At 37.3% G+C, this 205,906-nt stretch overlaps 9 protein-coding genes and 3 long non-coding RNA genes across 16 annotated transcripts; 8 read left to right on the top strand and 4 right to left on the bottom strand.

Moving 5' to 3' along the window:
* Positions 1-5,782: 5,782 nt before the first annotated feature.
* LOC148906802 (uncharacterized) lies at positions 5,783-22,454 on the bottom strand. 3 transcript variants are annotated; one of them, XR_016121290.1, is made up of 5 exons: positions 22,354-22,454; positions 22,102-22,247; positions 13,683-13,786; positions 12,791-13,588; positions 5,783-5,831 (listed from the first exon to the last, which is right to left on the bottom strand). It is a non-coding gene; the product is annotated as an uncharacterized LOC148906802 (long non-coding RNA). The 3 variants fall into 3 exon arrangements; XR_016121291.1 differs by lacking the exon at positions 5,783-5,831 and having other exon boundaries at positions 12,266-12,927; positions 13,450-13,588; XR_016121289.1 differs by lacking the exon at positions 5,783-5,831 and having other exon boundaries at positions 12,266-13,588.
* Positions 19,086-21,566, top strand: LOC148906803 (uncharacterized). Its single transcript, XR_016121287.1, has 3 exons — positions 19,086-19,509; positions 19,966-20,055; positions 20,172-21,566. It is a non-coding gene; the product is annotated as an uncharacterized LOC148906803 (long non-coding RNA).
* Positions 22,455-28,742: 6,288 nt separating the features above from the next.
* Positions 28,743-37,991, bottom strand: LOC148906801 (uncharacterized). Its single transcript, XM_089037695.1, has 3 exons — positions 37,856-37,991; positions 34,677-34,775; positions 28,743-29,006 (listed from the first exon to the last, which is right to left on the bottom strand). The coding sequence occupies exons 1-3, from the start codon at positions 37,880-37,882 to the stop codon at positions 28,758-28,760; spliced, it is 375 nt and encodes a 124-aa protein (XP_088893821.1). The 5' UTR covers positions 37,883-37,991; the 3' UTR covers positions 28,743-28,757.
* Positions 37,992-50,465: 12,474 nt separating this feature from the next.
* On the top strand, positions 50,466-52,385 carry LOC148906800 (uncharacterized). The gene is made up of 3 exons (XR_016121288.1): positions 50,466-50,885; positions 51,342-51,431; positions 51,548-52,385. It is a non-coding gene; the product is annotated as an uncharacterized LOC148906800 (long non-coding RNA).
* A 14,371-nt stretch (positions 52,386-66,756) lies between these two features.
* LOC148906799 (uncharacterized) lies at positions 66,757-70,223 on the bottom strand. 2 transcript variants are annotated; one of them, XR_016121286.1, is made up of 5 exons: positions 68,389-70,223; positions 67,976-68,049; positions 67,798-67,872; positions 67,359-67,468; positions 66,757-67,272 (listed from the first exon to the last, which is right to left on the bottom strand). XR_016121286.1 is itself a non-coding variant. In XM_089037693.1 (4 exons), the coding sequence occupies exons 1-3, from the start codon at positions 68,767-68,769 to the stop codon at positions 67,842-67,844; spliced, it is 486 nt and encodes a 161-aa protein (XP_088893819.1). In that variant the 5' UTR covers positions 68,770-70,223; the 3' UTR covers positions 66,757-67,468; positions 67,798-67,841. The 2 variants fall into 2 exon arrangements, 1 of the variants encoding a protein (XP_088893819.1); XM_089037693.1 differs by having other exon boundaries at positions 66,757-67,468.
* On the top strand, positions 69,242-77,899 carry LOC148906798 (uncharacterized). Its single transcript, XM_089038137.1, has 3 exons — positions 69,242-69,677; positions 73,017-73,434; positions 77,812-77,899. Exons 1-3 carry the CDS (start codon positions 69,242-69,244, stop codon positions 77,897-77,899), a joined length of 942 nt encoding a protein of 313 aa, XP_088894263.1.
* A 2,617-nt stretch (positions 77,900-80,516) lies between these two features.
* LOC116305820 (ribosomal protein S6 kinase alpha-2) lies at positions 80,517-101,648 on the top strand. Of its 2 annotated transcripts, XM_089037681.1 has the most exons (26): positions 81,317-81,516; positions 81,644-81,682; positions 81,784-81,906; positions 82,160-82,241; positions 82,631-82,711; positions 86,456-86,535; positions 87,295-87,401; positions 88,039-88,076; positions 88,734-88,813; positions 89,271-89,330; positions 90,244-90,314; positions 90,993-91,081; positions 91,699-91,763; positions 92,511-92,613; positions 93,194-93,273; positions 93,864-93,917; positions 94,073-94,135; positions 94,530-94,604; positions 95,153-95,194; positions 95,736-95,783; positions 96,500-96,658; positions 97,767-98,005; positions 99,146-99,263; positions 99,754-99,810; positions 100,288-100,371; positions 100,461-101,648. In XM_089037681.1, the coding sequence occupies exons 1-26, from the start codon at positions 81,460-81,462 to the stop codon at positions 100,578-100,580; spliced, it is 2,214 nt and encodes a 737-aa protein (XP_088893807.1). In that variant the 5' UTR covers positions 81,317-81,459; the 3' UTR covers positions 100,581-101,648. The 2 variants fall into 2 exon arrangements, with proteins under 2 accessions (XP_088893808.1, XP_088893807.1); XM_089037682.1 differs by lacking the exons at positions 81,317-81,516; positions 81,644-81,682 and adding an exon at positions 80,517-80,689.
* A 12-nt stretch (positions 101,649-101,660) lies between these two features.
* On the bottom strand, positions 101,661-105,551 carry LOC116305821 (cell growth regulator with EF hand domain protein 1). The gene is made up of 4 exons (XM_031715792.2): positions 105,099-105,551; positions 104,248-104,301; positions 103,382-103,467; positions 101,661-102,890 (listed from the first exon to the last, which is right to left on the bottom strand). Exons 1-4 carry the CDS (start codon positions 105,236-105,238, stop codon positions 102,586-102,588), a joined length of 585 nt encoding a protein of 194 aa, XP_031571652.2. The 5' UTR covers positions 105,239-105,551; the 3' UTR covers positions 101,661-102,585.
* A 165-nt stretch (positions 105,552-105,716) lies between these two features.
* On the top strand, positions 105,717-142,583 carry LOC116305824 (serine-protein kinase ATM). The gene is made up of 27 exons (XM_089038136.1): positions 105,717-105,973; positions 106,332-106,559; positions 107,203-107,248; positions 107,890-108,060; positions 109,164-109,332; positions 110,250-110,409; positions 110,838-110,942; positions 112,150-112,223; positions 113,296-113,359; positions 122,561-122,621; positions 123,471-123,564; positions 124,821-124,928; positions 126,393-126,591; positions 127,280-127,341; positions 127,959-128,168; positions 128,609-128,701; positions 129,556-129,640; positions 130,160-130,489; positions 131,146-131,274; positions 131,945-132,031; positions 132,367-132,559; positions 133,521-133,636; positions 134,513-134,548; positions 135,150-135,232; positions 135,615-135,752; positions 136,369-136,438; positions 142,533-142,583. The coding sequence occupies exons 1-27, from the start codon at positions 105,902-105,904 to the stop codon at positions 142,581-142,583; spliced, it is 3,234 nt and encodes a 1,077-aa protein (XP_088894262.1). The 5' UTR covers positions 105,717-105,901.
* Positions 142,584-143,195: 612 nt separating this feature from the next.
* LOC116305822 (serine-protein kinase ATM) lies at positions 143,196-174,172 on the top strand. Its single transcript, XM_089038135.1, has 19 exons — positions 143,196-143,401; positions 143,976-144,146; positions 144,934-145,094; positions 145,840-146,140; positions 146,427-146,533; positions 147,296-147,416; positions 147,827-148,008; positions 148,636-148,777; positions 149,424-149,501; positions 150,079-150,234; positions 150,679-150,802; positions 151,624-151,809; positions 169,909-170,008; positions 170,749-170,896; positions 171,494-171,694; positions 171,964-172,147; positions 172,542-172,755; positions 173,043-173,284; positions 174,060-174,172. The coding sequence occupies exons 1-19, from the start codon at positions 143,264-143,266 to the stop codon at positions 174,170-174,172; spliced, it is 3,069 nt and encodes a 1,022-aa protein (XP_088894261.1). The 5' UTR covers positions 143,196-143,263.
* Positions 174,173-174,236: 64 nt separating this feature from the next.
* On the top strand, positions 174,237-192,875 carry LOC116306797 (serine-protein kinase ATM). The gene is made up of 23 exons (XM_089037679.1): positions 174,237-174,318; positions 175,219-175,283; positions 175,926-176,033; positions 176,515-176,634; positions 176,961-177,192; positions 177,718-177,906; positions 178,307-178,429; positions 178,919-178,972; positions 179,447-179,554; positions 179,917-180,087; positions 181,249-181,332; positions 181,557-181,670; positions 182,339-182,506; positions 183,642-183,780; positions 184,519-184,601; positions 185,107-185,247; positions 185,547-185,663; positions 186,672-186,830; positions 187,739-187,780; positions 188,135-188,255; positions 188,873-188,959; positions 189,662-189,840; positions 190,689-192,875. Exons 1-23 carry the CDS (start codon positions 174,265-174,267, stop codon positions 191,013-191,015), a joined length of 2,985 nt encoding a protein of 994 aa, XP_088893805.1. The 5' UTR covers positions 174,237-174,264; the 3' UTR covers positions 191,016-192,875.
* Positions 192,876-195,344: 2,469 nt separating this feature from the next.
* LOC116306799 (neuromedin-U receptor 2-like) lies at positions 195,345-196,337 on the top strand. Its single transcript, XM_031716895.2, has one exon. The coding sequence runs from the start codon at positions 195,345-195,347 to the stop codon at positions 196,335-196,337; it is 993 nt and encodes a 330-aa protein (XP_031572755.2).
* Positions 196,338-205,906: the final 9,569 nt, after the last annotated feature.

Here is a 205,906-nt window from a genome sequence, read left to right as displayed (position 1 = left end):
TTAGGTGAATAGTGAGTTTAATATGGTTGCAGAATTTTTGTATGTGAAATGTTCTTTTTGGAAAACAGTTGAAATATCAATATGCAAATGAGATGACGTAAATTCAAGACTGATTTATCATACAAAAATGCTGTTGTGGAAAGTACTGCGAGTTATTTTTCCATTTGCAAATCATCCTTATAACTGAAATATATGGCTTTGTACACCTTTGGGCTATTTCACTTCAGAACACTTGTAACACATTTTGGAACTTATTTTGATATATATTGCTATTTCAAATCTTTATATCTTTGAAAAGAGAAGACCCCATACCAAAATACTGCAAGCATACTATACACTGTTCACATATATGATTTTGAAAATATAATTTTATCCTTGATATACACCTTAAGGCCAATCTCAAGAAAGTGGCATAAGTGTTCATAATATCTTGACAACCTATATATACCAATGTATTTATGTGCTTGTAACTACTAGTAATTTCTATTCATCATAGCTTCAACAGGAAATGAATAAGGTAGGAAAACCAGAGGAAGACTAAAATTTCACCTTGATTTTCCCAAGAACCTTCCCAATTAACAGAGATTATGTGACTTTCCAGAATGCGGATTTGGTCACCATAAATCTGTGAAACAAAACCAAACTTGTCTTGTCTAATTGCAGATATTTTGCTGCTATTATATTAGTGGATATTAGTGGAGCAGAAAATTGGGAACAAAAGCTAATAATTTATCTCTACCTTCTTAGCTAGTTTAAAAATATTAATAGCTGATAACTAAAATAATAGTTTTAAACGTACATACATGACTAGTAATTATTTCACAGATATATGGTGTGCACTCTAGTCCAGATAATAATAAAAATGGGAGGTTCTCATAAATGTCTCAATGCGCTTTACCTTTATGACCAGTGGAGGACTTTATGAGCTGCATATTAAGGTGCAATTAGCAGCCGTGCAGCTTAAAATCATGAGTGAGTTGTTAGCAGATTAGTATTATGCCTCCAAATAAGCCTGAAGCGAGATGAGGTTTTACCCCCGTTTCTAGACCATAATCCTTTTCACACTGCTTTTGTTCTTTAATTATGACTATTGTAAGTGTGCTCTCTCTAAGGAATCAAAAATTTTAACATGAAAGAATTTTAAAAACTATTATGGTATAGGGTCGGGGGTAAAACGTCATCTTGCTTCAGGCTTATTGGGATAGGCTGTTGAACTGGGGAAAACCCCTATGTGCAATGGGAAAATGGACATTTTACTGCAGGTAAGGAAGGGTTGGGAGACTGGGCCTATGGTTTAAAGTCCCTATCCGAGAAGACTTGAAGGTCTAACCATTTGCAGATGTAAATACAAAGACAGCACCTTCTCCTGAGTTCTTTTGGTCCAGCTGAGGCTTAACTACGGACTGACACTCTTACGAACTGAGCTAACTGGATAATAATGAAGGTGCAATAAGACTGCCTTATTAAGTTTCCATACATGTCCTGTCCACTCTGCAGCAAGCTTAGCTGATGAAGAAACTAAATGAACTGGCACATGCAGTCCTTTGTTGAGTCCCTTGTTTTTCTAACAGGTACCCAAGTCTGACAGTAGAAAAAGACAATAACAACCAATCTATTAATGATAAAATTGAAGAAGTTAGCATTCATGTTCCTCAATATTTTGAATCTTCAGAGTGGAATATGCTCCGCAGCCTTCAATGAGCTCCTATTCTACCCCACATGTACCACACTTAAATCAAACAAGCCTTCAAGCTGGCTATGAAAATTCCAACATGCAAAGTACTCGGAAATCTCAAAACTCCCATGCTAAATAAAAATTTATACAAGTGTTGCACACAAAGTAAGTAAACTCATTCCCAATCTCAGGTACAAGTAACTGTTCAAAGAAATGGGTACATAAAATTCGGTTTATAATACCAATAAATATTTCAGTCCACACTAAATGACCGACAATGATCAAATGAGGATCAGCTCAATTTGATTCATTACAACCGCAGTACAAATATATATTTCATGTATGTTCTCATACACAACGATGAAGTGCTTGCTCATTTATAGCCCTTTTAAATTCCAAAGCATTCTATGCAAAGCAAAACTCATTTATTTCTGTTTTATTTGCATTCAATAACCTCACTTGATCCACTCTCAGAGAGTAGCTGCCATGATAGAACAAGGTGGGAGCAAATCATGTAGCTTCATGTAGAGTCATTTGATTTGACCTTGTGATGTGAGGATCCACAAGTTTTCCACAGTCTTCACTGTCATATTATCTCCAGAGGCCTAGTGAACATACATGTCAACAACCATGTTGCACGTGCAAGAGAAGTTATAGTTCTATACAGTCAGTATCATGATAAGTGTGGAGACTCTGCAACAGGTAAGACATTCGATTAGAGCCAAACTTTAAGGTAGTTCTGAGCCCGAATATCAATATGTGTTCCATTAACATTTGTCAAATTTCGTTAGTTCATTCATATATAATGTATAACTTGAATCGTAGTCCCCATTGATCCATATGAGTCAACAACGAAAATCTCGCATTCTAACCGAAAGAAAACTCGGGCTAAACCCAAACATTACAAATAAAAACAAGTGTTGTTAAGAGGTTACTTTTATTCCACACTATTGGTATTTACATTCGACTTACCTCTGTTTTATTAATTGTACTTAGTGCTACATATTAATTCCATATCAAGGTCCAGACTTAGAAGTTTTCAGTCCAAAACGGTAAACTATAGCTTTCCCAATCTACTTCGCAAGGCCTGCAACTTTTACTTTTCTCTGCGAGCTGCCCATTGTACTTCTCTTTAATAGCCCTTAGATGGTCTACATGCACATCATGTTGCACAATCCAGTTTTTGTTATGAATTCCGCCGTATTTCATCGAACATCCCGAAAGATAGAGGTCGTAGTAGGGGTCGTAAAATTACCAAAAATAAAATTCAAGTCGTTCTCTAAATCTATTAGATATAGATAGATAGATTGTAGATAGATTGTACTTCCTTCAACAGTAGTTTCAATAGAACTGGACTTCACTTTGTAAAACGATGATTTTTCAGGATTTTTGTGGAGGAAGAGATACATCAAAGTACTATCATGTATTGAGCCTTGTATCGTCCGCCGCCATTTTGTACTTTGTGATTTCCATTTTCATTCGGCCGTGGCGGTTGTGATTGGTTCGTTAAGATGACGTCATACCCTTTCTAAAAAACGTTTCTATTGGTCCATTCTCTCACGACTGAGGGCCGCCATATTGATAAATTGGAGTTGACCGAGAGGCATTGGGACGAGGTTAATTTTCAACCTTCCCCACTCCCTATAATAATTTGATTTTTTCATATATTGTCTCCTTTTGTAAACACGGTACCCAAGAGCAAGCAGCCTGTAAAACAGAGGGTGCCCAAAAAGCCAAAATTATTCTTCCTGTTGCCACAGAGAACCCAAAACCGAAAACATTAATCAGGTAATGCAGGAAGCCAAAAACCCAAAATATTTTCCAGCTAACACAGGAAGCCCAAAACTCAAAAATATTTTCTAATAACACAGGGAGCCCAAAATATTTTTCTAAATAACACAGGAAACCCAAAACTATTTTCTAAATAACACAGGGGAGCACAAAATATTTTCCAGCTAACACAGGAAGCCCAAAACCCAAAATATTTTCTAAATAACACAGGAAACCCAAAAATATATTCTAAATAACACAGGGAGCCCAAAACACAAAACATTTTCCAGCTAACACAGGAAGCCCAAAACCTAAATATATTTTCTAAATAACACAGGAAGCCCAAAACTCAAAATATTTTCCAGCTAACACAGGAAGACGAAAACCAAAAATATTTTAAAATAACACAGGAAGCACAAAGCCCAAAAATATTTTCTAAATAACACAGGAAACCCAAAATAATTTCTAAATAACACAGGGAACCCAAAAATATTTTCTAAATAACACAGTGAGCCCAAAACAAAATATTTTCCAGCTAACACAGGAAGCCCAAAACCCAAAAATATTTTCTAAATAACACAGGAAGCCCAAACCCAAAATATTTTCCAGCTAACACAGGAAGCCCAAAAATATTTCAAAATAACACAGGAAACCCAAAATCCAAAAATATTTTCTAAATAACACAGGAAGCCCAAAACCCAAAATATTTTCTAAATAACACAGGAAGCCCAAAAATATTTCAAAATAACACAGGAAACCCAAAATCCAAAAATATTTTCTAAATAACACAGGAAGCCCAAAACCCAAAATATTTTCCAGCTAACACAGGAAGCCCAAAACCCAAAAATATTTTCTAAACAACACAGGAAGCCCAGAACCCATTGGGTATTGGGTTTCCTGTGTTATTTAGAAAATATTTTGGGTTTTGGGCTTCCTGTGTTAGCTGGAAAATATTTTGTGCTCCCCTGTGTTATTTAGAAAATAGTTTTGGGTTTCCTGTGTTATTTAGAAAAATATTTTGGGCTCCCTGTGTTATTAGAAAATATTTTGGGTTTTTGGCTTCCTGCATTACCTGATTAATGTTTTCGGTTTTGGGTTCTCTGTGGCAACAGGAAGAATAATTTTGGCTTTTTGGGCACCCTCTGTTTTACAGGCTGCTTGCTCTTGGGTACCGTGTTTACAAAAGGAGACAATATATGAAAAAATCAAATTATTATAGGGAGTGGGGAAGGTTGAAAATTAACCTCGTCCCAATGCCTCTCGGTCAACTCCAATTTATCAATATGGCGGCCCTCAGTCGTGAGAGAATGGACCAATAGAAACGTTTTTTAGAAAGGGTATGACGTCATCTTAACGAACCAATCACAACCGCCACGGCCGAATGAAAATGGAAATCACAAAGTACAAAATGGCGGCGGACGATACAAGGCTCAATACATGATAGTACTTTGATGTATCTCTTCCTCCACAAAAATCCTGAAAAATCATCGTTTTACAAAGTGAAGTCCAGTTCTATTGAAACTACTGTTGAAGGAAGTACAATCTATCTACAATCTATCTATCTATATCTAATAGATTTAGAGAACGACTTGAATTTTATTTTTGGTAATTTTACGACCCCTACTACGACCTCTATCTTTCGGGATGTTCGATGAAATACGGCGGAATTCATAACAAAAACTGGATTGTGCAACATGATGTGCATGTAGACCATCTAAGGGCTATTAAAGAGAAGTACAATGGGCAGCTCGCAGAGAAAAGTAAAAGTTGCAGGCCTTGCGAAGTAGATTGGGAAAGCTATAGTTTACCGTTTTGGACTGAAAACTTCTAAGTCTGGACCTTGATATGGAATTAATATGTAGCACTAAGTACAATTAATAAAACAGAGGTAAGTCGAATGTAAATACCAATAGTGTGGAATAAAAGTAACCTCTTAACAACACTTGTTTTTATTTGTAATGTTTGGGTTTAGCCCGAGTTTTCTTTCGGTTAGAATGCGAGATTTTCGTTGTTGACTCATATGGATCAATGGGGACTACGATTCAAGTTATACATTATATATGAATGAACTAACGAAATTTGACAAATGTTAATGGAACACATATTGATATTCGGGCTCAGAACTACCTTAAAGTTTGGCTCTAATCGAATGTCTTACCTGTTGCAGAGTCTCCACACTTATCATGATACTGACTGTATAGAACTATAACTTCTCTTGCACGTGCAACATGGTTGTTGACATGTATGTTCACTAGGCCTCTGGAGATAATATGACAGTGAAGACTGTGGAAAACTTGTGGATCCTCACATCACAAGGTCAAATCAAATGACTCTACATGAAGCTACATGATTTGCTCCCACCTTGTTCTATCATGGCAGCTACTCTCTGAGAGTGGATCAAGTGAGGTTATTGAATGCAAATAAAACAGAAATAAATGAGTTTTGCTTTGCATAGAATGCTTTGGAATTTAAAAGGGCTATAAATGAGCAAGCACTTCATCGTTGTGTATGAGAACATACATGAAATATATATTTGTACTGCGGTTGTAATGAATCAAATTGAGCTGATCCTCATTTGATCATTGTCGGTCATTTAGTGTGGACTGAAATATTTATTGGTATTATAAACCGAATTTTATGTACCCATTTCTTTGAACAGTTACTTGTACCTGAGATTGGGAATGAGTTTACTTACTTTGTGTGCAACACTTGTATAAATTTTTATTTAGCATGGGAGTTTTGAGATTTCCGAGTACTTTGCATGTTGGAATTTTCATAGCCAGCTTGAAGGCTTGTTTGATTTAAGTGTGGTACATGTGGGGTAGAATAGGAGCTCATTGAAGGCTGCGGAGCATATTCCACTCTGAAGATTCAAAATATTGAGGAACATGAATGCTAACTTCTTCAATTTTATCATTAATAGATTGGTTGTTATTGTCTTTTTCTACTGTCAGACTTGGGTACCTGTTAGAAAAACAAGGGACTCAACAAAGGACTGCATGTGCCAGTTCATTTAGTTTCTTCATCAGCTAAGCTTGCTGCAGAGTGGACAGGACATGTATGGAAACTTAATAAGGCAGTCTTATTGCACCTTCATTATTATCCAGTTAGCTCAGTTCGTAAGAGTGTCAGTCCGTAGTTAAGCCTCAGCTGGACCAAAAGAACTCAGGAGAAGGTGCTGTCTTTGTATTTACATCTGCAAATGGTTAGACCTTCAAGTCTTCTCGGATAGGGACTTTAAACCATAGGCCCAGTCTCCCAACCCTTCCTTACCTGCAGTAAAATGTCCATTTTCCCATTGCACATAGGGGTTTTCCCCAGTTCAACAGCCTATCCCAATAAGCCTGAAGCAAGATGACGTTTTACCCCCGACCCTATACCATAATAGTTTTTAAAATTCTTTCATGTTAAAATTTTTGATTCCTTAGAGAGAGCACACTTACAATAGTCATAATTAAAGAACAAAAGCAGTGTGAAAAGGATTATGGTCTAGAAACGGGGGTAAAACCTCATCTCGCTTCAGGCTTATTTGGAGGCATAATACTAATCTGCTAACAACTCACTCATGATTTTAAGCTGCACGGCTGCTAATTGCACCTTAATATGCAGCTCATAAAGTCCTCCACTGGTCATAAAGGTAAAGCGCATTGAGACATTTATGAGAACCTCCCATTTTTATTATTATCTGGACTAGAGTGCACACCATATATCTGTGAAATAATTACTAGTCATGTATGTACGTTTAAAACTATTATTTTAGTTATCAGCTATTAATATTTTTAAACTAGCTAAGAAGGTAGAGATAAATTATTAGCTTTTGTTCCCAATTTTCTGCTCCACTAATATCCACTAATATAATAGCAGCAAAATATCTGCAATTAGACAAGACAAGTTTGGTTTTGTTTCACAGATTTATGGTGACCAAATCCGCATTCTGGAAAGTCACATAATCTCTGTTAATTGGGAAGGTTCTTGGGAAAATCAAGGTGAAATTTTAGTCTTCCTCTGGTTTTCCTACCTTATTCATTTCCTGTTGAAGCTATGATGAATAGAAATTACTAGTAGTTACAAGCACATAAATACATTGGTATATATAGGTTGTCAAGATATTATGAACACTTATGCCACTTTCTTGAGATTGGCCTTAAGGTGTATATCAAGGATAAAATTATATTTTCAAAATCATATATGTGAACAGTGTATAGTATGCTTGCAGTATTTTGGTATGGGGTCTTCTCTTTTCAAAGATATAAAGATTTGAAATAGCAATATATATCAAAATAAGTTCCAAAATGTGTTACAAGTGTTCTGAAGTGAAATAGCCCAAAGGTGTACAAAGCCATATATTTCAGTTATAAGGATGATTTGCAAATGGAAAAATAACTCGCAGTACTTTCCACAACAGCATTTTTGTATGATAAATCAGTCTTGAATTTACGTCATCTCATTTGCATATTGATATTTCAACTGTTTTCCAAAAAGAACATTTCACATACAAAAATTCTGCAACCATATTAACTACACTATTCACATAATTGATTTTGGAAAAAAAAAATCTTGATATACACTTTAATAATGGGGATACTGTCGTCACATAGCCATTATTTATGGGCAGGGGGGAGGGCTGTAAAATTGCTTTGACCTGACCTTGACATTTATGAATAACATATGGTTTTGATAAAAGGATGGTATCTAGAAGAGAATTATTAGTTATGTTTAGAATTGCCACTAGCTAATCAGGGGACTCAGAAAAAATCCAGAGTCAATTGAACAGGAATCAAACCTGTGACCTTCTGGATATACTGTCCAGGTGAGTCTGTAATCAAGACAAACCAGTGGGATGTCAGTCCATTTTAGAATGGCACGAAGGTGTGATGGCATGATGGAGGTCAATAATGAGCAGGGTTTTATTAATGATATTGTCAACAAAGATCACAAAGTCTTCATTACCAGAAAAGCAGAACAGGGAAAAGCTTTTTCAAAAAAATATACCAAGAGTACCAAAGTCTTTAAAGAAAATGTCAGATAATTTGCCCCACCTGAATGGCCCAAAAGAGCTACTCAAATTATCTGAAATGGACTGAAATCCTGCTGGTTTCTCTCCTTGCCTTCCCCCCAGAGGTTGGTTGTAGCAAATGACTGCGTAATTAACCCTGTGGCTTGCTTTTTGAATTTTTTAAATGTTAATTAATTTAAAAATTTTAATCATGTCTCATCGCAGTGCATACAGAAAAAGTTGAAAAGAAGCTTAAAGGAAAGGCAATTTATTCAAAAATCAGCCATCCATTTTAGATCAGTTTAGTAATTTGCATAATATTGAGCTCCAAGTGAGGGTCTATGTGAATTTTGGCGGCCGGAGTTGCACACCTTTCCATTTATTATATAGTCAAAAACACTATTTCTGACTCAAATCTTAGCACCAAAGTGTTCCTTGACTATCGGTGTTTATCAACAAAAAAGCAGTTAAGCAGTTCCATGAATATTGTGCATAATGTGCTTGAGAATTGTTTTACTAAAAAGCAAGATTAACTTACCTTGCAGTAAAACTCTGAATAAATGTGTTTTGAACAAAAAATGTACAAAATCTTTGTGAATATACGGTGTTTTCTCATTTTTATGTTTGTGTAATGACTTGTCTGCAACACTAATCTTCGCAACAAATTTTGCTAGGTTTTGCAAAGTTTTTCAAAAAAAAAATGATTTGACTAAAATCTTGGTCTTTGCAAGCAAAAAGAGCATCATGACTATCATGTATGAGAAACTATAAATAAAACAGGAATGGTGTTATCTTTATTTGACTTATCAAGGCCATGTGTTGTACTATTTTGAGGTCATGTAGCAGGAAAATGAGAATGCTCACACCCACTTTTTGTTGCATATTTGAAACGATCAAGGTACAATAAACGACTATGCAATCTTCGGGGAAAATGACATTTCTCCTTAATTCTATTTCAAGGGAATCACCTTAGATTTACGGTCATGAATGCAACCCCATGCATGCATGAGGCCCCCAGTGTGACATCGAGACTAAGGATGGCAGAACTCGATATTTAAGAACTTCTTAAATCTTTCGTTTGCCTTTAATATTAGGAAACTAGAAAAACCTGGCAAAGGTAATAGAAACTTGGATTAAAGGGATTTCTTCCCATAGTTTATTATTAATAATTTGAATAATTTATTATGCATAATTTGAAACAACCCATTTTGAATTTCAGCAGATTATTGAAATTCAAAATGTGTAGTAACTTATAGAATGGTGTTGCACAATCATATTTACTTGCAAAAAATTAAGCTCTTATACATTTAATATGCAGAGATTGACTTTAGTTAGATGAGATTTGTATAATCATATGTATTACCCCAATGAGAGCAAGCCATATGTAAGATATGGGTAAATGAGGGCATCATAAATAGATGTCTTTTAATGTTTTTAGGTTGACAAAATGCCTTAACTTCCTAATAATAATACCAATATTTTTTGCTATTTTGTTAGTAACATGTTTAATATGCCGAGTCCATTTGAGGTTCTCATCAACCTTAGGGCCTAAGTATTTTATAAACTCTTTCTGTTCAATATCTTTGATTTTAACTGATACATCAGGCCTTTTTTGTGGGGATTTAATAATCAAATGGTTGGTTTTCTTTAGATTAAACAGATATTTCATAATTTTACAGTAATTCATAACATGCTCCAATTCCTCATTAACAACCTTTTCAACTTCCCTTAAGCTTGTTGTTAAGTGTCAGAAAAGAAAATATTAGTGTTAACAGCAAACATACGAAAACTAAGCTTTTCAGAAACATTAGGTAGATCATTTATGTTTAATCAGAAACAAAAGAGGTCTATGGCTAGATTCAGAATTGCCAATTTTACAAACTGTCTAACAATTATACTTAAATAACTTTTAACCAATCAAGTGCCAGCCCTCTAATTCCATAAGCATACAATTTTTGTAGCAAAATGCCATGATTTACTGTGTCAAAGGCTTTCGTAAAGTGATCACAAGTGATTTTTTAGTCGCCAACAGCTTGCTTCATCATATCAAAGGCTTTCTAATATATAGCACGTTCCGTAAAGTAAATTGTTTTTGTCAAGATGACTGATGATTTGTAAAATATTTTCTTTCAAGTATTTTATCAAATGATGATAATAAATGTAGCTATTGGTCTGTAATTGCTTGGATTAGTAACATCACCAGATTTAAATATTATAGTAGTGACCTGGGAAATCATGAATCAAGCTTGAAAATAAGAAGATTTATTGCTGTCCAGGTAATACTATTATAAATCATGTTTCTACATCATTTAGCTGTGTTGAAGGTGATAAGACAGCACTTCCTAATGCTGTAGAATTGAAAAATAAAAATACCTACTAATATTTCTTTGAAAATATTCTGATGCACAACCAAATAATCGAGTAAGAAACGGCCAAATCAAAAGCTATTCTTTCAAACCCCAGTGGGGTACTCCCTTTTTTATGCAACATAACTCTGTACCTTTTGGGGTTATTTATTATCGGTTTGCGACAAACGCAGACGGCAGACTGCCCAGACCAGGAAAAAATATCAAAAATAACTGTAGAAAAAATACTCGTACAACCTATTAAAACAACGAAACAGTGATACAAAACATAAATGTAGTAAGAATTCCAACTATAATGATGAAAACACTTACACGTTCCAAGTTAAACGACTTACGTAACTCTCGTAAATCATTTACCGTCCAAACTGTTTTGTCTTATTTGTATACATAACCATAATCATAGTGTGTTCAATCGTTTAATCATTTGATACTTTTTATCGGGACCAAAAAAAAAAATTAAGAATTTTTTGGGGTGAATTACTGAACCGCGAATGGATGAAAGTCTTGAAGAGTACTTGGTTTGGTTCCATGTGGCCAAACTTAATTAACAGTGGCTCCCCAGCGGCTGCTTCTAGTTCTGCGCTGAAAAATACAGGGAAAAAGCCATGCCAGCAAAAGCGTGGTTGTACGAATACAAAGGAAGCTTTATCGAGAAATGATGGTACATACTCGTTTTAATCTCCATGAACATTTCTTAGAATTTAATTTTTGAATTCCTAATCATTTGATTTTATGGTTGATTCCTAAGCATCTGAATGATGTTCTTTAACTCCTAATGCATCTATATCTTGTGTTCTGGAACTAATTATCAATGACAAAATTCAAGAAGTACATCGCTTAACTACAGTACTGTTTGCTATAGCTTGTAGATATCCTTTTAACACTGTAATGATCGTGAAACAACTCCAAAAGTGATGGATTTACACGGGTTCATGGCCCTATAATAACCGTTAAACTTCTTATTAAATGAGTGTTTATAGATGGTTTATACTAGGGACGTCATGGTGGTACAGACTAGGGACCTCATTGTATACGCTGGGGGCCTCATGGATGGGGGTTTCATGACCGGTTATCTCACCTTAAAGGGGGACTAGCACGAAAATCTTCCGAAATTTAATTGGGCTGAAACTTCAATTGAATAATCGATATCTTTAAGGGTTTAATAATCACTGGTTAAAGTTTTTTCTTTATATTCCAATGGGACGTATTATATTTTTACAAATTTTTATAAGTGTCTGTGACGTCACACACTCATACACTAAACATCGCTTCATACATTTCTTTGTAAATAACTTCATGTTTTACTCTAACCCAAAGGTCCGCTGAGGGACTTAATGTACATAACTTGTGGTTAGGGTCCTTTTATGATATTTTTTTCTTCAAGACTGAGTATAAAACTAGTGGATAATTTGTAAGGAGTGATGTTTAGAGTATATGACATCACAGACTCCCGTACGAATTCGTTAAGACATAATACTTCCCATTCAAATATCGAAAAAAACTTTAACCAGTGATTATTAGACCTTTAACCATGGAGTGCTGGCGGGGAATCCTGAGAGCACATCAAGAGTCAAAAGTTTGTACATTATGTTTGAGAAGTTTTGGCACGATTATCCTGTGATCTCGTAAATAGATATTCCCTGAATATGTGGTTCATAGAGAGAATGCTGTGAGGCTAATATATTTTGTTAGTAGGACCAAGTGGCTCAACACTTTCTTTCCAAACTTCTGGAATTTTCCATAATGCATTGAGATGCAGACTAGCATCAATATCTTACTCATTGGCTTGCATAAAGGCTTATTATAACTATAGGTACAACGAATACACTCAAATGCCTCCTGTGACATCACAGTCATTAACATATTGAAAGTATAAACCTTTATACTTAACAGGGGACTAGCACGAAAATCATCCAAATTTTAATTCAGCTGAAACTTTAATTAACCCTTAAGATGGCTCAGAATTAGCAGTTTTCAAAATACCTCCAAATCGAGCCGCCGATGCTTCATAGAAGAAACATTTCGTTGCTGGAATATCACACCACTGGTGAACTCTGTACCTCATTTGCATAAAACACTGACATTGTCAATCCAAACTCCAAATATGTTTTTTCTAGGGCCTGCAGAACGTTTAGGTGCAGAAAAACACTAATTTATAAAACCTCATAAAATTCCCAAAGAGTCAAAGGGTTAAATAATGAAACCTTCTCTAATGTTACATCACAGTCATTAATGTATTGGAACATAATTAAACCTCATATCTTAATTCAGACACATCACTCAAATTAAGAAATATTTTAACAATTGGACTTTTCACTTCATGTAGAATGAGTACTAAAAGTCTTGTAAGTCTGAGGGGTGAAGGGCACTTTATAATTAAGAGAATGTCAAAGAAATATTAAAACAAATAATAATCAAAAATATTAATGATCATTAAAAATATTTATACTAAACGGTGACTATATTTTTTGCAAAAAAAAAAACATTTTATGACCATCACTCCCCGTATTAAGCCTAGGGGCTCTTCTGTGACCAGTACGTATATACGTGAATACAGAAATTCCTCAATTATATTATATTTTTCTTTCTTAAATTTGTCTGATGGGTCTTTTAACTATAAAAAAATGTGATAATCTTTTTACCTGAATTCTGGCAATATTTCTTTCATGACGTATAGCATATTATGTAGATGTCCATTTTTCAAACTCATTTCTTGATCATGATTGATCTACCTTTTTTTCTTTGAAATGCCTCCTCCAGTGATTGTTGCTGGACACTGTACTGTGGGTTGCAATTATAAGGGAGAGGTTTAGATTAAATTTTGTTTTTCTCTAAATGACAGAGCGGTTGCTTAAAAGTAATAATGTTTTGTTACCTTCCAGCTGCATGCTGCAACCAAGTACTGGTCCACTATGTACTGTTGAAGTTGACAACTTTCTCACTAGAACCATATGTAACAATCATATTCATAAGACGTTTCTGCAAAAGGAGATAATAAACCATTGAAACAGTACTAAGAGAATAATATTATGTTAGGAGCAATACTACTGTATTATTATACTGATCGATGCAGGGGCTAGTCAGAAGACAATCCAGGGTTATCCCATCATCATGCATAATTTCAATTTCAATTTCTAAAAGTAATCGTATTTTGGCAATTGAAAAAGTCAATGTACTTTAAGTAGAGTGTATGTCATACCTTTTAACGTTATCTGTTTTCTAAATTCTTCAATACATTTAGAGATACTGTAGTACTTTGGAGGGTATCCGGTCATTTCGAGACACACAGATACAAGTTCGATACAGGCATATATCCGTTTCGATACACCTCATACACCGTTCATTATATATCATACATATAGGATATTACAGGTTCAAAACGATCTTATAAAGCTAAATATTTATTGCTATGTTGAGATATGAGGATACCAGACCAAACGTTACCAAGTTTTCCGTGAATTATTGACTTGCAAAACTCGTCAATCGATAACAAGAATGTTCGACTCCTCAAACTACCAGATCTTAATCAGAAAACTATGATTTTTTCCAAAATCTTCATCAGAAACTCACATCTTCTAAACTTTATGAAGAATTTTTAGATAAATATGAAAGGGGATTCAAGTTTAGAGAGAAACACGCAAACGACTAGATAGATAGATAGATAGATAGATAAACTTTATTAAAAGTGTCAAGTTATTTAGCTAAAATATAAGCTAATTGGGGACACTATAAAAGAACCAAATAAATTAATACAAAAACTAAATAAATAAATAGAAATATACAAATATTTAAGAATATATGTATTCTAAGATATATAAATATGTAAATAGTGATTAACATTAAGTACTATCTAAAATTTTCCCTACCCTACTCATATCCCAAGATCCAAGCCCAACCCCAATTCTCATGTAATTAAAATATAACTTCAGTAGAGAACAGACGATCTCTCGATAGATTTCTGGATGGATAGGATGAAAACTGAACAACCAATTGAACAACATGCTCAACCATAAGTCTCTAGGTTGACTAGCTCAAAAACTTTAGACGCGCACGAGATATTTTGACTCGACAACAAGAATGTTCGACTAGTCAAAACTACCAGATCTTAGTCAGAACTCTATGATTTTTTCCAAAATCTTTATCAGAATCACACATTAAAGTTAGAGAATATACTATTATAACCTTTATTTTTATCAAGGTGAAAGTATATGAATTCGATCCACGTCAAAAAAACTCCAGAGTAGATTCATCGAGCTTTGAGCTCCAAGCGGATCAAAATCTACCTATCACAGCACTTTATTGGCTTTTTTAACTCCTAACCAGCAAATATGCACAACCGACCAAATGCTTCAAAAGTCAATAATTCATATGCTTTTACCTTGACAATAATAATAAAGATTTTCGATGCACTATACACCAACGAAACCACACCAACATACAAAAAATTATGGAGTAAGTTATAGAATGGTGTTGCACAATCATATTTACTTGCAAAAAATTAAGCTCTTATACAGTTTAATATGCAGAGATTGACTTTAGTTAGATGAGATTTGTATAATCATATGTATTACCCCAATGAGAGCAAGCCATATGTAAGATATGGGTAAATGAGAAACAGATGTCCTTTAATGTTTTTAGAATGACAAAATGCCTTAACTTCCTAATAATATTACCAATATTTTTTGCTATTTTGTTAGTAACATGTTTAATATGCCGAGTCCATTTGAGGTTCTCATCAACCTTAGGGCCTAAGTATTTTATAAACTCTTTCTGTTCAATATCTTTGATTTTAACTGATACATCAGGCCTTTTTTGTGGGGATTTAATAATCAAATGGTTGGTTTTCTTTAGATTAAACAGATATTTCATAATTTTACAGTAATTCATAACATGCTCCAATTCCTCATTAACAACCTTTTGACTTTAGTTAGATATTTCATAATTTTACAGTAATTCATAACATGCTCCAATTCCTCATTAACAACCTTTTGACTTTAGTTAGATGAGATTTGTATAATCATATGCATTACCCCAATGAGAGCAAGCCATATGTAAGATATGGGTAAATGAGGGCATCATAAATAGATGTCCTTAATGTTTTTAGGTTGACAAGATGCCTTAACTTCCTAATGTAATAATACCAATATTTTTTGCTATTTTGTTAGTAACATGTTTAATATGCCTAGTCCATTTGAGGTTCTCATCAACCTTAGGGCCTAAGTATTTTATAAACTCTTTCTCTTCAATATCTTTGATTTTAACTGATACATCAGGCCTTTTTTGTGGGGATTTAATAATCAAATGGTTGGTTTTCTTTAGATTAAACAGATATTTCATAATTTTACAGTAATTCATAACATGCTCCAATTCCTCATTAACAACCTTTTCAACTTCCCTTAAGCTTGTTGTTAAGTGTCAGAAAAGAAAATATTAGTGTTAACAGCAAACATACGAAAACTAAGCTTTTCAGAAACATTAGGTAGATCATTTATGTTTAATCAGAAACAAAAGAGGTCTATGGCTAGATTCAGAATTGCCAATTTTACAAACTGTCTAACAATTATACTTAAATAACTTTTAACCAATCAAGTGCCAGCCCTCTAATTCCATAAGCATACAATTTTTGTAGCAAAATGCCATGATTTACTGTGTCAAAGGCTTTCGTAAAGTGATCACAAGTGATTTTTTAGTCGCCAACAGCTTGCTTCATCATATCAAAGGCTTTCTAATATATAGCACGTTCCGTAAAGTAAATTGTTTTTGTCAAGATGACTGATGATTTGTTAAAATATTTTCTTTCAAGTATTTTATCAAATGATGATAATAAATGTAGCTATTGGTCTGTAATTGCTTGGATTAGTAACATCACCAGATTTAAATATTATAGTAGTGACCTGGGAAATCATGAATCAAGCTTGAAAATAAGAAGATTTATTGCTGTCCAGGTAATGCTATTATAAATCATGTTTCTACATCATTTAGCTGTGTTGAAGGTGATAAGACAGCACTTCCTAATGCTGTAGAATTGAAAAATAAAAATACCTACTAATATTTCTTTGAAAATATTCTGATGCACAACCAAATAATCGAGTATGAAACGGCCAAATCAAAAGCTATTCTTTCAAACCCCAGTGGGGTACTCCCTTTGTTCAGGTGGTAAAACTCATTTCTCTAAAATCACTTACCGTCCAAACTGTTTTGTCTTATTTGTATACATAACCATAATCATAGTGTGTTCAATCGTTTAATCATTTGATACTTTTTATCGGGACCAAAAAAAAAAATTAAGAATTTTTTGGGGTGAATTACTGAACCGCGAATGGATGAAAGTCTTGAAGAGTACTTGGTTTGGTTCCATGTGGCCAAACTTAATTAACAGTGGCTCCCCAGCGGCTGCTTCTAGTTCTGCGCTGAAAAATACAGGGAAAAAGCCATGCCAGCAAAAGCGTGGTTGTACGAATACAAAGGAAGCTTTATCGAGAAATGATGGTACATACTCGTTTTAATCTCCATGAACATTTCTTAGAATTTAATTTTTGAATTCCTAATCATTCGATTTTATGGTTGATTCCTAAGCATCTGAATGATGTTCTTTAACTCCTAATGCATCTATATCTTGTGTTCTGGAACTAATTATCAATGACAAAATTCAAGAAGTACATCGCTTAACCACAGTACTGTTTGCTATAGCTTGTAGATATCCTTTTAGCACTGTAATGATCGTGAAACAACTCCAAAAGTGATCGATTTACACGGGTTCATGGCCCTATAATAACCGTTAAACTTCTTATTAAATGAGTGTTTATAGATGGTTTATACTAGGGACGTCATGGTGGTACAGACTAGGGACCTCATTGTATACGCTGGGGGCCTCATGGATGGGGGTTTCATGACCGGTTATCTCACCTTAAAGGGGGACTAGCACGAAAATCTTCCGAAATTTAATTGGGCTGAAACTTCAATTGAATAATCGATATCTTTAAGGGTTTAATAATCACTAGTTAAAGTTTTTTCTTTATATTCCAATGGGACGTATTATATTTTTACAAATTTTTATAAGTGTCTGTGACGTCACACACTCATACACTAAACATCGCTTCATACATTTCTTTGTAAATAACTTCATGTTTTACTCTAACCCAAAGGTCCGCTGAGGGACTTAATGTACATAACTTGTGGTTAGGGTCCTTTTATGATATTTTTTTCTTCAAGACTGAGTATAAAACTAGTGGATAATTTGTAAGGAGTGATGTTTAGAGTATATGACGTCACAGACGCCCGTACGAATTCGTTAAGACATAATACTTCCCTTTTGATTATCAGAAAAAAACTTTAACCAGTGATTATTAGACCTTTAACCATGGAATGCCTATTGGTATTTGATGTGTATCTTAACATATTTGTTAAATCTCTCTGTATTTAATCTATGTTTAAAAACCTATTTAATAAGTATTTAACAAGCACTATGTTCAGGTACAGATAAGATAGGGTATCTTGTTTATACTTGTATATATCTTAATATATATTTGAATATCAAGTATGTGTCAAGTCAATAGACTTAACTCCTACTTGTGCGATGATCCGTAATAATATAGGTATTAAGTAGTATACTTAATATGTGCTTAACAACAGTAAACCTTCCCAATGACTAAATACATATTAAGTACCATTCTTAATATGTATTTGTATTGTATCTTAGTTGAAGTACGTGTGAAGTCAATAGACCTAACTCCTACTTGTGCGATGATCCATAATAATATACGTATTAAGTAGTATACTTAATATGTGCTTAACAACAGTAAAACTCTCCAATGACTAAATACATTTTAAGTACCATACTCTCCCTTTAGCTGGCCGCTGGCAGTTTTATTCATTTATTTACTGCCTTATGCATGAAGGAAATTTGTTTCATTTTATTTTTTTAAATTTGGATTAATTTTTTAGACAACCTCATTTTCGCTATACATTTTTCTAATGCATGATGGTCTTTCATCAATTTTGCAAGATGCACTTTATTGGCTTTCCTTATTAGCATATGACGGAGATTTGTTTTGGAAATTATCGGATCCTTTCCAGGCCCCCCTTTTGAAATTTCCTAGGTCAGCCCCTGAATAACACCTATTTGTTGCGTTTTTCACCAGCGTTTTAAACCTACATTAGGAACACCGACGCAGCTTTAACTAGTTTTTAGCTAGTTATTTCTTCAAAATAAAGTTTGGATGTTTTTACCGATAACGAAATTAAAATACTATTTTTATCAAGTGATTTACATATAGGTACCTACGGCAGATATATAAAAATTATTTTAAAATGCATGATATCGCAGTGAAACCTCGCTCTCAGATTTAATAATACGGTAATTTAAAGTTGTCTGGGCTTCCTGTGAGCAAAAGCAATAACGACCAAAGAAAACTCTGTATTTCAACACGTGACAAGATTTGGATAGGTTGGCGGTCATTTTCACTAAACCGTTGAAGTAGAAATACAAACGGCGAAGGTTTCCTTGGTTTATCCCTTTCTGTTGTGTTAGAATGGCTTTTTATGGTTGGTTAGTGATGCGTGGAAGATGTTGGATGCCTTAACCAAGATAATGTCGTTTTGGAATAAGTAAAGGCCGCGAAAGAGCCAAATACTCGCTTCGTATTGCAAGTTGTTGTTCATCGATCTACAGTCGAAGCTCATAAAGGCGCAAAGATCATTTGGTAAGTTGTATTTGCTGACTTATTCAGTACGATAAACCTAATAATATGTTGTTGAAATGCCGAGTTAGTTTTAATGTGGGGGATAAGTTTAATAATATGCCGAAGTTTATTCTTGCCTCGATGTTTTACATGAGTTTACACTAGCCCAACAGGCAAATGTTTATTGTAAACAATATGGTCAAATGTCTTTAAAAAACTACAAAATACGCTTTACCAAATAATGTACTTCAACAGTACTTCTAGAAAATGTAGGTATTTAATTTAATTCGACTGTTTTCTATCCAGTATAAGCTAGCTATTGACCTGGGATGAATTGGTTGTGCATTTGACAAAGAGGGCTATATAAGCTGCCTGCCAACACTTGAATACTCTAGAAGTTAATTTCTAATTTCTGCCAATAATTAATTTCTTTAATTAATCTATTTTATTACTGTTATGATATTGATATTTTTACAGAGCCATCCCATCTACATATGAAACAGCAAAGAAAATAAGAAAGAGAGAACAAGGCAACAAGAATACAAAGAGAATCAGAGAATGCTAAGGGTAGGTTAAGTGTTGAACTAAAAAGTTAATTATGAATAAACAGTGTTGTTATCCTCAAAATGTGCTTTGTTACCTTTTCAGATTTTTAATGATTTTCGATATCTTTTTTTCAACAGAATTCAAGGATAATAAAAAGGTCAAATCTGTCAAAAAAACATTAAGACAAGTAAGGAAATGAAGAAAGCCTTGTCACACAGCCACTCTTCAACAATAAAAACAGTTCTGTTTTTTTTAACAAAAGCCTTAAAGTAATTTATATCAGGGAACTTTGTAACTTCATAACTTGTCAATGACTAGTCAATGACTTCGTGATTAAGTATAGACTATATGCACAAATTAAGTTTGAACAATAAATATATATTAAGTAATTACATCAAGTATTTTTTCAGTCCTTGTCAAATATACATTAAATACAGTCTGTGGGTCAAAACAAAGTACATGTTAAATACATATTAAACATAAATTAAGTGTCATGTTGTGGTACTGATTAAGTATGATTTGACCAGGGGTTAAGTAGGGTTTAAATGCCAATTAAATGCTACTAAAGTAGCAGTTAAATATCTCCACAAATACAGGTTAAATAGATACTGTCAAGTACATATTAAGTATGGAATATGTACATATTAAGTTTGAACAATAAATATATATTAAGTATATATCAAGTATGTTTTCACTCCTTGTCAAATATACATTAAGTACAGTCTATGGGTCAAAACAAAGTACATGTTAAATACATATTAAACATAAATTAAGTGTCATGTTGTGGTACTGATTAAGTATGATTTGACCAGGGGTTAAGTAGGGTTTAAATGCCAATTAAATGCTACTAAAGTAGCAGTTAACCAGTTCAAAACAAATACAGGTTAAACAAAGGTTAAGTGCAGATCAAATACCATTATTAAATACATATTAAAGCTACAAAAAGTAGCATTAAAGTATACGAGTTAATTAGAGATTAAAAGCGATTAAGTATAAAAAAATTTCCCAAGGGTATGTTTGAGAAATTTTGGCACGATTATCCTGTGATCTCGTAAATAGATATTCCCCGAATATGTGGTTCATGGAGAGAATGCTGTGAGGCTAATATATTTTGTTAGTAGGACCAAGTGGCTCAACACTTTCTTTCCAAACTTCTGGAATTTTCCATAATGCATTGAGATGCAGACTAGCATCAATATCTTACTCATTGGCTTGCATAAAGGTTTATTATAACTAGGTACAACGAATATACTCAAATGCCTCCTGTGACATCACAGTCATTAACATATTGAAAGTATAAACCTTTATACTTAACAGGGGACTAGCACGAAAATCATCCAAATTTTAATTCAGCTGAAACTTTACTTAACCCTTAAGATGGCTCAGAATTAGCAGTTTTCAAAATACCTCCAAATCGAGCCGCCGATGCTTCATAGAAGAAACATTTCGTTGCTGGAATATCACACCACTGGTGAACTCTGTACCTCATTTGCATAAAACACTGACATTGTCAATCCAAACTCCAAATATGTTTTTTCTAGGACCTGCAGAACGTTTAGGTGCAGAAAAACACTAATTTATAAAACCTCATAAAATTCCCAAAGAGTCAAAGGGTTAAATAATGAAACCTTCTCTAATGTCACATCACAGTCATTAATGTATTGGAACATAATTAAACCTTCATATCTTAATTCAGACACATCACTCAAATTAAGAAATATTTTAACAATTGGACTTTTCACTTCATGTAGAATGAGTACTAAAAGTCTTGTAAGTCTGAGGGGTGAAGGGCACTTTATAATTAAGAGAATGTCAAAGAAATATTAAAACAAATAATAATCAAAAATATTAATGATCACTAAACATATTTATACTAAACGGTCACTATATTTTCTTGCAAAAACAAAACATTTTATGACCATCACTCCCCGTATTAAGCCTAGGGGCTCTTCTGTGACCAGTACGTATATACGTGAATACAGAAATTCCTCAATTATATTATATTTTTCTTTCTTAAATTTGTCTGATGGGTCTTTTAACTATAAAAAAATGTGATAATCTTTTTACCTGAATTCTGGCAATATTTCTTTCATGACGTATAGCATATTATGTAGATGTCCATTTTTCAAACTCATTTCTTGATCATGATTGATAGCTCCTCTACCTTTTTTTCTTTGAAATGCCTCCTCCAGTGATTGTCGCTGGACACTGTACTGTGGGTTGCAATTATAAGGGAGAGGTTTAGATTAAATTTTGTTTTTGTTTTTGTTTTTCTCTAAATAACAGAGCGGTTGCTTAAAAGTAATAATGTTTTGTTACCTTCCAGCTGCATGCTGCAACCAAGTACTGGTCCACTATGTACTGTTGAAGTTGACAACTTTCTCACTAGAACCATATGTAACAATCATATTCATAAGACTTTTCTGCAAAAGGAGATAATAAACCATTGAAACAGTACTAAGAGAATAATATTATGTTAGGAGCAATACTACTGTATTATTATACTGATCGATGCAGGGGCTAGTCAGAAGACAATCCAGGGTTATCCCATCATCATGCATAATTTCAATTTCAATTTCTAAAAGTAATTGTATTTTGGCAATTGAAAAAGTCAATGTACTTTAAGTAGAGTGTATGTCATACCTTTTAACGTTATCTGTTTTTTAAATTCTTCAATACATTTAGAGATACTGTAGTACTTTGGAGGGTATCTGGTCATTTCGAGACACAGATACAAGTTCGATACAGGCATATATCCGTTTCGATACACCTCATACACCGTTCATTATATATCATATATATAGGATATTACAGGTTCAAAACGATCTTATAAAGATAAGTATTTATTGCTATGTTGAGATACGAAGATACCAGACCAAACGTTACCAAGTTTTCCGTGAATTATTGACTTGCAAAACTCATCAATCGACAACAAGAATGTTTGACTCCTCAAACTACCAGATCTTAATCAGAAAACTATGATTTTTTCCAAAATCTTTATCAGAACTCACATCTTCTAAACTTTATGAAGAATTTTTAGATAAATATGAAAGGGGATTCAAGTTTAGAGAGAAACACGCAAACGACTCAAAAACTTTAGACGCGCACGAGATATTTTGACTCGACAACAAGAATGTTCGACTAGTCAAAACTACCAGATCTTAGTCAGAACTCTATGATTTTTTCCAAAATCTTTATCAGAATCACACATTAAAGTTAGAGAATATACTATTATAACCTTTATTTTTATCAAGGTGAAAGTATATGAATTCGATCCACGTCAAAAAAACTCCAGAGTAGATTCGTCGAGCTTTGAGCTCCAAGCGGATCAAAATCTACCTATCACAGCACTTTATTGGTTTTTTTAACTCCTAACCAGCAAATATGCATAACCGACCAAATGCTTCAAAAGTCAATAATTCATATGCTTTTACCTTAACAATAATAATAAAGATTTTCGATGCACTATACACCAACGAAACCACACCAACATACAAAAAATTATGGAGTTCTGACTAAGATCTGGTAGTTTTGACTAGTAGAACATTCTTGTTGTTGAGTCAAAATATCTCGTCCGCGTCTAAAGTTTTTGAGCTAGTCGTTTGCGTGTTTCTCTCTAAACTTGAATCCCCTTTCATATTTATCTAAAAATTCTTCATAAAGTTTAGAAGATGTGAGTTTCTGATGAAGATTTTGGAAAAAATCATAGTTTTCTGATTAAGATCTGGTAGTTTGAGGAGTCGAACATTCTTGTTGTCGATTGACAAGTTTTGCAAGTCAATAATTCACGGAAAACTGGGTAACGTTTGGTCTGGTATCCTCGTATCTCAACATAGCAATAAATACTTATCTTTATAAGATCGTTTTGAACCTGTAAAGTCCTATGTATATGATATATATTGAACGGTGTATGAGGTGTATCGAAACGGATATATGCCTGTCTCGAACTTGTATCTTAGTGTCTCGAAACGACCTGTCTCAAAACGACTGTGTCTCGAAATGACTGGCATTCCTTTGGAGTACTTTCAGGTTCAGTACATATCCTACAACTGGCTACTTTCATTTGCCAAATTAGTCAAACATGCCTTCATCAAACACTAAAGCAACATCACTAGAAAAAGATGCCCATAATCCGGTTGAAACCTAAGAAAACAATAATAAGCATGAAAAGGCACTTGGGATAGCCCTGCCTCCTTCCTCTGAGGGCTGATCTTAGTGTAAAGTGCACTGCCTAACACCTGATACAATATACTTTCAGTATTAATTCTACACAGTGAATACTTGAATGGTGAAATATTACTTCATTTCATTCAATTCAATTCAATTATTCACACACTTATCTAGACTTGAATAACAAAGCATAATTGTTTACATTATGTTTGTATACTAGATTTTATAGAAAGACATATAAATAAATATCAATAATATATTAAACAGTTACCACAGTGAGTGTGCAGGGATATGGTTTAAGTAGTATAAACTTTCGAGTAAACCATCACTACATACAGGAAATATAAACTATATCAGGGCACGATTTTGGTGCAAAACTAGCACAAGAATTTTTAATAGCTGCTATAAGTATGTACGTATGTATTTTGAAAATTTAGTTATATATTACTATTGCGTACTCAACAGATGTCAGTCATTTTAATGAATTTTGAAAACTTTGAATGAATGGATATTTTCAATAATTAAAGGCATTTCTTCCCATAGTTTATTATTATTAATTTGACAGTAATGATGAAAAGGTAAATTATACACCGTGAAAAGATGAAACAACTTACTGACGTTTCGGACGCTAGTCCTTCGTCGGAGTAAAAGAGAAAGAAGTGGTAGAAAGGAGTGTATATATGATAGAATAAGACAAAAGAAACCAATGAGAGCAAGGTAGGCAAGGAAACAAAAACAAACAATCAAAAGACAAAAGAAAAGGTTAGTTGAAAATAAAGCGTTCATTAATCCCGTTGGGACTAAGAGTGCCCAATAGGTGAATAAGCCGCATTTCTTTGGTCTTGCGACAATCATTGTTGCCGTTAAGCAAAGAAAGACCGAAAACAATGAAGTCAGAAAGAGAATGGTTAGCTAGATTAAAATGGCGGGAAACTGGTTTGGTGGGATCGTTATTGCGAATATCATAAAGATGATTGCAAATGCGATCACCAAGACGGCGGCCAGTCTCGCCCACATACAAAAGATTACAGCGGGTACATTTAATACAATATACAACATTAGAAGTGGTACAAACAAAATGGTCAGTGATTTTAACAGTTGATTTAGGACCGACAACAGAAGTGTGAGAGGCTATGTGAGGACAAGTATAACAACGTTTACGAGAACAGCGAAAAGTACCAGGTTCTTTGTTAGAGGGAAGAACTCCCTTGACCAAGAAAGAACGGAGATTACGATCACGTTTATAGGAAAAGAGAGGGCGGTTGTTGAAAATAGCAGAAGTGCCAGTATCAGAGTCAAGCAGAGAAAAGTTGCGGTTAACAATGGGTTTAATGGAAATGTTAATAGGATGATACGTAAGAGTGAAAGGAATGCGGTCATTAGAGGGACGAGTGTGAGGAGTGAGAGTGGTGGTACGATCAATAGTAGAAACTTTACGAATGGCGCGATCAATAACATGAGCAGGATAATTACGCTTAAGGAAGAAGGAACGCATCTCAGAACACTTAACAGAAAAATCGAGATCATCACTACACAAACGACGAAGACGAAGAAATTGCGAGAACGGAATAGCGTTAAGAGTGTGCTTAGGATGAGAAGACACGTAGAGTAAATAAGAATGAGAGTCAGTAGGTTTGTAATGGACACTAGTGCTAAGACGGTCGTCATTAACACTAAGCAAGATGTCAAGGAAAGTGACTGATGTTTCACTAACCTCCCACGTAAAGTCTAAGGCAGGGTGAAAAGAGTTAACAAAAGAGATGAAAGAATCTAAGTCATTACGCGAACAAGAAGTAGCACCAATACAATCATCAATATACCGTCCAAAAAACTCAGGTTTAGGTCCAGTATATTGTTGAAAAACAAGGTTTTCGATATAACCAACAAACAAATTGGCATAACTAGGGCCCATCTTAGTACCCATAGCAACACCGTTTATCTGCCGATAATACCGATCACCGAAAGAAAAACAATTAAGAGTAAGAACAAGTTCAGCTAAGCGTAACAAAGTGGGAGTGCTGGGCTCGAGGACAGGACGAAGATCGAAAAAATTCTGAAGAGCACGAAGGCCCTCATCATTAGGAATAACAGTATACAAAGATTTGACATCCATAGTAAACAAAAGCTTAGAAGAGTTATCAGGAAAGCGAAAATCATTAAAAATACTAAGAGCGTGATTAGTATCCTTAATATAAGTAGGTAAAGACTGAACAATAGGCAGCATGAGAGAATCTAGATAGCTAGAGATGAGTTCGGTAGGACAACTACAAGCAGAAACAATAGGACGGCCAGGGTTGTTAGCTTTATGAATCTTAGGAAGAAAATAGACGTGAGAAGTACGAGGAGTAATAACAAAAAGGTTTTTAGCAGTGGAAGGTAAAGAGCCATCAGAAATGAAAGAGTTAACAGTGTCTTTAACTAATTTTTGATTGTTAGGGGTAAGATCCTTATCCACTTCACAATAAAAATTAGTATCAGAGTTGACATAAAGCCTCCTGTTTATACAGGTCAGAACGCCAGACAACTACTGCACCGCCTTTGTCAGCGGGCTTAATAACAATGTCAGAACGATTGCGTAATTGACGTAAAGCCAACCACTCGTCCTTAGAAAGATTAGAATAACTGAGTTTACGGTTAAGATTGACATTAGAAATTTTGTTTACTATGGATGTCAAATCAGATACAAAAGATTACAGCGGCTACATGACCTCAAAATAGTACAACACATGGCCTTGATAACAGATATTACTGTAACTGGAAGTCAAATAAAGATAACACCATTCCTGTTTTATTTATAGTTTCTCATACATGATAGTCATGATGCTCTTTTTGCTTGCAAAGACCAAGATTTTAGTCAAATCATTTTTTTTTTTTTTTGAAAAACTTTGCAAAACCTAGCAAAATTTGTTGCGAAGATTAGTGTTGCAGACAAGTCATTACACAAACATAAAAATGAGAAAACACCCTATATCACAAAGATTTTGTACATTTTTTGTTCAAAACACATTTATTCAGAGTTTTACTGCAAGGTAAGTTCATCTTGCTTTTTAGTAAAACAATTCTCAAGCACATTATGCACAATATTCATGGAACTGCTTAACTGCTTTTTTTGTCGATAAACACCGATAGTCAAGGAACACTTTGGTGCTAAGATTTGAGTCAGAAATAGTGTTTTTGACTATATAATAAATGGAAAGGTGTGCAACTCCGGCCGCCAAAATTCACATAGACCCTCACTTGGAGCTCAATATTATGCAAATTACTAAACTGATCTAAAATGGATGGCTGATTTTTGAATAAATTGCCTTTCCTTTAAGCTTCTTTTCAACTTTTTCTGTATGCACTGCGATGAGACAGGATTAAAATTTTTAAATTAATTAACATTTAAAAAATTCAAAAAGCAAGCCACAGGGTTAATTACGCAGTCATTTGCTACAACCAACCTCTGGGGGGAAGGCAAGGAGAGAAACCAGCAGGATTTCAGTCCATTTCAGATAATTTGAAGTAGCTCTTTTGGGCCATTCAGGTGGGGCAAATTATCTGACATTTTCTTTAAAAACTTTGGTACTCTTGGTATATTTTTTTGAAAAAGCTTTTCCCTGTTCTACTTTTCTGGTAATGAAGACTTTGTGATCTTTGTTGACAATATCATTAATAAAACCCTGCTCATTATTGACCTCCATCATGCCATCACACCTTCGTGCCATTCTAAAATGGACTGACATCCCACTGGTTTGTCTTGATTACAGACTCACCTGGACAGTATATCCAGAAGGTCACAGGTTTGATTCCTGTTCAATTGACTCGGGATTTTTTCTGAGTCCCCTGATTAGCTAGTGGCAATTCTAAACATAACTAATAATTCTCTTCTAGATACCATCCTTTTATCAAAACCATATGTTATTCATAAATGTCAAGGTCAGGTCAAAGCAATTTTATAGCCCTCCCCCCTGCCCATAAATAATGGCTATGTGACGACAGTATCCCCATTATTAAAGTGTATATCAAGATTTTTTTTTTCCAAAATCAATGATGTGAATAGTGTAGTTAATATGGTTGCAGAATTTTTGTATGTGAAATGTTCTTTTTGGAAAACAGTTGAAATATCAATATGCAAATGAGATGACGTAAATTCAAGACTGATTTATCATACAAAAATGCTGTTGTGGGAAGTACTGCGAGTTATTTTTCCATTTGCAAATCATCCTTATAACTGAAATATATGGCTTTGTACACCTTTGGGCTATTTCACTTCAGAACACTTGTAACACATTTTGGAACTTATTTTGATATATATTGCTATTTCAAAGCTTTATGTCTTTGAAAAGAGAAGACCCCATACCAAAATACTGCAAGCATACTATACACTGTTCACATATATGATTTTGAAAATATAATTTGAATGAGGATCAGCTCAATTTGATACATTTTAACCGCAGTACAAATATATATTTCATGTATGTTCTCATACACAACGATGAAGTGCTTGCTCATTTATAGCCCTTTTAAATTCCAAAGCATTCTATGCAAAGCAAAACTCATTTATTCCTGTTTTATTTGCATTCAATAAGGCATATCGTAAAACATTGACTGGACTGGACTGGACTGGACTGGACTGGACTGGACTGGACTGGACCTTTAACACATGGACTCAAAATAATAAGCTCAAATAACCGGAAATGACTCCACGACTTCAGCTTATTATCTGTAAGCTTGAATATACATTGGAAAAAATTGCCCATACATTTGGAATATTTGCTCTTTTCGGTCTTTTTCCTCTCTTTCCAGAGCAATAGGTCGTCCTTAAAAGTAAAGTTATATAGCACAAGTAAACTGCGTGACACAACATCCTAAATGACCCGTAAATCTTCTGTTCTTTCGCTAACTACCGTAGTTAGCTTGTTTTCGAGGCTACGAAACCTAAGAAACCATAAGAGGCAAATGTATAGCCAACAGATAGTATGAGCTTATAAAATCAGCCAAAATACGGTTCCAAATTTTAACAAATTCCTATGAATTATATACCAAAATGTTCAGGAAAGCCCGGGGTTTTCAAATCCACTTCTGTTTTTTTGACAGGTTCTCATTTATTTCAAGGAGAGACGATTTTTTAACTTGACCCCGGTTATGTCATGCATTTTCTCTTGTGTGTAAAATACATCCAATAAATAGGGTACATTCAACTCAAAAAGTACGGTGGTTTTTTCAATAGAATTCTATCTAAACCGTATAATACAGTCCGTGAATAGTTGAATTAACTGAATCCACTTCTGTTTTTTGCCTAGATAGTCATTATTTTGAGAAATGATCCAGAAACCGTGTTTTTGAGACATCGATAAATGACAGCTGCGCTTGACATACCTTTGTTTATTCAGGGGCGCTTATCTTTATCTGAAGAACCAGTTACTAAGAAATTGCGATTTTAAACCCAAGGCCTTATAATAGATATGAATATAAAAAACCCAAAAATATTTTAAAATAACACAGAAAGCCCAAAACCCAAAAATATTTTCTAAATAACACAGGAAGCTAAAAACCCAAAAATATTACAAAATAACACAGGAAACCCAAAATCCAAAAATATTTTCTAAATAACACAGGAAACCCAAAGTCCAAAAATATTTTCTAAATAACACAGGCAGCCCAAAACACAAAATATTTTCCAGCTAACACAGGAAGCCCAAAACCTAAATATATTTTCTAAATAACACAGGAAGCCCAAAACTTAAAATATTTTCCAGCTAACACAGGAAGTCCAAAACCCAAAAATATTTTAAAATAACACAGGAAGCCCAAAACCCAAAAATATTTTCTAAATAACACAGGAAGCCCAAAACCCAAAATTTTCCCTAAATAACACAGGAAGCCCAAAACCCAAAATATTTTCCAGCTAACACAGGAAGCCCAAAACACAAAAATATTTTCTAAATAACACAGGAAGCCCAAAACCCAAAATATTTTTATAGTTAACACAGGAAGTTCAGAACCCAAAATATTTTCTAAATAACACAAGAAGCCCAAAACCAAAAATATCTTTCAGCTAACTTAGGATGGCCAAAATGTAAATTATTACCAATGTAACACAGGAGTCCCAAAATCTAAAATATTTTCCACTCAAATTTAAACTCTCGAACATTTTGTACGAAAATCTGTACACATATATTAACCGGTGCACACAATGTTTTTAGTTATTACAGACTTTACGTTTAACCGGTAAAGTATTAGTGGATTTCTGCCTTCCTAAGTATTACCCATACATTCAATCATGTAAAAGTCTTTTAATTCTTACTAAGAGTTTGTGTAGGTCACCTTCATAGAATTTTGGGTTTTTGAGATAACTGTGTTTTCGTACAGAATTCGGAGGTTAATTCATACTATTGTTGTTCATTCTGATCTTTTTTAATCATCGATTTTGTAACAATTTAGTATAATTTATTACGTAATAATTTATGATGGTAATTGAACTGAGTGGAGTGCAATTTGGACTGAAATTATACGAGTGATTACAAAATTAAACGACCTTATTAGCGGGAGTGTTATTTGTTGATCACAAGTATATATTTGTTGATCGCAGGTATATATTTTTTCATCACAAGTATATAAAATCCTGTTACAAAAAGGATATGATAAATTACCTAATAACTTTTTTATCTCAGAGTTCCTTGACTTTAATGTACATTTTGTGAAAAAATAAAATAGAATTTAAAACTTTTCTATAGTAGTCTTTAACTAAAAAAACAAATTTAGATTTTGTTTGTGGTAAAATCTTTTAAGAAAGATATAATATACTAGGTTATTCAATTGTTTAGCACAAAATACATTTTTGAAATTGATATTTAAAAGTTTTTTTACAACTGTCCATAGGTTTAAAATGTTATTTAATAATTATAATATGTGGATAATAAGAAATTCTATTTATACTTTTCTTTGTTCTCCCCGTTTTACCTTAATTTTTAAAACAGTGAAAAGATTTAAGTTCATTTGTAATTTTAAAATGTACGCTATATGGATTGTTATTTTTATAACATTTTTATCACATGCATTCAAATTAAAATTATTACGATTAATACTGTTTTTCTATCGATGTAGTGCAATTACTCCTAGGCACAATTTGCAAACTACACTTTGGAATATGCCTTATCAGCTGTTAGTTTTTACAGGTAATCAGATGAGATTTAAATCCTTTTATTTATTTGTATTTTTATTGTAAGTAAAGGTCCTTAATAAATTTCTTTTGATTTATATGGTTCTTTATTTTTTTTACGAATCTCCAGATTTAGTTGCACATACACGAAATATGTTTGAATATAGAATCTTAATTTCAAGTATTACACTTTTCAATTTCCCAACATTGAAAGAGTACTACGTAAGCTATCAAACAAAGCTGACTAAAATATGTCTTTTGTTGTTAATTTTTATGAATTACAATTTATATTTAGTACATTACTATTGAATCTAGAGTACGTGTCAACAAAATGACGTCACAAATTGGGATTAACTTTCGCAAATATCTCAAGAAATAAGCTTTTGAAACAAATTTTGTTACAATATATTTATTATTACTAACAAACTATACATTTTAAATGATGGAATGTTTTCGTGTCATATACACTTTAAATTATATTTATTTTTTAATTATAAAATAATTGGTATACTACGCGCGTTATGATTGGTCGAAAACTATGTTTGATAAGAGTATCAAAACACGCTATCGTCATTTTAATCTATCGCGCGCTCATTGGTCAGTTTGAATAAGACGGCACGTAGGGAGAATTTTCTTTGACTTTGCTGTTTTTGATTTGTTAAAGCATTAACGAAAGTAAGGTTATATTATTAGCATCTAAATGTGAAATATTTACTAAAGTTTTATTTTTTTTGCTTATTCTAATTTACTTTTTCTAATAAACCTACCACTAACGCCGAAAACGTTATTAACTTTTTACGGTAACGACACATTTTGTTTTTGTTCCAAAAGCATTACTTTTTTAACAGTTTTTTGTTTAAGCAATAAAAATGTTTTTATATTTCAAAAGCTGTTTTTTAAATAATGAAGTTTGGATTCCCATTCTTTCTATTGGGTCTTAAATTAAATGTTCTAACTTATCTTAAAGTTATTTAAAGTTGAGAGGATAACTTAATGTAATGCTTTTGTTGTTATTTGAAAATGTGCATTAAGAATATTTTTGAGACTTCAGCCAACTTCAGCAAATAAAACGTCAATAAAACGACTTTGGGAAGAAAAATAATTTAATGTTAATGTGTTCATTAGGCTTAAATTGATATTTATAATAAAATAAAACTTTAAACAAGTTTTAGAAGGTAAGTTATATTTTAAGCACAAAAACCCAAAGAATCCCGCAGAAATTGTCAAGAATTTATGGTTCTTCACATAATCAAGGTCATAGATTAATATTACTAATTTGTAAAACTTTTTAATTAATTATAATTTTTTTAATGCGGTTAATGAAGAAAACTGTAAAACGCAAGTGGCATTTAATAAAAATGACAATACAATTTTCCGCGTGTCACTTAGTATGAAATTTTCAATTTTTATTTAATTGTGACTCGGTTTATTTGTTAAGTGTATAATAATATTTGACGACAGTCTTGGCTACTTTATTGTGTCTACATATTTATCAGTTGATTTAAGGAAATTTTTCTATTTCTTCTACTTTAGACTTTAGACTTTTAAGTTTTTCAAATACAATATCATTTACTTTTTTAAATAAATTATTGTGGGATCTTCATACACCTAGTGATACAATACCCCAGACTACCATGAACACCATTGCAGTTTGAAATAATTTCGAATTTAACTCAATGATTTCGTTGCGATTTACAATCGTGAGAAACAACAGCACCGCAGTTAACTTTACTTAACAGCTATTTTCTAATAAAATTTAGTAGAAATACAGTATAAGTATTGATCAATGATAATAGTGACAAATTTTATAAGCATGCAGCGAACAGATAGCTCATTAATTTCTATCGCTTGTCTTCTAGTTTATGTAATATTCAAAGGGAAATCTAAGATTTCACTTACACAAGTGGGAAGTACCATTTTAACATCTCTCCTCTTAAATCCAGTGAAATGATAATTCCTTTGCCCTCATCTTTAATGGTTAGCATCTTAAAATTCTCTTGATCTTTTTAAATGTGATAAATATCTGAGCTATGATGTAAAAGATACCCAACCATGCCGATTGTGAGGTCATTTGTGACCGCCGTCAAAAATATTTAAGGGTATTGAGCTTTCTGTGTTACTTGAAAAATACTTTTGGTTTTGGGAATCCTGCATTATTTGATTGTTTTAGGTTTTGGGTTTTCTGATTATCAGGAATATATTTTGGATTCTGGGCTTCCGAATTGAAAATATTTTGGATTTCGGGCCTCCTGTGTTACATTAGAAATATTTTACGTTTTGGCCATCCTGTGTTAGCTGGAAAATATTTTTGGTTCTGGGCGTCCTGTGTTACTTAAAAATATTTTTGGTTTTCGTCTTCCTGTGTTTGTGGGAAAATATTTTGAATTCTGGGCTTCCTGTTTTATTTTTTAAACATTTTGGTTTTGGGCTTCCTGTGTTAGATTAGAAAATATTTTGGATTTTGGTCTTCCTGTGTTAACTAAGAATATTTTGGGTATTAGGCTTCCTGTGTTAGCTGGAAAATTATTTTTGGTTCTGGGCTTCCTGTGTTAGCTGGAAAATATTTTGGGTTTTGGGCCACCTGTGTTAGCTGGAAAATATTTTTGGTTCTGGGCTTCCTGTGTTAACTAAAAATATTTTGGGTTTTGGGCTTCCTGTGTTAACTAAAAATATTTTGGGTATTGGGCTTCCTGAATTAGCTGGAAAATATTTTGGGTTTTGGGCTTCCTGTGTTAGCTGGAAAATATTTTGGGTTTTGGGCTTCCTGTGTTAACTAAAAATATTTTGGGTTTTGTGCTTTTTGTGTTAACAAAAAATATTTTGGGTTCTGGGCTTCCTGTGTTAACAAAAAATATTTTGGGTTTTGGGCTTCCTGTGTTAACTAGAAATATTTTGGGTTTTGGGCTTCCTGTGTTAGCTGGAAAATATTTTGGGTTTTGGGCTTCCCGTTTTAGCTGGAAAATATTTTGGGCTTCCTGTGTTAACTAAAAATATTTTGGGTTTCCTGTGTTAACAAAAAGTATTTTGGGCTTCCTGTGTTAGCTTGAAAATATTTTGGGTTTTGGGCTTCCTGGGTTAACTACAAATATTTTGGGTATTGGGCTTCCTGTGTTAGCTGGAAAATATTTTGGGTTTTGGGCTTCACGTTTTAACTGGAAAATATTTTGGGTTTTGGGCTTCCTGTGTTAACTAAAAATATTTTGGGTTTCCTGGGTTAACAAAAATTATTTTGGGTTCTGGGCTTCCTGTGTTAGCTTGAAAATATTTCGGGTTCTGGGCTTCCTGTGTTAGCTGGAAAATATTTTGGGTTTTTGGCTTCCTGCATTACCTGATTAATGTTTTCGGTTTTGGGTTCTGTGGCAACAGGAAGAATAATTTTGGCTTTTTGGGCACCCTCGGTTTTACAGGCTGCTTGCTCTTGGGTACCCTGTGTTTACAAAAGGAGACAATATATGAAAAAATCAAAATATTATAGGGAGTAGGGAAGGTTGAAAATTAACCTCGTCCCAATGCCTCTCAGTCAACTCCAATTTATCAATATGGCGGCCCTCAGTCGTGAGAGAATGGACCAATAGAAACGTTTTTTAGAAAGGGTATGACGTCATCTTAACGAACCAATCACAACCGCCACGGCCGAATGAAAATGGAAATCACAAAGTACAAAATGGCGGCGGACGATACAAGGCTCAATACATGATATTATTATACGACTATTATGTAATTTTACCTTATAAGGTCAAGAGAACTCGCAAAATATGGCACCGTATTATGCTAGTCCTGTCCCGGTTTAACCGGTTTAACCGGGACAGGACTAGCATAATACGCTCGCAGCTTTTCGCAACTTTTTTCATCATGTTTCGAGGTGAAAGTGACCCAAAAAATCTTCACTATGACACGAACACTGACCTAGATTTCCTAGACATCAATTTTGAAATAGATGACGATGTTCTTTTAAAAGTTTTTGAAAACCCGCAGGATACGACAGTCGAAGTACAGAAGGACAACGAGCTCGAGACCACTAATTTCGCCGATGAAGATGAAGTATCAACATTCATAAGAGAAAACAGGAACAAAAACACTGCAAAAAAGACACATAACGATTTACAAGTCTTCTACAGGTGGGCAAAAACGATTAAAGAAACAAGAAAAATTGAAGAGATACCGCCTAATGAGCTGGACAAACTACTAGCCTGTTTTGTGGTAAAAGTACGCAAGCAAAATGGCGATGAATTTGAACCAGATACTCTTACCTCCTATTTACGTAGTATCGACCGCTTCCTTAGAGAACAAGGCAAACAATACTCCATTTTGCTGGATAGAGAATTCAACCGTTCTCGGGAAGCCTTGGCTTGCAAAAGAAAGGAGCTCCGTAGGCGTGGGAAAGGCCAGAAGCCAAACAAGGCACAGGGGCTGAGTACAGACCATATTCAGATATTATGGCAAAAACAACAGCTTGGCAACAATTATCCTCAAGTCCTTCTGCGTACAGTTTGGTTTCACAACACTGTTTACTTGGGTTGGAGAGCACAAGATGAGCACCATCGTGTAAGATACGGCGACTTTGAAGTCAAAACAGATGGAGAAAGAGAGTACGTGGAATGGATTAAGGAACGCGGAAGCAAAACTAGAACAGGCGAAAATGAGTTCGTCCCGGATCGTCCGTTCAATCCTAAGATGTTTGCAACTGGTGGACCTCGTTGTCCAGTGAAATTATTCAAGGAGTACATTTCTCATGTACCACCAGAAATGAAAAAATCAGAATCTCCTTTCTACTTGGCAGCCATTCAAAAACCATCATCAGAGATATGGTACAAGAGACAACCACTTGGAAAGCACTCGCTGGCACAGTTCATGAAAGAGATGTGCAAAGCCGCCGGTATTGAAGGCCGTTTTACCAACCACTCGGCACGAAGAACCATGATTTCAACGCTACGAAAAGAAAACGTAGAGCCTCTGAATATAATAGCCCTGGCTGGCCAGAGAAACCTAAAGTCTTTGGATAGTTATTCAGAAGCGTCAACAGAGCAACAGCACGTTATGTCTTCCAAATTAAGTGAGCACATCGAAGGAAGAAAACTAACGATAGATTCGGCCTTGAGTCCTAAAGTACCGCTTCAACTTTCCAGTACTCTGACATCCAATCCATTTGAGCCTGCAGAACAGCCAGAATCCAATCAAAGCATGTTTTATGGAGCTGTTTTCAATAACTGTTCTATCAACTTTGGTAGAGATCATCATGCTTTGGCGGTTGAACCATCCCCCAGTTTTAAGAAGAAATTCAAGAGAATTGATCCATTAAACAGCGACGATGAGCTATAAGAACTAGTGAACTCACTAAGCTTTTTGTTTTTTGCTGGAATTCGTCTTCATGATTCTAACTTTTCAAAACTTTTGATTGTTAGTAAACTCATTTTTAATCGATGCGAAGTGTTATTTTACGAAGATCATATCTAGTTTGACGAGTTTCATGTCAGTTGTCATGTAATTTGCCTATTGACCAATAAGATTAAAGGCACTTGATGGGTTTCCTTGTGTTTACGTTTTTTCTGAGATAGCGTGCGGACCTTGAAAACTCAAAAAATACTGATAAACTCGCTCAAAAAGGGACAAATACATATCAGTTTCCAATGTCGTATAATAAATAACTTATTTGGGTTTTTTCCCGTAATACGGGCTGATATTTTACGAGTTGCGAATGTATTTTTCCTCGTCCCTACGGGACTCGGAAAAATACATTCGCAACTCGTAAAATATCAGCCCGTATTACGGGAAAAAACCCAAATAAGATATAAGTACTTTGATGTATCCCTTCCTCCACAAAAATCTTGAAAAATCATCGTTTTACAAAGTGAAGTCCAGTTCAATCGAAACTACTGTTGAAGGAAGTACAATCTATCTACAATCTATCTATCTATATCTAATAGATTTAGAGAACGACTTGAATTTTATTTTTGGTAATTTTCCGACCCCTACTACGACCTCTATCTTTCGGGATGTTCGATAAAATATGGCGGAATTCATAACAAAAACTGGATTGTGCAACATGATGTGCATGTAGACCATCTAAGGGCTATTAAAGAGAAGTACAATGGGCAGCTCGCAGAGAAAAGTAAAAGTTGCAAGCCTTGCGAAGTAGATTGGGAAAGCTATAGTTTACCGTTTTGGACTGAAAACTTCTAAGTCTGGACCTTGATATGGAATTAATATGTAGCACTAAGTACAATTAATAAAACAGAGGTAAGTCGAATGTAAATACCAATAGTGTGGAATAAAAGTAACCTCTTAACAACACTTGTTTTTATTTGTAATGTTTGGGTTTAGCCCGAGTTTTCTTTCGGTTAGAATGCGAGATTTTCGTTGTTGACTCATATGGATCAATGGGGACTACGATTCAAGTTATACATTATATATGAATGAACTAACGAAATTTTACAAATGTTAATGGAACACATATTGATATTCGGGCTCAGAACTACCTTAAAGTTTGGCTCTAATCGAATGTCTTACCTGTTGCAGAGTCTCCACACTTATCATGATACTGACTGTATAGAACTATAACTTCTCTTGCACGTGCAACATGGTTGTTGACATGTATGTTCACTAGGCCTCTGGAGATAATATGACAGTGAAGACTGTGGAAAACTTGTGGATCCTCACATAACAAGGTCAAATCAAATGACTCTACATGAAGCTACATGATTTGCTCCCACCTTGTTCTATCATGGCAGCTACTCTCTGAGAGTGGATCAAGTGAGGTTATTGAATGCAAATAAAACAGAAATAAATGAGTTTTGCTTTGCATAGAATGCTTTGGAATTTAAAAGGGCTATAAATGAGCAAGCACTTCATCGTTGTGTATGAGAACATACATGAAATATATATTTGTACTGCGGTTGTAATGAATCAAATTGAGCTGATCCTCATTTGATCATTGTCGGTCATTTAGTGTGGACTGAAATATTTATTGGTATTATAAACCGAATTTTATGTACCCATTTCTTTGAACAGTTACTTGTACCTGAGATTGGGAATGAGTTTACTTACTTTGTGTGCAACACTTGTATAAATTTTTATTTAGCATGGGAGTTTTGAGATTTCCGAGTACTTTGCATGTTGGAATTTTCATAGCCAGCTTGAAGGCTTGTTTGATTTAAGTGTGGTACATGTGGGGTAGAATAGGAGCTCATTGAAGGCTGCGGAGCATATTCCACTCTGAAGATTCAAAATATTGAGGAACATGAATGCTAACTTCTTCAATTTTATCATTAATAGATTGGTTGTTATTGTCTTTTTCTACTGTTAGACTTGGGTACCTGTTAGAAAAACAAGGGACTCAACAAAGGACTGCATGTGCCAGTTCATTTAGTTTCTTCATCAGCTAAGCTTGCTGCAGAGTGGACAGGACATGTATGGAAACTTAATAAGGCAGTCTTATTGCACCTTCATTATTATCCAGTTAGCTCAGTTCGTAAGAGTGTCAGTCCGTAGTTAAGCCTCAGCTGGACCAAAAGAACTCAGGAGAAGGTTCTGTCTTTGTATTTACATCTGCAAATGGTTAGACCTTCAAGTCTTCTCGGATAGGGACTTTAAACCATAGGCCCAGTCTCCCAACCCTTCCTTACCTGCAGTAAAATGTCCATTTTTCCATTGCACATAGGGGTTTTCCCCAGTTCAACAGCCTATCCCAATAAGCCTGAAGCAAGATGACGTTTTACCCCCGACCCTATACCATAATAGTTTTTAAAATTCTTTCATGTTAAAATTTTTGATTCCTTAGAGAGAGCACACTTACAATAGTCATAATTAAAGAACAAAAGCAGTGTGAAAAGGATTATGGTCTAGAAACGGGGGTAAAACCTCATCTCGCTTCAGGCTTATTTGGAGGCATAATACTAATCTGCTAACAACTCACTCATGATTTTAAGCTGCACGGCTGCTAATTGCACCTTAATATGCAGCTCATAAAGTCCTCCACTGGTCATAAAGGTAAAGCGCATTGAGACATTTGAGAACCTCCCATTTTTATTATTATCTGGACTAGAGTGCACACCATATATCTGTGAAATAATTACTAGTCATGTATGTACGTTTAAAACTATTATTTTAGTTATCAGCTATTAATATTTTTAAACTAGCTAAGAAGGTAGAGATAAATTATTAGCTTTTGTTCCCAATTTTCTGCTCCACTAATATCCACTAATATAATAGCAGCAAAATATCTGCAATTAGACAAGACAAGTTTGGTTTTGTTTCACAGATTTATGGTGACCAAATCCGCATTCTGGAAAGTCACATAATCTCTGTTAATTGGGAAGGTTCTTGGGAAAATCAAGGTGAAATTTTAGTCTTCCTCTGGTTTTCCTACCTTATTCATTTCCTGTTGAAGCTATGATGAATAGAAATTACTAGTAGTTACAAGCACATAAATACATTGGTATATATAGGTTGTCAAGATATTATGAACACTTATGCCACTTTCTTGAGATTGGCCTTAAGGTGTATATCAAGGATAAAATTATATTTTCAAAATCATATATGTGAACAGTGTATAGTATGCTTGCAGTATTTTGGTATGGGGTCTTCTCTTTTCAAAGATATAAAGATTTGAAATAGCAATATATATCAAAATAAGTTCCAAAATGTGTTACAAGTGTTCTGAAGTGAAATAGCCCAAAGGTGTACAAAGCCATATATTTCAGTTATAAGGATGATTTGCAAATGGAAAAATAACTCGCAGTACTTTCCACAACAGCATTTTTGTATGATAAATCAGTCTTGAATTTACGTCATCTCATTTGCATATTGATATTTCAACTGTTTTCCAAAAAGAACATTTCACATACAAAAATTCTGCAACCATATTAACTACACTATTCACATCATTGATTTTGGAAAAAAAAAATCTTGATATACACTTTAATAATGGGGATACTGTCGTCACATAGCCATTATTTATGGGCAGGGGGGAGGGCTATAAAATTGCTTTGACCTGACCTTGACATTTATGAATAACATATGGTTTTGATAAAAGGATGGTATCTAGAAGAGAATTATTAGTTATGTTTAGAATTGCCACTAGCTAATCAGGGGACTCAGAAAAAATCCCGAGTCAATTGAACAGGAATCAAACCTGTGACCTTCTGGATATACTGTCCAGGTGAGTCTGTAATCAAGACAAACCAGTGGGATGTCAGTCCATTTTAGAATGGCACGAAGGTGTGATGGCATGATGGAGGTCAATAATGAGCAGGGTTTTATTAATGATATTGTCAACAAAGATCACAAAGTCTTCATTACCAGAAAAGCAGAACAGGGAAAAGCTTTTTCAAAAAAATATACCAAGAGTACCAAAGTTTTTAAAGAAAATGTCAGATAATTTGCCCCACCTGAATGGCCCAAAAGAGCTACTCAAATTATCTGAAATGGACTGAAATCCTGCTGGTTTCTCTCCTTGCCTCCCCCCCAGAGGTTGGTTGTAGCAAATGACTGCGTAATTAACCCTGTGGCTTGCTTTTTGAATTTTTTAAATGTTAATTAATTTAAAAATTTTAATCATGTCTCATCGCAGTGCATACAGAAAAAGTTGAAAAGAAGCTTAAAGGAAAGGCAATTTATTCAAAAATCAGCCATCCATTTTAGATCAGTTTAGTAATTTGCATAATATTGAGCTCCAAGTGAGGGTCTATGTGAATTTTGGCGGCCGGAGTTGCACACCTTTCCATTTATTATATAGTCAAAAACACTATTTCTGACTCAAATCTTAGCACCAAAGTGTTCCTTGACTATCGGTGTTTATCAACAAAAAAGCAGTTAAGCAGTTCCATGAATATTGTGCATAATGTGCTTGAGAATTGTTTTACTAAAAAGCAAGATCAACTTACCTTGCAGTAAAACTCTGAATAAATGTGTTTTGAACAAAAAATGTACAAAATCTTTGTGAATATACGGTGTTTTCTCATTTTTATGTTTGTGTAATGACTTGTCTGCAACACTAATCTTCGCAACAAATTTTGCTAGGTTTTGCAAAGTTTTTCAAAAAAAAAATGATTTGACTAAAATCTTGGTCTTTGCAAGCAAAAAGAGCATCATGACTATCATGTATGAGAAACTATAAATAAAACAGGAATGGTGTTATCTTTATTTGACTTATCAAGGCCATGTGTTGTACTATTTTGAGGTCATGTAGCAGGAAAATGAGAATGGTCACACCCACTTTTTGTTGCATATTTGAAACGATCAAGGTACAATAAACGACTATGCAATCTTCGGGGAAAATGACATTTCTCCTTAATTCTATTTCAAGGGAATCACCTTAGATTTACGGTCATGAATGCAACCCCATGCATGCATGAGGCCCCCAGTGTGACATCGAGACTAAGGATGGCAGAACTCGATATTTAAGAACTTCTTAAATCTTTCGTTTGCCTTTAATATTAGGAAACTAGAAAAACCTGGCAAAGGTAATAGAAACTTGGATTAAAGGGATTTCTTCCCATAGTTTATTATTAATAATTTGAATAATTTATTATGCATAATTTGAAACAACCCATTTTGAATTTCAGCAGATTATTGAAATTCAAAATGTGTAGTAAGTTATAGAATGGTGTTGCACAATCATATTTACTTGCAAAAAATTAAGCTCTTATACATTTAATATGCAGAGATTGACTTTAGTTAGATGAGATTTGTATAATCATATGTATTACCCCAATGAGAGCAAGCCATATGTAAGATATGGGTAAATGAGGGCATCATAAATAGATGTCTTTTAATGTTTTTAGGTTGACAAAATGCCTTAACTTCCTAATAATAATACCAATATTTTTTGCTATTTTGTTAGTAACATGTTTAATATGCCGAGTCCATTTTAGGTTCTCATCAACCTTAGGGCCTAAGTATTTTATAAACTCTTTCTCTTCAATATCTTTGATTTTAACTGATACATCAGGCCTTTTTTGTGGGGATTTAATAATCAAATGGTTGGTTTTCTTTAGATTAAACAGATATTTCATAATTTTACAGTAATTCATAACATGCTCCAATTCCTCATTAACAACCTTTTCAACTTCCCTTAAGCTTGTTGTTAAGTGTCAGAAAAGAAAATATTAGTGTTAACAGCAAACATACGAAAACTAAGCTTTTCAGAAACATTAGGTAGATCATTTATGTCAGAAACAATATAATCAGAAACAAAAGAGGTCTATGGCTAGATTCAGAATTGCCAATTTTACAAACTGTCTAACAATTATACTTAAATAACTTTTAACCAATCAAGTGCCAGCCCTCTAATTCCATAAGCATACAATTTTTGTAGCAAAATGCCATGATTTACTGTGTCAAAGGCTTTCGTAAAGTGATCACAAGTGATTTTTTAGTCGCCAACAGCTTGCTTCATCATATCAAAGGCTTTCTAATATATAGCACGTTCCGTAAAGTAAATTGTTTTTGTCAAGATGACTGATGATTTGTTAAAATATTTTCTTTCAAGTATTTTATCAAATGATGATAATAAATGTAGCTATTGGTCTGTAATTGCTTGGATTAGTAACATCACCAGATTTAAATATTATAGTAGTGACCTGGGAAATCATGAATCAAGCTTGAAAATAAGAAGATTTATTGCTGTCCAGGTAATACTATTATAAATCATGTTTCTACATCATTTAGCTGTGTTGAAGGTGATAAGACAGCACTTCCTAATGCTGTAGAATTGAAAAATAAAAATACCTACTAATATTTCTTTGAAAATATTCTGATGCACAACCAAATAATCGAGTAAGAAACGGCCAAATCAAAAGCTATTCTTTCAAACCCCAGTGGGGTACTCCCTTTTTTATGCAACATAACTTTGTACCTTTTGGGGTTATTTATTATCGGTTTGCGACAAACGCAGACGGCAGACTGCCCAGACCAGAAAAAAATATCAAAAATAACTGTAGAAAAAATACTCGTACAACCTATTAAAACAACGAAACAGTGATACAAAACATAAATGTAGTAAGAATTCCGACTATAATGATGAAAACACTTACACGTTCCAAGTTAAACGACTTACGTAACTCTCGTAAATCATTTACCGTCCAAACTGTTTTGTCTTATTTGTATACATAACCATAATCATAGTGTGTTCAATCGTTTAATCATTTGATACTTTTTATCGGGACCAAAAAAAAAATTAAGAATTTTTTGGGGTGAATTACTGAACCGCGAATGGATGAAAGTCTTGAAGAGTACTTGGTTTGGTTCCATGTGGCCAAACTTAATTAACAGTGGCTCCCCAGCGGCTGCTTCTAGTTCTGCGCTGAAAAATACAGGGAAAAAGCCATGCCAGCAAAAGCGTGGTTGTACGAATACAAAGGAAGCTTTATCGAGAAATGATGGTACATACTCGTTTTAATCTCCATGAACATTTCTTAGAATTTAATTTTTGAATTCCTAATCATTTGATTTTATGGTTGATTCCTAAGCATCTGAATGATGTTCTTTAACTCCTAATGCATCTATATCTTGTGTTCTGGAACTAATTATCAATGACAAAATTCAAGAAGTACATCGCTTAACTACAGTACTGTTTGCTATAGCTTGTAGATATCCTTTTAGCACTGTAATGATCGTGAAACAACTCCAAAAGTGATCGATTTACACGGGTTCATGGCCCTATAATAACCGTTAAACTTCTTATTAAATGAGTGTTTATAGATGGTTTATACTAGGGACGTCATGGTGGTACAGACTAGGGACCTCATTGTATACGCTGGGGGCCTCGTGGATGGGGGTTTCATGACCGGTTATCTCACCTTAAAGGGGGACTAGCACGAAAATCTTCCGAAATTTAATTGGGCTGAAACTTCAATTGAATAATCGATATCTTTAAGGGTTTAATAATCACTGGTTAAAGTTTTTTCTTTATATTCCAATGGGACGTATTATATTTTTACAAATTTTTATAAGTGTCTGTAACGTCACACACTCATACACTAAACATCGCTTCATACATTTCTTTGTAAATAACTTCATGTTTTACTCTAACCCAAAGGTCCGCTGAGGGACTTAATGTACATAACTTGTGGTTAGGGTCCTTTTATGATATTTTTTTCTTCAAGACTGAGTATAAAACTAGTGGATAATTTGTAAGGAGTGATGTTTAGAGTATATGACGTCACAGACTCCCGTACGAATTCGTTAAGACATAATACTTCCCATTCAAATATCGAAAAAAACTTTAACCAGTGATTATTAGACCTTTAACCATGGAGTGCTGGCGGGGAATCCTGAGAGCACATCAAGAGTCAAAAGTTTGTACATTATGTTTGAGAAGTTTTGGCACGATTATCCTGTGATCTCGTAAATAGATATTCCCTGAATATGTGGTTCGTAGAGAGAATGCTGTGAGGCTAATATATTTTGTTAGTAGGACCAAGTGGCTCAACACTTTCTTTCCAAACTTCTGGAATTTTCCATAATGCATTGAGCTGCAGACTAGCATCAATATCTTACTCATTGGCTTGCATAAAGGCTTATTATAACTATAGGTACAACGAATACACTCAAATGCCTCCTGTGACATCACAGTCATTAACATATTGAAAGTATAAACCTTTATACTTAACAGGGGACTAGCACGAAAATCATCCAAATTTTAATTCAGCTGAAACTTTAATTAACCCTTAAGATGGCTCAGAATTAGCAGTTTTCAAAATACCTCCAAATCGAGCCGCCGATGCTTCATAGAAGAAACATTTCGTTGCTGGAATATCACACCACTGGTGAACTCTGTACCTCATTTGCATAAAACACTGACATTGTCAATCCAAACTCCAAATATGTTTTTTCTAGGGCCTGCAGAACGTTTAGGTGCAGAAAAACACTAATTTATAAAACCTCATAAAATTCCCAAAGAGTCAAAGGGTTAAATAATGAAACCTTCTCTAATGTCACATCACAGTCATTAATGTATTGGAACATAATTAAACCTTCATATCTTAATTCAGACACATCACTCAAATTAAGAAATATTTTAACAATTGGACTTTTCACTTCATGTAGAATGAGTACTAAAAGTCTTGTAAGTCTGAGGGGTGAAGGGAACTTTATAATTAAGAGAATGTCAAAGAAATATTAAAACAAATAATAATCAAAAATATTAATGATTATTAAAAATATTTATACTAAACGGTCACTATATTTTTTGCAAAAAAAAAAACATTTTATGACCATCACTCCCCGTATTAAGCCTAGGGGCTCTTCTGTGACCAGTACGTACATACGTGAATACAGAAATTCCTCAATTATATTATATTTTTCTTTCTTAAATTTGTCTGATGGGTCTTTTAACTATAAAAAAATGTGATAATCTTTTTACCTGAATTCTGGCAATATTTCTTTCATGACGTATAGCATATTATGTAGATGTCCATTTTTCAAACTCATTTCTTGATTATGATTGATAGCTCCTCTACCTTTTTTTCTTTGAAATGCCTCCTCCAGTGATTGTTGCTGGACACTGTACTGTGGGTTGCAATTATAAGGGAGAGGTTTAGATTAAATTTTGTTTTTGTTTTTGTTTTTCTCTAAATGACAGAGCGGTTGCTTAAAAGTAATAATGTTTTGTTACCTTCCAGCTGCATGCTGCAACCAAGTACTGGTCCACTATGTACTGTTGAAGTTGACAACTTTCTCACTAGAACCATATGTAACAATCATATTCATAAGACTTTTCTGCAAAAGGAGATAATAAACCATTGAAACAGTACTAAGAGAATAATATTATGTTAGGAGCAATACTACTGTATTATTATACTGATCGATGCAGGGGCTAGTCAGAAGACAATCCAGGGTTATCCCATCATCATGCATAATTTCAATTTCAATTTCTAAAAGTAATTGTATTTTGGCAATTGAAAAAGTCAATGTATTTTAAGTAGAGTGTATGTCATACCTTTTAACGTTATCTGTTTTCTAAATTCTTCAATACATTTAGAGATACTGTAGTACTTTGGAGGGTATCTGGTCATTTCGAGACACAGATACAAGTTCGATACAGGCATATATCCGTTTCGATACACCTCATACACCGTTCATTATATATCATATATATAGGATATTACAGGTTCAAAACGATCTTATAAAGCTAAATATTTATTGCTATGTTGAGATATGAGGATACCAGACCAAACGTTACCAAGTTTTCCGTGAATTATTGACTTGCAAAACTCGTCAATCGATAACAAGAATGTTCGACTCCTCAAACTACCAGATCTTAATCAGAAAACTATGATTTTTTCCAAAATCTTCATCAGAAACTCACATCTTCTAAACTTTATGAAGAATTTTTAGATAAATATGAAAGGGGATTCAAGTTTAGAGAGAAACACGCAAACGACTCAAAAACTTTAGACGCGCACGAGATATTTTGACTCGACAACAAGAATGTTTGACTAGTCAAAACTACCAGATCTTAGTCAGAACTCTATGATTTTTTCCAAAATCTTTATCAGAATCACACATTAAAGTTAGAGAATATACTATTATAACCTTTATTTTTATCAAGGTGAAAGTATATGAATTCGATCCACGTCAAAAAAACTCCAGAGTAGATTCGTCGAGCTTTGAGCTCCAAGCGGATCAAAATCTACCTATCACAGCACTTTATTGGTTTTTTTAACTCCTAACCAGCAAATATGCATAACCGACCAAATGCTTCAAAAGTCAATAATTCATATGCTTTTACCTTGACAATAATAATAAAGATTTTCGATGCACTATACACCAACGAAACCACACCAACATACAAAAAATTATGGAGTAAGTTATAGAATGGTGTTTAATATGCAGAGATTGACTTTAGTTAGATGAGATTTGTATAATCATATGTATTACCCCAATGAGAGCAAGCCATATGTAAGATATGGGTAAATGAGAAACAGATGTCCTTTAATGTTTTTAGAATGACAAAATGCCTTAACTTCCTAATAATATTACCAATATTTTTTGCTATTTTGTTAGTAACATGTTTAATATGCCGAGTCCATTTGAGGTTCTCATCAACCTTAGGGCCTAAGTATTTTATAAACTCTTTCTGTTCAATATCTTTGATTTTAACTGATACATCAGGCCTTTTTTGTGGGGATTTAATAATCAAATGGTTGGTTTTCTTTAGATTAAACAGATATTTCATAATTTTACAGTAATTCATAACATGCTCCAATTCCTCATTAACAACCTTTTCAACTTCCCTTAAGCTTGTTGTTAAGTGTCAGAAAAGAAAATATTAGTGTTAACAGCAAACATACGAAAACTAAGCTTTTCAGAAACATTAGGTAGATCATTTATGTTTAATCAGAAACAAAAGAGGTCTATGGCTAGATTCAGAATTGCCAATTTTACAAACTGTCTAACAATTATACTTAAATAACTTTTAACCAATCAAGTGCCAGCCCTCTAATTCCATAAGCATACAATTTTTGTAGCAAAATGCCATGATTTACTGTGTCAAAGGCTTTCGTAAAGTGATCACAAGTGATTTTTTAGTCGCCAACAGCTTGCTTCATCATATCAAAGGCTTTCTAATATATAGCACGTTCCGTAAAGTAAATTGTTTTTGTCAAGATGACTGATGATTTGTTAAAATATTTTCTTTCAAGTATTTTATCAAATGATGATAATAAATGTAGCTATTGGTCTGTAACTGCTTGGATTAGTAACATCACCAGATTTAAATATTATAGTAGTGACCTGGGAAATCATGAATCAAGCTTGAAAATAAGAAGATTTATTGCTGTCCAGGTAATACTATTATAAATCATGTTTCTACATCATTTAGCTGTGTTGAAGGTGATAAGACAGCACTTCCTAATGCTGTAGAATTGAAAAATAAAAATACCTACTAATATTTCTTTGAAAATATTCTGATGCACAACCAAATAATCGAGTATGAAACGGCCAAATCAAAAGCTATTCTTTCAAACCCCAGTGGGGTACTCCCTTTGTTCAGGTGGTAAAACTCATTTCTCTAAAATCACTTACCGTCCAAACTGTTTTGTCTTATTTGTATACATAACCATAATCATAGTGTGTTCAATCGTTTAATCATTTGATACTTTTTATCGGGACCAAAAAAAAAAATTAAGAATTTTTTGGGGTGAATTACTGAACCGCGAATGGATGAAAGTCTTGAAGAGTACTTGGTTTGGTTCCATGTGGCCAAACTTAATTAACAGTGGCTCCCCAGCGGCTGCTTCTAGTTCTGCGCTGAAAAATACAGGGAAAAAGCCATGCCAGCAAAAGCATGGTTGTACGAATACAAAGGAAGCTTTATCGAGAAATGATGGTACATACTCGTTTTAATCTCCATGAACATTTCTTAGAATTTAATTTTTGAATTCCTAATCATTTGATTTTATGGTTGATTCCTAAGCATCTGAATGATGTTCTTTAACTCCTAATGCATCTATATCTTGTGTTCTGGAACTAATTATCAATGACAAAATTCAAGAAGTACATCGCTTAACTACAGTACTGTTTGCTATAGCTTGTAGATATCCTTTTAGCACTGTAATGATCGTGAAACAACTCCAAAAGTGATCGATTTACACGGGTTCATGGCCCTATAATAACCGTTAAACTTCTTATTAAATGAGTGTTTATAGATGGTTTATACTAGGGACGTCATGGTGGTACAGACTAGGGACCTCATTGTATACGCTGGGGGCCTCATGGATGGGGGTTTCATGACCGGTTATCTCACCTTAAAGGGGGACTAGCACGAAAATCTTCCGAAATTTAATTGGGCTGAAACTTCAATTGAATAATCGATATCTTTAAGGGTTTAATAATCACTGGTTAAAGTTTTTTCTTTATATTCCAATGGGACGTATTATATTTTTACAAATTTTTATAAGTGTCTGTGACGTCACACACTCATACACTAAACATCGCTTCATACATTTCTTTGTAAATAACTTCATGTTTTACTCTAACCCAAAGGTCCGCTGAGGGACTTAATGTACATAACTTGTGGTTAGGGTCCTTTTATGATATTTTTTTCTTCAAGACCGAGTATAAAACTAGTGGATAATTTGTAAGGAGTGATCTTTAGAGTATATGACGTCACAGACGCCCGTACGAATTCGTTAAGACATAATACTTCCCTTTTGATTATCAGAAAAAAACTTTAACCAGTGATTATTAGACCTTTAACCATGGAATGCCTATTGGTATTTGATGTGTATCTTAACATATTTGTTAAATCGCTCTGTATTTAATCTATGTTTAAAAACCTATTTAATAAGTATTTAACAAGCACTATGTTCAGGTACAGATAAGATAGGGTATCTTGTTTATACTTGTATATATCTTAATATATATTTGAATATCAAGTATGTGTCAAGTCAATAGACTTAACTCCTACTTGTGCGATGATCCGTAATAATATAGGTATTAAGTAGTATACTTAATATGTGCTTAACAACAGTAAACCTTCCCAATGACTAAATACATATTAAGTACCATTCTTAATATGTATTTGTATTGTATCTTAGTTGAAGTACGTGTGAAGTCAATAGACTTAACTCCTACTTGTGCGATGATCCATAATAATATACGTATTAAGTAGTATACTTAATATGTGCTTAACAACAGTAAAACTCTCCAATGACTAAATACATTTTAAGTACCATACTCTCCCTTTAGCTGGTCGCTGGCAGTTTTATTCATTTATTTACTGCCTTATGCATGAAGGAAATTTGTTTCATTTTATTTTTTTAAATTTGGATTAATTTTTTAGACAACCTCATTTTCGCTATACATTTTTCTAATGCATGATGGTCTTTCATCAATTTTGCAAGATGCACTTTATTGGCTTTCCTTATTAGCATATGACGGAGATTTGTTTTGGAAATTATCGGATCCTTTCCAGGCCCCCCTTTTGAAATTTCCTAGGTCAGCCCCTGAATAACACCTATTTGTTGCGTTTTTCACCAGCGTTTTAAACCTACATTAGGAACACCGACGCAGCTTTAACTAGTTTTTAGCTAGTTATTTCTTCAAAATAAAGTTTGGATGTTTTTACCGATAACGAAATTAAAATACTATTTTTATCAAGTGATTTACATATAGGTACCTACGGCAGATATATAAAAATTATTTTAAAATGCATGATATCGCAGTGAAACCTCGCTCTCAGATTTAATAATACGGTAATTTAAAGTTGTCTGGGCTTCCTGTGAGCAAAAGCAATAACGACCAAAGAAAACTCTGTATTTCAACACGTGACAAGATTTGGATAGGTTGGCGGTCATTTTCACTAAACCGTTGAAGTAGAAATACAAACGGCGAAGGTTTCCTTGGTTTATCCCTTTCTGTTGTGCTAGAATGGCTTTTTATGGTTGGTTATCGTGGAAGATGTTGGATGCCTTAACCAAGATAATGTCGTTTTGGAATAAGTAAAGGCCGCGAAAGAGCCAAATACTCGCTTCGTATTGCAAGTTGTTGTTCATCGATCTACAGTCGAAGCTCATAAAGGCGCAAAGATCATTTGGTAAGTTGTATTTGCTGACTTATTCAGTACGATAAACCTAATAATATGTTGTTGAAATGCCGAGTTAGTTTTAATGTGGGGGATAAGTTTAATAATATGCCGAAGTTTATTCTTGCCTCGATGTTTTACATGAGTTTACACTAGCCCAACAGGCAAATGTTTATTGTAAACAATATGGTCAAATGTCTTTAAAAAACTACAAAATACGCTTTACCAAATAATGTACTTCAACAGTACTTCTAGAAAATGTAGGTATTTAATTTAATTCGACTGTTTTCTATCCAGTATAAGCTAGCTATTGACCCGGGATGAATTGGTTGTGCATTTGACAAAGAGGGCTATATAAGCTGCCTGCCAACACTTGAATACTCTAGAAGTTAATTTCTAATTTCTGCCAATAATTAATTTCTTTAATTAATCTATTTTATTACTGTTATGATATTGATATTTTTACAGAGCCATCCCATCTACATATGAAACAGCAAAGAAAATAAGAAAGAGAGAACAAGGCAACAAGAATACAAAGAGAATCAGAGAATGCTAAGGGTAGGTTAAGTGTTGAACTAAAAAGTTAATTATGAATAAACAGTGTTGTTATCCTCAAAATGTGCTTTGTTACCTTTTCAGATTTTTAATGATTTTCGATATCTTTTTTTCAACAGAATTCAAGGATAATAAAAAGGTCAAATCTGTCAAAAAAACATTAAGACAAGTAAGGAAATGAAGAAAGCCTTGTCACACAGCCACTCTTCAACAATAAAAACAGTTCTGTTTTTTTTAACAAAAGCCTTAAAGTAATTTATATCAGGGAACTTTGTAACTTCATAACTTGTCAATGACTAGTCAATGACTTCGTGATTAAGTATAGACTATATGCACAAATTAAGTTTGAACAATAAATATATATTAAGTAATTACATCAAGTATTTTTTCAGTCCTTGTCAAATATACATTAAATACAGTCTGTGGGTCAAAACAAAGTACATGTTAAATACATATTAAACATAAATTAAGTGTCATGTTGTGGTACTGATTAAGTATGATTTGACCAGGGGTTAAGTAGGGTTTAAATGCCAATTAAATGCTACTAAAGTAGCAGTTAAATATCTCCACAAATACAGGTTAAATAGATACTGTCAAGTACATATTAAGTATGGAATATGAACATATTAAGTTTGAACAATAAATATATATTAAGTATATATCAAGTATGTTTTCACTCCTTGTCAAATATACATTAAGTACAGTCTATGGGTCAAAACAAAGTACATGTTAAATACATATTAAACATAAATTAAGTGTCATGTTGTGGTACTGATTAAGTATGATTTGACCAGGGGTTAAGTAGGGTTTAAATGCCAATTAAATGCTACTAAAGTAGCAGTTAACCAGTTCAAAACAAATACAGGTTAAACAAAGGTTAAGTGCAGATCAAATACCATTATTAAATACATATTAAAGCTACAAAAAGTAGCATTAAAGTATACGAGTTAATTAGAGATTAAAAGCAATTAAGTATAAAAAAATTTCCCAAGGGTATGTTTGAGAAATTTTGGCACGATTATCCTGTGATCTCGTAAATAGATATTCCCCGAATATGTGGTTCATGGAGAGAATGCTGTGAGGCTAATATATTTTGTTAGTAGGACCAAGTGGCTCAACACTTTCTTTCCAAACTTCTGGAATTTTCCATAATGCATTGAGATGCAGACTAGCATCAATATCTTACTCATTGGCTTGCATGAAGGTTTATTATGACTAGGTACAACGAATACACTCAAATGCCTCCTGTGACATCACAGTCATTAACATATTGAAAGTATAAACCTTTATACTTAACAGGGGACTAGCACGAAAATCATCCAAATTTTAATTCAGCTGAAACTTTACTTAACCCTTAAGATGGCTCAGAATTAGCAGTTTTCAAAATACCTCCAAATCGAGCCGCCGATGCTTCATAGAAGAAACATTTCGTTGCTGGAATATCACACCACTGGTGAACTCTGTACCTCATTTGCATAAGACACTGACATTGTCAATCCAAACTCCAAATATGTTTTTTCTAGGGCCTGCAGAACGTTTAGGTGCAGAAAAACACTAATTTATAAAACCTCATAAAATTCCCAAAGAGTCAAAGGGTTAAATAATGAAACCTTCTCTAATGTCACATCACAGTCATTAATGTATTGGAACATAATTAAACCTTCATATCTTAATTCAGACACATCACTCAAATTAAGAAATATTTTAACAATTGGACTTTTCACTTCATGTAGAATGAGTACTAAAAGTCTTGTAAGTCTGAGGGGTGAAGGGAACTTTATAATTAAGAGAATGTCAAAGAAATATTAAAACAAATAATAATCAAAAATGTTAATGATCACTAAAAATATTTATACTAAACGGTCACTATATTTTTTGCAAAAACAAAACATTTTATGACCATCACTCCCCGTATTAAGCCTAGTGGCTCTTCTGTGACCAGTACGTATATACGTGAATACAGAAATTCCTCAATTATATTATATTTTTCTTTCTTAAATTTGTCTGATGGGTCTTTTAACTATAAAAAAATGTGATAATCTTTTTACCTGAATTCTGGCAATATTTCTTTCATGACGTATAGCATATTATGTAGATGTCCATTTTTCAAACTCATTTCTTGATTATGATTGATAGCTCCTCTACCTTTTTTTCTTTGAAATGCCTCCTCCAGTGATTGTTGCTGGACACTGTACTGTGGGTTGCAATTATAAGGGAGAGGTTTAGATTAAATTTTGTTTTTGTTTTTGTTTTTCTCTAAATGACAGAGCGGTTGCTTAAAAGTAATAATGTTTTGTTACCTTCCAGCTGCATGCTGCAACCAAGTACTGGTCCACTATGTACTGTTGAAGTTGACAACTTTCTCACTAGAACCATATGTAACAATCATATTCATAAGACGTTTCTGCAAAAGGAGATAATAAACCATTGAAACAGTACTAAGAGAATAATATTATGTTAGGAGCAATACTACTGTATTATTATACTGATCGATGCAGGGGCTAGTCAGAAGACAATCCAGGGTTATCCCATCATCATGCATAATTTCAATTTCAATTTCTAAAAGTAATTGTATTTTGGCAATTGAAAAAGTCAATGTATTTTAAGTAGAGTGTATGTCATACCTTTTAACGTTATCTGTTTTCTAAATTCTTCAATACATTTAGAGATACTGGAGTACTTTGGAGTACTTTCAGGTTCAGTACATATCCTACAACTGGCTACTTTCATTTGCCAAATTAGTCAAACATGCCTTCATCAAACACTAAAGCAACATCACTAGAAAAAGATGCCCATAATCCGGTTGAAACCTAAGAAAACAATAATAAGCATGAAAAGGCACTTGGGATAGCCCTGCCTCCTTCCTCTGAGGGCTGATCTTAATTTAAAGTGCACTGCCTAACACCTGATACAATATACTTTCAGTATTAATTCTATATAGTGAATAGTTGAATGGTGAAATATTACTTCATTTCATTCAATTCAATTCAATTATTCACACACTTATCTAGATTTGAATAACAAAGCATAATTGTTTATATGTTTGTATACTAGATTTTATAGAAAGGCATAAATAAATATCAATAAAATATTAAACAGTTACCACAGTGACTGTGCAGGGATATGGTTTAAGAAGTGTAAACTTTCGAGTAAACCATCACTACATACAGAAAACAAACTATATTATGGCAAGATTTTGGTGCAAAACTAGCACAAGAATTTTTAATAGCTGCTATAAGTATGTACGTATGTATTTTGAAAATTTAGTTATATATTACTATTGGATACTCAACAGATGTCAGTCATTTTAAAGAATTTTGAAAACTTTGAATGAATTGATATTTTCAATAATTAAAGGCATTTCTTCCCATAGTTTATTATTATTAATTTGAATAATTTATTATGCATAATTTGAAACAACCCATTTTGAATTTCAGCAGATTATTGATATTCAAAATATGTAGTAAGTTATAGAATGGTGTTGCACAATCATATTTACTTGCAAAAAATTAAGCTCTTATACGTTTAATATGCAGAGATTGACTTTAGTTAGATGAGATTTGTATAATCATATGAATTACCCCAATGAGAGCAAGCCATATGTAAGTATGGGTAAATGAGGGCATCATAAATAGATGTCCTTTAATGTTTTTAGGTTGACAAAATGCTTTAACTTCCTAATAATAATACCAATATTTTTTGCTATTTCTTTAGTAACATGTTTAATATGCCTAGTCCATTTGAGGTTCTCATCAACCTTAGGGCCCAAGTATTTTATAAACTCTTTCTGTTCAATATCTTTGATTTTAACTGATACATCAGGCCTTTTTTGTGGGGATTTAATAATCAAATGGTTGGTTTTCTTTAGATTAAACAGATATTTCATAATTTTACAGTAATTCATAACATGCTCCAATTCCTCATTAACAACCTTTTCAACTTCCCTTAAGCTTGTTGAGAGTATGTGGACCACGTGGCACTAATGAAATAGTAGAAGATAATATAGGTAAGTTGTAGTGCTTGGGAACGAGGTTATTCCGGGCGAAAGCCCTTGGAATTAAATTCGGAAAAATTAATTTCCGACCTCGCTGGGATTCGAACCCACGACCATCGGAATTGTACTACCGATGCTCTACCAGCTGAGCTAGAGGTCAGACTGAGAGCAGGCCGGGGTGAAATAGATGTTAGGTCGCGGTAATTATGATGCAAAGATGAGAGTATGTGGACCGCGTGGCACTAATGAAATAGTAGAAGATAATATAGGTAAGTTGTAGTGCTTGGGAACGAGGTTATTCCGGGCGAAAGCCCTTGGAATTAAATTTGGAAAAATTAATTTCCGACCTCGCTGGGATTCGAACCCACGACCTTCGGAATTGTACTACCGATGCTCTACCAGCTGAGCTAGAGGTCAGACTGAGAGCAGGCCGGGGTGAAATAGATGTTAGGTCGCGGTAATTATGATGCAAAGATGAGAGTATGTGGACCGCGTGGCACTAATGAAATAGTAGAAGATAATATAGGTAAGTTGTTAAGTGTCAGAAAAGAAAATATTAGTGTTAACAGCAAACATACGAAAACTAAGCTTTTTAGAAACATTAGGTAGATCATTTATGTTTAATCAGAAACAAAAGAGGTCTATGGCTAGATTCAGAATTGCCAATTTTATAAACTGTCTAACAATTACTTAAATAACTTTTAACCAATCAAGTGCCAGCCCTCTAATTCCATAAGCATACAATTTTTGTAGCAAAATGCCATGATTTACTGTGTCAAAGGCTTTCGTAAAATCTAAAAATATACCACAAGTGATTTTTTAGTCGCCAACAGCTTGCTTCATCATATCAAAGGCTTTCTAATATAGCACATTCCGTAGAATGCTTTTCCCTGAATCCAAACTGATCATCAAAAAGTAAATTGTTTTTGCTATTGGTCTGTAATTGCTTAGATTAGTAACATCACCAGATTTAAATATAGTAGTGACTTGGGGAAATCATGAATCAAGATTGGAAATAAGATTTATTGCTGTCCAGGTATTAAATCATGTTCTTAAATCATCTAGCTGTGTTAAAGGTGATAAGACAGCACTTCCTAATGCTGTAGAATTGATAAACTAGGTAGTATTTTCATCATTACATTGTGGAATAGATCTTTCCAATTCAGGTCCAATATTGGTAAAAAATGTATTAAATTCATCTGCAATATTCTTTCTCAACCGTCAGAGTTTGTTCATTAGAGTTGTTCGGTTGAGCTAGCCAATTTCGAGCCCGAGTCAAGTACGAGTCACGAGTCAACCACAAGTCATATACAATTTTCCTCAAAATTTATTAATTCTTTTCAAAGCAAAAATTAGCCACTTCAGTTGACCATAACACAATTACAAGATGGTTTTTCCCCAGTTAGTATTTATACTGCATAGTAGCTAAAGTCCTAAATTATGTTTCAGTACACTTACTTTTTGATATCTGCTCAGTCACAATAGAAAGTTGACTACAAAAGCACACTTGGGTTTATGATTTATGTTTGTTAATGAAATTACAATACAGTCTTCCACCCTTATTTGTTATTACTCCTACGATAAACAAGCAATCCTGGGCAGCCATATTGAATCCGGTTGGGACTGGATCAATCAATCAATCAATCAATCTTTATTGTGCTCAATAGTTTACAGATATAAATAATAATAGTTGAAATTGCAGGTGATAAGAGCACAGCCAATTAGAAATAGCAATAGCTAATCGAGCTAAGTGGCTGGATACTAATAACTGGTTTCTGTGGGGGGAGGGAACGATTTGATTTGGATAGTGTTTGGGTTTCCTGTGTTGATATTAAAAATGGCAATCTGATGTTTCAATCGATTTTCGCCGGGTTCATAAAGACAAAATTTAATATCTCTAAGAGGCGAAATGTTCCTGAGAAATTTCTAAATCTTTTTCAAACCAGTAAGAATGCGGAATTTTTGTAAAAACCTGGCTATTAAGATAACCTTCATATTACGTATACGGTAGGTAGGCTAAAGCCTTGAACGCCTTCCTAATAAAGTATAAAGTGCCAATTGATAATGACAGAAAAATCATATGAAAATTTCTCAAATTCAATTTTTGTTTTGAAAATAATTAATATATTTGTGGAAAATTGTATATGACTCATAGTTGACTCGTGACTCATACTTGACTCGGGCTCGAACTTGCCTCGCTAAACCAGACAATTCTGCTCATTATATTAGCTTCGAAGGCCGAATTTGACCTTTTGTTTTTCTGTTAACCAGTCTACAATGTTTGAATGTTTGCTCTTTAAGTTATGAAGCTTTATACTACTATAATGTTACTCTGTGATGTCATCCCAGGCTTTATTAAATTATACAAATCTTGACCAGTTGGGAAATGAAGTTGTGATCAGAATTCAAGGGAAAGACCTGCACTACAGAGTAACCTAAGGATTTAAAGTAACACTTTGAAAAAAAAAATCAAAACAATCAAAGTAATGCAGAAAAAAATTCATGGCCATCAAAATTAATGACTTTTTTTGACATTTCTGAATTAAAAGCATGTGAGTAAGAGTTAGTAATAAGGATTTATGAAACTTTCAATCCGTGTGATGAAGTCAAAATGTGTACAATGTGAATTCATTATGTAACCCCAGGGGATGTACTCAGGTGGTAACATGACGGGTAGGGCCGACATATTTTTTTGGGTTGACTATAGACCCTTTTCGAATTCCAAATTACCGCTGTGTTTCTTGATTACGGACTCATTTGCACAGGGTTAGCCTCAAGTTTGTGCAGAATATTCACGTGTTCCATTCAAGGTCTGTCAGGTTTCAAAATGTTTGTATTGTTGAAGTTGTGCATTCTTTACTTTTCTGTTGGTATTTGTGAATATTCAAACACTGATCCGAGGCTAACCCTGTGCAAATGAGTCTGTAATCAAGGAACACAGCGGTAATTTGGAATTCGAAACCAAATATGTCCCGGTTTAGGGTCTGCATTTGGGTGTAAGGTTTCTCTGCAAGGTCTTACGGTCATTCTTGCTATGAGCTTGTGTGACAATAACAACCGACATGTCATGACACACTTTCAAAAATCTGTACTAGAACTATTTATCAATCAGAATCGTTTTGACATGCATGGGAGTCCTATGTGTGTACAGCCTTACAACCTCACAGCCTTACAACCTTACACCCTTACTCCCTTACACCCTCCCTTACACCCTCCCTTACACCCTTACACCCTTACAACCTTACAACCTTACAACCTTACAGCCTTAAGGTTGTAAGGCTGTAAGGTTGTAAGGCTGTAAGGTTGTAAGGCTGTAAGGTTGTAGGGCTGTAAGGTTGTAAGGCTGTAAGGCTGTAAGGTTGTAAGGCTGTAAGGTTGTAAGGCTGTAAGGCTGTAAGGTTGTAAGGCTGTAAGGTTGTAAGGCTGTAAGGTTGTAAGGCTGTAAGGTTGTAAAGTTGCAAGGGCGCAAGGTTGTAAACCTTGTTTATGACAAGAAGATGCAACTCCTTAGGTAATGCATACTTTCCTACATGGAACCGGCAGTTGGATTCAGCCAGAAGGTTGCCATAACAACAGAGTGTAAGATCTTACACCTAAACCTTGCAGCAGAAAGTGGGCCTAAATCATGACTGGTATATTCGAAACTGGTCTATTTTCGTGCCCGGTATTTTTTGGGATCAATAATAAATCAGTTTTGAGGTATTTAAGTCTTGAATTTTTTTGGGCCCGAAATTAGGATGCATGTATTTTTTTGGGTGTTAAATTTCATGTTTGAGTATTTGTTTGGGGTTGCAATGTGAAACTCCGTCAGACCCACCCTGCTATTTTACTCCTCCGAGTACATCCCCTGGGTATATAACAGGTTGATTATTTCCCTAAATTGTGTCAATCATTCCCTTGCAATCACCATTTCTACAGTTTTTATTTATATAACAATCGTTGCGTTTCCACTAGGACATTTTAAACTAGTTTAACGAAAAAATACCGGAAACACCACTGGAAATGACTCCGAACTAACTTAAGCTAGTTTAATTAGTCAACTGTTTACATGCAAAAAAAAGCCAAGTTTAGTTGCTTCAACTCCGGAAATGACACCTTTGATAAGCGACCTAAAAGGATGCCTTAAGTTGGACTACCGCCGGCCGTGACCAATCAGAGCTCACCATTTGACAATTTGCTGTCAAAATGTTTATCTATATTAACTTGAAAAGCACCAGAGGGAAGAACGTGGGCTCTGTCTCTTGGTCTATCCTAACCTCAGATTGCGAAGAAATCGATTTCGCTTTCTCAAGAATAAAGCAAATGTTAAAAGCAGTGTTGTAAACACAAGCGCTTCTTGTCCCGCCACTTTTTGAATCTCGCGCTATGTATGGTAATGTGATCTGTCTAGTTTAAAATCTCCTCAAATTACATAATGGAAACAAGCTGCACATTTATTCTATCTAGTTTAAGCCGGTATGTAAACAAACACCTAGAAGAATTTTAAACTACCAAAAATGTCCTAGTGGAAACGCACCCAATATAATCTGTGGGCTCGTACTTTAACGATTATCTCAAAGCAAATGAAGACAGTGGTATTAAGGATACGCTACACAATAAAAATAACAATAAATTAATTGGTGTCTGAGTAAAGATTATAAAATCAAATACGACGTGGATATTTTTATGAATTCTTATACGTCCCTTTAATAATTGAAATAGAAAGTCGTGATCTGGAAGAATCGCTCGTGAAACTTTTGACTGCTTAATTCTTGAACGTCATTCTCGAAGTATGCGGCTGAAGACAACTTTAAACTTTAATACAAATCAAAAGCCAAATGTTTGGCAAATTAGGATTTGCAAGTTAAAGAATGTGGTGAATATTAGGCTATTTGCGTCTTTTAGGTTTATAAACTTAGAGCTTATCACAAACCTTTCTTTTGGTTAGTAAGCTTACCGTTGAAAGACTTACACGTGGGAGTGTTTTTCTTTAATATTTCTTCTCCGAGTACGCCATTTCATTCCAGGTTCGTATTCCCCAATCTCCATCCCAAGAAAGTCAACTTGGTTGAAAAAAAATCTTTGTAGAACAGTTACCAAAGCACGAGGAATATGCATCCCAGAGAAAATGGTGATTGAACATCTAATCAGCTCCTGTCTCCTGTGCGTACTCGATTTGCTTGCACGGTTTTCTGTGTCCAGTACGCGACTTTTATTCAGACTTCGCACGGTGGCAATCTCGTACCCAGAGCCCTTATTTCTTACTGCGCATGCTCGACGAAATAATTGGGCTCTGGAAAACTCCAATATTTCCTGTGCTGTGATTGGTTCTCGAGAACAAAGGAAGATACCGGAAGTAAAAATTACAGCACTAGGGAAAATGAACAAGATGGCGTCTCGAATTAAGTACACCAAAAAAGCCTGTAGGGCCGGATTTTTCAAAGTTTTGCCGGTTTCGTAATTGAAATTGTATTGATGTCCATCCAATAGATATTTTCGGAGTTAATTTAACTGAAAACCATCTTCAAAACCTAATTTTCCAAGAGCAAATTCACATGCTCGTTGAACATCGTCCGCCATTTTGAATTTACCCTAGTCTGTCATAGTGCGCATGTGCGAGAAACCCAGAATCTGGGTTTTCCGGTTTGGAGTTTTCCAGAGCCCAATTATTTCGTCGAGCATGCGCAGTAAGAAATAAGGGCTCTGGGTATGAAAAAGATATAACTAGCTAAAAACTAGTGTGAGCTGCGTCGGTGTTTCTAATGAAACAGTAATGATGAAAAGGTAAATTATACACCGTGAAAAGATGAAAAAACTTACTGACGTTTCGGACGCTAGTCCTTCGTCGGAGTAAAAGAGAAAGAAGTGGTAGAAAGGAGTGTATATATGATAGAATAAGACAAAAGAAACCAATGAGAGCAAGGTAGGCAAGGAAACAAAAACAAACAATCAAAACACAAAAGAAAAGGTTAGTTGAAAATAAAGCGTTCATTAATCCCGTTGGGACTAAGAGTGCCCAATAGGTGAATAAGCCGCATTTCTTTGGTCTTGCGACAATCATTGTTGCCGTTAAGCAAAGAAAGACCGAAAACAATGAAGTCAGAAAGAGAATGGTTAGCTAGATTAAAATGGCGGGAAACTGGTTTGGTGGGATCGTTATTGCGAATATCATAAAGATGATTGCAAATGCGATCACCAAGACGGCGGCCAGTCTCGCCCACATACAAAAGATTACAGCGGGTACATTTAATACAATATACAACATTAGAAGTGGTACAAACAAAATGGTCAGTGATTTTAACAGTTGATTTAGGACCGACAACAGAAGTGTGAGAGGCTATTTGAGGACAAGTATAACAACGTTTACGAGAACAGCGAAAAGTACCAGGTTCTTTGTTAGAGGGAAGAACTCCCTTGACCAAGAAAGAACGGAGATTACGATCACGTTTATAGGAAAAGAGAGGGCGGTTGTTGAAAATAGCAGAAGTGCGAGTATCAGAGTCAAGCAGAGAAAAGTTGCGGTTAACAATGGGTTTAATGGAAATGTTAATAGGATGATACGTAAGAGTGAAAGGAATGCGGTCATTAGAGGGACGAGTGTGAGGAGTGAGAGCGGTGGTACGATCAATAGTAGAAACTTTACGAATGGCGCGATCAATAACATGAGCAGGATAATTACGCTTAAGGAAGAAGGAACGCATCTCAGAACATTTAACAGAAAAATCAAGATCATCACTACACAAACGACGAAGACGAAGAAATTGCGAGAACGGAATAGCGTTAAGAGTGTGCTTAGGATGAGAAGACGAGTAGAGTAAATAAGAATGAGAGTCAGTAGGTTTGTAATGGACACTAGTGCTAAGACGGTCGTCATTAACACTAAGCAAGATGTCAAGGAAAGTGACTGATGTTTCACTAACCTCCCACGTAAAGTCTAAGGCAGGGTGAAAAGCCCGCTGAAAAAGGCGGTGCAGTTGTTGTCTGGCGTTCTGACCTGTATAAACAGGAAGCTTTACGTCAACTCTCTGATACTAATTTTTATTGTGAAGTGGATAAGGATCTTACCCCTGACAATCAAAAATTAGTTAAAGACACTGTTAACTCTTTCATTTCTGATGGCTCTTTACCTTCCACTGCTAAAAACCTCTTTGTTATTACTCCTCGTACTTCTCACGTCTATTTTCTTCCTAAGATTCACAAAGCTAACAACCCTGGTCGTCCTATTGTTTCTGCTTGTAGTTGTCCTACCGAACTCATCTCTAGCTATCTAGATTCTCTCATGTTGCCTATTGTTCAGTCTTTACCTACTTATATTAAGGATACTAATCACGCTCTTAGTATTTTTAATGATTTTCGCTTTCCTGATAACTCTTCTAAGCTTTTGTTTACTATGGATGTCAAATCTTTGTATACTGTTATTCCTAATGATGAGGGCCTTCGTGCTCTTCAGCATTTTTTCGATCTTCGTCCTGTCCTCGAGCCCAGCACTCCCACTTTGTTACGCTTAGCTGAACTTGTTCTTACTCTTAATTGTTTTTCTTTCGGCGATCGGTATTATCGGCAGGTAAACGGTGTTGCTATGGGTACTAAGATGGGCCCTAGTTATGCCAATTTGTTTGTTGGTTATATCGAAAACCTTGTTTTTCAACAATATACTGGACCTAAACCTGAGTTTTTTGGACGGTATATTGATGATTGTATTGGTGCTACTTCTTGTTCGCGTAATGACTTAGATTCTTTCATCTCTTTTGTTAACTCTTTTCACCCTGCCTTAGACTTTACGTGGGAGGTTAGTGAAACATCAGTCACTTTCCTTGACATCTTGCTTAGTGTTAATGACGACCGTCTTAGCACTAGTGTCCATTACAAACCTACTGACTCTCATTCTTATTTACTCTACTCGTCTTCTCATCCTAAGCACACTCTTAACGCTATTCCGTTCTCGCAATTTCTTCGTCTTCGTCGTTTGTGTAGTGATGATCTTGATTTTTCTGTTAAATGTTCTGAGATGCGTTCCTTCTTCCTTAAGCGTAATTATCCTGCTCATGTTATTGATCGCGCCATTCGTAAAGTTTCTACTATTGATCGTACCACCGCTCTCACTCCTCACACTCGTCCCTCTAATGACCGCATTCCTTTCACTCTTACGTATCATCCTATTAACATTTCCATTAAACCCATTGTTAACCGCAACTTTTCTCTGCTTGACTCTGATACTCGCACTTCTGCTATTTTCAACAACCGCCCTCTCTTTTCCTATAAACGTGATCGTAATCTCCGTTCTTTCTTGGTCAAGGGAGTTCTTCCCTCTAACAAAGAACCTGGTACTTTTCGCTGTTCTCGTAAACGTTGTTATACTTGTCCTCACATAGCCTCTCACACTTCTGTTGTCGGTCCTAAATCAACTGTTAAAATCACTGACCATTTTGTTTGTACCACTTCTAATGTTGTATATTGTATTAAATGTACCCGCTGTAATCTTTTGTATGTGGGCGAGACTGGCCGCCGTCTTGGTGATCGCATTTGCAATCATCTTTATGATATTCGCAATAACGATCCCACCAAACCAGTTTCCCGCCATTTTAATCTAGCTAACCATTCTCTTTCTGACTTCATTGTTTTCGGTCTTTCTTTGCTTAACGGCAGCAATGATTGTCGCAAGACCAAAGAAATGCGGCTTATTCACCTATTGGGCACTCTTAGTCCCAACGGGATTAATGAACGCTTTATTTTCAACTAATCTTTTCTTTTGTGTTTTGATTGTTTGTTTTTGTTTCCTTGCCTACCTTGCTCTCATTGGTTTCTTTTGTCTTATTCTATCATATATACACTCCTTTCTACCACTTCTTTCTCTTTTACTCCGACGAAGGACTAGCGTCCGAAACGTCAGTAAGTTTTTTCATCTTTTCACGGTGTATAATTTACCTTTTCATCGCTCTGGGTACGAGATTGGCACGGTGGTTGCTAGAGAAATGTTCTGCTCATGCGCAGTGCGATTTGTTTTCATTTCTATGCAAAGGGCAACTAGTTTAGACCCCTTGCATGTGACGTCAAACAGCTCCATCTGGGGGACAAAACAAAAGAATTCTAGTCTCCTTATAATTAGAACTATTGTTTTGTCCCCCAGATTGAGCTGCATTCCAAAGTGCCACAAGGGGTCTATAGGAAATCGCACGATCTCGAGTACAATTTGAAATTTATAGGTAAAAGTGATATTTTAATCCAATTTCAGAACTTTCGAAACATCACGAGTATCTATAAATTCAAAATTGTACGAGAATGTTGTGCGATTTTTTGTTGATAATACACTCAACAAAATTGAGCAGTTTATTAAATCGGGACAATTGAGTACAATTTTGAATGAGAATCTAGGAGCGGAATAAGATACAGTCTTTTTTAAAGGGTCTTGGACCATCATGTACTCTAGGGAATCGTTAGCATGCATTTCTTTGTTAACTGAGGCCCCGTCCACACGTATCCGGAAATTTTTCTATCCGCAATTTTGTTTTCTTTTTCGGATACGAAAATGTTCGTGTCCACACGCAGCGTATTCCTTGATCAGCCTGATCCGCCCTGATGCATGCTAGTGCCTAGTCCCTTTGACGGATAGTTTTTCTTTTTGAGCATGCGCAAAATCATGTTTTCATCAGCGTTTTCGAAAATTTGCGGATACGACCGTCCACACGCACTCGATGAAAAAATGGATTTGTCATGTAGGCAAACATATAGACAAATATATGGGCAAATATCATATTTGACTAATAGTAGACAATATTTGCCCAATGACTGTATATGATATGTACCTACACATTTATCCCATGGGCACAGATGGCAAAGTCCGTATGGCCCAGTAAAATCCCAAACGGCAAATATATAGCAGATATCATATCATCCATACATTTACCCGGTAGTAAATGTGAATGCTCATTTGATATGTGCACGTATTTGCCCAGCCCGTATATGTGATTCATGCCTTACATATACCCTGTATTTTCCCAGGCCGTATATGTGATTAATGCCTTACATTTACCCTGTCTTTGCCCAGGCCGTATATGTGATTCATGCCTTACATATACCCTGTATTTTCCCAGGCCGTATATGTGATTTATGCCTTACATATACCCTGTCTTTGCCCAGGCCGTATATGTGATTCATGCCTTACATATACCCTGTCTTTGCCCAGGCCGTATATGTGATTTATGCCTTACATATACCCTGTCTTTGCCCAGGCCGTATATGTGATTTATGCCTTACATATACCCTGTCTTTGCCCAGGCCGTATATGTGATTTATGCCTTACATATACCCTGTCTTTGCCCAGGCCGTATATGTGATTTATGCCTTACATATACCCTGTGTTTCCCCAGGCCGTATATGTGATTTATGCCTTACATATACCCTGTATTTTCCCAGGCCGTATATGTGATTTATGCCTTACATATAACCTGTGTTTGCCCAGGCCGTATATGTGATTAATGCCTTACATATACCCTGTATTTTCCAAGGTCGTATATGTGATTTATGCCTTACATATAACCTGTGTTTGCCCAGGCCGTATATGTGATTAATGCCTTACATATACCCTGTATTTTTCCAGGCCGTATATGTGATTTATGCCTTACATATACCATGCGATATGCTCTGACCGTATATGTGATTAATGCCCCCTTAATGCCTTAGATGTACCAGCGCGTCTTAGCCATATTTGCTCAGTTGAATTATGCTCATCATATTTGCTCTAAATTTAACTATATTATCAGTCTTCAGCTATTGTCACTTATGGCAGGCCAAAAAAAATAGAAACGATATATGTCGTGACAACCACCTCATACTTTAAACATAGCTAACCTATACTAAGAAGCAGGAAAAAAGACATAAATCATACTGAAAAATTTTTATTGTGAATTTCCTTTTCTTGACGACTGATTAACTATGAACAATTTGTTAACTACAACTAATTGAAAATGTTAGTTCTGTAAATTAATTATAGGTGTTTGTTTCATCTTGTGACAGAATTTGTGAAAGGAGATCATAATATATTTAGTTGTCAATCGATCTGTGGCTTATGTACGATTCTTTTTATATATTCTGTAGTAGTACACTTCATTTATAACTGCAAAAACTTAATTAAGGACACCGAACGTGGTTGGGTTTCTACGAGTTTTATGAATTAAATCTTGTGTCACTGTTCCTCCGTTCCTTTGGCCTGATTCCTAGGGTTTTCCTTCTTCTTTCGATTATTTGAACATTATACTTGTTTACTTTAAGAAATCCAAAGGTCAATAGGCTTAGATAGCCGCTGCTATACCGTTTGACCTTTGCATTTCTTCAAGTAAACGAGTATAACGTTCAAGTAATCGAAAGAAGAACGAAAACCCTAGAAATCAGGCCAAAGGAACGGAGGAACAGTGACACAAGATTTAATTCATAAAACTCGTAGAAACCCCAACCACGTTCGGTGTCCCAGTGCCCTTGATTTGATAAAAACCTTTAGGCTCTCAATGCCCATTCGGGACCTCCAGATGGCCTTGGGCGTCTTGACGGCTCCCCGATTTTCCGCTTCAAAAGCATGGTGAGACTGCGCTCTGACAGCCTCCTTTTTGCCTTTCGGTCCATGCTTTCCATGAACTGATTAGCTAGGGGGCTTCTCCATGGTAGAGGGTGTTTTATTAAAACTTTACTCTGCTTAGTAGGGCCCCCTTCGTTATCAGAGCCACTGTCCGCTGTATCGTCATCAGCCTGGTCATCCGCCTCTTACATCGACTCCTCTGATGACATATACTCCAGTTTCATAATTGCTTTGACTTTCTCTTTGTCCCCTGGTGATAGCGAGGTTAACAAGTCCGCTGCCTTGGATCTGGATTTTAGGAGCTAAAAGAAAAAAGAAAAAAAAAACACCGTCAGTCAAAGTTTCTTATTAAACAAAGTCATAATCGTTGCAAATTCAGTTTACTCACATTTTGTTTTCTTTGTGTTTTCCGCTGCATCTTTTGATGCCTTCCAAGGGCCCCTGAACGCTCTCTTTTGTTTCTCTTTCTTCTCGTCAGAAAGTGGCTTTTAAGGGCAGCTGAAATTATATCAAGTACCCATATATTAAAACTTGAGACAAAATTTGTTAGAAATTTTGGCATTTGGCCGACAATTATTCCTTTAGCATCCATTTGTTTTTGCTTTGTTTTGTTTTGTTTTGTTTTTTTTATTTATTTTTTATTTTTTTAATGTTATTTTATTTCAAACTGCTTCCCCTCCCTTCGGCATTTGAATATTTCTAAAAGGATTTCGTTACCCCCCTCCCCCCCGACCACCAACACCCTATGTCCTCACCCCTCCCCCCCGGGTTAACTTTGATAGGTGCATAAGGCCTTTCGCACTTCGTAATATAAAATACATAAATACCTTCTAACTCGACGGCAGAGACATCCTTATGAACATTCAGAACTCTATCCCTGTTCGTTGACGTCATCTCTGAAACTAATTAGGAAATGCCATATTTGAGTGGTAAGTGGAAACTTAATATGGAAAGAAACTATGGATGATTCAGACAAGATCATTTTTATTAAATTTTCATACTTACGCTTTAGTAAAATCCCATATAAGAGGGTTTTCTTCCCTGTCCCGTAATTTCTTTGCTACCAAGCGTACTTCAGACTGTAATAACATAATATAATTCATTAAAATCATAAGACATAGTAATAATGTTTTCATTATTTTTATGGCTGTGATTGTATAATATTGGGGAAAAAATCGAAATCAAATCAATTCCTTTACAAAAAAGGAAATTATCATTATCATTCAGTGTCTTGTTATTGGAAATCAATAGTAAAGTTTGGTAGCATTAACCACTACCATGGCGGGTTTCCCGCCAATTTTAGCATTGCATAAATTATACCGCTGCATAATTATACCAACTACTCTTCGCGCCAAGAATTCCCAGTAAAATTATCAATAGAAATAGCTTGCTTTTTTAAATATTGCCACTTTACTTACTGCAACAGCCTTTGAGACAGTAATCTTGGTCTTGCTGTTGTCCTTGTTCTGCTGGCTTTCTTTTAAGGCCGCTAGTATTTGGCGGTTTTGTTCTTGCAGTTCTTTAAACTGTTTCACAATCGTTTCGAAATTTGAAGAAATTTCTTCTTTTTCGCTGTCGGGGTCAACGTTCTCATTCTCGCTTGTTGCTTGCAATAAGCGATTTCTGTGTTCTCTTAGCACATCCTCGTTACCACCAGGGACAGAGGGAATAAGTATATTAAGCCTTTGAGAATTGGCGCCATTTTCAGTATGTCTACTCGTACTGCTTGTACTGGTAGTTGCAGTAACAGAATGGATTGGCATTGGGCGTCCTGGTAAAGGTGTAGATGTTCTTCCCATTTTTTGATCGCGACGAATGAACGCAATTTATAAGCAAAGATATAGAATGTGCGGGAAACTAGATGACCGACAGAGTTTGTTACCTGTTTGTGACCAAAAGGCGAATGAACGAATAAGCACATCCACCGAACAAATCTACCCCCTATCTATCACGGCGTATCACGTGACTTGTGATGACATATACGTTCATATAATGAAGTCTAATAATAAAAAAAGGAATAACTGTCTTATAAAAATGCTGAAGTTGTATCCAGGATTCATGTTAAGTAATATATCTATTATCTTAAAGCTCTTTGCTCCATTTTATAAAGTTATGAAATTTTTTCTAAAGCCTAGATTCACGAAATATCATTGCAATAAACTTGATTAGCTTCTAGCTCTAAAACCATCGTACCATTATCTGCCGCCAACAGTGACAGCTCTAAGGAAAAGGGCGCGGTAATAAAGATCCGGCGTGCTTTTGTCCAGTGGTATGTGGTTGATGGACGTGGAACTTTATTACGCTGGAATATGGCTGTTAGCCATTCAAAATGCTTGGATTTTGAGTAATTATCCCAATGATACACAACGTCTTTTTAATTATATAGTTCTGGAAAACAAAATGTCTTCTGCGATGTCAAAGCGTTATCATTGCTTTCATTGTAACGAAGATTTACATTACAGAGTATTTTGCCGTCACAAAGAAGAATTTTATGATCCTTTAACAAATCAATGGCAATTACAGCGGAATGACGACGAAGACTCAAATGATAGTATTTTCACTCACGAGATTGACGGCCAGAACGACACTTCTTCTAATGACTACAGCGAGATAAACGTTTTGGACCAAACTGATCAAGACTCCTCTGATGTGCCAAATACAAACCAACCATCAAGTGACGAATTCTTACCAGCTACTTCACAAAAAGGTATTGATGTTATACGTTTATTTGATGATTAGATTATATAATCTTTAAATGTTAAAGTCAAACTGCATAGATAAAAGACTGAATCTTTAACAAGCGGCTGATTTGCACATGATCTAGCTCCCCTATTGGATTTACTACCAAGCATTAGTGTTATTGAAGCGAGATTAAGTTAGAGGTACAAATGATTTTTTTCTATTTCTATCTTAGCCTCGTTTTCACCGTTACTTTTAAGAAGGGTGCATTATTAAGTAATCGGCTTATGGTTGCCATTAAAACCTCAGTGTTCATTCAGAAAGGTTCATTCAAAGAGTTTATAAAATCATAGCTAGAGATAACTCATTTAAAACGCCAAAAAGAATTTACTATGTTCAAATGGATATTGCTGTACATTTTTGTCTCCAAATCAATTCATGACTGTGGTCATCCTGAGATAGCATGGTATCCGGCAAAACATGTTTGTCAAGTTAGAGAAATACAATTATAAGTAATTTATTTAATATGTCTCTTGGGTTTTTTATTTTCGATTTATCATTTTTCTTTCACGAATTATAAATTGTTGTTTTGCTGACTTAGAAATTTATATTTTATTTTCAATGGAAATCATTTATTTTCAGAGCAAAATTTGGGTCAAAATTATACATTTAGGGACCGGTCATTATTTAAGTTGGAGGTAGGGGGGGGGGGAGGGGTGGAGGAGAAATTGTCAGTGACGCAAAAAAATTTCAAGGCCCCCCCTTTGAAGGCAATACAATACAATACAATACAATTTTATTTGGCACCTTATACTAATAGTACATGAGTGTTTGATTCCAAATATATTATAGGTATATATATATACTATGTATTAGGTAATTTTCTTAATTCATTTTCACGTATCAGCATACATTGATGAATGTATGCTGATATGGCTCTTTGTAGAGACGCTGATTTTGAATTGATTAAGGAACATAAAACGACTGTCAGCGCTCATATTGTTGAAATTAATGCTGGTGTTTTTTTCTATGAACTCTCTTAAGTCGTTTCTATGAGAGTCATATAGTGGACACCAAACTAGAAAGTGTTTTTCGTTTTCTACTCCCGACTTACACACTGGGCAAATCCTTTCATCGTAAATGAGATAAGGCCTCTTATACCTCCCCGTTTCTACTTCAAGCTTATGGTTACTAATTCTTAATTTTGTAAGCGCCACTCTGTGCTTAATATTGGTGACTTGACTTAAATATTCTTCAAAGTTATAATCCGTTTTGAACTGACGAAAGACTCTGAGTTTATTTTTATGTCTGTCGTCTTTCCTTTCATCATTGTGGAGATTACTCCATAAAATTTGCCTCTCAATGTCATATATTCTTTGGGTTATTATTTTTCCATATTCATACCATCTTGGAGAAAGTTCATTTTGTTTCATCCAAATTATCCCCAATCCGAGTTGTTCTAAAGTAGTTTTAATTTTTATGCTCCAAAAGGCTTTTTTAGTTTCATTTTTAATATCTTGGTAGACTTCGGCTGAAAGTTTTTTTGGGTGTAGTTCCGACTTTATAATTTTATGCCAGAGTTTAAAGCTTTTACTGCATGCTTTGCATTTTAGCGGAAACCTTCCTAACTCAGCTCTGCATGCAAGGTTACTAGCATTCTTTGTCACCTTGAGGAGCATTTTGCAAAATTTCAAATGAACAAGTTCCATGGGCTCTTGGTCTTTGGTGCTTAATGTTTCGATACCCCATATCTCACTTGCGTATAGAAGTATTGGTGTAACAAGCGAGTCAAACAGTTTTATAGTTAATTTGATATTGGATGTGAAAAATTCACCCATTTGTCTTTTCATCTGAAATAGTGCCTTTAATGCAGCTTTTTTTAATTCTTGTTTTGCAAACGTAAAGTTTCCAAAGGTTGTAAAATTTAATCCTAAATATTTATATGATTTAACGTTTTCTAGTTTAGATTTGTTCAAATAGAATTGGAAGTTATTCATTGTCTTCCCTGTATTATTGAAAACCATCACTTTTGTCTTTGTTATATTAACTGTTAAGCCTGATTGTTCACAAAATGCCTCTAGCTTGTCGAGATATTTCTGAAGCCCTTTAGCAGATTTAGAGAACAGAACCAGGTCATCTGCATATAAAAGAGTACTAATCGGTTTGCCATTCAACATTACATCATTGTTGTTACACGAATTTAATGAGTCAGGCAGATCGTGAAGATATAAATTAAATAACGTAGGGCTCAGCATACAGCCTTGTTTAACACCCATATAACAGGAAAATGTCGGAGAAATGTGTCCATTTACTTTGATTGCTGATTGATCAGTGGAGTACATCGATTGTATCACTCTTAGAAAATTTCCATTTATACCAACATTTTCAAGTTTTGCCATTAATTTTTTCCTTGGGATGCAGTCAAACGCTTTTTGAAAATCTACAAAGCAGGAAAAAAGGAAATTATTTTTCTTCCGTGGCTTACTTTTAACATATTTATCGATTACGGATTTCAGAATAAAAATACTATCTGTTGTTCCGTGCTTTTTTCTAAACCCACCCTGTTCCTGTTTAATTATATTATTCGTAGTTAGGTAATCATAGAGCCGTTTGTTAAGTATTGCCGTAAAAACTTTGCCAATTGCAGAAAGGAGTGTTATTCCACGGTAATTTTCAGCTTTCGTTGGATCGTCCTTTTTATGCAATGGAACAATATATCCTAGATTCCATGAAGAGGGAAACTTTGCGTTGTCTAGGATTTTATTGAAAATTACCGTTAGGTGTCCTTTTAGTGCTTCCTTTCCCGTTATCAATAGCTCATTTGGAATATTATCAGGGCCGGGAGCTTTATGTTTCTTTAGGTTACTTAAAACTTCATATACTTCTTGATCTGTAATGGAAAAATCTAATTCCCCTTGACTTTGCGACTGTTCTAAGGTCTCCGTAGTATTTACTGCAGATGTCTGGGAGCTATTAAGCGTCTTGAAGTGATTAAATAAGTCCTTTTCGTTTGCTCGACAGGAGTTTGCATTTTTTGCTTTGCCTACATTAAAAAGTTTATCGAAAGGCATCCAAGTTTATCGAAAACCCCCCATGGATTGTAGTAAAAAATTTAAAAATTTTCCCTAAAAGTCATTTTTAAATTTCGAGACTTTCACTAGCAAAAATTTCAGCCCCCCCCCCCCCCCAATTTTTTCTCCCCCCCCCCCCCCAACTTAAATAATGACCGGTCCCTTAGCCCATGAGGTTTTTTTTACTGACATTTTTTTTCCCTAGTATTATAATGGTTTCAGACTTTATCTTATACTATGTTGCAGTTATACAATGCCGAATGAATAAAATACATCGTATTTGCTTATGTTTAAAGGAGACGGAATAAATAACTTTGAGGAAGAAGATCAAGTGTTTTGGGATGACAAGTTGGACAGTGAATCTGACCATGAAGAGATAAGAGGAAATGAAAGAAGGAGATTGGTTGAAACTTGGGATATTGATATCGAAGACGTAGAAAGAGATTTTGAACAATCTAGTGCAGAAATAAGCGTTGCCGTCGAAGCAAGTTCCCGAGTGACCCTTATTAACTGGATTGCCTTGTTTGTGTGCTTTTGGTCTGCATACTTTTCTGTACCAGACCGAGGCATTGATATTCTCCTCGCCTTTTTTAAAGCGATTTTTCAGGTTTTGTGTGAGCTTTCGCCAATCATTTTCCCAACCGCAGTATTGGTTTTCCCGAGCTCCTTCAAACTCTTGAAAAATTATCTTTCTTTTAAAGATAAGCATTCAAAGTATGTTGTTTGTCCGAAATGCGACACCCTATACCGTTTTCAAGACTGCATAACAACAAGATTCGGGCGTGTCATTGCTAAACCATGTTCTCACATTGCTTTTCCGAATCACCGTCAATTGTTTCGCCGCACACCTTGTGGAGCGGAATTGCTTAAGGAAATTCGTTTGAAAAATGGACAGACGAAATTGTACCCACATAAAGTTTATTGTTATAAAAGCATCAGAGACACTCTAACTCACTTTATTAAGCGACCAGACTTTGTACAAAAATGTGAGATTTGGAGAAATCGGAATGTACCGGACGATATTTTAGTTGATATTTACGATGGCCAAGTATGGAAAGATTGGCAATATTTTAACGGCACTCCTTTCCTTGCCCAGCCTAATAATTATGCTTTTATGCTGAATGTTGACTGGTTTCAGCCTTTTAAGCACAGTGTCTATAGCGTTGGAGTCATATATATGGTCCTCCTAAATCTTCCGAGAAAAGAAAGGTACAAAGAGGAAAACGTAATAATAGTTGGGGTAATACCTGGTCCACACGAGCCCAAATTGAATATCAATACGTACTTACAACCACTTGTAGCCGAATTGAACTTATTGTGGCACGAAGGCATCCAAGTTCGGCCTCATGGGAGTAGAACAGCAAGATGTTTTCGAGCTGCCCTCCTTTGTATTGCTTGTGACATTCCTGCACTAAGAAAAGTTTGCGGTTTCTTAGGATGTACTGCTCACCGAGGGTGCTCAAAGTGCACAAGATTTTTTCCCGGAGATTTTAGTAGAATGGATTTTTCAGGTTTCGAAGATGACGATACACCAAGGACAAATGAAGAGCACCGAAGAGAGGCTCAGAAAATACTCAATGCAACAACCGCTGATGAACGAAACCAAATTGAAACTTCCACTGGAACAAGATATTCTGAACTCTTACAGTTGCCTTACTTCGATTGTACTCGTTACCATGTTGTTGATCCTATGCACAATTTGTTTTTAGGGACAGCAAAACATTTAATGAAAAATGTATGGCTAAATGCTGAAACGCCAATTATTTCTAAAGAAAATTTGAATAAAATCCAGGAAAAGGTAGATGACGTCAAAGCACCATCATTTATTGGGCGTCTCCCGAAAAAGATATCAACATCGTTTGGAGGATTTACTGCTGATCAGTGGAAAACATGGACTCTCTTGTATTCTGTATTCTGCATTTGGAATATCGTTCCAACAGATGATTTGGAGCTGTGGAGGTTATTCGTATTGTCCTGCTTTCACCTTTGCTCTCCACTTATTACAACTGAAGAGCTACAAGAAGGACATGATTACCTAGTGGAATTTTGTAAATCGTTTGAAAAACGATATGGAAAGGAACGTGTTACGCCAAACATGCATCTACACCTGCACCTCAAACAATGTATTTTAGATTACGGGCCTGTATATTCATTTTGGCTTTTCAGCTTCGAACGTTTCAATGGGATTTTAGGAGCGTTTCGAACTAAGCAATAGATCTGTTGAAATACAAATCATGAGAAAATTTCTCCAAAAGCATGAACTAAGAGATATCCCTTTACCAGAGAGATTTCGAGAAACTTTCCAACCAGTATTTCAACTTCTTCAGGAGGCACAACAAGTAGGAACACTTGGCGAAAGCATCCCATCAATACCATCAACACTTAATCTTTCAGTTGGTCAAGTACTACGTTGCTTAGAGTGGAGCAATATGAATGCATACTCATGTTTTTCACCTCGATCCATTGATGTTCTTGATGATGACTATACAGAATATCTCTTTAAAGCTTATGAAACAATTTTACCTCAACACTCGGTCATTGAATGTGTTACCGATACGTTTGAGAGAATTAGTACCATTGGATATTCGGGGACAAAGCTAGGGTCCTCTGACTCTAGACTGGAACGTTCTTCCTTCATTCTTGCAAGTTGGTGTGGCCAATATAGTGGCAGTATTGAGACCGATTCATTTGACTTGCGCCCCGGTGTTGTCGATTTCTTTCTTAAACAAACCATTATAATTGATGGCAAGCAGGAATCATTGTGTATGGCAAAGGTTCGATGGTATCAGCGACATCCAGAAAGACACAGGATTGGCAGACCACATGAAATTTGGTGCAGAAACTTGTTTGAAATGGAAGGGCCCTCTACATTCATTCCCATACAAAGGATACACAGCCAGTTTGTTGCTGCTTACGATGTTATTGACAAAGAAAGAGTATTAATTGTTTGTCCTTTACAACGTAAATTGTACGGATGATGAGATGACAGTAAAGTATCATCCAGGAAAAATATTCAAAGCTATCAAAAATAAACTGTTTGAACTGTGCATCAGTAACTAGATAGTCAAAATGAAAATTGAATGAATTCTTTGATGAGTTTAAAATTAGATGAATTAAAATAATTATGAATGAAATTGCATATATTGCCAATAAAAAAGATGAATTCATATGTTTAGACTAAACAAAATTGATGCTTCAAATAATATTACAGATGTTAGCGGTTTGAAATGCAGCTGAGGTTAATGGGTTAATGAGTTTTCTTATTGTCACTGGAAAAAACGCATGTACGACTTACGCATATTAAAAATACATCGTCCGCGTTTTTTCCTGTGTGTATCAACGCATATAACCTCACTTTCATGACATCAAAGCAAAACAATGATTGAATTAATGTGGTCGCAACATTGATGTCATGCGTTAGGAGAAAAAATTGACACATATGACTGAGATGGACCTGCATGCACTCCCCCCTCGTAAGTCGTAAAAACAAGCCAACATCCATCATAATTCAGTTGAAAAATTATTGATTTGTTTTGAAAAGTTTTGATTGCAATAAATTGAAACGGAAACCTCACATCGGATATACTCAGTTTGGGGTATTGTATTTGCTCCCCAGGTAAATATGGGGCAAAGCCTAGTGCAAAGTTGATTTCATATGTGCCCTTCATTTGACAATAGGGCAAATATAGGGCAAAAACGGTTATCATATATCCCCACTGGGTAAATGCGTCTAAACTAAGGGCAAATATATAACATATTTACCCATGTGTTCAGATGTATGGCAAAGCAATGGCAAATTTATTAGAAATTTACCCCGACTTTTGCCTGCATAGGCAAATGTATGGGCAAATATAGAGCACCATATTTGCCCAACATTTGCCAAGCGGACATATGATGACCAAATCCATTATTTCGTCGAGTGTTGTACTTTCTCCGGTAGAATGGCTCGTCTTAGTCTGTTGTCTACGATAAAATAGATTGCAGGAAGAATACTAAAACTTAAATAACAAGTAGAATTTGTCCAAAGATTCAAACAAGTTAACTCTATATTCTGCTGATCAGAAGACAAAATGGCTGATGATACCCCATATGGTATCCAGAGTACGACGTAACACAGCAATAAACCGATGACACCCTTGGTAAAACTGATCTGCGCTGCTGCTTGTACTGGTCCAAACATGGTCTTAATCTTTTGTTGTTGCTTGCGAATTCGACTTGCGGCCATTAATAAAGATCTACCGGTTACTGTACAGCAGACAGTTATCCATATCGATATGATGGTTATTCTCATCGGATAATAGTTGTCAGTGTTTCTGTCTTCTAAACGAGATGAATAAAAGTCTGTGCATTGGTTTGGCCAAGTAACTATGAATACAACTACGACTGTAATGGAGCACAACCAAACCAAACAAATGGCAAAAATAGACCTCTTCAAATCTAGAGTTCGTTGGTGAGCAAACTTTATTAAAGCTTGGTACCTGTCGATTCCAATCACAAGCAGCGTGCCTAGACTTACAAAGTTAAACAGACAGATCAGAAAGAACCGAGCTGAACGATACTGAAACAGAGAGCCAGCGCACTTCAGGTAGTCCTGATAGTTTGCTACGAGAACAGCATGTAATGGTAAACTAACCAATAAAGCAGCGACGTTAGTTATGGCTAAATTGAGAATCAACAGTTTATCAGGTGTCTTACTCTTCTTCCACTCCTTGTAGTCAACATAGAGTAACAGAATATTACCAAGGACTCCTATCACCCAGATGACCGATATGTAGGCCAGATGAACGACTGTTCCTGGACAAGTTTGGACAGGACTACACGAACCAGATGATGAATTACACCTGGACTCGTTCAAGAAGGCGTTAAATGAAAAATTAGTCGTGTTTTTGTACAACATTTTTTAACATTTAGGAAAGTAATTGAGAGACAGTTCCGATGACTCAAATATTGGTAGATTTTTAGCTACTAGCCTTACTTTCAACGCACACGCTCTGCTCTAGACTCAAATTGTACCATTTTTTCAGTGACGGAGTAATTTTGTTCTCTTCAATTTGTTAAAGCTTTGTTTTGCTCTTTTCCTGTTCGTTACAGGTTTTCTAACTGCTCTAGTATTACGATCAAAAGACAATTAACGACTATTTGTTATGCGTTTGATGGAAAACCGAACTACGGGAAATGAAGTTTATAGGTTTTTTAGTTGCTCTTGTATTACGATCAAAAGACAATTAACGACCATTTGTTATGCGTTTGATGGAAAACTGAACTACGGATGGCAAATGAAGTTTATAGTGAGAATTTTCGCTTCCTGAATTCTTAGTGAAGTCTGCCGAGAATATTGATGTCTTTGAACAAGCTAGTAATTTTGATCAGGGAAATGTTAACTAGTGATATGAAAAAAAAAAAAAAGAGAAAACAACAACAATGAAAAAAATCCTTCCTAAGGGAATAAAAGTGGCAGCCATGTTGGATGATGTTCACTATAAATGGTTTGTAATCATTCCTAAGGGAATAAAAGTGGCAGCCATGTTGGATGATGTTCACTATAGATGGTTTGTAATCGTTCCTAAGGGAATAAAAGTGCAGCCATAATAACCATAGGTGGTTTGTAAGCATTCAACAGGTTAAACCGGCAATTTACATGGCCGCGCGCGTTATAAAGAAGTTTTCCTCTTGTATCTAGTCTCTCTTGATTGAGGGCCACCAGTTTATTAGTTATTTTGTAACTATTCCGTGCTACCCTCTTTAAATAAAGAGTTTATTATTATTATTATATTGAAACATAGCTCACCAAGAGAACACAAAGTATCGTAGTGGATGGAGTTTCATTAAATCCAGTAGCTGCTATACAGGAGTACCGCAAGGCACAGTACTTGGCCCATTAATGTTCCTACTTCATCGATGACTTGCAAGAGGATCTAGAATGCACTTTAAAAGTGGTTGTTGATGATGCGCTGATTTATCGCAAGATTACTAATAATACCGACACCTTCAATTTTGCGTCGGGATTCGGAAAAAAAAGCTTGCATGTCCAATATTCACGACCTGAGTCAACTCCTCATTTCCATAGTCAAGTTGATCAACTCCTCAAATACTTATTAAAGTTGAGTCAAGTTAATTAACTCGTCAAAGACGAAGTCAAGCTGCTGTCGTTTCAAAGAGTCAAATCGTCAATACAATATTTGATGTATGAACATTAGGGTTTCCGGGAATAATAGGACTGTACTTATACAGCCCAACACCGTACCTCACGAGTTTAGTCAAGTTGATCATCTCGTCAAGCGCATAGTCAACTCGTCTTTTGAAAACATCAAGTCGCGAATGAATTAGAGTGTATACGGCAATGGACTGTAAGTATGCAGTCCGACACCGTACCTCACGAGTTGAGTCAAGTTGCATGATCAAGTTGAATCCGAACTCGTCAACTAGCTTGCTCTCTTGCGCTTAGTCAACTCGTCTTTTGAAAAAGTCAAGTCGCGAATATGTTAATAACTGTGTTATCAAGACCGCTTGAACTATGCCGCTTGAATATAATTCACTAAGATTGAGTCGTTCAGTATAAATGTCGCAGAACTCCTTAAAGATTTTTTGAATATAGGAATTCACTTTTCCGATTAGTTTATTCCTCGGAAACCAAGTCTCCGAAGAAATCCGAAGGAATCCGAAATAGTGACCGTTTCCGAAAAAAATTAGTCCAGGCTGTCGATGTTCGAAACTCAAGGCAAGGTTTGTAACTAACTATTCATTGACATGGACGTATAGGAGAACTATCCGTGCTCCTGCGAAGTCAAATGGCGAGCGAATTCGTATTTTCTGAAAAAAATCGACCTCAAGCAGAACGTTAAACGTACCAAGAGTTTGGTCGGTCGTTCATCATTCTTCCTTGTCTATTTCTAAGGGGATGGAGAAATTAACGACCGAAATCACCTGAAATTGAGCACAAGGCATCAAAGCAACGAATAAAGACTCGAACTAAGGTTAAGAAATTCTATTCTTATATTTCTACGAGGGCGTATCAAGTGGAAGGGTCTAGGGGGTCCCGACCCCCCCCCCCCCCCTACTTTACAACACGTTTTCCCCCTTTCTAACGTACGATATTACGACTGGTATAGTGTCACGACTGGTAGAGTCCTCAAGCAAAATAAAAGAACGGTTTTACCCTCTTTATTTATTATCTGGGAGCATGAATCATACGAGTCATTTTATCATTTTATGCTGGGAGTTTGCCTTCAGCGGATTTTGAGAGCGCACACGCTCGTGGGCTCAAACCGAGTGCACTTAACTCCAACAACTCCCACTAACTCCCTCCCACGGGAACAGTTACTTTCTTAAGTTATATGAAAAAATAATCCCAAAAATAACTCCAAGATAATCAAAAAGATTGATATTATTCTGTAAACCATTATTTATTTATTTATTTAACATCGCCTTTTTACAAATAAAATCAGTTCCGCATAAATTGATTGGTCGATGTCAAGGCGCCAGTAACTTCACATTTTCAGGCATGTTTAATCGCAATTTAGTTTTATCGGGTCCGACGCAACAATGTTAAAAAAAGCATTGATTCAGAAGAAGAAGAAGAAGACACGAAAAGGAATATTTCACTTAATTCCCTTTCACAATATCAGTGCTAAAACTATCTTCCGTCTTCTTTTAGCTTAGCAGTAACCAATACCCAATGAATTAAGGTATGAATATATCCTTCACAGAAAGAACGTCATCTTGACGTCACACACTTCACAATCAAGAGATCTGTATGCCGGAAGTGAGTTTTCTATTGTTATGGTAATATGTGAGTGCAAGATGATTCACACACACAGCCACCGACGCACACCAACTGAGTCTTAAAGTGATCAGAGAGAAAGTATTCCACTGTGTTTTTAATATCTTGGAAGGCTAGATAATTGTTTAAGTGTTGAGTAAAAGAGTTAATTTCGAAACACATTGACGCTTGATTGCCATGGTGAAGAAGGTACGTAAGTTTGTCACGAATTAGGTCACCTTAAAATCTTTATTCATGCATTATTTTAACGATTGCTGTAACATTCTTACTCTCACTAAAAGCTTGAAATCTAAAACGACTTAGGCTTTAAAAAACTCAAGCTTCAAGCTTTTATATTTAATTCTTTAATGAAGTAAAGTTAGAGAAGCATTTAAGATTTTTCACCTAAATTTGGCCGTCGGAAGTTGTTTTCAAAATCATAAACTCACTTAAAATATCTATTAATAACTTTTATCAGAATCAGTACGTTTATTATGATATAAAAATAAATGTTTGTATGCTATTTTTATATTTTTTTGCTGAAAAATAAAATTTTGGGGGTTATTTTATTGCAGTTTCGTTTCATTATTGTCTTACGATACCGTCATCTCTATTTTCATCGAATCATTTTCGTCATCCGTGCGGCTTTCTTTATTCAACAAGAGTTTTTAAAATTTAACCAAGTTTAAAACAAAATCTAGCTTGTCGAGGAAATTCTTGACATTTTGCGGTCGTTGGCATTGTTTTTAGAGACAACTAAAGTGATCACGATATACAAAGGAAAGAAAATTAACTTCCGTTTCCGGTGTGTGGATTCGTTTTTGGGAACTCTCGAGTGTACCACTCGAGGCGTGGTATTATCTTGCGTAGTGTGCCTCGATCTCACCTTGTCTTCTCCACTCAATCACATAGCCACAGATCTCACATCCTTTATTATCATTAGTTATACTTCTAGAAAGTTGTTACGAGGGCACTGCAAGATGCCACTCGCCCTTCAGGATCCATGGCAAAAATTACACATCGCGGAATTGTCCGAGGTAAATGAAAACGAAAAGACAAGGACGATGACCCAAACGCTCGACTGGAAATTTCGAAATTCTTGTCTTTGCTGAATCACACATTCTAATCAGACCCTCGCAAACGTTATCTTGTATTTATATATAGGCACAAGACGAAGAAATGATGGATGAAAATAGAAATGGGGTAAAGAAAGGCTAAGTTATTCAAAACGATAGGTTCTTCAAATCCTCTCGAAGGAAAATTAACTCAAAAATCTTAATTATGAAACTTGGCTTTTTTTACAGCCGAACGAAGAAGGTGCTGTCATCGATGTGACCGACGAATTAGAGAATTCCAAAGCTCTAACGAAATCAAATCCCAGCGAGTTTGAACTTCTAAAAGTTCTTGGCCAAGGATCGTTTGGAAAGGTAATGGTTTTTCCTGTTGAATGTATTTTGGAAATCATGACTACTGCAAATATGGCGCGAACATTTCAAGACTAGTCTTGACATATCCAGTGTCAAATGAAGTCTTTATTCTACGAGGAATGACTACTTTAATGACAAAAACGTAGACTACATTCTTTTATCACCCTAGAGCCCTCAGATATGTAAGTGTCGAGGTCTTTCGGGTAATATTTTTGTAGAAAAGTTTGATTGTATTTTGGTTTTTCTTTCGAAGGTGTTTCTTGTTCGTAAAATCATTGGCCCGGACGCGGGGACACTTTACGCCATGAAAGTACTGAAAAAAGCAACTCTTAAAGGTAATTCTTCAAACACAATTGACAATATGTTGTTCTAAACGTGATTAACTTCAAAGTTAATGAGTATTCAACATATTTTCGTCCTGAAAATGCCAGCTTTGCGGCTCTGATTACTTCTCGTACACCATCTTGAAACATTCGACTCCTTGATCAAAGCGCAATTTTTTTACTTCTCGAATAATATTATCTCTGCGATGTCCAAGCACTTGAGCAAAATATCTAAATCGCTGATTAAGATGAATCCGTTTTATTCAGTTTGAAGTGATTTTTTTTTGTACGATATCAAATGGCTTATAGTTTGTTGTTCAAGATAGGATTTTTTTCGCATCGAATTACTGCTCCTGTCTAAAACTAAATATTCATAACGTGTTTTTCATTTTCTCTTGTAGTTCGCGATCGACTTCGAACTAAGAAAGAACGAGACATTCTGGTTGATGTTCAGCATCCATTCATTGTTCATCTTCATTATGGTAAGAAAAATTGTACGATTTTCAATGTTTGTAAGTTAAGTGTGTTCAATTAGTGCAAAACAAATACTACACGACCTGGTTTTATAATGCTTTTCTTTGTCACGAATAAATGTATATACATTCACTTTGCCATTTATTTATTTTTTCCCCTTTTTGTCAAACCTCGCTCGAATATCATGTGGAAGGTTAAACATTTTAGTGAAAATTAATTTTATTGAAAATTTTCATAAAAGGATGTTTGTATCTATACCTTAGGGAACTCAATGTAATGTGATTTTTATCTTATCTTATTCATTGAAAGCCGATTTCTACAACATATCCTAATAGATATTTTAACCATACTACTTGACCATACACTAGCTCCACAATCTCATACATTAAGTTGAAAAAATATTGAATTTGGCAATTATGCAGTTGACGTAAAAGCTCTTCATATATAGTTCAAACATGAAATTTAAAATATATTCCCCAACAGAATAAATTTAAAGACAAGAAAAAAAGCTCGTTTTGTTCAGCACTAAGCTTGTAGCAGTTGCTTCCTATGGGAACATGAATATATATATTCTCAGTATATATGTACATGGCATATAGTATATCTAAACTTGATGTCAAATATATATCCATGTATTAAATATTGTAACGACAGGGAAACATATAAACATATTAAAGAATAAAATGCCCATCTTACATATGCTAAGCATTGGACAGGTGTACATTAAAAATAGCTCTTGGCTCTCAATTCCTAAGCAAACTATATATCCCACATGGATAGTAGTTTACTTTAAAATGAAAACAAATTGAATGTATCTTACTGTTAACAGATTATACTAATGTTATTTTATAACAGTTGAGTTTCCGGATGCTCTGAAATTTCGATTTACCATTGATCAGCATATTATAGATTTTTTATAATAACACTATCAAAGTATTGACATATAAGATTTTGTAGAGGTGTTTTATAATGTCCCCTATAGACCAGAGATCGTGGGTTCAATTTCTAAACCCACCATCATTAATTTGTTAGTCAAATCCAAATTCCAAACTTTTTGCATCTATATATTGGACCGACTAGTTGGATTTGACTAAAACTATTAGTCCATTTCTAATGAGTAGCTAGTAGCTTTCATGAGTATATAGTTTATAGGTTTTTCCCATTCCCCCCTACAACAATCAATATTTTCAAATTTCAATTTGGCCATTGAATAAACAAGAGTCATCAGTTTGTTAGGGTTTTGCTAGGTTCAAAGCTATGCAATATCACCGTAGTTCATCAAGGAAAATGTATTAATTAATTTATTACCTGCGCAAGGTATAAGATATTAGTTGACTTACAGTACATGTACTCCTTAAAATGATTAATAATTTGTTACGTTTATAAGCCTTTTCATAGTTTAAGAATCGATTCCACTGCGCATGCGATTTTATCCCGAATTTCTCACCTTCTTTTGTTTAATTAAGAACAAAAGAAGGTTTAGACAAAAGAATGTGAGAAATTCGGGATAAAATCGCATGCGCAGTGGAATCGATTCTTAAACTATGAAAAGGCTTATTGAGGTATATGCATGGTCATCTGATTCACCTTAGGTAATAGACCATTTAAGGAAATAATCTCACAACTGTTACTGGATGGACTTCCTTTATTTAAAAAACTTTTGCTGGATTACTAATGAAATATCTAAAACCTTTTGCGAAATAATTTTTTTCCCCTGATGGGATACTTTTGATTTCAAGATATGAAACATTCAAACGTTTGTTTGCCATCCAGCAGAGCCTTTCCCAAGAGACATTTGACTGATTGATTTGTTATCAAAGTGATATGTAAGCAGCTGACTGTTTGATGCAAATGGCCTATAATAGTCTAAACCCTATAGAATTTTGTTTTTCCTATTCACTATAGCTAAATAATGTTATTGCATTTCACCAATTTGACTTCCCATTTACAGTCAACTCCTTGGAACCATCACTAACTTTGTGTCCGTAATAGGGATCATTCCCAATATTGATAGTTGATTATGGTTATTTCTTTGTCAGCATTTACAGTTATAGATTTTGCTCCTGTCCACAATAGCGAGTTGCCAGTTATGCCAGAATGTCCACAAAGCTAGAGTTTACTGTAGTTTTAGTCATTGTTATTTTTCTGAGGAAATAAGTGTATAAATTGTGCTTCTAATCATAACAGAGTTGAGTTGTCACTTGTTTTACCTGCAGGAATTGTTTTATTTTTCATTCTAAAAATAATTCGTAAACTTTATACTGTATATTTGACTGACTGGCTTGTTGTCATAATTTTTTAATTGATTGTAAAACCCTTTGGTAAATTTTGGCCTGAAGCAGTCTGAGATGAAAAGCTATTTTCAGAACCTTCAGTCCTGCTAGCAAATGTCAAAGAGTGGCAGTTAGGGGACTTTCATTAAGTCTAGCCACAAGTGGGAAGTTTTTGAAAGGAATAAGCTCCCTTAATAGTTTTGGTATAATGTTTTCCCTTTTTAGATCACATATAATTCTCTTGAGAATGAGATTTATCTTTTGAGTTGTGTCTATAATCATGTGTCTTCTCATAGAAGACTGCTAAAAAAGTGCTACTGTAAGGAATGACACATGTTCTGAAATGATTTTACATTATGTCCAAGCTACAAAATAATATACATACATGTATAGTCAGAAGATATAAATTTTCAAAGTTTGGAAATTTCTGGGTTTTTTTTTAATTCCAATTTTATTCTTTTAAACTTTTAATCTGATCCCATCATTCAAATTGGCAACCTTTGTTTCATTAATGCAAGCTTCAAAAAAAGATGGAAACGAAATTTCCAATAATAAAATGAATTTTTGAACCTTGACAGGAACTCAAGAGCTGGTTTGACTGTAATCCCACCAGACGTGTAGGCTGGGTTGTTTGGGTTTTGAAATGTTCTTGTTATTACTTGTTGTATTACTAAGCTTGGCCACCCACAGTCTGTGAAATTAAAAGCATTTTAAAAAAATGTTGTGCTCATCCTAATGATATTTAGTTGTTATTAAGTAATCTGTCGTCAGTGTCTTATTTTTAAACCTGCATAACAAAATCATTACTGAAGCTAGTTGATTCCTGATAGAATACTTCCCTGAGTTATAGCAAACTTTAGAAAAACTTTAATTAAAGCATAGGAGATTCCCTAATCTGAATTAAAACTAAAGGCTAGAGGTCCTATGGGGGGGGGGGGGGGGGGGGGGGGAGGGGGTGGGAGTGGGGAACCCATGTTTGTATTGTATTGTATAATAAAATTGTATTGTATTGTATTGTTTTCCATCTGAATTTTGCAACTTCCTATTTTCCAATTTTGGAATGTTCTATTCTCCCTTGTCAGAATTTTACCCCTAATATAGGGCATTTTTGTCATTAATTCATTGGAACAGTCTGTTTTTATTTTGTCACTAGATTGTGACTCTTGTGTCTTCTTTTCAAGGCCATGAAGTGTTTTGAAATTTACCCCTTACAGGGCCTCATAGGAGACTCTATACTCTATACTCATTACTAACTCATGTTTCTCACTTTGGAAATCATATCATAATCGCATCACGGCAAACAATATTACTGCTGCACATGATGCAATGAAATATATGCTTCAACATGACATTATTGAATTTCAAACTTCTTCATTCATGCATATACTTTATCAGCCCCCAAAAAATTAATTAAAGGCTTTTAATTTGTCTAATTCTATTTCTCTTTCTAATTCCCTAACTTTGTGTTGTCTAATTTAGCATTTCAGACTGAAGGAAAAGTTTATCTCATCCTGGATTTCCTACGTGGGGGAGATCTGTTCACAAGGTTATCAAAAGAGGTAAGATTCAATACATCAAGGAAAAAGGATTTAAAATGTCAATTACCAAAATGTATCTTAATTGAACCTCTTATCTGTTAAAAGGATGGTGTTTTTTCCTGCCGTATCTAGAAACAAAAATCAAATTTAAGTGATTTGAACTTACTGATAAGATTAATAACTTATCCCAAAGATTTCATCTAGCTTTTTTTGATCTAAATTAAGTACTTCCTTTTAAAAATAATATTGTCAACATGTTTTAACCTGGTTTGCTTGGTTTGAACCATCTGATAAAAGTCTTTGAATCCTATTATCCTAATCCAAGTAGAGGTTGATGAATTGCAGACATTGTCACAATATGTGTTTTATTAGTTTAGGTGATGAGCTTTGTGCACTAAACACGAGGAGGCATATCTTAAGTGCAATCAAGTATAATACAATTATGAAGAAACTTTATTTTTTAAACATTAAAAAAACACCTCCAGTTTAAAATAAAAAATGAACCCATAAAACCTAAGATTACATGTTTATAAAAGTAAACTACTCAACCCCGGTTGAGCTCCTTTATTTTCTAGTCTGGTTCTCTGAAGTTTTCAATGGCCTTTTTTAATTACTGGTAGAAAGTTTATTTTGAAGATAATATTTATTGACAATTTTCTTAAACCCCCTTTCAGCAATATTTACTTCAGTCCCTCTTATTGCATGACATTCAGCTTTTTGTCAGGTTGTTTGAATAAAAGTGAAATAAAATATATATTAATTGTATATCTTACACACTAGATCATGTTTACAGAAGAAGATGTGAAGTTCTATCTGGCAGAGTTAGCTTTAGCACTGGATCATTTACACAAAATTGGCATTATATACCGAGACTTGAAACCTGAGAAGTGAGTGATTTTACAGTACTATATTTGTTTTTTCAATGAGGAAGGTATATTATTTATGGAACTTCTGTGCCATACACTATAAACCTTGTAAGCCAATGCCTCCCTAAAGACTTTGAGTTTGAAAGTTCAATAGACCATTTCACAGATCCCGCGGCTCAACCTCAGCCTCGTCAGCGTGTAACATATTCTTTAGAAATTGCCTACAAGCTGTGAAATTTTTAAGTGTTTCAATTGTTCATTGATGTGTTAATTCCTTTCATTACTGCGGACTGTAGTCAAATTCTAAAGAATAGTTACACCCTGACGAGGCTGAGGTTGAGTAACGGGATCCATGAAATGGCCTATTGATAGCCATCTAAATAAAATGTCACATATATAACATAGGTCTTTAAATAATGGCCAGGTATCTGTCAATGTCCTGCCAGAATTGGAATTTGTCCAATCAAATATTTCCTTAGCCGGTTATTTTGACCAGTAATGTTGAGGTAGAAATGAGGGATATATATAACTGAGATGAAACATACATTTGATTGGCCGTTATTTTAGGGCCTATTATACATAGAAAGCTGATGGTTCGTGGTCTTCAACAATGCGCGGAATTATTATTTACTTTCTAAATATTATTTATTATTTTTAGCATTCTTCTGGATGCAAGTGGCCATATTGCTATCACAGGTACATACTTCAGAAATTTTGATGTGTGTGAATAAATTGCCTAAGTGATTTTGATGTGACCAAGGTTTGACTTGATCATGGTGATTATGTGATGATGATGATGATGGTGGTGGTGGTGGTGGTGGTAGTGGTAGTGGTAGTGGTGGTGATGATTTGATGATGATGTTGGTGATGATAATGATGATGATGTGACGATGATGATTTGTTGATGATAATGATGATGTGATGATGATTAGGACGATATGTTGATGATGATGACGTGATGGTGATATGTTGATGGTGATGATGATGATGAAAATCATGTCGTGTTGATGTTATTGATAATGTTGATGATGAAGATAATGATCATATGATGATGATGATGATGATGATGTGATGATGATATGTTGATGATGATGATGATGAAAATCATGATGTTATGTTGATGTTATTGATAATGTTGATGATGAAGATAATGATGTTGAAGATGATGATAACTGTATGATGACAACTTTGCTTATAGAGAATAACACATTGCAGTAAGATACTGATATTTATCATAAAAGCAGAACCTTCTACCCAACTATTTTATAGCTTTCAGTGTTGTACCAACATGGAGGCCATGGATATTCTTCAGCATGGTAATTTATTGTGAAAATATTTCTTTCTTTGACACAGATTTTGGATTATCAAAGGAAAGTGAACAGGACCAGAAGACATACTCCTTCTGCGGCACTGTGGAATACATGGCACCAGAGGTAAAAAGACCAGAAATATTATATTTTTAATTATTCTTGAAGCTGCCATTCTTTTTAACTCGTAGATATGTGATGTGTAGAAACAAGTTATTGTGAGGGGCCGGGTTTGAATGTGCAAATGTGTCACTCACTCAATATTCAAATGTGTATGTATCATCTGGCGTCGTCTGCCTATGAACGATACACAGTTTCCTTTCAGATTTCGTACAAATGTGCAAGCTTTTTTAAAATTAGTCTTATGATGTCCCATAAAAGGTTTATACATGTACGACGAGTGTCACAAGTTTGCCACAGGGGGTGTTTGATTTTCTCTTATTAAGGTCGTCATAACTGTGACGGGGTTCATCACAGGGTTGCCATTACTATTTTAGCTATGACTTGTGTAGCACACTTATAAGAAGTTTACAGTATATAAGTTCATTCATTAAATCTGTTATGTTTTAAACAAATATTTCAGGTTGTGAATCGCAGGGGGCATGGACAGGCAGCGGACTGGTGGTCCTACGGAGTGTTAATGGTATGATGCTTGATTCATAAAACATAGATAGATGAACTTTATTAGTTTAGCAAGTGAGTGTTATGATTCAAAGCATAAAATAATGGCCAAACATCAAATAATGTCTGGCCAAACATCAAATAATGTCAGGCCAAACATCGAATAATGTCCGCCCAGAGCTTTGATTTGTCTGGTCAAATTTTTGCCTTGCAGGTCATTTTGACCAGTAACGTTTAGCCAGAAATGAGGTTTGGCTAAACTAAATTGTGATCGTAATGAGCGACTAATTGGCTGTTATTTTAATGTGATTGGATGAGTTACATCATGTCCTACCAGGTATTAGGACAATAATTGGAAATCAGCCCTTAATGCTGATTTGTCACCCACATTCAATAAATATTATTTTTATTATTTAAGTCTGACACCTAAATATTATCTTACCGTTATCAACTTACTGTTATGTTTAAAACCGTTATCTAACCATTACCTCATTGGCCCTATTTTACCCTTATCTTACCGACCACTTACCGTTACCTTATGGACCAACTATTGTCCACTTACCCGACCTTTTACCGAGCGGTGCAGATTGTTCACTATTACCCACTCTACCAATGAGCTAATGGCAACTTTCCAATGCCCTAAGTTACATCCTCCACTTCAAACCCTTAAGGCAACCTGTGACATGTACTCTACTGACATCCGACTCACATACCCTATCAACAATTTGACGAGACGGATTTTGTTGTCATATCCAGTATTAGTTACTACTGCTGTACTATGTATGTCCTAGAAGTAATATTATTATTTTCCCACTAAACAAACATTGAAACTATTCTAGTTAAGTATATTGCTATTAAGGAAGAATTTAATATAAGTTAACAATTTTTTTATCATAGCTAATATTTCTGGCATGTGTGTTTTGTTGTTGTTTTAGTTTGAGATGTTGACTGGTTCTCTTCCATTCCAAGGAAAAGACAGAAAAGACACCATGAATATGATCCTAAAGTAAGTATAAAATATCGTAATATTTTATGTACTTTATTACTGTATGATTATATTTACATTGCTAGTACAATTTAGTAGAATTGAGAAAATTCCAAATCAAATATATCAAAATATGGCAATTTGTACGACCCGTGATCCCACTTTTTGACCCCTTGAGCATGCGCTTAGAACAGTAGCACAGAACTCCTGATGCATGTATTGTATCTGTGGTATCTTTTAAACTTTAGTTACCTTACCCAAGCTTGGATCCCTTAATTATAAAAAAAACTATTATTGAAAAAATGTAGCTTTATTTTTAGTGTTTTTGTTATTGAGGTTTTTATTGATTGATTTTGTTATTGAAAGGTGAAATTTAGATTGTATCAGTTTTTAACACCCGGACATTTTGAACTAATATCAGAACTCTTAAAAGTTGGGCATAATGTTTTTCTATTTTAAAACTTGTATCATTCTCTTGACAATGAGATTCTTTGTTTGAGTTGTACATGTATCCATATTCATGGATAACGTCATGTGCAACTATTAAATAAAGAAATGACACTCAAGGCAATAACACATGGTCAGAAATGGTAAAACATTACACCAAAATGAATAAGATGTATATCAAACTGAAAATATATGACTTTTGTTTTAACTTTTGTTTTTTAAGCTAAATATATATTTGTTTTCTTATTGAAGGGCTAAACTTGGAATGCCTCAATTCTTAACCCCGGAAGCTCAGTCTCTCTTGAGGATGTTATTCAAACGAAACCCTTTGAATCGACTTGGTAAGGGCGTGTTAATTCTTTTATGGACGAAGTGACAGCAGCTTCCTTTAATATGCTTTTCAGCACAGTATGACATTCATCCATTTCCTTAACTTTTTCTTAACATTAGGGGCTCAAAATAGCAGCATGCCAATGGCAAAGTTGCAGGTCAAATATTACTCATAGCTGCAGGCTTAAAAACAATTTTGACCTACCAAATTGAAAATTATTAAAAATATCAGGGGAAATTTTGCTCTGCCAAAACTTTTTGTCCTGCCACAAAAAAAAAAAAAAAAAGAACCTGACTATTTTTATTTAATTTCTATTTTGCGCTGACATTGACCACTGTGGTACCACACCCACTGACGTCATTGCACAAAGGAAATGATTTGAGAAGAAAATAAAACTTGCTCTTTCAAAATCAAAAGGAAATTATAATTTTCCAAGACTGTTTTCAGAATTTAACTTTGCAAATGTAACTTTTGAGAAAATTTATTAACATGTATGTGAATCAAAGATTTTTTCCCTAAAGAGAAAATAACACCTGGTTTGATTCTAAATAGATTAAAAACGTTTTTCATAGTATTTTAGGAAATCTTCTCGTTCTGTATTTTTAATGCTGTTTTAATGTTTGAAAGGTGCAACTGAGAATGGAATTGAAGATATCAAGTCACATGCATTTTTTGCTACAATTGATTGGGATGTAAGTAGTTCGTTGTTCCTATAGCAGGGGTTGATTTTGGGTAAAGGGGTTGGGAATTTTTTTTGTGGGGAGGGGGGGCTGGTAGGGCATGGTAGTATAAGGGGCCCCAGGGGAGAGAGGGGTTAGTCTAATGCATTTACCACTCCTGGGTGGACGTCTTGATGCCTAACAGGCCTTGCGACCCAATTGATAAGGCAGCCGGTTAGCACGGGCACTGAAGATTGTTATCACCAGCGTCTTCAGTGGATCTTTTACGTCTGCCTTATACAGGGTTATGTAGTGAAGACAGACGGGGCCTACGGTTTTAAGTCTTTGTCCGAGAAGACTTGAAGGTCTAACCATTTGCAGATGTAATAACAAAGGCAGCACCTTCTCAGTTATTTTAAGACCTTGAGTGTTGGTCTGGCCGAGGCTTGAACCACGACCTCCCACACAACAGACCGACGCTCTTACCAACTGAGCTAACCGGGTGGCAGTGAAACCCCCCTTTTCCAAATCTTGAGAATGGTGTATAATATAGTTCAAAACTAAGCACTTCTACTATTTAATTGCACATTATTTTATGGCTTATTTGTTTTGGTTCTTTTTGGTCTAGATGATCAGCCTTTTAAGCTTTCAATTTTTTTTACTCAGTCAAGCTAAACCAATCAAAGAACCTTGACTAGACAGTGAAAACTTTGAATGATGAAATTAATATTTAAAGATTGACAAAAAGAAAAAATATATTATTATTTGTTTTTCTTTTAGAAACTCATGAAAAAAGAGATCAAACCACCATTTAAACCTGCTGCAGGACGAGCAGACGATGCCTTCTATTTTGATCCAGAATTCACCTCTAAGACCCCTCAAGGTATGAATTCATAAGATACTGTATAAATTATGCTGTTGGGTGTAACAGCTTGTGTAGAGGCTTACCCCCTTACCCTTGTTCCAAGGTGTGATAGGGGCATCAGGGTAGTAATTTGGTTTTTCGCTGCTGCGAGTCAAAAATATGAGAGGTACCTACTGATTAGGTTTGATTGACAGCAGAGAAAAACCAAATTTTAGAATACAGCTCGCAGACACAGAGTTTGCATATTTATCAAAATTGCGGTAAAGTGCCACTTCTGTGGGCAGAGTTCCCACAAATGCACAATGTGCCTATTTTAGGCAAAAAATCAAAAAGCATAAATTGGGGGTGCTGTGCCTCCTCAGGATGTGCATGGACTTGGGAGACTAGAACCCAAAAGACCCCTGTTATGTATAAGTATTGGGTTTCCTGTGTGAAGTTAACTGGGGGGTCTGAAAGGCTCTTGGGTAGCTTTGTCAAAAGCTTTGACAAAACCTTGTCAGTTATGGAGATAATGAATTTCAAGCATGAAAACACAACAACCCATTGTTTTAAGACCTAGTGAAAAAATGCTCTGATTTTGGCTCTGTTACCTTTTCAGATTCTCCTGCCATCCCACCAAGTGCTACTTGTCATCAGTTATTTAGAGGATTTAGTTACGTAGCACCAGCTTTACTAGATGTAAGTACAGTAATGCTCTTGCGGTGTAGGATCTTTATAAAACCTGGATTAACAGCTTTTTCCGTGCTCTGTTCAGTAATAAAGCACGCAGGTAGTGGCATAAGCACAAAAGAAATGTAAGGAGAAGCACAAGCTGTAGTTGAGTGCTTCTCACACTTCTTTAGTGCTTACAACACTTCCTTAGTGCTTTATTACTGCATGGAGCACAGAAAAAGCTGTTTTTACATTTTATTGTATAGTCACTAATTTTATTTCGGTATTGAATTTATTTACATTTTATTTGTGCTCTGTTCACTAATAAAGCACAGTTTTCGGCCAATCAGTACTCCCGTACTATCGTAACTATTTACATGACATTACATTACATTACATTAATACCCCACCCACAGAGAGGGATTGGATGTTCCAAGGGGAGGGGAGGGTCTAAGGAGGGTAAAATTTTATTGTGTAGTTCCAGAAAAACATCCATGATTTTGACACAGAGAGGGATTGGAATTTCTGAGGAGTGGGAGGTAGGATAGGGGAACGGAGGATATATTGAGTATGTGTGGTTTAAATAGATTTTTCTAACTTGTTTTTTCATATTATAGGAAGATCTAAACTCTAATCAAAAGGAAATGAAAATGGAAGTCGATAACAACAAGGTACATACATAATTTTCAGAGCAAATTTCATTGCTATTAAAAAGTAATATCATAACCAGTCTATTGGGAATGATACCATGATGAAGCCAAGCCTTAGTTTATTGGGTCGAAAGAAATATTAAGATTTGTATTTACTTATTTATTTTTCCATGTAGCCATCAAAATCTCTCTTTCCTGTGAGCACTACATCAATACTTGAAGAATATGACATCAAACAGGTAAGAATAGTTGGACAGACAGACAGACATGTAGATAAGTGAATAGAGGGACAGACAGACAGACAGACATGTAGATAAGTGAATAGATGGACAGACAGACAGACTTGTAGGTAGGCAGACAAATAAACAGAGTGACAGTGAGATGGACATACAGAGAGAGTGACAGACAAAGAGAGTGACAGACAAACGGATAGACATGCAGATAGGCAGACATGAGACATAAGGATAGTCAGATGGAAGCAGGAAGCACAGATGGAATCAAGAAGGATGCTTGTTGAAAATCTTGCCCTAACGAAAGAAATAACAGTGTAAACTTTTTAGCTAAAGGCTATTTGAATACTCAAAATTACAGAATGTTTGACCAATCTTTTTCATTTATGGCTCATGTTTTCAGGAAATTGGCAGAGGATCATATTCTGTATGCAGAAAGTGTATCAACAAAGCAGACGGCCAAGAATATGCAGTAAAGGTTAGACAATAGACCTAACTTATAGTCATATTCAAGGAATTTCCAATGACTGTCTTCTTGTTAGTGTACTCATTCCAATGTGGAGAAAAAAGCTGGGTCAAGTTGGCCTTGCAGTGTATTTTAAGACTGTTTTAGGGAACGAAATAGATGGAAATAGGTTCTTGGAAATAGGTGCCCTTAAACATTTCCACAATGCATTGAAATGCTACAACTGGACCTAATTTTCCCCCACAACTTCATAATGGCTAACTGGCAGCTTATTTGTAACCTGCAGGCAATTTTGGGGGGGGGGGGGGGGGGAGGGTATGGTCAACATGGCTATAGAGCCTTATATTGCACTAATTTTCAATCTGAAGGGTTGAAGAATTTTAAAATATTGGTAGGTAGTGGTTTAGTGCAAGGGTTCTAATTAATTAACAATTTCACGAGCAAAAACAAAAAAATTCGTTACAAATGGCTAGTTTACTGTCACCACTTTTGAGCCTTGAGTTTGAATAGGCTGCTACTTTGTGCACAGACTTATAATGATATTACTGGTTTTGTCTTAGGTTATCGACAAATTGAAGAAGGACCCAGGCGAGGAAGTAGAGGTTAGAAAATCTTGATAAAATCATTGACATAAATGAAAATATGAAAGAAAGATAAAAGAATAGTGCAAAGAAATCTTATGTTACAGGCAATTTATTGAAACAACAACAACAAAACAATCAAGGCAAAATAAGACCTAAAACCAAACATGTAGACCAAAACAAAAACGAAAGAAAGACCAAAAAAAAAAAAAAAAAAAAACCAAAGGAAAAAAAAAACAAAAAACAACAACAACAACGAACAAACAAAAACAAAACAAAACAATAACCAAAAACAAAACCAAACAATCAAAAATATTGATGCCGTAATTAATTCATTAAACAACAAGAAAAAATCTACTTCGTTAGGAGTAGCAACAAGCAGTCTCAGTAAAAAGGAAGTGCATTTTGACAGGAAGTGGTTAGCAAACGGAAGTAGAAGTTACAAGGAAAGATCTACCGGAAGTAGAAATCAATAGGAAGTAACACTAGTCCTAGAGTAAGATCGAATAGAAGATTCTAGTCTTATATAAAATGAATAATTAATCCTTGTTTCTTTTTCTAGATTCTTTTACGCTATGGACACCACCCAACAATCATTCATTTACGCGATGTAAGTTCTCTATTAAGCCATTTCTTGAGGTGTGATAGGCTTTTTGCAACAAACAGTCACGTGCTGATATATGACTTTGGTAACGAATCAATTCAGCTCTAGGTCCCTTGGGGAAGGCTCTGCTGGATGGCAAACAAACTTTAAACTGCTTCGTATCTTGAAATCGAAAGTATTTCATTAGGGAAAAGAGTATTTTTCAAAAGGTTTTGGATACGGTATTAGTAATCCAGCAAAAAATATTTGAATAATCAATCTATTGCAAAAGGCCTGTTATTTACTTTGACTAACAAATGGCTTCCGATCTTAAAACGTACCCGGCTGATTGGATGGTGTGTGTATTCTCGCTATTTGACTGGTCCAGAGAGGAAACCATTTGATAGTGAATGTAAAATGTAATGGTAGTGTGTGTGGAGCGAACATCGCGGAAGAGCTCCTTATGGGGGTTAAGGTTTTAAAGTATAAGTTTATTAGTTTGATATCTTATCCCACGCCATAGAAATATTCATCGGATAGTAGAAAGAAACAGTGGAATACTGATGAATATACGACGGCTTTCCTCACTTCTGATTGGCTGGACAATAGAAAGAAACAGTGGGATACCGATGAATATACAACGGCTTTCCTCACTTCTGATTGACTGGATAATAGAAAGAAACAGTGGAATACTCACTTCTGATTGGCTGGATAAACTAACGTATTTTACCTAATGATTTCAGGTATACGATGATGGTAAATGCGTGTACATGGTGATGGAGTTAATGCGAGGTGGAGAACTGCTTGATAGAATACTCAAACATAAGTGTTTATCAGAGCGAGAGGCATCGAAAATTATGTACACGCTAACATCTACTATAGCTTTTCTACACGAAGAAGGGGTGAGTAAAAAGAATTGATCATGGGCATGTTTGTATCGGGGGTATAGACCACTTAGACCACTTGCATGTGACGTCAAAGCAGCTCGATTTGGAGAACAAAACAAAAGAATTTCAATCTCATGCGAATTGGAAACCTGTGTTATTTCTTCCAAATTGAGCTTCATTCGGACGTGCTGCAAGGGGTCTATAGACATGACAGTAGTTGTAAAGAACATACGTATATGCTGGGACGGGTTGTTCAAAGCTGGATTAGCGCTAATCCAGGTTTAACTCTATAGGTCTTATTAAGAGTTAACCCAGGGTTAGCACTAATCGGGCTTTGAACAACTGGGCCCTGGAGAAAGGCATGATGTGCTGCAGTTGTATAGAGCGTGCTGCAAGCATGACTCTATAAGGGTCGTGGTTTAAGCACAATATAGAAGTCCTAGAGAATGCGCGTTCCTATATACTATGATAGAAGTATGATAAAAGTTGTAGAGCACGCGTGTATATACTATGATAGAAGTATGATAGAAGTCGTAGAGCACGCGTGTGCCTATATACTATAATAGAAGTATGATAAAAGTTGTAGAGCACGCGTGTATATACTATGATAGAAGTATGATAGAAGTCCTAGAGAATGCGCGTTCCTATATACTATGATAGAAGTATGATAAAAGTTGTAGAGCACGCGTGTATATACTATGATAGAAGTATGATAGAAGTCCTAGAGAATACGCGTTCCTATATACTATGATAAAAGTTGTAGAGCACGCGTGTATATACTATGATAGAAGTATGATGGAAGTCCTAGAGAATGCGCGTTCCTATATACTATGATAAAAGTTGTAGAGCACGCGTGTATATACTATGATAGAAGTATGATAGAAGTCGTAGAGCACGCGCAGCCCCCACCTTTTTGCGCCAAGTCAAATACTATCTTTTTATGGCTATTTTTCTTTTTTTCAATTTGCTTAATTTTCAAATGCGAGCCCCCCCCTCCCCCACTTTTCAATATGCTCCGCGGTCCCTGCATAACCAAGTGTTTCGCTTTTTTTTCGACTTAAAAAATATCGACGAAAAATACTATTATAATTCAAGGAATTCAACTCTTTTTTCCCCTGACAAGGTTGTTCACCGTGATCTCAAGCCAAGTAATATAATGTATGCAGATGATAGCGGTACACCAGAATCCCTCAGAATCGTTGACTTTGGTTTCTCTAAGCAAATGCGCGCCACAAACGGACTTCTAATGACCCCTTGTTATACTGCTAACTTTGTGGCACCAGAGGTCCTAAAGAAGCAAGGGTACGACGCTGCCTGTGATATATGGAGCCTTGGGGTCCTTCTTTATACCATGCTTTCAGGGTAAGAGAAAGTGTCTTGAAAAATAAGTAATGACGAAAAAGTAAATTATACAACGTGAAAAGATGAAAAAACTTACTGACGTTTCGGACGCTAGTCCTTCGTCGGAGTAAAAGGGTAAGGAGTAAAAAATGTTTTGTTGAAATAGCTTTTTGTTTTCTGTAATATACTTAGAATAATGTTACAAAAAGCGCTATTAGCATTACCGTACTTATACACCTTAAATGCGCGGGAAGCTTCGCGAACGAGACCCCCACCGCCTACCCCCACCAACCCTTTAGTCAGAAGAGTTAAGGCGCTGTTGAAATTTTACCAAAGTTCGTGTCAGGGCAAGATCCCGTTGTTCGCTCGCTGTGCCCTCTAGAATAAAAAGTCTGTCATAAGACAAGAGAGGCCAACTTGTGGTAGGTCTAAGGCGCTGTTTACAAAATCAGGGAGGTATGACACAAGGCATTATTTCTTTCAACTTGTCTCGCAATTATGTTATCATAGGCTGTATCGTCGTGTTATTTGAGATTCTCCACTTGTTGTTCCGATAAAAGAACTGGGTTTACACTTCCCCCAGCAATTGCGGTTTGCAGTGCCGCAACAGTATTGCAAGAGAAGCTTTTAGTAGAGTGATTTTCATAAACCTATGAAATACATTTTAGCGTGTTTAGTACCATTACGCTCTAACTCCTTTGTTTTCTGTTGTTTGAATCTGGCTATTACCATCTACTAAATAAATTTTGTTTCACGGATTAGAGTGCTTTTAGTCTCACTGTTGAATAGGTGACGTCAACTAAATTACATAAGTTATTTACTATTTTAGGTGACGTCACCTAAATTTGAAACTACGAGTAGACAGCTACTGAGATCAGGGGGAGAAACGATGATACAATTGAATACCTATCCACTCATTCTCTGGTAAAACAACCCCCCGGATTAGCATGGCTATTTGGCGCGCTTTCATTATTTTAGGTGACGTCAACTAAATAGTTATCTAAGTTAGATAAATTTATCTAACTATTCAACAGTGAGACTAAAAGCACTCTAATGAAAACCAGTCTAATACACAAGGACATTTATAGGAAACTACCCAATGTAACAGGTAGCACTGATTATTTTGCGCTCAGGCATATTGAATATTTCCTTTTATTCCAGTCTTACACCGTTCGCCGTGGGTCCTGAAGATACGCCTGCTAATATTCTCGCTCGTATTGGTGAAGGTTCGTACTCGCTTGCCGGCGGTCCATGGGATGCAGCTTCTGACCTTTCAAAGGTAAAACTTCCCAATCCTTTTATATTCAGCTATCCAACTATCACGTTGTGTTACATTTGATATGCCTACCCTGGTGTTTGAGCTTTAACTGCGCAGTCTGCGTGAAGCAGGAACCGCGGGGCATCGTTTTCAGTGGGGGAGCTTTTCTGGGGGGTTCGTGGGGAATGCCGCCCAATCCCTGAAAATTTTGAAGTTAAGGCGTTAATGCGCGGGTCACTTGCACTAATAAAACCCCAACCCCCCTCCCCCCTATTTTGGCGCCACAAGGAAATACAAACTAAGGCAAGTTATGAAAGGAATCGTTTTCCCATTTTCCTGCAGTGGCGTATAGGGGAGATACGACGAATTTAGGTTCCAAGAAGGGCTTTCCATCAAGGAAGTTCGCGTGCTGTAAAAAAAAAAAAAAAAAAAGAAAAAAAAAATTGTTCGTACGTATCGACTTCCTATCTTGAGGTTCTCGTATAAACTTTTTTCTTCGTTTGTATTTCAGGATCTCGTCAGACAAATGTTACATGTAAATCCAAGACTTCGACTTACCGCAAAACAGGTTCGTAATGACAGTTCAAACTGAGCCGATTGGAATAAAGAGTTCATTCCCAGTGGTTTGAATTTCTACCAACTATTTACGACTTATTACCGAGAGACTTACGACTTTGTACCGAGTGTTTAACGACTATGCGAATTCCGTAGGCAATAGAAATACGGTAACAAGTGCATAACGAATTGGTTTCAAAAGACTTGTGTACTTATCCAGAGACTAGCGTATTCGTATCTAGTAAATAACTAGGAGTTTTGTAAAGACGAATTATAATCTCGCTGTTCGTTGTTGTGCTAGTATTTTATTACAGTAGATTTCATATAACTGGAAAATGGTAGCCTACGTAGCCAATCACAGCGCTTGAGATTACCATCATTCAACTGTCACGGTCATGGTGCCCTCGGCACGGCACATTTGTACAGCGAATTGTTTACTCCTAAAAACAAATGTAACATGAAGAATAACTTGGTTTGTTGTTGTTGATAGGTGCTGCAACATCCATGGATTGTCAGCAGACATCACCTGTCAAACCATAGACTACATCACGTGAGCAGTGTATCGAAAATCAAGGTGAGTGATGATGATTAACATGTGATGATTGTCAAATCACCATTTTTACTAAAACAACCAACCCACCTTGTTTTGTCGTATTTCTACAGGATGCAGTCAAAGCTACATTCTCTGCTCTTCACTCATCACCTGATCATTTCCGTCGCCTCAAGCCCGTCCAAACATCACTCCTCGCTCAAAGACGAACCAAGAAAACACAAAGAGTATAGCGAACTAACATCATCTTCGTTATTATCTAACGTTCATCATGGGTTTCTGTTTAGCTTGATCACTAGTGATATAGTTTGTTTTCTAACGAATCAGGGAGGTACAAAGAATAAAAAAAGAAGAAAATCCAAAAATAAATTAATGGCAATATGGATACTCAGCCTCGGTCCGCTGACTTACGGTCAATCGATTCCAGGAACATTTGGCTTACTCTCTATTGTTGCTTCCAACGAAGACTGAAACATACTTTGACTTTCTACGTGTTACATTTTAAACATGGGAAATTTTGAGAGCTTAGATTTTAATAGTTTGTGATCTTATTCAGGCAGCCATGTTGGATGACAGGCTGAAATTGGTATCCAACATGGCCGCCAGTCATGTGATTGGGTAAAACTTTTCTATCTGAAAGCCTTTTGAGTCAATGCTGCTGTAAATCATCTCCCTTCCTGGAAAGTCTCATCGTATGTTGGCAAATGATCAGGTATCTTTGTACATGCGGTCCAAAATATATTAGAATTGTGTTTGTTGTCAATCTCAAAATGAAAAATCTGGAATAAGATTAGCACTATCTACTTGCTTTTCTTACTCTTTCATTATATTTGAATGTTGGGATACCTATGTAAAATATAATCGGTCATCCCAGACCTCTTGGTTCGTATTTTAAGAGAGGAAACTGGGAATGAATTTTTGCCGAGCGTGGCCTGATACAGAGGTCAACGGTTTGACTTCAGTTTTCGTATTTTCTAAGAAAAAATATTTCAAAATTTAATTGATGAATATCAAATGCAAATTGCAATGCAACAATAAAAATAAAGCAAGCTGTCAAAAGGAATGAGCTTGATCGTAGCGAATAATTTTCCGTAATTTAAATCAATTTTTCTATAAAGCATTTTCGAAATATTTTTCTATGTTTCTTCCACTTGGAATTTGATACGAAAATGATAATTTTTCTCTTGTACTTATATGAATTTTTCTTGTTCCATGAACATTTGCTTGTGAAATGCAGTATTTAGAGTGTCTGTAAATTCTAGGGATGTGCAGTGTAAATGAAATAAAACCTTTGAAGAATTTCCGCCTGTTGCTTCACTGAATGTCTACTTTAATTCGTTTCCATGGGAACAGTCATTTAGCTATCCAAATGGAACCCTAAAAGAACCCGGGCTGATCAGAGTCAGGGAATGACTAACTCACAGATCAAACCTTGAAACAACAACCTCTGGGCTGAAAAATAATGAAATGGAATGCGTTTGTAAAACCGGGGAAAACGCAAACCCAAACGCAAGCAAAAGTACCTGTATAAACTAAAGTAACACAAACGCAAGACCAAAAATATACTTTGCCTGGGCATACGGTTTGATAAGGAATAAAAAATTTTCAAAAGGCCATCAACAGCAAAGTGTGATATCGTGGATATTGAAAGATCCATGGTCTGATGGTGATGGCCTTTGGAGAAAATCCGAAGTATTCAAAGTAATAAAAAAATGACAAATCTTCTCGTGTTATTAGAAAATGCTTGTTGCTCTTATTGATAAAAATATGAAAGTGCTTTCCCCAAATGCCATTAGTTTTTCTTACTAACTATGGCACAACAAATTAAGTTTAAATAATTTCTAAAGCGTTGGACTTATTTAGCTACAGCAAACATTTGAGTTAAATAATTATAAATGCACCCTTTCGTATCAGGACTGAAAATGGACCACAAAGTTATGGTAAAGAATAGAGACAACAGAATATAAACTAACAGAAGGAATCCCCACACCCCATCATAAGCACTTTTTAGAATCATTGATGCTGTTTTTAGATTCATTTATTTGATCGTTTGTTTTTTTCTGAAAACAAACAATGGCAAGTATGATTCTAAAAACAGCATCAAATCGTGCTTATGATGGTTAAAACATGAAAACCTGAAGTTCCTTCTCTTAGTTCATTTTCTCTTGATAGAGACCTTTGGGAAAAAAGAAGAAAAAGTTTGTTATTTTACTAAGAGCTCAAATTATTTTTTCTTAATCAATGTCCTGGTTGTTCTGTCTCAATATTTTGTTCGATATCCTTGTCTAGATCTGTCATCAAAGAATTTGCTTTTGAATCCATTAGTTCAGGAAAATCAATCATCCCATCTTTGTTTTTGTCATGTTTTTCCAGTAACTCATCTGCTATTTTCACAGCCTCTTCTTGCGCAAAGTTCTTGCCTCCTACTTTGTCATCTTGGACATTGTCCTCTTCGTGAAAATCTGTCAAGGCACTTAATAGTTCTAATCCATCAAGTTTGTTGTTGTTGTCGTAGTCATGAAGCTTGAAAAAGTAAAATATTCCTGCACGAAAGAGAGGAAAGATTGTCTTTAAAGCATCCGACTTTTGCATCATTATAGTTATGTAATTAATATAAACTATGTTTGTAGTCTCGTATGCAGCTGCTATTAGTGCCGTCATGCAATGCTCACTCCACTAATAGCGGCTGTCTAGGAGACTACTATGTTTGTTGATATTATAGATACATTTCGCATGTTACATTGATGGCAAAAACAGGTTCTCACAAAAAACCTTACCCTGTCCAGTAACACATTGCTATATAGCTTATATGTGCAAATCTATTCAAGAATATGTGCAAATCTATCCAAGATCCTATTGAGGATCCTAGTACCAACCCCCCATCCTTCCCCCTTTGTGGCCATGTTGCTGCCTTCTTCAAATGGTTAATGTAGTGATAAAAATAAGGAATATTTTCTTTACTGGTCTTCCTGTGGAAATTATAACACAGGTAACCCATTCAATACAATGATATCACTGCTGCATAAACAATCACCTTTGGCATTGTCTCCTTTCTCGATATCATCTGCATCCTTGCTACCAGCTTCTCCTAATATTTTTCCCAAGTGACTTTTAATATGTCTGCATGTATAATTAAGGCAAATAAATAAAACTTATTAGCCATAATTTCTGTAGACACAGATTTTTAGTCGAAGGGGTTTCACAAGCCTGCAGACAAACAAAACCCTAATGGCTGGAAATCTGAGCCCATTAAGTTGGGATTGCAGTGCATTATGGGACTGTTTAGGGGACATATTTCCACAATGGCACTATTTTATAACCTAAAACACAGTCCGACAAGGCACTGCTATGCCAACTCTAGTCACCTTTGCTATCCTTTGTGTCTAAGGGAGCATCCAAAATCTTACCTAGGGAAACATATCCTTACATAATGATGTATATTACTATAACTACTATAAGACATATCAGACTACAATTAATCAAACAATCAAACTAGTAGTTTTTATTATGTTATGTTATGAACAATTACTGTAAAATCCCGAATTATCCCTTTGGTATCTTGAAAAAAAGTTTACTTATATAGTCCCCTTAAAGGTTACTCTGCCATATTGTATAAATTATGATAATTAATAAACATGAAAAGGAGATGTACGGGCATGAGATGTTTCTTGTTCAGTCTCTTGATTATACATTGAAGCTTCTTCTATCGTCTCAGCACAATATTGTCATAAAGGGCTCTCTCTTTTCCTTCTCAACTTTTCTGTTCAGTTCAGTTTAGTTTCAGTGACTCACTGTTCGTCATGTTTCAATGTTAATTAATTTCATCATAATTAATTCAATGGAAGGAACCATGAAGTGGACTATTGAACAATACAGTTATTCACATTTCTTGCTATTTACCTTAACCCTTCTCCATCTAAATCCATCCTATCTGATATGTGAGCTAACAAATGCCTAGGGAAAACAATAATATTGAAGTAAAGCAATATGTAAATATATTAAATCTACTTCATGAAGTATTAATTATTTTCAAAATTATCATAATTATTCATTAATCAAACTATAGTTTATTCAAAGGCTTCATCAATATGCTGAATAATATCTTATGAAAGTTACTTTATTTTTAAAATTTTGCAAGCCTGTTTTATCAAAATGTCTTTCTTTCGTTATTTACTTGAATTTTCCAAATATTTCGCTTATAACCCCCCCCCTCCCCCCCAAAAAAACCCCTATAGGACCAGCTATATTTACAGCTGTTGTCTCTTGCTATTGTGCCATACGAAACAAAAGATCAAATCCTTTTTTAAATAACATTATCTAAAATAAAAAAAATGTCTTCCTGTGACAATCTTATTGGGAATCGTTGAACGTTTAATTTACCCAATGCATAAACTAGTTTTATACCAAAACAAATCAAATCAAAACTGATATTCAACTGCTCAGTTTAAGATTCAAACTCTAGACTGCAAGCAGTTGGATTTCCCATGGCCACTTTCAAACTTCCAATTTTGAATTATCCTCAATTAAATCAATGATCGAGGTATTAAGATATTAAAAGATAGACTTATTACTAATATTATCAAATAAGCTTACGTATAGGATTATTAAGCTTATGAAGCTTGAATAAAAGAAGAAAATAATAGAACATATTGAGCTGATCGCCACCTGTAAGCTATATCTACAGCTAAAAAAAGGAATATTTGTAAGTATTTTCTATTTTTCCTACTTATATCGCACTCAGATTTACCTACCCTCTGTCGTCTGCGTGTTGTGCATGAAATTCCTCGCTATCAGCATCATTGCTCTTTTCATCTTGCACTTCCGACATGCAAGACAAAACACAACTAAAAATCACCAATAAAGATACTACTCGCGAATTCAGTCCACTCATTTGTAGTTTTTGTTCCTATAGATCTAGAATTAAAATGTAATTCTTAAAAAGCAGAATTTTACTAGCTACATGTAATATCAACACGTTCAAGTTTGTAAGCAAACAGAGCGATCTGGACTGGTAAACATTCATGACTCGTCTTCATGACTAAATCGTATTCGGAATGCCTTCGGAATCCTCGCGGCATCTCTCAACTGGTTATCGTTCCGGGTTATCGTTATCGATCAACCAACAACAATCTTGTCTTTCGCTTTCCGTACTGAATCAGTAAAGCGTCAAAAAATGCGTGGTTATCTTATTTTAGCTATTTAGTATCTATTTAGTATGTAAAACATTTTTAAAAGGAATTTTTATTCATTTTCTTTTAAAAGGCTTTTATGAAGTTTTGGCGCAGTGACGGTACGAATGACTTCCGACGCTTCTTGGACTGGAACTAGTTTAAATTTTGGCGCCTTTCACTTTTCAGCAGATGTCTGGCTCTTTCGCACATTTTCATCATGTTTTCCTAAAATACTTCGGTTTTCTTTATCTTTCCTTCAAAATTTGTAACCATTTTGTGTGCAAACATGGTATTAAGAGATTGTAGTGTATCATGCACCTCAGTTTATATGTTTTTAGCCTTTTGAACTCAATTTAAAGCCTTTTCGGTAGAAGAATTTCGACATGGCAAAAGATGTCTCAGAAGTCACGCGGTTGTGTCTCATGTTAACTTCAGAAAAAGCAAAGGAAAGAAAAGTAAGCAACGAATCTTTTAACAGTCCTTTTTTAGCATGTGTGTGCTTCTTTTTGAAAGAAATTCATGCATCATTTTATGTCAGGCAAATTAGCAAAGTTGTATGTGTGTCTGAAGTGGAAGGGGGGGGAGGGTAAACGTTAAGATATTAAAAAACAACAACATTAGGGCCCCTTACTACCTAAATCACTCGACTGTTAGGACACCCGGCTTAGGACATGTAAATTCTATAATAGAAGTTCTAGATTGCACATGTGTTCATAGACTTACTTAGTATCTGTTGATTCTCTAATGATCTGGTAAATAATTAAAAAAATACTAATTATGATTTCTTTAATACTTTTAAATCACCAATTCCAGGATTCCTGTGTGTCTGTGCAGCGTTACCTAAAGGAGGCACATGTGCGACAAGCCATTGATGAAAATACTGATCACAAGAGGAAGAATTCATTGACCTGGGATGTGATATTCTTAAGGGCAAAGGAATATGTTATCATGGAGATGGAGCACTTGGATGGATTGTCTTCAAAGAAAAGTGCAGCAGAAATCACAGGCTCTACAAAGACAAGCAGGACTAACAAAATTATGGTAGGTTATGGAAAATATGGGAGAAAATAATAAAGTTTGTGTTATTTCTAAAACTTTAAATCTTCCATCCTCAAGGGCACTTGAAAAGCTCTTACAAAAGATGCTCTTAGAAATGTGATTGTGACAAAATGAAAGATAGACCAGGAGTATACATATTCATGTTTGTGGTACTTTATGGTAAATTTGAACAGCACACAGTTGCTGTACAGGTATATTGATCACTGTAGTCTGATGATAACTTTGGATTGTTGGTGAATATTTTGTTACTATCTTTCTTGTTCTGTGAGTTGGGTGCCACAAACATAAATATATATACTGTACTTGGTCCATCTTTCAGTTGGTATTTACTAAAATTTTGGATGTTGATGGATCTAAGAAATGTGCTTGATTACTCTTTGAAAATAGACCTCTTTAGCTGAGGGCACAATGTTTTTCCATTTCAGACCAAGTGTCATTTCCTAGAGTATCATTTCTTTGTTTATTGGTTTAGTCTTTAACTCTGGAGGTAAAGTTGGGCATCATGTGCAGGCCATGGTTGTTGTCAAGATTTTTTTTTTTTTGCTCTCAAACCTCAATATGCCGCTAATATTTTAATTCATAAACCATATTATTGAAACTGTATTTTCAACTTTTTAATCCTCAGTCAGTTGTTTCTTTCATCAGTTTTGTCATCAAAGTTGCTGATTCACGTAAGTCTTTTTTACAGTTATTGAGATCATAAGACAACCAACTCAAACCAAACGATTTGAAATTGAATTTTGAGACATGCTTACATGTACATGTGCGATGCCAATTTAGTCCAGGAATTAAACCCAAGATTGTAGAGGTGGGACTTGTGTGCACTACAGCTACGCCATTCTCAATTACTCTTAGCAATCAGCTACATTAAGCTAGCTCATAAGAGATGAATCCCACCACAAAAATGAAAAAAAAAATAGAAATAAAAAAATAAATCAGTGCTTGTCCCCTGGTATAATATAACATTTCTTTGGATAGCCATGAGTTTTCTGTTGTTGTTAAATTCCCCTGTGTGTTTTGCACCTCCTTACCCTGGTTCCTCTTACCAAAAACTGATAAATAATAAGGCATACATGTAAGATCAATGTGACTTTGACTTATTTGTCATATATAAGTAGAGCAGTTGGTTCTCCTGTTCTTCAAGATTTTTTCTCAGGACTCTCTGGTTTTTCCTCCCTCCACAAAATTAACTAAATTCTAATTTGATCTATTGGTTGCCTTATCAAGTGGGTTGTAAAATCTGTTAGGCTTTCCATCCACCCTGAAGTGGTAAATCTGATGACTATTGTTTTTAATTTATTATTCATTGCAGGAGGGCCACACTTGAAGATTTCAGATGTCACCTCCCACGTCTTATTTGTGCTGAACTCAGAGTTGTCAAAATATATTGGAAAAGCTTACTGCCAGATCCTTCTTAATCTTCTCAAGTCAGCAATAAACATTCCCAAATACAAACAGGAGATACCCCAGCAGCACTGGAAAGGTAAGGAAAGACAAGTTTTTTTCTTTTTGTAAATGTACAGCTGTACAGTCAATTCAAAAAATGTTATTATCGACTGGCTCAAACGTATCCAACTGGACCAAAAGGCATTAGATCTCTTAGGTTTGCTTGTTTATTTGATGTATGTTGGCGCAATGGTCAATCAAGGACAATTTGTTTTATACAGTACATTCTACTTTAAATGACCTTTTTATCTTGGTTGTTTTTGTGCACATTTCAGACCATGTGATGCCACTCTTGGGAGTCAGTTCTTTCATGTGTAGATATTTTTAAATGTTTGTTCTAAAAGAATAATTCTCAAGGGAATGTCATGCAATCTGAAATGGGAAATTTGCATACAAAGCTAAAGAGGTCTATTTAAGGTTTGAGGCTTGAAACAGTTTTTCTTGAGTGCGCACATACTGTACTCTACAGCTGATGACTTAGACATTGCAATTGAACTAATGCAAAAGGAAAAGTTTGTTCTTAAAAATTTCAATATTCAAACTGAAAAAAACTAAAAAACTGTATGGTGAAATTTCTTCAAATTTTGCATATGGCTTTGATTTATGTTTTAAGGAAAAATTTAAAAAATTCTGAAAGAGAGAGAACTATTCCAAACAAATTTTATTGATTTTTACGAATTCCCTCTTTTAGAATTTTTCTTTTTTCACCAAATTTTAGATTATGATACGAAGTTTAAAATGAGTTATGATTTTTTTAATGAACATTTTTGATGGCATACCAAGGGTTCTGATGTTGTCATAGTAACATTGTATGTCATTCTTTTCATGTTCATTGTGGTCTTTGGTCTATGGCCTTTGGCTTTCCAGTCTTACTTGCTGTCATAATCTATATATTAGTTCATAATTGTGAGTCTATGTGAAGGCACAAAACACTTTTCAGGAGCTTCCTTCCACACGTGTCCGCAAATTTTTGTGTCCGTATCTGCAAATTTTACGGAAACGGATATGTGTGGAGGGTGAAAACGATTTGAATACGCTGCATGTGGACGCAAACATTTTTGTATCCACAAAAAATAATTTGCGGATACAAAAATTTCCGGATAGGTGTGGACGGGGCCTTAATGTCTCTTTTGTTAACAGAAATGCTAGATATCTTTATTACCTTTGCTGCTGATCCACCATCATGGCTACCAAAGGATTCTGGTCATGTAACCAGTATAATCCAGCTTGTTATCACTTGTGCACAATGTCAAGTTCTGCAAAGCCCAAAGCTATTCAAATTCTTCTCAGAGGTCTTCAAAGATCACAGGTAAAAATTATAAAAGTTTGATCAAATACATCTTACTGTACCACCAAAAGTCTCTTGTTGCTTGTGGATGATTCTTGAATTTTATCTTGAATGATTTTGTTGTGTTATTTTCCGTCAATAAATTTGGGTCCACAGAGTTGTCCGTATTATAGAGATGTCCACAATATAGAGGTATCTGTGATATAGAGATGTCTGTAATATGATATAGAGGTGTCTGTAATATAGAGGTGTCTGTAATATAGAGGTGTCTGTAATATAGAGGTGTCTGTAATATAGAGGTGTTCGTAATATAGAGGTGTTCGTAATATAAAGATATAACTAGCTAAAAACTAGTGTGAGCTGCGTCGGTGTTTCTAATGAAACAGTAATGATGAAAAGGTAAATTATACACCGTGAAAAGATTAAAAAATGTTTTCATCTTTTCACGGTGTATAATTTACCTTTTCATCATTACTGTCTGTAATATAGAGATGTCCACAATATAGAGGTGTCTGTATTATAGAGATGTCTGTAATATGATATAGAAGTGTCCGTACTATAGAGGTGTCTGTAATATAGAGGTGTCTGTAATATAGAGGTGTCTGTAATATAGAGGTGTCCGTAATATAGAGGTGTCTGTAATATAGAGGTGTCCCCAATATAGAGATGTCCCTCATATAAAGGTTGGGTCTAGACAAAGAATGTATGGTGATTTTTCCTTATGCCTACTGACAGTATATAACTGTATGTAATACAGAGGTGTCTAATTATTTAAAATGGCTATCCAATCTCATCTAGGAATATTGAACACAGAGATCTACAAGTCATTTTCATTTTATTTTTATTGAGTTCTTCATTCCTCTCCTCTGATAATTTTTGGCAAACTCTTTATTTTCTTTGAATAAAGTTATGCGTCGATTTCTTTTCAATCCTGTCAGAGAGGGCTTGAGTATCTCCAACACTGAAAACCTCCTTAGTGCTTTGCATCGCTTTGCTCTGTGTGTTAGTGAGGACTGTAGAGGTCAGGTCTGTGAACTTGGTGAAGTCACCTTTCCACATTTGCTACGGCTGTGGAGAAAACCTGGCATACCATATAAGGTAAGATTTTTTTCTTTAACATGATTATACATATATATTGTAGGAAGTATAACTTCTTTTGATTTGTCAGTTCTTTTTTTACTACTAATTCTCTGCCGACCCATCCGTTCATCTAACCAACCACCCATCTATATGCATCCCATCAATCCATCCATCTGTCCATCTAACCAACCATTCATCCATCTATCACTCCATCCATCCCTCTCTCTCTTAATATATTTATCCAGCCATTCATCAAACCATCTGCTCATCCCATCCTACCCACCTATCTATATTCAACCACCCACCCACTCACCCATTTATCTCTCCATCTGTCTGTCTGTCAATGTGTCCATCTATCCATTCATCCACTTCTGTATCCTTCCAGCTGTTGGTACTTCATAATCATTTAACCTATTCCTGTTTAATCAGCTGTGTTTGTATTCAAGGACAACATTGTTCAGTTTCTGCAGCTTCAAATGAGCATCCATCATCCATTGGGTGTGCATACAGATGATAACAGTGCATGGTGTACAGACAGCAATCACTGGAAGGTATGCTACTTTATATATACACTGTAAACTACATGTATTGTTTTATACCTGTAAGTGGGAATTTTCTATGAATGAAAATTTTTGTCCTGGGACCCACACAGTTCCCCTATAATACATTGTCCCAGGGTTTTCTCCAGAAAAGTAGGAACAAGTTAAAAGTTATATTTGCACTTTTTCACGCCATTTTTTAGATTTTTATGTCATGGTGTAGCGTTTCACGATGGACATTTATGGGAATTTATGTCAATAAATGTAATTCAAAAGCATACAGCTGTATATATATATATATATACAGATTTGAAACAGCCATGATGACATTGAGTTCATGAAACTGTACATCCCTTGTCACTTTTTCTTTGAAATCTAACCAAATTGTCCAAAAATAAACTTTTTCATCATAAATGAAAGATAAAGTGCAAAAGTGCAATCAATATAACTTTTAACTTGTTAGGACAAGAATATCAATATTTAGACATTTTTATGATTCATTTCAATAATACCGTAAATCCTCTATTTAGCCCCCCCTCTCAAATAAGTCCCCCCTCTCTTTTTAGCCCCCCCCCTCCCCTCCCCCTTCACAACTAAAGAATCACGTGTGCTGATTAAAGGTGATTTATTAAAGTCTTGATACAGTAGTTCACTAACATAACCACAACAGCTTGTTCCTCAAAACTTACTGCGTTTCGACTAAATCAATAAGCCCCCCCTCTCAATTAAGCCCCCCCTCTCAATTAAGCCCTCCCTCAAACGTGCCTGAAATAAATAAGCCCCCGGGGGGCTAAATAGAGGATTTATGGTAGTCGATGTTTAATAGGACTACCAGGGAGCATGTATTTCCTATAAGTAATATCATGGAATTAAATATTCATTTTCATTTTTTGTTACCCCAAAGCAACTTTGTTCAACTCTTCGCCCAAGTTTTTTAAGGCTTGCTACAGCTCTGTCTATTTGTGAATATTTAGACACTGGTATGAGGCTAAGCCTGATAAATGAGTCAGTATTAAATCAAGGAACATAGTGGTAATTTGGAGCTTGAAAATGGTGAAGGAAAAACCCTTTTATCAAGAAAGTGACTTATCAATTTCCACTCACATGTGAAAGAAAATATATGAAAAAGGGATAGGAAGAGAACAAATGGGAAGAGAAAAATGAAAGATCTGCATAAAGATAAAAAATAACAAAACTATATTTCGTGTTTTTTAATCAGAAATGTCTACATAAACTTTATGAAGCTATTGTTAATCATATAACACAACTAGGATCTCGCATTAGAGGAGCTGGGTGAGTTATCTTCAAAATGTGGAATCTGCTTTGTGTTTATGCCACTTATTGCTAAATATTGCAAATCCTAGGAACTATGATTTTATTTTTAGTTTTTTTAACATTTAGTTGCGCCTGCTGTCTTTCCCCATTGATAACAGCATTGTTGAAGGGTCTTTATCCTGCATAAATATTTGTCTTATTATTATTATTATTATTATTATTATTATTATTATTATTATTATTATTTGCCATTCTAAGGTCGAGGAAAAAACTGGTTCGAGTACCAGCTGAGCGGTGAATTTTGTTTTAGCCAATCACAGCTCGTTTAGCTATTTTGCCGCCGGCCCTTATTTCCAGGCTACTGCAACCCAACTGTATTTTTCTGTTTTCTTTTGACTAAAATATAATATACATGCCCAAAAGAAGCAGAAATATGGAAAGAAAGAATAAAAACAATTTTACTTTACCTCCATGTTTGCTTCGTTCTTTCAAGCACCAAAAATACCTAGGGCCGGTCATTTTGTCCACTCATGCTTTGCAAGCCGTGTTTACCGCTCATCTGGTTGACATTGCAGTACATTGTGCAAATGACATACATGTATATATATCCTAGATGGCGTCTACTTCTCTCCCTAAAACAGTCGCATATCGCATTGTGATATCAATTCGAACCAGTTTTTTCTCAACCTCGGAATGGCTAATTGAATCTCATTCATGCATCCCATCCCATTCATCCGTCTGTCCGTCCAACATTACAACCGTATATATACATTTAGTATTTTTACACAAGTGAATATAATAAATCCGGCGCGAACATTGATCACAATTTACGTCATGTGAATATAGCGTGCGCTTGTTTGTCGATTTTTGCCGCTTGCAGAGATAAATAAAATTTCGGGGGAAAAATCTCTCCTTTATTTAACAGTTATTTGCCTCAGGTTCATTGAGCATCAGGGAATATTTACCTCGACGCTCGAAGACTCGCGTCTTGGTAAACATTCCCCAATATTCACTTCGCCTTCGGCGAACAATTGTTAAACATTCCTACCTCACATATACCTTATACTCCTACCTTTATACTATAAAACAGTTCTAAAATGGACCCTTCTCTGAAGACTTCGTTCCTGGATTTAGCGGCAGATGTTTTCCACCAGGTAAGATCAATTCTCTTATTTCAGTATTATCATCTCGGATTTCCCCCCTCTCATAATTTCAGGTATTTGCTCATCTCTTAAAAACTTAGTTACCAATACTAGAAAACATTTTCAATTTTAAAAAGTCTTTGTAGTTGGAGTATATTTATTTGCAATGAGAATTCTTATATATTTTGTTTGTTGAGCTTTGACAGTGTGTCCATCATTGTATGGGGTGAGGGATGGTAGTCAAATATAGCGAGACTGTTTCAACTACTTGAATGTACTTCTTTTACCAAGCTTTTAATATTGGTGAAGTACACCAGTTAAATGATGATTTTAATATTATTTTCTTAATTGATCTCTGATATTGTGCTTATTATGGCAAACAATCAAGGAATGGTGGTCTCTTGGACTATTTCCCCTCCCAAAAACCCACGACTATTGCCACATTTTACAAGTTGTATAAATTTTCACACCTAAGTATTAAAAAAAACACATTAAAGCATAAATAAATGGGAAGTAAATGAGAATTAACAGTGGTTCCACTGCAATTGGAATGTTAAAATTAATTTTAGCGGAGAACACGGAAAAACAACCTCGGTGCAAAACAGAAAACCAACAAGCAACTCTACTCTCATACACTGTACACTGTACGTAACTGAGTCCGAGAATCGAACCCGGGTTGCCCTGGTGAGAGGCGTGCGCTCTCATTGCTACGTCACGGCCTTGCATTAAAAAAAAGCATACTGGTTTTATTTTGCGTTGGAATCGTCATCTGAATCTGAAGCAGCTTACAACAAGAGAAACTGAATCAGAAAACAAAGACGTATTATAATCAGAGTCAGAAGTTCGTCGCAATCGGAATCGCAAGGATCGGAAGGTTTTTTTTTTCTTTCGAGTCCGACATCCATCTGCTTTGATGCTGAAGAAATTTTATAAATGAAAAGAGTAGAGAGGTCTTTTTTGATCCTAAATTCTAAGAGCGATATATAAGAAATCAAAAACACTCTAAAATTAGTTAAAAATTAGAAAACAAATTAGTATTCAAATTATACAAATTAAGTATGTCTTACTTAAGTCCAGGAAAAATTTTTTTTTTTTGGTTTTCAATGTCTGATTCCTTGGAAAATTCTTATTAATCAGTATCCACTGACTTTGTTGCCATTTTTTCCCCTTTGCCTGGTTATGGATTGCGATACTTTAGTTTACATTCATCAAAAGGATCGGAATCATAATTAGAATTTTCCCATGAGTTTTTACGTACTTTTTGGAGTTTATTGTCAAAAAAAGATTGCACGTGTGGGACAGACCTTTTACTGACGTCTTCAGTTAAATATTCAACAATATTCGGCATCTAGCCACCAAAAGTGTGTTTGCTTTGTCTAGTAAATTTATCTCTGTGCATATATTTATTTTCCCTCTTCTGTAAATTGACATTTCTATAAAACCAAATGGTGAGTACAACCTGCCAATACCCCAGCTGCAAATCTATCGAATGGTGGGAAAACTAGATTCCAGCCTTGGAATCAAAACCAAAACAGTATGATCTTTATGAACAGAACTTAAATAATACAGAGCCTGTCTGATTTTTATACCAACTCTCTTACCCCAAACCACTATTAACCAACTCGGTCAGTACTACTCCTTCGATAAACTGTTCGAATAAGTGGACCCTTAGAATAGAATCCGTTTTTTAGCAAACAGCATTACATAATTTAAAAAGATAACATCAAGACATTTGAGATAAGGGAAGAAAATGAAATGCTTTTAAGTGTGGGCAGCTCATCTCTATTAGAATAACTTCACTTTCTTTCTTGTCAATGATCCGTACATCAATGCGGTTAGCTCGTACTTCTGTCTTTTCAGCGTAAAGGGGGACGTCTATAAGGCTCTCACTTGATCATTCTCATAGACGGGTTTCGGCTTGATTGGCTAAGCTGATAAATAAAGTCATTATTATTATTCTAGTGATTTTTATGAGCAGGTGGACCCGGAAACTGATGACAACTTCAAAACGGCTTTACGAGACGATCCACAACGAAGATTTTTCGCGATACGACTTTCAATACGTGTCATACACGAGTCAACTGAATCAAAAACTAGCAACGCGTTGGCGAAATCGTCGTACGTAACAGGGGCGTAGCGAGGACCTAGGAGCTAGCGGGGCACTGACCCCCCCCCCCCCCCCAAATTACTCCTCCCCCCATAAAACAAATAAACGAATAAACGCGCAAACAAAAAAGAAACAAAATCGTATTGGTATAAACTGATTTATACAGCGCACTTTCCTAGGTTGCAATAATCTATTTTCCTCTTTCGTTTTGGTTTAATATGTTTTGTTTTCGTTTTGGGGTTTTTTGGGTTTTTTTTTCGAAAAATTTGTTTAAAAATTTGGGGGGGCACGTGCCCCCCCGTGCCCCCCCCCCCCCTCGCTACGCTACTGGTATGTAACATGTTACATGACATCAATTTTTCGCGCAACGGCGTATCGCGAAAAATCGTAGTTGCGAATCGTCCCGTTTAACACCAGCTAAATGTTACGGGTTTGCTCTCCAATACTACCAATTAATAATAAAATCTAAAACCTAATGGACAGACGAAAACTGATAATTGCACAGGATGTGTATACAACTAAACTCTTAACATTAAGTTTAAGAGTTACGGGTTTGCTCTCCAATACTACCAATTAATAATAAAATCTAAAACCTAATGGATAGACGAAAACTGATAATTGCACAGGATGTGTATACAACTAAACTCTTAACATTAAGTTTAAGAGTTACGGGTTTGCTCTCCAATACTACCAATTAATAATAAAATCTAAAACCTAATGGATAGACGAAAACTGATAATTGCACAGGATGTGTATACAACTAAACTCTTAACATTAAGTTTAAGAGTTACGGGTTTGCTCTCCAATACTACCAATTAATAATAAAATCTAAAACCTAATGGATAGACGAAAACTGATAATTGCACAGGATCTGTATACAACTAAACTCTTAAAGTGCAAATGAACCTTCGACAATACTTGCAGTACTGATTCTACACGAAGTAAATAGTTGAATGGTAAAATATTTCTTGATTTGAGTGATGCGTCTCTAAGTTATGAAGGTTTATACTTCCAATATGCTAATAAGTGTGACGTCTATTAAGGTTTAATTAAATATACGAAATTGAACTGGTTTATAGAAACAGTATTTAAAAAGCATCATTATTTTACTCATGGTTTACATGAAAGCTATTTTAAATTTTTATTTTCAAAATGGCCAGCATTTAGTATTACTAGTTACAACAAAAACACTCAAATACCTTACCTGACGTCACCATCATTAACATATTGGAAGTATAAACCTTCATAACTTAGAGACGCATCACTCAAATCAAGAAATATTTTACCAATCAACTATTTACTTTATGCAGGACCAGTACTGAAAGTATTGTCGAAGGGTTCATTTGCACTTTAACATTAAGTTTAAGAGTTACGGGCTTGCTCTCCAATACTACCAATTAATAATAAAATCTAAAACCTAATGGACAGACGAAAACTGATAATTGCACAGGATGTGTATACAACTAAACTCTTAACATTAACTTTAAGAGGAAATTCTTATTATGAAACCCAATTTCTAGAGCTTTAGCAGCTGTTAAATCATTTTTGGCTCGTGAACCAATAAAGAATGCGTTGCGGTAATTTGGTTTTGTTTCCAACGTTCTGCTCCAATAATAACTATTTTGTCCAAAAAAGCAGAAAAATTGAGTGATTTCACTTAAACTCATATTTTACAACCACCACTCCCCATGAGGGGCTCTTCCGTGAGGTTCCCGCCACACGCACTACCACTACATTCTATATTTACAACATACAACACTCGATTAACATGTTGCTTTTTACGGAGGGAGGAAACCGGAGATCCCGGAGAAACCCTCTTGGCAAGGGTGAGAACAACACATCAAACAAACTCAACTCACATATGATCTAGTGTGAGCCAGGGCTCGAACCCGGACCACAGTGGTGAGAGGCGAGCGGTAAACCCCTACGCCACCCATGCCACCCACCTTGCCACCCATGCCACCCACTTCGCCCGTAAAAGAATAGTCAACGTTATACATAGTTAGTAGACACTAATTTTCCTGCACAAAATAAATTGCCCAACTGCCCCCCCCTGCTCCTCAAAAATCTAATGGTCCGTCCCTAAAGTGTACTTCACTCCAACTAAATATATATACCACTTTGTTTCACGGGCCAAATAAAATCACTGTACTGTACATCTTTGGTATTGTTTCACGAAAATATGGCGCGCACTCTAAATCAAAAAGTGGTCCCATCTAAGACTGCTAATGAAACTTTAAGTTGATTATGTTTTAGTTGATTATGTTTTTTAGATCCGAGATAAGCTTTTTTAAGTCTTCTTGTCTTTAATTGAACTTTAGCTTTGACAAAACCATCATTATAACATTGAAAGAGTTTTTTTTATAAATCCGAAAAATCAATGGTTATATATATATTTTTAAGCATTTTTTATTCAACAATTAAAACACTCATTAATAATTCATAAGCTTATGAAAGAATTGAGTATAAGGTAGCCAAGGAGAATAACGTTATATTCAAACACAAAAAGAAATGGGGGAAAATATGTCTCGCACTAGATATAATCAAATAACTGGCAAATCTTATGTTTGTTCGTGTATTTATATTTATATATATATTTTTTGTGCTTGTTGTTGTGTGTGCTGTAATCTAATATCAATATATTTATACTAGTAATTATGTTAAAATGATGTAAACTTTTCATCATAAGATGCAAAAAGATGTAAATCATAAAATATAAATCATGTTGTAGAAAAATCTCGTGTAGCACACTTAGTGTGCTACTCTTTAAGTTGTAAATAATAAATATATATATATATATAAAAAGCTTGTAAATTTCAATTAAAATGTTTGTAAAAAAAAAAAAAAAAAAAAAAAAAAAATTCATAAGCTTATGGTCCAATTGGAGCCACCATACACGTCACGTGCATGAACCTATATACCCGATAAAGTCCTCTTCATTAGTATTCAAGTGATTTTATATAAAGACCACTAGAATACTATGAGGATGACTTCATCAGGGATGAAGTATGCATCCAAGTTTAGATGAAGACATAGAGCTTCATCAAGGTCATAGTCAACCCTAAAGATCTTTGACTAACGTGCCTGTCTTTGCCTTGGCACGCAATATCCAACGTGTGGGAGCTTCTATTGAATTTGGTTGCGCATGCCCGTGACGTCAAATCTCTATCGAAGTATAAAAATCCATGTTCGTGACGTGTATGGTGGCTCCAGTTGAACCAAAATCTGTTTTAAGCAGTTCAAAAAACTCGTAGATCGTGTTTTATCAGGTATAAAAGCACTCGGCTACGCCTCGTGCTTTTATACCTGATAAAACACTCCTACTCGTTTTTTAAACACTACATAATATTCTGTAACTGCATACTTACAAAGTTAAAACAAACGCATGTAATTAACTCAAGAAAAAGAAGAAAAAAGAATAAGGGCACTACATCCAAAACAAAGAAATGAATTAAATAAGTTAAATAAATTCAATTATAAAATAACTGTTTGAATGTCGCGTTCTGATTGATTTGGAGCGCGTGCTTTATGAGAGCACATTGCACGCGCGCGCGTTTTCTATTTCTTCAGGAGTTTGTTTCATTTATTGTTGTGAAATTCAGTTTTTTTTAATTTTCAATAGCTATCCTTAATTCAATATAATAGGTTATTTTAACTTTATTAATAATGGCAGCTTAGGACAATTTATGATTTTTTAAACTAATTTGATATATGATGAAAAGGTAAATTATACACCGTGAAAAGATGAAAAAACTTACTGACGTTTCGGACGCTAGTCCTTCGTATAATTTACCTTTTCATCATTACTGTTTCATTAGAAACACCGACGCAGCTCACACTAGTTTTTAGCTAGTTATATCTTTCTACTTTGATATATATAGTATTTTGCTAATAAAATTAAATGATTAATTAGAATTTGGTCGATGATTTCATCTGCAATACCAAGAACCATATCCAACTCTTAAAGTGTATATGACACTAAAAAATTTTATGTTAAAAATGTGTAGTTTATTGGCATTAATAAGAATATCACGGTTTAATTTGTTTCAAAAACGTATTTCTCTAGAAATTCAAAAAAATTTAGCACAAGTTGTGACGTCATTTTGTTTACAAGTCTCCAGATTTAGTTGCAAATACACGAAATATGTTTGAATGTAGAATCTTAATTTCAGGTAGTATACTTTTCAGTTTCCCAAAATTTGAAGCGTACTACGAGAGCTATCAAGAAAAGCTGAATAGAATATGCCTTTTGTTGTTATTTTATACGAATTACAATTTATATTTAGTGCATTACTACCGAATCTAGAGTATGTGTCAACAAGATGACGTCACAAATTGGGCTTAATTTTCTCACATATCTCAAGAAATAAGCTGTTGAAACAAATTTCATTGCGATATATTTATTACTACTAACAAACTCTACACTTTAAACGAGGAAATGTTTTCGTGTCATATACTCTTTAAAATCAAGATACTGATTTTTTGATCTTCTAAATACATTTTCCTTAACAGAGGACCAAAATAAATGGACCTCAGGACAATGGTAAAACAGATTTTCGATAGTCTCTTCTCGAATCTGGCAAAAGGGAACACAAAGGAGAATTACCTATTTTGAAAAGTAATTGTTTTGTAAATAGGATTCTATGAAAATTTTTAAAATTGGAATTCAAGTGTCTTTGTGATCTTTTGCCAATTAATTTCATGTACTGTGTTAATATAGTTTGCTTCAAATTTCTTTTGCGCCGTCGGAGCGGATATTTTCTTCGACAACACTATAGTATAAGCTTCCCTAGAACTTAGTTTTTCAATTTAAACCTTTTTCCTACTTGAGTATAAATTGTGGCTTCATTTATTTGGAAGGGTTTAAAACAAGTCTTATTAGCTGCGTAATTTTCTTTGACTATTTTACGCCAAGCTGTCGGAATAGCATGTATTATTTATCTAAGGTTGAACATTTCCAGTGGGCCTTAATGTGCAGCTTTTCCTTAGATTGGGGCGTGATTGTCGTAAAGATCGCCTATTCTTCAAATTCCACTAGAGTAAATATTTCTAATAAAAACTGATTTATTATTGATGCAAATAAATTTATTGTTCCAAATGACTTAATTATGTCCTCTAGCGAATCGGGTGTCTTTTGGTGGATAAATATTGCCAAGATTTCAGACATTCTTGTAAGAAATTAGGAAGCTATAGAGGTAGCAATGATTGCAGATGGTACTTTGTTGTGTTGTTATTAAAGAAACTGGCTCTTTTTGTACAGGCCGACAAGGGAGAGAATCCTCATTACTCACTCAGCGTGAGGAAGACTAAAAACAGAGCGTGTATCACAGTAGTACTAATAGGAACAGCTAGAATCGACTAACATTTGAGTAATTTTTTTTGAATTCTCTCAATCGCTTTCCTAACTTTTACGGAATGCTGTTTAACGACATGACCAACTTTTCCTCCATCGCCCTCTTGAATATCTCGAGGTGTAATTCATTATCTGGTCCGTGTAGTCCTGTACAGACTTGTCCAGGAACAGCCGTTCATCTGGCTTACATCTCGGTCATCTGTGTGGTAGGAGTGATTGGTAATATTCTATTACTCTATGCTGACTACAAGGAGTGGAAGAAGAGTAAGACACCTGATAAACTGTTGATTCTCAATTTAGCCATGACTAACGTCGCTGCTTTATTGGTTAGTTTACCATTACATGCTGTTCTCGTAGCAAACTATCAGAATTACCTGAAGTGCTCTGGCTTTCTATATCAGTATCGTTCAGCTCGGTTCTTTTTGATCTGTCTGTTTAACTTCGTGACTCTAGGCACGCTACTTGTGATAGGAATCGACAGATACGAAGCTCTAACAAAGTTTGCTCACCAACGAACTCTAGATTTGAAGAGGTCTATTTTTGCCATTTGTTTGGTGTGGTTGTGCTCCATTATAGTCGTAGTTGTATTCATAGTTACTTGGCCAAACCAATGCACAGACTTTTATTCATCTCGTTTAGAAGACAGAAACATTGACAACTATTATCCGATGAGAATAACCATCATATCGATATGGATAACTGTCTGTTGTACAGTAACCGGTACATCTTTATTAATGGCTGCGAGTCACATTCGCAAGCACCGACAAGAGATCAATGCCATGTTTGGTGCAGTGCAAGCAGCAGCACAGATCAGTTTTACCAAGGGTGTCATTGCTTTATCGCTATGCTACGTCGTACTCTGGATACCTTATGGGGTATCATCAGCCATTTTTTCTTCTGATCGGCACAATGTAAAATTCGAGTGTTCTTTATTATGGACAATTTCTACTTCTTATTTAAGTTTCAGTGTTCTTCCAGTAATCTATTTCATTGTAGACAACAGACTACGACGATCCATTCTACCGGAGGTGGTAACCCCGAGTAACATTGCACAACCCAAAGAAAATTAAATCTTGCTCAAACGAAAAAAGTTAAAAAATGATATTCTTGTATAGGAGTCCTTTTTCTGCTCATTATGTATGCCTTGTGATTGCAAGAGGGGAACTTGCCATACATAATATATTTATATTTTGTATTGCCTTAACATATAAGAAAATCACATTCTAAAAGCAATTTACATAACTTGCTGAACGGGTTTTCGTCTGTGTTCTTGGGTTTCTCTCCCGCAGTAAAAATCAACATGTGTTGCGTGTGTAGAACATACCATGTTATGTAGTGGTAGTGCGTGTGAGTGAAAAAGTGACCCTATATAGTGTAAAAGTGTAGACTAGACACTAATCGAAATGTATTTAATAAAAGAACATCTACTGAGGCCACATTGCATCGTTCAAAGACTACAAAATTCGAAATGTTCAGTTAAATTCTGACTGTAAATTTTGTAAAGCCCCGTTTACACTAGAGAGTTTTGCGTCGATTTTTGCTGCGATTTTTTCGGCGATTCTGTCCATAATAAATAATGGTAAAGAATTTACTTGTAAAGTTTTATTCCGGATACCAAGATTTTCCTAGACAAATGCCTTATTTGAAGGGTGAAACAAAAGATTTTATATTTCCGAAAATTGCTACAAAAATCGCAGCAAAAATCGCCAGTGTAAACGGGGCTTAAGGCTAAATTTAATTACTGTCTGTATAGGTGTTCTGGATGTACTCGTTTGGTACGGCATTGGATGTCCAAAATATCGACAGTATACCTGGCAAGTTTTCGTATTTGATAAGTGATGCTAAAAAAAACACACTTGATACTATGCAGCTACCAGAATTCTTTTCACTTCATTTCGCATTACCTCTCCTAACTGACCACCTCTTTTGACTGACTCCTTGTCTTGACTGACAACCTGTCCTGACTGAGCGCCTGTCTTGACTTACTGCCTGTCCTGACTGACCCCTTGTCCTGACTGACCACCTGTCCTGACTGACCCCCTGTCCTGACTGACCCCCTGTCTTGACTGACCCCCTGTCCTGACTGACGGCCTGTCTTGACTGACCGCCTGTCCTGACTGACCGCCTGTCCTTACTGACCGCCTGTCCTGACTGACCGCCTGTCCTGACTGACCGCCTGTCCTGACTGACCGCCTGTCCTGACTGACCGCCTGTCCTGACTGACCGCCTGTCCTGACTGACCACCTTTCCTCCCTAGCCCCCTCTCCTTACTGACCCCCTCTCCTGTCTGACCACTTATCGTGACTAACCACCTGTCTTGACTGATTACCTCTCGACTTACCACCTCTCTTGACTGAGCACTCTCTTGACCGACCACGTCTGTTGACTGACCACCTGTAATGACTAATCACCTCTCTTAACTGAGCACTTGTCTTTACTGATCAATTCACCTGACTGACCATCTCTCTAGAATGACCACCATTCTTGACTGGCCACCTGCCTTCACTTACCACCTTTCTTGATTGACAACCTACCTTCGCTTACCACCTTTCTTGATTGACAACCTACCTTCACTTACCACGTCTCTGGACAGATCACCTGTTTTGACAGACCACCCATCTAGACTGGCCATTTTCTAACGTTTGTCTAATATTTATTTGTAGGTAGCAGTGCCAAGAGGCGTAGGATGGACATTGGTTTACATGTTCTTAGAGAGAACCTTGAAAATAGCACAGAAGGACCTGCAATGATATCTTGGTAAGAGCATTTGCTCTAAAATAAGAATGATAGTTGATATGTTGAACTTCAAGATAATATTGGAGATAATGATGATTAGTAATGATTATGTTGATAGTGATGGTACTGATAGAGCAGTTTTCGTATGATTGTGAAAAGCTCACGGCACGAACACGGTCGTAACACGGCAAGGCGTACGCCAGACCATTAACTTTGCGCGAGAATTTATTCTCCATCCCATCGAATACCCGGAACATGGCATTAACGCGGCGCGGACACGGTCACGCCAAGGTCACGGCACTGTCAGACCAATCACATTGCGCGTGAAAAAAATCAGCCAATTAAAATTCTAAAAACTCACGGTTAAGGCACTGCTCACTTACGTCATGTGAAAACTGCTCTAATAATGGTAATTATAGAGATAATGCTGATCATGGTAAGACAGTGATGATGATTCTAGTGCTGCCTTATGATGTTGCTGATTAAGATGATGCTGATAAAAGTGTTAATGTTTATGTTGAATGATGGTAGTGATGATGTTGGTGGTAAAGTTGATGACATTATGATAATGGGGAGTAATAGTAATTGGTTAATGAATAATAAGTTCTTAAATAGCATACAAATGCATTGTAATGGCCTTCACAATCTTTGCTTTTCAGTGGAGGACTTCACAGGTTTATATGGAGTTCACACAATAATAATAAGTGATTAGCAATTAGAATGTTATACCTCCAACAGCAATAGGCTGCTGAACTGGAAGACAATCCTCTACTCTTTAGCAAATAGTCCAACGGGTTCTTTGGATGTCTGCCAAATACTAGTTAAGGAAGAGATGGGAGAAAGGACCTACCAGTAGCGTAGCGAAGGGGGGCGCGGGGGGGCACGTGCGCCCCCTCCAAATTTCTAAACAACTTTTTTGGAAAAAAAAAAAAAAAACCCAAAACATATCAAACCAAAACGAAAGAGGAAAATCAATTATTGCAACCTAGGAAAGTGCGCTGTATAAATCAGTTTATACGAATACAAATTGGTTTTTTGTTTGTTTGCGTGTTTATTCATTTATTTGTTTTATGGGGGGAGGAGTAATTTTTTTTTTGGGTCAGTGCCCCCCCAGCTCCTAGATCTTCGGTACGCCCCTGGGACCTACAGTGTAATGTCCTTTTCCGAAACAGAAAATCTGATGGAAATGATTGATGCAGTTGCAAAGTTTGATGATGGGCAATAGTATAATACTTATAATTTTTGGTACGTATTGTTTTTTTATTATCTTTTATCAGGTTGCAAGTCCTTGCTGTGCTGTTTCTCAAGCATCCATCCAGTCTTCCTGCCATTGAATGTCATCCAATGCTCTCAGCTCTACATCAACTACAAACTAACTGCAAAAGGTGTCAAACTTATTTTCATCGTTTAGTCCCAGTGAATGTTTTCTTGAGAAAAATCTGCTGTTTTCCTTGACAGCTGATTCAATTTGTACAGGTTTACAGAGAATATCATTCATAAATGTCAACTGTAATGCAAAGAATAGACGACTTGCACTAACCCCTACCCCCTACCACCCTACCACCCTACCCCCTACCACCCTACCCCCTACCACCCTACCACCCTACCACCCTACCCCCTACCACCCTACCCCCTACCACCCTACCCCCTCAAAACGAGCAGCTGTTAACTCGAAATAGACAACAGAAAGCAGCTGTTGTCAAAATAAACGACAAAAACAATAAGGCGAATTTTTATTTATTCGGTTAGGCCTACCGTCCACACCAGTCCGGGCGAATCCGGAACAATTCTTCACCGAAAACGAATTTTTTCGAATACGGTCTCCAGAGTGGAACAATTCGAAAACGCCGGCTAGCTGTATTAGTGTGGATGGGAACATGGTGGGAAGGCTAAGAATTCAACGCGGGCTCAAGTTCAGCTTCGATGCACATGCCCGGGTGTGAAATGAAGCGTTTTTGCCGCCTCTGATCGGACTAGTGTGGACGGGAAACATTTTATCCGTTTTCATGTGTGGACGGAAACCTTTTTTTTCGGTTTCGGTGTGAAAATTACGGATTCAAATTTATCCGGCATAGTGTGGATGGGGCCTAAGAGGACCTGGAGAGGCGAAGTTTTAGCACTAAGAAATGGCATTAAATATAAAATGAAATGTTTTATAAAGATTTGAAGGGAAATCTTTTCACAATATTGGATTTTAAATGTTATACCATTTAGGGACTGCTGGCAGTCTAGACCTCGGTATTTCTTGTACAGAGTCAATTAAAACAAAATTGTCTTCAACCAGCTCAAGCCTACGCAACTGGACCAAAAGGGAATATGGATAAAAAATCACCCAAGCATATAAATATTTTTCCTTTTCCCACTAGCAATAAGATAATAATGGCAAGCAACAACCCATCAAATGTATACACTTATTTCAATAAAGTTAGTCAACAAAAACCTAGAAAGCTGAGATCACTGAGCATCATGGGAAACTTTTCATATCAAAAAAGCATATATATACTGCAGCTCGATGATGCCCAGAAGAGGTGAGACTGTAACCTGTAAAAGATTTGCAAGTCCATGAACAGTTATCAAGCGGTTGAACGTGTAAACGTGTACCGTATTACCCATAATCCTGGTCGGCCTCAGCTTTATAGCTTTTCAGGTGACTAACTTTATTGAAATAAGTGTATCTTTGGGTTTAGGGAAAGAAAAACTAAGTATTAATCCTACTAACCCAAACTCATTTTAGCTTTAAATAATACTTTAAATAAGAAAATAATACTCCAGGGAATGATGTATGGTCTGGAATAGAGGGCAGCTTTATACATAAGTTAAAAGAGGTCTATTTGTCTCGTCGTTCACAGGCAAGAAACTGGATCAAATATCCTTAGATGCTTGCATTCTTTTGCTGTGTGTTTTTCTCAAATACGAGAAAAGCTGAGCAAAGACGTACAGGATGGAATTGAAGATTTGTGGAGGAAGGTTTGGACATCGGTTTTAAAGAGCATCAGTATCAAGCACCACAGAGAAGATGGGTTCACCTTGCTGACCACTCTTATCATGGTGAGGCCTTTGAAGGAACAATTTAAAAAAATTAAGCAAGAAATACTTAGACAATGTGAAGAAATCAAAAATGGAAGAAAAAAATACAAAACATAACAGGAAATGAGGGCTGTAAAAGGAAAAGAAGGAAGGTAAAAAAAAGGGAAGAAAAAGAACAGTAAGAGACTGAATAAAAAGTAAGCGAAAATAGGAGGAAAAGAAACAGATGGGAAAGAAAGGAGAAGTTAAAGAATGAATGGGAAAACTGAGAAGGAAAAGAAAGACACCCAACAAATAGGAAGAAGATGAAAGCTCGCGATGGAAAATCTGAGGCAGATCCAGAAATTGGATATGCCAGGATGTCGCAAAATGACTAGGTTTTCATGCAGGAAAAGCATGTCATGGTCATGCCTCCGATCGTCTACAATTTCAAACACAAACATAAAACTTTTTGTCTGCATTCCATTGTTCACTGGTCGGCTCCCTTTGATGATTTTCTTTCCCACAAATTCTCCAAAGTATGCTGAAACATGGTGAAAGGAATGCAGACTAAAAGTGTTACGTTTGTTCGCAGAGTCACAGAGGTTTGGAGATGTAACCATGACATCTTCTGGCATGAAAACCCAGTTCGGTGGCATCCCTGTTAAGTGATTAATACATTGTTCCTAATGTTTATATTTGATTTTTATTTCCAATTTTATTTCCTTAGGAAAAACTGGTCGAGCCTGACATAGATGTTTGGAAGGTTCTTTTAAGCTCATCTCCATCCAGGTAAGATCCTTAACGTAAAGATATCAATATCCTCTTGCTCCTCCCTTCTCCCAAAACATCTGCATATTACATAGACCTCTCCTGAGATAGTGAACATGGTGCATTGTGGTCTAGCTTGGGTACAAACAGCTTTTGTTCATCATGCCTTATAAGGTGCTGTTTGAACTCAAGCTAGACCACAATGCATCATGTTTATTTAACTCAGAAAAGAACTATGAGTGAGAGGGCAATCCCTTCTGATACTAACAAATCATCCCTCCCCTTCCCAAAACTTTAACATTTCAATTAATAGGGCACTCCCTACTAATACAAACAAATCATCCCTATGCTCCCCTCCCCAAAACATATGCACATTACAATTAAGAGGGGCACTCCATACTAATACAACAAATCATCCCTACCCTCCCCTCCCCAAAACATATGCACATTACAATTAAGAGGGGCACTTCCTACTAATACAAACAATTTATCCCTACCCTCCCGTCCCCAAAACATATGCACATTACAATTAAAAGAGGGGCACTTCCTACTAATACCAATAAATAATCCCTTCCCAGACCCCCTTGGATATTACCGTGCATTACAAACGATTTTCATTATTATTCCTATTTCTACAGAGGTTCCCTAGAGTTTCTGTCAGTTTACCTTCAGCTTTGCCCATTACCCGAGAGTTTCCAGCCAGCAAGCTCCCTTGTTTTAGCCTCGTCATCTGAACGAGGCTCCTTTCCCTTTCGTCGACATCTTCTGGACTGGCTGCTTCCGTTATCAGAAGCAGGAGAGGGAGGCAAATCAACGCCTGTTCTTCTCACTCCAATGTCCTCAATAAGGTGAGACACTGTATTTAACGAGTGAACATTGATAAAGAGGTTTTGACCATCACGTGATGGCAGCCATGACAGGAGGCAGTGCAACATAATCTTTTTGCCCTTAGAAGCTGAATTCTTTCTCGTGTAAATTAGATTAGACCAGATCCAATTGTTCCTGCCTCCTGTCATGGCTGCCATCACGTGATGGTGCAAAGCCTCTTTAGCCAGGTATTTTAATAGCACTTTAAAGTGTCTTCCCCCATCCCCACAGAACGAAGATGGTGTATTTATTAATTTCATTTCATACTTCCTTAAGGCACGAAGGCTCTTGGGATTCCTTGGGGTTTGTTATGACTTCCAATCTGTCCTGAAAAGCGATCCAACTTCTCTTATCTGCATTATTAAACTGTATTAAAGCATCCTTCATGATAGGCCATCTACTTATATGTTTCTCGTTTTAGATTCTTCAGCACGAAGATTATGGCAGAAATCATAGCATCATTGTGCTTGCGAGTCCCGAGCTCCGCTTTGTTCACCGCAAAGCAGGCAAAGAGGTAAGAGTCAAAAGCTGATATCAAAACATTTAAAAAGCCTTTGCATTGCTTGCCATTTTATTTTTCTTTGGATTCCTGACTAGACCTATTTAGCTTGGGCATCAATATTCACTAGCTCACTGTATGTGACTGCAGAGTCTGAAGCCTCCAAGAGAAGCGTGCATTGTAAAAAATAAAGGGGGGGGGGGGGGAGACTTATCTCGGAAATCAGTCAGGAAATTCGATAGAAATCACTGGGAAACTTAAGTAAAAAATCAAGACTTACCTTGACCTCATTTGGATCGACTTTCTTTCACCTTAGATGGAGTGTTAGTGATAGTCCCTTTTTTGTTTGGTAAATACCGCTGTGTTTTATGACTGAAGACTCATCTGTTCAGGCTAAGCCTTGTTTAAGAGCAAATCATTTACAAACGTCAACTGTAAAGAATGGCAGCTTGAACAATACCGATGTTTTGAAATCTAACGTATTTTAATTATAACTGTGAATCGCTGACTTAAAAACAAACTAACCTGTCCAAGTGAATCCGTTTTCTTTAAAAACATTGGTATGTATCAAATGAGAAACTGGTGCATTGAGAGGGATGGCAAGGGGTAGCCTCCTCTACAGGCATCTCTCTTAATTGCCTTTCTTCGGCACTTAGAAACCCTGTGTGATGAAGGAGAGAGGGTCACACACCACAGGTAGCCCGCCAAAGAAGCAGTTAAAAAAGGCTCCGGAGGATGCATGGTGCCGGAGGGGTTGGGGTTACGATTTGACTAGGATAATAAATGGGCAGCAAACTACAAGCAATATTTTTTTAAATATTCCTACTGTCCTTTATTTATCATCATCTTTCCATTTATCTGTTTCCTAGATCTGGCGCCCCTTACAGTGGCTATCCTTTTCAGAAGGAGTTGTACGATTTGGAAAAACTTTTTATTGAGTCATCCTTTGATGAAGTAAGAAAATATTATTTCAATTTAAATAAGGAACTTACAGTACTGACACGAACACAGTACAGGATAAATGCTTCCAAAACGCTTTCGTTTTTTCGTCTTTTCGTCCATTGTTTCGTTCTTTCGTTTATGCTTCGTAATGCTCGTTCTTTGCTTCGTTCTAATTTTGTTTATTCCTTCGTTCTTTCGTTTTCTCACAGTACTGACACGAACACGGTACAGAATAAATGTTTCCAAAACGCTTCCTTCGTTCTTTCGCTCATTGCTTCCTTCTTTCGCTCATTCTTTCGTTCATGCTTCGTCATGCTCGTTCATTGCTTCGTTCTTTCGTTCGTTCATTCCTTCGTTCTTTCTTTTTTCCCTTCCTTTTTTTCACTTCCTTCCTTCCTTCATTGCTAATTCCTTCCCTACCTCCGTATTTTCGTTTCATTATTTGTTTTTCCTCTCTTTTTTTCTCATTCTCATCTATCCATCCGTTCTTCATTTTTTTGTCTTACCAACTTTTATTTTTCGTTTTTGCAGGACAAAATCAACAAGCACTACCTGGAACAAGATCCCCAGAACCATCTTTCTTACGCTCCCCGTGAAGCTTCAAGTAACAGCATCCCAAAGCTACATTCCCTTCTTCTAAACAGACTCACACTTCTTGCTGATAGTCTAACAGAGTTTTTTGATTCAGAGACGCAGTCTATTGGATCTTCTTCAAAGGATCACTTTGATCTCTTAACGAGACGTCTTTGGAGTTACGCGCGCTATTGCACGCTGGTATGGCACGTGGTATCTTGTCTGTTGCAAAGCAATGTGATTGGTTCAAGTGAACTTAGAAATATTGATGCTGTCAAGAAAACTGGGGTATGGCTGAATCTTAAAGTACATAACTATAGTACTAGTGGCCGTAACGTGATCGTAAGAGATCGATAATAATAATAATAATATTATACCTTATACCTCCTTACCTATCCATATCTACCTATCCGTATCTTACCAAACCACTCGCACCTTTCCTTGATTAAAAGAGCCATCCACCCACCATTCCACCTTCTTCTATACCCAATCACTTACCGACCCTACCAACTTAGATTCTTAGCTACTTAACTGACTAACTCAAATTGCATTTAATGCCTAATTGCTTTCGTACCTGTGTAGGTAACCTCCCTCCCGCTTGCCGATGGCATGCCTGGCTCCCTCGTACTGGTCTGCATGTCTCCTTACTTTTTGCCTGTCTGCTTGCCTCCCTCATGCCTCCTTCCCGCTACCCTGTTTCCTTCCTCCTGCCTCCCTTCTGCTCACCTGCTTCCTTGCTGTCTCCCTCCTGCTTGCCTACATATCTCCCTTACCACCTGCCTGCCTGCATACCTCCCTTCTGCCTCCCTCCTGTCTCCCTCCCTCCTGCCTCCCTCTTGCTCTCCTCCATACCAGTCCCGTTTCAACTGCCTGCCTACCTAAATATTTGCGCACTTCACTGCAAACCAACCAGAATGTACATTAACTAATAACTATCTTTTCAGTTGTTTTTGAAAAGACTCGATAGTTCTATTAGCGAGAGGTTTCTATCAAGTGAGTTAGATGTCACATCCAAGGCTGAGATTATGACAAACATCCTTCAAGAACTACAAGAAATGCTTACAGTGACGCTAGTAAGTCCGTAGTTAAATACTCGAATATAAATAATATATAGAGCTGTTATCAATGGTTGTCTGTCGTAACAATGAAATGGCTTCCCATAAGAATGGTTTTTGTATGATTGGGAGGCGCGCGTTATCGATTTCAAGAAGTATACATAATGTTTATATCTGTCGTAACAATGAAATGGCTTCCCTTAAGAATGGTTTTTGTTTTTTGTTGACTGTTAACACGGAATTTACTTTTAATTCAATTTTAGATATTTATAATGACAGTTTTTTTGCTTTATTAATTCTTAGCTGTAAATATGTATATAATGATTTTGATTTTGTAAAGCGCCTGTGTACATATCCAGATGGAACACGCGCTATATAAATACATTATTATAATTATTGTATGATTGGGAGGCGCGCGGTATTGATTACTAAGAAGGATTCAGAATGGTTATGTCTGTCGTAACAATGAAATGGCTTCCCATAAGAAAGGGTTTGGTATGATTGGGAGGCGCGCGATATTGATTACAAGAACATTAAATTGGCCTCCTTGGCATATTTTCGTGCAATACATCCAATCGAAACACTTGGATATACGTTTACGTTAAGATGTAAGTTATGACAAGAATATTGTGACAATGTTTATTGCTCACGAAATCTGCTCAACGCTATGCACTCTTTGTTTTTAAAGGCAAATCCCGCCAAGATGGTTCCTATATTGAAGAAACTAATGCCATCCAACTTTGTAGACGATTTAATAAAGATCTATCATGGCAGGGTGAGTCAATTTAATAACGGCCGTGCCGGGTGCTCGGGGATCTGGGGCGGGGCGGAACTATGACGTCATTCAAGAGGAAACGTCACCATCGATCTATACTGTGATGTAAACACGTTGGGAGCTGTAGAGCACGAGAGAAGCAAGCCTAGGAGCACGAGACGTAGATTCTAGAGTGTTTATATCACAGTACAAAGACATAAGCAGGCGTTTTATATTGCTTTTATAAAATTTGTGAACGATTTTGCGCGAGCGTGTCTATCTCCTCAGCCAAACAGCACGCGGCTTATATTTCGAATATTTTATAAAGACTAGTACAGATGCATTTGTATTTCAAGTGGGGCCAGTCTTTACTTGGTAGCACGAGACTTGACGTCACAGATAGTAGTTTCCTGAACCAAACGGCTGGTGGAATGTCTTCGGATGAAGATGGCTTTGATGATTTTGAAATGGAAGTATCATCCAATGACCTGGACTCCACGGCCATGATAACAGCTGTTCCCCAGGCAACCAATTCCACTGCCAGGAACGGTAAGTCAAAGAATTCATGGATATCTGAAAAATTACTTTTTTTGCTCAGATGGATTTTTTTTTTTGAATACCGTAGACTGAGGTTGCTCGACTTTTCTTGTAATTTTATTTTAATTTGTAACCTATACTAGCGGCTGGAAAGCTGCAGAGGTGTGCTACAAGTGAAGCTTCCTACACAGACATTCTTAGGGTCGTCACGTAACGTTTCCCTCCCCACGTGAGAAGCTTTGCGTGACTTTAAGGACGTTTATGTAGGAGGCTACTACGAGTAAGGCGTTGCTGTATCTTGTGTCACAAAGGTGTTGTGAGCAAAAATGTGAAACAAATATTACAAAACTGTTTTAAACAGCTGCGGTGCCAAGTAATCGGACTAGTCCATCGGTCACCGCAAATTTTTGTTTGGATGCAGAGCTTTTCACAGGACAACTAAAACAACGCACACACAGAACCCAGCCAAAAATCTTTTCAAGACATTCAAAGTGGCAGGTATGCCATAACTGACGCATGCCATTTACAGTTATTTCATAAGGTTGGTAAAGGTGTTTTTTGCATGTTGCATGCTGCATACTACGTGTTGCATGCTGCATGTTGCGTGTTGCATGCTGCATGTTGCGTGTTGCATGCCGCATGTTGCATACTGCTTGTTGCGTGTTGCATGCTGCATGTTGCTTACTGAGCTTGAAATTTATTATGGCCATATGTAAATAATGCCAGCAAAGATTAAGCCAGAAAAACTTGCTGACAAAGTTTATAAAAATGCTGTTTTTTTAATTAGAATTTTTGACCTCTCGCTGATTAAATTCAGTTCGCCCATGGTGTAGTTCGGGCTTGATATGCAACAAGCAACGAAATCTTCACCAACCTATTGTCGAAACATCTGTGTACTTCGTGTAGTCATCTGAGTACTAACTTGTGATAATGAGTGTAGCCTCTAATGAGTTGTGCATTCTATTTTTCATAGCATATGGTACACTTCGTAAGGTGGTTGCCATGTTTCTCTCTTCCTGGAGCTCTCTTGAGGTAGAAAGTGGTTTGTCAATCGTCCGGCAAAGCATTATGGGTCTACTACAATCTGAGGTATTGATATTAGAGTAAAAGACTGGGGCGAGTTGTGAATTTTAATCTTATTAGGAAAAAAACTTTTGTCATTCATTTGAGAAAGCATCTCAAGATCTAGAATTATTGGCTTTCAAAAGTGTCGAAAATTTACGAAGAATGTATGATTACAGTGGATAAATATACCATTTTCGATTTTCAAATTACCGCTATGTTCCTTGATTACAGACTCATTTGCTCAGGGTTAGCCTCGTACCAGTGACAGTGTCTAAATATTCACAAATATCAAAGGTAAAGTGAAGAATGCACAGCTTCAACAATACAAACACTTTGAAACTTGATGGACCTTGACTGGAACACGTGAATATTCTGCACAAAATCGAGGCTTACCCTGTGTAAATGAGTCTGTAATCAAAGAACACAGCGGTAATTTGATAATTTGGAGCTCGAAAATGGTCTATTTGACTAGGTCGGTGAAATAAATGGAGGAGAGGGTAGTTTAAATACGAATCGCAGGATTTGTAATAGTCTTTTTTTATATTACACTAAAATTTATTAGTCTGATATTTGATACTATCAAACGTCGAACTTCACATGAGCCGAACCTAATATCATCAAAAAATACCGCCCTGTTATCCATTGCTTCAATAAGCCTTTTCATAGTTTAAGAATCGATTCCACTGCTCATGCGATTTTATCCCGAATTTCTCACCTTTTGTTTAATTAAGAACAAAAGAAGGTTTAGACAAAAGAAGGTGAGAATTTCGGGATAAAATCGCATGCGCAGTGAAATCGATTCTTAGGCTATGAAAAGGCTTATTAGGTTCGGCTCATGTGAAGTTTGACGTTTGACCTGAGCCTAAGTAATGTATAGTTACATATGATTTTTTTTTTCAGGACTTCAATGTCAAGCAAGACTCTGATCTTCAAATGGTTTGTCCCTTTCAGTCTCATTTTCCTTTTTCTTACCTCCCTCCTCTTCAACTTTGTCTTGTCTTTCGCTTTCTTTTTTTCACGTTGGAGCTCTTTTCTTGCCCACCCAAATGAGTAACGAAATCGAATCTGACACATAAATGAGATATTTCACAGCCACCAGTAGTCACCATGCAGAGGTAAAATAGACCTCCTCGGCTCGGCGTAATGTTGTCCCATTTCAGGCCACGTGTCATTCCCTTGAGAATAATATTCTTTGTTTGAGTTGTATCCATATTCATGTGTTTTCTCATGTGCAACCGAACACAAACCTTAAACAAAGAAATGATGCTCAAGGGAATGACACTTGGTCTAAAATGGGGAAACATTACGTCAGAGGCGAGGAGGTCTATTAATAAGTGTTTTTAACGGCTGTTTTTGAGAGGGAAATTCCCTAGAATTGTTTGCTAATGCCCACTCACAAACATCTCTTCATCTGGCTTTATTTCTAATCAAATTATTTTGACTTGAATGAACAAAAATAAGAACAAGAATTATACAATTTTAGCTGAATGTCATCCAATTTCTATTATATACTTTTTTACTCTCATTTTTCTTTCAGTATTTTACAGTCAGTAGCTCCTTAGCTGAAGATGGAAGCCGATTAGAGGAATCTGATCTGGAGATAATCATGGATTTGTTCAGGTGGGTTGTTTGTGCAATAGATCTTTTCACCTTGGGGGTAATGTGTCATGCAATCCCTAGAGTATCATATCTTTGTTTGACGTTTGCGCATGAGAAGACACAATATAGATACCACTCAAACAAAGATGAGAATGACACGTGGTCTGAAATGAGAAAGAGTTATATATATATATTGTCATTTATTTATATATTGTTATATATTTACATACGGTACAACAATTAAAATTGTCTGGTTGGAGGAGCCAAGATCATGATTTATCTTTGGTTTTTTTTTACTAGCCAAAAACGTCAACGAATATTTGAGGGCTGGCTCAACTGCATCTCTGAAAGTTCAAACGTATTTAATGAATACATATTTTCCATTATTGTTTTGTTTGTTTAGACAAGTAATGGCCATACATCGCAAGGACCAGAGTGTCTGTCATCAGGCATTACGACTCTTACAAGATCTGGCTCCAAGGTTCAAAGAGTCCAACGGCGAAACAAGGAGAGTAGCTGCACACATGATAAGGGCCTTCTGGTATGGATATCTGTTGAACATTATTCGATTGAATGAAATAAAGAAAGAAAGTAGAGTGATGAACGCACGGACGGACGGACGGACGGACAGACAGACAGACGAAGGAACGAAGTATAGAGTAGAGTAGAGTAGAGTAGTAGAGTAGTAGAGTAGTAGAGTTGTAGGGTAGTAGAGAAGACGAAGGAGCGAAGGAACGAAGGAATTATGAAAGAAGAAATAAAAGAAGGAGAGAGGAAGAAAAGGAGGGTGAGAATAGAAAAAGAAAGGAAGAAGCAAAGAATTAGGTGGAAGGTAGGGAGAAAGAAAAGTATGAAAAGAAAGAGGTAGCGAAGGAGGAAGAAGTTAGTAATCAAGAATATCCTGCCCACGCGATTAAAGCGGGCGGGATCATCTTCGCGACGTCAAAATAATGGTAGGTTTTGAAAGTAATGCTTTCATGACTTTGTTTGAAGGTCACGTGCGTATGTATTGTCATGGAAACGCCTTTTTTTGCCATGCACTTAAACCTACTTTGTCGTCGTGTGAACAATCCGCCAGGTTATTGAGTATATATACAAAATAGGCCGCGAGTAATACTGGGTCATCAGAATATTTTTTTTAAAATTTTATTTCACAGGACATTGAGGGAAAGTTATGCGTCTCCTCTCAGGCGTATATTGACTACGTGTATGCAGGCATATTTGAAGGTAAGGAAATACAGACAGACAGACAGAAACAGACAGACAGACAGAAACAGACAGACAGACAAAATTATGGGATATCCTCCGATATTTTTTTCAGAAAGCCCTAGTGATAGCTCGAAAAAAATTACGGATCAGATCCCATAATTTTTTGATATACCTTTGATATATTTGTATATATGTACAAAAGGGTCAAAGTTTATGCAAACCTCAGTATATATTTAACAATTATTCGCCGAAGGCGAAGTGAATATCGGAGAATATTTACCGAGACGCGAGTCTTCGAGCGGCGAGGTAAATATTCTCCGACATTCACTGAGGCCAAGGCAAATGATTGATTTAGTATAAATACGCAGGTGATTCTTTCAAAAAAAAAAAAAAAAAAAAAAAAAAAAGATAAAAGACATTTTTTTCCGGTAACAGCAACAAAGCGGCTGGCCGCCATTTTGGATTATCGCTTGAGATGATTATCGTGTGATAGTGTGAGTTTCTCGACCAATCAGCGCGCGAGATTTAAGACTGAATTAGAATTTTTGAAAGATTAGAGGTTTAAGATCTTTATGTCGGATAAAAATCTTCAAGATATTTCTTTTTTAAGATGTAGTTCTTTGATTGACGGTCGTTGAAATGCTAGTCGGTAAACGAGAAATCAAACTTCTCGGGTCGCACTTCAATGATAAATCAGTAAAAAATAAAATAAATATTTAATAAATAAACGAGTCGTTCTAACGATTTCGCACTATACAAGGACACTTTTTCGCTCACACTCTTAAGCTACATAACATTCAGTGTTCCGAGCGCACAATTAACTAATTTCCTCAAGTATTCGGTGATATGTCTGCCCTCTTATTTAGGCCTCGTGAGTCCACAACATTTTGACGGCTAGATGACGAAAAACGTGGTAAATAAGAGGACATACCACGGTAAAATTGGAAAGCATTTTACCACAAAAAAATTTAAAATGTTACTACAAAAACAAGGGTAAAATTTGAAAGAAAAACGGGGTTTCAAGCGCGCGCGTCATTTGCTGATGTAATTTATCGGTATGTCCTCCTATTTCCCACGGCTCTAGACCAATCAGAAAGCACGAAAATTCACAATTGTTGTAAAACATACGGTGATTTTTTACGGAGAGAGAAAAACCCGAGACCATGGAGAAAACCCAAACCCTATTTAGCAATTTATGCAAATTGGCTTTTTTTAAATGAGATTTTTAAAAAATCAACTGCAAAATATAAATATGTTATGGCAAGCTGCCATAAGGCTTATATAATGTCCCATTGGAGATCTTAAATGATATAGAGAGCAGGGTTACTTTTTTATACGTGAATATTATAATGACGGTTGAACTTTCAATTTTCAAGAATTTGTTGAACTTTTTATGCCTGATCAAGATTCAATTTTCCTTGGGTTGTGCAATGTTACTCGGGGTGTTCGCAGCATCGGGTGCAACAACCACCTCCGGTAGAATGGATCGTCTTAGTCTGTTGTCTACAATAAAATAGATTGCTGGAAGGAGACTGAAACTTAAATAACAAGTAGAATTTGTCCATAATCTAGAACACTCGAATTTTACATTGTGCTGATCAGAAGACAAAATGGCTGATGATACCCCATAAGGTATCCAGAGTACGACGTAACATAGCGATAAAGCGATGACACCCTTGGTAAAACTGATTTGTGCTGCTGCTTGTACTGCACCAAACATGGCATTGATCTCTTGTCGGTGCTTGCGAATGTGACTCGCAGCCATTAATAAAGATGTAACGGTTACTGTACAACAGACAGTTATCCATATCGATATGATGGTTATTCTCATCGGATAATAGTTGTCAATGTTTCTGTCTTCTAAACGAGATGAATAAACGTTTGTACATTGGTTTGGCCAAGTAACTATGAATACAACTACTACTGTAATGGAGCACAACCAAACCAAACAAATGGCAAAAATAGACCTCTTCAAATCTAGAGTTCGTTGGTGAGCAAACTTTGTTAAAGCTTGGTACCTGTCGATTCCTATCACAAGCAGCGTGCCTAGGCTTACAAAATTAAACAGACAGATCAGAAAGAACCGAGCTGAACGATACTGATATAGAAAGCCAGAGCACTTCAGGTAATCCTGATAGTTTGCTACGAGAACAGCATGTAATGGTAAACTAACCAATAAAGCAGCGACGTTAGTCATAGCTAAATTGAGAATCAACAGTTTATCAGGTGTCTTACTCTTCTTCCACTCCTTGTAGTCAGCATAGAGTAATAGAATATTACCAATGACCCCTAGCACACAGATGACCGAGATGTAAGCCAGATGAACGGCTGTTCCTGGACAAGTCTGTACAGGACTACACGAACCAGATGATGAATTACACCTGGACTCGTTCAAGAGGGCGATGGAGGAAAAGTTGGTCATGTCGTTAGACAGCATTCCGTAAAATTTAGGAAAAGTGATTGAGAGAGAATTCAAAAAATGACTCAAATGTTAGTAAATTCTCGCTATTCTTCCTACTGCTACCTTTATACACGCTGTTTTTAGTCGTCTTCGCTCAGTGAGTAATGAGCGGTTTTGCTCCCTTGTTGGCTCGTATAAAAAATACCCAGTTTCTTTCATAACACAACAAAGCACATTCTGCAATAATTGTTTTTTTTTGATATTTTTCACCAAATTTTTTAAAAACGTTTTAATTGATGGTTTTGTTAAAGCTAAAGTTCAATTAAAAGACAAGAAGAGTATTATCTCGGATCTTAAAGTGCCTCAGACACCTAACTCTAAATGTTCAGCATTAATTGTAAATGATGTAAAAAGAGGAATAGTAAAATATTTTTATATGGTTTGAGTGATGCATCTTGGAGATATTAAGGTTTATTCTCCCAATATGTTAATGATGTGACGTCAAAACTTAGGTGTCATAGGCACTTTAAAAGCTATAATCAACTAGAGTTTTCCGATTTAGCGGCTTTTTAAAAAAATGATACCAAACACCCCTTTTGTTTTATTTGTTTCGCTAAAATTGAATCTAAAAAGCATATATTCAACTAGAGTTTTCCGATTTAGCGGCCTTTTAAAAAATATTACCAAACACCTTTTGTTTTTTATAGCTAATTAAGCAATGGTCAATGCTTAGCATGCGTAAATCTATTGATGTGCACGCGGATAGTTGGGAGAGCACGAATGATAGCTTAATGGTAGCTACGCCTCGTGCAACTCTAGCTACCATAGTGCTCTCCCAACAAGCAAACTTGAGCTCAAACAAATCAATAGTTATATTTTACCTTTAAATGCACAGAAAGGTATACCAGTTAGTAGTCTTTTTAGTTTTATCTGAATGCTTGCAATTTTCACCGAATTTTTACCAAATTGACATCACCAGCGTGCGCCATACGAGTGCTCCATGCATTTTTTCTTCATAGGTGGTGAACCAATCAGAGCGCGCGTTATATCTTAGTTATGTTACAAAATTTAATCTAAAAAGCATATTGTTATGCAGTTTACTGCGGTTTTCCATATTCTGCGAACTCGGCAGTTGCAAGCTGCACGCTAAAATTTGTTTTCTCGCTGCCGTCAATCAAAATTAATCCGTCTGTACCTTTTATGAATATGCACTTGCGACGCAAAATTTGTGCAAGTGCCGCCATTGCAAAATACTAACATTAGAGACCTTTAGCAAGACGTTCTTGCTAGGTACCGCCAAACTCAAACTGCAGTTCGACGTCGGGCGTTTTCCTTCAAACTTTCGACATTTAGCAAGGCGTCATAACGAAGTTGTTGCTGAAAGAGCCGCCATATTAAATTTCATCGATGCCTAGTGCTTAAGGTGGCTCGACTGGGTTTTGTTTGTGGCGTACCTTCGAAGTTTGGAGGATTAATGCGTCGCTGCCAATAAGTTAATTTCAAATAAATTATTATGACATGTCTAGAGATAGATTCAAGTTTTACATGATATAAAATTTATCATGATCGGAGTTACCATAGCAATACAGTGACGTCATGTCATTTTTTTATACATTCCATTTTTGGCGAAATCAGACGTTTGTATTAAAAATTGTTTAACAGAACTTAAAGTTCATATGTTTGTCTTCAAGTTAACGAAGTTTCGAAGATTTGTATGGAAGCGTTTCGAAATAATTGCCGTCGGAACTTTTGGGCAACAGAAATGTAAACAATCCAAAGCAATAAGTTCATGTGACCGAAACCTTTCCTTTTTGGACTTGGGAAAAGCTATTTTTGGGGTCATAGTGTTGTGTTACTATTCCACTAGTCCTTCTGAGAAATGGAAAGAAATCGCGTAATTCGATTTCGAGAAATATGATTTCAAGCCTAGTTAGTAAAGTTGTGCCTTTTGATATCTTGTCAAAAATTTCACTTGTCTTTACTAAAAACAGTCAAACTCAATAATCCGATGATGAATTTTTTTTAAACTTCCAAGTCAGTTACTTTAGATAACGCATTTATATACCCTAAAGTTTCAAGTTCATTGAAATAATTTAAAACCGTCAAATAATATTCTCAATTCCATAAACATTTGTATCCTAATTCTAAATATGCAACCGCTTTCTTCACTCGCACTTTGTTTATATCGTTACGCCTTTCTATTGTCCAGAATATTTCCAAAGTCGTGCATTCCAACACCTCACACTTTACATTCGAAGCCTGATTGCTTTCCGAAACCCTACCGACTATGATAATTTGTGATTGCAAATTCTATGAGCTAGCAAATAACAAAGAAAAACACTTGTCACACGACTATCTTGTACTCTCGTTAAACTTTATTTAGTAAAATATTTGTTTGTCTTTAGAATGGTATAGTATCAAGTATATATGAAATTGCAATCATAAATTATCATAGTCGGTTAATTTCATATATACTTGATACTATACCATTCTAAAGACAAACAAATATTTTATTAAATAAAGTTTAACGAGAGTACAAGATAGTCGTGTGACAAGTGTTTTTCTTTGTTATTTGCTAGCTCATAGAATTTGCAATCACAAATTATCATAGTCGGTAGGGTTTCGGAAAGCAATCAGGCTTCGAATGTAAAGTGTGAGGTGTTGGAATGCACGACTTTGGAAATATTCTGGACAATAGAAAGGCGTAACGATATAAACAAAGTGCGAGTGAAGAAAGCGGTTGCATATTTAGAATTAGGATACAAATGTTTATGGAATTGAGAATATTATTTGACGGTTTTAAATTATTTCAATGAACTTGAAACTTTAGGGTATATAAATGCGTTATCTAAAGTAACTGACTTGGAAGTTTAAAAAAAATTCATCATCGGATTATTGAGTTTGACTGTTTTTAGTAAAGACAAGTGAAATTTTTGACAAGATATCAAAAGGCACAACTTTACTAACTAGGCTTGAAATCATATTTCTCGAAATCGAATTACGCGATTTCTTTCCATTTCTCAGAAGGACTAGTGGAATAGTAACACAACACTATGACCCCCAAAAAAGCTTTTCCCATGTCCAGAAAGGAAAGGTTTCGGTCACATGAACTAATTGCTTTGGATTGTTTACATTTTTGTTGCCCAAAAGTTCCGACGGCAATTATTTCGAAACGCTTCCATACAAATCTTCGAAACTTCGTTAACTTGAAGACAAACATATGAACTTTAAGTTCTGTTAAACAGTTTTTAAAACAAACGTCTGATTTCGCCAAAAATGGAATGTATAAAAAAATGACATGACGTCACTGTATTGCTATAGTAACTCCGATCATGATAAATTTTATATCATGTAAAACTTGAATCTATCTCTAGACATGTCATAATAATTTATTTGAACTTAACTTATTGGCAGCGACCCATTTCCCCTTCAAACTTCGAAGGTACGCCACAAACAAAACCCAGTCGAGCCACCTTAAGTCTCCGTGTTTGCGGGCGTTTTTCGGGGCCTGATTCCGGTCGCCGACTGTGACATCATTGAAGGCATTTGATTGCATTTGTTATACCTAGTAATACTTAATGCTGACCATTATGAGAAAACAAATTTGCCGAACAAATTTCATGTAAACCAAGTCTGGCATTACGTTTTTACATATTTTATAGTAATATATTATTTTATCAGCAAAATCTTTCTCTTTTACTTTTTTTAAAGGTTGACCCAGAGGGTCTATGGTCCAGTGTGGAACAAACAAAGAAGCACTAAAAATGGTAAAATATAGAATACAGCTTCCCAACCCTCATGACCGGACACCTCTCTTGACATCTTAAGAAAGTCCCTTTTCTCATTCGGTAAAAACCACTGTACTTTATGACTGAAGACTCGTCTGCACAGGCTTAGCCTCGTTTTAAGAACGTTATTTGTAAAAGTCAACTGCATGTAATGGAAAGAATGTGCAAGTTGAACGATACCATTGTTTTGAAACTAAGGCCCCATTTACACGAAGCCGGATATTTTTTATCCGGGTAAAAAAATGCGCGTATACATGCGGCTTCGTGTAAACGCTCATCGTTTTCGACCGTTTACACGAAAACGCTCCATCGACTCGAAAACGCTCATAGGAGCTAAATGAGCATGCGCATAGTTCTTGAGCCTGCGATCTCTTTTGTTTAGTGACGTTAGAGTTTACGAAAATATCCGGCTTCGTGTAAACGGGGCCTAAATCTCACGGTATCTGTGAATAGCTGGCTTATAGACGAGGCTAAGCCTGTGCAAATGAGTCTGTGGTCTTATAAAACAGCGGTATGCATCGGATGCGAAACTGTTGTATACTGTTGCTACAAAGATTTACGAAGTCAAAATATTCTTTTTAAACAGATCCTTCATCCTTTTCTCTGAGACACGAGTTCCCAAGACTGCTCCTCGATGACAGTCATGCAGTGCGCATGTGCATCGCGCATGCTCTTGGAAGTCTGTTTATGACCACTTCATCAACCAATGAAAAGATCCCTTTGCCAAAACCAATGCAGTATACAACTTTTGAACAAGTGGCCAAAGTACTCGCCCAGTTGCTTATTTTGCCGGTGAGTATTTTTGACTGTCCTCTTTCTATTAGTCTCGTTAATGATGAGTTTATTACCATATTTAACAATTATTCGCCGAAGGCGAGGTGAATATCGGGTATTTACTGAGACGCGAGTCATCGAGCGGCGAGGTAAATATTCTCCGATATTCACTGAGGCTGAGGTAAATAATTGTTTTAGTATAAATACACAGGGGATTCTTTCAAAAAAGAAAAAAAAAAGATAAAAGACATTTTTTCCCGGTAACAGCAACAAAGCGGCTGGCCGCCATTTTGGATTATAGCTGGAGGTGGTTATCGTGCGCGAGATTTTCAATAATCACCTGTGTATTTTTACTAAATACAAATAAAATACAGCGAGGAAAACAGACTATGTAGAATTAAGACTAGAAAAATAAGTAAAAGCTACACAGAATAGCTGATAGCTAATCTAGCTGAGTAGCTAATATTGAAATTAAACATGAAATTGGCTGATGGTAAATGAGTTGCACACAGTTACAAGTCAAAAATAATATCCAAATTGATAACATGTCCGTAAGCAGTTCTCCAGAATTTTATTTTTCTTGTATTTATAGGAAAGACCCAGTGAGGTATTCCGGGAAGATGAAAGTGTGAATCGTTCAGTGTCTATGTTAGCTGCTCTAAAACACATTTGTATTGCGAGCCCCATCTGCGAGAAGAAAGCTGTTGCCTTGGTGTTCCAGGCGTTGAAAAAAAACCTCTTAGACCAAGATTGTGTCATTAAGGTGACATTGTGATCCTCCTCTCTCTTTCTTATCCTCTCCTTTCTATTCTTTCAATTCACGGTTCCGACTCCCTTAGTTACCGTTGCTATGTCCCATAAGCTTAAAAAATTATCTGGGCCGGGTTGTTCAAAGCTGGATTTGCGCTAATCCAGGATTAACTCGTTAGGACTTATTAAGAGTTAACCCAGGATTAGCACTAATCGGGCGTTGAACAACTGGGCCTAGATCGCGGAAAATGGATTATAAATTCTTTCAATAGTTTACTGTCCTGAATAGAAAAATAGAAATAGAATAGAAAATGGCCTCGTAATCCTTGTAGTACTCTTTAAAGACAGATGCTGTGTAATTGTTTGTGGGACAAGATTTTAATTCTACTGGGAAAACTGCTGCAAAGGTGATTGGTTCGCTACTGTCTGAGTCAGAACCAAGAATAGAATAGTTTTACCCGCGGGAATTGAATTCTTTCTCATGTAGGACGATTGTATTGTTCCTGCTCTCCAACATGGCTGCTGTCATGTAAAAAAATGTAAAATTTTCGATGCCCTGAAACAACCTTTGGACTTTTCAAAGCCAGGGCATGGCTACTTACAAATAGAATTGGAATTTAACTTGTTATGTTTTACAGAGGGACAAAACTTTGGAGAAAACTCCCGAATCACATGTATTGTAAAATCCACGAATAGAACTTGAGACGCTAGAGGCGAGAGGCATCCGCTGCGCTACCCTTGATTCCCTTATGGGATCGCGCAAAAACTTTATCTTAACATAACTTTGACATTATTTTCAGGTCCTGGCTCAGTTATCTAAGAAACTGGGCTTCCATTCCAGTTCATCGTACATGAAGTTTCACCTGCCGTTTGTTATTGATAACTGGTTTAATCATGGCTTCAAGGTCACAGAATTTCCACACCGAATTCTTGGATTCAAATCTTCAGCCGAATTTTTAAAGTAAGTAAGACTACAACTCCCAGAGGTCCATGCGGGCACTCCATCTTTCTTGCGTCACTACTCAATGTTATTATAGTACAACAAAGTAAGCAGCCCTTCATTGCGTGCTTCTAGATTTGCTCACTTCTATTGTCCTAATTCACTATGACGTCACATCAAAACAATCTTCAACAATCTATTGTTTAAACGTAAGGGATCATGGTCGTCGGACGGGGTCAAATCAACGCAAATTCACCGAAAATTGTTCTAAAAACCGTATCAATCCACGAAGAGAAGTAGAATAGCCAGTAAACGCTCAGAATATTTTTTAGTACATATTAACACATAATATATTTGAAAACCAGGCCATTTTAGATTAAACTATTTCGCTAGGAGCAAATTTCGTTGAATTTTCTATTGGATTTGGCGATTCTATCCCCCACATAAACAAGCAGTGACGTCATAGTGAAATAGGGCAATTGGACGTCATTTCGGTATTGTGAAATTTTTAGTAACTTATTTGCAAGTTTTTATGTTTTTGGAAAAACTACGTGTTTGACGTCAAAGCCCGCCCCCATATTGGTGTAAATTTGATAATAACTTTGTCATTAGTTTCTTTTGTTAGGTACACCAATATGGCTGCCACCTCTATTGTCAGACTTATATTATGGAAATTAATATCCCATAATGTGGTGCCGGACATATCCCTATATAGTAACACTGGCGAAGCATCTACCAATAATATTCTGTTCTATCTTCCAATTAGATGTCACTATGATGTTATTTTGCCTCAAATCATCTCCCGGCCAAACCAACTCGAGGCATCTATGGGACAGTTCACAGGGGCCATCAGCCCTGGTGGTGGTGAATGTAAAGACTATATTTTACACAGCTTTTGCTCCATTGTATCGTGTTTACTGCCATGGTTCGCGGTACAAAGCAGAAAAGAAGATGGAAGTAGCCAAGAAAACAGTGAAACGCAAAAACAGCTTTTGAAAGAGAGAGAGACAAGGAGAACAGAAGCGAACAAAAGCTACGAGTATCTCAAGCAGACCCTCACTCCACAGGTAACCTAACATTATTGCCATTGATTGTCAGGTCATGATGCTTCGGGCAGGAATAAGAAACGTATGCGCATGCGCCAAATTGTCTAAGAAACATAGGGGCTTGAAAACTTTCCAATTAGCACGAAAATTGGTCGAGGTTTTTAGGGAAAAAATTTTAGTACAAATATTACGGAAGTTCTACATACGATGAACAAGAATTGAACTTAAACTATTGCACTTTTGTAGCATTTTAAAATTTTTTGAAGCCATTTTCTTTTCTTTTTTCAACATTTTTGTACTTCTTCAGGTAGTGGACAAGACAATGGCATCAAGGTTTGACGAGGTTGTGTTGAATCTGTTGCTACGAATACACGAACCATCAAACGAGGGATCAGATCTTGCTGCATTTTCAAGGTAAGTGTCACCTTCACCCTCGTTTTACAAGACACGCTACGTGCTTGAGCGACACTAGAGAAAAACGTTTGCGCATGCGTGCATTTCAGCAGGTTTTCTAAGAATTTTGAAGAGTTTGAGTGAGAAAATAAATGTTTGTTTTCTCAAAGTATAAGAAAACGTTCGAGATTATACTTTTGTCAGATCAAGATACTGTCTTAACAAACACAATGTGAAAGAATTAGCCTTAAGTTTCAAGCATGGACACTAAGTTTTGGCATTTTGTGAAGTCCAATTTATCAGGCATGTTTGAAACTTATGTTTTGACTAATTTGCCTACGGATTCAGAGTATGCGCAGACGTTTTTCACTCGTGTCAGCTTGGGTATAATAATTTCATATTTTAGACCACGTGTCATCCCCTAGAGAATCATTTCTTTGTTTCATCTCATGTGTCTTCTCATGCACAACCGTTAAACAAACAAAAATACTCTAGGGAATGACACGTTGTCTGAAATAGGAAATTTTTATACCCAAGCTTAAGAGGTTTATTTTTTTATTTTCAAATATTTTGTTGGATTTAGCGTCTCTTGATTATGTGATTGGTGCAGTAGTGAGAGTCCTAGAGCTAGAAGGGTGCGCTCGCGTCCTTTTTGGCGCCAAAGTTTCCGCCAAACCACAGGCACCCCACCAATATATCTTGAATCTGTTTCAAGACTTGGGGTATGTTTTATCTGACAGTTATTACTGAGGTAGTATTTACTATGGTTGTTTCGTTTGTTAGAGAGGAAGACCCAGAGCCTAATCTTCCATATTTCACGTCAGAAGCCATTAAAGCATCGTTGGATTATCTGACTATGTGTTCTAAAGGAGACACTTTGGTTTCTGTTCTCTGTAAAAACAAGGTCAGTTGTTAAATAAAAATAAATAGTTAAATAGTTTATTTCTTTACTATTTCTTTTATTATTTCTTTATTATTTTTATTTTATTTTTGTAGCGGTTTATTTATCTATATTCCTTTATTATTTCTTTATATCTTTATATTTAATTGCTTGTATAGTATCATTATAATTTTATTTATTTATTCGTTCGCGCATTCGTATGCGGATTTATCCATTCGATTGTGTTTCGTTCGTTTAGCCAGTCGTTCATTGATCTGTTTGAAGGCTGAATCGTTTGTTTGTTCGTTGCTCGTTCATTCATTCATTCATTTTTTTCTTTTGCCCAGATGGGCTGCAGAATTTGGTTTAAGAATTAACCAAGAACTTTTTCCCCCGGTAGGAATGAAAAAGATAGATAATTATTTTCCCCACAGGATAATATTCAAAAGATTCTACTGGCCTTGAATCAGCGTATCTTTGATACCCACCTGGTGTACGAAAAGAGGAGGCTGTTGATGATGTACCGGCTGTTCGTGTTACTGGTGTTGAGAGAGCTCAGTGGTGGACTGGGGAATACCTGGGCTTTTTTTATCAGGGACGTGATATATTCACTCAGGTAATCATTAATCATCATCATTATCATCACCATCACAACCATATATCAACACCAATATCACCATCATTGCCATTTTCACCGTCATCACCATTATCATTGTCACCATTATCATTATCGTCGTTATCGTCATCACCATTATCATTATCACCCTTATCATCATCACCATTATTATTATCACCGTTATCGTCATCACCATTATCATTATCACCGTTATCATCATCAGCATCATCATTATCACCGTTATCATCATCACCATTATCATTATCACCTTTATTGTCATCACCATTATCATTATCACCGTTATCGTCATCAGCATCATCACCATCGTCATCACCATGGTCACCATTATCATCATCATCATTGCCATTATCATCACCATCATTGCCATTATCATCACCATCATTGCCATCATCAGCTACCTTGGTATTTGGCTAGTGGGTGGAATGCGGAGTAAGTCTCGGTGCCAAGTACGATAGCTATGGATTTCCCTGGCATGTTTGAATTCGCCAATGAGGTATTCAGGGGCTAGGCTATGAATTCATTTAAAGACTATGATCGACTTCAAATAGTCTCGTCGCTTCTGCAGGTTAGGCCAAACACTTTAATGTTATTTTCTCTGCTTGGCAGGAGAATTATCTCGGCAGCAGAGGAGGACAGTCTTGACCATCGTAGACATTGTACAGGACTTGTTATGGACACAGATTTATTTACTCCGTGTTGCAATCTACTGTACCATGTCTGTCAGGCAGCTGTGCAGTGCTGTAGTGAGGTAAGTACTGATGTGCCATACACTTTAATTGCGTGTGACTGAAAATCTTAGGCATTGATGAGACGTACCGTGCCTTGAGTATTTTTATTTGACAAGCAGTGATCCTAGGGGCCGTGATTGTCTAATTGTGGTCAGTCCGTACGGTGACAGTGTCTTGATTCTTTAAAAGAGGCTAATAGCAGGGCCGTATCCACCGGTACGGTTGGTCCGGTTTCAACCGAACCAACTTTCGGAGGAAAAAATTTTTTTTTAATTTAAGAAAAATGAAAAAAAAAAAAAAAAAGAGAAAAAGAGAAAAATTATTGAAAAACATATTTTTAAAAATGATTAAAACGAGAACGAGAACGAGTCAAGAAAAAGTACCGAAAACCGAACCAATCGAAAGTTGGTGGCTACGGCCCTGAATAGTTACTATGCAATAAAACTATAAATGAGGATTAATGAGTTTTTTGGCAGTCCTCTTCGTCCACTGAAACCAGTGACAGTGTCTTGATTTTTTAAAGGAATATAATAGTTACTATGCAATAAAACTATAAATGAGGATTAATGATTTTTTTGGCAGTCGTTCTTCGTCCACTGAAGCCAGTTGGAATTTAGAATAACTAGAGAAAACCCCGTGACCCCTTTGTTGTGTTTTTATCACAAGGAGTTGGATAACCACCTCCATGTCATAGTCAGTATGTTGGTACCCTATGCCAAAAGACAAGACGGCAAAGCACAAGAGGTTAGTAAGCGAGTGATTGCGAACCGAGCATGTCAAGACGGTCATTATGCTGATGACTGAAGGAGGTGTTTATGATATGGATTATGATGATGAGGATGGATGGTGATGATGATAATGGTAGTGAGGATGATGATGATGGTAATGATGGTGATGATGATGATGGTGGTGATGATGATGGCGATGTGGGTGATGGTGATGATGGTGATGGTTGCTTTTGAAGACCACAGACTCATTTGCACAGGCTTAGCCTCGTTTATAAGTCAGCTATTCACAGATACCATTAAAAGCCCGTGGGATTTCAAAACATTGGTATCGTTCAAGCTGCACATTCTTTACATTACAGTTGACTTTTTGCACACAATTTTCTTTTAAGCGAGGCTAAGCCTGTGCATATGAGTCCAGTCATAAAGCAAAACGATATTTACCGACTGGACTATTATAGCATTGCTCGTTTTGATTCCCATACCAGAATCCATTCATAAAGCATTTGATTCAAACAAGCGAGCTGACTGTGGTGCTTTCACCGTACAATCCTTTCCCATCCCTTTAGTTACAGTCTTTTGCTCAATTATTACAGGCTCTAGGACTGCTCTCCTTCCTCATCATAGAGAGCAGCTCTTCTCTTGACGAATCCATCGCTCAGCTCGATCCATTCCCAGATCTCCCTCAGTTCCAGGAAATTAGCGACGCGCACAAATCTCTTATGGAAGGAAAAAGGACGTCACTGGCTCAGGTAAATCACGTGATATGACCGCACATGGTAGTTGTGTAATCAGATACATCAACAGTCAATGGACTTCTTCGACAATGCTGTATGGCGGCCATTTTGCCAGGGGGCAAAACAAAACAAAGACGGAAAATATATAGAGTTTCGTGTGTTTGTCTTTCTTTTCTGGGTTAAGATGATCGATGTGCCGTCTTAATTCATCTTTTGCTGTATTCTCTTGTGGTGAGCTGTTAATATCAATCGACGTTATTACTGTAGCAAAGCTTTATTTTTCCCCTGGATGCCCCATAGTACCTTGCGATCCAAGATGGCCGCCGAATATGATGTTACAAAAATAATCAGCGCGAGCTATATTTAGCCTAGAGTTAGCCATCTGATGGAACCAAACTCTTCTGAAGTCAGGAGGAGGATGAAAAAACTGGACTCGATCTTGAGGGTTTTTTTTCACAGGAAATAAGCCACTTTGTGTCGATAAACACTCCACCACTGAGTCGACTGGAAGGACTAAAGCACTTGAAGAAGAGACTAGTTAACGAGAAGCACGAGCTGTATCGGCTACTAGAGGAGAATAAAGGTACGGAAAGAGATAAGGGAAACCCGGGACCACGAAGAAGTGGGGTGGGGGCTAGTTGTGGGGAGTAACCATCCGCTAAAGTTTCAAATCTCAGCCCCACTATTTCGTCTCCTTCCCCTGCAGGGTAATTGAGCAAGGCAAAAACTCCTGCTAAGGAGACCACTCAGAACTTTTAAGGGTGCTCCGTATGGACGGACCTCTATCACATGAGGCCATGTTTATTCTTATGAGAATAATAATATTTGTTTAACCCGCATAAATTTATTCTCAAGTAATTAAATGCGATTTTACTGGTGGAATCTATTGTTTAAACCACCATGGCTGCCAAGTGAAAATGGCCCATTCCTATGAAGCTGTGCACTCGATCCTTATATATTTGTTAGCGTGAATACTAAATGTATAACTAGTTTTAATGTACTGGTAGAGTTCAATGCACGAGCATTTGTCTGTTGAAGGGTTGCGTAGCGGTAAAAAACGTAGCTTTTCACTGTGGCCAAGGTGACCAAGGTGAGTTCTTCGGGTCAAAACGTAGTCTTGATTCCTGCGGACGCCACATGTGATAAGAATTTGTTCCATGTGCTGTGTGCTTCAAACATTAAATGAAATGGCATATTCTTGGGGTACATGTAGCGTCATAGCAGTCATGTTGGTTAACGATAACAAAGCATATCTCATTAGCTTCTCTCGGTTTCGAGTCATGTGGTTGCGCCCCAATACATGAATCACGATGTAAAATAAATATAGATTAAAAGATATATTCCATGTTTTCGTTTTTGGCATAAGCTAGAAAGCCAGGGGGATAAACTTTCGTTGTATTTTAGATGTCGCAAGTTCTTTGGGAAATCCCGTTCCCGATCTTGTGCACGAACTCTTGCATCTATCAACCTCGTTAAGCTCAGTCGTTACCAGCACCGCTCAAGATGTAAAGGCCGAGATAGCAAACTGTCTTGCGGAGATTGGTGCTGTAGATTTATCGACTGTGGCTCTGACTGGCCGTCAAAAGCAAGGTAGGTATTTAAGATGTTACCCATACAACTAAATTTTTTATTCGTAATTCTCTTTGGTTTTTTTGTTTGGGTAAACGTGAATCCAAGTAGTATAGGGAATGGGGGTTCCAGCGCAATCTCAACACGGGGTAAGACCCGCGTCAAAAATCCACCTACGGACGACCCCCACTCCAAGTGTGGTTGAGGGCAACAGCGCACTTAAATATGTTAGTCTATATATGGAGTGCGAAGAATGTAAGAGAACTTTTAAGAAAGAAGCGGATTTGAAAAAGCATTTGAAAATGAAGACGAAGTGTATGAGCAGTTATGATTGTGGATGTGGTAAGAAGTTTGAGACTAAGGTTAAATTGTTTTGGCATTGTCAGGACTGTGAGTACGACTACGACGACCTAAAAAGTGCTTGGTATTAGGTATAAAATATTTCCTATTATATAGATGGAATCCCAAAGCAACTTCAGCACGGTGTCAATACCCGGTAACGGTGAGATTGACGTTAGACAGTTTTGGCGTCAGTCAGAAAGGAAGGTTAAAAGGACTCTCCGAAAAGGTATAGAAGAATTAGGAGCCCTGAAAGCGAGCATAATGGTAGAAGTAAGTTTGTCAAAAGACGAGGTAATGACGACAGCAATGTTGCGATCAAAGTCGTTAGTGATATTAGAATCCACGAATCTGGATAGGTCACTCAGTGAAGCCTTAGAAACAATAATGGAGTCGCTGTCTAACTACACGAAAGAAGGATCGGGTTGGACAGTAGAGGAGGTTGAAGGAATAGAGATAAGTATAGCCAGGTACGTACCCATACGAGGGGGGAGTTACGTACCGCTACCAACGTGGGTAGAAAGGAAGAAGGCTATTGTAAACGTGAAGAATGAAGACAATCGATGCTTTATGTGGGCAATCAGGTCTGCACTGTATCCAGCAGAGAAGGATCCCTGTAGGACAAGTAAGTATCCCACGGACGATTTAGAGTGGGATGGTGTGGAATTTCCCATGCAGTTGATAGACATCCCCATATTTGAGGAAATAAACGATCTAGCAATTAACGTTTACGGAGTCAGAGAGCAGACGATAGTACCGTTAGTTCTGTCAAAAAGTAAAGGAGAGCGCGTACATTTATTCTACCACGGCGGACACTACTCATGGGTTAAACACATTAGCAGACTATTCTACAGACATACTAAGCACAAAGGCAAAAAGTACTTCTGTGACTGCTGCTTGCTGTCATTTACATCCTTAAATGCCCTAAAGAAACACGATGAGATCTGCCGCGGAGTCGAAGAAGTGGCGCAACGGATCCAGATACCCACCAACAAAGAGCTTTCATACGCAGACCATCAAAAGCAGATGCAGGTGCCTTACGTGATATATGCAGACTTTGAAGCGTTGATAACTAAGGAAGAGCAGAAAAGTGGTGCCACGAATAAGGTGGGATTACACGAGATCTGCTCCTTTGGTTACATAGTAGTCAGATCAGATGGTAAAGCAAACCCTCCTGTGATTTACCGAGGTAAGAACGCAGCTAATGAGTTTCTAGAAGCATTGCGAGAAGAGGAGGAAGAGATTAGAGAACAATTAAGACGTCCAAAGAAGATGGAATTTACCAAAGAGAACCAGGAGGCTTTTAACAAGGCAAAAAAATGCCACATTTGCCAACATACGCTTCTTCAGTTTGGAAGACGAGCCAAGAAAGCGTGGGATGAAGATGGAAAGTATCTAGGAGAAGTTCATTTTAAATGCGGGAAGTATGCTAAGAAAGGTGAGAAGCCGGGAAAGCCCTCCACGCACTGCATTCACTGCCACAAAGCATTTGTTGAGGATTTCTATGTGGATAAGGTTAGAGATCACTGCCACATCACGGGTAAATACAGAGGAGCGGCTCATTGGAAATGTAATATAAACTTCAAAGTAAATCCAGACATGGAGATTCCGGTGTTCTTTCACAACCTCCGCGGTTACGACTCCCATTTGCTACTACAAGGAACAGACGGCTCCGACGTCAAATGCATACCCAACAACAAAGAGCGCTACATGTCCGTAACTGTGGGTAAGCTGAAGTTCTTAGATTCGCAGCAGTTTATGGCGGACTCCTTAGCAAACCTCGTAAAGTATAACACCAACTTTCCCATTTCCAGTCAATATGGCGCGGAAAGGAAAGGAGTCTACCCATATGAATACATGGATTCCTGGGATCGATTCAAAGAGTCCCTACCACCCAAAGATCGCTTCTACAGCACCCTAAACGAGTCCGGTATAAAGGATGAGGAGTACCAGCATGCGTTAGACGTGTGGGAAAAGTACTCCTGTGAGAACATGGGGGACTACCACGACATCTACCTAAGGTCTGACGTAGTGCTGCTTGCAGATGTTTTCCAAAGCTTCAGAAAGATGGCTATGGAATATTACGGATTGGATCCCGCTAATTTCTACACGGCTCCTGGGCTCAGCTGGAGTGCTTTGTTAAAGAAGACAAATGCGCAGTTGGATCTCCTAACGGAGTACGACATGTATCGGTTTATGGAAGACGGTATTCGTGGCGGCGTATGCGGGCCCAGCCGACGTTACGCCCGCGCAAACAACCCCTTAGTAGAGCACGACCCAGAGAAACCAACCACATACATTTACTACCTGGATGCGAATAACCTTTATGGTTGGGCAATGTCACAGTACCTACCTGTGAGAGACTTCGAATGGGATCCAGTGAAGCCGATAGACTTCTACATGCAGGTAGGAAAGGAGGAAGACAAGGGTTACGTCTTAGAAGTGGATCTGGAGTACCCAGAGCGCCTGCACGACGAACACAATGAGTTCCCCTTAGCACCAGAAGCGATAGAGATACCATTTAAGCAGCTAAGTCCGCTGCAAAAGCAAATGTGCCCTGGTTACAAACCGTACAGGAAACTAACTATGAACCTGATGGATAAGAAGAAGTATGTGGTACATTACCGCAACCTGCAGTTCTACGTGCGACACGGAATGCGCGTAGAGAAGATCCACAGAGTCCTAAAATTCACACAGGAACCCTGGATGCGCCCCTACATTGACTTTAACACGCAAAAGCGTACCGCAGCGAAAAATGACTTCGAGAAAAACCTCTTCAAACTGATGAACAACAGCGTGTTCGGAAAGACAATGGAGAACATCCGCAAGCGCGTAAGCGTAAAAATAGTCAGCACCAAAGAGGAAGCAGAAGCATACGTGTCACAGCCAGGCTTCGTTAGATACGTAGAAATGCTGAACTTCTACGTGATTCACATGAAAAGGGCAAACCTCTTACTAAACAAGCCCGTTTACACAGGCTTTACGGTGCTGGATCTATCGAAGCTGCTTATGTACGAGTTCTACTACGATAAGCTTAAGCCAAAGTACGGAGACCGCTGTCGCCTCCTGTACACAGACACCGACTCCCTAATTCTAGAAGTGCAAACGGAAGACGTTTACAAAGACTGCCTCCCCGACATAGACGAGTACGACACCAGCGGTTACCCGAAGGAGCACTTCCTTTACTCTGCGAAGAATAAGAAGGTAATTGGGAAGATGAAAGACGAAATGTTAGGAAAACCCATAGTAGAGTACGTGGGTCTGAAACCAAAGATGTACAGCGTGCTAAAGTTAGACGGCGTAGAAAAGAAAGCTAAAGGCGTAAAAAAGTACGTGGTTAAGAAGGACATTACGCACGAGTCCTACCTCAACGTATTACGAACACGCAAGGAACAGCGGCATAAGATGAACAGCCTGCGCAGCTATGGTCATCAGATACATAACGTCACGCAGGAGAAGGTGTCACTGTCTGCATTTGACGGTAAGCGATGGATGTGTGATGACGGAGTGCATACGATAGCATTCGGACATCACACGATAAGCAGTTCCTCCATGACGAACCCACGTGTGGGGCCATCGTGAAGATAATACAAGATGGGCTGACCCTTCTTAGCTATTACGCTTCGGATCTGGTAAGTTTCCAAAGACCAATTAGGATCCGTAGCTCTTTTGGATCCTCCTTCTAATTCACCCGGTCCGTAGAGATATCGGACTGTGACATTACCTAATTTTTTTTCATGGGGGAAGACCGCCCTTGAACTTCTGACGTAGGACTTGTGTTCCACGTGTTTCTTTTTTATGGCATCCCTGGGTTTTATTCCCGTAGCCCTGGCCGCCTCGTTGTTCAAAGCCGCGACGACCTGGGGGAGCCTCTGAGTCCATTCCCTGTTGCGTTTGGAGGGATCTTCCAGCTCTTTCCAATACTGGTACCCAAAGAGACGCTCGGCCAGGGTCTTATTGAATCTTTCGACGATGCTCTGACCCCTGTGGTACTCAGCTTCGGCTCTTCTAATCTTAGTGTCGTGGTCTTTCAGGGTCTTGGTAACCACGCCCATGAACTCTGTCCCCGCATCCACTTGCAGCAGCTTAGGCCATTTCAAGACGCGCTTATAAATCCTACCTAGGGCTTCTGCGACTTCCCCAGAATCCTTGCTGGTTATGGGTTCGGCGTCCTTGTATCTGCTTGCGATATCAACTACGGTCAAAGCGTATCTATAGGTCTTTCTTCTCACCTTGTCGTGCGGCAAGAAAAGCAAATCCGCCTGATGAACTTCATTGGGGGTATTTACGGTGAAGCTGGGCCTGGGAATGTACTTGGGCACGGGAAGATAAACCTGCCAGAGGGTTTGTTTTCTTAGCCAGTTCTTAGCCGTTTCTTCTGATACCCTGGCCGCGGTCGCGAGTTTCTTGATAGCTGATGCTCCTCTCCAATAGCCTTCAGGTCCATAGTAAATCCTTTTGAGTTTGTCCTCTACGCGGCCCATTATATGAATTCCAGGACAAGATTGATCTTGCGTCCGTTAAAATCCACCGTCTTTCCGTCCACCTTAATGGTGATGTTTATGCTTTCTACCAAATTAGACAAATCATATTCCAAAGAAATGGGAGTGTATTCTACCAGATCGAATGGATTACCCTTAGGTAGGAATTTGGACATAAGAGAAGACTTTTCTCCATTGTTGTAACTATGGACTAAATCGCAATAGACTTCGTAAGAGGATGCGACTTTCCATTTCACAGGTATGGCTGTGTTGGTAATTGTCTTGCCCGAGGCACATAATAAAGATCCCAATGGGTCAGACTTTCCAAAAGTCATTGAATAATTTGACATATTATGTTTGAGGGTCATTTCGTGCGGCAATCCTGTGGTGAGAGTATAACCGTGTTTTGCTAATTCCTTGGCCAGTGTGATTGGTGTATAATGTCCATCGGGCAGCAATACGGCTTGATAGTTAGATCCTCCTGTATGCTCAGTGACTATGCCCCTAATCAGGTTATACCAAGAATTGTACAAAGAGCAACTTATGAGCCGAACCTTATGGGCTTTAATGGGGGGATTTAAATAAGTGGTAAAGTTATTTTTATCGCTTTCCAAAAAGACGATCATTATATTAGATACGCCAAAGCTACGCCTCCCGCCAGCCCTGCGACTCCTACGAAGACCAACTCATTGTCTTTTTGTTTCTTAGAAGGCTGATAGTAATTCTTAAACTGAGGCCTTTTTAACCCCGTTAATGCCGCGGGGTGTGCTTGCGCATAAAGTTTAAAGGCGTAGTCTGTATTTTCGAAGTTCTTATCCGCCTGCATTTTGTCTTGGTAGTTCTTATCCAACCAATCCCTGTAAGCTTGTCTTTTTTCATTCCAAGCTGCCACGTCTCGCTGATATTTCTCCAGCGCTAAATCATGCCTTTTCCTTTCGGCGTTAGATTCTGCGTTTCTATCACCGCTAACTAATTTATCCAGATATCTACCACCATAATTAGCCCCTGTAAATGCTAAAGCTGCAATAACTCCACCTGCGACCACGCTAGCCATTTATACATTAGGAATGTACTTTTCCTTCTGTAGGTAATTCTTTGCCATGATAGCCCCGCCTACGGCAGCGGTCATCTTAGCAAAATTAGCGAAGCTCTTGCTTGGGTCTTCAGTAAAGTCTTCTTTTAGCACTTTCTTACCTACCCAACCAATACCCGCAACGATGGAAGTAATAATAGCTGCTTCTTCAACAGTTTTCAATAACGTGGTCGACATTATATTACAAAGCGAGAAGGTTATTCCATTACGGGTATTTTGCTTCTAGGCGGCTCCTGCACAGGTGCGTGATATGTTGGTGGTTTTACCTTTTTTGCTGCCCGCCATTGTAAGTAAAGGCTGCCTGCTGCTATAGCGACTCCTAACGCGCCAATGACGTAGCCGGGATTCCAAAAGGATTCCTCTTCTTCTACCTTTTCCTCCTTTTTTGCCTTGTTCTTTTTATTCATCTCTGCGAGCTTCTTTCCAGCGGCAACTCTGCCTGGAGATTTAGCCTTGGTAATCTTGGTATCTTCTACGGGTGGTTGTTCTTCGGTGCCACTCATCTTATATCTAAGGACTTGAAGGACTTGACAATGACTTAAGGACGACTTGACAATGACTTAAGGACGACTTGACTAAGTACTTGACAACGACTTAAGTAAGTACTTGAGGCGACTTGACTAAGTACTTAAGGATAACTTGACTAAGTACTTGAGGCGACTTGATCAGGTACCTCAGCAAGTGCCGCCTGGAAGACCTTTTCGACTTCTCTGTCCTTCTTGAAGTCCTTCCAAGACACCAGTACCTCCTTCAAGTCGACGTGCTGAGCTACGTGAAGTGCCGCAGAGGCGACTGCCATTAACTTACCGCACTTCAAAGACAACCACCCACAGGTTATCTTAAGTTCTTGGGCGATAACGTAGTCCTCGCTTATGTCCTTCCGCAGTTGCTCCACGTCGTCTATGGGCAGCGCAAGTCCAAGCAATTTAGTGGCAAGTCGGATAGCGGAGTCTGCTACGGCGTCCGTGGTCTTACTTGCAAGGGCGGCCTCGTATCTCTTATGGAACTTCTTAACCTCCTCTTCTGACAACTTATTAACCTGCTCATGGGTAAGTTCCTTGCCTATCATTTCTTTGCACTTCCCAGATGACACAAGGATGTTAAGTTGTTCCTTAAGGTTACTTTCGTCTAACTGCGCGGGGACTTCATCTAAGAGCTGCTCAATGTCCATATATGTTAATGGAATACGGAAACCTCAAAGAGAAGATCATCTTGGAATGTTGGTGCGTTTTTAGGTGCCGCATGTATTCGTGTAACTGTTCCTTGGATATCTCACCGCCGTAGTCGCTTAAGATGGTTTCCAGGTCTGACTTGCTCGGAGTATAAAATACGACAAGTGATCCTATGTTTTCCCTAAAAGGCTTAGAGACACTGGTAAGCTGCTGGGAAAGCAACCAAACGCTGATATCGTCGTGTCTACCGCTGAAGGCGAGCTTCACTAATTCGGAGGTGCGTCTTTTTACGTCGTCCCCACAGGCAATGTCATCCAATATGAGTAAAGTCTGTGTATCTTTAGGGAATTGTTTGTGCCAGAACTTCAAATGGCTGGATAACTCGTTAGGATCTAAGATATCTACGAAGAAGTCGTCATCTTTCACTCCTATGCCCGTCCAGGTGCGGTTATTCACGTAGGTGGGGCAAAGCAGTACGATGTAGTCGAAGCGGTATCTAAAGGGTCCTAATAGCTGCTCTACCACGAACTGCGTTTTACCGCAGCCGGTGGGTCCTACGATCAGAGCGTTACAAGGAATATGGTTCGGATCCATTATATATACGATGGAGCCAGTGGAAGCAGTGCAAAGAATTGTTGCCGACGCAAAAGATAAAAGAGACACCATAGAAATGCAAAGGGAGGAGATAGACCGGTTAAAAGAGCGCGTGCAGGAGTTGTACGATGAAATGTGCGGTCTGAAGCGTGCAGAACGGTTTGGCGCGCTGGTGACGATGGCGACGTGGGCTAAGGAGTCCGTTAAGGACTTCATGCGATATCCCCTGTAGAATGTTGACGTTTAGGTTAAATCTTTGTTAAGGATGCCTGGAAACTATTTCAAAGAGTGTCTCAGAATGTTGACGTTTAGGTTAAATCTTTGTTAAGGATGCCTGGAAACTATTTCAAAGAGTGTCTCAGAATGTTGACGTTTAGGTTAAATCTTTGTTAAGGATGCCTGGAAACTATTTAAAAAGTGTCTTAGAATGTTTACGATAAGGTTAAATCTTTGTTAAGTCGCCCATAAGCTATTCCAAAAAATGCCTCAGAATGTTGACGTTTAGGTTAAATCTTTGTTAAGGATGCCTGGAAACTATTTCAAAGAGTGTCTCAGAATGTTGACGTTTAGGTTAAATCTTTGTTAAGGATGTTAAATGGAGGCTAAGATATTGTTAAGTATATATGGACTGCTTGTTGTGTAAGAAGGTGTTCAGCACCAAACAAAGACTTCAATACCACGTTCGTCGCGGCGTTTGTACAAAGAAACCCCTTAGCCGCGCTTGTAAGGATTGCGGTAAGGAATTCAGCACCGTTCAAAAGATGCAACAACATCAGGATAAACGCATTTGTGGGCTTTGTAAGGACTGTAATAAGGAATTCCACAACCCCTTCGAAATGCAGCAGCATCTGAAAAGGGGCGTCTGTAATCGAACCAGACAGTGTAGTTTCTGTAATAAGACACTTAGTAGTCGTCAACGTTTACAGACGCACCGGAGAACGCATGAAGTGAATTATAGGTTTCTCTTTGGGGCGTATGACTTGGAAGGCGTGGATTGCTACCAATGTGCGGATTTGATGTGTCGCTGCCCGCATAAAGAGGATTACTTAAGGAATCGCATAGATTACCATAAGAAGATAGTCCGTACTTTCCCCTCTTTTGAACGCGCCGAAGGCGTTCCGTGGACTAAAAGGGAGTATTGGAGGCAGGAGTGCGATCGTTGTGGTTGTGTTAGAGAAGAGGAACATATCTTCAACTGTCTTAACAAAGATTTAACCTAAACGTCAACATTCTGAGACACTTTTGAAATAGTTTCCGGGGTGTCTTAACAAAGATTTAACCTTATTGTTAACATTCTGAGACACTCTTTGAAATAGTTTCCGGGGTGTCTTAACAAAGATTTAACCTTATTGTTAACATTCTGAGACACTCTTTGAAATAGTTTCCACACATACTTAACAAAGATTTAACCTTATTGTTAACATTCTGAGACACTTTTGAAATAGCATTTCTTGGGGCCTTTAATAGTAAGGTAGGGTTTGCGCAAAGAGTCTCAAATCCCATCCTTATTTTTATTCATTAATAATAATAAATAAAAATAAGGACCCCTTTTAAAGGTATATGCTAGCCTACGCAGCCGCATTCTAATTACCCTTTCAATATATGGACTGTATTACTTGCGAACTACCTGCCGACTGCATTACCCCTCGTAAGCCGCCGCGTAAAAAATACACCTGCCTTCATTGCGACAGGGTATTCTCCGAAGGATCCTTTGTGGGGCATTGGTGCTCCGCGGATCCTAAAGCGCAGCGGGCGCTTAACTACAAAGAGGAGATGGAGTGACTCTTCTTTCAATGTCAAACTTCCATCGGCCATTTACCTTACCATAGCTGCGTAAGTGGGTGAATTCCTCGCCCTGAATTACGTACCGCACGCAATCCGGCGCCCAAAGGGAATATTCCTTGCCTTCTAAGTCTTTGAGGACTAACCGTAAACGGTCGATGTCTTCGAAGACGACGTAATTTTTTATTTCGTATGCTTTACCGTGGACAAGATCACGCCAGTGAGTCAAGCTGAGCTTCATTATACCTATGGAATATCTTTAGGTGCGTTTTCAAAGTGGCGTAGGACTTAAACCGCTTTACACAGCCCTTACAGGGAATACGAATGCCATCCGCGTAATCCATCAGGGCACGGCAGATAATGTCGTAATCGTTGCTAACCATCGTTAGGTAACCATTTACGTCAAGCTGTGAGATTTTCTTAGATTGCTTCGCGGATAAGACGCCGTTTCCTTTTGGGGTTTTCAACTCAATACACAACCCGCGGTATTTCTTATGCGCATTTAGGATTAAAAGGTCGGGTTGACCGGCTTGGTAGCCTTTTCGCCAGCAGGTTATTCGCTTGCTGTCTGAATCTTGAAGTTCGCCAAGACCCGGCGCTATGATGAAATCGGGGTAAAACCTACGTATGTAGTCGACTACCTTTGTATGCAGGTCAGCTTCATTTTCGATCTTAAAAACTAATTTATTCGGGCTGTCAAAGCGTTTGTTCATCGCATATTTACCCGTCTTTCTCAACGCGGGTAGGACTTCTTCGAGGACCCAATCTTGGAATTCTTCTGCCTTTGCCATCTTCGAGGAGAATATCAACTGATACAATCCGGATTCGTTCACATACAGGGAATGTGGGTGTGAATTGGAAGGGAGGCGATTCACCTCCATTCTAAGTTCGCTAAGCCTTACCTTGTATTTATCGCGAACGTGCACCTTAATTGCATCTTTTGGGCGTTCGTAGCCCAACGCAGCCGCTACTTCCTTTGCTTTGAAGTACAATTTATCGCCTTGCACGACTTGCAGTTTCGTACCGTTGCTTTCAAATACGCGAAGCATCGTATATACGTAAGGGATATTTTTCGATCCTTTTGAGAGGATGAGTGAGCACGAATTAATAGGCAACGCTTTTCAATTGGTTCATTTCTACGCTCAGTTGCGCGTCAGACACGACGAAGACGTAGCAGTTTATTTTATCACCGTCGCCCGCGGAGGCATTCTTGGTGCGTTTGATCTCCAATGTTATGCCATCCTGCGTATTTACTAGACGGAGGCCTTGACCATGTAGGTCTTCGTCGTTAATGGTGCGCATGTCAATCCACAGCGCATATTTGTCCTTAAAGAATTCCTCAGGGCTAATTTGGTCGCCAAACTTGCGCATGGCCTCTCTGTACACGTCTGCGGGCTTTATCCCCTGGGAGTAGACCTTGTTTGGAACGCCGTTGATATTCACGCCAACGTTAGTAATGTTGGGGTTGTGAAAGGCTTCGCTGTCGCGCTTACCAGCCTCATAGGGCTTAGCAAACACCAGCATCAGCCCCGTGAGACTTCTTCGGGGGAGGTTAATGCTTTGGTTGATAACCTCATCCGTCTTATCCAGGAAGCTGAACGTCTTATACATCACTACGTGGTCGTAAAGGAATGCCTTGCCGGAGCTGTATTCCATGCCAGCGCTACGGGCCAGCTCTTCGCTGTACACGGTCTCATACTGTAATTCTAGATTAGTGATAGAATAAGGATCAACGGCCCCGCTAATTGCGGTGTCCATTCCTCCTATGACGTTCGTAGTGTCTGCCAAGGTTACTTCAAACTGTAACTCAGATAACTGCCGGGGGTAGTACACACCATGACTCGTAATCACTTCGAAATCTAAAGGGATAACGTACTTGCTACCATAGGCGGTCTTTACCCTTGTTGCGTCTGCTACTGCGGTTGCTCCACTGGAGTCCGTAGGCGCGGGGTTAGTCTCGCTGCGAAGCTGACGTAGGATAACGCTTCCGATTCCTTGTTCTATCCTTTGCGCGCGGTCAAAGGCTGTCAACCATAAGTCTTTGTACGTGGTGTACAGATCGTACCTATTCAAATCCAAGAGGGATTCCCCTGCGAACTTGATTCTCATCTTAGAGACGAGGTTCCTACCCACATTATTGACGGCATAGCGCTTGTCCTTGGTGCTGGGTTGTATTGCTAGGTCAAACCTTAAAGCCAAGGTGCCAGGAACCAATACTAGGTTATCCGTTAGACGGGGCACGCCTACGTACAGCGTCTCCCCCGGCTTTGCGCTAGAAGGTGTAAAGGTGACCCGGTGAAAGGTGCGTTCTGCTTTCAACCCGCCAACCTGCTTAGGTAATACGTTGGGATTTAACTTTGAGCTTATCATATATAATGGAAGTAGAAGGAACGGATTTTGACCCCCTTACCGAAGAAGGCCAAGTCGATATTAACGATGAAGAATACGATGCATGGATTAAGGACGCGGATACCAAGCCCCTAGTCTACGACATGGCCTTGATAAGCAAGTATGGCAATAGGTGGAAAAGCTTCAAGGCAGCCTTGAATCGCATGTGGCAATCAAGGAACCGCGGCAGCCCCGTCCCCGAGTACTTGGAACTTCAAAACACAGATGAAGCAGCCGCGCGGGAAACCGTAGAGTGGGCAAAGCAGGAGCTAGAGCTGCGCTACGACAACTTTGATGCTGACGAGGTAAGGCTCACGGAAAAGGGAAACAAAGTCCTCATAAGCGTCCAAGACTTAAGATTTCCCGACAAAGACCGCTGGACAAAACCGCAACCCCTCTTTGATGAGGAGGGCAACGTTAGGGGCGACGTCTCAAGATTAAGAGGCTTTCAGCGTGCTACTAGAAGCATGTTAGAAAGGTTGCAAACCCTGAATGAAAAGGTTGCGCTAGAAAGGCGCGCTATCGAACTGCAAAAGGCGCTGGAAGAAAAAGAGGCGGCGTACGAAAAGCAAAGTCGACTACTTGCTAATGCTGAGAAGAAGTTTAGTCAACGAGACGTAAGAATGGAAGAAATGACGAAACACTTAGATCAGGCTTTACGTGATCGGGATAAAGCAGAAAGGGAGTTGGAGGAGGCTAAGAAATCACATGCTCCAACGGCGGCGTTAGAAAAAACGCTAAAGGAAAGGGAGTCAAGCTATAAAAAACAATTGTTGCGGCTGGGTCAAAGTAAAGACGAAAGCATACTGCAAATTAAACGAGAAGCCGAAAAGGCTTTAGATGAAAGGGATACAGCTCGACAGGCTTTTCGCCTTGCTCTGCAGGACCTAAACATGAGTCAGGAGGAAGTTAGGAAATTACAAACCACCATAGAGGGTTCTTTGGTGGAGCGGCGGCAGTTAGTTGCTGAAATCAACATTAAAGAAGAGCAAATCCAGCAAAAAACTCAGGCCATCGAAGACCTGGAAAAAAACATATCCGAAAAGCAGGAAATAATTGCGGACCTAACTCGTCCCGAAGAGGAAAGGGAAGCAGCACAAAGGGAATTAGAAGCCCTTCAGGAAAGAGTCGCGGAATTACAAGCGCAAAAGGACAACCTGGAAAGAGAATTGGGGCTTACCACCAAGGAAAAGGTAAAAAGAGCTCTGGTGAAGTATGGTCTTCCGCTGGCATTTGCGGTCGCTATTTCGAGCGTAGTAGGCGTGATCTTGTCCACGCTTAAGGCTACGGGCGCGGGCGTAACGAAATTAGGCAGTGGGCTGACGGACTTGGGAAAAAAGATGGCAGCCGGTCTTCCTGGGCTGCTGGGTTCGGTTGTTTCCTTGGCACTTAGGGCCGGCGGAGAACTGCTAAAGTTTGTGGGGAATAACATTTGGATATTAGTCGTAGCTATTGGAGTGGTACTCCTGAAGAAGATGAAGGGTTAATCTTATCCTTGTGTATTACTGGTGGCTTATCGTCGTCAGGCGTCCGAGGCGTCCTCGACTGGGGATAAGTAAAGATAGTATTCGCGCCGCCTTGATAATGCGGAACTAGCGGCAGCACACTCATGGTGCTAATGGGCTTATGATTCCAAGTGGCATCCGTCGAAGGGGCATCAGTCGGGGCGGCATTTATCCGAACGCGACCCAGCTTCCTGGCATCGGCGCCCGACGTAATCTTATCACTGGGGCGAATCTGTAACTTCGCATATTGACAATTAGCTATCATGTGAAAAGTTACGGGCGTTAAATCTTCTCCACTTGCTGGATAGGGCTCAAATGAAAAGTGAACTGAGTTCCTATTGTTATCTTTTTTTCTGTAAGGCTGTAATGGTCGGTTGTTCTCATCAACGATCGTAAACCCGACATTACAATTCCACCCCGCCGAAATACTAATAGTACACATGATTAATCCCAGGCCTCCAACCTTTACCCACAGCCCGGTATCAAACCATTTATCATTCACGTAGTCCTTCTCCTCCAAGTAATAAAGGAACCAATCTTCCTTCGCATGTGGATTCATATACTTCAGCAAACATAGTTTGCTTCTAGAGACTAAGTACCGTAAGAGTGCTGATGCTCTTGTGATTATAAACGTAATCTCTTTGATCCTCTATGCTATTTACCGTAACCTTTCCCGTATCGTCTACGCGTATTTGCAGCTTTACCTTCCCGTGGCAATCGGCAACCATGTGTAAAGTCCAAACGGAATGATTTTCAAGGCTGCTGGGGTTGGGCTCTACGGAAAAATGCGCAGGCTCCCTGTTATTATCTTTTACGCGCATGGGTTGTAGTATGCCATTCTCATCGCAGAAACGAAATCCTACGTTGGCATGGCTGGTCGCACCAATGCAAATACTACAAAGGATTAATTTCTTCCCTGAGTAGTTCAAATTCACGGACATGCCCGTGACATCAACCCAAGATGCCTGGGTGTATTTTTTCTCGCCTGTGTAAGTCGTATAAACACAATCCACTCCAGCTACGTAGGGGTTGTTCATCGCCATATATAATAGCTCAGACCAATGCTTGCAGCTGCTAAGCCGGCCTTTAGTAGGTTATGGTCATATTCCTCGGTAACCTTCTTTACTGGTTTCTTTGGTGGCACGTACGCCTTTTTTAATGGTTTTTCTACCTCTTTTTTTGGTTTCTCTACGAAGTGAGTAATGCCCTTGGTCATGTCAGAGTTCACGTCATTCACCCCAAACTTCATATCCTTAGTAGCTCGCTGCAGCTTGTTGTTATAACCCACAACGGAATTGGTGTTAATAACCAAATTACTTGGCATTAACCAACAACCAGGCGACAAAGCGTAATCCAGTCGCACTTTAGACTGCTGCACCGCTAATTGATATCTCTGCACCGATTTAGATATGTCATTTTCTATTATTGCAGACTCAAATAAAGTTAGGAATTCTTGTTGCGTTTCCTGTGAAGCGCCTTGGGATCCAACAATGGGGTTGCGGGTATTTACCTGCGCTCCCAGGATGCAGTACACGAATGCTTCAATGCTACGGTTAATCCTGGCTAGGTTCCTTAAACCTTTTCCTTTCATTAACACAAATGGATCCCAAGTGCCGGGGTAGTTCGTTTGAATTCTAGTAATTAATGAATTATTACCCTTATTACCACCCATATCACTGAACTCTAACTCATTACTTGGGTATTCCTGATGTCCGTAGTCAGCCGGCTTCTCACCATTGGCACCCCAAACGTAAACTATACCCAGCCCATGCGTCTTACCCTCCTTATAACGAAAGTCTTCTTGCTGTGGTTTGAACTCATTAATTAACCTTTCCAGGGCTGCGGCGTCATATCGGTTATTCATTGGATTAAATGCTCCATCTCCTGGTAGGGGTGCGTTAAGCTCCTTCAACAACCTCCTTACCGTAAAGGCAACGTGAAACTGCATAATTGGAATGTGAAACATGTCCGCGGCAACACCACAACCTTTAGTGGCAGCCCAAATAGCAAAGTCTAACTGCTGCGGCCAATACCGCATATTGGGCCCTGCTAACCATTCCCTGGCCTCTTTACCCGACGTATGCTTCAACATCGTATTCTTATAGATATTTCTTAGTATTACGTTAAATGATTGTTTACCCACTGAAATCTTCAGGTGCGTTACCAGCTTTTCGAAGTTGTTTACACCACCTTCAGCATCGTAAAATGGGTAATCTTCCGTGGTTAACAATAAGTTTCTAGGAAAATTAGGTGCTTTATGCTCGGGTTTTGGTGGCCTTTCTTTATGAACGGGGCGTACAATCGTCAATCGCTGCACCTGATCACCTACTTGCTCCAGCTTTGAATGTTCCAAGTCTGCATTGCTGTACATCCTAGAGCCGTTATAGTAAATCCCATCGGGTCTTCTTTCGAACTTACTAGGGTCTGCATGCGGAAACATCTTCCTAAAGGCCCTCCAGTTCCAGAAATCCCGGTTGTCGTGATGTGGCTGCTCCTCAATATCATTCCCAAAAGCGTCGTACATTAGTATATATAATGGATGTTATACCATCAGCACCTAAGTTGTACCCAGATGTTCCCTATACTACACCTAACGAACTAAACGCCGAAAACTTTCGTCTGAATAAAGCGAACTTAATCCTGGCTTACTTGGAAGGGCAGGCAAAACACTATGAAAAAGTTAGAAAAAAGTACGTTAGAGCCCGGAGTACGCTACATAAGATTGCGATAACTTCAGGATCCATATCTGTCGTGTTAACGGGCTCCGGCGTTGCTACTTCGCTTACTGGGCCGGGAATAATCGTTGGAGTTCCTTTGGCCGGCGTTGGGGCAACCTGTGGTATTATTTCTGCTGTTGCTACGGGTATTATGAAAAAGCTATCCACGAAAATATCCAAGCATGACACGACAATAGCTCTATCTAGGGCTAAAGTAAATACTATTACCGATCTTGTCTCAAAGGCTTTGCGTGACAGAAAGATAGACGACGTAGAATTCTCGCTTATTCTGGCCGAAGAAGACAAATACGAGAAATTAAAGTCGGACATAAGGAATAAAAAAACAGTCGTAAAAGATCTTTCCGAGGAATCTCGCAAAAAGATCTACCAAGAAGCGAAAGAAGAGCTTCAAAGAAAGCTTGCTCAGTAAATATCGTGACGGGATTCTATTTACATATCGAACGTCAGTCTGGAAATTACGCGTAATATAAATTCAGTGAATTATTACGCGTAATATAAATTCAGTGAATTATTACGCGTAATATGAATTATTTGGCGAATTATTACGCGTAATATGAATTATTTGGCGAATTATTACGCGTAATATAAATTCATCGTATGAATTACGCGTAATATGTTATTGTCGCCTCGGAATCCATCCTAACAGGGGGTGGTTGGGGTCTATTTTGTAAAATATTTCGTAAATTACGTCAGGGTAATAAGGAATATCCTTATCCAGCCGACAAAACATCCACTCGGCTTTTGTCATATCAGAAACCTCAGGAATAGACTTACCGGTAATTTCAGACAAAAGATAGGGAATAGCTTTGTAATATTTCCCTAGTTTTAATTTTTTCAGCGTTTTCCGTAGACTTTGCGGGGTTGGCTCTTCTAAATGGTCTATGATTTTCTTCTTTACTTCGTCGCTTAAATATATCGGATGTAAACCTTGGATATGACTCATCCAGTCCCTGAAGTATTTTAATCTCTTATATGGCGTTTTCTTACGACCTCCATTGGCGTAATATTGCTCTTTGGTAGCATTTGGTACGGCATTACGAATATTCTTACCACACTCGTAACACTGTGCTGACGTGTCATCTTCTATTTGCATTTTTTTACCACAACAAATATACTTATTTGGCTTAGTAGGTACAAACTTGGGTTTCAAGCACTTTACACAGAAATCATAAGCAAACTCTTTACAATCTTCGCACTCCATATATAGACTAACATATTTAAGTGCGCTGTTGCCCTCAACCACACTTGGAGTGGGGGTCGTCCGTAGGTGGATTTTTGACGCGGGTCTTACCCCGTGTTGAGATTGCGCTGGAACCCCCATTCCCTATACTACTATCCAACGGGTTGGGTCGCTGGTTCGAGCCCTGCGGTCGCCACATGTGAATTGAGTTTGTTTGATGTGTTGTTCTCTCCTATACTACGAAGGTTTTCTTCGGGTTCTCCGGTTTCCTCCCTCCGTAAAAATCAACACGTGAGTTGAACGTTGTGTGCATAGAATATTGAATGTAGTGGTAGTGCGTGTGAGTGAAAAGTGTCCCCAATTAGTGCGAAAGCGCTAGAACGACTAGACACTCAAATGAGTGATTTATTTATTTTTATTTTTATTTATTTTTTATTTTTTCCTTCTGTTTTGAGAAAAGACAGGGATGGAGGAAACTTGGTCTCCCCACCGGCTCCCTTTTTCCCAGACTTATATTAGGTCGAGGACTGAGTATCATTATTTGAAGGGGGTAGGGTGCTTGCGGAAAATTAGGTATGCTCCGCCCCCCCCCCCCCCCCCCCCATACCCCTTTTCGTGGTGCACATTTTTTTCAGACCCCCTCCCCCCTCAAGGGGAGACAAGCGTACATGTATACACTTAAACTTTTACTTTCATTGAATATGGTCCCAATTTTCTCCCTGTATCAAAATAAGTGAACCACCCTCTATTTGCACAAGTCCCCCAAACAAACAAATAAACGATTATGAAATAAAACAAAACAAAATCAGACTTTAAAACTGTATGACTATTTTCCACACCTTTCCAAGATCCTGTCGTACCATGTCAAGATCTGTTCAAAAACGATCATTTCAATGGACGCAACTCTATGATTGTTGGACTTCTCAACAAATATGTCACCGACAAAAGGTAACTTTTTTCTAAATGAGTCAAAGGGAAACCCGTCTTCCCTCCTCGGAATTCCACGTTCCTTCCCTCTGATATGGGCCACTTAACTCAGGGGTAATGTTTTCCCACTTCGGACCACATGCCATTCCCTAGAGTATCAATTCTTTGTTTGACAGTTGCGCACGAAAAAAAAGCATGAATATGGATACAAATCAAACAAAGAATCTTATTCTCAAGAGAATGACACGTGGTCTAAAATGGGAAAACGTTACACCCAAGGTAAGGAGGTCTATTAATAATTTAGAGGTCTATCGCAGATGCGTAAAGGTCAGAAACTCATGCTCCGGAAAATTCAGATGTGCAAATAAGGAGTTTCGATACCATTTTTGATATTTCAAGCTTGATTAAAGATGGCCGCTTCTATCACAAAGTTGAATATTCTGGAACATCCGCACTGTCGAAAAAATAAATCCTCCTCAATTTGGTTTTATAGACTCTAATCAGATTTAAAGGTTCAAACTCTAAAGAATTACAACGTTGCACTCGACTCACAAGCAAACTCTCACACTCTCTCTCATCCCATAATATTTTCTAACATCTTGGGCACAGGAAGCCCAAAGTTCAAAGTCCTAAGTCAAAAATCTTTTAGGACGCAGTAAGGAAATGTATTTCTGTTACACGTAAGGTGTCAAGCAAAGTTGTACCCCACACCTCGCCCCTTATTTATAAGCAATAAAAAAGTCCCAATTTTCTGTATTTAGTGTTGAGGTTGTCTCGGCGGCTTCAACGTGTCTCAAGCAGATCCTCAGCACTAAAAGCGGAGTGAGTTTGATGAAGAAATACGAGGAGCTTAAGGCTGACCAGTTGTTATGGTACCTAGAACCCTTCAGACCTTCACGCAAGAAAAGGGTAATTAATACACCTTTGACCGTAATGCTTTCCCATTTCAGACCACGTGTCATTCTCTAGAGTATCATTTCTTTGTTTAACGGTTGCACATGAGAAAACTAGAGAATAAAACTCAAACAAAAAAATCTTATTCTCGCGTGAATGACACGTGGTCTGAGGAAAAACATTACGCCCTAAGGTAAGGAGAAATAAATATACTGCTATTTCAAAAAAAAGGTCAGTGAAGGTTTGGTCGCCTTTTATATGTTGCATACCAAGCCCGAAACGCACTATGGGTGATGTAAATACAATCAGCGAAAGGTCAAAACCGATATGGGATTTTCCGAAACTTTGTCTACACGTTGCAACATGCAAGAAAACCTTCACCAAGCTCTTTTGAAATAATTGTACATTATTTTGAAATACATTCTGAACTGAGATAATAACGCCCAAAATAATAGGATTTATTTGACATTTTAGACTGCATGAATAGTGATCTCGTGCATTGTGATTGGTTCATTGGATATCGCTAACACCGTTACCTTAGATTGTGCTGTCATCTTTTAAACATACATTTTCTTTCCCGTTTCACGTTAGTCATTTTTGTTTGTCTTTCAGTCCCTCGCATCAACACCCATCTCGATACCCGATGAGGACTTCAAAACCTCCATTGGTAATCAAAATCTCTGGATTCCTGGAACCACTAATGAGAACACAAGTCACACGTCATGGATCACGTGCCTGACACGTAGTTTAATCGAGAGTGGAGCTGTGCAAGATGATGTGCTTTTACTTCTATCACCAGTGTGTGAAGCCAAGGTAATGAAAATGAGTCAAGGGTAGAAGGAGTGCATGAATCTATCTAATTATCCCACAACATAGAAATTACAGCCAATCAGAATGCAGGAAAGCCGTTGAGTACCGACTCTTTTATAGAAAATATTTCCAAGATGGCGTCTATTTCGTCCCCTAAAACATACCCACAATGCACTGTAATTCTAACTCGACCCAGTTTTTATTCAACCTCGGAACGCCTAAATATGCGAAAAATCGAATACCACTGATCCGGTTTTCCCATTTCGGTGTAGGTGGAATTCGCTGAACACATATTTCCTTACTTGATTCACAACATACTTGAATCAGGAGATGTTCACAGAGAAGTTCTCTCTGAGCACATCCGGGGTTTCTTCGTTCACTGTAATGGCGGGAACATGATGACAAGCCGTCCAAGCTCACCTATATCTGTTATCGACCAGGGACCTGCACATCAAGGTTGGTACAATACAATAGGCGACTTGCACTAAGAGGTCACGTGATCAAATCGGCCATTGTGGCTGGCATTCCACAGGATTTTAGCTATGCGAGAATGCAAAAAAAGATGGCGAATTCGGATAGTTTTTTTGGTGATAAAAGGTAAGTTAGCGCACTGAATAATAATAAAAATCCCCTTTTCTTGCAAGAAATGTATTCTTAGTAGATATTCGAAGTAGATTTTTGCTATTAACTCGCCAAGAAGAGAAAAATATGGTATTTTTTGCGCTACGATGTGAAGACCTACGAAGTGTTTAGTCTTATTTCACTGGCTGCATGACTTGCTTGCAAGTTTTCTTTATCCCTTTACATTTCATTCAAAAATAATACTATTTCGTTTTTATTTATTTATTAGTCAACAAGCAGAGCATCCGTTCCATGTTGAGTGTCGTGAATTATTTACGCACTCAGCCACGGACCACACGGGGAAGAGGCACCGCTAGCAGCACACCGTGGGAAAATAATTTCTGGCTTGATCTGGATTATCTCGAGGTAGCACATGCTGCGCACAAGTGTTCTGCTCACTTCACCGCCTTGTTGTACACAGAAATATGGAGTGATATTCAAAAGTAAGTAAACATCTCATCGATGTAGTGTTATAGTTATACTTCATGTTTGCTAGCTTTCATAGTAAAGAGCGCACAGGTTAACATGGAAATACAAAAGAAATACCATAAATTTCAACGAAAATAAGTATAACTTATTTTGTGGTTTCATGTTAACCTTGCATCCAAGACAATTTTGAGAAGGGTCCATTTAGAGTTTTCCAAAATTTGCCAAAAAGAAAGTGTTCACGGTACGGCGCGTAGCACAGTAAATCATTTTGAATTTTTGTATACTTATTTGCTGTTTCCAGATCGCAGTCAGAGACGCCAATCAGCATTACTCTCCCCACCAACAGCCAAGACATACAAATGGAAGACCACAGCCACAGCACGGACAGTGGAGTGGGGACGAACTTTCAATCTCTTCTCCTAGATATATACAGCAATATCGGCGAGCCAGACAGTGTCTATGGAGCTGGCGCAGGACGCCTGGCTGACATCGAATCAAGGATAAGAACTTACAAGCATGAGAAGGCCTGGGGCAAAGCACTGGGTAAGCTGGAAATCTTTAAGATATAGAGATTATTAAAAAATCCCTGTTACACTTTGAAAGTTTTAACTGAATCTTGTGTGGAATAAGAATTGCGAGACAGTTTTCAGAGTGTTACAAGGCGCAAATTAGGGAAGGTACGTTTTGTATTGGGGGAGGGAGGAGAGGGTGGAAATATTTCCAATATGGGGTCTATTAAGTTCCTTCCCCGAAAACAGTCCCACAATGCACTGCAATCCCCAACTCGACCCAGTTTTTCAGAGTGTTACAAGGCGCAAATTAGGGAAGGTACATTTTGTATTGGGGGAGGGAGGAAATATTTCCAAGATGGGGTCTATTTAGTTTCTTCCTCGAAAACAGTCCCACAATGCATTGCAATCACAACCCAGTTTTTCCCTCTACCTCAGAATAACTAATACTACCGAAACCACAATGACAAAAAGGAATACTCAAATGTCCCTCTAGTATTCATGTTTATTATTTACTAAAGTGAATCTTCAAGTTGAACAATACCAATGTTTTGAAATCTCACGGACCTGTTTAGAAACCATTAAACCACTAGAATGGAATTTGTGAATAGGTCACTTATAAACGAAGCTAAAACCTGTACAAATAAGCCCGTGGTCTTCAAAAACAGCGGTATGCATCGATGGCAAAACTGGCGTATCTTATTGCCAAGAGAATGACATTTAGTCTGAAATGGGGAAACACTTGGCCCAAGGTAAATAGGTCTGTACGTATATTTGCATATTAATAGTTGTTTCCCTTTCCTCTCAAGGTGCGTATGACTTGCAAGTACAAGAGAGTTCGTCAGCTCATACTGGAATGTTACAAGGTACTGAATATATGTATATGTATATGTATATGTTTTTCTTTCTTGTTCTCTTTTGACAAATCGAACACGCGACGAAAAAAATAAATAACGTTCACTACATAATAAATCTCGTCAACAGGCTTTGAAAAACTTCGGCTTGTATCACGTGATGCAGCAGTACTTGAAAGGACTTGAAGGCGAAGCTGTCCACAGTAGCAACGAGGTATTTGGCTTCATTAGTAGTTCAGTACACTTAGTAGAACTTATTCGTTTTGGTGCATTGATTTCCGTTACAGAACACGTGACATTCATAAGAATATGATTTCTTTGTTTACCGGTTGCACGAGAAGAAACGTGACTGATCTTGGATACAACTAAAACAAGGAATCTTATATTTTAGGCAATGACATGTAGTCTGAAATGGGAAAATATTGCAGCACCACGAAATAGCAATGTTTACAACATTCACGGCCGTGTTGTATCAGCTATACGATCACGAGCCGTAGGCTAGTATGGCCGATCTGATACGATACGGCTGCGAATGTTGTAAACAACTTGTGAAATTCACTAATAATTCAGAAACTAATCTAGTATAACTTAAATTGAGTAAGAACTGTAAAAGGCAGGGAAGGAAGGAGAAGGAATTGTATTAATTAAGTCAAGACACACTAAGCTCTGTAGAAGAGTTTAATCTGCCAGAGAAGAGATTTTTACATTTTTCCTGAAATTTTTGATTTGTGGATATATATATGATATATACAGTGGCGGATCCAGGGGAGGGGTGCAGGGGGTGCACACCCCTCCCTGGTTCGACTTTGTGTCCCTACTTCAAAGATTTAACCAATACATAATTATGGTTTTTTCCCTTTGATTCTAAAGGGTGCACCCCTCCCTGGGTTAACTATGTGCGCTGCACCCCTCCCTGAACAAATTCCTGGATCCGCCCCTGATATATTTCTGAAGGCAGTTCATTCAAAATGGATGGTGCCGTGGAAGAGAAACGACGTTTCCCAGCATTGGTTTTGGCAATAAACCAGCGATAGTTATTTCATTATCAAATTACTGTAAATAACACAAACCAAATTTTTAACTTTTTTTAAAATAATTTTTTTTAAAATTGAAGATAGCAGAACTTCAATACGAGTCTGCCTGGAGAAACTGCGTGTGGGATGTTGAATTAGAGTCCAGGTACGGAGAATTGTCACGTGCATGCTGATTCTATTTTTAGCTTTGAAGTTTCGTGATGGGCCCCAAAGTATTTTAATAGCCATTGCCAACAAAAGGGATTGAGTGCTTCTAATGCGATCGTAGGTTTCGTAATCACGAGACGTGGCGTCGAGCGCTTCAGTAATCAGCCTTTGACTCACGTGAGACTAAGCAATCACTCCTTGCGTGTTCGACGTAACACACATATATATGATGATTTGTCGGTACTTTTTGCGTGTGAGCTGCACAATTTCTGTGTTAACGCGACTCCTTCCGGTAGCGTGCGCTGCTAATGCGCCGCCTCTCACCAATGCGGCCCGTGTTCGAGTCCTACCGATCTTGATGTTGTATGTGAGTAGAGTTGTTTGTTGGTTCTCTCCTGTGAAGGGTTTTTTCTGCGGGTTCTCCGGTTTTCCTCCCTCCTCAAAAATCAACTTCTAAATTCTAATTCGATCTTTGGGCTTTCGCCTAGTTTAGAGCCTAGCTCTGTTGTGATTGTCCCACGCTGTGATACAACAGCTAAAGCTAATAGATTACTTTTTTTTTCCTGCTGTTTTACCCTGGAAATAATAAAGTTAAAAAGAAGAAACATTTTGATTTGTGTTCCGTGTGTTTGTTTTGTAGCTCTGAGTGTTGTTCTATTGCTGGCTTCCATCGATCCATTCACACGGGGCTGTGTGCTCTACAGGACGGAGAGATGTCTCTGCTTAACTCCACTTTGACAAATGCCAAGTAAGTCCGAGGATTAGGAGTCTTTGTTATGCCAATGTCCAACCAAATAGTGCAAATAGCCGTTCCGAGGTCGAGGAAAAGACTGGGTCGAGTTGGCATTGCAGTGCATTGTGGGACTGCTTTAATTAACATTTCCAAAATGGCGTCTCTTTCGTCCACAAAGCAGTCCCATTTCATTGTTATCTATGATTATGCCTTATGTATCAGAGGTCAGTCACGTGAGTCTAGAGAGTGTGCACAGTCTCTATCCGTTCCTGGTACAATCTTTATTGTTATCTGTGTTATAGATTATGCCTAGTATCAGAGGTCAGTCACGTGAGTCTAGAGTGTGCGCAGTCTATCCGTTCCTGGTACAATCTTTATTGTTATCTGTGTTATAGATTATGCCCTGTATCAGAGGTCAGTCACGTGAGTCTAGAGCTAGAGTGTGTGCACAGTCTATCCGTTCCTGTTACAATCTTTATTGTTATCTATGTTGTAGATTATGCCTTGTATCAGAGGTCAGTCACGTGAGTCTAGAGAGTGTGCGCAGTCTCTATCCGTTCCTGGTACGTTTACAGCAATTGGCAGAGCTACAGGAATTCAGCTTGAATTTTATGAGGTACGTTATTTTAAAAATAGTAACATCTCATTATTTAGACTAGGACGAATGTTTTTTTGGAAACGTTTACGTGGCCTGTTTGGTGATACCCCCAATTCTTCGTTTGCACGTTACGTCATCGCGGCCATGTTGGTGGTAATTAACAAAAGACTGATTGTTTTAAACATCTTTAAAACTTTATTCAAACACAGAATCCCTTTATTAAATTTTGAATTTAGATATACTTGAACGTTCTTTAAGCTTTAAAGGCAAAGAGTTCAAAGCTTCAAAGGCAAAGTATTAATAGCGGCTTTGGAATAGTAATCGGAGTTTCTGGTGTATTCTAGGACGTTTGATAGTGAAACAGAATTGTTGAGTGAATGCAACGAGCGGTTTCCTCTTCCAGACACCGACTTTGAATTCCTCGAACCAGTCCTCGCACTGCGCACGTCCATGCTGCAAACACTCGCAAGTACGAAAAAGGCACAAAAAATAGATGGTGTTGCACCAGTCTATAAAGGACTTGTGGGCCATCTTGAGGTCCAGGCCAGAATAGCAAGAGAAGCAAACGTTCCTCAGGTACGTATAGTATATATCTTTAAATGGCTATAGCCACCATCTTGAATTGTAAGGGAGAATAAACTTCATGATGACCCTCCCACCCAACCCAAGCGACCTGTTGCGACCACCTGCTTTCACAATAATACCGCTGTCCACATCGTGGACTACCATTTTCTTCTCTCCATATCTTATTAATAGGCCTTTTGCAACAGTAACGTGCTGATATATCACTTTGCTATCGAATCAATTCAGCCAAAGGTCTCTTTGGGAAGGCTCTGCTGGATGGCAAATAAACTTCAAAATGCTTCGTATATAAAATACTGTCCTCTTCGTTATCTGAGTCCAAGTACTGCATTGTAGGGCGCCGTATTAATTTTTTGGGGGGTTTGATATGCGGCGTTAATTCGCGGGCGGTGCTTATTGATAATTTTGGTCTTAGGTGCGGCGCCTATGGCGTTTAATCGGGGGGGGGGGGTGCGTTTAAAGGAGTAAATACGGTAATAAATTTCATTCATTTTCGTGTTATTAAAATTTTGACTTCAGGTTGCCGAGAAAGCATTATTCACGATTCGTCAATTCAATAATGACGTCATCGCAGTGCAGTCACGTGAGAGCGTAAACCTAGGAATCACGTGGTCGTGGCGTGTAGAAGAGGCTAGGTTACGTTGGGCTCGAGACGAACGAGAGACTGCTACACACTTGTTGAAAATATTGACCAAGCAGCTTGATAAAGTAAGACATGTAGAATGTTTGCCGATTTCATATAGGAGATAGGCAAAAACCATTAGGAGATTTCTGCTTCTTATTCTCGTCAAGAACATGGATCTTAATGATGAGACTGATTCAATATTGTTTGCTTTGATGGTCATCCTCAAGTTTCAAGACCATAGAATATTTTTAACATCGTCTATTGTTGCGCCATTTTCCCCTGAGAATGTTTCCAAGCCAATTCTTCGTTTGCACGTTACGTCATCGCGGCCATGTTGGTACCATTTAACAAAAGATTTCTCATTAGCATCCATTGTTAACGGTACCACAATGGCCGCCATGTTTTTGTCTTTTAACTCTCTTGGGAATGCTTGCAACCCATCAATTAAAATGACATCCTTCTTTTCTGTCTCAATTTCGTGAGGTTCAAGACAATTATGCAGAAGCAGCGACACTCTATCCCCAGGCTCTTGGACTCTATGGCAGCTGGCTGGCAGAGACTAGGTCCGAGAACCCTAACAAAATCATAGAGAACTATCTGGAGAAGGTAATAACATCTATTAAACTTTAGCTGTTGTATCACAGCGTGCAAAAATCACAACAGAGCTAGGCTCTGAGGAGAGGCATATTCAGGATTTAGCATTCAGTGGGGTGTCACTCCTCTCTAGCCTCAGCAGATTCATCCAAAGCACATGCACGTAATTAAAGTTGACTGCCAATGTGAAGAGGGATCAAAGTTTCCATCATGACCCCCCCCCACCGAATAAACTTTGAGATCAACTACTTTCTACTTTTTGCAATAGAGTGCAAACTATATATCCCTGAAATAGCACAAAACCTAAATAGTACTTAACACATCTATTTGTTTTGTTTTCAATTGTTTCATTGGTGCTATTTTATAGTAAGTAGTTAGTACATTTAGTTAGTTTCTACCAAAACAGTGATACTCACTGCCATCGAGCATTAGAAATACAGTTGTATCCAGTATAGAATAAACACTTCATTCTGACTGTACCTTGCTTGTGTTGTGCTATAGGCTGCCAGTCTTCTTGAGGACATGGAAAATAAATCCAAGGGCTCACAGTTAGAAGTAAGTAGAGTATGTCTGTGACTTTATGGTTCTTGATTCTAAGGGCTTGTAATACACCCCTTTAACTGTCTGTCTGTCCATCTTGGTCGATCGATTGGTCGGTCTCTTTTTGGCCAAACTTGTTCAATTTGTGTATGTTTGCCAGACTTATATTATAAAGCCTAACCAAAAATATCAATTTTATCGAACCCTGAGACAACCTCTGGGCTGATCTAAGTTTAGGGCTTAGCTAACTCACGGGCCGAACCCTGAATTAACGTCTTGGCTGGTCTAAGTCAGGGCACGGCTAAATCAAAGTTCAAGCCCTGAAACAACCTCTGGGCTAGTGATCAAAGGCAGGGCAGGGCTAACTCACAAGCCGAGTTAAAATTTAGCCTACCTGCCTGTCTGTCTGTCGGTAACTCTGTCTCTTTGCCTGTCTATCACATCGCTTTGAATATCATTGACAATCAAAATTTCCCAATTGTTTTACAGGCTTTTCTTTCACTCGCAAGATACGCAGACTCCCAGTACCAAAACACCGTGGATTACATGAAGTCCAACGAGTTCGAGAACAGACAAGAGAGCCTCAGGAAGTCAAAGGTTTGTCTTGTATTACTGCTATTTATCATATGACCCGTATCTGCCCGCGCGCTCGCTCTTAAAAAAGACCTTCGGGAAAATGGCGTGAGCAGGGCCGTACAAATGCGTACGGCCTTGCTCGAAACCTGCGACCGTCTTTTCTTTCTTTTCTTTTATTATTTTTCTTTTCGTGAGGGTCATGTGATAAAATGCTTATTGACTGAGTTAGGTCGGGCCGTACGGGAAAATATTGAATAAATAAATCAATGGGTTCTTGAAACAAATTAGAAAAAAAATCCCTCCCTCTTATGATAAAAAAATTCCAGGCAAACCGTGTTCCTCATCACAGCTGTGCAATATTCATTTAAAACCATCTTTTCCAGGCCGAGTGTGAATATCTTCAGAAGTTCAACACATCAGAAGGCGACAGATATTTCCGTCGACTCGAGGTGGAGAGTAAAATCGACGAAGACGAGTTGAGGTTGATGAATGAGAACAAGATGACGTTCTTGTGCAAGGCTTTGGAGAATTATGTCAAGACTTTGCAGGCTGGGGTAAGGTTGAAGACACGAATAACAGTGAAGTTAGACCTCGCTGTAGAATGGTAAAAAGGAATTTCAAACATTCTCGACTGTGACTAAGGCCCCGTCCACACTATGCCGGATAAATTTGAATCCGCAACTTTCACACCGGAACCGAAAAAAAATTTTTTCGTCCACACATGAAAGCGGAGAAAATGTTTCGCGTGCACACTAGTCCGATCAGAGGCGGCAAAAACGCTTCATTGCACATCTGAGCATGCGCATCGAAGCTGAAATTGAGCCCGCGGTGAATTTTTAGCCTTCCCGCCATGTTCCCATGACAATCATTACGTCATCGTATTCGAAAAATTCCGGATACGAAATGTTCTCCGTCAACACTAATACGGCTAGCCGACATTTTCAAATTGTTCCACTCTGGATACCTTTTTCGAAAAGTTCCGGTGAAGAATTGTTCCGAATTCACTCGGACTAGTGTGGACGGAAGGCCTAACCGGATAAATAAGGTTGCGGATTCAAATTTATCCGGCACAGTGTGGACGGGACCTAAGCATCCCATACTTTGAATATTTCCATTTCCATTTCGAGTTCGTCTTTGCTCAGTCCTAGCCTTGATTGGTCCATTGTATAGTAAGGAATGTACGTACTACGGAACAATACGAGTTGATTAAAATGCCACGGGTTTTGGTTGAATAGCTGAATATCATAACTCACAAACGAAAGTAAGACTGAGCAAAGAGAACTCGAAACTGGAGTACTAACAATGGTTTTAGTAGAGAGAGTAATACTGGCATTTGATAGTGGAGAATGATCAAACATGGGCTTGACACAAAAAACATCGAGGCTTGTGGATAGCTGAGGTTTGCCTTTTTTTCTTGTCATGTTTTTTCCCAGAAGACTTTACCCAGCCTATTATATATACAGCCCCCTTGCTGCAGGCCAATCCCGACTCCTTACTCCATGTAAATTAATTTATTTTACTTCCATAACGCGGTGGTTACCCATTTTTCTGAAGCCAGGAGGCTCACGTATGAAGCGCTCGAAGGTGCGTCCCTTAACCCCTTCAGACTATCAGTACTCCGTTATTACGGGTATATAAAGGCTATAGCTAGACAGAACAGAGATAATCCTGTTGTTTATTTCTTCTTTAACAGTCTATGACTTTCGTTTCATCAGGATAAATATGATCTACGTGTGTTCAGACTGTGTTCATTGTGGTTCGATAATGCTAACGAGGATTTTGTCAATACTATCATCAAGGTAACTATTGAACATCTTATGTGTAAAAGAAAAAGTGCTGATCACTATGTGATTGGTTGAACTGCTGATCACCATGTGATTGGTTGAATTGATCACTGGTCGCTATGTGATTGGTTAAATAACCAATACTTGAAATTCAATTTGATTGGATATCTCCCGGACTGATATGTTGCTGTTTAATTCTTTTATGTATGTGCTCCACATTGTTTTTTTCTTTCTACCAGGAAAGTCTGGCCAGGATTCAGACCAGGAAGTTCCTTCCCTTGATGTACCAACTTGCTGCTCGCTTGGGAACAAAATCCTACAAGAACGATGACTTCCAGAAAACATTAAACGAGGTAAGCAAAGACATTCATAACCTTTTTCACCCACTAGACTTATGGCTATCATAGTTCACTGCTGTGTTTCGGTATTGACACTGCGACGATTATCATGAACGAATATTACATTGATTCACTTCACTTTGGTACCCACCCACCCACCAACTACATCCATCCTGCCATTCATCCCTTAACTATCCAACCAAACTTATTTATGCATCCAACTATCCATCCCGTTCATTCATTCATCCATCCCATTCATCCATCCATCCTATCAATCCCATTCATCCATCCATCCTATCCTTCCAGTTCAACCATCCTTCCTATCCTTCCAATTCAACCATCCATCCTATCCATCCCATTTATCCATCCTTCCTATCCATCCCATTCATCCATTCATTATATCCATCCCATTCATCCATCCATCCTATCAATCCCATTCAACCATCCATCATATCCATTCCATTCATCCATCCATCTTATCCATTTGTCTATCCATTTATCTCAATCTCCATTCATTTATTTATAAACACCCATTCGTTCATTCTATTCATTCGTCCATTCCAGTCATCCATTCATCTATCTATCCTCCTCAACAATCTCATTTATCTATCCATCCATCTATCCATCCCATCCATTTATTATTCTCATTTTATTCATCTGTTCATGGAATTCATTTATTGTAGTTGATTGAGCGTGTATCAGTGGATCATCCACACCACACCATGTTCATTCTGATGGCCCTGGCTAACGCTGATCGTGACCGTGAGTACGTCACAGCGGGCAAGAAGACTGGTAAAGATTTAAGGTTATCAAGAAACGCAGCTAAGAAAACCAAGGGGTTTGTTGATGAGGTACGTCACACCATCCGATGATGACGTATATCCAGTCTTATGGCGTTAACACTACTATATTATCAGGGGCCGCGGAGAGGGTGGAGCAAGGGAGACCTTTTCCAGTCCTTCTCCTATACTAGTCTCTTATATTTTCCGATCTTATCCCCCACTTTTTCCCATACTAGTCTCTTATATTTTCCAATTTTATCCCCCACTTTTTCCCATACTAGTCTCTTATATTTTCCACTCTTATCCCCCACTTTTTCCCATACTAGTCTCTTATATTTTCCAATCTTATCCCCCACTTTTTCCCATACTAGTCTCTTATATTTTCCAATTTTATCCCCCACTTTTTCCCATACTAGTCTCTTATATTTTTCACTCTTATCCCCCACTTTTTCCCATACTAGTCTCTTATATTTTCCAATCTTAGCCCTCCCCCACCCCACCTTTTAGGGTATTCCGCAACCCCTGATTATAAAGTCAATAAGCATAAGGGAGGATTCATAATTTACGTGGCTTGATCTGTGATGATTTTGAGTAGTCCCATGCTTTTAGCCTGTTAAGTTTTAAGGGGGCTATCGAAAATTCCTTTCAATATGCTCCACTGAAAATCGTCACCATCGTATGTGAGCAGGATCTGTAAACAATCCAAATAAAAGTTCCCTTGATGTCATGTCCCATCATTTCCCATGATATTATTTAGTATTTCAATTAACAGGTCATTTGTTTTGATATTAGCCATTCCGAGGTTGAGGGAAAATGTGTCAAGTTGGCATTGCAGTGCATTGTGAAGTTGCTTTATGGGACGTATTTTTTTCAAGATGACGTCTATTCCGTCCCTAAATCAGTCCCAAAATTTACTGCAATGCTAACTCGACCTAGTTTCTGCCTTAACCTCGGAATGGCTGATTACTAGCTTCGTAATGTTCCTACGTGACGTCATTTTGACGTCATATTGATGCCGCCTCCCATGATGATATCACAATTAATTTAACTTGTCACGCTCACCGTTTATCTTTTACCAAAACCTCATTTGTGTCACTGCTCTTATTTTCATGACGTCATGTGTTGTGTTATCATTTGCGTCATAAGTCCTACAGATGTCATTAGTTTTTTCAGTGGTAATGACGTCAAGTCTTCTCTTCCACAGGCTCGCCTAGAAGCTGCCACCAGTCTGATACAAAACATATCGCTACATCGTGGGGAATTGGTCGAAATGACTAAACATGTTTGCAACGCGTACATAGAGCTGGCGTACCTCGATGTAAACCACCTGAAGAAAGAAACAGGTATGGATCAAATACACTTGGGCGTAATGTTTTTCCCATTTCAGACCATGTGTCACTCTCTTGAGGATAAGATTCTTTGTTGGAGTTGTATCCATATTCATGTGTCTTCTAATGTACAACACGCTAAACAAAAAATAATAGTCTATGGAATGACATTACTCAAGGCAAAAACCTTCCTGAAATTGTAAGCATGGTGCATTCTGGTCTAGCTTGGGTATAATTGTTTATTATGCCTTATATAGTGTTGTTTACATAAGCTAGACCAGACCTCTCCGTATTTTTCGTACTTAGCGAAGGCCTGGAACTAGACTCCTCCCCAGGCGTCTCTCTTATTTTACTTTCTAAGGCGCTTAGGATCCCTGTGTGATAAAAGAGGAAGAAGTCTCCACAGTCTCTCTCGGTAACATTAATCATTACACCGCATGTAGCCCGCCAAAGAAACTATCAAGAAACAATCCAAATCAAGGAGTCACTGGCGAAGGAGTCTAGCGCGCACACAGCTCGCGTTCAACCCTAACTAATTCAAACTGGTTAGAGCTGTGCTCCGGGGTCATACATGGACTGGATAGCGGCTGCCAGAGGCGCCTTCACTTGAATGCTTTCAGTTCGACCCCGTTGAGCTGCGCTAACTGCTGTACTTGCGTTGGTGATAAGCGATGACAAGATTTTTTTCTTTTGTTTTTTGAAACAATGAAAGTGATTCACAAATCAGTCGTGTATTCGATTGTTCTTTTTAAGGTCCTTTCAATCTACCCAATCATCTGATGATCAAGAAGCTGTCTAATATAAACCATGTAGCCGTACCAACACTTGATATCAAGGTAGGACTTTATCCTCTCCTAGTATTCCTGTTGCTCAATATATCCCAAATAACTTTCCAGCCAGAATTTTTAGAACGGTGTTTCATTCCTCACTCTGTTGAGTCTTGTCTAGAATTTCTAGATCTCGATTAAAGATACGCGTTCTCTGGTTTCCAAGCTCTTGCCTAGGCTCAAATTTGTGTTCCCTAGTTGTCAATCTCTTTCAGCTTTCCCTGGCCGCGTTGTCTGGGACTAGTCTGCTATTCCCAATCCTTATTTCTCAATTTAACATTTGTCATCTGTCACAAGTTAACAAGTTATTTAAGAGTTTATATTAATTAGCACACATGCTTCAATTATTAACCCCTTATTTTGGGTCCAAGTTTATAATCTTTAGCCTATGAATATCTTCTCACTTCTCGGGGAAATACCTCATGTAGGAACACTAAAATTGTACTATCAAGAAAACCATGAGCATTGCATTAAGGTGTTCTTCCATGAAGGACTAACCCTGTTGTGTCTACAGGTGGATCCATTGTGTAACTACGATGATATCGTGTACATCGCTCGTGTTTCGCCAACCTTCTGTCTAGCTGGTGGGATTAATCTGCCCAAGATTATCTCTTGTGTCGGCTCAGATGGTATAGAACGACGACAGCTTGTCAAGGTAAACACTAGCGTAGGGAGGGAGGGACGAGTGGAGCGTCCCCCCCCCCCCCCCCCCCAAAATGCTTTCGTCGCCAAAATTTAATTAATTAATGCGGGAATCCTATGGATTTGGCGGGAAAATGGTCATCCATTCCTCACCCCCCCCCCTCCCCTACCTATAACCGAGGTCTCGCTACGCCCCTGAAAGTAATCAGTCTTCCTTCCTTGCTCCACGCCATTTCACCTTCCCATAGCTCCAGGCTGAGTCCACTCCCTGATGATCGTTAAATGAATAGTTTATCTCATTTTCCCCCTCAGGGTAAAGATGACCTGCGACAAGATGCTGTGATGGAACAAGTCTTCGGGATGGTAAACCAGCTTCTTGCTAAAAACGCAGAGACCAGAAAACGGAAACTAAAAATCAGAACGTACAAGGTACTTCATTAGCCATCGTCATTGTATATTATAGGAGGCTCAACAATTAGAAATTCTTCCCCTGGGAAACTGAATTCTTTCTCATGTAAATCAGATAGACCAGAATTCAATTGTTCCTGCCTTAAGTCATAGGCTGCCATCACGTGATGGTGCAGTGCCTCTATAGACCAGTTTTTTTCAAGATTGCGTGCGCATCCAAATTTAAGGAACTTGACGCGCCACGATACCAGTACACGAGCTTTATGATGATATTATCATGCTATGAACTTTTTTTCGATAAGAATTCATAAAATTGATTATTCTCCTCTTTAAATTTAAAAATGACTTCTCAATTTTACTGAATTTGCGTTTTTCATTTTCGTGGCCCGTCCAGTTGGATGCGCACGCAACCTTGAGAAAACCGTCTATGGTCTCAACCAAAATCAGATGTCGTGAGTATTTCATCTTCAACCAGCTTATTACTAGGAGATAACTAAGTGTAAGTTAGTGCTCATTCTCGTACCCAAGCCCTTCTCAGCAAAAAAGCAAGAAGACTAAGAAGGGTTTGGGTACGATAAAGGAATTGCCCTACTTCACTATGACGTCACATCAAAACAATCTTCAACAATCTATTGTTTAAACGCAAAGGATCATGGTCGTCGGACGAGGTCAAATCAACGCAAACTAACCGAAAATTGTTCTAAAATCCCGTATCAATCCACGAAGAGAAGTAGAATAGCCAGCAAACGCTCAGAATATTTTTTAGTACATATTAACACATATTATATCTGAAAACCAGGCCATTTTAGATTAAACTGTTTCGCTAGGAGCAAATTTAGTTAAATTTTCTATTGGATTTGGCGATTCTATCCCCGACATAAACAAGCAGTGACGTCATAGTTGAATTAGGTCAATTAGGACGCTACCCCTTAGCTAGAGATTCCAAGTTCGAGTACAATCTCCGATAAAGCGCTTTTACGTCTATAGTGGTCCTATTATTGGTTTTTAACTATATTGTACTTTTTGTAGGTGATACCGCTGTCTCAGCGTAGCGGGATGTTAGAATGGTGTGAAGGTACAACACCATTAGGTGATTATCTGATTGGCAAGTTTGGTCGAACCATCGGTGCACATCAGAGACATTATCCTCATGATTGGCAACCCATCGAATGTAGAAGAAAAATAATGGTACGTGAGTAAACTCGTTCCAAGCCGATCTCTGTGAGCCTGACAATCACAGAGTCATGAGCGCAGCAAGTAAAGAAAAAGAGAGAGAGAGAGAATAGAAGTCATGAGAGGTCATGTGGTCCTGGTTGGGCTGCGCGCGTGAAATAATATGTAGACGAAGGACTTTGCGAAAGTCCAGTACGTCATTTATGTGGCTACAACACACTTCACAATAGAATGATTTTACTTGGCCCGTGAAATATACTTGAATGATAGACCTTCCTCAAGATACGCGGCCGAATACATACATACTAGCCAAAGCCTCGGTTATAGGATATATCTCGGAATATAAGTAGCGTGACTTTTTAACACGTCATACTTGGGGTCTTCGATTGTTCTATCTTCCAATGAGGGAAAAGCTACTGCAAGTAAAATCAATTTCCTAGGCGCTTGAGTAAAGTATATAGGTAACGTGACACTTGCCATGACGTAAGATTTTACACGTCAACCTTGGGGTCTTCGATTCTTCTAATAAGTGAAAAGCTGCTGCAAGAAAAATCAATTTCCTAGGCGCTTGACTGCATCATCTTGGAAAAGTTCTATTAAGGTTGGTTTTCACTTGCGTTGGAACCGGAATGGGAATCAGAATTTAAAGGATCAGAAGGTTTCCATTTTCCTCCGATTCCGACTCCGATCCTTATGACAAGTGGAAACTAGAATATCGGAATCGGAAGCAGAAGCAGATGACCAATCACAATACTCTTCTCCAGGCTCCCTTCGATGCTACTGCGAGGCTACTGCTTCCTATTCCGCTTATGACGACCAATTTTCACTCCGATTCCGACTCCGATGTCGATGCAAGTGAAAACCAACCTTTAGTGACTTACTTAATTGCCTTGTAACTCCTTTGACGTTCCATTCTTCTTCAGCAAGTTGATCAATACAGAAAAACTAAAGCTGAAATCTATAAGGTAACAATATTTATGGATATTCTCTTTTTTTTGTTTATTCCTTTGTTGTTGTTGTTGTCATTGTTGTTGTTGTTATTATTTTTGATGTTGTTGTCTTTGTTGTCATTGTTGTTGTTGTCGTTGTTGTTGTCATTGTTGTTGTTGTCATTGTTGTTGTCATTGTTGTTGTTGTTGTTGTTGTTGTTGTTGTTGTTTTGTTGTTGTTGTTGTCTTTGTTGTTGTTATTGTTATTGCTGTCGTTGTTGTAGTTGTTGCTGTTGTCGTTATTGTTGTTTTGTTATTGCTGTTGTTTGATTTGTTTAATAATTGTTGTTTTTTTTTATGTAGCTAATAGTGTTCATTTTCTAATTCCAGGAAATAACCGATAATTTCCATCCAGTTTTTCGTCATTTCTTCCTTGAGCGGTTTACAGACCCTGCCGTGTGGTTTGAGAAACGACTAGCATATGTCAAGAGCTGTGCCACGTGTTCCATAGGTCAGTCTGTTACGACCCGCCCACACAACTCACTGCAGACACAGCACCTCATGTTTTTGTCATCTGTTTTCAGAATATACCTCTATCCTGCACTGGAAAAATCTATCGATCTGAGAGGTTGGAAATATGTTGGAAGTTTCGACTTCCAACATATTTCCATGCTATGAAAGTTAAAAAACCATGGAAATATAATGGAAGTCAGCACTTCCATAGAATGGAAGTCATGAAAGTGCACGCGTCTTGGGCGTAGTGATTTCCCTATTTCAGGACCACGTTTCATTCTCTTTAGGTTAAGATTCTTTATTTGAGTTTTTTTCCGTATTCATGTGTCTTGTCATGCGCAACCGGTAAACAAAGAAATGATACTTCAGGTAATACACGTGTCATTCCCCTAGATCTAGAGTTACATTTGTTTGGTTGTGCGTGAGAAGAGAAAATACATGAATATGGATACAACTCATCAGAATAGACCTCTTTGTCTTGGACCGTAGTGTTTTCCCATTTCAAACCACGTGTCAGTTCCTAAGAGTTCTTTCGCACCTTCTATGAATTACTAGCATGCTAAACATGCTTTGTTTATCAACAATAATGGACACTTTTATTTGTTTATTTTACAGTTGGTTACATTATGGGATTGGGTGATCGTCACGTGCAGAATATTTTAGTTGATTGTAACACTGCGGAGCTCATCCACATCGATCTTGGTGAGAATCGTTTGACTGTATTAAATAGCATTGGAAAGCGGTTCCTCCCTACCCTAGCCTTTCTCCGAGGTAGTAAACATAGTGCATTGTGGTCTAGCTTGGGTACAAACATCCTTGTACGTCATGCCTTATATTGTGTTGATTGTACTAAAGCTAAACTTCAATGCACTCTGTTTATTGAACTCAGAAACGACCTGTGCCTCGATAATGTTAGCCTGCTTTGCAGACTCGATTTTTTTACGCGACTCCGCTGAACCGAGCTGCTAATTAGTTGCCATTATACACGAAATGACGTAATACAATGAAAGCTCCAGTTTGTAATTGTAATTTCATCGTGTTAAAATAAATGCTATTATTATTATTATTATTATTATTATTATTATTATTATTATTATTAGAAGCTCTTTTGGAATACCTTTCGAATTGTTATGCAGGAATATATTTGAGGAATTCGCACGAAAAGAAAATATAATATAAACAATGCTTTTGTCGTAAGAAATGTATCTTGTTAGCTTAGATAAACAGGAATAATTCCCCAAAAAATTGTCGTTGGCGAAAACGAATGTTTCGTGTATAATATTTCATCAGAAAAGTCTAATAGCGTATAGCTATGGTGATGCCCTGACTTGAAAATAGGTAAAAGGAATATAGTCACATGAATCCCTAATGAATATTTGCTTCTTGTAATAATGTTCCAATTAGGTGTGGCTTTCGAACAAGGTAAAATACTACGCACCCCCGAGACCGTTCCATTCCGTCTAACACGTGACCTAGTAGATGGTATGGGCGTGACAGGGGTGGAGGGGGTGTACAGACGATGCTGTGAGAAAACCATGGAGGTGATGCGGGGATCACAAGAAGCACTCGTCACTATCCTAGAGGTAGGATACCATGCGTATTATTCAAATTCAACTAGTGCATGGTCTATCATCAATGTTGCGTTCTGATTGGATAAGCTACTACGAGGGTATAAGTTATATTACTACTAGTAGCGAAAAGTGCCGGCTTTCAAGACCTTTTTGCATCTATATATTTGAAGGACCAGTTGGATTTGACTAAAACAATTAGTCCTCTCGCCCTCATGGCCTTTGAGTGAATAGCTCATTCGGGCTCGAACACTAATATACCCTTTTCGAGTTCCAAATAGGCCCTTTGCAGTTAACAGTCACGTGTCTGTGCTGGTGAGCAATTTTTTAAATTTTCTTTTAAATTGGTGATTCTTTTAAGCTATACTTGTAAAGAACTGAATGAAACGATGTGCAACCACACAGTGTCACAAAATGCAGTTTTATTACGATCTCTAGAAACAGGTTGTAGAAAGGGTGTTTGCTCACCAGTATATTTCACCCATGGGAATCAAGATGTTCATTCATTTGCTCTCAGTGAATTAATCAGCACGAGATTACTGAGCTGCAAAGGGCCTATTACCGCTGTGTTTCTTGATTACAGACTCATTTACTCAGGCTTAGCCTCGAGTCAGTGTCTAAATATTCACAAATACCAATGGTAAAGTAAAGAATGCACAACTTCAACAATACGAACACTTTGAAACTTGACGGACCTTGACTGGGACACGTGAATAATTTTCACAAAATCGAGGCTAACCCTGTGTAAATGAGTCTGTAATCTAGAAACACAGCGGTAATTTGGAATTCGAAAAGGGTCTATTGCTACATAATGATTATGGCGCTAGTGTGTAGTCCTAATTTTTCTTGTCAATTTGTTTTAGGTTCTTCTTTACGACCCTCTTTACTCATGGTCCCTGAGCCCGGAGAAGAAAATGGCCCTTCAAGCAATGAACGAGCAAGACACCTCGGACGTTATGACCACAGGGATCCCAACAGGGAGTTTACTTGAGACGAGTAATGACGGTTGCACTTCAGACACAGGAAACAAGATGGCTGAAAGAGCTTTGTTAAGGCTGAGGCAGAAACTGAATGGCATAGAGGAAAATGTACAGCTGAGTGTCTGTGGTCAGGTCAGCCATTTGATTCGAGAAGCCATGGATCCTAACAATCTTTGCAGATTATTTCCAGGATGGCAGCCTTGGCTGTGATTAAAACACTTTAGAAACCCTTGAGGAAAAAAATACTCAGATAAGAAACTTACCCCTTACCCTACGGGGTATATTGGCAGACGTATAAAGAGTTCAAGGATCTTAAAGCCTTTCAACAGGATGATATGTTGACGCACCTTGAAATATATTAAGAGGACATGAGGACATGATTCTTAACCAACGGGGCGTACGGTATGACATAAACCTTTCTTGAGCTAGTGAACATGGTGCGTTGTGGTCTAGCTTGGTTAAGAGTATCTTTAGATCGCCATGTCTTATATGTTCGTACCCAAGCTAGACCAGAATGCACATTGTTTTTCAAACTCAGAGAAAGTCTATTCTTCACCAATCCCTACAAACACAGTCATAGTGGTGCACGTTTCTCATGCGGCAACCATGTTTATTTCTAATGGATTATTATTATTGAGAATATTTAATACGTTTTATATGCCCGCCTGAACTCATCCTGAGCTACTTGAATACAGGTTTTTATCATTGTATTCAAGTGCTTCATACCCTGGGATCGAGAGGTTATATATTTTTGCTCTGGCGTTTGCTGTTTTGAAGGGAAGTCGCGAGGAGAAATAGCCTACGTTCCTTTCGCGCCTTCAGCACATGGCTCGTTACAAACACAGGAAGCAAAATAGAACCTCTGGAGGTTAAGTGCTTCAATATGTATTATATAGAAATATTTTAATATAAACAACGTGGCTGCCGCTCGAGGAAGGTCTATAGCATATCAAAGTTTTATACATTAGTCATATTCTTTTTGAAGAGAGTGTTGGGTTGGTGTGGGATTTTGACAAAGCTGGAAGGAATAAAGCTAATGTTACACGGGACGATTCGCAACGACGATTTTTCGCAATACGCCGTTGCGCGAATAATTGATGCCGTGTAACATGCCACGTGCAACGATTTTCGGATTCGGAAATTGCGAATTTTTTGCAAGTTGATTCGTGTAACTAGCTTCATCAACGATTTTTCGCGCAACGCATGATCAAAATGCAGTTCAATTTTCTCATAGAAGCGAAGCGATGTCAACAAACAAGATGGCGGCTTTGAAATCGCTAAAAATCGTCCCGCGTAACAGTTGATTTTCGAACGTCCTCGTATACCGTCTCGTGTAACAGCTTATTGTGCTTATTAGTTCAGGGTATTCTTCGTTTGCACGTTACGTCATCGCGGCCATGTTGGTACCATTTAACAAAAGATTTCTCATTAGCATCCATGGTTAACGGTACCACAATGGCCGCCATGTTTTTGTATTTTAACTCTCTTGAGAATGCTTGCAACCCATCAATTAACGGTAGCGTCAATATAGCGATTGATATTCTTATTGTTAGACTACTAGTGGAAACGTTTACTTTGAGGCACAATAGTCCCCTTCACAGTTGCCTGCGCCATCTTGAAAGGTAGCCGTGCCTCTGCATCGAAGTGAGACGAACGGTGAGCTTGCAATGATAAAGACATGTAAATAATTGTTCAAGGTGTTAAAAAAGGTCTCTATCATTGCAAGCTCACCTTTCGTCTCGCTTGGATGCAAAGGCACGACTACCTTTCAAGATGGCACAGGGAACTGTGAAGGGGACTATTCTACATTAAGGCTGCACCTTTATTGACCTTTTCAAAAACGGGTGTGGGTCGAGCATTGCCTCGCAAGTGTTGCTGGGATTGTTAATGGGGACGTTTGTGTTTGTTTACAAAGATTTATAGCAGGATGATAAGCATTTTTCAATTAAAAAATAAAGATTTTACATTGAATAAAGAAAATATTTCGCAGTAAAGTAACTGAAACCTTTAGAGGAATGTCTGTACTTATTCTGTCTTACGTAAAATAAAGCGAAATCAAAGAGACAAACATTTTTTATGGCGTAATATTTTTGTCTTTCACGTGACGTCATCAAGAAACTAAAATCCAAAGTATTCACTTCACGAAACTGTTCGTCGAATGTGTTGTTCATAGACCAAATTCAAAACTCGCACCGATGTGAGGCTTAAGTTGTGAACAAAGGGATCTGGCGTGACTCAAAGTAATCTGGCGTGATTCAAAAGTCACGAATCACGCCAGATTCCTTTGTTCACAACTTAAGCCTCACATCGGTGCGAGTTTTGAATTTGGTCTATACCATCATAAGAAAAGCTTTACCAAAATATTTTTGTGTTATCGATGTTTGATTTTGTATTTATTACGAGTCAAATTCTGTCACCTAACGCATTTTCGAAGCATTAGAAATAGGGAAATTTGATTGAAATAATACTTTTGAAGTTAGCAGGTGATTGTTAACTTTATTTCGATGATTATTGCCATGAAAACATTGAAATGTTTGCAAGATAAACACGATTTTAAACCTTCGTGATTTGGCAGCCATTTTTGTGCCCCTCAACAGAACACAAAGATAGCGGACCCATACATTTCAACTAAATTATAAGTATAATCAATCGCTCGTATCTCCGTGTCTAAAAATTCTTTTAGCTTGAACTTCGGCTGAAATAGAACGTTTTCGTTACTCTCAGTCTGTGGAAGTTTTGTCGTGTATAAGTCTAGAAAACATTTTCGATGGCGTAGGTGAAAGCCAAGAATAAAATCTCGTTTTGTATCTAAATAAAAACCTAACAGGCTTCTAAGCTTGTTGTGTGTGATTGTATACTAGCTGGAAAAGCTTAATAAATGGCAAATATTTGGTGCAATATGTATTACTTTTTATATTTCGTTTTACATTAAAATCGATTATCTATAGAAATATTAGAACTATTGAAAAGAGGTTTCTTTGGTTTACGGAAAGGACCCTGTAGGACCTGTAGGAGGATTAAGTTATAGTCACAAGTTATGGGGAACGAGCTTCTGTAATTCATTCTGTGTTTCAACCTCCTCCATTCTATTCCGTAGTCCCCAAGCGTTTTTGTCAGAGATAAGAACTGCAGTAAGTCGTTAGTGCTCTCTTAATTTAAACAATGCGAAAAACGTTTGAGTTCGTGCATAATTACCGCCTTTGATTGATTTTTTAGATCATACAAAATGATAAGTATAACAAATCACCGGTAACGTAAGTGTTCAAAAGCACTTACTATTAGAGTGCACGCACTAAAACCGTGAACATTAAATAGTACTAATTAGTACTATTTCATACAGAATCCTTTGTTTTCTATTGTTTAATTATCACTATTTAGTGCTAAAAATTAGTATTTGTTTCACGAATTTAGTGTGAGCACTCTAGCTGAAAATTCTTGGTATAAATTTGTTTTGTTGAATTTTTCAGCAGCTGGTAGACTTCTCACTGGACGGGAAAATCTTCCAACCAACACTGAGTGGTGTATTTTGGGTGTTATTTCTTCGTTTTACCCAGGCCTCCGCAAAACTCAACACGCTATATTTCAAATCCACTTGTGAGTTAGCCGAGCATTCGAGGTTTTTTCATCGTTCCATAATAGTAATGTTAAGCTAACATTTTTTTAAAATCATTAATCACCGCTACTATACCTGCAAGTATGGTACCCCTAGGGGAGGGGCGGCCACGCCCATGAGGGGTTAAAAACAAAGGGGTCCCTGACTCGAGAGGCTCAGCATTTCGGATCACGATCACGGCACGGCACTGAGCTTTTCACGGTGAGGAGATCTGATAAATATTCAAAAATTGAGTTCATATAACAATGGTAGGAATTATATTTTGGTTTGTATCGATGTCCTTTCGAAGTATATGTGGACAGAGCTTTTGAAATCCAATTCGGCTGACAGGGTAGTTCAAGCATTTAGAAAGATTTTGAAGCTGGCCGTTTGAAAAGTTCTTACCTCACAATAGGCATTTTTCTACACTTCCTAACTTTTTTAAAGCTAGTTAAAGCTACCATCAGTCGGAAAAGATGCTGCTAAAAGGCCGTTATCAATAACATCGACTTACAGAAGATATTTATGTTGTTCTATCGTTCGATAATATTGATGTTAAGCTAACGCATTTCTTAATAAACAAACAATCACCCATTTTGAAAAACTTAAACCATTACTCCGTAGTTGGCGTTTGAAAAGCTTTTGCCTCACAATAAGCGATTTTCTACGGTTCTTCCTATCTTTTATAAAGCTAATTTTGTAAGTCGGAAAAGATGTTGCTAAAAGGCCGTTAAAATAACATCACTTATAATGAAGAAATTTGTGTCGTAATTAAAGCAGTTAAGCTTTCACGAAACGTGAGTAGGAAAAGATATAAAAAGTATGAGATTCTGCAACCTTGAAGGGAGAGCGTCATACTATAGCAGCAAGAACTACGAGTTGGACTCGCAACAACCTCAAGAATTCCCTCTCAGTTTCCTAAATATTACGAAATACTGTCTAACAACATGAATAACCTTTCCTCCATCGTCCTCCTAAACGAGTCCAGCTGTAATTCATCGTCTGGTTCGTGTAGTCCTGTACAGACTTGTCCAGGAAAAGCCGTTCATCTGGCTTACATCTCGGTCATCTGTGTGCTAGGGGTCATTGGTAATATTCTATTACTCTATGCTGACTACAAGGAGTGGAAGAAGAGTAAGACACCTGATAAACTGTTGATTCTCAATTTAGCCATGACTGACGTCGCTGCTTTATTGGTTAGTTTACCATTACATGCTGTTCTCGTAGCAAACTATCAGGATTACCTGAAGTGCTCTGGCTTTCTATATCAGTATCGTTCAGCTCGGTTCTTTTTGATCTGTCTGTTTAATTTTGTAAGCCTAGGCACGCTACTTGTGATAGGAATCGACAGGTACCAAGCTTTAACAAAGTTTGCTCACCAACGAACTCTAGATTTGAAGAGGTCTATTTTTGCCATTTGTTTGGTTTGGTTGTGCTCCATTACAGTCGTAATTGTATTCATAGTTACTTGGCCAAACCAATGTATAAACTTTTATTCATCTCGTTTAGAAGACAGAAACACTGACAACTATTTTCCGATGAGGATAACCATCACATCGATATGGATAACTGTCTGTTGTACAGTAACCGTTACATCTTTATTAATGGCTGCGAGTCACATTCGCAAACACCGACAACAGATCAATGCCATGTTTGGTGCAGTGCAAGCAGCAGCACAGATCAGTTTTACCAAAGGTGTCATCGCTTTATCGCTATGTTACGTCGTACTCTGGATACCTTATGGGGTGTCATCAGCCATTTTTTCTTCTGATCGGCACAATGTAAAATTCGAGTGTTCTCTATTATGGGCAATTTCTACTTCTTATTTAAGTTTCAGTGTTCTTCCAGTAATCTATTTCATTGTAGACAACAGACTACGACGATCCATTCTACCGGAGGTGGTAATCCCGAGTAACATTGCACAACCCAAGGAAAATTAAATCTTGCTCAAACGATAAAAGTGAAAAAATGATATTCTTGTATAGGAGTCCTTTTTCTGCTCATTATGTATGCCTTATGGTTGCAAGAGGGCAACTTGCCATACATGATATATTTATATTTTGTATTGCCTTAATATATTTAAAAAAATCACATTCTTAAAGCAATTTACATAATTTGCTGAACGGGTTTTCGTCTGTGTTCTTGGGTTTCTCTCCCGCAGTAAAAATCAACATGTGTTGTGTGCGTAGAACATTCCATGTTATGTAGTGATGGTGCGTGTGAGGGAAATTTTTTTTCGGCGATTCTGTCCATAATAAATATAATGGTAAAGAATTTACTTGTAAAGTTTTATTCAGGATACCAAGATTTTCCTAGACGAATGTCTCATTTGACTGACCTCTTGTCCTGACTGACCCCCTGTCCTGACTGACCCCCTGTCTTGACTGACCCCCTGTCCTGACTGACCCCCTGTCCTGACTGACCCCCTGTCTTGACTGACCCCTTGTCTTGACTGACCACCTGTCTTGACTGACCCCTTGTCCTGACTGACCCCTTGTCCTGACTGACCGCCTGTCTTGACTGACCACCTGTCTTGACTGACCACCTGTCTTGACTGACCACCTGTCTTGACTGACCACCTGTCTTGACTGACCACCTGTCTTGACTGACCTCTTGTCTTGACTGACCACCTGTCTTGACTGATCACTTGTCTTGACTGACCACCTGTCTTGACTGACCACCTGTCTTGACTGACCCCGTGTCTTGACTGACCACCTGTCTTGACTGACCCCGTGTCTTGACTGACCCCTTGTCTTGACTGACCCCTTGTCTTGACTGACCCCTTGTCTTGACTGACCACCTGTCTTGACTGATCACTTGTCTTGACTGACCACCTGTCTTGACTGATCACTTGTCTTGACTGACCACCTGTCTTGACTGACCACCTGTCCTCCCTAACCCCCTCTCCTTACTAACCCCCTCTCCTTACTAACCCCCTCTCCTTACTAACCCCCTCTCCTGTCAGACCACCTATTGTGACTAACCACCTGTTTTGACTGATCACCTCTCGACTTACCACCTCTCTTGACTGAGCACTCTCTTGACCGATCACGTCTGTTGACTGACCACCTGTAATGACTAATCACCGCTCTTGACTGACCACTTGTCTTTACTGATCAATTCACCTGACTGACCATCTCTTGAATGACCACCATTCTTGACTGTCCACCTGCCTTCACTTACCACCTTTCTTGACTGACCACCTGCCTTCACTTACCACGTCTCTGGACAGATCACCTGTTTCGACAGACCACCCATCTAGACTGACCATTTTCTAACGTTTGTCTAATATTTTTTTGTAGGTAGCAGTGCTAAGAGGCGTAGGATGGACATTGGTTTACATGTTCTTAGAGAGAACCTTGAAAATAGCACAGAAGGACCTGCAATGATATCTTGGTAAGAGCATTTGCTCTAAAGCCGCATCTACACGAGCAAGTTTTCCTTGACAAAATTTGAATGATAGATATGTTAGTAGTAAAGTGTGAGCAGAATTAGCCTGGTTTTCGCGCCTGAAATGCGCCTGAACCGATCACGATCCTGATTGGTCCACTCAATAAGCAGAAAATGACGTCAGGATGGCGCCTGAACTCATTTGCATTGCGCCTGAACCATACTCGCTTTTGATTGGTCTTGAACAGACAGGAAACTACGTCAATGCCATAACATTTTCATAGATTATCAAAATGGCGGGAACGAGTCTTCAGAAATTATCATTTTGATAGGTTTTGTGTTAAAAGGCGCTAATAGAACAATCAACCCATCGTGACTCGGCAAAAATTATACAGACATTGGGTGTGGGGTGTTTGTACATGCGTCTCGTGTCAATGCAAATGTATAGCCTATAAAAAGGGTGGAGTAGCGATTGCCCAACCTATTTCGACTTCAACATGGATCAAGAATTTGGTGCAATCAACTCTTTGTCAGGAATGGGAAAGTTTTGTTGATTCGAATGGGATCCCGGAATCTTCAATTGGTTCAGCACTAAATCGGCTTTTGGAGTTAACGACGGCAGATTTTGAGGTAAGAATTCTACATTAAAAAGAAAAAAGAAAGAAGTATATTTGCTACGTTAGTTAGTAGTTACTTTTCCACAATGAAGGTATTTGGAAATTTAGCAAACAGCTTTTAAAATCTGTGATTTTTTCTTCTTAATTCTTAGAATCCAGTTGGAAACACTACGGGGCAAGCTACCACTGCCTCGTATGAGGCCATAGAAGATATTCCTGAAGAAGTTCAGAATAAGAGTGGCAAAAAAGTAAGCTAAGAAACTTATTTTTCCTTGAAAAGTAAATATATTTAAGTGAAGCTCTAAAAAAATCTAATTTGATCTACAGGACTTGGGGAGCGAGTTAATTCAACTTGGAGCCGGTCATGCACAAGATGAACCTTTGGTAAGACTTCGTTTATTATGAAGTTCTGCTATAGCCTCTGTAAGAACGCTTACGGTTCGATTTCTTATTTTATTTATTTCTTATATTTTTGTAGAAAACACTTTTACGGTGTAAAGTATGTGGTGGAGCATTCAAGAGAAAATTTGACTTGAAACGTCATGAAAAAGAAATTCGTGGCGAAAAAAGTCATTCTTGTCCTCACTGCCGAAAAACATTCAAGAGGAAATCTGATGTGAAACGCCATGTGATCAATGTTCACGAACGCCGTGGTATTCAACATCATTACAAGTGTAATGACTGTGGTCAAGAGTTTGTGAATTTAGTCCCCTGTGAAAAGGTTGTTGGATACGACGCTAACGCCCTTTACCTGTGGGCCATCATGCAAGATATGCCAACTGGAGTTTTCACTCGTCGACGTGAAGAAAATAATTTCAAGAAGGAAAGTTCCATCAAGATGGCAACACAGTGGCTAGAGTGGGAGGCTCGACAGAGAAATATCCTCATCAGACACAACATGAATAACACAGAAAAAAGAATAGGGTACAGGCGATTACCAGTAGATGGGTTCCATGGTCTCTCCAAGACGGTCTATCAATTTCACGGTAAGATATTTGCTTTCGATTGTATATTAACTACTTCATCCATCATTTGTTTGCAGGGATGGACAGAACAACAATAACGTGCTTCAATTTTGAATAATGTATAGCTGAGAAAGGGTTATCGTGACAGTAGTGCTTGGAAATATTATCGTTGTTTAAGATAACACCATTTTCCCCTCTGCTTTATTGTTTAGGCTGCTGGTGGCATGGGCATAATTGTTATTTGAATAAAGGTAAAGAGTACAACGAGAGAAGGAAGAAACCCATGGCGGAGCTGTTAGAAGAGACCCGGGAAAATTCCCAGTACATAACAGACGAGGGATATACCTTAGTAGAAATGTGGGAATGTCAGCGGCGAGAGCTAAGACGAACCAATCCCATCTTGAGAGACTTCTTAAAAGAACGGTTTGAAAGGCCACTCGATAGCCAATGGACCCTGACTCAGAAGGAAATTTTGAATGCAGTCAAGAATGGAAGTCTCTTTGGTTGTATAGAATGTGATATACGTGTTCCTGAATACCTAAAGTCTAAGTTTAGTGAGATGTGTCCTATCTTTAAGAATACAAGGATCCAACGTGACGACATTGGAGAGTACATGAAGGCCTTTGCTGAAGAACAGAACATCATGTCCACTCCACGCCAGAGTCTAATTGGTAGTTACTTTGGAGAAAAGATCCTGCTGGCCACTCCCCTCGTAAAATGGTACTTGGATCACGGACTTGAAGTAACCAGGATCTATCAAGTAATTGAATACAGCCCCGTTCCCCGTTTCAAACCATTTGGCGAGGCAGTGTCGAATGCACGGCGTGCTGGAGATGTGGACCCTGACAAGGCTATTATTGCTGATACCATGAAGTTGGTAAGTGAAAGTAAATAACATTAACATTTATTACTACGATATCATTATCCGTCTAAGAAAGAAAAAAAATTTTTCTCAGGTTGGAAACTATAGCTATGGTAAGACTATTACCGATCAAGAACGACATCGCAATACCAAGTTCTGTGAAGAATCTCAAGCCTCTCGACTGATAAATTTACCCTTCTTTAGACAGATAGACAGCATAGATAAAAATACATACGAAGTGCAGTCATGTAAGAAAAACATTAAGTTAAATCTACCTCTTCAGATCGGATTCTTCGTATATCATTATGCAAAATTGCGTATGCTTCAGTTTTACTTTGATTTTATTGACAAATATGTAGACAGAAGTGATTTCCAATACTGTGAAATGGATACGGACTCGGCCTATATCGCTATCTCAGGTAACAGTATAGAGGAATTAGTGAGGCCCGAGTTGAAAGAGGATTATAATCAAAATATATGCAACTGGTTTCCGAGAACCGACAGTGCAGCAAATGCAGCATACGATAAGCGAACTCCGGGTCTATTTAAAGAGGAGTGGTCAGGGGAGGGAATCATAGGTCTTTGTTCGAAAACCTACTACTGCTTTGATTCGAACGATAAATACAGTTGTAAGGGTGTTTCAAAGAGATGTAGTGAAGTAAACAAAGACAAATACCTTAGTGTCTTGCAAACTAAACAAAGTAGTAGTGGTGTAAACAGAGGTTTCAGAGTTGTGAATAACAGTGTTTACACATATAATCAAATCAGAAATGGGTTTTCATACTTTTACCCCAAGCGAAAAGTGTTAGAGGATGGTATAACAACAATCCCCTTAGATATTTAATTAACCTGAATTTAATGAATGTGTACATAGTATATGATGATTGTTTGATAGGTTTTGACAGTGTTTTAATTAAATAAAGACTCTTCAAAACACGAAACACAGATATGCTTTTGTCCCTTTTGTCCCTTTTCTTCCTTTTATTCCTCAACCAGTCCAGGTATAATTCATCATCTGGTTCGTGTAGTCCTTTACAAACTTGTCCAGGAAAAGCCGTTCATCTGGCTTACATCTCGGTCATCTGTGTGGTAGGAGTGATTGGTAATATTCTATTACTCTATGCTGACTACAAGGAGTGGAAGAAGAGTAAGACACCTGATAAACTGTTGATTCTCAATTTAGCCATGACTGACGTCGCTGCTTTATTGGTTAGTTTACCATTACATGCTGTTCTCGTAGCAAACTATCAGGATTACCTGAAGTGCGCTGGCTCTCTGTTTCAGTATCGTTCAGCTCGGTTCTTTTTGATCTGTCTGTTTAACTTCGTAAGTCTAGGCACGCTGCTTGTGATAGGAATCGACAGGTACCAAGCTTTGACAAAGTTTGCTCACCAACGAACTCTAGATTTGAAGAGGTCTATTTTTGCCATTTGTTTGGTGTGGTTGTGCTCCATTACAGTATTAATTGTATTCATAGTTACTTGGCCAAACCAATGTACGAACTTTTATTCATCTCGTTTAGAAGACAGAAACACTGACAACTTTTATCCGATGAGAATAACCATCATATCGATATGGATAACTGTCTGTTGTACAGTAACCGCAACATCTTTATTAATGGCTGCGAGTCACATTCGCAAGCACCGACAAGAGATCAATGCCATGTTTGGTGCAGTACAAGCAGCAGCGCAGATCAGTTTTACCAAGGGTGCCATCGCTTTATCGCTATGCTACGTTGTACTCTGGATACCTTTTGGGGTATCATCAGCCATTTTGTCTTCTGATCAGCACAATGTAAAATTCGAGTGTTCTAGATTATGGAAAAATTCCTACTTGTTATTTGAGTTTCAGTCTCCTTCCAGCAATCTATTTCATTGTAGACAACAGACTACGACGATGCGTTGTACAGGAGATAGCCGTTGCACCCGATGCTACGAAAAAGCAGTGATATCATCGATGTCATCTTGTGAAGATTTAGGAAAATTTTTTTATCTCTGCTGTGCGTTTTACCGATCATATCTCTATTGTCAAATAAAAAGGATTATAAACAGTTTTAATTTGACAAAAAACAAATAAACACTTTGACTGCTCGTCAATGTGGTATTGTACCATGAAGCGCAATTTCCATAAATTACAGTTGATACAAAACTTTGCAGCGCGCATTTTAACAAACACTAGAAAGTTCGACCATATTTCATTAGTCATTAGCCCGGGGGGGGTGGGTGGGGGGGGGGGGGGGGAGAGGGGGGTACTCCCCTATATTTGCTGTACGGGTATGTGCCGCCCTATAGGGTATGGTTTTTTGGCTTTTGGGTCTGGGGTAGGGTATCATTTTTTGACATTTGGTCTTGGATAGGGTATTATTTTTGTCTGGGATAGGGTTACAATTTGGTCGTTTTTGTCTGGCGAATAGGCTACGCTTTCTGTCGGCACAAAAACAATAAAACGTTAGTAAATATTGATTGCAATCTATTGAATAGAGTGCAAACAATCCGTGAAACACTAATTACTAAATAGTGCAAAATAGTGCTAATTAAACAATAGAAAACAATGGAATTTGCATGAAATTGTGCTATTTAGTATTACTAAAGTTTCACGGTTACATTGTTTGCACTCTAACCGTCATTTCCGTCATTTAGTCTGGGATAGGGTGTACAATTTTTAGTTTTAGTCTGGGGTAGGGTATCTAAAATCAAAATTTTAGGTCTGCGATAGGGTGAGGGTTTTGAGGTCATGGCGGCACACCCCTACCCAAGTTGGAGTGCTAGTACCGCCCTCCCCCGGTCATTAGTAAGCTTGGCTGGATTACAATATGCTCTTGTTTCTGGTTGGTGTGTTTAAATGCATAAATTTCCTAGCTCCATCTTATCTATAAATTCGCGCAATACTAGACACAAAGATGATATATACATTTAGTTAAATGCAGGACCTCCACTGGTCAAAGGTCATTTGCCTGTCACGCTGCCAAAACTTGGAACAATCTCTCTATTTCCATTTTTAAAAACAGCTAGCCAGTTCAATACAGTATTTTTAAGAACTCTATTAGAGATTATTTAAAATCAAGAAATTAGATATCAATATACAATTTGAATTATTTCAACCAATAGATATAAATCATTTTAAAGTAAACATAATTAATATTTATTACTTATTAGATTAATAATATCATATTCTTGTAATTAGTTATTAAGTTTAAAATAATTTGCTTGTGTTAATTAGCTCAAAAAAGCCTGTTATAATAAAGTATTTATTTATCAGTCAGGACATCTCTTTTTTGTAGCTTTTGCAGAGGGTTAATTTTTGGCGGGATTCCTTCCTCCTTCCTCTATCACTGAACAGCATTGAATTTCGCTAAATGGACTGAATTTGGGTTTTCATTTTTTCAATGCTCCTAAAACTGCTAATGAAACTTAAGTATGGCTTCACTGTTTGGAACTTGTTTTTTGATTGGCCCATAGCGCAAAGCAACACTTTCGTTAGGTTCGTTATGCCTTCACTCTGTGGTGACTAATTTGAATAACTATTGTTCTGCACTGACTAGCGACTGACTAGCCGACTCTCACACATGTGAAAACGCTTTTATTGCAATTGAACACTAGGTTAGTCAGTCGCTAGTCAATGCAAAACAACGGTTATTCAAATTAGTCGCCATATATTTCGATTCGATACAAACGGTACTGGTTCGGCCCCTTGGAATCTCCAGTGCTATCGATACCTGAAATTGAGAAGCCTCTTGATGCAAACCCATAAATTTTACTTTCGCTGACATGCGTTCCAGATACCAGGGGCCAAATTGTACGATTTTTTAAAAATGTGGGACACGGATTTAGTTCGAGTATTAAAGAGGTTTTGAACTCTGTTGTCGGGGATTCGACATATCCGGTATAAAATTATAACGGAGCACCATCAAATGGTTGCGAAGGCACGCGCGATCGGAGCACCATGTATATAATTATATACTTAAGAAAAATTGGTAACCCATGGAGTCGATTTTTCATGGCTTGATTGCGGCACTTGCGCCCTCCGTCGATTCATCCGTCCGTCCGTACATACGTCCATGTACACACCACAGGGATCGCGCTTGATTGTTTTAAAAACAAAACTACTCCCAAATGCAAAGAAAACATCGGCTTTGGGACAAATTTAAGGCCAAGAACAACCAAAATAAATATTTTAATAAGAAAACTAGTTGTAACAGACGTTTCGCTGTCATCTCGACAACATCATCAGGTCTTATGAAAACTGTAACTTTCACACTTCCTTTAGCTATATTTACGTATAGTAGAGTTTACAGTTTTCATTAGACCTGATGATGTCGTTGAACACAGGCTCGCCTTTGTATTGTTTTTCTCTTGGGATGTGATTGGTTTGCGGCTTACGAACCAAATTAGAAGATCTATTAGATATTCTCTTCTCTCCTTACCACTTGATATTTTTAACCCAAAATCCAGCCAAAATTTAATTTACACGTTGCGAAAGCTACGAAAAGTAATTTCGTGATAAGTATATATTTTATTAGTTGCCCCTGAGAACTAATTTACACAATCAAATTATTTTAAACTTAATGACTAATTACAAAAATGGGATAATGATATTATTAGTTTAATAATGGTTGAAATTATTTAAATTGCATATTGATATCTAATTTCTTGATTTTAAATAATCTCCAAAAGACTTAATTCTTATAGACACTGTATTGAACTTGCTGTTTAAATGGAAATAGGGAGATTGTTCCAAGTTTTGGCAGCGTGACAGGTTAATGACCTTTGAGTAGTGGAGGTCCTGCATTTAACTAAATGTATATATCATGTTTGTGTCTAGTATTGCGCGAATGTATGACAGAACGTTTACGAACTTATTACCAAGATAAGATGGAGCAAGAAAATTTAGGCATTCAAATACCATTAGAAAACTGAAAATAAGAAATATAACTTACAGTTAACCCCCCCAAGATTCCATTAATGATTTCATATATTCCAGTATTGAAATTTATCATTCTTTCCGAGCATACGAAGACACAAGATTCAAAATAATAGATTCTAAATTCGAATTCTGATTTTATTATTCCATATAAGGAACAGCATAATCCAATCAGAATTCGAGTTTTGAATCGGTTATTATTTCAAATCAAGAGTCTTGGTATTCTAAGAAAGAATAATGAATTTCAATATTCGGATAATGAAAGCCTTGATTGAACCTAGAGGGATAAGCTTGAGTCGTTTTGACTATAGGTACGAATGTACTCCAAAAAGTATCAGTTTTGATATTTCAGGGTTAATCAAATAGTTTGTTTTGACAATACCAATAAGCAGCAGCATTATGAAGAACTTTTGACATCTTCGTTATTACATCAACGTACGATTCCACATTTCTATGAAGAACAAGGTTTGGTAGATCGTTCATGTAGAGTAAAGAGCATAGGGCCAAGGATAGATCAATGAGGGACTCCGTGGCTGATAGTTAAAGGTGAAGAGATGTAGTGTGCAATACGAGTTCTTTGAGTTCTATCCGTTGAATAACTCTTTTAATGGATTAAAATCCATTCAAGAGCTGAACTGGAGGTTTCAACGTCAAGCATTTTATCTAGTAGACGGGAATGGCTGCTTAAAACCTAGTGTTGAGATCGAGCAGTTTTACCCCGGCACTGCCCGCGCGACCAGAACCGGGGGGGCACT

Source organism: Actinia tenebrosa, unplaced genomic scaffold (genome assembly GCF_029948245.1).
Source record: "Actinia tenebrosa isolate PJP-AT-01 unplaced genomic scaffold, QUT_ActTen_1.0 PGA_scaffold5__44_contigs__length_20552954, whole genome shotgun sequence".
NCBI lineage: Eukaryota > Metazoa > Cnidaria > Anthozoa > Actiniaria > Actiniidae > Actinia > Actinia tenebrosa.
This window is presented reverse-complemented; position numbering and strand designations above follow the sequence as displayed.

What these genes read in the sequence shown, in the direction of transcription:
- LOC116305821 (XM_031715792.2), bottom strand. Translation starts at nt 105,238, where the DNA reads ATGAGTGGACTGAATTCGCGAGTAGTATCTTTATTGGTGATTTTTAGT. An exon ending in CAACACGCAGACGACAGAGG is followed by an intron (nt 104,302 to 105,098) that starts GTAGGTAAATCT and finishes TGTTTTCCCTAG; the next exon opens with GCATTTGTTAGCTCACATAT. An exon ending in GAAAGGAGACAATGCCAAAG is followed by an intron (nt 102,891 to 103,381) that starts GTGATTGTTTAT and finishes TCTTTCGTGCAG; the next exon opens with GAATATTTTACTTTTTCAAG.
- LOC116306799 (XM_031716895.2), top strand. Translation starts at nt 195,345, where the DNA reads ATGAATAACCTTTCCTCCATCGTCCTCCTAAACGAGTCCAGCTGTAAT.
- LOC116305824 (XM_089038136.1), top strand. Translation starts at nt 105,902, where the DNA reads ATGGCAAAAGATGTCTCAGAAGTCACGCGGTTGTGTCTCATGTTAACT. An exon ending in CGGCAGATGTTTTCCACCAG is followed by an intron (nt 113,360 to 122,560) that starts GTAAGATCAATT and finishes CTGTCTGTATAG; the next exon opens with GTGTTCTGGATGTACTCGTT. An exon ending in ACCGCAAAGCAGGCAAAGAG is followed by an intron (nt 128,702 to 129,555) that starts GTAAGAGTCAAA and finishes TCTGTTTCCTAG; the next exon opens with ATCTGGCGCCCCTTACAGTG.
- LOC148906798 (XM_089038137.1), top strand. Translation starts at nt 69,242, where the DNA reads ATGTGGTTGATGGACGTGGAACTTTATTACGCTGGAATATGGCTGTTA. An exon ending in ACCAGCTACTTCACAAAAAG is followed by an intron (nt 69,678 to 73,016) that starts GTATTGATGTTA and finishes TTATGTTTAAAG; the next exon opens with GAGACGGAATAAATAACTTT. An exon ending in TTTAAAGATAAGCATTCAAA is followed by an intron (nt 73,435 to 77,811) that starts GTATGTTGTTTG and finishes TGTTCGTTACAG; the next exon opens with GTTTTCTAACTGCTCTAGTA.
- LOC116305822 (XM_089038135.1), top strand. Translation starts at nt 143,264, where the DNA reads ATGTGCATCGCGCATGCTCTTGGAAGTCTGTTTATGACCACTTCATCA. An exon ending in AGCAGACCCTCACTCCACAG is followed by an intron (nt 146,141 to 146,426) that starts GTAACCTAACAT and finishes GTACTTCTTCAG; the next exon opens with GTAGTGGACAAGACAATGGC. An exon ending in GACTGGCCGTCAAAAGCAAG is followed by an intron (nt 151,810 to 169,908) that starts GTAGGTATTTAA and finishes CACCTTTCCAAG; the next exon opens with ATCCTGTCGTACCATGTCAA.
- LOC116305820 (XM_089037681.1), top strand. Translation starts at nt 81,460, where the DNA reads ATGCCACTCGCCCTTCAGGATCCATGGCAAAAATTACACATCGCGGAA. An exon ending in TTGCTACAATTGATTGGGAT is followed by an intron (nt 91,764 to 92,510) that starts GTAAGTAGTTCG and finishes TTTTTCTTTTAG; the next exon opens with AAACTCATGAAAAAAGAGAT. An exon ending in ACCCAGGCGAGGAAGTAGAG is followed by an intron (nt 95,195 to 95,735) that starts GTTAGAAAATCT and finishes TTCTTTTTCTAG; the next exon opens with ATTCTTTTACGCTATGGACA.
- LOC148906801 (XM_089037695.1), bottom strand. Translation starts at nt 37,882, where the DNA reads ATGATAAGTGTGGAGACTCTGCAACAG. An exon ending in GTGTGGAGACTCTGCAACAG is followed by an intron (nt 34,776 to 37,855) that starts GTAAGACATTCG and finishes TTGTAAACACAG; the next exon opens with GGTACCCAAGAGCAAGCAGC. An exon ending in AAACCGAAAACATTAATCAG is followed by an intron (nt 29,007 to 34,676) that starts GTAATGCAGGAA and finishes TTTACTTTTAAG; the next exon opens with GACGACCTATTGCTCTGGAA.
- LOC148906799 (XM_089037693.1), bottom strand. Translation starts at nt 68,769, where the DNA reads ATGGGAAGAACATCTACACCTTTACCAGGACGCCCAATGCCAATCCAT. An exon ending in CTGTCTCAAAGGCTGTTGCA is followed by an intron (nt 68,050 to 68,388) that starts GTAAGTAAAGTG and finishes ATGTTATTACAG; the next exon opens with TCTGAAGTACGCTTGGTAGC. An exon ending in ATATGGGATTTTACTAAAGC is followed by an intron (nt 67,873 to 67,975) that starts GTAAGTATGAAA and finishes TTTCCTAATTAG; the next exon opens with TTTCAGAGATGACGTCAACG.
- LOC116306797 (XM_089037679.1), top strand. Translation starts at nt 174,265, where the DNA reads ATGCAGCAGTACTTGAAAGGACTTGAAGGCGAAGCTGTCCACAGTAGC. An exon ending in GAGAAGCAAACGTTCCTCAG is followed by an intron (nt 177,193 to 177,717) that starts GTACGTATAGTA and finishes TTTTGACTTCAG; the next exon opens with GTTGCCGAGAAAGCATTATT. An exon ending in CCAAGGGGTTTGTTGATGAG is followed by an intron (nt 182,507 to 183,641) that starts GTACGTCACACC and finishes TCTCTTCCACAG; the next exon opens with GCTCGCCTAGAAGCTGCCAC.